The sequence below is a fragment of the Cryphonectria parasitica genome (genome assembly GCF_011745365.1).
Source record: "Cryphonectria parasitica EP155 unplaced genomic scaffold M406scaffold_4, whole genome shotgun sequence".
Taxonomy (NCBI): domain Eukaryota; kingdom Fungi; phylum Ascomycota; class Sordariomycetes; order Diaporthales; family Cryphonectriaceae; genus Cryphonectria; species Cryphonectria parasitica.
The window spans coordinates 2,115,656-2,388,884 of NW_024468912.1; the positions used below are offsets into that span (position 1 = coordinate 2,115,656).

A 273,229-nucleotide genomic window follows, 5' to 3' on the forward strand; every position below is an offset into this window, starting at 1 on the left:
GGCTGGGGCCGGCTCCCCCCCCTTTTTTTTTCCCTCTTATTTTTTGTTCTCTCTTCCCTCCTAGCTCATGTCCAAGGGTGGGCGCGTTCTTCTCTTTCCGAGCGACTGAACGACATGGTTATTGATTGACTTGCTGAACTTTCTTTCTACCGAGTGCCCAGACACCAAATCATCACATGGCATGAGTCAGTTCGATTGGTTCTTGGGCTAACATGCGACGAGTAATCTTGATGTGGAGTATAAACCTCTGGGCAATGGCTGTCCTGCCCTGTATGTTAGATTTGGCGCCCCGAGGGTGCACTGAGATGAGACAGACTTTGGTGGTTGTGAGGTAGCCAATGTCCGGCGAGACGACACACCAGCGGTCTCGTCCCCTGATCTTACCATTGGCCGGCGTTGCAACCCGACGAGGACGGGCATCTGAGCGACGAGAGATGAACGATATGGAGGTAGAATCATCTCGTGAAGGACAGGCGACTGCAGAGAAGTGCGAGATGGCCAGCACTGGACTTAAATGGACGATCAGGCGGCCCAAGCTTTTTGATACGCACCAATCTTGTTCACTGCCTGATGTTCTGTGGATTTGCATGGACAGCGCATCATGACAGACCGACTGCGACCTCCGGACTTGCTACATAGTACAGACAGGAGCGCTGACGTTACCTTGCCACTACCTGGATTTTCTAATGAAGACAGGACGTATTCGTGATACCAGGTGGACGGACGTTGGGTGGTTTCTTTGCAGACGGACATTATGGTAGCATCTCCAGGAGCCCCGCCCTAGCTGTCATGAGGAACTATGGTAGCGGCCACGAGGCGGGCAATCTGGCATGGTGGAACTCCTGTGGCTTAACACCCATGGCTCATCGTCTTCACAGGCCCAATCGAGATTTCGTTTCGCCAGCGACGAGATTAGCAATGAGGATCCTACCAGCCCCCTCTCGCTCATTACCGACGAAGCCCCCTCAAACCATTTACCCTCCATATGCTACCCAGTACGTGCCAACCAGCCAGGCAGACGGACACCCGACCTCGACAACGTTCTCTGCACTCTTCTCGGTTCTGTCCCTGTTCTTCGACATCTCCGTGCCCCGCCCCCGTTTCAACCGGGGCGCTTCGTCTCAACTTGATGTGGGCAAATCTCAAGCGTCTTGACCTGGACGTTCGAGAAAAATTCCTGCGCGACCAGCCCTGTGGAATACCGCGGGTAAGAAATGCCGAGGCCAATATTCTGCGTAGTAGACCGCGTGGTCTGCCTGTTAATAGACGTCTCGTCTCTTCCCGGCTGACCTGAACAAGAAATGGTTCTGTGGAGTTTCGGAACCAAACTTTGCAACCCGCGTCCCGCGGCCATGGCTTTTTTGTCCGCTGGTGAGTAGCAGGGCTGACAGGTTTCCCCTCCAACGTCCCAAGACACACCACATCTGTACCCTCGCGCGCCATCTTATCCCCCTGGCCTTGCTTAGCGGACCCGAAGCCACCGTTCGAGCGACCGTTTTGGGGATGGGCACCTCGACCCAGGAGCTTACCATCACTAAAAGAGGAAGCAGTCCTATCCTGTTTTCTGCAGGCACGATGAGCTGGCATCTGCGACTGGCAAGAGATCGACCTGTCGAAAGCCGTGGAGCTATCGCCATGTCCTCTGGGTTCGTCCTGTATCTGCTTTGTTGAATATGACGAATCGCTTCCTGTGGAGGGAGAGAGGGGCTGGGGGTCCAGCCACGCGTACTGCTCTGCCCGGTCTCCTTCATGCATGAATGATGTCGCAGGCTCACGATCCTCGGCGCCTTGAGAGGGCGGAGACACAGAGAGAGACCAGTCAAAGCGTCCACACCGGCTGCGAGATACGGACAGCCCACGACCAACCAGCCAGTCCTCTTTCAGCGGCGCGATTCCTCCAGATGTCGTCAGGCCCATCTCGTGCTCCCATTCCCCTGATCTCACTTGTGGGACTTTGCCTGTCTGTGAACGGTAGTGGCTGACCAATGGCTTGAAAATCTCAGACCTAGTCCACGGCGACGAGTCTCGCGTCTCATCAGGAGAGAGGACACCACACGGGCATACACGGCATATTACACATAGAGATTGCATTTGTATAGATACACGAGCCTTCACAGCGGAGCCCTGCCATCACACATGCGACGATCGTCTGGATGCCCAAGGTGGCTGGCCACGCAGCGGTTGAGCGAGGACCACCAGCTTGGCACAGGGCGCCCACTTCCTTGACCACTACTACGGTAGGACTGGTGGGCCACGCCCGGAACGGATCGCGTCTTTTATGCACCCCTGGCTTTAGCTTTGTTAGTACACAACAAGGTGACGAGCTGCGCGGTGCTGCCGTGTACGTACTACAGTAGTGGCCATGCTAAGTAGATGGTTAGCATGGGCTTGCAGGAAAGCTTGATCCACGACTAGTGAGACGGTGGTTGAGAACGTGTGCTAGAGGCGCCCAAGAGTCAGGGCCCGGGCCCAGGGCCATGGACACTGTGACTGCACTGCCCCCTGTCATCGCTCGGGGTACTTCTCGCCCCCTGTAACCACGGGCTCAGTACCCCTACTATTCTGGTACACGCTCCCTGTGAAATGCGATCACATTCTCCTGGCAGGTCGTGCTAATTCATAACCCTCGCACACACACAAAACATTATGCATCGAATGGTCGATCGTGATCACCGGGACGACCTTTCTCTTTATGGTGCCAATCAGGTAGCGTGTCTGCCTTTTGTCTTCAGGCTATAGTGCATGGCTTTATTCTCCTGGGCGGGCCCCCCTCAAGCGGCCTGCTGGCATGAACGGCGATCCAAGGCATGCTAGGTACTACAGCAAGGTACACAGAACACACACACACACACACACACACTGAGCCATGCTGAGGTGACGGCCAGGGTTTCGGCTGACAAAGTTACCGTGCCGCCTCGTTCACTACAATATAGAGCTAATATACTTTGGTACATAGAACTATGGTAGTACCACTATTGATTGTAAGTATCATCATAGTGGTATGATATGGACGCGGTACACAGTATGTAAGCACATACTAGTAGGCCCAGTAGGCCCTAGCTGTCTAGACGCTGCAGGCACATTGACACGCCAATACACGATCTTCCCTGCTTTCGCGCCCTCTTCAACAGCTCAGCCGACCCAGTGAGAAGCAGTCACTCAGGCACTGTCTCGTTGACCAGAAACAGGTCCCACTCCCACTCCTCCTCAGGGTCAAAGTGAGTTTTTAGTTGCCCAGTCACTTTCCATTCCACTCATTCTCACTCTCACCCTCATTCCCACCACTCCGTTCCACTCCACTGCCCACTTTCCCTCCCGCTGTTTAAACACACACTCATGTTCAGCTCACCCCCTTGCTAGCTGGCAGTCATGCTTGTCAGACCCGTTTGTTCCTTCCCTCCCTCTCTCATCTGTCTACACGGGGAATCAACCCTTGGAGCTCGAGTCTCTCTCCTTCTCCCTCCCCCTCCCTCTCTCTTCTGCAACTTGGCTGTGGACCTCACTTTCTGCCCATGGCATTAGAGTTATGCTGTGACAAAAAGTCTCGTCAGCAGCCGTAATTGTGCTGTGCTTCTCGTCCTCTCGTTCGCCCCCCCCCTCTCTTCTTCCCGCCCCTGTTTTCGCCCCCCTTCCTTCTTTCTATTTGCCATTACCTCTCTCGCTCGTCTCATCGACTCGAACGACACATATCGCTTCTTCTGCTGGATCAAGCCATTATCAACCAACAAATAGTACCGAGATGTCATAATAATCGCCAGTTGCTCGCCTGAGTGTGCGACGTCCACCTTCAGTCCGACCAGGGTCGAGCTCAACCAGGTGGGCCCACAAGCACAACCCCATCTTTATCACCGTTTTTCTCTTCAGTTTTTCCCGGAAGTCTATTTCTCTGTAACTATCTCTCTCCTTCCCCTTCACGGGGCGCTCATTCGCAGTACCGGCATCACTGTGTTACGTATCCAGCCCACCGCCTTGCGTGCGAAGGACACCACAGGCACGCAGCACTGCTGTGCCGAGAAACAAGCATCCAACAAGCCACCGACACCACTACGCCATTTTAAAAAGATTAAGAAAAAAATAATAAAACCCAAAAAAAAACCGGGGGGCCCCAAAGCCAACGCGCGAACCCTGGCCAAGAAGGAGAACAACCCCGGTCCTGAGCGCAAATTGGACTCTCAAAGAAACGCTGTTGCCCGGATCGTTAGCGAGATTTGCTCCCCTATCAATCATCGACATTGATTGATCTGAACCGGCAGAGCAGGTCCAGGTCCAGGGACCAGTACAACCCCCTCCCCCCCCGTTCACCTTGGGACACTGTTGACCGTCGACCCGTCGACAGACCACCCCAGCTGCATCCATTCATGCTAAGTACCGGGTCTCGCTGCGCCCAAGGCTCGGCTCCACGGGTCCTCAGTGCTCAGTTCCCAGGCCCCGTTCTCTTTGTCCTCTCCTCGCGGTACGACGGAAGATACGGTTCCCCCTGCTGCACCTCCTGTTCATCAGTCTCCAGGGCTCCCACGTTCACCAACTCGCACCCACGTCCCTGGTCCGGATCGTCGTCCGCGTACTGAGTAGCAAAAGCAGAGCAGAGCAGAGCCGGACAGGGCAACAGATCTCTCTGTGTCTGTCTGTGCATGGGCTGGGTTCGTCAGTGCCTATCCTCCTCGTTGCGGGTCCTCCTGTCTGTCCACTTTGTCACCAGCCCAACCCGCAATTCCGCAGCTGGTCCTTGTCTGCTACTGTCTTGGGTTTCTGCCCACCCTCTCTCTCTCTCTTCCCGTCTCTCCGGCGCCCGCGTCTTTCTCACCTATCCTGCGACAAAACGACCATCCCCTAAAACAACCACCACCACCAGCAGTTGGCGCTTCAAGACTAAGCCTGTTCAGTTTCGAGCTGTTGAATCTACGCTCTCTCTGTCCTTGGTTTTTTCGAAAACATCACATTGTTCTTCATCATCATCATCAAATCCCCTCTCAGTCATACCCTTTGACGGTGCAACAGCATCACTCATTGGCGTCGGGAGATCAGGGCACATTATTTGATTAGGGTCGGGTCCATTTCTAATAATTGCATCTTGACGCTAAGCACCGAGGTCACTACGTGATCCGCCCAAAGTACCTGCGTCAAAACTCCCGGAGCCGCCTAAGGGACAGACCCGCATCCCAATCTTGTGGTCCCTCCCTGCACGCCCATCAATCTCTTCAACTTTTCCTTTTAATCATTCCAGGCCCAACCGCTCAGGAGGCCCGTCCACTCTTTTTTTTTTTTTTTTTTTTTTTTTGGGATCTTTCCTATTGTCATCCATATCCCCTCAACTCGACTCCAACCTGGTCTCTCCCTCCCTCCCTCCTCACCACCACATCCCAGGTGTTGTTCCAAGTATCAACAAATCCGAAAGGCCACCTGCGACCACGGCCACGACCACCACCACGACCTACGGCCACGACCAGGACTGGGCTAGTTATCGTATCCACCGCTTAGCATAAGTCGACCTTTTGGCACCTCCAGACCATTGGACCCTGGATGCTTCGTCTACGGTAGTAAGCTCTACTCGGAAGAGCTTCACCTCGACACCCTCACGCGCCGTCTCGCGCATGGTAAACAGCACTGTCTCAACCGGTGACCACCAGCTGTGACAGTACCCCATACCTGCCAGGGACAGCAGACGGCGACCTCATCCACGCTCTTCCACCTCTCAAACCCCGGATTCTGCCATCATCACACCTCCATCATGACTGTCGCACACGATCTGACCCATCGCGGCTCCGCTGTGGGCTCCAGCGCAATGGCACTGGAGGACAGGTTTGAGGTTCTCAAGGAGATCGGTGACGGAAGCTTTGGCAGTGTTGTCCTGGCCAGGGTTCGCACTGCTGGGGCTAGTGTCGCTAGGAGAGGAACTGTGGTAAGTCTGCACTTGGGATGACCTGAACATGTGCCCACGGCGTGATGAAGTATTTGTGCTGATGGAAGTGTCAGATTGCCATCAAAACCATGAAGAAGACCTTTGAGTCATTCTCACCTTGTCTAGAGCTCCGCGAGGTTGTGTTCCTCAGGACACTCCCCCCTCATCAGCACCTCGTCCCAGCCCTGGACATCTTCCTCGACCCTTTCACCAAGAAGCTCCACATCTGCATGGAGTACATGGAAGGTAACCTATACCAGCTGATGAAGGCCAGAGACCACAAGTGTCTGGACAACTCAAGTGTCAAGAGCATCCTGTTCCAGATCATGCAGGGTCTGGAGCACATCCATGCCCACAGTTTCTTCCACAGGGACATCAAGCCCGAGAACATCTTGGTCTCGACGTCATCCCACCAAGACACAACAAACTCATTCAGACGGTACTCATCTCTGGTCACACCCCCTTCCACCCCTCCTACCTACACCGTCAAGATTGCCGATTTCGGCCTGGCAAGAGAGACACACTCCAAGTTGCCATACACGACATATGTTTCGACGCGATGGTACCGAGCACCCGAAGTCCTGTTACGCGCCGGCGAATACTCTGCACCTGTCGACATCTGGGCCATCGGTGCCATGGCTGTGGAGATTGCAACACTGAAGCCTTTGTTCCCCGGTGGAAACGAGGTGGACCAAGTCTGGAGGGTCTGTGAGATCATGGGCAGTCCTGGAAACTGGTATAACAAGGCGGGTCAGCGCGTAGGCGGAGGCGACTGGCGAGAGGGCACCCGTCTGGCCGGAAAGCTGGGCTTTTCCTTCCCAAAGATGGCTCCTCACTCGATGGACACCATTCTGCAGACACCGCAGTGGCCCGCGTCGCTGAGCCAGTTTGTGACCTGGTGTCTGATGTGGGATCCCAAGAACAGGCCGACATCCACCCAGGCCCTTGCCCACGAGTACTTTACCGACGCGGTCGACCCCACGCGCCCCAAGTCCTCGGCCTCGAGGATATTAGGCCGCAAGCCTTCAGAACTCAGCCGCAGCTCCAAGGACGCGATCACACCGACAATCTCCTCCAAGCCGTCCTGGTTCCGGAAGTCATTGATCGGCCGCTCCGAGTCTTCGAACGATCTGGCGGCGGCGGCTCCTCCTCAGGTGGTGGTGGTTGCAAAGGAACCTGCGCCTACTGCTAAGCCGCAGCCAGTGCATGTGACAGTCGATCCCGCACCCATCATGCCCGCCAAGTCGCGACCGCCTGCCAACAAGAGAACCACATGGACCAATGGGATATCAAACGTGGCGCCTATGCCGATTCTTCCCACTATTAGGCCCATCTCTCCCATGTCGGATGCCGTGACCGCGCAGCGGACGCCTTCGTATAACGATGCGTACGCAAACGCCCACAGGCATGGCCATATGGAGGAGAAGCAGTCCAAGAAGATCGGACGCCAATTGTCGGTTCAGTCAAGCTCGAATCACTACGCAGATATGCATAGACAACAAGCTGAGCGTGCTCTCAACGGCCACGGAGGGCTCGTGTCACCGCCCAGTGCCCATAAGGAGGGCTTCTTCTCGCACCTGCGCAAGAGGGCGCGACGGTTCTCTGGACGGCATCAAACCCCGGTATCACCTATCGAGCCGGACATGGAAACACCGGCCGGCTGTGGCCCGTGGGCGAGCAACAGGTCGTCCATGGTGATCGACCCGCCTCCTGCGCCGGTAGCAAAGGACAACCACGAGTCACTCGACAGAGCGTTGAGAGAGGCTCAACAGCATTCGGACAATCTGCACGCGCCGACACCTGCCGTTCACCAGATCTCCTCCACAAGCAACCTCAAACGCCACCACTCCATACCGCATCACCAGCCTCGATCGGCGGATAACCTGTCCGGAGCCTCACGGGCGACAGGTCCTGTCTCCAGCCGAACACGACGAGCGCAGGCAGCGCATGGCGTCCACCATTACGACGCGCCTGATGAGGAAGATGAGCTCCTCGACGAGGCTCTCACCTCGACACAGAAGGCGGTGAGGCGGATTGACAAGAACGGCCCGGCTAACGCGCGGAAATCGCCCGGCAATCCCGGGTTTCGAAATCCTTACCCGACACCTTCGCCGTCAGCCAGCGGCAACGTCTGCCTGTTTGGTGAAGGGCAGGAGGCGATCGAGCCCAAGCCACTGGACTTGAACAACAGAAAGGCATCGGCTTATAAATGGCCGACACCACCCTACGAGGAGAGCGAGTGGGCAGCTTCGGCATCCGCGAGCATCTGGGCAGCAAGCAATCGATTCTAGAGACGTTTTGTGTGAACTGGAGGGTCTTTTTTTTTCTTTTTTTTTTTTTCAACATCGGGCGACAAGAAAAAATTTGGGTTTGGGCCCGGTCATCTTCCATACGGAGTTTTTCCATTGCTTCTTTTTTTGTCTTTTGTTTCTACTTCTTTCTTGGGCATCAGGGAACAACAACATTATTATCACGTCACTCATTCGGGCCAGGTCCGATCAAGGTTGGCGGCAATGTGATGGGCGGCAATTGCATTTGGATCTGTTCAGCTTCACTATACAAAATACTTCGCCTGTTGGGCTTTCTAAGTCACGAACGGGCAGTGTCTCTTTTTTCGCGTCAACAAGTCGTCATACTACACAATACCCCTTATAGATTGCACAGCACGACAAAGCGGTCGGAGACTTTTCTCTGTCTTTATCTTTTCTCGTTCTCCTTTTGATCGTGTTTTGTCGTTAGATCGAGCAGGACAGTCCATTATCACCTCTCTGGATTTTGAGGGCTGAAGGGGTTGGCTTGGCTGTCGAGCTGTGGTGCGAAGAATAGGGAATTTTTTTTTTTTTTGGCGTGGATGGGGGAAGGCAGAGAGACGAGCCAAAGAATAGGCAAACCTCTTCTACTTTTCATCTTTGTTTCCTTCTTTTCATTATTGTTTCCTGTGTCTTATAAGTGTGTACACAAGAGGCTGAACGGAGTTGGCAAATGGCTCGTCACGCACTCCCAGCTCAGGCCTGGGGGAGGCCTGTTTACTTCACTCTTGTCACTGATTGCCGAGTAGCAGGCTGTGAAGTTCTGTATATAGAGACCACCCTTCTCCGCTTTTTTCCTTTTTTGTTTGTTCTTTTTGGATCTGTTGGGTGGCGGCGATGAGACAGACAGCTGGGCGGGTTAATCGGGACTCTTCACAAACTGGGAAGACGGTAATGGCAAAATAAAACAATCCACGGCGTCTAGAACGTCCTTGAACAATCATGATTGCTACCTCTATGGACATGTCCCTGTGCGTGAAATGACTACAAGTAATATTGATCACAGTTGCTGGTGGCAGGCAGGTCTCTTGAAGGGAGGGGGGGGGGCACAGGTGTGGTGTACAATGCCAGAAAAAGCTGCTGGCTGATGATATAATAATGCTTAATCTCCACGGTGAGATGAATGAGGCCTAGAATAGGGCTGGAGGAAGCTACTGCAACTGCAAGTGCGCATGCTGGCTGCAGCAGCTGCAGGTCAGATCCGCAGCAGGAGCCCATCTAGGCACGGTACACTAAATCCGTACCGTTTTTACCGTCCGATGTTTCCCCGTTGGAATTGTACAGTAGTAGCGAACAAGCCCGTTGGCGTTGGCGGCGGGTGTTTAGGGGCTTGGGCTTAGGTAGACCTGACATACCATGCCAGGCAGCAGAATTCTTTGGCTGTTTCCTAAAACTTAAGAGAGGCTGGTGGATTTTTCTTGGGTGGGAGTAAGTAGGTGACGTCAAACTCCATGAAAGATCCTCTCAAGCCCAGCGTTTGGAATCGGATAAGATGGATTGAATACAAAAAGGCCGGCTGTGTATTCTTCTTCTCGTGTTGACGGGGAAGAGGGGGTAAAGTCGAGGAGCACTAAAGCTGCATTGATTTTGTACTGACTGACTGTACGTACTATATGCAGTTGGCAGTCTAGGGTGCCCATATTAATTTAGGTACTCACAGGGGCAAGGCGAAGCAGCGGCCCCTCGCTTACGACCCAAGTTGGTAGGTACACATCACCCTTCAACAACCCCACCGCCCGCCTGTCATTGCGTCGTGTGTCGCAATACCTCCCACCCTCAAACCACCTGATCTGAATCCCTCAACAAGAGCATCCTTAGGTTTTCCCTTGCAACGAGACGAGGCGACAGCGAATTCACACTCAGCTAGGTCTTCCTAGGTGTGGCCTTTCTCTGCGCGCCACACATCGCCCCGCCTCACTGTGCCCCATCCTCAGAGAGAGAAGTGTCACCCTAGGTCTAGTATATAGAAACGAGAAGAGGAAGGGAAAGAAAAAGGACTGCGATTCACCGCGCTCTTCGACACCCACGACTCCTAAGGGATCCTGCTTTCCACTCAAATTCCCACCTCCTCATTGGATACCCATATCTTGACGCGCACACACTTCTCTGTCTCTCTCTTTCTCTCTTCTTTCTTCTTGTTCTCCTCCTTCCCTCATATGAGCATGACTCTAGGTCTGGCAAGATAGCCCGCACCTGGCGAGTCCACATCTCTACTCTGCCAAGATGAGCGCCAGCCTACCAATCCGTTCACCAACGACGCAGTCCGTGAGCCAGAGGAACAAGGAGAGCAGGAATTACTTCACCGGTCAAGGAGTGTCTTCGTCCACTGAGGCTATCAATGGGCCCGTTAGGGCACCCGTGAGGGACTTTGCGCCCGTTGCGGACAGGCTGATTGTCGGCGTCGATTTTGGTACTACCTTCTCAGGGTAAGTTAAGCCACCTGGTTATGTGGGGAGGGGAGGGGCCGGCCTACTTTTTCCTGTGGCGCTTGACTTCGGGCGGGCATTGGTCCTCATATGTATCTGCTGCTGCACGATCCACGCCTCCTGGCGGACTGTCTCGCTCTCATAAATATATATATACATACATACATATATATATGGACTGCATTGGACTGACACATCTTATCTTAGTGTCGCCGCGGTTTACACGTCTACGCCAGATGACATAGAGATCATCAAGACATGGCCGGGCGGCAACGGTATCACCTCGGACAAGGTGCCTACAGAGATCTCCTACGACATCCCCGCCGACAGCCCACCAGGCACCGAGCCTACGGTGAGATGGGGCTTTCAGTTCAAGCCCGAGGAGTCGCGCCTGCGGTGTATCAAGCTGTTTCTCGACCGGTCGCAGAAGCTGCCCTTTTATGTGAGCCCGCTCGAGACGGCGGCCCAGCTCAAGCGTTTCAACAAGACGGTCGTCGACGCCGTGTCGGACTACCTGACCCAGATCCACAGGCACACCATGGACACGCTGACAAGGCGGTACGGCGAGTCGTTCATGGAGAGCACCAGGGTCGATTTCGTCCTGACGTGCCCAGCCGTGTGGTCTGATGCCGCCAAGAACACGACGCTGCAGGCTGCCGAGAGGGCGGGCATGGGCGACAAGTCATCCATCCAGATGATCAGCGAGCCCGAGGCCGCCGCTGTGTATACCCTCAAGGCCATACAGCCCAACCACCTGAACGTGGGGGACAACTTCATCGTGTGCGACGGCGGTGGCGGCACCGTAGAGTAGGTGGAGCTGCATGCCCCTTTTCTTTGAGAGTGAAAACCCCTTTTGGCGTTGGGTCGGGGGAACGCACACCAAGCTGACCATGCTCTTCCCCCTTCTCCTTAGTCTCATCGCATACAAGATCATTTCTCTGAAGCCACTCAAGGTGGAAGAGTCGGCTGTAGGGACTGGTGGGCTCTGCGGCAGTGCTTTTGTGAACTACAGGTTTGAGGAGCACATCAAGAATCGGCTTGGCAAGAGCAGGTTCGACGAGATGAAGGTGAAGAAAAATAAGACGTGGCAGATGGGACTAAAATATTTTGAGGAATTTGTCAAGAGGAACTTTAACGAGGATGAGCACCAGGAAATCAATGTTCCGTGAGTCACCCCATTACTTCTCACTGTGCCGACTGGTCAGGTCAGGTCAAGCTAACCAAAGAACCACCGGGCCCAGTTTCCCAGGCCTTCCAGACGACGAAGAAGCCGGCCTCGACTCGGGCTTCCTCGTCATGACCGCAGCTCAGGTCAAGGATATCTTTGAGCCGGTGGTCAAGGAAGTCTGTGACCTCGTGCAGGGACAAGTGGAAGGGCTGCGCTCCAAGGGCGGCATCGTCTCGGGCATCATCCTCGTCGGCGGGTTCGGGCAGTCCGATTACCTGTATCGCCGCCTCAAATCCCACTTCACCAGCGCTGCCCCGCCCCCTTATAGCGAGAGACCGACGCACGCCCTCAGCGTCGGCTGTGTAGGCGAGGGCGGGAATATTGAAGTCATGCAGCCTGTGTATGCGTGGACAGCGGTTGTACGCGGCGCGGTGTTGCGAGGGCTGGAAGGAAATATGGTCATCTCACGGAAGGCGAGGATGCACTACGGCACGAGCTACGCCACTGTCTTCGACGAAGAGAAACACAGCGTCAGCGAGAGGTATTGGAGCCCGCTGTGGGAGCGGTGGATGGTCTCGGATCGTATGCAATGGCATATCGCAAAGGTGAGCACGGCTCCAATTCAATGTCCATCTCGGAAGTCCGACTACAGGTCTCCCTCTCTAACGCTGGCGATGATGGATGGGGTTTTTTTTCTCAGGGCGATGCATTATCACCACTTACGCCCATCGCGTTCCACTACACGAGGAATTTCAGACCGGGCCAGTCTCTAGTGGTTACGGACGACCTCATCGCCTGCGAGGCGGATGAACCCCCGGCTGCATACACGCGGGAGCTGGTGCACGTATGCAAGCTGACGACGGACCTGAATGCCGTGCCGCGGAGCCTGTTCACGCGACTGACCACAACGAGGGGGGTGGAGTTCGATAACCTTGACTTTACGCTGGAGATGATCGTGGACAGCGCTGGCCTGGGGTTCGAGCTCAAGGTGGATGGGGTCAGTTATGGACGGGTCGACGCTGATTTTCAGTAAATGACACAGAGGGAGGAGGGTGGTACTATCTATCTGCCACACTGGATGGGTCAGTGGCTTTTATTGCAGAGATGTGGAGGGGGCAGATGTGTTGTACCAGCATTTCAAGGCGCAAGATTGGGAATCTTGTTCTTTTTGTCTCTGTTTCTAATTTTTAAGTGACGGCAATAACGAAGCCGGTTCATTGTTCCCAGAAGATCAGGGCAAAGCAGAGTTGAGTATACAAGTAGTCTCTGCTGATCCTGCTGATAAGCACTTGTGTGCGTATGTGGCCCTAGGGGGAAAATGATACCCCCTTGACGAGACTTGGGGGACAAAAGTGAGGCTGTGGACTCGTGGTGATTGGTTGTAGGGCACACACCTACTCAATCATGCCTCCTCGATGGATTGACTCGCCACCTTTGTCCTTTTTGAGCAGTGTGGTCCAGTCTCGGAAGTTTGCCTCCCTCGAGAATGACTGTTTTGCTCAAAGTCTTTATATCTTCATGGAACCTGGGGACATTTAGTCACTGCCATACGCACACGCACAAAGAACAAAGAAAGAGAGCGAAAAGAGAGAAGAAAAATCATAACAAACAAGGTCAGGGCAACGCGTAAGGGAGACATAAGGACCAACCCCAGACGGGAAGCTCGACCAAGCGAAGAGCAAGTTTTCCTGCAGCCGAGCAGTCGCCCGACTAGTATGGCGAGTGTCACACCGCCTCTGTAGGTACTTTAAGCAACCACTCTCGTGGGCTGTAGCTCCGTTTTCTTTTTTCCCACCCCTGGAACACACCAAAAAAAGTTAAGAAGAAATTCATGACTACTGCTAAAGAAATTCAAACGTGGCTTGCGAAAGGAAAGAAAAGGAAGGGGGACATTGCCCGGGTAATCGCCACGTGGCGAAAGAAGTCTGCTGAGGAAAGAACTACACAAGCTGGGAAAGGAGCGGTATGTATACATAGCATGTAAGGTGCTCCATGCGCAGCGGTTTGTGTTGCTGGAAGCTGTTGGCTCAGTTGAACTTTACCAGCGTTCGCTGTTTACCTCCCAAAGTTGGTCACAGTCATATCACACAACATGCTTTGAAGTCTCGAGAAAAGGATACTGACATATCTGAAGCTCTCGACAATCTGCTACAAAGAGATGTGGCCAATACGCGTATGTCCATGGGCCAATGTCAAAGTCAGCGAACAAGACTATCTGTCATCATCAAGATCATCAACAGCATCACCAACCATCAGCATCCTTCTTTCACCACGCCTTTTCACTCGTCCGTGGAATCCTGCTCCGACCGTATCACCTGGAGTCGAGTGTCATTGCTTGGCTGAGACGCCGAGACGACGGCTTCCTGCGTCTCCGTCACCAGCAAGTTCTGCGAACCTAGACACCCGAGACGATGGCCGAGGGCTGAAGATGAGAACGAGCATGTAGTGGGTGTGGCGGAGCCGCTGAAAGAGAGAGAAGGAAAGAAACAGAAACTGAGGGAGAAAAAACATGAGGATCAACACCGACACACACAAGCCATACCACCCAATCAGGTGGATAGTGACCCGTAATGGGCACCTCCTCCGGTTCGATACCGCCCTTCCAGCCGACAGTACAATCTCAGATCTGTCCTTGACCTTGAATCTTTCTTTAGCCGGATACAAGGTCCAGTGCTCGAAGGAAAGAAGTCGACTTCAACAGAGAATCTCCAGCCTCAAAGCAAACCCCGGTCCTCCCGTCCTGTCTTTTCCCTTTGCCCTCCGAACGGCTGCGAAAAGGCGTATCGCGGGGACTGACTCCAGCCAAAGAAAAAAAAATAACCTTCACGGCAGTCCTCTATGATGGACGGATTACTCGTGTGCTCTGGAATTCAGGCACGACCTTTCTGTTTGTGGCTGTTCTTCTTCTTGGATCGTCGATGACTCGACGCTGCGATCGAGCTCGGCCCAGCTTCTTCCACGACTGGTTCCAGGTGCCATGAGCTCTGGTGAGGGGGAAATTGAGTTTGATAGCTGCTGCTGGCCGCCGCCGCCGCCACCACCTCTGCCGGCAGGCTCAAAGGCCTCAGCATGCTCTGATAGGTCTGTTCATTGATGAGCCCTTGCTTGCGGAGATGAGCAACGAGGAATCCGTCCGGACGCATATCTGTGAGGCGGTATTCGCCTGCCACGATGTGCTCACGGATATGTTCCATTCGGCGCACAAAATTCTCTCTCCTATCGCCGCCTGTCCTGGTCAGTGCGTCAAATGTGCCCAGATCTTCACAGAACCCTGAGAGACACGCTTCAAGTCAGCGCAAATGCCATCGTCTTCCCCTGGAGAGAAAGAGTGCGTGGCAAGGAGAGAAAAGAGAAAAGAGGGGTGTGGGATGGGGAGCAAGCAAAGGAAAAGGTGGATATACAGCACCGCAGCCTAGACGGAAAGGTTCCTTGCAGGTGTTGCTCAGTGTGCTCTGTCCAGTCCGCAAGCTCATCGCCGTTGAATGTCTGGCCACAGATCTCGCAAGGGAGCTGGTAGCGTTGGCGAGGTGGCTGCTGTCGATGGATATGAGTGTCCACATTGGAGACACGGCTGTGCCTTGACGGCGCCGAGGATACACTGCTGGCCACGCTGTGCGCACGGCCAGCCCCGTGCGCCGTCGACACAGTTCCCTGCGATGACTGCGACAAGGTCTCCCAATCGGTAGCGTGATCCGCCAAGGATGATGCCCTGGCGCTGGCGACGGAGGTGGTAGCACCGCTATACCCATGCGCAGTCGTATTGTCAGTGGGAGCTTTGGATTGGAAGTTCTGATAATGGTCATGACTGGGTGCTGGCCATCCCAGAAATCGAGCGACAACGGTTGCATGATGGGAGTTGTCGGGTGGTGCATGATATAATCCTCCCTGTGCGAACTGTGCTGAGGTCAACACAGAGATTGGATCCAGGTCTGGGCTCTGAGGGTCAGGGAAATCACCGTAGTCGCTCAAGCTGAGCGACTGACTGTCCCAGTCGACACTCTTGTCTTTGGAAGACCTGCTGCTCGACATGGCTTCCACACCCTCCTGGAATGCTGACTGACTTGGAGTAATAGAAAATTGTCAAGATTGCTAGGAGATGAACGAGAGGAAGACTGGTGCCAGAAGAACGTGTCAGCCAACATCTCCTTGACAGGAAGGAGGGGAGGGGGAAAGACGCGGCTATGTATGAAAAATTGGGAAGAGAGACAGATTGTCCTGAGATTTGGGACACCCCTTCCTTGTCCCTGCGGGACGCTGCCTGCAACCTCGCCAACGACAACGCAAGAGATCAACCCTGCATGACAAAAGCAGCTTCCCCCCTCCCCCCCCCCCACCGGATCACAGAATGCCCTACCTGGCTAAAGGTACAGTGCAGATGACACACTGCAGCATCGGGTCGGAGACACCAACCAGTCGGCTCAATGAACCCCGGACCCGTCGTAGGGCGGCATGCGACTCGTCATTCGCTTGCAGGGCATGCTGTGCAAGGTCTCGCCAAGGGAGGCTCGACCATGTTCCGAGAGTGTATTTGACATATCCTACGCGCGAATACACCAGAGATGCAAGGAGGTTGGCAGAGGGCAAAGGCTCAGGGTGGCCATCATCAGCTGACCCGATGGCATCGTAGCCTCAGAGCAGTGGGACGAGGTTCCCGTGATTGGTGAAGATCTCGAAACAGGCCAGCCCACTTTGGCGTGGCGGCACACCTCGCAGATGTTATCCTGCGTTTAGACACCCTTGACGCGTCTCCAAAAAGTCTCCCACACCAAATTCTGGAAACCTGAGAAGAAGGAGAAGAAGAAGAAAAAAGAAAAAGCAGAGAAAGAGAAGTCTCTTGGGAATGCGTATTCCCAAGGTCAAAGCTGGTATGTACGTGAAGGAGGAACCATCACATGCCCTTATAACGCAACAAAGGGAATACGCAACAGCTGTGCCTGCAAACCCCCCAGTCTCCGTCTCGAGAGACAGATTCTACTGCGTGCCCAAGTATGCAGCCCGCCGAGCCAAGCTGGCGTAACCCAGTCTTGTGCAAGCCACGCCCCTCCCTCGGTCGACATCGCCATAGCTGGAGGGCCGGCTTATATCGAAAGAGGAATCAAGAAAAAAGAGGAATGGTTATCTCGTCTGGCGATTCTTCACCGGTCGATCAAATGTGGTACGTCGTGTATGGTTGTGTGTTCCCCAGGATTGGACGGCTCTAGCTGCTATCGCCTTTGTAAACTGACTAATTCCTCGAGAGATGGTTTTAACTTGGTTGTGCTGGACAAGAACAATATGACCAGTCAATATTGCTGGGATGGGTTAGTTTTGTATTCCCTGCGTGGACCATCAAGTCCCGCTGTCGGTGAGTCTCGAGCTCTTCGGCGATCACAACGTTCATTCAATCATTGTGCTCGTGAACAATGAAGAATGCTGCGGGAGGTTCGAAAAAAAAACCAAACCAAAAAACCAAAAAACCACAGCGTTTGATACATCGAGAAGCACCATGGTCCTACTCTAGATCTCGCCTTCTATACGATCATGCGCATCGACTAGATGCCGGCGCGCATGCACATGCAACCATCGAAGCACCTGACGCTGCACTGTTTCTCTAGCCAGATTTTACCGGCCGCCGATTTGCTACCACGGCCACGGCCGGCACTGCAGGCTGGAAGGTTGGCACGTTTGGGGGGGGGGGGGGGGAAGGAATAAGCTCGGGTCCGGGGAGGCGATTTGACCCCAACCATTTTGAGGCTCTGCGGTGATCGATCGGAAGGTCTTGCCCTCTCTCCTCTCCCTCGACCACCCCCACCGTAACACAGGCCGCATGGGGCCATTCTCGATACAGTTCGACCCCGAGCGAAGGGCTGCATGATGGACTCACCACCACCAACGAACTCTCCAGTCTCAGGAACCTCCCTTCGGTCTTTTTGTCGGCCCCAGGATGGATGGCGCGAAGAGGAAGCCACGTCGGCTGCCGGATAGGCGAGAACCGCACTGTTGCTCTTTCTTCTTCCTTTTACTTTCTTTCTTCCTTCTCCATTTTGTGGCGCGCACTGATCGCTTGAGACAGCTTCCTCAACACCCGGGAAACCAGGCCCGTGTAGTTTATCAAACTCGAGTATCATCTGCTTGTACGGAATTGAACTCCTTGTGATACGTAACAGCAAGATGTATACTAGCACGCCTGGCTCCTGAAGGGTAAGAAATAGAGCTGGGCTAGAGAAGAGAATCAGGGCAGAGAAGATCTGGCCGAACCGAGTACGAGAACGAAGGAAGAATTGTGGACAGCTGTATTCCGCCACCAAGAATGTGTCGCTTGGCGCGCTTTTTGGAGGAGGGGCGAGAAACACACGAGTCTCGTTGAGACGTAACCAGACACGTGAGGTACCTCGTTTGTGCCTCTAGTCGATTTGATGCCCGTGAAATATACAACATCGATAACATGGACCAGGTACCCTGATCACGCAATTGGCTCACGAGCCGCTGGCGATACGACTGGGAAAGGAGCGTTGAATGAGTATTTTTGGGTCACACGCTGAATTGCTCCGGCGGCCCCTTCTCGTCGCTTGGAGCATCGCACATGCCAATGCTGCGACAATGACGACAAACAGATCATGTTTCGGTTTTCTCTCCTTTTATTCAGGTCTGCAAAGGACCCGCGCTTTAGAAATGACATTTCTGAATTGAAGCTGTGCCCCGTTCTCGTCGCCTCGCTTGATAATGCCCGGGAAGGTAACACAGCAGATCTCCCTCTGCACGAGCGACTCCTCATCCTCACCTCCAATATCTTCCATGGTAGCCTGGTCGAACATGGTCTGCTGGTACGGTACGATCCCGGGCGTCCAGACCTCGAGGACTGCCCTCTGCACCACCAGCAGCCGCGACAGCTCTATGGCGCTGCTGATCAGCTGGCGCAATGCCTGATCCCTCGCTTCTGCCGCTGGTATCGTCGTGCTCCCGTTGGTGGTCCTGGAGGAGGAGGCGGCGGCGGCGTCGGTTGTGATGGCGCCTAATATTCGGTTCACGAGACGGATGATGTCCTCGGTTGTCTGCGTAGTTTGTGCCTCCATGCGCTCTGCTGCTTCCTTTTTCAAGACCGACAGCGTGACAGATCGCCATTGGTTGACGGACTCTACGGACCCTGAAATATAGGATACGAGTTTGGTTTTTGTGAGCTTGAAAGGTTATCAGGCAGGCAGTGTGACACCAGCAAAACATGCATGATAGAAAGAAAAGAAAGAAAAAAAAAATAGTTGGGGCCAGCAAACTTACCGAAAGAGGCCATCAGTCTCTCAGTCCGCCTGAGCTGGTCTTCCTGCTCAGCCGACAGGCCCACGAAGTAGGCACCAAAAATGCGCTGTGCCAGGATCCCAGACACGACAGACTGCAGCAGGTGCACCTTTGCGGCCTGGGCGAGGTCCTCACACATGGGCACGAGCGCGGCCAGCACGCGCAGGGTGTCCTCGTCGGCCCTGGCCAGGTCGACCCTGGCGCGCCTGAAGTTGGAGATGACCCAGTTCTGCAGGCCGTTGCCCAGCCTCGCCCAGCCCTCCACAAAGACCTCGTCGCTGGTGCTGGCCGTGCCGTCCGGGCGCGTGCTGGTGCTGACCCACTCCTTGAGCCCCCGCACCTGGGCGCGCAGCTCGCGGATCTCGTCGTCCCTGGCGGCGACCTCGCGCCTCGTGGCGTCCCGCAGAGCCCTCGCGGCGTCCTCGGCGGTGGCGTCCCGGGCGTGCATCTCGTCCCGCAGCAGCCGCAGCTCGGCGTCGGCCCTGATGAAGTGCTGGTTCAGCGCCGTGTGCTTGGCCTGCCAGAACGAGGCCGTCTCGCTCTCGCTGGCGGACAGCTTGTCCAGGTCGCGGGCAAAGTCGGCCCGCATGCCGCACAGCTCCCGCTCGAGCGAGGCTATGCGGGCGTCCTTGTCCTCGGGGTGGCTCAGCAGGGCGGGGCGGCGGGTGGTGCTCGGCGTCTTGCTTCTGCTCCGGGACCGGGACGCTGCGGTGCTGCCCATGGCTGCGGCGCGGGAGGTCTGGTCCTCGGGCGAGGGGGAGGAGGAGGAGGAGGTGGTGAGCTGAGCACGTGGGGGCGGGGCGATGACGTCCTTGCGAGTGTGGACTGCGGCGGCGGCGACGCCAGCAGCAGCAGCGCCAGCAGCAGAGGCGGAGGTAGAGGCGGGGGAGGAGGAGTTCATCGTCGTTGTCGTCGTCAAAGTGGAGGAGGAAGATGCATCTCTGCTGGGTCCACGACCCCGAAAGACGTGGTTTGCTGCTCCGGTGGCGGCACTGCCAGGGCCCCGGCGCACTTTGTCGGAGGGGCTCATGAGGGTGGGAGGGATGAAACGTCAGAGATATGTTACTATACCAGTCGTCAAGTTGATCTCAACAAACTGCTGGGGAAAATCAGAGTCGAGTCCCTCTCGGTCTCTCCTTATCTTCTCTTGAATTGAACCGTCTTTCTCTCTCTCTCTCTCTCTCTCTCTCTCTCTCTCTCTCTCTCTCTCCGGTAGTACGATCTCGTGTAAAGAGGTTGGTCACCCGAGCAGCGACATGCACGCTGTTGTGCATCTTGCAGAAACCCTCAAACGAAGAACAAAATAGAATTTCAATACAAAATAAATTCCGCCTACCTTCCTCCCACAAGCAGGATGGTGGGTGGTAGCGAGGAAGGATTTCCAAAACAAAACCAACCCAGACGGGTGCCTGGATATCATCAGTTCCAAATCGTCAAATCAAAAGAGCTTCCTCCCCCCCCCCCCTCCAAGCCTTGTCGTTTGCCCGCTTAGCCGTTGGCCAGCAGAGGTTAGCAGATTAGTAAGCGCCTTACAGTAGGTGAACCTAGCGCAACTATAGTGAGCGACCCTCTTCGGCTCTATCCGATCACCCACTGAAGGAGGCCCCATGGTTCAGGGGTTCAGTGCTGCTTTTGGCGGCGGATGGTAATGACAAGCTTCCAGTGCGTTTGTGGTAACTAACATGCACTGAGAGAGAGAGAGAAAGAGAGAGGGAAGGAGATTTAAGGGATCAACGCACCAAACTGTGAACACTCATGAACATCCTCCCCCCCCCCCCCCCCTTCTGCTTTGTTCACATGAGCCGATTCATCCACAGAGGCGCCTTCAAGATGACCTCGTCCCAAAAGACCAATGCTCATGCTCCGCTCACACACTTCCTCTGCATCCCTCTGTCCGTACCAACCTCTCGCCCCCAACTCTCCGCCAGCCTTGCCTCCTTCCAGGATGATGTCACCCGACCCAAGGACCTCGGCGGCTTCGACCTCCCGCCGGATGCTGTCCGTCCCGTGGGGACACTGCATCTGACACTGGGGATGATGTCGTTTCCAAGAGGCGGCGGTGGAGAAGAGGGGCTGGCGAGGGCTGTCGAGATGCTTCGAGCGCTGAAGCCGAGGGAGGTCCTGGCTGGCTTGTTGGAAGGGAAGAGGAAGTCGGTCATTCCAGGTGCTGCTGCTGCTGCTGCTGCTGCTGAAGATACAAGCAGAAGGGGAGGGGGGGATAATAGCAGCAACAAAAGCAACAGCAATAGCCATCCACAAGTCCTAATCACACTCAAGGGCTTAAATTCTATGCAGAAGCCCGAGAGAACCACAGTTCTCTACGCACCACCGTCGGACCCAGAAGACATCCTTCAGGCCTTCTCAGAGCACATCAGGGCAACGTTCAGGGACGCAGGCCTGCTGGCGCCCGACGAGAGGCCTCTATTACTCCACGCGACCATCGTCAATACCGTGTACGTCAAAGGCAGCAACAGGGGCAACAAGAGCGGTCAAAGGGGCAGGAAGGACAACCAACGCCACGTTGTCAGGGACGCGCAGGCGATGCTCGATCGGTATGAGGAGCATGTTTGGGTGGAGGATGTGCCACTGGAGACGATTGCCATCTGCAGAATGGGTGCGAAGCCGCTCAAGGAGGATGGCGTGGTGGTGGATGTTGCATATGAGGTCGAGGCAGAAATTGCTTTTTGAAGCAAGACTTGGGCTTTGGAAAGGCACGACTCTCCCTGGCTACTATGCCGCTACCCCCACTTTGCCCTTACTGAAGCATTTGCTGAGGGCTCATATGAGGGAGAAGGGGAGAAAAGAAAAAAGGACAACTCCTTTCTTCACTATCACCTACGCCTAAAGAAAAGAGGGAGAACAATCCGAGAACAAATTTATAGTCCTCTCTGTCTTGTGTAGAAATTAAGGACGATCGATGACTAAAGAGCACGCACACGACCTCATTTTTTGTTCATAGGTGGCCGGGCTTCATTGTATCCAAAGTTGTTCGAGTAGAATTCAAAAGCATCCACTAGTCACTACCTGGAACCAGTAACATCGAACACCCGAACCTCCCCGATGCATTCGTTAGAGCTGGACAGATTCTCCCTTCGAACCTGTTGGCGTGTGATGATTCTCATCCCTGCCTTTTTCTCCTTTCTCCTTTTCCAGTCTTACTTTGTATTTTCTTTTCTGCTTTCGATGCAAGCGTGCGCAGAGAAACCACTGTCTGGTTGGGAGTCCAACGACACACTGCCTTGTAGTAGGAAATCAAAACAATGCAATTCTGCAAGGTGCCAGCCTGAAAGGGTGGATATGTATGGCAGGGCGTGTGACCCTAAAGAAGCCGGGAAGGGCGTTTTGCTGCAAAGCCTTGTTGGGTATCCAGGAAAATGCCAGAGGGATGCGTAGGGAACAGACTCTATCGTAATGACACAAAGCTGTCGTCGCTCATAGCAGCAGAGGAAGGGGCAAAAACACACAGCAGGCCGGGTAGAAAGAGAGAGAGAAGAAGCGAGTGACCTGTCACTCTTCACTGCTATCGGAGGCGTTGAAAAAGGCCTTCAGATCCTTCTCGAGGTCGGCGAAATCGGTCTTGAGGGTCTTGATGGCATCCGTGATCTTGTTCAGGCACACCTTCTCGTCGGGCTCGTCCACACCATCGACGGTCTGCTTGTGACCGTACTGCTGGATGATCTGGCAACTGTCTCGAACCTTGTTGAAGCCCAAGGTAGCCGAGGAACCCTTCAGGAAGTGGCCAAGACCGGACAAGTCCTCGAGGTTCTTTTCTTCCCTGGACGGCGGAGCAAGAGAACACAGTGATCAGTTGGCATTTGTCCAAGAAGAGGAGAGCAGGCGACCACCAAAATAGAGTGGAGACAAGGAGTGAGGAGTAAAATGATGACGACGATGATGATGATGCAATACTCACAGTGCCTTCTCCATCTTCTCGAAAGTCTCCTCAGCCTGCTCGAAGAAGTTCAGGACCAACGGCTTGGAGAACTCGCGCTCGGTCTCATCCTCGTCCATCTCCAGAATCTGGGTGAAGGTCGGCATGTCGACTTTGTCGCCAAAGTCAGGCAGAGTAGCGTCGTCGTTCTACCGAGACACTCCCGCCTTAGCAGCAGCACAACAAGAAGACAAGGATTCGAAATCATGGAATGGGAGAAGAGGGGGAGGTTAGTTACTTACATCAGCCATTTTGCAAGCAAAGTCCCTTGAAATCGTGTACTTGGCACTTGTCGCAGCCTGGTGATGTCTCTATAAAGTGAAGAGGTTTTGCCCGCCAGTCAGATGTAGAACACTTTTGGACAAGTTCTGGGGAGCGAGAGCGCAGGACCCCGTCGTTCCCTTGTCATATAATCTTGGTCAGTGCTCTGTCTCTTCTGCAAAATAACGGGACACTGTGGAGCACAAGCCTGGCGACCTTGGGTAGAGGCGGGCCGGTGTGATGCAAGAGGGGGCGGGCGGGCACAAAAGTCTTGCGATGGGGACGTCCAATCCTTGACACCACCCCTCTTCCCCCCAGAAAAACAGACACACTCTTCTCTCTCACTCACACACACACACACACACACACACACACACACACAAACACACCCCTCTAAACACACACACACACTTGCACACACACATCTTGCCTGGGCATCGGTAGCTTGTGCATGGATGTATGGCGCGTAAGAGAAGTGAGCATGGGAGGAGAGCAAGGGCAGGGGGGGAGGAGGGGTGAATACCTGCCTGAGGGAGGCACAGGGGTGGTAGGCTCAAGTGGTGGGCAGGTGCAGAGGGACGGAGAAGGGCAGACAAAACAGACACCAAAGAATGAATGGGCAGCACAGTCAGGAGTGGGTCCAACGAGTTGAACGAGAGAAGGCTGGGGGTATCAAACCCTACTTCGCAGAATGGCCTCGTCTCGTCTCTTGACAGGCGGTTGGTTGGAAACGATCGTTGCAGACGACAGGATCTGGCCTCAGGTCGTTGAAAGAGCACATAAACAAGAGAGAGAGAGCGAAATCGCCTTACCTTTAAAGCTTTGTTGGTCTTCACGAGAAGAAAGAGAAGAGAAGGAAGGGTAGAGATACAGCGCTGTGACTATTCCTAGGCGAGGAAAGGAAAAGGGTGGGTGTGTTGTGTGGCTTTCGGCGCGGTGAGCGGTAGATGCAGCAGTTGAGGAATGGAGGGAGGAAAGGTTGCGATGTACGGAGTACAGATGAACGAGCCTTGGATTAAAGGAAGGGGTCCACTGGCGGCGAGTCGAAAATTGAAAAGGAAAAAGAAGAAAAAAAAAAGGTGACCTCCAACAACCTTTCGAGAACAAAGTGGATCTGGCCGAGATAGGCAGTCTAGCCTGTGCCTTCAAGGGTCTAATGGGGTGGGGTCAGATTTTGGCTTTGGAAGGCTGCCTTTTACCCCATACGGGAGGAGGGGGAGGGAGGAGGGGGACAAGTTTAACTGCAAGAGAATTTGTATACAGGTGATACTGGCTGAAAAAGAGTAGAAGATAGCCTAGGGAAGAGAAACCGGACTTGGAGGGGGGGGTCGTCTGGTTTCTGCTTTCAACGCCAGGGGTGGGGGGCCAGGAAAAGGAAGACGAAGGAAAAGGAAGAGAAAAAAAAAGCAAACTTCACCCTCATCTCCCCCAGGCAAATGGCCGAGGTGCTGTTCCGCACTGAGAAGAAACCCAGCCACTTGACCTGCCTGAGCGCGAGTTGAAAGGGTGTGCGGGTGAGATGTGCGGCGGCTCACGCCTTCCTTTCTCCCAGAGATTTCAGACGATGATGCTAATTGCCCCACCCAGCTGGGACCCCTCAACGTCATCCTGCTTTGGGGAACAAGGGTCCACACAACATGGATCTGCTGTCGTCAGTGTACATATTAGTACTACTACCGTGTTCCAAAGTACTATCAATATACTCTGTAGGTATTGCCAGTACCACTGTGCCATGTATTCCATTCTTGTCGAGTCGGGTCTCATTTTCTTTTGTCTCGAGTCTCGATATCCATCATCCTGCGCTTTATCATCTTCACCTTCTGCCTTCATCAGCGTGGGCCCTCCACCATCCTTCTATATACAGTATTCATCACTCCCTATTTCCGACATCTGTCACTTTTCTTCTTCCACCCCTCCTCCCCCCTTCCGAAATGACAATACATGCCGTCCTTGTTGCCCACGGTTCGATCTTGATCCCTTGAACTCACCAGTCAACCATCAACTCCACTTCGGATATATTATGGTGCTTACAGGACATCAAATTTTTTGTGGTACGGACAGTAGGATGAACCGAGACATGAGGATGCTCAGGACATGTTGATCAACATTCAAAATGCTGGTATAGTAACAATATTAACCCGAGGGAGACGGGGTGTAGCGGCCCGAGAGCTTGTGTGTACACATACTGTAGTAGCGGAGGGGAAGGGGACTGACAAGCTTGACAGTGATGATATGAGGTGCGCATCCACACCCACACGTCCTGTCCACCGGGTACCTCATCCCTCGCTTCTGCAGACCCTCTCTGACACACGCACACACGCCACACACAGAGAGACAGAGAGACGGGGCGAGAGAGCGAGAGAAATACACAGGTCCGTCCCGAGCAGATATCGAACCCCCCTGAGCTGGTTCACCGCAGCATTCCCTGCTCACCCTCTGGACCCTCACCTGCCGTGGTTTGTCCGGCTGCCCGGCTACGCGTGCCTGCAGCCCTTGGACCACCTGGAATCTCCTAGAATACTTCCTAGATGCATTAAGCACCCGCCCATTCCTCCAATAGCCAACACAGATGCGGTCATGATCGACAACTCAGCCTTTTCCTTCTTCCTGCCGCATCCAACACGCCGAGTCTCGTTTTGCGCTGACGCGGTGATCAGCTGTCCCGCAAATAACCAGCATACCAGACTGCCAAGTTGGTGGACAATCCCGTTCCGCGCCCTCGCTATTTTCGTACCCCACCAAGAGCAGCTCGCAACTCGCCTGGCCTGGAGAAGGAGGTGTTGAGAGAGAGGGGTGGGGGAGGGGGTAAGGACAGGCTTTGGCATACAACGCGACGCACAGAGCACACAAATTGTTGCGATGCACCACCAACATATTCTCCCTCGTCGTTGGGTGGGCCTAACCACGACGCTTGGTTTATATCCGCGAAACAGGACGCCGGTCTCGACTTGCAATTCACACTCCAGTGTATTGATTACAGTACTATGGTACTCCAAAAAGTCACTTCGCAACCTGCGGCATGGATCCAAAACTATTGAAAAAGGATTCGTCCACCAAAAGCTCCTCCGACATCGTCCCGTCTCCATGACGGGCTCTGGTGGGTTCAGATGGACGATCGATGACCGGGACCTCCCCGAGACCGCTCCCCCGGATCTCTTCATTCCTCACTCGATCATAGATGTGTCTCTTTCCCCCAAGGCACGGCTCCGCATCGGAAGAGGTCTGGAAGCACCTCTGTACGCCCTGAGCTCGCTGCGTTGTCTTGCGTCTTGGTATGCTGGCTTGGGTGTGATGCATCAGGGCCCTGGGGTTATTTCTGTCGGAGCACGCCATCACACCCATAGACGACTCGTGCCCACCTACCCCGGCCTTCAAGATAGCCCCGGGAGTAACGATACACAATGGTGTCGACACAGCTTACGGCACACAACCTCAACTAGCGCTGCATCCCAAGCGCGTGGAGGTGGACGCAGCAGAGCCTGCCTGTTCGAACTGCCCGCCCTTCACTTTCCGGAACGAACGCAGCGCCCTGTCAAAAGTTTTCAAACACAGGGAGCACCGGCCTTCTCGATAAAGCCGTAGAGATTACGAAGGACCAGGACAACGCCTCAAAAGAGAGGCCCGCCTTACGAGCGGTTGCTTGGCCCGTCCCCGTCCCTTGGCGCTGCCTAGCCCTGGCTTCCTTTTGGTTGCGGTTACGGGGAATAAGGTACCTAGGACGTCATACCGCTTGGGAGGTTGCACTGCATATACCTGCGACCTGGGTACCCCTGCTCTCTGGGGTCGGAATCGCATACCCCTACCAGATCACTATTAGTGCAGCCATTCGCAAGAGCAGGCGCTGATGATTTTCACACTGGCATGCCGCCCTCCACTGACGAGGCACACACCCCTCATCTTCTTTCCTTCCTAAACCCAGCTCGAAGCCGCCGAACCGATCTAGATCAATTGATTGACAGTCACGTTGCATGCTAATCACTTAAATCGGCCACACGAGGCAGCAGGGCTACCAGTGTACATACAACGTCACCAAAGCAGCACAATGGATTACCAAAGGCGGTTGGAGAAGGCCTTGGGTGAGCGACACGGAACCCGAAGAGGGCCCAACTCGACTCCAGGCGGTCAGACGCCGGGAGCGTAATGATGCACGGCAAAGGTCAAGCGACGGAAAGCCGTCGGCTTCTGCTACTCATTTGTGGCATGAGGCATCTTTCATCGTCGTGTGCTGAGATTATGTCCTCTCGCCTCAAGATACAACAGCAGGGTTCACACAAGACTGACTGTCTCTCTGGAAAGATGCCGCAAATAATGATGAATCTCTGGTTTAGAAAACCTTGGAGAAGAGGAGGAAGAATTATCGTGTCTATCGTAAGCAATGGGGATTCTGCCAGACGACCCAGTCAGCAAAGAAGCTTTACCAATCGGTTGTCCAGCAGGTATGGACCGCGTCGGTTGATCCCGATGGGACAACAGGGTTTTTGCGTCGGTTCATTCGGCCGGCAAGGCTGAAAATGGGCCTTGAACGCAAGCGCTGTTCGTTTACACTTTGATTGTTCCTGCCTGGGTGGCCCTATTCTGACGTGTCCTCGTTTTGGGAGAATGTAGTGGCGATGTGATTGAAATGTCAAAGTGGTTCGTGAGGTCGAGCCCACCAGCCGAGCCTCGTGCTGTCTCGTCCCACCTGCCCCGCAGGGCTCCAATTGTGTGGACGACAAAATGTGAGTGAAGGATGCGGGTTTGCACAGCGAAACGAGTAGCCTTGTCCCCAACGAAGACGTCAGAAGACAAAAAAGCGTCGGTACTTTTCCTGAGAAAGACCCCTGAATCCAAGCCTACATACACAGTATGGTGTGTACTATGAGTAGTGCTCTCTCATGCATACACTGAGCAATGCTTTGTCAATGAATCGACTAAAAAAGTTCGCAGCTTTTGCACCGCGCGATACGCGGAGACGGTGGGCCTCCCCCAACCGCATACCGTAAGCGGGATGTGAGAGGAGGAACACATGCGCCAGACGGCGTGCATGCAAGGTGCGTAGCAACGAAGTTGACAAAAACCTGTTTTTCCTCAAAAAAAAAAGGCTTTTCGGACCAGTCGTTTGAGCTTGTGCCGAGTATGACCAAGCCAGCCATGCTGATTCTCACAATTTCTCGGGGGCATCGACCGGCCTAGACTAAAGGATCATCCCGTCCACGACGTCGTCCACTAACCGTCACAAACCAGAAGAGGTCTGGCTGTCCGTGGTGGACCAGAATGGTGCGGCGCTAAAGCGGAGACATGATTTTTAGGCAGGGCGAACAGGCTCAGAGTCAAGCAACAAGGAGCTTTTTCGTCAAGAGGCATTCAAAGGAGGAGACTGGGGTCCCTGACTGCCGTTTGAAACCACTGCGGGAATTTCCCAAGTCGCGCTAGCCGTGGACTCTATTGTATGTGTGAGTGTGCGTGTGTGTTGTGTGCAGGTAAGTTTGGCACACCTGACGAAGGAGGCAGGTCTCCTAGGACATTAGAGAGGACCCGGGGAGCATGTCTCCGGCCACACCCGAATTGAAGGAGGAGGAGGGGTTATGCACAGGCCGTAACAAGAAGACGCACACGCTGTTCTATTATCTCCTGTCTTATTTCCACCCCTCCCTTGGACTGACTGCCCTGGAGCCAAGGAGGGAGAGAAAGAGACGCAAAGAGGGGGAAGGACACTGCAGGTCCGCTATTCCGTCTTCAGGACCATGCCACCTTGGAGGCCACACTCAAAAGCCAAGCAGCGTCCTGCCAGCTGCCGTCATCAGCCCTTGGAGGCGATAAACGCCGTTCATGCCCAGATAGAGCAGTATTCATGCCCTCGAATTCGGGGTAAGCAGAGGTGTCTGACAAGGTATCCTCCGCCTCGACGTCAGTCGCCTCTCCGTCCCCGCCCTCGTTGTCCTCCTCGTCCCTCTCCTGGACGGAAAACAGGGTCCAGCCCATGACGTTCCCGAACCAGGTATGAGGCCGGCCATGGCCCCTCGTGACCAGGCGCCTCACCGCAGCCTCATCGTCCTGGGCCGTGTCCAAGTCCATGCCCAGGGCCTCCAGCTCCAGCTTCTCGTTCAGGTTCACGAAGTCGGGCCCAGCCATGTATTCCTCGTCGCGCTCGCCCAAAAGGTGGTCTGTAAAGTAGCCATCCGACACGGCCCGCTCCCCAGGCGTGACGGCTCGGCTGCGGCTCCCAGTCCGGCTGCCAAAGGCCTCCTCATCGTCGAACACGAGGCCCAGGCTCCCCCGCCGGCTGGCGTGCCTGCTGGCGATTGCGTTCTCTCTTGCTATGCGCTCCCTCTCAAACAGGTCCGGGCCAGCAACCTCATCATCCTCATCTGTGCCGTCGGCCGAGCGCCCGAGGCTGGTCGAGCTCGCCCGCGACACAAGCCACGATTGGCCCTTGGACTCTCGCGTCTCACTGCTGATGACCACCCCGGCACGGAGCAGCCAGTCTCTGTCGGCGGGCCCGCGGGGGACGGCCGACGACAGCTGTAGTTCCTCCCACAGCTCCCTCCTGGAGCCTCGCCTGTGCCCGCCAGGAGTCGTAGTACCGGACTTGGGGCGAGAGGAGGACGAGGCAGAGAGGTGAGTGGCCGACTTGCTCTTGGGCAGGTTGGGCGAGGCGGTGCCGTGAGGGGTCATTGTGCCTTGACGACGGCGCGAAGGGGAGCGGGCGAGCAGCGAGGGCGTTGTGGGCGCCGACTTGCCCTGGATGTAGGAGGTGGTCTGGACAGAGAGCTCTGGATTGATCATGTCCGCGTCGTTGATTGGAAGTCTTGTGGTCAGCGGAGCTAGCGATAGGTGCTGGAGATTTGTGGAGGAGCGGTTCTTCCGCCTGGCCTGGTGGGCATTATATGCCTGCTCCATCTTTGAAATGTGTTGTGGTTTGTTTGAAGGGGGGGGGGTTGTTTTTTTTGTTTTTCGTGGGTTGTAACTCTTTGAGGGGATGTGTGGCGCCACCACTTCCCGGTCCTCGGTCCAGAAATCAGCCAATGCCTTGCTGCAATATTATTGTCAAGCCGCGTAGTAGTCGATTTGCCCTGCAGACGTCGCTGTCACACGCTCTTGAACAGGAGGGGCATCGAACGTCGAGAACGAATGTGGGCTGATGGGATTTATGGGCTGATTAAGGAGTGAGTATAGTCGCATCTGGGCTCCCTTCTACCGTCCGGGGCCGAGGCGTGTTTCCGAGGTTTCCCATGGGGAGGGAGGGTGTTTTCGGGGGGTGGAGCCTTTTGTTTTCGCATGTGCAGCAAAGCGCGAGGCATCGTTCGCTCTGGCCGTACCACTCAAAACCATAGTGCTACTACAGTAAAGCAGCGGTAAAAGGGAGGAGCAATTCACCCGCGGGGAGTTTAGTTCATCGTAAGCTTTGGGGTACCGCACATGCAATTGCATTTTCTGCGCTAATAGCGTTCATTAGCGCCCTTAGCACTGTAACGTCGGAGCGCAAAGGTCTCCTATAGTACAACCTACAGGGCCTATGTAGTGTGCACGGGCGCACTCAATTGGTAGGACCCTGAACCCAGCCAGTGTTCAGAGACACGGTTATGCTTGCCTAGCGATTGGAACTTGCTGCAGAGCTGAAGCTGGCACGGTAGGCACCAACTGTATCTGAGCTGCAAGGGACAGTGTCAATCGAGGTTATTCAAGCACAGTCTCAATGATGAATTTTTGAGATCAGAATGCGCAAAACCACGAACAAACTTCAAGACGGCATGAGGAGCATCAGCGACCTGACCACACCGCTGAATCCATTAAATCCCTGTCAGATGTACGCCTGCTAGCGGACAGATCCCAAGATGAGGAATCTTCGCAATGTTGGCTACAAGGTCAGCAAGGCTGCGGCTGATATCAGTGCGATCTGCTGGGACGCAAGCAAGGACGAGACGTTGATTACCTGCGGCCCTGCTGCTCCAGACCAGAAGATTGAGCTCTTCAGAGTCGCTGAGGATGTCACTCGTCATGATCTAGCACTACCTTTGTAAGTCTGCCCCGGTGATTCTGCGCTCAGAAACCCTCCCAGGAAAGAGAACATTGTCACTGAATTTTTCATCCACCACCAACCAGACTTTGTGAACGTATAGCATCTTGGGATGCGCCTAGTCCCAATCCAGACTTGCCTGTCGACAGGATAGTCAGTCTTCACTACTTCAGTGACTCGGCAACGACATGTCTCGTGCTCGAGGGCGGTGACATTGTCATCGTTGAGGAAGGCCTGGGCTCGGAGGATGTCCACATCGAGATCATGGGCTCCATCGATGCAGGCATCAGGGCTGCACAGTGGTCGCCGGATGAGGAGCTCCTGGTCATCGCCACCAAGGCAGACACCGTGGTCTTCATGAGCCGCAGCTTCGATGGCATCGCCGAGGCCACCATGACAGAGGCGGATATGTCGGCTTCCAAGCACGTCAGTGTCGGCTGGGGCAAGAAGGAGACCCAGTTCCAGGGCAAGGGCGCCAAGGCCAGAGCCCTGCGCGATCCGACGATACCAGAAAAGGTGGACGAGGGCAGGCCGAGTCCGAATGACGACGGCCGCCTCAGTGTCAGCTGGCGAGGGGACGGTGCCTATGTTGCCATAAATTCCACCGTATCTGCATCGCGACGGCTCATACGTGTCTACACCCGTGATGGCGCTCTCGATGGTGTGAGCGAGCCGGTAGACGGCCTGGAGGGGTCCCTGAGCTGGAGGCCAGCTGGAAACCTGATGGCCGGCATCCAGCGGTTTGATGATCACGTCGACGTTGTCTTCTTCGAGAGGAATGGGTTGAGACACGGCCAGTTCACGCTCCGCTCAACGGAAAACCTGCTTGATCCTGAAATGCATATCACTTTGGAGTGGAACTCGGACTCGACCGTCCTCGCTGTCTTGTTTGGAAAAACCGTCCAACTGTGGACAATGGGCAATTACCACTGGTACTTGAAGCAAGAAATATTGCTCAAGTCTCCTTGCTCATATGTGTCGTGGCATCCAGAGAAGGCACTACGCCTTGCCATGGCGTCCACAGGTAAGACCCGGTGCCCATTCCAAAGACACGGACAGTAATCCTTTTGACTGACGGAGATGTAGGCAATATTTTTCACACTGAATTCGTTTTCGCAGTGGCCAAGGGCTCATTGATGCCACCTCATGACTTTGGCGCGGTCGCTGTGGTCGATGGGACTTCCGTCAAGATCACGCCGTTCCGTACTGCGAATGTACCACCGCCCATGTCCATGTTTGAGATCGAATCCGGTCATACCGTGATAGATATTGCCTTTTCTCAGGACAACTCCGAGATGGCAGTGCTACATCTTGGCGGTGTTGATGTCTACGGCTGGCAGACCAAAAATGGCCGCTCAGTTGTGCCTCGCCTCTCCAAGAGGTATGCCTTTGGCTCTGATGGAGTCGTAGAAGGTGCATTACAAACAGGCTTTGCGAACAACGGCGACCTCAATGTGCTATACTTCAAAAACGGTCTTCGCATCTGCGGACTGAGCCCAGCCTCGGAGGCAGGTAGCCTGGCACTCAACGACTCTATCCAACTCGAGGAAGCGGTCCTCTTCCCACAGGCGACCTCCATTGACAACAGTTCCGAACTGTTGAACCCGGGCGACATGTGTGTTCAAAGCAAGTCTGGGAGGATATCTCGTCTCCCTGGCAATGCCGAGGCCCTCGAGTCGTTGGCCACCGGCTTTCCTCTTCAATTACCATGGGTTGAGATAACCCATATCGATGATGAGATGGTTGCATTTGGCATGTCCAGAAGTGGCCATCTCTATGCAAACTCCCGGCTGTTGGTCAAGAACTGCACTTCTTTCCTTGTGACCTGCGACCACCTTATATTCACCACTAGCAATCACTTCCTGAAATTTGTTCATCTTAATAAGCCAGAAGGTACGTTCTCACTATGGTGTGCTTCAGGAGCAGACCGAGCGAACGACTGACAATCACAGATCTTGAATTGGCGCCTGACGACCCTGAGAAAGACGAGAGGTGTCGAAGCATCGAGAGAGGCGCAAGACTCGTCACAGCCATACCGACGACAATGAGTGTAATATTGCAAATGCCACGAGGCAACCTGGAGACCATCTACCCCCGCGCCATGGTTCTTGCCGGCATACGACAGCTTGTCGACGAGAAGGAATATGGCAAGGCATTTGCTCACTGCAGGACACAGCGAGTTGACATGAACATACTATACGACCACAACCCGGAGCAATTCCTATCCAACGTTGGATTGTTCCTAGATCAACTCAAGGATGTGACATATATTGATCTGTTCTTGGCCTCCTTGAGCGAGGACGATGTCACAGAGACCATGTACACGGACACGAAGAAGACGAAGACCACGGCGGGCTTTATTCCGTCCGCGCAAGACACGCCCGCAACCACGGTGAATGGGGAAAGTACATCGAAAGTCAACGCTATATGCGACTCCATCTTGAAGACCTTGCAAGCACGGCGGGACACAAATCTGCAGAACATCATCACTGCAAACGTGTGCAAGAATCCTCCTGCCCTCGAGGACGGTCTGCTGGTGGTTGCACAGCTAATGCAAGAGGATGAAAGCATGGCAGAGAAGGCGGTTGAGCACATCTGCTTCTTGCAAGATGTCAACAGACTCTATGATCATGCTCTTGGCCTTTATCATCTAGACCTCGCACTGCTGGTCGCTCAGCAGTCGCAACGTGATCCTCGCGAGTATCTGCCATTCATTCAAGACCTCCACCAGAAATCTGATGCACGGCGCAAGTTCGCGATCGACGACCATCTGAGCAGGCGTGACAAGGCGCTTCAGCATCTGCACGCTCTCAATGCCTTTGATGAAGTCAAGGCCTATACCACGAGATATAATCTATACCAGACCGCGCTTCGTCTCTATCGTTATGAGACCGAGCGGCATAGAGACCTCACGGATCTATACGCCGCGCATCTTGAATCCCAGTCAAAGTACCGCGAAGCTGGCCTAGCCTACGAATCCCTCAACAACTTCGCTCGAGCCACAGCCTGCTACCGCGCAGCCGGCGCAAGCTGCTGGCGTGAGTGTCTTTTCACTGCACAACAGCAGGAGCCGCCACTATCTACCGATGCCATGGCCGACCTCGCCGCCGCCCTAGCCGACGCATTGTGGGAGGCTAAAGAGTACGCTTCTGCAGCAACTGTTTATCTCGAGTACCTTGACAAGCTCGACGACGCAGTCCGCTGTCTATGTAAGGGCTATCACTTCGCTGACGCGATGCGCCTCGTCGTGAGCCGCAGCCGCGCTGATCTTCTGGCCTCGGCCGTCGACACAGGGCTGGCAGATGCGCTGTCCAGCTCGACCGAGTTCCTAGCCGACTGCAAGGCCCAACTCCGCGCGCAGGTGCCCCGCATCGCCGAGCTGCGGCGCAAGGCCATCGAGGACCCGCTCGCGTTCTACGAGGGCGAACGACCCTCGGCGCTGGCAGACCTGCCAGATGATGTCTCCGTCGCCAGCTCGCGGGTGAGCACCAGCGCGTCGCTCTTCACACGGTACACCGGTAAAGCCGGGTCCGTCGGGACGGTGGGCTCTAATGTGAGCCGCGCGACGAGCAAGAACCGCAAGCGAGAGGAGAAGAAGCGCGCCCGCGGCAGGAAGGGTACGGTGTACGAGGCAGAGTACTTGGTCAACAGCGTGCGCAGGCTGGTCGAGAGGGTGGAGGCCAGCAAGGGCGAGGTCGAGAGGCTCGTCTTCGGGCTCATGAGGAGAGGGATGGCGGAGCGGGCGAGGGCGATCGAGGCGCTGATGGATGAGATTGTCGAGGCCTGCCGTGCTGCTGTGAGGGAGGTCTTTGGAGAGCCAGGAGAGATGCAAGGGACCCAAGAGCTGCAGCTGCAGCTGCAGCAATTCGAGGTGCTGCCTGCAGCCTTGGAGGGAGAAGGGTATAGGCCGAAGGGCCCTGATGCGGTGCTCCAGGCCTCTTTGGACGCCGTCAATGCTCGACAGGTAGCTCCTGTCATTACGGCGTTTTCAAAACTGTCTCTACTAGGATAGAAGGACAAGGAGTAAGGGGAAAGAAAAACAAAGGAAGAACAAAGAAGACCTGGTCGTCATGGCCATGCGGATGCATTTGATCTATTCCCCCAAAGATGTACAGCAGATTTATATCTCTATGTAAATTTAAGATGGCGGTGGCGCCGTACTTTCCGGCGGAATCTCTGGTGCTGCAAGATCCGCAGGCCTCACCTCGCTCCTCGCCTCCTTCTTCTCCTCAGACCTCTGTGCCATCGACACCAGCTCTTCCGGCACTTTCTTCAGGGCCGGTGCACGGTATGCATTTCGGGCCATGACCTGTCCAATCTTCTCCAGCATGCCGTCCGTCAGCACGGGCACTGGGCGCTGCTTCTTCTCCTCCCTGATCCTGGCGTTCAGCTCCTGCACCGGGGTCATCATCTCCAGGTAGCCCTTCCTGCGCGCGATCTTGGCAGCCTCCTCGGCCTCCTTCTTGGCGATATACTCTGGCTCGTGGCGTGTGCGGAATTTGGAGTACTTGTTGCGCAGCTCGTCGAGGATCTCGGCGGGCATGGGCGGGCTGAGGAGGGTGGGGACAAAGGTGTTTTGCTCGACGTCGATGCGCAGGGTGTCGCAGTCGTGGTCGGGCAGGGGATTCTCGAGCTCGTTACGCTCGGCGTCCTCGAAGTCGCGGGGCCAGGGGATCTCGACGTTGAGGCCCGGGACGGCGCGGCTCCAGGTCACACGGCCAGTGGGCTTGTCGCGCAGGATGCCGGTGGGCGTGAGCTCGTTGATGATCACGTCACGCACCTGACCGGTCTTGGGGTCCCGGAGCGGGTGGACGAGGCGGACGGCCTGGATGGGTACGCGGAGGGGGGAGAGCTGCACAAACGTTGTTTCTGGTGTGAGGTTGGACTTTGAGATGAACTCGGAGACGGTATAATTTTGCTGCAAGAGTAATACCGAGTGTCAGCTCATGATCATCTCGGCTCGGCTCGAATCACTTCCCAACTCACCTGCAACTGCTCGCCGTCAAGCATGACAGTTCCCTCGTTCTCGACGATCGTCCTTATAGTCCCTATCTTGCCCTTGTCCGGGCCTTGCATGATAGCCACCCGGTCACCAGCCTTGATGCACAGGTACTTTCTCCCGCCGGCCCACTTGCAGGCCAGCTCGATCTGCTTGTCGGGCAGGTCAGACATGGTGCGGGTCAACGACAGAGAGCCCCAGTAGGCGCCTGTCTTGCCCTTGACGGGCGTGTCGCGCTGCGGGGCGAGCGGTCCCAGCTCCCAGTCGTCGCGCCGCCTCTGCCTCGCCTCGGTAAGGCTGGCGTTGGCATCACGCACGGCGCTCATGCGCTTCCTAAAGTCCTGCCTCTGGGCTGCGCGGTTGACCAGGTCGTTCCTCTTCTTGATTCGGCGGGCAGCCTGCTTCTCGGCCTGCGCCGTCCGCTTGAGGAGCTTCTGCATCGTGTGGCTGTGTGTGTGCGTGTGCGTATGTGGGACCACACGCCAAACCACCTCTTCTTCTCGCTTCGCTGTGGCAGATGTTGGGAGGGCTCGACCGGCTGCTCGAGCCACTTGGGGGGGCTCTGGACGGCGTTGGCCTGTGGCGTGTGCGTTGGCCTGTGGCGTTTCGAGGGCGATTGAGGGAAGAGAAAAAAAAGTCGCTGGCGTGTGTTGGATGAGAGCATTCAATTGCTCGATTGGGAATTTTCGAGCTCGGGCCACTTTCTCCCGCTGCAGACTAACAGACAACAGATTGGTACAGGGGGATCCCTGGTTCCTGACTTTGGTCCCACTGTGGAAGTCGCTACTGTTGAAATGAACATGCATCATACTATGGTTGCACCTACTGACTTTCACAGGTCCATTAACAGGCTTCACACAAGGCCCTTGATCTCTCAGAAAACACTTGAGACGAAAAGGTACTACCATATTTTAAAAGGTTTATTTACAGATAAGACATGATCTGTAAAGTGCATTTCTGTACAACGTTCTAGAATTTACGGCAGCAGCCCAACACGCGACCAAGGATTTCTTTCAACAAGAGCAACAGCATTAGCAACAACAACAACAATCTTGAGATGGGATGTGTTCTTTGGTTTGTTGATCTCAACATTACTTAAACTCAGAAAATTCTCCATCTCACAATTGAATTAGTCAGACAGACTCGAAAAGTAGTTGGTTCTTCCAACACAAGGCCTGTTCTGTGCTGTGCTGTACAAGACTTGAGCTGGTCTCTGCCGTCAGTCAGTGGTACAGTAGGCCTCCTGCATATCCTGCCGCCCAAGTCGAAAGAAAGGGCGAAGTGAAACAGACATGTGCCTTGGGAACATTTAAAACATCTTGATCTTGCAATGGACACAAGAACCTTCTCTTCCTCTCTCTCTCTTCCTCTCCTCCCTCTTTGTCATCTCTCTTCCTCATCTTCCCCCCCTCAATTGCCAATCCGGAAGAAATTCTCTCCGCCTCTGACAGCCGCTACTCACCGCGTTTCGCGCACACCAACGCGCGTCGTCGTCTCTTCCACGTAAGAAGCGCTCCTACTCTGAGGCTCTTAGCCTGTCCTTTTGGGTCAGATCTGTCGTACGACGCTGCAAGATGGCGTACTATACCGACTCATCCTCCTCCGAATCGGAGGACTTTGAGGATGTGATTAACCAGGTCGTTGCCGAGGAGGATATAACTGGGGCGGCATGGTACGATGGACATCTCTCGGAGGAAGATTCTCCTGGGGGGAAGCCTCGTCCTAAGGAGCAGCTTCCCAAGGACATCGTTAAGATGGATGCCAGGGCGTACCAGCTGGAGATGCTCGAGGCCAGCCTCAAGGAGAACATCATTTGCGCCATGGACACAGGCTCAGGGAAGACACATGTGTATGTTTCAAACAACAGTCTCTCTCTTGTGCGAGCCTTCTAACCCGCTTCCACAGGGCTATATTGAGAATAAAGGCAGAGCTTGAGGAGATGCCCGAGGGTCAGGTACGTCCACAGGGCAGCACATTCATCAGAGAAAACATGTCGTTCCCTAAGCTATCCCTATTGAATCATAACCAGGTTCAGCATCATGTAGATTCCTGCTGACCAGCCGGTTCCCAGGTGGTCTGGTTTCTCACGCCCACAGTGTCCTTGTGTGCTCAGCAGTACGCGGTCGTGAAGGCGCAGATCCCCTCGGTCCAGACCAAAATCGTCACAGGCGCCGACAAGGTGGACAGCTGGTCCTCTACAACCTGGGACGGCGCCCTCCTCAACGTCAAGGTCATCATAACGACCCCTCAAGTGCTTCTTGACGCTCTCCTGCATGGTTTCGTCAATATCTCATCACTCGCGCTCATGGTCTTCGACGAGGGTGAGTGGTATGAAATGAAACATCCATCTTTGCATCTTGCTAATGACAAGCCGTAGCTCACCACTGCAACAAGAATCATGCCTATAGTAGAGTCATGAAGGAGTTCTACTGGGAATCCAAGACCAAACATGAACCAGTGCCTCGTATCCTGGGCCTGACGGCGAGTCCGGTAGTACGCTCCGACATCTCGAGCCTCAAACGCCTCGAATCCACGCTAGACGCTGTCTGCCGGAGCCCAACAAGACACAGAGAGGAGCTCATAGCGAACTCGCAGCGCCCTGCCCTGTTCAGTATCATATACAACCCGAAATTACAGCCCTACGCCGCTGGCTTTTCAGAGTCCCTCACAAAACTGATGGCAGCTCGCAACAAGCTGAACATCTTGGAGGATCCGTACGTTGTGTCTCTCCGGGCCGAGATATCTGATCGCTCGAGGAGAAAACTCGAGAAGGCGATCAAGGAGAAGCGGACGTATGTACAGGATACCATGAAATCGTTCTGTAGGAGGAGTATGGAGATGGCCAAAGAGCTTGGCGCCTGGGCTGCGGATTGGTTCATCTCCGAGGCGATACGGCTCTTCCTGGCTGGCATTTATAGGCAGGGAGCTTCCAGCAAGAGCTTCAGGGACGCTGAGGTGATCTTCCTAGCCAGGGTCTTTCAGGACGCCAACATCGAGCCTCCTCCACCCCTGACTACACACTCGGGCCTGTCAGAAAAGGTCCAGCGGATCATCGAGGTGCTCCTGAATTACGACAAAGACGCGAGAGCAATCTGCTTCGTCAAAGAGAGGGCTACCACAGTGGTGCTCTCCCACATATTGACAACCCATCCGGAGGTCAGCAGCAAGTTTCGCATAGGAACCATGGTCGGTACCTCTTTCGTGCCAGGCGTGAAACGCGATTTCTTGGACCTGCCCGAAACAGGCGGCTCTCAGTGCCTGGAGGCCTTCCGGGAGGGCAGGAAAAATATGCTCGTGGCAACCAGCGTTCTGGAGGAAGGGATTGACGTGCCTGCTTGCAATCTCATCATATGCTTCGACAAGCCGAACAACCTGAGAGCTTTCATCCAGAGGCGAGGTCGGGCCCGCATGCGGCAATCGCATCTCTACCTCTTCGTGGAGGACGAAGCCGAAGCTGACTGGGAGGCTCTCGAGGCTCAGATGAAGCTACAGTACGAAGACGAGAAGCGAGAACATGAGAGACTCGAAGCAATCGAGAACTCTGAGGCTCTTGACTACCCTGAGGAGTTGCGCGTCGAGAGCACCGGGGCACGGCTCACCATCAACGACGCGAAATCACATCTGCAGCATTTTGTATCGACTCTGGCATCACGTAAATTTGTCCAAACTCAACCCGACTATCTCATTGAGAAAGTGAGCCAAGGCTATCAACCCGGGGACCAACCCCTTCTGAAAGCTACCGTGTTGCTACCTGTCTCGGTGCCCCAGGCCCTCCGCCAGGTCACCAGCAGCAGAACTTGGGTGTCTGAAAAGAATGCGTGCATGGACGCCGCATTTCAGGCCTATAAGGCTCTGTACGAGGCAGGACTTGTGGACGACCACCTTCTGCCCCTGAGGGACAGATTGGAGCTCGAGCTCGAGGTTCGCCCTGGAATGAGGGAAGTCCGGGGGCTGTACAATCCCTGGCTGAGCATTGCTGCGGCGTGCACTCAAGGAGACGTACCGCTCTGCCGCCGAGCCTTAAAGGTGTCGGACGGGAACAACTCAGAGCTCTGCGAGTTCGAACTCGCCATCCCTGTTGCTCTGCCTGAGATGAAGCCCATGGTCGTGTGGTGGGACCATCGCGCCCAACTGACCCTACGCATAGACTCGGATGCGGTGATGGCTGACACTGATGTGCGACATGCGGATCAGACCACCATAAACCAGCAGGACCATACTTCCGTTCTCTTGTCACTGGCGTACGGCCATCGCAACATGACCATCCGAGATGACTGCATTCTGCGCCTTGTGTCCAAGTCTGGCCCGCTTTCGATGGAACAGCTTGGACAGGTCGAATTCGCCCCCGGCCTTGTGACAGCCAATGGATCGAGTTATCTGGTGCGCGACGAACGAGACCAGTCTCGACATCCTTACTACTTTGAATCTGTATTGCCGTCCAAGCCCCCAGCCGAGTCCATTCGAAAGGTGTACAGGGGCTTTGATGAAGACCCGACAGAAGCCACCTATTTGTCTGTAAGAAAATGGCCCAAGAAGACAGGCTTCTTCCACCGACCATGTTCTCCTCAGCATTCTCCCAGCACAAAACCTTACGCCTACATTCTGCCGGCAGAGACAACCACAGTTGACCGCATCCCCCTAGTGTATGCGCAGATGGGTCTGCTCATGCCTTCTCTAGTCTGTTATACTGAATTATATCTGGTGGCTGCTGAGCTTTCAAGGAAGGTGCTGGCACCACTGAGAATCTCCAATGTCTCGATGCTTGTGGAGGCCATCTGTGCCAAGAGTGCACGAACTCCAGAGAACTATGAGAGGATTGAGTTTCTAGGCGACAGTATCCTCAAAACATGCATTAGTAAGTACTCGCAGCATAAATCATGACGAGGCCGAGACTGACACATTCATCACAGCTGTTAATCTTGCCGCAACAAGTGAGTCTATGGATGCCAGCCGTCACCCCCAAAGCCCTACCACTCTCCTACACTGCTAGTAGCCGTCGTTGCGTACTTTCTTTGTTCTTTCTCTCTCTCTCTCTCTCTTTCTCTCTTCTTTTTTTTCTTCTTCCCTGTGGGAACATGAGCTAATGTTTTTCTCAAGAACTGCACCTGCCCGAGGGCATTCTGTCTCTTATGAAAGATAGACTGGTCTCGAATGCCAGGCTGTGCCGGGCAGCTTGTGATGCCGAGCTAGACCAATTTCTTGTCACCCAGCAACTTGTAACGAAGGGATGGCAACCTCCATACATGTCGGATCTGGCCAAACAAGACCAGGAGCCAGAATCTAAGCGCATATTGTCACCAAAGACGCTTGCGGACGTAGTGGAGGCTCTCATTGGCGTGTCGTTCGTCGATGGCGGACTGCCAAAGGCTCTGGAGTGCATCCGTCTCTTTATACCGGAAAGCCAGCCGCGGCCCTTCAGCGAGGTGCGAGACATCCTGTTCGGGGCTGCCGAGCCGAAGGGCATGAAGCTTCCTGCAGATCTGCAGCTGCTCGAGCAGCTGATTGAGTACAGCTTTTGCGAGAAGGCGCTTCTCGTGGAAGCCGTAACACACCCAAGCTACAATGTCAGCGGAACAGTGGCGTGCTACGACCGCCTCGAGTTTATCGGCGACGCCATTCTCGACTACATCATCGTCGAGGAGGTCTTCGCCCTCGAACCGGCTCTCGAGAACTGGCAGATGCACCTTTTGCGCACGGCACTTGTCAACGCCGACATCCTAGGGTTCCTGATCATGGAGTGGAGCTACAAGCAAATGGGCTTCGAGGTCTGCCGCGCCAACGAAGGCGACAGCGACAGCAAAAGTAGTGGCGACAGCACCAGCGACAAGGCCAGCCCCAGACTCGAGCAGACCGAAGTCCCCATTCCTCTCTGGTCGTTCATGAGGCAGTCCTCCGCGGAACTCACCATGGAGAGAGAGATCACCAAGGCGCGTTTCGAAGAACTCCGCGATCCCATCCTCGAGGCCATGCGCTCTGGCACGCACTACCCCTGGGCCCTGTTCGCCCGCCTCCACGCGCAGAAGTTCTACTCCGACTTCTTCGAGGCGCTGGTCGGGGCCATCTGGGTAGACGCGGGCCCTGGTTTCGATGCCTGCAGGGCCTTTGTCGCGAGATCAGGTGTCTTGCCGTACCTGAAGAGGCTGCTGAGGGATCAGGTGCATGTGCTACACCCCAAGGAAGAGCTAGGAAGGCTGGCGGGCAGGGAGAGGGTGGAGTATGTGGTCAAGGAGACACTCAAGGATGATGGTGATGGGAAGGAGTGGGCCTGTGAGGTGAGGGTCGGCGGTCGTTATGTCACGGATGTCACCGGTTGTCTGTTTAAGGAAGAGTCAAGGGTAAAAGCTGCCACGCAAGCTTGCGAGATTTTGAAGAGGAAATAGGCGCAGGTCTGGGGTTCGGACCGACAAGAATGCCTTTTCTTGACTCACACCACTAACCATGACGGCAAATAAGGAAACAAAGAGAGAAGAAAAACGAGCTTCTGCAATGGTAGACATGGATACGTCGAACTCCAGTTCTGGACAGGATCATGACAATTCAAGCCCAAAACCTCAAGCAGACACAGTCCCAGAAAGGGTCGTCGTGGAGCTGCGAGCTTCTGTAGGGGAAACCCCTGGCTTGTATAAGCCTATTCTGTCTATATATAGGTGGTCCTGGTCCCCCCTCCTTCCAGGGGACAGACTTAAGCTTTCCAAACTTTCTTACAACCCTCCAAACGTAGCCACTTCCCCCTCTTGTCTCCTCCAGTTTCAGCAAAAGGATCACTGCTATGAAAAAGATAATTAACTGCAGGAGAGTAGACATCAAGCATAGAGGACCCTGGGATTAGAGCTCCGTAGCAACACTTTCTTACAACTTTGGGGTTTATTTTGACAGGTTTGACGCGTGTGGAAACACTTGACTCGGGTGGGAAAACGTGATCACTCCTGAAGGCGTGCTGGTGGTCGTGCCATTACCCCTTCAGTTCGTTCCTAGTTGCTGACCTGACTTCTGGGTAAGTCTCTCATCACAAGAATGTCGCTGCAGGGGAGGGTTCGCGAGACGTTGTTCCGCGTCATAGACAAGGAGACCTCACAAGCCTCGGACAGGATGGCGAATTCACCTTTGCCGAGAAGGCTCTGAAAGGACGATCAGTGTCTCATGGAGCTATGTAAGCTATAACTCTTTCAAGGTCTCAAAAGTGCACGAAATTCTTATGGTGAGTGCTGATCAACACCAGGCTCTCTGCAGCTGAGCGCACCACAGACTCAAACAGGCGACGTCTCGTGTATTATAAAGACGACACAGCGAAGCCACTGGCGGTCTTCGAATTCAAGTATCGCTCTAAACGTGGGTCTGATCATGACTGATTGTTTGCAAAGAGATCAACGGGATACACATTAACGGTAACTACAGAGGCTCTCCAAAAAGAGATGGTGCTACCTCGACCGCAAAGCCCTCTTGTGGAGTCTGAGCTGGACCGACTCCCGGAGCACGAAGTTCGGCGTCTGGCGGGCTTGTATCTGTCGCAGAGCCAGGTAAGCCCTCTCCCAGAATATGACCATAAATTATTTACCTGACGTCTGCTCATATTACTGGAACAGCGAGGCATCAAGCGATCTGCGAATGTTGAGGTCAAGGACGAGGGCCCCGAGGCTTCTCAGCCAGAGCGGCCGGTGAAGGCGATCAAGACGAAAGAGGGCGAGAAGGTGCTGGTCGATCTCACCGGAGATGACTGAACTCTGCAGACCTAACAACGTTCTTGGGGGATGCTGTATGTTAGATGATCTCGGCAAGATATCAGGATCTTTTTTCTGTGGGAAGCCCAACTAGTTGTTTTGTTTGTTCCTCTGTTTCTTCTGGCTAGATGCATTTACACAAAGTGTAAATTTAATCATCTATATCAGTAATGATGTAATGAAACTCATCGGTTGTCTTGGTCAGGACCACTTCAGGTGCATTGATGATGATGACGACGACGTCTCTTAGCCCTCTTTGATCAGAGATGGCTGTTGATTCATGAGTGGCTCTCTTCCTCGATAGCTCTGGCCATCGTGATTCAGGTTCTACAGTCAGTCAGACAAGATTTGACAAAATCGAATCATGAAGACAAACAGGTGTCTGCTCCTTGACTTTGTATGAAAAAATGAGTGTGGCCAGTATCATAAGATTATACAGCAACCCATTGTTGATAGACTGAAAGCATAGATATGCAAGTATTGTTTCAAAACGGTTGGTCTATGTAATAAATTTGGGCAAGTATTTCCATGGAGATTTGGGAAGCCGATGATGTGAAGTCTGTCCTAATACAAGAAAGGAGGGGCAGTACCTTGGAATGCATTCACTAGACATCCAATTTATACTACTGGCATGCCAATTTTGTATAATAATAACTAAACAGTTGTTTCAATATTCTGGTTTCTACTTCGCCTACATTGGAAGTATGGTGTTGTTATGCTTACCTAATACAGAGTAATAGGCACTTACACTACTGTATCTTTATAATCACAGCATTCCTGAGGGTACTTTAGGTGAGGATCTGACATCATACTGTGCTAGTCAATACTTTTGAAAGTATTTAATTCCTCGCCACCAAGTCAATTACTACTGTTTCGTACTACAGTGGAACAAACTTTACACCAGAAATTATCATCTCGGAGCAAGCGTGCGATAGCAATGTCCTCCAAGACCTGTTACTGCTGAGAAAAGGGTGGTGTCATTGCTGCAAATAGATGCCCTTCCGCCCTCTTCTCCTCCGTCCAGTGTGGCGAGTCCCGACCACGACCTGCTCGTTTTCCCTCCGACGCCGCATATCCTCCGCAATGGCCGACCACCTCATCAACAGCGGTAATGGCATCGCGCCAGCTTCGACGACGGCGTCTGCACACGAGTCCTCCACCGAAGGAGACCAACGTCACGAGAGCTTGAAGAAGCAAGCGCAGTCCTGCCCTGCAGCCTCTGACCACGACGGCGGCGGCCACACCCTCGCCTCTCTTCCCAAGTCATGGCGCTTCACCACCCTCCTCCCGCCCGATCCTACCTTCCCGACGCCTGCAGAGTCTCACAAGACGCCACGCGACCAGATCACACCTCGCCAGGTGCGCGGCGGCCTCTTCACCTGGGTGCGCCCCGAGCCGCAGGAGGACCCCGAGCTCCTCGCCGTCTCCCCTGCCGCACTCCACGACCTGAACATTGCGCCCTCCGAGGCCACCACGGACGAGTTCCGCCAGCTCGCAGCCGGGAATGTTCTGCTGGGCTGGGACGAGGCCAAGATGGAAGGCGGATACCCGTGGGCGCAGCTGTACGGAGGCTTCCAGTTCGGCCAGTGGGCCGGCCAGCTGGGCGACGGACGAGCCATCAGCCTGTTCGAGACGACGTCCCACAATAGCAGATATGAGGTCCAGCTCAAGGGCGCTGGGATGACTCCCTACTCGCGCTTCGCAGATGGCAAGGCCGTGCTGCGGTCCAGCATCCGCGAGTTCGTCGTCAGCGAGGCGCTGAACGCGCTGGGCATCCCGAGCACCCGCGCTCTGGCCCTCTCCCTGCTGCCGCACAGCAAGGTGCGCCGTGAGACCATCGAGCCCGGTGCCATCGTCGTGCGGTTCGCCCAGAGCTGGATCCGCCTCGGCAACTTCGACATCCTCCGCGCCCGCGGCGAGAGGCCCATGATCCGCAAACTGGCCAGCTACGTCGCCGAGGAGGTCCTGGGCGGCTGGGACCGACTACCTGGCAGGCTGAGCGACCCATCTGCACCCACCGAGGCGCCGGATCTCGAGTTTCCGCCCCGTGGCGTGACCGGCAGGGACGACGTGCAGGGCCCTCCCGAGGCGGCTGAGAACCGCTTCGCGAGGCTCTATCGAGAGGTCGTCCGGCGCAATGCCCTTGTCGTGGCGAAATGGCAGGCCTATGGCTTCATGAACGGCGTGCTGAACACCGACAACACGTCCATCTGCGGACTGTCCATCGACTTTGGGCCGTTTGCCTTTCTGGACAATTTTGATCCGGCGTATACCCCCAACCACGACGACCACATGCTCCGCTACAGCTATAGGAACCAACCCACGATCATATGGTGGAACCTGGTCCGCTTCGGCGAGGCCATTGGCGAGCTCATCGGCGCGGGCGCCACGGTCGACTCGGACAAGTTCATCAACGAGGGCGTGTCCGAGGAGGGGCCCGAGGCGGACGAGCTGGTGGCACGGGCCCAGAAGCTCATCGAGCAGGCCGGCGAGGAGTACAAGGCCGTCTTCCTGGCCGAGTACAAGCGCCTGATGACCGCCAGGCTCGGCCTGCGGAGGTTCCAGGAGCAGGACTTCCAGGACCTCTTTAGCGAGCTGCTCGACACCATGGAGGCGCTCGAGCTGGACTTCAACCACTTCTTCCGCCGGCTCAGCACCATCAGGACCGCCGACCTGGCCACCGACGACGCGAGGCGGCACAAGGCCGCTGTCTTTTTCCACAAGGAGGGCATCAGCGCCACCGGCGTGTCCGAGGACGAGGCTCGTCAGAGAGTCGCCCGCTGGCTGGAGAAGTGGCGCGCGCGCGTCCTCGAGGACTGGAGCGCGGGGGCCGCGGAGGGGACTGTCGACGACGCTGCCAAGGAGGAGGAGCGCATCGCCGCGATGAAGCGGGTCAACCCCAGCTTCATCCCGCGCAGCTTCATCCTCGACGAGGTTATCAAGAGGGTCGAGAAGGGCGGCGAGAGAGACGTGCTCCGCCGGGTCATGCACATGGCGCTGCACCCTTTCGAAGACGAGTGGGACGGTAGAGAGTTCGAGGGGTCATTATACAGTGGAGACAAGGACGAGGAAGCTCGCTGGACCGGCGATGTGCCCAAGTTCGAGAGGGCTATGCAATGCAGCTGCAGTTCGTGATTGAGCGAGCACACACGCACACATACACGTATAGAGAGAAAAACTTCAATTGGATTTGTATAGGTCTTATCAATGCCACTCTAATAGGTTTTCTGCTTCTAGGTTTCTGTCTGTCTGTCTGTGTCTAAAGCATATTCGTATTCTGCTGCCATGTTGCCGTCAAACAAGGCCAATATTAGTTTTACCAGCAACTTTTCTTCTTTGTTTTTTTCCTTTCTTTCTTCTGGTGCCACTTTCTAGAAGCCCTCCCAGGTCTCTCCAACCGTCGCTGAGTAATTTATTGTATCCAAAGAAAGTTTGGTAAGGATGACTTTTGATCGTATGCTTGCGTGACAACACCCTTTCTCTAGGGCAGAGCCTCGAACTCGTCACCTTTTTCGTAGTCATCGGCAATCTGCTCGCTCTTGACCCTCTCCAATTGCTCCGTGATGTAGTTGCGCATGTGCTCGTCGGCTTCAGCCTTCTGGCGCAGGTCGTCTGGGTTCTGGGGGAGCACGACACTACCGCCCCCTGTGCTGTGATACCCATTGTCCTCGTAGCCATTTGCCTCGCTCTCATCAAAGTCACTGCGCGCTCCGATAGACCGCGCAGTCGAGGACCGCCGGAAGTGAGGCTTCGATGGCGATCTGGGCAGGATTTGCCGGCTGAGGACGTCATCGAAGTAATGTGCCATGCCGACAGAAGGTGTCCGCGGGGTCTGCGGGAGCCTGCAGTTGACACTATTGAGATTTTGTTAGCGATATGATGTATGCATAGCGGTTACAAACAGATAATGGTTTCTGCCCTGCTGCTTACCCTGTGTCATGAATCAGTCGGGCGATCAGACCCGTCCAGCCGCACTGATGCGTCGCTCCCAGTCCGCGACCTGTGTCGCCGTCAAAGAACTCGTAGAACCACAAGTTGTCCTTCCAGAGAGGATCAAAGTCGAGCGTGTCGTTGCCCCCATTGATGCTCCGTCGGCCGTCATCGCCTCGGGCAAATAGGTGCTGGAGGCGGTGCTGAAGCTCTTCGGCGACGTGACCCAGATGCATGTAATCGCCGGACCCGACAGGACATTCGACCTTCAGGCTCTGTCCAAAGAACAGATAGTACCGCTGCAGCGACTCGATGAGGAGGAAGTTGACGCAGATCCAGATCGGGCCTCGCCAGTTGCTGTTGCCGCCGAAGAGCCCACTGTCAGAGTCTCCCGGGACGTAGCCTACCTTGAACTCCTGTCCGTGCACTTCCATCGAGAACGGGTTCTCTTTGTGATACTTGGACAGAGACCGGATGCCGTGGGGGCTCAGGAACTCGTCCTCGTTCAGCATCCGCGTCAGCAGCTTCTCGAGACGGTCCTTGCTGACGATAGACAAGAGGATGCGGTCCCCCTTGCCGCGCTTGCGGATGCTGTGCATGTTCCTTTCCGTCACGTCGGCCCTGTGCTTCATGAACCATTCCAGCCTCCTCTTGAACGAGGGTAGCTTGTTGATGAGTTCTGGCTCCAGCGTCAGCGTCGCGTACATGGGAATCAGGCCAACCAGCGACCGGACAGGCAGCTGTTGGATCCAAGGACCCCCCCACGAGATTGCGTCGTAGTAGAAGCCGTCCTCTTCGTTCCACAACGACTTTTCGTCTTTCTGCCCCGTCCGGAACGTCATGGCGTCACTGATGAGAATGAAATGCTCAAAGAACTTGGAGGCGATATCCTCGTAGATGCGTCGATGTTTGGCGAGCTCAAGGCTGATGTTGAGCATGCAGAGGCAGTAGAAAGCCATCCAGCCCGTGCTGTCAGCCTGCTCAAGAGTGCCGCCTGTGGGCAATGGCTCGGATCGGTTGAAGAGTCCGATGTTGTCCAAGCCCAGGAAACCACCCTCAAACACGTTCTTGCCGTCAACGTCCTTGCGGTTCACCCACCAGGTGAAGTTGAGCAACAGCTTCTGGAATACGCGCTCCAAAAAGTCCAGATCCTGTCGGCCGTACATCTTGCGCTCGATCTTGAAGGTTCGGAACGTCGCCCACGCGTGGACCGGAGGATTGACGTCTCCAAAGTTCCATTCGTACCTGACTGCAGCGTTAGCTTTCCCTTCATCATTCATAGACCGAGGAACGTAGGACATAGGGAAGTAAAAAGAACTCACGCAGGTAGCTGGCCGTTTGGATGACAGTACCACTCCCGTGTAAACAGGTCGAGTTGCTTCTTGGCAAAGTCCGGGTCGATCATGGCCAAGGTGATGCAGTGGAAAGCGCTGTCCCATGCAGCAAAGAAAGGATACTCCCACGAATCCGGCATAGACAGAATATCGTCACTGTGCATGTGCTTCCACTGCTCGTTACGGATGGCCTTCCTGTTGGCGGGCGGTGGTGGTTGGGTCGGGTCGCCATTCGCCCAGTGGTCCCAGATGAACAGGTAATGCTGTTTGCACCACATCATACCCGAGAAGGCCTGTCGCTGGATGTTGCGCAGGTCATCAGACATGGGCAGGGGGCTGATCCGGTAGTAGAAATCGTCGGCCTCCTCCTTGCGCCGCTCGATGATGTCGTCGAACTCTTCTTCATCGAGATATGTCTCGGTCTTCTTGGTAAAGCGGAAACGGACAACTTGGAGAAGTCAGCGAGGGTGGTCCGCGAGTAGGTCAGATTCGTTGTCAAAACATACCAGCGCATTCACCAGGAGGAACACCCCCGGCCTCATTGAATGGGAACCAAGCAGCACACTTTGTTCCAGTACGAGCGGGGTTCACAGCGTCCTTCTCCCCATTGACAATGTGGCGGTGGAACGCATCCTTGACATAAGGTTGGGGGTTTTCGCCCTCATAGAGAACCTCGAAGTTGGTATCGTTTTCGGTGAAGATCATCTGAGGGTCAACGTCTTCTCCGCTGGGACCAACACCGGGAGAGGGGGAGAGCAGGAAGTAGCGGTCGCCCAGTGAGTGATGCTTGGACTTGGCCATGTTCTCGGCAAACATGCCAATGGACGGCTTGTTCTCCTCGGGCTCACGGCCCCAGGACCAGGTGTTACGAAACCAGACATGAGGAATGATGTGCAGCGGCTTAGCCTGCGGTCCTCGGTTCCACGCAGTCACACGGAAGAGCAGTTCATCCGGGTCATCGTCCTCCTTAGCCGTCTCGATTATGATATCCCAGTACTTGTCATCCTCGAAGCAGCCAGTGTCCAGGATCTGGAACTCCTTATCTTGCTTGCCGCGCCTTGCGTTCTCCTTGCGGAGCTCATCGTAGGGAAATTCGGACTGGGGGTATTTGTACAGGAATTTCATGTACGAATGCTAAAGTACCGGTTAGCTCTTGAGTGTGATTGATCAACACCTTGCATAACCGAGGTGTGGTATGTATGTGGGGGTGGGACGGCTTACAGTCTGCAGCACAATTTGAGCGTCAGTAAGAGGTAATTTGACAGTCAACGGGAGCGGGAGTTACTACTGACTGGAGTATTGTCGAGGTGGAAATGAGCCTCCTTGACGCTCTCGCCATGGTTACCCTGCGGGTTGGACAGGCCGAAGAGCCTCTCCTTGAGGAAGGGACTGATCTGCCGTCAGCGTTCACGTCCAGCAGCACAGCCTTGGGGGAGCGGAGTATGCAAACGCACTCTTCACCGTTCCAAAACGCAAAGGCAATATTCTGCAGGCCGTGTGTATCGCAAACACCAGCAATGCCATCTTCACCCCAGCGGTAGGCCCTGGATCGTGCGTGGTCGTGAGGAAAGTCTTGTGGAAACGGATTAATACGTTAGCTGTGCTGTCCAGACTCAATCCGACTCAGGATCCGGGGACCCCAGATTTTCAAGCTCATGGAGCTGGAGGTGGAGCTTGGAGGAGAGGGCAGATGGTGGTTACTTACGGCTCCATGCGTCACCATCGTGACTGTAGTCCTCTCGCACTGCAGTGTCGCGGAATCAGTTCAGAACCTCTTGCAGCCACGCGCCCAGTAGGCAGAAGGGCAGTCGTGGGAGCGGTATGGGACGAACCTGTGGCCCATTGTCGCTCAGCGAGATAGGAACCCCACTTCTTCCAGTACTTTTCACGGTTGCGGTCTTCCTTCAGCCGCTTCTCCTCCGCGGTTAGGAACTCATGGTTATCGAAGACGACCATGGTTGGTTTGGTGGTGGTGGTTGTGGTGGGAGGAGCAGGTCGAGACTCAAGGGTGCGCCTAGGCTGGACAAAAGCACGGCCGGGATCGAAAAGAAGTCAATTGAAGGGCAAAGGCCAGCAGACAGAGCAGGCAGCACGAGGGCGTCGAGAATATCACTCTACCGCGACTATCCGAAGCTATCAGAGAACGTGAAGAGCGATATTAAACTGGACACAGGGCTGGAGGAGTCGAAGGCCGCTGGGCAGAGCTTGGAGGGAAATGTATAGGCAGTATAGGACTTCAAGGTCTTGCAAAAACAAAACAAGAGATGGCCCTCGAGGTTGTAGAGAAACGAAGAAAGGCTGCAGCACTGGGGTGAGCACGACTAAAATTCTCGTGGCCAGGAGAGAAGAAGAAGGCCAGCGGGCACCGTGGGAATGGACGATACTAGGTAACTAAGTAACGGTAGTACTAGTAGTAATATCTATAGCGTGAGCCGCCCCTGGTGGGCTAGATTCCTACCTTGCTGCTTGGCTCCTGCAGGAAGCCTGTGCGATAAATTCGGCAACAGAACTCCTACGTCCCTAGCTAACTGGCCTCTGCAGGTCGTCATGCAGGTCCCTATGCCGCCAGGGCCACCAAACAGCTGGCTTGCCTGGCGCTGGGCTGACGATGGCCAACTAATCCATCCCGAAAACCCTGTTCACTTTTCCCCCTTCCTTTTCTTCCTTCTCTCTCGCTCCTAAAAAGACACGATCGGTTGATCGCAAAAATCTGTTTCTTGCTCCCTCAATTCTATGGTCCTTCACGACAGACCTCTATCCTCCTCTCTCTCTCCTCTTGACAATCCTGTGCGATCGCTCTCATACATAGTATTACTCCGACATAATATGTAATCTCTATTGCTCCCCCCGAATGATGTCATTCAGCAACCATGGTCCGGAGCTACTTGAGCGGACACGTCTGGACCGTTGCTCCAGGCGTCTCATATCAGCAGAATGCCCCACCCCCACCAAAGCTGGTTACATGGCCGAAGCTCCTGTCATTGCGGAGCACGTCTTGCTGACCAACGTGCCAAGTTAAGACGCCCCCACAAATGGAAGAAGAAAAAAGAGAGGGAGGGAGATGGGCCAAAAAAAATAATTCGGGTCCTGGGTCGTGGCACGGTAGTACAGGCAGATGCTCACGCTTCCTGCGGGCTTCTCAAACTGCATCTGTTCTCCTGCAAATCATTGGTTTTGAGTTGCGCCCCCTGCCGACGAATGATTGGACTTAAACCTGGCTGGAAGACGCAGGTCATTCTTGTACTGACGGGCGGGCCTCGTAGCGTCTATTGCACAAGAAAGAAAAGAGTAAAAAAGAAAAAAGGTCACGATTCATGTAACGCCTCGCTCTGTACTAGTAGTGATGATCGTGCTATGGTACATAAATCGACAACATGGCTTGCATGGTCCGGGTTGATTGTCACCCTAGCTCTATCATCAAAGTCTGGGCCGGGGAGGTGCCGTGGCCTCGTCGTTGACAACAATCTCCTGGCTCTCACTCTGAGCCCTCTCGCCGTTGCCGAAAAAAATGACCTGAACTGTGAGATCGTCCCTGCGCAGTGAGTTGTTAGTGCATGCAACAGAGACAGCTGGGCCAGAAAGGATCCACACTACCTGTATCGCCGCGAATATGGAGACGGGAGGGTGAGCAGGGCGGACACCATCTCCTCGTTCTTTCCACCCAACGCGTTGCGGATGAGGTGCGTTGCGACATTATTGTCCTTGACGACAAACCTGTCGTCGTCCCTGGAGATGCCCCACTGCCGCACGCGTATCGGTGTCTTCTGGCCGTCCCCGACCACGCCCTCGCTGCCGTGCTCTACCGGAAGACCGTTCTTCTGCGCCCCAAAGATTTTGGACCACACCGAGTCGAACTGCGAGGTCGAGGCCTTGCTCGTCTGAGTTTCCAGCCATTTCCCGACGAGGCCGACGACCTCCTCGTTAGTCAGCATCTCCCACAGCCCATCCGTAGCCAGAACCAGGAAGTCACCCTTCTCGGGGTGGACCTTGGTGGTCGTCACAACCGGTTCGGCCGTGACATAAGGCGGAGTCTTGAGCAGGGGAGACTGTGCCCGGCCGAAGAAGGACTCGCGCAGGCGGCTGGCGATCTCCTTGCTCCATTTGTAGCTGGCATCACCAAAAGCACGGGTGGGCTCTAGACCGCCTAACACCCTGCCGTTCCGGATGACATGCTCCTCGCCGGGGTGCAGCTTTCGCATGCGGTTGGCCTCATCCTGGTTTCCACCAGTTTGGTCCACAGACAGAGGCGTGGCAGTCCATTTACCATTCTCAGACCGTCTGCCCAAGACCGCACGGGAGTCCCCGGTACAGGCCACCCGTAGCAGGCCGGAGCTACTGTCGTAGAACGACAGCAAGGCGCAGGAGCCCGACAGGGCCGGGGCCAGCAGCTCTGCAGCGACGGACCTGGAGTTCGACTTGAGGACTTCCTGCACGCTCTGGTGGACAATCTCGTCGTCAAGACGGGTGAAGCCCTTCTTGATAGCCGCGTCGACCGCGTCCGCGTTACCGCCAGCCTTGTACGTCTCGTTGAGCTCGCGCGCCACGTAACTTATCAATGTCTGGCGGAGCTTTGCCGAGGTCGTCCAGCCCCTGTACACCCGAACGGTCAGCGGCATGATGCCAATAAGTGTCATTTGGGGGCTTGTAAATGCCATGAACCTACGAGTGCCCATCAAACACGCCCCAGAACATCCAGTCGCTGCCGGACTCGGTGTTCGCCCGGACAGGGACCTCCACAATCTTCTCGGCGTGGTCGTCCTCGATCGGGTTGTTACTGGGCAGCTGGACCTGATCGTATCTCAAGACGCCCCTACCTCTGTTGACGAGATACGACTCCTCCATCTTCCTCAGCTTCTGGGTGGACTGGTCGGGTGTGAGCATCTCGACGACAGTGCGGCCCTCGTCGTCGGTGGTCTTGGTGATGGGCCCCTCTCCAACAAAGGTCCCGGTCTGTAATTCGTCGGCTCCTATGACGAGGATAGAACGGGTCGGTGTGGTGTTGTCGAGGCTCGTCGGGGTGCCAGAGGACGACGAGGAGAAACCTTGGGTCAGAGCTTCCGAGTTGACGGTGGAGTTGCCAGTGTATGTGTACCAGGCTCCGTAGCCCACGAGGCCGGACACCAAGCCGACGATGGCGCGTCGCGTAACCATGGAGGACGGCGGTTTGGTCCTGGAGAAAGCCTCGGGTTGGGAGCGCGAGAGGTAGGCAGACGAGGTCGAGAACGAGAGCCGGAGGGAGTGGTTGTAGTAATTGTTGTTGTTGGAGGTGATGTGAGACGACTGGTGCTGGACGCTGGGGCGCACGTATGAGTAGAGGCCCCTGCGGCTACTGAGAGCTCGGAGGTGGGAGAGCGCTCGGAGGTGGGAGAGACCTCGATGGCCTCGGACGGTACCCTGACACGACCGAAGCCATTCCACTGCAACGCGACGCATTGGGAGTGCTGTCGAGGACTCGCGAGGCAATCCTCACCAGGCAGCGTCGATTGTGAGCGGGCTGGAAACTGGGAGGTCGACGGAGCAGATCAGTGCGTATGAAAGTACGCAGATGACTGCAGCAGCAGCAGAATAAACTACAGGTATTGATTGCTATGTCACTACCAGGTTCATTTAGGGGACCACCCACCTACCGTCCCCCTGTCTTTTAGGGTCTTCTCAGCGTAATAATGGCCCGTGCGCGCTAAGCGCTATAGGCTCACGTCACAGCAGGTCATAGGGCACTCGGTAGATAAGGTACTGTCTAGCAGGGTAGATGGCCGCACTTGTTCTGATGGGATGGCATTTTATGGACAAGAACCTTCCAAGTAACAAGCCATAATGGTGCAATCAATCTTGGACGAGGGTCTGTCCGTTCATTCTATCTGTGCTATGCAGTAGTCTAGTGTATTTAGAAGGGGGCGTTGCGGAACTCCAACACCTCCAACTACAGTGACCAGCCCGCCGTTACATGGGGTCAGGTACACCAAGTGTTCGTCTCGCCGGCGGGCACCTCCGCTACGGTCCGAGCAGCTTGACTCCGCTACGGTCCCGACCCGGATCCCACTCGCGGGGCTTCCTCTTTCCATATCCCCTCTGAGGACTTTCTGAATCCTCTGGTACAACCGACTCTGCATGCTCAGCTCACATAACCAGTGATGCTAGAGGGGTTTGGCTCGAAAGCTGCACCTCTTTTACCAGCCTCTCGGACCTCTCACCCTGCCTGCGGGACCACGTGCCAGGATCTCGTACTTTGGACTCTGTGAATCTCGCTTCATACCATCCATATTGCCACAACCTTTCAAGGCTCGATTTGTGAGCAGATATAATTCTCCTGGCAGCAATGGCTGAAGCGAGTCCCACAGATGCCCCGCCCGTCCAAGATGGCGAGTCGACGCTCCGGTCCTTTCACGACTACAGGTGGGACCTGGACAAGGACTTCCTCGTAAGTCAAACATAAATAAATAAATATAATCAGTCATCTCTGTCCCCCAACCGCCTGCCCGAGACGATAGGATTTGATCGAGTCACCGAGCTCACACACAAGGCACCCAAAGGGAGGCCTCGTCTTGGCCCTCGGCGGCCACCACGCCCTCGCGATGAAAGCCTCCCAGGCCGACATCATTATGCACTCGCGCATCTTCTACTTCGCCCGCATCAGCGGCCTGACTGTCGCCTACGCTACCTACAGGGCCTGGCTGCGAGAGCAGTATCTGGCTGGCCAGCAGCCTCGCATATGGGAGTGGACACTCCTGGAAGCACTGTGCGGCCACCGCGACAGGCTTGCCTCCAGGACCGCTACCAACCCCCCCTCCTCCTCCTCTGCGCCTGGCGCGGTGGCAGAGGCTGCAGCCGAGAAGGAAGCTTGGATGAGGCAGCTTCTTGGCTCCGAGACGGGGGCTGGAGCTGCACATGAAGACCCGTCAGCTCCAGATTGGATGAGGGCCGCACCCAAAGGCGAGCTATACGTTGAGCGGCCGTCGGCTGCCAACGAGGACGACGAAGAGTCCGACCACGTCCCCTACCCAGAAAAGTTCGCTGCCATCATCCAGGCGGTGCAGTCGGGCGAGCCGGTGGAAGGCATCATACAGATTCCTGATGTCGTGGCCAGGAATCCGGTGAGTAAAGCGTCGTTTATCCCTCCCTATTTGGCTGGCATGTCAGCTGATACCAGCAGACTACAACGCCCTTTGGCTCGATGCAGAGGCCTCGGAAACCCTGGGAGAAAGATCAGCCCGTGGCAGACGGTACCTCGGAGGCGAGGGGGCATGGACTGGAGGGTGCTCTCGACCAGTCATTCCCTGAGCAAGAGGAGACGGCAGAGCTGGCTACATGACGAACCCAGTCGAGCCTACTATATTGCAGTCGGACCCTTCTCGCCTTCACTGCACTATATTCAGGGTCATATATACTCGCTGCACTGGCGACTAGAATTAGGAGCATACATAAGATACCCAAAGGCAGAGCTCACGAGATTACCACACCCACATATAGTGTGTCGGCCCCAAAGGATTCAACGAAGAACTTGCCGTTGAAGCAGTAAAGATCCAGCAGTACTCATTAGAAGCAAACGGTGTACCTGGATGACGCTGTATAAAGTACTGTGAATACAGCCAAATATGAACTAGCAGAAGGGGGATCCTCTCTACAACATAGCACAAGCACTCTAGCAAGCCCATTTACATCTACACAGACACACAGAAGTCTATCCTCTTTCTTCTTCTATTTCTCCTCTCGCCTTTCCTCTCCCTCCTTCCCCTTCCGAGACAATAGCCTGGTTACGATTGCAGACAGGTCTGCCACACACGGCAATATCACTTTCCCTGATCACCATTGCGAGGAAATCATCTCTTGCAAAATTGATGTATTTTGTCTTCGTAGCGACCCTTGACTCCTACATATGTACAACAAAACCTGCTAGCATGCCCGCAACCACAACGGAAAAAGAAGCCCCAGGAAGCCAGGTGATTTTTACCGTTTATTACAGCCCAGCTAATCACTATGCACCATACGCAACCTGTCCCATGGGTTTATCTTCCTCGATACCTGGAGCCACTGTGTTTTGGTATTAGCATGGTTCATGTAGCTGACGTGGCTCGAGGTCTTGAACAAGTCACTTACTGAAGTTCGTACGGGGATCTCCAGTTGCCTTAGCTGCTGAGCAACGGGCCATTGTTGGCGAACTATGAAAATGCTGTCAGCGGAGTCGCAGGTATTGTAGGATGTCCGCGGACCAACGAACCTTCTCGAGATGGCGTCTGTGAAATAAAAGTTCTCAATAGGGAGCTTCAGAGGTGCTCCAGTGGTCTTGGCACCCTTGTTCTGTTCGACGAGTTGCACCTTGCTGAGCTGCTGAAGGGCAACGGGCTCGACAACATCGTAGGCTGCAAGGGCAGGGCTAATCTCGACCATTCTGTCGCGCAGAGCAGCAACGTCATCATAGGGCAGAGGAGCTCCGAGGAACTCGCTTGCTGCCCGGATGATCTTCCAGTCGGTACGAGCAGCACCAGGGAGTCCTGTTGCGGCCCTTGTCATCTGGACACGGCCTTCGGTGTTGACATAGGTCGCGTTCTTCTCCGTGTACGCAGCACCCGGTAGGACGACGTCGGCAATCTGCGCGCCCTTGTCACCATGGTGACCCTGGTAAACGACGAAAGCGTCCTTCGGTATGTCGGCCTCGTTAATCTCGTCCGCGCCAAGCAGCCAGATGAACTTGGGAGTCGTCTCGGCGACCTCCGCGGATGGTGTGACGAAGCCGACCTCAAATGCGCCAGCTCGAGATGCTGCCCTCTGGAGAACATTGTAACCATTCCACTCCTCGGTGATGAAATTGGCTGCATTCTTGTCGACAAAGGCGCCAATGGTCTCATAGAATGCCTTGGCATCGGCATGATCCGTCACGCCAGAGCCCACAATGACCATGGGCTTCTTTGCAGACGAGAGCTTCTTGCCAAAGGACCCAGACAGGGCCTTCTTCAGAGCAGCCAGGTCGGTGCCCAAGTGCTCAAACTCGAAGGTGGAGTCGAAAGTCTCACCGACCAGGCCGACCTCGAGATCTGACCGGAGCCACTGCTTCCGGATGCGTGCATTCAGCACGGCGGCTTCGTGTCTGGGGTTGCTACCCACGATCAGAATCGCGTCGGCCTCCTCGATGCCCCAAATCCGAGAGTTGAACAAGTAGTTGGACCGTACGTCGACACCATGAGCGACAGGTTGGCTACCAGAAGGCATGTCGAGAGCAAGGTTCTCGGAGCCGAGCTTGTTGGCAAGCTCCTTAATGGCGACCATGGACTCTACATCCACCAGCTCACCAGCGACGACCTTGAACTCGTTGCCTTTCGGCGCCTTCTTCTCCCAAGCTTGGGCGATCTCTGTGAGGGCCTGCTCCCAGTCTGCAGGCTCAAACTTGCCATCTCGGCGTATGAGAGGCAGAGTGAGCCGCTGTGTCTTCAGGCCGTCGCATGCAAACCGGGTTTTATCGTTGATCCATTCCTCATTGACATCGTCGTTCAGCCGGGGAATGACACGCATGACCTCGAGGCCACGGGCGTCAACCCGGATGTTGGAGCCAAGTCCGTCCAGAACATCAATCGATTCCGTCTTCTTCAGCTCCCAGGGTCTTGCACGGAAGGCATACGGCTTGGAAGTGAGAGCTCCGACGGGGCAGAGGTCGATGACGTTGCCGGAAAGCTCGGTGTCGAGGTTCTTCTCCAGATATGTACCGATCTGGATATCGTTGCCACGGCCCGTTGAGCCCATCTCAGGTGCTCCGGCGATATCGTTTGCGAACCGGATGCATCTCGTGCAGTGGATGCATCGGTTCATGGATGTCTTGACCAACGGGCCGATATTCTTATCCTCCACACCACGCTTCCCCCCAATCTCGTGAAATCGTCCGCGGTCCGCTCCGTATCGCATCGACTGGTCCTGAAGGTCACACTCGCCACCTTGGTCGCAGATGGGGCAGTCGAGGGGGTGGTTGGCCAGCAGGAACTCCATCACACCTTCTCGGGCTTTGTGGGCAAGCGGTGAGTTGGTCTTGACGACCATTCCGGGTGCTACTGGCCATGCGCATGACGCGACGGGCTTTGGTGCTCTCTCGACTTCAACCAGGCACATACGACAATTTCCCGCAATCATCAACTTCCTGTTACATGTTCGATTAGCTTTCGACTTCTAGGGCTACGGGTCGGGTGAATGCGGATCGGGTTTTCGTACTCGTGATAACAATATCTGGAGAAGTCTAGGTCAGCAGAGTAGTAATGAGGGGGTCCAAAGAAAGGGACCTGGCATACCTTGGAACGGTCGATCCAGCCTTCTCGCATGCTTGGATAAGAGCCGAGCCGGCTACGGCACTGTCAGACGAAGACGATTCAATTGACACCGGAGAAGTACTGTACCTTCTATGGAGACTTTCTTTCCATCTTCGAGGGTTGTTAGCAGATATTCCCGCACCGCGGATACCCTGGAGGTCGTGTCCACATACCAATTGTGAGCTCGACCTCAGCAGGTCGTTGAGTTGTCGCAGAGAAAGCTCTGGCGGCGCTGGCCACCGGTCGCCTGCCGTTCCGCCAAGCCGAACGTGCTAGAGTCTGTCGCAGCATCGTGTCGCCCCGACGGAGACAGAAAAAGGGGAAGGCAGAAGGAGGAGGAAGAAAGAAGAGGTGGCGGCGAGTGTAAAGTCGTGTAGGCCCTTGAGGGATGGATCGTTTGGAATAGTTGACGTCTCCAGGTTCGAAGTGGCGCTGGAAATGCCCGATTACCAAGTGCGGGGGTATGATTGGCTGGAGCTGCGATGGGGCCCACTCTGGAGCTCTCGTTATAAAACTTCACGTTCGTTGGCGGATCCCGCGTTTACGATCTACTTTTTTCCTCACCAAACAAAATTGTACCATGTGCACATTTATTGTGGGTGGGCTCGAGCATGGTTCCGCGCAAGCAGAGCCTGTGTATCGGTCGAGCTCTCCTCTATCTTGTGCTCTAGAATAAGTTCAGACGCCGATTATGGAAGTATGTGAGAGCCAATGTGGCTCAATGTGCAATGCCTCTTACCGCCGGTCGTTACATCCCAAAATCTCCTTCACGAGCTCGTGTACAAGACGATAGTCGCAACTAGCAAGGCGTGTCTTTCCCTTGCATCTTGCAAGCCATGTAACATCCTACTGATGATCTGTTCACGTCCAATGACCATGTAGTGACCTCTCAAAATGTGCTGCCTCCACATGTTGTTCGTCGGCTTCGGCAAAATGAAGGCCAGCCAGAATCCTTGAAGCTCTCTTGCCTCTATGGGCATAAAGCATATGCGACCATCATTTGGCAGCAGACACAGGAGCGGCTGGTAGGAGGGCTCAGGGGAACGCTGTTGATGATCCCGCCAGCGCCACTGGGAGGTCTGCAATGTAATGGAGAATCCCACGGTCATTATGGCTGCCGTATCGCCATGTGCAGATCACGGCTGTCTTTTCGCCCTCTCAATACTTGTGTCCAGACCTTGCCGTACGTTCTTGACGTGTTTGTTGCTATATGCCTCCATCTGCTTTGCACCGTGGTGCGCCACGTCAAGGAGCTCCCGCGCCGTTCGTTCATGGGGCGGCAGTCCAGCAGGCACGCGGACAGGCGCGTTGCTGTACTCAGCCAGCTTCTCCGGTGACAGATGGTAGTGGAGATGAGGGTTTGCGGGGGCCTCGACGTTGGCAAAAAGCTTTTCGGCCTCATCCCAGCCGATTTCCTGTGGCTCGTGAGGTACAGAGAGAGGACCCTCGAGCCTCTTCTTGGCCGCGGCGATGCGGCGTCGAGCTTCACGTTCAAACATGAACGCCAAATTTTCTCTCACCGCTTTCTCGTTGGTGTCTAGGTTGTCTCGCATTCTTTGCAGGTACTCAATGCGGTTCTCAGCCGGTCTCATAGGCTGCAGGAGATCGTCTTTGAGCGGGACGAAGATGGCGGGAACGGTGTGAGTAAACGCCACTTCGTCTTCACCTTCCTCGGGCGGAGGTGAGTCCCGCGTCGCGTCAGCCGCTGCGGCCGGCGTGTCGCACCCGAATTGAGCTTCACCTCCAGGGTTACCAGTACAAGACGAGGCCATTTTAGGTATCCGGTATCAAGCTGGTTGTGACGAGGGCGTTGCCTTGAAGTTGTCGTTACAATAGGCAAGAGGTTCCGCAGTAGCGTCGAAATTAGTAGTGTTCTCGACCGAATGCCTGGCAGCTGCCGGAGGGAAGGATGCAGAAACAGGTTATGAAGCCTTCTTAAAGCACGAGTTTAACCCTTGCAGGATCTCTGTCGTCTCAATGTTCCTACCCAAGAGGCTGAGCGTGTGACTTGGTGTCGTTCTTGTTATCTGATAATGCGACGTAAAAAGAGATCGGAGAACGATACACAATTGGCCGACGCAAAGTCCAGCTGTGAGGGGCAGAACTTCAACCTGGGAAGAGCACGGCACAACACCACTTCTATACATTATGTCCAGGACAACTTTCCTGACAAAAAAAATAATAATGTTCGAATGGGCCTCGTTATCACAAAGAACTGTGGTCTCAATATAGATCAATGCCACACAACGCCACACCCAAAATGGCTCCACAACGGTCCCTTGACCAGTGTTTCTATTGGGAAATTCTAGTGATAGGTTCTTCAAAGCGAATTCCTCTATTGACGACTCTGTGACAAAACTTCTGCGATGAGCCGGGGCTGGGTGATTGGCATCTCTCCAACTGCGGATGCGACGTTCCCAATGTTGTATAAATAAGTAACTCCGGTGGAGGGCGTATTCTGGTATTTTTGCATTTATCATGATTCTCCTAAGGATATATTATCAACGTGCAGGGAGCTGGAAAAAAACGCAGCCGTGTTTCTACACTCCGGGGCCTTCTTCTTGAGTGGGATCTGGCACTGCTTCTCAATGCAATGCACAGAAGTAATGTGATGTCTCATAACCCGGTGTACCGCTTCCTAGCGCACTTAAGCAGAGGTGGAGATGGACGACGTCGGTCTCTCCTGACAAGCTGTCAAGGTCTGTCGAGACCAGCTGGTGCACGTGCTCCCAATACACCAGTCGCCCTTTCGCCCTTTTGCCCTTTTGGAGGGCTGGAACTTGCTTGTCGGAGAGTGGGTTGGGGTTGCTGAGCTACTTGTGGAAACCTGGACGGCTTCACCTCTCGGATGCACGGCCGGCTCTTCCTTCCCAGCAATCAAAGCTGTTGTTAATTTTGGGCTTCAAAGTCCCAAGCTGCCTCTCATCTGGATGGCAGGACCTTGCGGATGTACTCTCTCCCAATTTTGAGCGCAGCCCGGACCAGATCCTCCAGTCTTCTGTCCCTTCTCCTTCGCATCCATAGCAGAACCAGAGCCAGGAGGAACGCATCGAGGACCAGATGCTTCATGACAACCCATAATATCCAGCCCATCCAGGCGCTGAGACTGCGCTCCTTCTTCAACCGCCACTCTCGGCCTGTCGTGATTTGCTCTCTGAGGGCTGCTATTTCCGTAGATAGTCGTACGATTGCTCGCTCCATCTTCTTGGACCATTTGTCCCCTCTCTTGACGTACTCGCCGTCTTCATCAGGATCGCCCGCTGCCATACGCCTCTGATAGTCATGTTCCGCCTCGTCCTCCTCGCTCATCGGGCTGAGGACCTTCAAGGGGCCGTCCGTACCAGACATGGGTTGTGCGAATCGATGGGGGCCACTGTCCGCACCGAGCTGCTTTGCGGAAAGCTCCGAAGAGCTGGGGCTGTTGTTTTTGATCTGGTTCCACACAAATTCGAGCTCGGATACCAACTCGGCTGCATTTCTGCGTGGCGAGTGTCAGCAACTTGCTCAACTCGTCCAGGGCGGGGTCATCTGAAGGCTCTGCCACTCACGGTGTCGTTGCATATTTGTGCATAGTCTCAATGAGTGCCTCGATATATCGCCGCTTTGCCTCAGTCCTGCTGAGGCCTCTCTGCGAATCCCAAGCATCCCACTTATCCTGCTCCCGCTGCAGGTCATCCGAGGCCAAGCCGGTTATTACACTCGGCCTCTCCATGACCCCGTCGACGTCGCCCTCCATTGCTTGTTTGTAGAGGCCATATAGGCGCATCCGGTCTGGGGGTGGCGGTCGCACTGCTCCAGTCTTGGGTATCTTCTTGACGGTGTTGAGCGCATGCACAAACACCCGGTCTGACGGTGAGATGTGACGTTAGATAAAGCCTCGTCATTTCGCCCCCATCCACCTTGCACAGCAAAACTTGCCTACTGAGTCGGCCATGTCTGGTGAGGTCTGCGTCCACCGGTGCCAGCGAGGGCACCAGGGCGACCGTCTGCTCGTGGCAAAGAGACGCTTCGGCGCGTGGGATCTCCAACCACCGATGTACGAAGTCACCAGGGCTCTAGGTGGCTTGCGATTGGGAGGCCGGACTCGTGCGGGAGAGACAGAACAAGAAAAAGGACAGGAAACAAGAGAGGAACAAAGGACGTGGGACAAGTACGCATAGATTAAAAAAAATACGAAGAATTCGAGCAGACGCTTCTAAATTGTCTCATGCAACGTAAATGGTAGGTCGCTCGACTGCCAGTTCATGCTCCCGCGAGAAGCGATGTTCTGCAGTGGTTTTGGCGCGTGGTGAATATGGCGGGACCGGTACAATGCATCTGATTGAACCTCGGCGTAATGGTAATGGCTGGGCTGCTAGCCCGCGGACCCCAATTGAAAGGACGGGGACCCCTGGACTGATCGACAGCCCTGTACTTACATAGTATGACTGGCACATGTCATTCATTTGCTTAGTGAGAGCACCCGTCTCTTCTTTCCCCATGTCAGATCCCGCGCATTGAAAATGAGATCAAGACAGAAACGGAGCGCACCACCTATTGAGGTCGTATATTTCTTTCTTCCGTTATCGCAATCTTTATCTTGTATGAATTGGAATTCGATCATTATAGGTTTATAGGTTTGAATGGACTGGCGAAATCCATAGTGCACAAAACACAAACTTTTCAGATGGAAGCTTTGCAAGATGGGGTATCGTCTTTCTTCATAGTATCAGAACATTTACCAGAAACTTCATCCTCCCGCTTGCGAATACTCAGAACTGCATGCTTGCTATGGCTGACAGTTGGATGCGAGACAACTGTGGCTTGTTATCCTAGAAATCCAGACCCTTGGAGGCTCCCTCTTGCGCTGCGCGTTTGTTCTCCTGCATGACCCGCTTCTTCTCCCTGTAGGTGTTCATGAGCTTCTTGTTCTCGAGCGCGTTCTGCGCCGCCTTTTCATTTGCCTCCGACTTCTTCTTCGCAGTTCCTATTCCCAGCTGCACCGTCTCGCCATAGCCCACTAAAAACGACCCCTGCGTAAAAAGCTTCATGTTCGTCAGCGGATCCCTCTTTTGCTGTCGTCCCTCGTCTAGAGATCGATACTCGATCTGCACCCGGGGCTCACGAAGAGCCAGTTCACCGGAGAGTCTGTCCTTTGCAGATCCGCTCTGTGCCTTCTGCGGCTGTTGATCCGCCAACGTCGCGCCCGAACCCATCGTGGGAGCTATAAGTGATGGCGTTTGCTCTCCTAGCCACTTGTTCTTCTTTATCTGTTCGGAAATCGTGGTGCTCCAAAGCGCTTTGAGCCAGGATGCTGTTCTCGACACGCCTCTGATAGGATCAGAGAGGATGATGGCTGCAACGTGAGCCTCAAAAACATCGCCTAGCACCTTAGCACGCTCCTTCGAAGAGGCCTTTGTACCGCCTTGGCGGCCGTCGAGTCCGTATTCATCTGGAACGACAGCACGCTTGTCGAAGCCGTAGTGGAGCGAGTAGTCCTTCAATGTCGCATTGCGAACAAGCACTTCCCGTATATGGCACATATCACCATGCTTCAAGTTCGGGAATGTGAGAAAGATGTATGCTGTAGACATCAAGTAGAGGTAGGCATCACCCAGCCACTCCAGCTGCTCGTAACTTCGATCGTCATGATTTTTTACCGCCCCGGCGTGAGTAAAGGATGCCAGTTCCAAGGACGGGTCCAGGATGCGGGGGACAGGAGGCAACTGCGGTGACACGTCCGATGGGGTCCACGGAGTAAGGATGGGCACCTCTGGCCGATGGTCTTCAGAAGCCTGTTCCGCAGTGTCGTCGCCCCTGGCGAGGGTCTGAATGCTCGGCAGAATTTCTTGGCTCAACGTTGTCAGGCGCTGCCTCAAGACTCGGTCCGCACACCTGCCCTGGCTTTTGAGAGCCTGGAGACATTCGATTAAATCATCAGCACGCCCTGACAAGTCATCCAGCGCGTCTGTCGCTCTAGACTTTTTTGTAGCAGGCTTATCGCCGAGCGCTTCCTCGTGTCGGCGCTTTGACATCTGTTTGCAGTTCGTCAGATTCAGATCTGATCAGGGTATTTCCAGGCTGACTCTTACATTTCCAAGGTCATGTATGTATGCACTCTCTCGTAAGGTGTCTCAGCCCTCACAGGGATGGTGTATGGGATGGTGATAGCGTAGAATGATCTTTGCGAAAAAGCGAAAGAATAAATACAGGAATAGCTGCCTGTGAGGTCGCAGGTACTTAAGAAGAGAGAATTCGCGGTTTTCACTGTGTCATTGGGTAGAATTTACTGATAACATGGGTAGGTACAAGGTAAAGGCTGTACTGTACTATGACTTGCTGCTGTAGGTATGACGGGCCGAAGCAGACGCTGCTGGTCTCAGTGGGCCCCACTTTCAAAGTTTCGACCAACCAGAAACTTCTGCTTGACGTCTTCTTGCCGACAGGCAGGTACGACTTTCATCAGTCACAGACTCTCCCGTTCTTTCACTCAACTTTTCGATCCTCAGCAATGTCATGATGTCTGTCCCTCGAGAAAGGCTCCTGCAGCTCATGCAGGTGAGGAGATGCCCCCCAGCTCAAACAACATTCCACACTGCCCTACTGACTTCCTTGGCTAGGCGCGATGCCGCATTTTTGCGACGACCTACAATCCAGACGGCATTCGAACCGGTAACAAGATTCTGCGACAGAGGTTACGGGGGCCGGCGCTCGCGGCTTATTATCCTCGAAAGATGTTCACATACAGAGAACTGGCTGATCTATATGGACCCGAACTGGAGTTTACAATCGAGGAGGAGGAAGATCGACTCGAGCAGATTGGATTGTAAGTTTTGTTCACGTGGCTGCGACGCGTAGACTTGTTCTTGCTGACTGTGTGTGTAGTTTGAAGGCGCGTGGGAAAGGCGCACCGAAAAAGAAGAGTGGTCCTCCAGGTGAGTTTTGCGTGTTGCTTGGTGAATAACCTGGCCATGAGACTGACCATGACTTGCGCAGATGCGAAGGGAAAGAAGAAATAAGACGACGGCTTCGCTGTTCAATACAATACCAGTTCGACCACATGCGAAGTATTCTATACGCTCTGATGCCACTCTGATCCTGTTCCGTTCCTTGCACCGTCAACACCTGGCCGTTGTTCCTGGGGCGGTCGAACCTCATCGAAGAAGACCGAGTACAAATGTAGCTTTGGAAGCGCATGGTGATAAATGCCTTGGGATCTACGTGACAGGCTGTGGAAATGGATGGCATATGTGAGATGATGAGCCCCTTGGAGTGATGAATCTTGGGCTCACATTGGGAGTACACGGAGTTGAGCAATCCGTGACCAAGTGATCTCATTGGACAATTATAGAATTCCTTCAAGTTTGGCCGGTTTCGAGGACCGATAGGGAGACAACTTGAGGTCAAGAAGACATACAGTTCATTCAGACGCCAGAGGGTGGCACTGCTGACATTATATAGTGGCAATGCTAGTGGTGCCTGATATACAGAGTATAGTACCCCTTTCCCTTTTGTTCTGGTCTATCTGCCTTGTCCATAAGTCACGATCTAGATGTTGTCACCATTTGGTGACTCCAGCCGCCCCTTTCAAATATTTTCTCAGGGGCTAGCCTCTCTGACAGGCTGGAGTCTACTATGTCTTATATCGCCTAAGATTGTGTATGGAGGAAGGGACTGCTGGGACTACAGGCTGGTCTTGACATTTTGGAGATGTTATGGGGAAGGGGTACACTGGACAAGGCACATCTTACTTGCAAGGCAAGACAAGACCCCAAAGGGTCAAGCAGATGCTGCCTGTGAATGAGGGCGGGAGCTGCCTTTTACTCTGTTGAGAAAAGTGAAAATTTTGGCCCGACATGGAAGATACTGTCAGCTGCTAAAACGGTGAAAGGGTGGTTACTTCCAAAAACTGACACCTCCCTACCTTCTCCTTCCATCTGGAAATTTAAAGGCCAGGCTGCACATCTTCGCGAATAACAATTTCCACCTTCTTCTGCACCCATCTATCTCCCCATCTTCCTCCCTCTCCCTCCTCTTCTTCACCACACACGCACACACCACATCACACCTTTTCTCTTTCAATCCACCATACATCCTCCTCGTTTGGTCAGGATCTACGTGATCTCAGCTTATCTTCTACCTATCTCAGCCCTCAGTTAAATTTCCTGTCCATCAGGACGCACCTTTGGAATAGCACGTGCCCAAGGGGCCCTTCCTGTGGATACAGTCGACGATTTGATATTCACGCCATGCCTCAAGGCGAAAACGCTCCTTTCGACGACCCCTCGGGCGTACCTCTGGCCCTCAGGAAGGTCGTCACCCCATTGACCACATCCAAGCTCGTCAACCAAAGTTCGGTCAAGGTGAGTGCCTCGTGACCTGTACTTCAATCGGCGTGGAATTTAATGATTAGTCTCTAGCCCACCCACGATGTCCTCGATTCAAACCCAATGGATAAGCTCTTTGCAAAGCTCTGCGAGAACCACGACCAATCTTCTAGCCAGAATGACGGCTCCGAGGGTGCTGTATCTGCCCACCTCTCCTCCTGCAATTCCTTGCCCATCACCCCGGCCACCGACTCATTCGTCGCCACAGTTCCTTCCACTCGACCTGCCAGCGCAGCTCCCAACGATCGAGCAGCGTCGGAGGAGCTTGTTCGACTGAAATTGGAACTGGCCAAGGCCCAGAATCATATTTCTCGTGTTGAACAGGAGTTGGCTCAGACACGCCGAGATCACCAGGACAGTGGCCGTGCGACTCCCAATCTGTCCTCTGACTCGGACTTTACTGGCGGTGCTCCCCTTCTTGATCCTATTGGAACCAAACCTTCGGGCATTGCACCAGTGTCAACCTTTCCTAAGCCACAAGTCACTCGAGAGAACCACTGGCAGACTGCCATCTCCGATGACTGCCGCTCTGATACCAGTGATGCCCTATCGGCCACGGGCTTCAGCCGATCTCGGGCGATCTGGAACAACAGCAACAAACCTAACTACCAGAGTGCCTTCATGCCCCCTCCCATGCCGGCACAGGAGGTCCACCCGACCTCCAACTGGCCTCAGCCCCGTACCCAAGCCTTCATGGATGGAATGCCCGGATATGCTGGCCCGTCTTTGGATAGCTACCGCGGTGACCGATACAGTCAGGAGCCTGATCTCATGCGATCCAACAGTGGCCGTCGCGGCAATCGATACGAGAATCGCTTTGGAGGCCAGTCATACGGCAGCAGTTACGGAGGTTATAACATGAACAACATGGGCCAGACCCAGTATGAATCTGCTGTAAGCTACGCTGGAGGACCCAACAATCTGTCTAGTGGCGGCTTAGGTATGTTCCCACAGTATGGACAGCAGGCTGTCGGTAGCCCGCTCTCGCCACACGCGACTGAATTCACATCTGCCGCGGGCCCGTCTTGGAAGTCTGATGTAAGTTTCTTCTCGTGGGTCTTGGGATTTTGTTGCTGCTCCTTTCCAAAAACTTGCGCGATATTGACATTATCCTCACTCGTCTAGGCCATTGCTACCGAGGGACAGACCTACCTGCCAACCACTGAGCCTCTAAATTACCGCCGTCTCCTGGACCGCAATGTCAACTGCAACTGGAAATATATTGTTGACAAGATCGTCTGTAACAATGATCAGCAGGCATCCATCTTCCTCCAGCAGAAGCTCAAGGTAGGCACGCCCGAGCAGAAATTCGAGATCGTCCAAGCCATCGTTGCTCAAGCCTATCCCCTTATGGTAAATCGTTTCGGCAATTTTCTGGTCCAACGCTGCTTCGAGCACGGAACCCCTGAGCAGGTCATCAAGATCGCTGAAGCGATACGCGGCAACACACTGAATCTGTCAATGGATCCCTTCGGATGCCACGTTGTTCAAAAGGCATTCGACTCTGTTCCTGAGGACTACAAGGCCATTATGGTCCACGAGCTGCTTCGTCGAATCCCCGAGACGGTCGTCCACCGGTATGCCTGTCACGTCTGGCAGAAGCTCTTCGAGCTGAGATGGACCACAACTCCACCCCAGATTATGAAGTTTGTAAACGAGGCTCTCTGCGGCATGTGGCACGAGGTCGCATTGGGAGAGACTGGCAGCCTAGTTGTTCAGAACATCTTTGAGAACTGCTTGGAGGATGACAAAGTGAGTACATATATACTTGAATCTTGCGTAGCATTGCTCGGCTCACAAACTTCTACAGCGTCCTTGTATTGAGGAAGTCCTTGCCAATATCGACATTGTGGCTCATGGTCAGTTCGGCAACTGGTGCATTCAGCACATTTGTGAGCATGGCGCCCCTGCAGACCGCAGTCGCGCCATTGACCACGTCATTCGATATGCGGCAGAGTACTCGATGGACCAATTTGCTTCCAAGGTTGTCGAAAAGTGCCTCAAGATTGGCGGTACAGAGTTCCTCGGTCGCTACCTTGATCGGGTCTGTGAGGGACGTGTCGACCGGCCCCGTATTCCCCTGATTGATATCGCGAGCGACCAGTACGGCAACTACCTAATCCAGTACATTCTCACCCATGCCGGTCCTCAGCACCGTGAGATCGTTGCTGCTCACATCCGCAAGCACATGGTCTCCCTCCGGGGGTCCAAGTTTGGTTCTCGAGTCGGCATGCTTTGCACCAACCCGGCCGTCGCCACACGCCCTGGTCCCGGTGTTGGACCCATGATGGGGAGCCGCATGGCTCCAGGACCTCGCTACAGTGGTGCCTACCGTTGAGTTGTGAAAGCTCACCTTCGATCATGGGCGAGGCTCACCATGTTCCTACGCCGAGCCTTCACTATGATGGCAGTACAGAGCCGCAACAGCAGCCCGCATTGTCTTTCGTTTCTTTTTCCTGTTTGTCTGTCACATTCAATTTCCTTGTTCGATTCTCAGAACTGAATCCGCGGTATTTGGCGATTCTTTTATGAACATTTTCAGCAATTACTTTACAAAATCACCCGACATCCTACGCTCGGGAGGCTACTGCCCATCCGAGTGCTTTGGACAACTCATGATTATCTTCATCTAACAATGTCGAAGAGAGGTGGAATTTAATGTCGGGATGGGAGACGGAGATGGACACATGTCCCCCAGGTCTGTTGACACAGTCTCCCGAACGTCACAGATGATACTGCTTCTGGACGATGGTCTTCAATAGGTGTCTCGTTGGTAGAGCTTGTACGAGGGGTGCAGGGGACGATGAAAATAAAACATGGGGAACGAAAAAGTTGCAAAAGGAGATTGTATCACCGTTGTTTTGTGCTATGAGGAAGAATGGCAGACAGCCTTACGGAGCCTTTTTATCGAGTGAGGCACTTATCAGTTAGCTAGCTTTCTACCTTCACTCTTTTATTCAACCTCACTGATGGCAGATTATCATTGTAAATCAGGGGTTTACCACTGCAGGTGCTTGTGTACGGTATTCAATGTCGAGGGTTTAAGGATCCCAGTGCAGTAAACGACGTGAGGTGCGTTTACGCACTGTAACCTTTTGGGTGGCTTATGTAATAACGGCGCACAGACCACAGCTGCCTTGAGGCGTACGGTTTTGCCGAGCAAGCAAGCAACTCGAACACCCGGACCAAGTTCGTCAATTGAAATCTTGACCTCCATCCACAAACCTCGCCCGCAGCCACCATGTTGTCGAGACAAGCACTGCTCCGCTCCGCTAGGGCTGCAGCTCCCTCGCGGGCAATTGCTTCTCAGGTCCGCTTCTACGCCGCCCCGGCCGCCAGCGAGAACGTCAAGCCTCCTGTCGCCCTGTTCGGCCTTGATGGCACCTATGCTACTGCTCTGGTACGTCACGGTGCCGACTTCTCCCGAGTTGAAGATTTCTCTGGTCTCAATTGCACCTTCGCTCAGCTGGCTGGACACTTGCGATGGGTCATGCAGCAGGAGGACGATATGGGCATAGAAAAGCGCTAACAGTGCTGCGTCATTTTGCAACAGTACACGGCCGCCGTTAAGACTTCGACCCTGGACCCGACCGCCAATGCCCTGAACAAGTTGGGCAACCTTTTGACCAAGGACCCCAAGCTTGTGACCATCCTCGAGGCGCCGACTCTAGACGCCAGCGACAAGTCTGCCATTATCGCCGAGCTCGAGAAGAGCGCCGGTATCAGCGGCGAGACCGTCAAGAACTTCCTGCAGACTCTGGCCGAGAACAACCGTCTGTCCCTGCTGGGCGGCGTCTGCACCAAGTTCGGAGAGCTGATCAGCGCTGCGCGCGGGGAGGTCGAGATGACGGTCACCAGCGCTACGGTATGTGTTTTCAGGCATCACAGGTGTCGAGGAATACTTGCATTGAAAGAACAGACCAAGAGCATGAAATGTGCTAACAAAAAGTCCTGCGCAATTTAGCCTCTTGACAACAAGACCCTGAACAGGCTGGAGACTGCTGTATCCAAGTCTTCCTATGTCGGCCAAGGCAAGAAGCTCAAGGTCAAGAACGAGGTAAGAGAGATTACCAGCCGGAACTTCGGGATTCCTCCGCTGGCAAGGATACTGACGGGCGCACAGGTCAACCCCGAGATCGTTGGAGGACTGGTTGTTGAGATTGGTGACCGGACTATCGACCTTTCTGTCTCTTCCAAGATTGCCAAGATGAACAAGCTCCTGACTGACACCCTGTAAATACTACCCTTCGTGTTGAGGATAGACGTGGAGGCGGCATGGAGGTGGGCGAGTTGATGCCGTGGACCGACTGAGACATTCGGCAAAAGGATACCATCAGCATCAGTTGCGTGTAGAAACAAAAATTTAGAGGAGTTGCACCGGGTCCTCGAGAGCCTCTCATTCTCCCGGTCTCCAACACGTGAATTATAGACCTGCAAAAAAGAAGGAAAATTTCCTGTGAATTCTTACCCATTCGGTCTACCTTATTTTTTAGACCTGAAAGATCACCCAGGTCCCCGCAAGCATAGTCCAGTGCGTCCAGCCCTCAACAACGACAACCAACCAGACCTTCCATTAGCCCACCCTAACACCAGTACCTAGGTATGCTAGACGATACACGCAAAACCAATGCCCCAACGCCAATACCAGAACGAACAAAGGAGGACATAGGACCGTCTGTGTTTTTGAGTCATCTCATGATGGTGCTCAGTCAGACCGCAGCATGCTGTCCACCAGATCACCAAGAGGGCCCCAGAAGTCCTTTCCGGTCGCGAGGTTGTGCTCGTCAATGAACAACACGTACTGCTTGAAACTTGTGTTGAGATGGGGCTCCAGGCCGAGCTCACGGATGACAGGGTAGTGGTGGCAATAGATGTGAGCGTAGACACGATACATGCGCTTAAAGATCTGGCGGACCAGCGATGGGAAAGTCTTTGGAAAAGGTACACCGATCCGGCTGGGCATGACAGCCTCGTTGTCGATGTTGCCCTGGACCCAGGTCATGAGCTGTTCGATGTAGGCTGGCGCAGCCATCTTGGTTGGACGCTTGTAGTTTTCGTTGTCCTGCCACAGATATTCGAATCTGATCCACATAGGTCAGCGGTGTCGACATTAGGCACGGGTGCAGAGGTCATATTCGACATACTCATCGGTGGCTTTCATCTCCGGACACGACTGTGGAGAGCAGAACTCTGTGATGGCTCCGTAGAGAAGATTGATCTGGTTGTAGAAGTCGACCACTATAGGTTTAGGGCGGTTAGGCACTCATATATACGTAGACCAAACCACCTCCTCCCTGGGGGTTCAGGGGCATTCCAAGCTTACTGTTGACAGCGAACCACTCGTTCTCATCCTCGCCTTCTGGTAGTCTCACGATCTTGCGGAGACTACCTCCTCCCAATGTCGCCTCGGCATACTGTCGCAGCTGGTAGCTCGTTGTGCCTTGCTTCCCACCGGGCCGCGGGCGGAACTGATTTCGGCGATTACCGCTGCTGCTTTCGATTGTAAGCCTGCGTCCTTCTCTGTGTCAAAGCTACCATCTCTGTTGGAGAGGTCAAGCGCATCTCTTCTATCCTCTTCCACAGGCGCTACAACAGCAGTGTCCGAGCCTTCGCGTACGCATGTCGGCCTTGGGGTGCCAGTATCCTGAATAGCGTGGGTGGGAAAGGGGGAGAAGAGGGACAGATGCAGCAGAACGTACACGGTCGTAATGAAGGAGGTCATCGTTGGGGATCTCCGCGGTAATGATCAAGTCGGGAACCAAGGAATCTAAACCGGCGAGTGGGCACGGAGACCATGTCAGCAGCGTAAGGACAGGGGATATCAGGGAGCGTCTTGCCGAGCATGCGCGTTTCATGGGTGACAATACCTAAAGGCTGGGTCCAGCTGCAAGATTGCAGATCGGCTTGTTTCCGATATCTGTGGGGGGGGGGGGGGGGGAAATGGTGGGAACACCCTTTCGTTGGTAATGAGATGGTGACAGGTGAAGAGATGCGATGGCGTTGTGAATGTGAAGTGAATAGTTGTGTTTAGCGATAATCTCCATGGGTAAACACGATGCCTTGTAAGGCGATACACTCTGACGTGGTTGCTGGCGCGACCCCCGGCTCCCCCAACATGCTGGACAAGCCGCTGAAGGTCAATTAAGGTGTGGTCATAGCGCCTGTCACCCTCCCCTGAACCCTGCCAATCTGCCTCTCTCTAGCTGCTGGCCCCCGTAGTAGTCTTGTACTGTATAGGGTACTACTGAGTACTGTAGTCTGTATGGTGCTATAATACATACCACGCACTCATGTATGTACTGTACTGCAATATGCCTTAACAGCCAACCAGCTCAGGTGAGAGTCGCCTTTCTGCGCCTCTTTTCAGAAGGGTTTCTGACCAAACCATTCACTCCACCAGTCCTACACATTAGATGGTTACTGAACCTTGAACACTTACACGAGGCAAAGACATTCAAGACCCAACCTTGTGCTGCATGACCCCAGCAGGATGTCACGTCATCCCTGTGCACAAGATCAGCTGCACTATCCATGTTTCTCCGCATCCTAATCTTCCGGTTGAGGTCAATATAGCCTCAAACGGACAGGTGGGGGTATTCTTGCCAGCAGCTTTTCACTAGATGCTGCCCACGAGTCGCCCCTCCGACCGAGTTCCTGGTCGTGGATCGACGTGTTCGGGTTATCAACGGGCGAGTATGCCGTTCTACCGTGGTGGTTGTGAGAAAATGAATGATGATGTTGCTTCCCTCTTCGCAATGCGACTTCAAAAATCCAATTCGATATGCCTCGCTCCCGACTAGACTACATTTGTGTATGTCTGTTATACTGATTGCACCCTGCTGCTGAGTCTCTGGCGGTTTGCAGAGTATTGGCTCCTCAACATGCATGCCCTCCTGTGCTTCTGTCTGCTCGTAATAACGCCCGCTGCCCTCGCCAAGGCACCTATAGACCGGCGCAAGATCGTCGAGAGCCTCAATGTCCACCGCAATGCGAGCTCAGATACAACGCCGCTCCAGGTGGGCAACGGGAACTTTGCCTTTGGTGCAGACGTCACGGGCTTGCAGACCTTCAACCCTTTCGCGACTATGTCGACATGGGGCTGGCACAACTTTAGCCTTCCGACAACTCCAAACCAAACATCAGTAGATGGTCTGTCAACTGTGTTTTCTTCTTGTTGTTCTTATCTGCCTCCCAAGTGCTGACAAAAGGGCTAGACTTCACTGGATTGGACTGGTGGACGCATGGCCGCCTCGTCAATTATGACCAGCCAAATCCAGCGGAGAACGATATCTCGAATTGGCTCATCGAGAATCCGCAGCGCTTGAACCTCGGCAATATTGGCCTCTATTTCGGCCGAGTTCAGGTTGATGAAAGCGACCTGACCAACAAGTCCCAGATTCTCAACCTCTGGACCGGGTCTATTGTGTCGACCTTCTCCTACAATAATACGCAGATCAGAGTGGAAACACGAGCAGCGACGGACTCCAGCACGGTAGGGGTCAGTGTCGAGTCTGAACTCTTGTCCACGGGTGCTCTGGGGCTGTTCTTTGATTTCCCTTATTCCGATATAAACAAATTTGACGCACCATATGTTGGCGTATGGAATGCGACAAGCAACCATTCGACGTCGCTAGAAACGTCGGCAACCCAGCTCGTGATAGAACACTCGCTTGATAATACGTCTTATTTCTTTACAGCGGCATGGGAGGGGGAAGGGCAGGTCACCGGCCCAGCAGCTGGGACACATCGATATTTCCTCATGGTCCCCGGCTCCACCAACCTGACTATGACGGCGACCTTTTCACAGTCGAAGGTGTCCAGCGTCGTTGGCTTGAGTGACCTGGCAGAGGAGGCCGAGGCCTGGTGGGAGAATTACTGGATCTCGGGTGCCTTCATTGACCTGACCTCGACCAACTCCACAAACGCTACCGAGCTGCAACGCCGCATTATCCTCTCCCAGTATCTCCTAGCCGTGAACTCGGCCTCCCATTTCTCGCCACAGGAGTCTGGTCTTGTGAATAATGGCTGGTATGGAAAATTTCACGTAGGTCTCCCAAGTCTGGCTTGACTTCGCTTCAAATATCCAAAAGGCATGGAGTCTGAAAGTGTGTCGATACCCAATGAATATGGAACTGGCTGTATAGGGGTTTGGCATGAAATGGGCTGACCTGCTTCCCTGCAGCTCGAAATGGCCTTTTGGCATCTGATGCACTTCGCTCGCTGGGGTCACTTTGATCTTCTTCAACGCAGCATTCCGAGGATGTATCAACAGTTCCTCCCGTCGTCCTATGACAGAGCTAGGCTTCAGGGGTACCAGGGCGCACGCCTAGGCAAGATGACAGATCCAACGGGTCGGAGCGCACCAGGAGAGATCAATTCACTTTTGATATGGCAGCAGCCGCATCCCATGTATTTCGCCGAGATAGAGTACCGCTCGTTCCCTAACGACACGACCCTGAACAAATGGGACGAGATCTTGACGGCGTGCGCAGACTTCATGGCTTCTTATGCTTGGTACAACGAGTCGACAGGTGTCTACGATCTCGGTCCCCCAATGTATCCAGTCTCTGAGAACACGGATCCAAATAACACCGTGAACCCGACCTTTGAGCTGGCGTACTGGCGATTCGGCCTTGACATCGCCATGAGATGGAAAGAGCGCCAGAATCTCTCTGTCCCCGAGAATTGGATTACCGTACGAGACAAGTTATCGCCTTTGCCCGTGGTCAACGATACTTTCCCTATCTATCAGGGCGTACCTGATATGTGGACCAGCAATGAAACGACTTATGATGTAAGTGATGTGTGCCTTGGGTCTTGTTTGGCAGAGGTTGACTGACGAGTTGGACGATACAGCATCCCGCAATGGCAGGCGTTTACGGCTGGCTTCCCCCGCCGAGCAGTGGCCCACCGTTGAATCTGACCATCGTTCGGAACACTGCCGACAAGATTTTGGAGTTGTGGGACCTGGAGGACTCGTATGGCTGGGACTTCTCCCTGTTGGCTATGAACTCACTTCGCCTGGGTGATGTTGATCAGGCTGTGGCATATGTATTGGACCCTTACTTCGAGTTTGATGACGCAGGCTACCCTGAGGGGGGCACACGAGTCCCGACTCCTTATTTCCCTGATGCTGCTTCTTTCTTGCTCTTCATGGCGATGATGGCTGGAGGCTGGGATGGGTCACCTGGACCACACTTCCCCGAGGCGTGGGATGTGCGGGTTGAGGGTTTTGTACCTGGTTTATAAGTCTTCACCGTGAGGTGCTTGACACACATTTTTGTGCACACCAGGTGTTCAAAAGTTCCGTACACAGTGAAAATCTAAATAGTACTGGGATAATGCAAATCACCTCATCTCGGAACACCTTCTGTTCTTCTCCTCCTAGGATTGAAGCTGAGGTCGTTTATGTGGGTAAGACAAATGTGAATTTCTCCAAGGCTGACAGAAGTTGGGGAACTCCTAGCCACATACATTCGTCTTGTCCACCATTGCCCCCCTTGGAACACTTTTGTGGCGCTGTGCATAGGTGGAGGAAAATGTCCCATCTTGCCACACCTTGACCCTCCAACGACGTCCACTGTGGAAAGGCAAATAGCAGCCCGGAGAAATGCTTCGTTGGTGTGCGTCAACTCAACGCCCAGTTCTTCATTTCAACTGTAAAGAGTTGAAGTAGATGATACCTCTAGTCGTATCATAAGCTGGCCGCCACATGGCCCAAAGTGGCCAGGCCATGCGCGTCAATGCCTGCTCGGGCATTTCACAATATATTCTGCCCTTGCAGTCAACCAGCGACAATGGCCGGCTGCCCCCGTCTCGTTCCCCCTCCCACCCCCCCCAAAGAAAACAACTGTCCATCTCTTCCCATCCACCACTTGTAGTACAGCCGGTGAAGGAAGCAATCATCAATTCTCCCCAGCTCATATTAGAACATCCCCCACAGTCTCGCCCTCAAACCCCAGGGCAGAGAATTTCTTCAGCTTCTTTTTATCTCTCGACTTCTCTTCCACTTTCTTCTCTTTGGCCAGCTTCTCAACCAGAGCAGGGTCGGCCTTGTCGTAGCCAGGCGGTGGATCGTCGTCCTTATCAAGATCGATCTCGCCAAGCAACATGACATTCTCGCCTCGGACCAGGAACATGCCCAGGGGCACGTCCGCATAGAGCCCTCGCTTTTCTGCACCTGTGGCGTGTGTTTCGGGAACGGACTCGGGGGTCACGAATATTCTCTCGACTGTTGACTGTATAACAAGGTTGGCTGAGGCTTGGGGTTAACTCTGCTCAGCTTTGTCCCGGGACGTGAAGAAGCCATACCAAATTGATCCCAGCTGCGCAGGACGCCCATGAGTTTTCTGCCATCGCGGAGGACAATCATGAGTTTCTCTAATGCCTCTGTCAGCCCCTAGCCTGTAGTGAAGAAGAAGAAAAAAATGTAGCAACGGTTGAGGCGGCGGATCTTACTGTCGGTCAGGTCAAGAAGCTGTGCGGCGGTTGTGAACATCTGCGCGGGGAGCTGTTGGGGTGGGGGAGGAGCGCGACCAAGCATCGCAGGGCCTAGGGGGCCTTGGGGACCAGTGGGAGGCTGAGGTCCGCCTCCCTGGCCAGGCGCAGGAGGCTCATTGAGGGACAAGTGTTCCATGATTTCATGTGGGATGGTTGTGTTGTGGTCGTCCAAGGAGAGGGCAGCAAGTCCATCGAGCAGTCAACGGGAGGAACAGCAAGGCCTGGGCAGATGATAGTCCACCAGAGGGAAAAGTCGAGTTGACTGAAGCCAAGGAGCTCGTGGTTGAAAAAAAGTGCGCGACGACGGCGGCGGCGACGGCGACGACGTTGACAATCGGATTGAGCTTGGCCTGCCGCTTGCAAGTCCTCAGGATGTGGGGCTAGCCGGTACGTATATACATACAGAGGCACTACGTACTTGAAGAGGTACCTTCTGGGCTGCAAGTGATGCAGCAGGGCGCTAAATGAATTCCCGGCAGGCACAATGAGCAGGGAAAGATGCCGCACCGGCTAGACCAAAAGTATGAGGAGCTGGGAGGGCTAGCATGACTGGGGGGTGAGCCAGAGCACTGTCGGCGTCAAACTAGGCACAACAAAGTGCTGGGGAAGCTGCTCAGGCACTTCTGCACCCATTCTCCCCCTCTAGCCAGGCTCTACTGTCTTTTCTCCTCCTCTTCCTCGTCGTGCCCACCTCCTCTCGTCGTGACCAGGATTGGTTGCAAACATGCACCTGCAGAACAATAAGATCCTCTGCCTCCTCACGTCGTGCAGTATTGGAACATTCCAGGCCTATTAAAACAATAAGTCCAGCGGCTCTATTGTCCTTCGTTTTCTCTGCCCACACCGTCTTTGAAGGGGAACTACAAAATCAAATCGCAACCGTACTCACCCTCAAGGAAAGATTGCAGAACAAAACAACGAAGCTTTTCCTTCTCACCAGGATTTCTTTTCTGGACGAATTTCTCAGCCCAGGCTTTGCGGCTTGTCATCCCACATCATCACTGCAAACACCTAAACATTCATTCCTCCCAGCCTTGAGTGATCCGGGCCACTTCTAATTCCATAGAAATCGCCGACCGCACAAACGATTGACGGGCTCCGGCACAACGTCGAGCTCAACATCGAGACTCCCCTCTTGGATACAAGATACTCCCTACCACGCTCTGCAACGTTGCTCGTCTCCTCCTCGACTTCTACCTTCTTCCTCCTACAAGATGGCTGCGAATTCTGCCGTCGCCGTGCCTCACGAGGCCGCCCCTCCTGTACGCAATGAATCGAAGCGCGAGAGGAAGCGTCAGCTCCTGCAGGAACGCCTGCAGCAGATGTCTGATAGCTTCTCCAGAGGCCGCGACAACGCCTACCGCGAGCAGCTGCAGAAAATTCAGCTTGATACGACTCTTATCATGCGAGTTGATCCATACGCCGACCGCCCGCTGGACGCTCTTGAGGACGACGCCCCGGATACCCTCCCGCTACAGAACACCGACCCTGCCACGGCCAAGACTCTCCTAGAGATGGCTGGTCCCAGATTCAGGGAGTGGACACAAGATATCGAGGATCTCATTGAGGAACGAGACTATGACATTGCCAAGCAAAAGGTTGGTTCCCGGCCACCGTGTGCCCCGACTTCAAATATGAAATAAAAAGATTCTTGTGTGTTAACAGAGATGCCAGGACGAATACGAACACAAGTGCTCCGAACACCGCCAAGTCAGGGCGTATAAGGTACTCCAGGCGCAGAAAGAGCACGCAGTTCTCTCCTCCACCGTCCGCGATCGACTCATCAATGCGATCACGGCGAAGAAGTTCCGGCTCAGCAAGGAGAAGGAAGCGCTCGAGATTAGTGATGCTTCCGCCTTGCTTCTTCACCCGAACCAGTTCAGCATCAACAACCCCGCTAGTCCCGGGGGTACCCACGGCAAGAGGGCCACGAGGCTGAGACGGGAGATGGATTCCGAGATGCCGGGCTTCTCCGAGAACAAAAAGAGGAAGAGAAACGGCAATGAGGATGATGGGTCCCCGGCCCCCCAGCGTAGGGCTCTGGATACCAACGGGATCACCCCGGTCTGGCAGAGTGACAGGCTGCGGTTCGGCAAGATGACTGGTCCCATCTACAGCATTGACAAGCTCTTCACCGACAAGGAGCTCTCGATGACCTATCACCATGCGGCACTCGCCGCCCACAAATACATGCTGCGCCACAAATCAAAGGACGGCCTCGCCTCATCCCCCTCGGACAGTGGTCGCGATGACCACGAGGATGGAGAGGACGGGACAGACTCGGTGCCCTCGGCACCGGTCATGGAGCGACAGGTTTCGCACGCCACACGGAGCACCAGAGGCGGGACACACAACGCTAATTTCTATGACAACAAAGTCACGGGCATCGAGGCTCTGGCCAACCTCGAGCTGCCAGGCAACATGGACCGACTCGCCGCCCAGGAGCCCAGGCTCCCGCCCATTGTACCCGCCCCATACAACAAGGCCAAGCCGATGACGGAGGCCAGCGGTCCAGCTCCGCTCGTTGCAGACGATGCTATTGCCGACCTGCAGGCAATGTCTGTCCTACGCCAGTACGAGCAGAGCCATGGTGTCGGGTCCAACTTCGACGTCCCCAACGGCGGACGAAAACTCTTGGAGGCTGTGGCTAACCGCCCACACGACGAGAAGTATGTCGCCTACGTACAGGGAGATCGACCAAATCCAGATGACCTTCGGGCCGAGCTGAAGGTAGAGACGAGCAACGTGCGCGCAGAGCCCACGACGGTGCCCCCTCAGGGCGGAGTCCCAATGAGCCGGCACAGCTCAGGTGGCGTGGCCATGAGTCGACAGGGCAGCAGCACCCGGGGTCGTGGACGACGCGGTTAAACGTGAAGGCTTATCACAATGCATGCAGTACTCTTTTCTCTGTGTCGAAAATATTTCTATTACTTGATCCAAGCAAGGAGGCATATAGATTATGACGCATATCTTTCTTTTTCAACCCAAAAAAAAAGGAGTCCAGAAATTCAAATGTACCAGTGAGAAAACACCAAACCATGCCCTCGCACGCTGCTTTTGCTGTAGTCAAGTCCCCAAGCACTCATGAAAAAAAAAACACTTTGCCAATTCAACCGACCATTTACGGACCAAATACAAGAGTCCTCACCTCAATACTTTCGCGACCCTCGGCGTCAGGGTGGGTTCGAGGATCCTCGAAAGCCGAGTGTGCCAGTCTGCCGCCCTGAACACCCGAGCCCGGCTTCAAGGCCTCACTGTCAAAGCACTCGAGCAGCAAACGCTCGTTGCCGGTCATGCCACTCAGGTAGTGCCACTGCTGGTCGCGGTTGTACCGGATGGCAGCCGTGAATCCGTTGTAGCCATTCGCGTACCTGTGTTCTACAGGGATGACGTCGGCATCATCGACGGTATTGGAGGATGCAAAGGCCAGGGGGAAGGACTCGACGGGCTTCTTGTTCAGGGGGCGCCAGACGTTGATGATGCGGTAGCGTCCCTGCAGGAGGGACTCGGCGTCGTCACCAAGGTGTCTCCGCACGCGCATGGCGGCCGAGACAGGCGTCTGGTCGATGTGCGTGCGGGTGACGGGGCCGCGGCTGGCGTTGGGGTCCGCGCGGCGGATGGTGTGGTCAAAGATGAAGACCCTCTGGGCGCCGGGGATGTTCTTGAGCAGGAGGTCGACGACCTCTGGGTAGTAGTTGGCCTGGACGGATTCGTCATCGACAAAGTCCTTCTCCTTGGACTCCGGGACGTCCTGGATGACGGCGAAGGCGTCCCTGTCTAGGCTGTAGTTGGACTCGTGGCCGCGGATGTCGTGAATAAGGGTGTCCACAGACACGGCGTCAAAGTTGCGGACGGGGAGGCCCTCGGGAGGCGTGTCGACATGGTTGAAGGGCTTCTCGCCGTTCGCGGGAGGGCTGTAGTAATTCAGCTTGGCGACGACGGGGCCGTGGGGAACGGTGGTGGATGCGATGGCCATGGCTGTACGTATGTGCTAGTATGGAATTCAAAGAAATAATTTCTGAGTAAGACGAACGCTGTCACGGTAGATGATAATCTGTACACGTATAGAGAGAGGGTCAACGATGGGAGGAGTTCGTATTATATTTTGTCTTTGTTCCTCTTTTTCTGTGTGCTGGGGGACGAGTTGAGAGTTCGTTACGACAGGCGTAATACGGTTGACGATTTATGTCTTCTATATAGGGCGTACCATGTGAGTGAGTGTTGGTTGGGAAGTGTAAGAGGAAGATATTGGTTGGAGATGCAGTGGTGATTTCAAAGCAATGCTATATTACTGATCGAATTGGTTTCTAAAGGCTATGAACAAGCCATGCACACAATTGGGTTCTACTATCCCCAAATCACGTCATTGTCCGGGAAAGGCGCATTATGGGCGTGGCGCAGACTAGAATGGAAACTTTCTAGGAAGTTTTGGAGGGAAAGGGAGGTGTTGGAGAAATACTCGTCCCGACTTCCTTCTCTTATATTCTAATTCATAAGCCAGAAGTTGACTAATTCACCAAGAAAGGCGGGGCCGCAGCGCTGCCGCAAGAGCAGCATGCTCCACTTGTTCTCGATTGGCTAGCCGGACTTAGGCCTTCTGATGCTGATGCTGATGATGATGCTGAGAACAAATGGGTGTGCTCTCTTGCTGACTCGAATATGATCAAGTGAGTGCTCACGGCCACTGTTTGCGAGCAGCAGGCAGACTCCACTCTATTGGCCGGCTGCCCGGACTGAGACGTCCTGGGCCCGATGCCGAGAACAAGTGGATTCTACGATACCTCACATAGCAAACCATCATCGTCAGAACATAACTTCAGAACAGCATTGTTTGATTAGGATTCACGAGCGCGTCCTTAAGAGTCAGTCCATATCCCTAACCTGGCCTCGGGCTATACACAATAATCTTTGATGCCGTGTGTCCTTCGTCAAAGCTATGGTCTAGTCCGCTTCACTGCTGCCAAACCTCCAGTCCGGTCAGAGCACAACTCCATACGCGCCCAAGAAAGTTCTCGATGTAGGCCGGTTCGTGAAACTGCGTGTCGAATACACCAGCGAGCTCCGCCTTTCCGCTCCAGGTCGAGAGAAAAATTGCCAGGCCAGCTGGGGGCGGGATGCTGGCAGCCCAGACATTCGTGAGCTCGAAGGGGCCATGTGTGCCCGAAACCATCGAGTCCACGTTGCCTATGGAGGATAGTGTGACAGGACAGAAGGCGGGTCTCACACGGGCGCCCGAAGGCTGGCTGCTGCTGCTGCTGCTGCTGCTGCTGGCCTCCTCCTTTGGTGTGAAAGTCTTGAAGACCATGGGGGCCATGGCAACCTGTTCGTGAACGTCTGTGTTTTTTGAAGCGTCCGGACGAGGCCGAACGGCTGTGTAGAAGTCCCGAACCTGGATCGCTATCCGATGCAGTTCGTCGTCCCTCTTGTTCTCCATGCTGCTAACCTCTGCTGACTTGCTGGGGACCACCAGGTCTATGTACAGCGCCTGGGCGGAGACAGTGTGGTAGGCAGCGGCCGAGTGGTCAGGGCTGTTATAGGGACGGCTGCAATATGGACGAAGGTTGATCATGCTCTGGTTGACGAAGCGGACGGTATATGGCTCTTCTCTGTATGGTTGCAGGTCTGCGAGGGCCTTGGCCACAGCCGCCATGACCACATGTGTCACACTCAGGCCTGGCGCAACCTTCTTGCAGTTGCGCAGCAGTTGTTCTGTGACGGCCTTGGACAGAGGCGCCGAGACGCGCTGCACATTCCTCTCCTGGATTGCGTCACCAGCGGCAGAGCACCCTGGAAGCCCGAGGATGCCTGGATGGGAGTAGATCTTCCTATTGTCCCTTTGGATCTCATCGAAGCGCTTCAACATGGTCTCTGGCAGTGAGTCAGGGATCGCAGCGGCAATCCTCAGGCATGGAGATAGCCTCCATGGCTCAGACGCACCAGACACATAGTCCGGGAGCCCATGCACTCCGCCCTGCTGCCCATAAATCACACCAGCGTATTGAAAGAGCTGGTTGATCAGCTGAAGGATGCCCACTCCGTCTGTAAGATCATGGGGGCAACAAAGGAAAACGACGGATTGTTGCTGGACAGATCTGACGACAAATATAGTGGGAACTTCGAAAGGAGGGGTCTCGTTGTTGAGCCATCCAAGAGGATCGATGACGGTGTCGATGACCTTGAACGTTGAGTGTAACCACTTCTCGAGGTCACTGCCCTCATGCCAGGCTGAATGATATACCCTCTTCCATTCGTTGCTGTGGTCGTCGTGCACGATACGGGAGCCCAGTGTAGGGTGTTGCATGCGAAGACTGGTCCAAGCCTTCCGCAGAGCAGTCAAGACGCGATCTTGATCTTGTGCATCTGTGGTGGTGGTGAAGACAGCACAGCCAGTGATGGGAAAGCAAGTAGATGATGGTGATGATGATGTGCCAGACCCGGCCCTTGCGGTCAATACATAGAACTTTTCACATTCGTCCAGATGGCGTTCCCAGACGCCGGGTCGTGTCTCCTGCCAGTGGAAAAAGGAATCTGGTAGGGTAGATCCAGTAGTTGTGGTTGAAGAAGCCATCTATTTTTTTCTTGACCAGCTGCACAGCTTGGGAAACACACGAAATACAATGAAGGCTATTTGGACACGAGAGTAAACCGTTGATGATGGTCGTCAATCCGCACAACAGACTCCTAGTTTGTGTTCACATACTTGTAACAATTTGTATCCTTGCAAACGGACTTCGCGGTTCTTGAAGAATGCGAAGTCCGTTTGTGTTTCCTTTTCTTTTCCTTTCTCAAGAGGATCTTGACATGGTTGATGTGAAGTGGAATATAAACTCGGGAGCTGTGGCATTCACACCACATTGGTACCTGCAGGCTGGACAACCAATTTCATATGTCTCCAGCAGTAACAAGCACAAGAACCCACTGAGAGTCTTACCTGCCAGGCCCTGTACGGCCCCACCTTTGGGGTGAATCGTGGCATGGTTCAGTGGTCCAAAAGCCGTGCTGAGCTTGGTCTAGCGCCTAAGGTGGGTTCTCCCATCAACGGGTAAAAACAAACCTCGACCCACTGGGTAAACATTCTAGGTGGGCAGAGTGAAGCGCATTGGCATCTCTGCCTGACACGACAACACTGCAAGACACGCCTTAACACCCACGCGCTGCCTGGCCTGGCCTGGCTTGAACACGCGCAGTCACCACCCACTTGCTTTTTAATCTTCTTTTACTTCACGACACTATTAATATCGAGCCAACACCAGCAATTGCACACTCGACTTCTCACCCCTTTGACGACCTGCAGCCTATCGCTAGACCGAGTCACCACCACGCTTGCCCTCCATCTCAATGCGCATTGCATGTCGAACCATCGCCGGCGGTCCCATCGCGATTTCGCCGAGATGTCGGGTATCGAGATCGAGTACCCCTCCTCCCCCGATCCTCTGGTGGATGAGGCGGATGACGACAACAACCACAACACCTCTGTGCTTGCACCGCCGTCCACCACCCGCCGCTTCCTGCAGAGTGCCGCTTCCTCTCGCTTCTCAGCCATGCCTGGCACCTCGCCCAGGAAGCGCATGTTTGCCCTCGATGTCGGGAACGAGATCACTCCCCAGACCATATACGTCACTGTCGAGGCAGGGCCGGACGGCAACCCCATAGCTAAAGCTCCCATAGGGACCAGTGTCAGGCGGCGGCTCTTCGGATCCCCCTCTGCACAGCCCAGCCCAAATCGTCGCGTCAGGACTACGACCACTACCGTGCCTCTTCGAGGCCTGACGGACGACGAGGCCGCAGCCACCCCAAAGCGCCGTCGACGTTCTTCCGGAAGGCCAGGCACACCTGCCGCGGGCTCTACAACCAAGAAGAAGAAACAACGAGCAACGCCAGCGACCGGGCGGACCAAGAAGATGAAAGGCACACCTGTGCCGAGCAGTGACATCCTGCAGTCCGAGACCCCAGCCGGCGCAGATCGTCCGACGCCTAGGAAGAGGGGCAGACCGCCCAAGCGCAAATCCCCCGACGGGCCTTCAGAAGGAAACGATGACCCCAGTCTGGCGCAAACGTTGCCGAGGAAGAAGGGCCGTAGAGGTCGGACGTCACTTGGTCCAGATGATCTAGAGCGCCTCGCCGCTGCTAACAGTATCGGTGTCGAGTCCTCAGTCGATCGCGCGCATGTCTCGAAGAGTCTAGAGGCGCTAGACGGTGGTCAAGGACCCGACCCAATCTCAGCTGATATTGCAGCGGACGGCGAACAGGCGGATGAGGAAGATATTTGGATGGGCGGAATGTCTGACACACCGCTTCCCAAGCGGCGGGAATCAGCTTCAGCAGCGGGTGAAGAGAACACGGGCGTTTCTGAGCCTAAGCACGTCGTCCAAAGCGACCAGCAGCCCGAATTGGAAGACCAAGGACCTCTGCCAGGCGAGTCGGATGACTACCCTCCTATGCTAGAATATGACGACGATAAGAGAAGTGATACGGCCTTCAACCCCAGCGATAAGCCATCAGAGGTTGAGCACGATCCTACCGAGTTGAGGGATCAAGGGCCGCTGCCCGGCGAGTCGGACGATTACGCACCCCTGATGGAACACGAAGACAGAAGTGACGCGGAATCCCAACGCAGCGAACGGTCTGCTGAGGCTGGGGATGCCCTGGACCAGACAGTGGACCCGGACACCTTCACCATGATTGGGATCGAGACAATGCCCTCATTCAGAGGAGACAGGAGCATGGCTCCGTCAGATCCACCCGAGATAGGCGAGACTACAAGTTTCTTTATCAACAGGACACTGGACTCATTGAGGCAGGAGATGGCTGAAAGTGACGAAGACGAGGTGGACGTACTGGTGTCCAGAGGTCCTACGCCTGCTGACGACGAGCCTGAGAGGCCACAATCAACAGCTTCGTCTCCACAAGACAGATTTCAGATGCCGTCGTCACCAGCCCATCAACCAGTGCGGTACTCGTCTCGAAGCCCAGGAAGGACCGAATCAGCTCCTGGATCAGCTGCAGACATCGAACCGCATGGATCTTCTCCTTCACCCAGGCGCGTGCAGAGCAACACCGCAGACAATCTACGCTCGGGCCCGAATAGCCTGGGTCCTGAAGAAGAAGAAGAAGAAGACTCGTTCTCCGACATCCCTGAAGAAGTTCTTGCAGCTGCTGAAATTTCGGGCGAAGAAGAGCGACAGCAATTCAGCAGAGCAGGCCCCGGCGATCAGATGGATTGGACTGCGCCAGTCGTCCAAAAGAGTGTATTGGACGCTGGCTATGACCATCTATCTAGTTCTCTTGGTGATCAGGCTATCATCAACCGCCCTCGCAGCACCCAATCCACACCTTCCCGATCTGACCGCACTCAGACGGATGATAACGCAACTATTTCCCAAGAATCTGCCTCTCGCTCTGTTCAATCCACACGAGTGTTGAGCCAGATGATACAGAGGAGTTCGCCACCCCGTTCCCTACGGTCTCGTTCAGATTCCAACCGCTTGTTAACTCCAGATGAAACCACATCTTCGAGTGACCAAAGCCCACCAGAGGGCCAGATAGCGTCCAATGTAGACTTGGGGCCCATCGCTGCTGAAGACGTGGGCTCTTCGCCCCCCGAGATCAGAAGTTTCACGGAGGACGCCGTGCTGCCGACGCTGCCTCTCCGGCGAAGCTCAGAAAGCCCAGCAACTCGGGGGCCGGACATCCGCGTTGAGAGGGTGCAAGAGCAACATACTTATCCTGCAGGGCTGCAGTCTTCTCATTTGACGGGGCCCCGGCCGACTCTGTCTCCTGTGGTACGAATCGGAAGGACTCTGCAGAACATACTGTCCGACCCACCATCTCCGTCCGCCCGCGGCAGCGTCCTTGGTAGTCCCTTCAAGGGCTCCGTGAGAAACTCCAGCCCATTGGACGGCGCCGCTGTCAATGAGGCTCTACAAAACAATCTCTTATCAAATGTTGCAACTCAGAACGGTCCGTCCCAACCAGCGCCACACATCTTCGGACGTCCCGCTCAGTCGCCTCCAAAGCCATGGACGATGGCCTTTGCGCCCCTGAGTCAGATTAGGAATCTGGTTACGCAGGGCGCCCAGCTGTTTTCGTCGCCGCGCGTCAACACTTCTCAAGCTCTTGACGATCCTTTCGGGCCGTCATCTCCGACCACGGATAGAGGGACTGAGAACAGCCGTGGTACCGCCTTTATGAATCGCATCAGGGAAGCATCGCGTGAAGGGAGCGCGTATAGTCACAGGACTGGCCGCCTCACCATCAATGGCGATGACAAGGTGAGGCATCGCGCACCTAGTCTTCCCCCGGCTATGCGCAGCCGTGTTGTAGGCCTGGGAAGGACACCGACTTCTCTCGCAACGGGCCTCGACCGCCCCCCAGACAGCCGGGAGCGTGACCAACAGTCAAGCATCAGCAACGCATTCGACGGTGTATATGACGATGAGGCGGATGAGCTGGCTGGCGATTACAATCCGGAGGAGGTGCTCCAAGACCAACAACAGGCAGTGGACCCACCATTAGCACAGAGCGTGGAACGGCGTCCAAGTCATGGCGGACTTGGCTCTGAAGAGGACGGTGTGCACGTGGAGGGAGATGAGACCCAGCTTGAGGATGCACGTGTCGATGACCAGGGCGAAGAAGAAGAAGAAGAAGAAGAAGACGATATATGGGCTATCGAAGCGAACAGGACTGCCTCTTCGCCTCAAGCTCTCATGCCGCCAGACGATACGATCAACTCTTTCAAGAAAGACGAATTGTCCATCGACTGGGGTACGCAAAGTATCAGTTCCTTCAACAATTCGCGCTCTGGGAGAAGTCCGGGTTTCAGACCTGGGCGTAGTGTGCACGAGGTCCCTCCCGAGAATCTTGAGGACTACTCGCTCGTCGACCTTCACAGCGGAGCCTCCACGCAGTCGTCAGCTAGAAAACCAACGCCCGAAGCCCAGAAGCAGCCAAAAAGAGTCGATCTTTCCGACTTCTTCTCCTCGTCTCCCAATTTCATGGAACGGCAAAGGCGGGCTAAAGAAGCGTCACTGGCCAAATCCGCAGCGCAGGAGCCTGCTCCCAAGCTGGCTCACATTGCATCACCGGAAGTGACCATCCGGCTACAAGATCCGGCATTGCGGAACCCACCGGTGATGACAAGCGAGCTACCGTCTCCAGCAGCCGGAGCCAGCCAGGAAGGCACAAGAGAATCTACGGCGTGGGCAGGGTCTACAACTGAGCCTGAGCCAGCCGGCCAAGGCCAAGCTCAACAGGCAGAATTCACACCGAGGCAGAGGCAGAATGATGCGAATCTGTTCGAATCGTGGTCCACCTCATCTCGACCGCTGGCGGGAAGCGCTCAAGACTCGGATGAGCCTGGCAGTTCTTCACAACCTGGCACCCCAGAGAATCCCGTTGACTCCAGCTTCGAGGCCCCTGACCTCCGGCCGCTGCCTGATCCGGAAGCTTCACCATCTAAGTCATGCTTACGGTCCCCTTTGAAGCTCAAGCCAGCCGGACGAGTGGTTGAGTTTACCAGCAGCACGCTGTCCATGTCGATACCACTGCCGGCGCTTGTTGCTTCACGGAACGAGACTTCTCTTGCTACTGCTCCTGACCTGCCAGTATCTGGTCCACAGCTTGCGGGCAAAGAGAACCAAATCCCCTCGTCCCACTCCATTGTGGATGTTCCTTCGCTACGTCAACAACACTCTGAAGGAACCGAGAAATCGCATCAAGAGACCCACCTTTCACTCTCGCAAACCCAGTGGTCTAGGAGGCATTGGGTCCTCCTCGACAAGTTTTTGCAAGAATACCGAAGCGATCCTGTTGGGTTTGAAATGCGGTATGGCAGCACCGTCATGACGAGCCCACGGAAGCAGGCACCAAGTACCCTGGTTGGCAAGCAGGTGACATCACAAGGCGAGTCGATGGTACTGGAGCCGTGGCACTTGGATGTTGTTGGTGCTTTCAAGAACATGGACGGCGGTTGGCCAGAGGATGTACTTGCCAAGAGGCTTTTTGCGCTCCTTGTAGGAGAGAAGAGACGCCGTCTTGGGCTCGTGCCGAAGCGGCGATGATCGATTTCTGGCTTTCCATGTATTTCACCTTTTTTTTTTTCTTTTCTTTTTGTACGCCTTGATTACGAGCATATGTGACGCATACATAGCCCCTGACAGGGCTTGGCTGGGAATGTCGTTTGATGCAATGCAGGATACCCGGATTGGTTGGTTGGTTCATTCACCCAGATTGTATGGCATGGGGTTCGCGGCGTCAGGTGTTAGATAATAATTCGAAAGTCTGCTTATTACGCAGAGAATGAAGCATGAAGAAGAAGCAAAAAAGACGACTCAGTAGATTGGACGGTCAATCGCCGCCCAATGGTGAGTTTTGGTTCATGCCACCGCCTCTCTTGATCGCCGTGATCTATCATGCTAGAATTACAATCGCGTCCCCCAGCCTACCCCTCTATCCCTCCACCTGCTTACTGACTCTTTTACTCGAGCATCGAAGCTTGGTTTGTGTAGAGGACATCGACCACGTTGCTTAGCTTGTCGATGGTCGCCAGAGCAGAATCATACGCCTCATCCCTGTGTGTCTCGTCAAAGATATTGAGACACCCCGCGCCCTGGTCCAAGACACCAATGATGACCTTGTCCAGGATCATCTGTGACAGCTTCTCCTCGACCTGGACAGGGCTGAGTTTGACCATCTTGGCAACATGGTCAATCTCGACGCGCGAAAAGGGCTCGATGACCTTGATGAGGTTCTGCTCGAGCATGGCATCGTACAGGCGGCGCAGGTGGCCCCGGATGAAGGCGTCGCTGCCCAGCTCGCGCTGGTAGGAGCCCAGCACGCTCTCGTACTCGTCGAGCGACCGGTTGGAGTGCGCGCGCGCGATGGCCTTCATGGCCTCGAGGGATTTAGAGGCGTACTTTGTCGCCTGCTTGGACGTCATGAGCGTGTTGACATCGTCGACCTGGTTCAGCATCACCTTGCACAGCAGCATGTACTGCAGCGCCGCCGTCGCCTTGACCGTCTCGTCCAGCTGCGAGTACCCGTCCAGCGCCTCGATGAAGTAGCTGTAGGCCGTGTTGAAGTCCTTGTCCTCGGCGTGCAGCATGCCGGCCTGCATGTCCAGGTTCGCCTGGAGGAGCGGCGGGGTATAGACGGAGGCGGCTGAGGTGCGGGCGCTGGTGAGCGCGGCGCGTGCCTTTGGGATGTTGCCCAGGGCGTGGTAGACGCGGGACTCGAGAAGCTGAACCTCGACGAGGACAAGCTTGTCGTCTAGGCGCTTGAGCTCACGGAGAAGCCCGTTGATGAGGGTCAGGGCGTCATAGTAGGACTGCTTGGCCATGTAGAGGGCGACCAGACGGGTTTCGAGGTTCTGCCGGAGAAAGCCTCGGCGCTCTGACGTAGCCCATTCTATACATGACTTTGTAGTGGATATCTGGAGTTCGGTGGTGTTGGGGATGTCGTGGAAGAGATCGAGGAGCTGTCGGACTATTAGGAAGGCAGACGCCGTCAGTGGATGGACCAGAAAAGAGCTGGAGGCGAGGCGAGGTGGGGGGCGTGAAGGTCCCTTACCCAGCTTCGCGGTCTTCGCCTTCGCAAACGAGGACAGGACAGTGCGGCTCTTGGTGACAAGCTCAACCAGATCCTGTGTGTTCCTGTTATTGTGTTGGTCAGTATGTGAAGGTATATACAGACGGACGACAACGACACCTCGAGCCCCCGAGGGGGGAGGGGGGTGGCTGACTTTTGGTTCCGGTAGAGCTCTCCCAAGCTGATCAGGGCAGTTTCATATTCTCGTATCGCAGCCTCGGAGGTGACAGAGGGCGGCTTGGAGATGATGTCCTTGTAGATCTGCTCGGCCTTCTTGGGATCTGTAGGAGCGGCCTTCTGCGCCTCGCGCACCCTCTCCGAATCTCCTTGCGCCATTGGGTCCCTGTGACGTTGATACGGTATCCTGCGAGGTTGTGTCTGGTTCTGATACGGCGCAGCTGTCGTATGGTCCTGCGAGGGTGGGTAGTTTTGGTGGTGAAGTTGTGTGTTTTGCAAGGGCTGGGTTTGAATGAGCTGTCGAGTGATGATGGTGGCGGTTGAAGTTCCGGGCTTCAGCCTTCTCCCACTAGAGCAAGTACAACAAGCTCCCAGGTTGCCGTGTGCACGCGCAGACACCCAGCAGCCAGGCTTGCTAGGCAGGCGGAGGTGTTACGTAGCGTGGCAGCCAATGGCCACAGGCTCTAACAGTAGGGGCCCATTGCTTATCTTATCTGCCACTGACCGCCTTTGGCAGAATGTACAATATTCTAATCCTTGCATACATTTTGCTTTGCCTTTGCTCCCGATCATTTATGGACTTTTCCCTGCCTCTCTCGCGCGCTTTCCCACCCACAAAGACCTCGACTTCACCAATATACCACAACGATGAAGGTCAAGACGCTTAGCCGGTCGATATCGGCGCATCAGCCGGCCGGCTCAGATGTTGCCAAACAGCCAAAGAATATGGACGCGGCTGTCCACCCATTCGAGCGTGCGAGAGAATACAAGCGAGCCTTGAACGCCGTCAAAATGGAGCGCATGTTCGCACAGCCTTTCATCTGCCAGCTCGGCCAAGGCCACGTTGACGGAGTGTATCAGCTCGCAAAGGACCCCAACTCCCTAAACATGTTGGCAAGTGCTTCAGGTGATGGTGTGGTGAAAGTGTGGGATCTAGAGTCCCGCGAGCAGAGGTGGCATGCGAGCGCACATGCAAATATTGTCAGGGGCCTAGCCTGGACAAGAGACCAGAAGCTTTTGTCCTGCGGAACAGACCGCAAAATCCATCTGTTCGACCCCTCGACCGCGGACGAATCTGCACCCCTCACAACTTTCGCCGGCACCAGCGCGTTTACCTCCCTGAGCCATCACCGATCCAAGAACGCCTTCGCCGCTTCATCGGGGAGCAACATTCAAGTCTACGATCTCGAGCGGTTCTCGGCAGCCCCCGAAGAATACAGCTGGCCGAATGCCACCGACACCATCAACGCGGTCAAGTTCAACCAGGTGGAGCAGTCGGTTCTGGCCTCTACGGCCTCGGATAGATCTGTCGTTATATGGGACGTGCGGTTATCCACACCCGTCACCAAGACCGTCATGACATTCGCATCGAACGGGCTGTCATGGAACCCGATGGAAGCCTTCAATCTGGCTGTGGCTAACGAGGACCACAACTGCTATATCTTCGATGTCCGCAAGTTCGACCGCGCCCTCAACGTTTTGAAGGGACACGTTGCTGTAAGTGATCACTGATCGCTGTGCATCAGTCTGGACAAGGCCATTCAGACTTTCAATCCATAATACTGACATATCGTAGGCTGTCATGGATGTCGAGTTCTCGCCTACAGGTGAGGAGCTCGTAACGGCCTCATACGACCGGACCATCAGGATTTTCCCACGTGATCAGGGACACTCTCGAGATATCTACCATACCAAGAGGATGCAGCGCGTCTTTGTCACCAAGTGGACCCCGGACAGCAAGTATCTCATGTCAGGGTCGGACGACGGAAACATCCGGCTCTGGCGAGCGAATGCTTCCAAGAGAGAGGGTGTCAAGTCTTCGAGGCAACGGCAGGCTGAGGAGTATAATTCGAAGCTGGTGGATCGCTTCGCCCATATGTGAGTACTTTCACCTTGAGGTCTCGTTTCTCATGTGAACCTTTTCTGCATATACTGACCAACATCGTCGCTATCCAGGCCCGAGATTCGGCGTATCAAACGCCACAGGCACATCCCCACGGTCGTGAAGAAGGCTGGACAGATCAAGGGCGAGGAACTGAAGTCGATCAAGAGGCGTGAGGAGAACGAGAGAAAGCATACCAAGAAGCAATTTGAAAAACGCCGGAGTGAGCGTGAGAAGATGATATTGGCTCGCGAAAAATAAGAAGGAAATATCTGGAAGATCGAGGTCGTCTTTCCTTTTGTACTCGAAGGTTCATTCGATGATGCATTGCAAGGCGTTTGGGTAAGGTGGAAAAAAGAACTTCATGATACCTGGCAGATGCTCTGATGAGGATGACTGCTCAGTTCAATCTTATTTCAAAAAGAAGATGAAATAAAACCATCCAATCATACGAAAGCGTTCCAACCAGACAGCCGATGGTGTGTGATATGGGAGAATCTCAAAGGGCGTCTGCTGCTGGGACTGAAAAAAGGCGGGGCTTGCCGCCACCACTGACAGGGAAATACGAGATGCATGCTGCAGTTCAGTGGATGCTGGAGCCCTACTGGAGCCATGCTGAGGCCAGGGGTTACAGTAGGGTTCCCCTTCCCCCTGGGCGCCAGGCGTTTAGTGCAACCCTACCTCACGCCTCTGGGTCCCTGACATAGCTCGACGTTTCAACATGTGAATCGATGCGGCAAGGGGGAGCTCTCCGTTGTCGCAAGTTGTTCCTCTGTGCTCGACAAGAATATTCATATATTCTACCCTGTCGTCTAGAATCTCTGGTACAGGCCAGATTAGATTCTTCTCTCGTCGCCTTTTTTTTTCTCCAGTTTCAGATTTTATTCGAGTCAAAACAAAAGAAACAAACTTGGCTGGTTCACCTGGCACAGAGATCTCTTCTCTTCCAACCGCCCTCCGTCCTCACAAGTATCAAACATCCTCCGTCATTCAGAGCTAGTTCTCTCAGCCAGTTCATCACGATGGCCTCACTCGGCGGCTTTGATCGCCCGCCACAGCGCGACTCATGGTTCGCGCCGCTGTCCGTCGACCTCTTCCTGAAGGTCCTGAACGTGACCTTCTTCCACCCCTTCGTCGCCTGGATGATCCCTCTGTGCTTCCGCGCCGAGCACATGGACTGGGACAAGATCCCTATCCGGGTCTCCGTGTGGTATGCGACCCTGGTGACAGTGTGCTGGACCCTGGGCCAGGTCAACCGGCGCATTGCCTTTGGCCTCCCGCGCAAGGTGAACCTCGAGAATGAGGTCATTGTCATCACGGGCGGCTCCAGTGGGCTTGGCCTGCTCATTGCGGAGGTTTATGGCATGCGCGGCGCCTCCGTGGCGGTGCTGGACGTGAGGGAGATGGACAACGGCGAGGCGAGAGGTGTCACATACTACAAGTGCGATGTCACCAACAAGGAGCAGCTGGCACATGTCTCTAGACAGATCGAGGAAGAGGTAAGTTGATTGATTGATTGATTGCTGTGCTCTCAGCTCCAGGCACCCCGTCAAGCTGGAGAAACGAAGAGACAAAAGATAAGAGCATAGCGTGCTAACATGGCTCGATACAGCTTGGCACGCCGACAGTGCTGATCAACAACGCCGCCATTGTGGTCGGCAAGCGCCTCCTGGACATGAGCACCGAGGAGATGGAGAAGAGCCTCTTCACCAACCTCCTGTCCAGCTTCTACACCCTCAAGACCTTCCTCCCCGCCATGATCCGCGGCCAACACGGCGGCACCATCGTGACCGTCTCCAGCGTCATCGGCCAGGTCGGCGCCGCCCAGCTGACCGACTACGCCGCCGCCAAGGCCGGCCTGATCGCCCTGCACAAGTCCCTGACCGCCGAGCTGCGCCAGTCCCATCCGGACATCCGGACCGTCCTCGTCACCCCGGGACAGCTGTCCACGCCGCTCTTCTACGGGGTGCAGACCCCCAACTCCTTCCTCGCCCCCGTCGTGGAGCCCGTCGACGTCGCCAAGGAGATCATCAGCGCCATCGACAACGGGCTCGCCGAGTTCATCAGCGCCCCTCTGTATGCAAGGCTTATTGATTGGTACAACGTCCTGCCCGTGGGGCTACAGCATCTCGCTCGTAGGATTGCGGGCATCGATACGGCCATGAAGACCTTTGTGGGGAGGAAGGGCAATGAGTTGAGTGAGAAGAATGGCAACCTTATATAGACAACGGGGCGCGGGCGCCTTGTAGATTTATATATATATGGATCACAGCGGGACAACAGGGATGGCTTATATACGGCATAATGCGACTTGGGTCTAATGAAGACACGAGGCTTGTAAACGGGACTGAGACTCGATTGGGGGGAGAGCAGGAGCTCGCTATCGGTTTATCAAAGAGACAGGGCGGTGCTTTACGTTACGAGGCGGGATATATTCTCGCAAAAAAAGAAAGAAAAAAAAAGAGAGACCAGAACCTTGAAGCCTCGCCCCATGAGTCCCCGAGACCGTATGTATTGTATGATTCAACCAGCAAAGTCCCTTGCACTTTTGAGCATACACAGTGCCGCCTACCTTGCAGCCGCAATTGGATGAGACGAGAGATACAAGGCTGATGGATGGGACGAGCAAGACAATATGGATCGACAACGAACAGGCTATGCATTAATCTTTCGTCCTCTAGATCTATAAGGGTGGCAAGACTGTGTCCCGTCTACCACAAAAATGCATTGGCTGATGGCCCAGCTAAACAGAACACCAGGTATGCATGCTCCGTGACGCCCCAAAGTGGAGAGACCCTCTTGTTACTGCTACCCACTTTTCTCGTGTACGCAGATTATTCTACCATGCAAAAGCCGCTACAAAACACAATGGCATCTCTCCAATGGTCACCCAAAAGCATTCCAACTCGTTCTCGGGAACCTTTAAGGTTGTTTTTCGACCTGCTGATAAGCAGATTGAATAGGTCAATCGCCACATCGTGTAGCATTATGCCTCGCTGATGCAAGAGACGTTCTCTCAAAAGACCCGTTGTGTCTGTCGTGTGTATTGTGAATGCTGTATCTCGATGCGGTTGGTTTATCCCTCATCACAACCAGACTGCAAATGCCAACGTCACGGCCACCAGACCGGCGCTCATCTTTGTGATGCTGCTCTTAGGGCTAGCCGGGCTCTTTGAGCTGCCAGTGCTAGAGGAAGAGGAGCCGCTGGATGCGGTGCTACCCGAGGAACCAGCATTCGTCCCAGTGGGCACTGCCGAGGTGTAGGTCCCGTCGTACAAAGTCTCTCCGAGGGTGGGCAGCGCGACGTTGCCGTTCACGAGCCAGGCCTGGGTGCCGCTGGTGCTGGCGGGACACGTGGGCGTTGAGAGGGTGCTGGTTGTCACATCGGATTTCATGACCCCGGTTGGTGTGAGGGTCGCCCACTGGGTCTTGAGGTTGGTGAAGTCGGGCGAGACTGGGGTGGGAGTGCCGGTTCTCGTGTAGCCGCCGACGATGCCGGTGCCTGTGGCAGTGCCAGCAGGAGCACCATACGAAATGAGGCCGTAGTCGTTCGTCTCCTCGATCCACTCGTAGATGATAGCACCCGACCAGTCGTTGACCATGTCATCGCCGAAGATGGCAGCCTGGTCCTCGAATGTGCGAGGGGGTGAGGTGTTGCAACCGGTCTCGCTGAAGAAGATGGGGACCGGGAAGTCGACGGCCTCCGACTCGAGGTTCTCATACCCAGAGGTTTGATACGTAACCTGCAGGACTCGGGTCAGTGGGACGTTCTTCAAGACGTAGACGCGGGGTTTGTTAAGGGGCTACATACGCTGCCACACCACTCGTAACTGTTCAAAGAGAAGAAATCCACATTATCCGACACGTTGCCGCCACAGGTGAGGTAGTCCTGAAGCATGGGACGGAGCTGGGCGATATCAGCAGCGCTGTAGCCGACAGGGATGTCTCGGTAGTTCTTGGAGTCCCTGTAGGCCTTCAGGTCCCTGGCAGCGGCCTTGATGAAAGGCGCCGCCATGCTCTGGCTGGCCTGGGCAATGACCTCGTTGCCCACGAAGAACTATATATACACTATGTCAGCGGCGGTTGGCCACACAGGAAGGAAAGATCATCCCCCGAGGGGGGGGGGGAGAGAGAGAGAGAGAGAGAGAGAGAGAGCGCGAGATTTGTGGGGAGGGGGGGGACAGATATACTTACACCCAGAGTGTTATCGTACTGTTGGAACTCATCCATAACCGCGGTGAATCGTTCATACTGGGTCTGATTCCACCAGGGGCTATTCGGGAGTATGTAAGTATCGAAGGTGTCCAGGTCAACAAGGAGGTAGATGCCGGCGTCGGCGAAAACGGTCATGCAGTCAGTGTGGTCAGAAGAGGCGTCGACGTGGTAGACACGGATTGTGTTGGCTCCGAGCTCCTGCATCAGCGAGGCGTCCAGAGAGCACTGAGTCTTGTCGACGAGGGGATCATCGTCAGTCAGCTGGTAGGCGACACCCTTGATGAAGAACTGGGTACCGTTCTCGTAAAAGAACTTGTTGCCGTAGGTGGAGATGGTCGTAATGGCGTTGACAGCGGAAATCGAGCCCAGCAGGGCAAGGCCTGTGAAAATGGAGGTTCTCATCCTGAATAATATGGCTGGTTGTGAACGAAAGGTAATTAAGACGGGTAAATTTGAAATGTGCAGGGCGTTCAATGTGCGCTTGTGATGTGATGGTATGCTGAAAGCTCAACCAAAAGACTGGAAGCAGAACCTTAGCAAAGGTGGGCGATGAGCGTAACACGAGAGAAGGGTGAGAACAAGTTCCTAGTGAAGAAGAAACAAGATGCAGTTCAGATGCGCAAGGATCTCAAAGTCTGGGGGAGGTGAAGGGGTTCCTTCCTGCCGCAGACGAACAGCACAGGTGAGGGTGTTGTCGTCAGTTGTAAGAGGCGGCGGTGACGAGCAACGGCGAGACTGCCACAGCACAACGTCACGGAAGGGGAAGGACTGCAGTGAAACGAATGAATGGATGAACCAAAAGACACAAACTTGAGCCAACGAATGGACAAGAAAAGCTGAAGTGGCAGTACAAGACACAAAACAAAGAAGGAGAAGGTCGAAGCAGAAAAGTTTCAAGAACTTTTTTTTCTCTCTGGAAAACAAAACCACGCTGGTGGTACCTGGTTCCTATACTATGGCTGGTGCATCGCAAAGCAGTTACGCTACGGGTAGTACATGAGCTAGACTAGCCGCAACCTCCCACCGCCCGCCGGGATGCATGGTTTCCTGCTCTAGTGTGGTTGGTATCTGATATCCGGTATCTAGCATCCCTGCCCTCCCTGGCCAACTTTTTCCCAGATTGTAGGAGCACCAGGGCCTGTCACTGCTCAGGCCCCCTTCACATAGTGCGGTCACTATCGTGTGCTGATTAGTGGATAGCTTGGTGGGTCTAGTCAAGTGCAATCGGTGTACTGTAGTAAAGATCGTAGGAGATTTAGTGCTACAATACTTCTATGTGCGACAAAGACGAGAGAAGAAAGGAAGAAGAGTCATGCACACCCTCCCTTCCCCCCCCCCCCTTTTTTTTCTTTTTTTCTTTTTCGCCCCGTCTCTGTGTCAACCTGGTCATACATAGTATGCATCACGAAATCAGCACAACCGAGATGCCTTCATGTTCCATGCTGTGTCTTTCTTCAACACAACGCGGGGAGAGACGACGCGGTGTGACCCGTCTCGCCTGCATTTTACGTAGATCAGGAGATGTGGAACCAGCGGCATGTTAAAGTCGCCCTAACGCGGGTCCCCCGGCCCAGGTTTATAGTGCAGACTGTGTCCAGTGGTCCGTCCTTCCTCGAGGGCCAACCATGTCCAACCTGCTACGACTGTATTATGCTACTATGATGACTGTGTATGATGCTATTGGGAGAGTAAGTAGTCTGCAGAATTTACCCCATAGTCGCCGTGTTCTGTTGGGCCACGGCACGAGGCATTGCGTGAAGCTCAATTTTAACGAGTCCTCAAAATCTCCGGCCGGCTTGTCCTATTGTAGCGTCGTTGTAACCCTCTGTGTGGGACATCGTCATGCTTGGTGTACTGTAGTAGTAGTGGCACGTCAGGGGGGTTGCGGCCTCGCCTCCATTAGCTGTCATCCCACCTGCTGCAGGTACAGGTGCATTTGCTCCGGCAGATGGGATTTGTCGAGATGGCAGGATGACTTTCTGATGTTGCTCCCAGACAAGGAAAATCCTGCTTTTTCCTTGCATCATGCATCCCATTCTCTTAGGGCTATTGGTTTCCGCTGTGGATATTGGCTGAATGTGGACCTTCTCGACACAGAGGAACTGGCCCCCCCCCCCCTTTTTAGCGCCGACGAGTTCTTTTTTACCAGTAATACAGTTGCGTATGGTTAAATCCCAAGATGAAAGGAGAACGGGTGGCCCCCACGGGGAAGAGGAAATGAAACACACACAAGAAGCCTGGCAGCCCTGGCACATTGCTGCTGAGTCTGGGTCAACACATCTCGATCACCACCTTCTCCCGCCGCCCAGGTAGCCATGTATTTGAGTAGTAATACATACACGCACCCCCGACCACATGAAATTGGCACAGCCGTGAAATGAAGGCAGCAGTTTGCAGGAGTTGTCAGGCGTTATGAATGCATTGTTTGTGTATGTGAGAGAGAGAGGAGTGGTGGACAGACCCGAGGCATCGTCGCGCCTTGGTGGAGAGCCACGGAAACGAGGAGGTACTATAAGTAGTACCATGCCATGCCATTTCATGCCCACGCCACCGCCGCCTGTGACGACAAGGTACCATATATGACACCATGGGATCACGATTGACCATTGCTCCGACGAGCAGCTCTGTCCTGTAGTTCCTCCTCTAGCCAAGACTCAGATGCGTAGGAGCCCTTTGGATGCATCTCAGCTCCTGTAAATTGGACTGTCGTGGTCCCTGCGGGGATACCGAGCGGCTGGCAGCGACGTTATCATCACCCACTTTCCCGACAAAACAGGTACAAGAAGAAAGCGAAGAGCGGCGAACATCGCAGGCACAGGCTTCTCGGCTGTAGGTTGCACGAAGCCAGGTGAACGACAATGTTGTATATGTGGCCACAATAAGATCTGCCCCGCTCAAGGGGACTCTTCAACTCCAGTGTGTCTTTATACACACGCTCTGTATATTTCTTTGCACCTGCTCTCGCCAACACTTTAATCACCACCAAGCCAATGCTGAGGTTTAGAAATAAACACACCATGTCTCGTATTCCCATTGTTACATGCGGCACAGGCATCTCTTGCAGTAAGTATAAAAAATATGTATAAAAAAAATAATGAACACATCAGGCTTAAACCAGGTTGGAATATATTCCAGTGGTTTTTTTTTTCTTTTCGGGTTTTTTTTTCTTTCAAACCCCTCCCCCCCCCCTCCCCCCCGTGCAATATTATTCATTCCCCTCCTCTCCATCATAACTATGTATGTATAGATAGATTGAAGAGGATAATATAGAAAAGAAGAAAGAAGAGAAGAAGAAGAAGAAAAAAAAAAAAGGGGGGGGGGGTTCAGTTGACAGCCTTGTTCACGTGGACCAATGGGATTTAAACCATGTGCCCCACACCATCATGCCCCCACGGTCGCATGTGCCAAGAAGGGATCATTAGGGGGACCATCTCTTAAAGCCAACTACCAGATGACAGATTTCGAGCAATTCCCACAGCTGCAACAACACTCGCCCAGGTGGCTTGCTACCATAATACACACATCGTATGGACCTTATATGATATAATACCGCAGGTATCTTGGAAGCGCATGGAAATGGACAGCCTGCAGGCGCCTCTCATCTCCAACCGCGACCCGGACGACCGCGACGACAACCTCGACGATGTTCTCGACTCGGGCATATCGGCGGCTGATGGCTCCAGCCAAGCTGAAAAGTCCTCACCAAGTCTCTTCGTATGGCTTTTGACGTTCTCTGCCGGGATCAGCGGCCTCTTGTTTGGATGTATGCTCCTGGATGGTTTCTCTTTCATTGCTCTTCTCCTGGCAGCTCCCCTCACCCTCGCCTGTACTGACTTGTGTGTTCGATTCGTTTCCAGATGATACTGGCGTCATATCAGCAACTCTCGTCTCCCTCGACAGGTCCCTGTCCAACCGCGTCCTCACTTCGTTCGACAAGACCATCATCACAGCCGCCACCGCCCTCTTCGCACTGCTCATCACGCCCTTCTCCTCCCACCTTGCTGACCGTCTCGGCCGGAAACGCGTCATCCTCTTTGCCGACCTGCTGTTTATTGTGGGGGCGCTTCTACAGGCTGTTAGCTCCAGCATCTTCGTGATGACCCTCGGTAGATCCATAGTCGGCGCGGCCGTGGGAGCAGCCAGTTTCGTGACACCCTTGTACATCGCCGAGCTGGCGCCAGCGGCCCACAGAGGCCGCCTGGTCACCATGAATAACCTATTCGTCACCCTAGGACAGGTCATCGCATACGTTGTGGGGTGGGCTTTTGCGGAGCACGGCAGCAGGGCAACGGGGTGGCGGTGGATGGTCGGCCTGGGCGCCCTCCCGGCAATTCTACAGAACATTCTGGTGCTGTTCATGCCCGAGTCACCGAGATGGCTGGTCAGGGCGGGACGGGTCGACGAGGCGCGGCAGGTTATCAAGCGAGTGGCTGGTGGCAATACGCAAGGCGCGTCTGCCGCTGCCGATGTAGTGCTGAAGGACATCAAGGCCGAGATTCTAGAGGAGGAGCAAGCTCAGAAGGCCCGCAGGGTGTCACCACAGACGAGGAATGCCTGGTTGGACGGGTGGGATGAGGTCTTTGCCGTGCAGAGAAATCGTCGGGCGCTGGCGATTGCTTGCCTCCTCCAGGGACTGCAGCAGCTGTGCGGATTTGTGAGTCCACTCCTACCATACAGACATACACACACGGGCTTATTCACTTTTCTCTCTCCCGTGCTTCTTCTTTTTGCGCTGACCGTTGGACCTCGTCAGAACTCGCTGATGTACTTCTCCGCGACCATCTTCTTGATGCTGGGCTTTACAAGCCCAACACTAACGTCCATGACCGTTGCCCTCACCAATTTCTTGTTTACTGTTGCTGCCGTCGTCATGATCGACAGGGTTGGTCGGAGACGTATTCTCCTCTACTCGGTACCTTTTATGGTCGTAGGTCTGCTCCTGTCAGCGTACGGCTTTTCGCTCATGAAGCTGTCCACTTCGACTTCGGACGTTGGCTCGGCTCCTCCTCCTCCTCCTCCACCAGGCCGAGGCGCTGCGGTCGTCGTGCTATTCTCCATCATGCTATACGTCGCGGCGTACGCGATCGGACTGGGCAGCGTGCCCTGGATGCAGAGTGAACTCTTCTCCCTAAGTGCTCGATCGATAGGCAGCGGCGCAGCCACGGGGACTAATTGGGCGTCCAATTTTGTGGTCGGTCTGACGTTCCTGCCGCTGATGGACGCGCTGTCACCATCATGGACATTTGTGCTCTATGCCGTTGTGTGCGTGATCGGTCTCTGGCTTGTGTATCTTATCTATCCTGAGACGAGCGGTCTGACACTGGAAGAGGCTGCTAGTCTTCTGGAGAGGGATGACTGGGGGGTCGGAAGCCATTGATCCCATTCATCCGTCCACCCGTTTCCAGTTCTATTGTCCATTGTATATTCGCTGTCCTGGTCCACCATTGAACGAGCAATGCTATACCAAATAAACCACGACGTCCAAATCATTTTTATACTTCCCTATCTCAACAATCCTGACTCGCAGTCCGACAATATCTGGATGTGTGGCTCCTTTGACACTCAGGCGCCTCATCTAAGAGGCGAGAGAGACAGAGAAAAAAACAGAAAGAGAGAGAGAGAGAGAGGAGAGCAGCGTCCCAAGAGCCATGGATGACCCGAAGTCTACCGGGACCGGTGATACTACGTACCACAATATGCCTGTGTGCTGGGTAATCCAGAGCTGACCGGCTCCGCTTCCAAGAGAGTGCGGTCAAGAAGAGAGACCTTGCGCTGCTGATGCTGGCAAAGTGGCACAGGCACAGCACACAGACCGTTTTCCGACGCGAGATCCGAGGGCTGACATATGTTTATTTTCCAAGATCGAACTTTCGGCTTCTTTTCTATGCACCACAGCTGCTCACATTTCGATTCTGTAAATTCTGTAAAGTGACAGCATTGTGGCCTTTCTCCCTATACGAGAGAGAGACTCCAGCACTGTGGGTCTAGAGGAGGGCCACTCTCACTAGTCATGGGTGCTTGGCTCCTCAAATGTTGCATCACAGACGAACCGAACCTCACCGCGTGAAGTGTACTTTTTTCTTCCAGCTCACAAGCTCTGGCGTGGGGTTCCCCTTCCTACACCAAGGGGGCCAGTGGGCGGTCAGCAAACAGAATCCAGCTTCCTTGCATCGATGTTTAGTAAATATTTAACGGCCATTATCCCCGGCAGTACGGCGGCGGTATCAAAGCCGCGAAGGGCCGACGTGAGATGGACCCCAAAACGGCCCGAGAAGCCAAGGGGCCTCTCCTCCTGCTGACAATTCGCAAGTTACAGAAGCCCTTTTCCCCCCCTTCTCTGTCCTTCTAGGCTGGTTTACTACGTAATATCGCAGCTACATCAGTAAATTCCGCTGAGCGCCGGGGTCAAGCCTTGAGCCGCGAATTAGCTTAGCTTAGGTTGGGCTCTGATTGTGACCCATCCCAATCTTTGCTTATACAAACTAGCTGGGGCCTGCTGGGCAACGGGGCACTGCTCCAAAAAGTCTTGGGAGATGACAGGAAAAAAAAAAAAGAAGAAAAAATTAAGCCCGTCATTCGCCCCGCCGGCTCGCTAGACCAGAGGAGCAGGAGCTATCTTCTCTTCTAGCTTACCATAGTGATGCCTTCTTCCGTCTTTCCAAATTGGGGTCGTTCATAAGCGCAAACCTACTTATCTTAGTATTCATCCCAACCTCTGTTCCTTGAAACTTCAACTTCGCGACCCTTTTTGTTACCTTTTGTTATTATTATTTGTTCTTCCAAATCTCACCCCGCAAAATCGGGCCACAGCTACGCCCTGGCAAGTCATCACAGTAACCGCCATACTGGCTGCTTTATAGACCAATCGAGGATCGATCCTCTCCCCAGGGGCCAGCAGCAGCAGTATCGTCATCATTACCACTGCTACTACTATTGCCCATATACAAACATAATCGTCAGGCAGGAGGGCCGACACTCAGACACGACAAGATACGACCAAAAATGGCCAACGACAGTAATGAGATTGACCGCGAGATTCTCGCCGCAGAACAAGATGCAGCGCGCGACTACAACAGGCGCGCCTCCACCGAGGTCGAGAGGGTTGTTTCCGCGTCGTCGGTGTCCACGTCCACTTCTGGTGGCTCACTGCGAGAACGCCATGGCATGATGAGCAGGATGTCGACGCAGCGTGATCTGGAACGCCATCCCACAGAGCTTGATCGTATACAAACCGCCAGGAGCCAGCATAGCGCGACCGTGGGTGTGAGTATGGGCCGGAGCAACACCAATACTCGTGACTCCAGGAGACCAATGCCTCCCATGGGTGGAGGCAAGAGCCTACCGCCGAAGCTGAACGTGGACGATTACGTGGTGGAGTGTGAGAGATATATATCCGCTGAACCCCGCCAAGAAGAGCTGCAAACAGCTAGCTAACACCGTTTATCAGTCGACGGCCCAGATGATCCTCTACATGCGCAGAATTGGCCTCTGAGAAAGAAGTAAGCCAGCCAGCCAGACAGTCAGGCATGTTGCGATGTTCAACAGGGCCATTTTACTAACAGGCATAGGATCCTCACCGCCGCCATGTTGGGCTTCACCACCTTGACAGCAGCCTTCACGTCGAGCATCTTCTCCGCCGGGACCCAAATCATAGCAGCTGAGTTTGGTGTCTCGACCGAGGTCGGCATCCTGGGCGTCTCGTTCTACGTGCTTGGCTTCGCTACGGGCCCTTCGCTGTGGGCCCCTTTCTCGGAACTGAAGGGACGTCGGCTACCTCTTGTCATCTCCATGTTCGGCTTCTCCATCTTCACGATCTCTTGTGCCGTTGCCAAGGACCTCCAGACAATCCTTATCGTCAGATTCTTTGCCGGCTTCACCGGAGCGTGTCCTCTGGCAGTCGTCGCGGCTGTCTTCTCGGACATGTTCAACAATGCCACCCGTGGGATTGCCATCACCATCTTCTCCATGATGGTCTTCACCGGTCCCCTGCTGGCCCCGTTCATAGGTGGGTTCATCGTCGAATCGTACCTGGGCTGGAGGTGGACCATGTACATCACCTCCTTCATGGGCTTCCTGAGCTTCGGCCTGGATCTCATCTTCCTCGAGGAGACCTATCCGCCGCAGATTCTGGTTGCCAAGGCCGCCGAGCTCCGCCGCAGGACCAAGAATCACTTCATACACGCAAAGCAGGAAGAGATCGAGGTCGACTTTCGAGAGCTCGTCGAGAAGAACTTGAGCCGGCCCATGCGGATCCTGTTCCAGGAGCCCATCGTGCTCCTTCTGAGCATATACATGAGTTTCATATATGGGATTCTGTATTTGTTCCTGACGGCCTATCCACTGGTCTTCGAAGGGGTGCATCACTTCTCCCCTGGTGTTGCTGGTCTCGCCTTCTTCGGCATGATCATTGGCGAGCTGATCGCCGGCCTCGTCGTCCTGGCGCAGCAGCCCTGGTACCAGCGCAAACTCGCCGCCAATAACGGCATACCCATCCCGGAATGGCGTCTCCCCTCAGTCATGGCCGGAGGCCTCGCGTTTGCCATCGGCTTGTTCTGGTTCGGCTGGAGCGGCTACCGCGCAGATATCCACTGGATCGTTCCCACAGCCTCCGGCCTCCTCACAGGGTTTGGCCTCATGTCCATCTTCCTGCAGGCCCTGAATTATCTCGTGGATGCGTATCTCATGTTCGCCGCATCGGCCATAGCAGGAAACACAGCCATGCGTTCGCTGTGTGGCGCTGGATTTCCCCTCTTCTCAACATACATGTTTGAGGGCATGGGCATCCAGTGGGCCTCGACGTTGCTCGGATGTGTGGGCGTAGCGCTAGTACCCATTCCCGTCATCTTCTACCTGTATGGCCACAAGCTTCGGGCCAAGAGCAAGATCGCGCCGACGTTCCCATCACAGGTACAGCGGCCTGCGAGCGAGAGATCACATGAGATGCCTCCTCAGAAGGACGAGAGAGGAGATGGCCAGGGTGCTTTGGCATCTGCAGCACCAAAGAAAGAGTCTGACAAGGCCACTGAGGCTGTCTGAGCTTATAACGTAGAAACAAGGCAATGTTCTTGGATTTGTTGGCTCACGAAGGATGATAAAAACAATAGAGGTTCGGGGTCATGCTGTGGCATGAGAGCAGGCTTGCATGGTCATGCGGACGGAAATTGTCAGAAAATATGTAAGAACGATTTAATAGGCTACATAATGTCAAAATAATACTCGAGGGTCGAAGGATTCTGCAATGTTGAGATTTTACGACTCTGGGAAGGTATTGGTGTCCACATTCGTGCTACGTCTCTCTATAAACAAGTGCGCATGTCGTTCGATGTCGTGTTTAGAGACTTTCTTTGATGCCTGATGATTTGGGCAAGATCTTATCAAGATGGTACACTGCTAAATACTTCTGCAGCACTAGGGTCTTTCTAAATAAAAAGACGCAAGCAAATAGCAATCTCGGGCACGGTTATGTTAATTATTAATGCAGTGTTTACTACCGAGATCCGGAGCCTGTGCCACGGCGGACGCATGTCTCTGTAGCGGTGCTTTGAAAAGTGGATTGAATTACCCCTCCACCAAGCTACGGCTCTTAAATTTCCCTAATCGAATATAGGCTGCGTCTTTCGTGCCACCCCCCTTTTTCTTCTCTGATTGAATGTCAATTATTTTCCTTGTGTCTTGACCAAGGCTCCTATTCAACATGTCCACCACAACGCCAGCGTCAGAGACCAAACCGAGCCAGGTTTACGAAGCAGGATGTCATTGCGGGTACATCAAGTTCAGCGTGAACCTGTCGCCTCCCTTGCCTGAGAATAAACCCCTGCTTTGCGATTGCTCCGCGTGCCGTCGGTTTGGCTACCTGCTTGTCTGTACGTTAATTCTGTATTGTGAGAAAGGTAGAAAAGTAGAGAAAAAGGAAAGAAGGAGAAAAGACACAGCTCGGGAGGGACTTGTGCCCAGAAGATGGAACTACACGGCGACATCTTGGAGGCGCCGTGAGAGATGCCCAAGTCCCCCGTGTTTTTCCCCCTCTTCTTTCTGTGTCTCATCTGTGAATGGAGCAGAGCTTATCCTGCGCGAAGAGAAAGATACACACCACCCAAAACCGGGAAGCGAAAAAGGATAACATATACTGACAGCCACAAAACATTATTACCCGCATAAAAGATCCGGTCCGCCAAGACGTCGAATGGCACGGCGACTCATGGACGCGCCTGTCCAAATACCAGTTCAACACGAAGCAAAAGGACCAATTGTTCTGTGGCAAGTGTGGCGCGAGCATAGGCATTGACTTTCGCGACTTTGATGCGCCTCACCCCAGCCGGTTTGGCATCAGTGTGAGTGCCGAGCTGAAACAATCATCGGCGCGAGCGTCGTGAAATGGAGGATGACTTGCTGATTCTGTTTGCCCCCGCGCCCCCCCCCCCCGATGCTTAGGTCCGCACTTTCAATGGCATTGATCTCGACGCCCTGGAGTACAGGCCGTTCAAGGGCTCGGAGAAGGTGGTTCCGGCAGAGGACTTGTCCGGAGTGCAGTATGAGCTGGACGAGAAGGAGAAGGCCAAGAAAGATGCAGGGGAGGATGCAGAGAAGGAAATTGCTGTTGCAGCTGTGACTGCTTGATAAGCATTGGATTTTTGCACCTGCTTTTCAGGGTCTGTCTATAAGCACCGTATCTACAATGGCAGAACAATTGCCCAGCCTGACGCCGGGCTCCCATAATCTAAACTTCAGATCGTAGAGACAGAGACCCAAAGGAGTAAATAAGAGGACATTAAGGTTTGTCTGGGCCAGCTCCTACAATGTGGTTCCGTTGCCCTATGTCGCCTGACGTCTTGCATAAATCTGCTCCGCAGACTCAATCGTCTTCATGTTGGCACCGAGTTTGTTCTGCCCACGGGGTTAGTGCGCTGTCCCTCACTTATTATGTATGAGGTAGAATTGTATCAGCTGGGAAGAGGGGTGTTGTGCCTACCATGGTCTCCATCCACTCATCATACGGGTCTGAGTCGAAGACAATACCGCCACCTATCGATGTATTAGATTACTGGTGGTGGTGGTGGTTTCTTTGATTTGAAATAAAGGTACGTGGGTCTTGGGAGAGGGTCGGGGGGACCTGGACTTACCAGCCTGTAGATATGCAATGCCATCTTTCACCATCATGGTTCGAAGCGCAATGCATGTATCCATTGCTCCCTCCTTTTCTTCGCCCGAGGCCGAGACACTTCCATACCCGAAATATCCCACCGCCCCAGCATAGACTCCTCGCTTTTCTCTCTCCAGCTCGGCAATTAGCTCCATGGCCTTGACCTTGGGAGCGCCGGACACGGTACCGGCCGGGAATATAGACCGGAAAGCATCGAACCTCGTCTTGTCTGGTCTCAGCACGCCAGAGACTTGAGAGACCAGGTGCTGGACATGCGAGAATTTCTCTACGACCATGAGCCTGTCGACGCGGGTCTCGAGAGGGTCACAGACACGTGTGACGTCGTTACGGGCCAGGTCGACCAGCATGACGTGCTCCGCGCGGTCCTTGAGAGAGTTGGCCAGTCCATTAGCCAGCTGCTCGTCCTCTTCGGGCGTCTTGCCGCGCTTGACGGTACCGGCGATGGGATGTGTGATGATACGGCCCTCCTCGGCCTTGACAAGCAGCTCTGGCGAGGCACCGACGATCTGGAAATCCTCGCAGTCAATGTAGAATAGGTAGGGCGAAGGATTGACGGTGCGAAGATGTCTGTAGATGTTGAAGGGGTGAAGGTCCGTGGGGCGAGCAAAGCGCTGCGAAGGCACGGCCTGGATGATGTCGCCCGTGACGATGTGCTTCTTTAGATTCTTGACATGACCCTCATAGCCGTCCTGACCGATGTTGGACTTGGATTCGCGTCCCAGCTGCACCGGGCCCTGTTCAGGCAAGGGGATCTCAGGGGCCTCGAGGACCCTGATGAGGTCCTCGACAACCTTGGTCGCTTTGGCGTACTCGGCATCGACGTCGGCTGGGTTCTTGGGCACTCTCAAGTAGGTAATGACCTTGATCACGCCGTAGAAGCGATCAAAGGCTACAATCGTGTCGTAAAACTGGAAGAGTGATTCCGGGATCTGGAGAACATCCTTCATCGGCCGAGCAGTCTTGGGCTCAAAATATCTAGAGTGGCATGTGAGCACGAGGGGTGGAAGGGCTTTCTGTTTGCTTATTGACCAATACACGCAAGCTTACCTGACACAGTCGTATCCTATGTAGCCAATGGCACCTCCGGTGAGAGGGGGCAACCTCAGGTTAGGCACATCTGCTACGACAAATTGCGACAACTCCTTCTCCAAGGCAGGGATGGGATCGCAAGACTCGCCATGGCCCTCGCCTGTCTTGAGGATCTTCCTGGGGCCTGCACCGACGAAGCTATACCGGCCGACTTTTTCGGAGGCGGCACTCTCAAAGAGGACCGAATAGGGCGACTTGGTGTGAGCCACAACCTTGAGGTACGCAGCCGAGGGAGTAATCAGGTCTGAGGATATCTGGCCATACAGAGGGACAAGGTTCGGCTTCTTGGGGCCCTGCTGCTTGGCCAGCACCTCCTTCACCGTCTCCAGCGAGGGGACGATCTGGTCCTGAAAGCCTGTGTCAGTGGGGGCCATTGAGCACGAGATGAATGAGCTGGATACAATGCCTTGGAGCCACTTACTGGACCGCTCATGTTTTCAAAGCGAAGAAAGAAAAGAAAAAAACTGGGTCTTGAACCAAGGCCGTCCGCCGGTACGCACTGCAATGTGTCAAAATGAGTGACTGTCTCGTAGACTTGACTCATAGGATACGCCCCCAGCGCGATGGCGGCAGCCAAAACGGCTCCCTAAATTCTAGCCCTTCCAGGGGCGAGCGTGGTGGGGTTGTACAGTGATGAGTGCTGAGCTTGGGCAAGTGGGGCACTACAGCAATGCCAGCAGACGAGTCTGGAATTTGGAGGGGCCAAGCCCTAGGGCGGGACCATCCGGAAGTATTTTGACTGCTTTCCATTCAACACCAGAAACGGCCAAGGTGACAATCATCATTCACATAGATTTCACTACATTGGGGAAACATAGAGGGAGGTAGAAAGAAAAGGGAATAGATGAAGAGAAGAAGAAAGAAAGAAACCAAGAATTCAAGACAGCTCCTACTCCATAGTTACCCACGAATTCGAGGCTGTTGCAGTCTTGAATCTTCCAAATGAGGTCCTCGGCGTAACACCCTAGAAACCGTTCTTTGCCTCAGATGTTCTTCACCTCGTTTTTAGCTCTCAACTGCCAGTGCCTTGACGCCCACGAGCCTTGCACTCTTGCCGTCTCCCTGCCTAGTCACCACAAAGTACTCTGCTCTCGACTTGTCCTTGGCAATTCTGTATACCCGCACGTCATTTCCCTTCCCAGCTTTCGTCACGGCGTCGATAATGTCCTTGTACTGCCCGTTCTTGTCCCAGTCTACCGGATCCATGATCTCGACCTCAGCACTCGCAGGATTCCAGTGCTCGACTAGCTTGGCGATCTCCTCTGCTCAATTTGTCAGTCGATCGCTCTGTCACAAGCTCGACCTCGACCATCTTCCTACAGTGCTGCAGGATTTCAGAGGGGAGAACAACATACCTTCATTCGGTAGACCCTCTCCCTTGCCCCACGCCAACGAGACTGGCACGAATGGCTCGTCCGCATCCGATACATAGAATGCATCTTGGGTAGCAGTTACCAGTGGTTGGGGTATATCTGTGCCCTGATCTGCTGCCTTGAACTCCTTCTTGCCATGTGATGCCTGCGCCGTGGCCGAGCCAGAGCCAGGGTCTTGGTTGGCTTTGTCTAGAAATGACTGGTAGTCCTCGTCCGATGCCATTTTGTATTCTTCACTGGCCCGCTGTGTGTGGGTAGGATTGAAAAATCCGCGTGCCCGAAGGAAATCGACTTGCGTCAACGAAACGTCGTGACCGCGTCGAAGGGTTGCAAAGAGGGGGATGCGACCTGATGGTCGGAACAAGCTGTGCAGGCTACGGGACACAGTTGGAAGGGATGGTCGCAGGTAACGGGGGCAATGCCTGCGATGTGAGACGTGTCTGGTGGTCCTGGCAGTGAAGGAGGTTGCGACTTGTGCTATCCTGGAGGGAAAGAAGCCCATTTGCTCAGGTGGTGTAGTCTGCAGCTGAACTGTGCAAATCAAGATGCAGAGAGGGCCGGGCAGAAAGTTATGACGCAACCGCGCCAGCCACCCCTCCTCGGCTGTTGAGAACTTCCACTAACAGCTTGTTGGTCACTGCGCTATGAACTCAAACACAAATGGTGTCTGCGAGAGCAATTGCAGTTCCAAGAAGTTGGGTCTTCGCAGAGGCAAAGACGAAGCTGGAAAATGGACAATTTGTTCCACATTTTCATTCTTGTTGATTTCCTTTTTTTGTTCCGGGTCAGACAGGATCGAATGCATGCCACTATGATACTTCACGAGTAACGTTGAAAAAGGCGGCAGAACCTGATTTTTACCCGCTTCTCAGCCGAATCTTCAGTGCAGAATCGTCAAATGTCCTCCTGTAGTGATGATCCCAGATATGCTGGCGTTGACCACCCGATATTCTCGTCAAAGTGAGGCAGCATACCCAGAAGTTTTCTACTTCGTGTTAGGTCCCTGAGTCTGGCTTTCCATCTTGAATTCTTATGGCGGACAGACCTCTAACATCACCGAGGTCATTGCATGTCAAGTACCGGAAGGGAAAGACTGCTGCTTGAAAAGACATGACGCTGAGATTGGGGCAAAGTATGGGATGGTAGTTCCCATCATGAGTATAGTCATCACACGTCGCATTCCGCTGAACACACATCTGCTGTAACCCTTTTGATTGTTCCTTATTCAGCCTCTACTGAGCTCAAATAACCATTACCAGCCCAAACGTGCGTAAAAGGAAAAGCCTTGACACCAGACCGGCACAAAAAAGATCAAAGCTTTTACGAGCGTTCCACATCCTTCTTGAGCAGGCCCTGGTACTGGCGCTTCTCCTCGGGAGTCTGGAACGATCCATGTCCGAACTCGGAACCTTGAAGCATTCGTTAGCACCTGCATGTAGTATCCACGAGATGAAAGGCGCGGAGGCAAGAGGAACATGACGTGAGTAGTGACAAGAGAAAGGATGGTGTAGCCTTATCAGGGTTGCAGAAGGGGAGTATTTGATGGGCGAGGTATGCCTGACTTCCCATGAGGACAATTGGGGGTTCAACTTACTGGTGTCGATCCATTTGAGCTCGACCTTCTCCAGAGCCTTGCGAGAGGTGTGAGGCCAGAGAGACTTTCGGAGGGTCATCTGAACGCAAAGTCTTAGTTCCTGAGAGCAGACAAGGCCCAAGGCATGTAACACGAGAAATTACTTACCACACGCTTCTTCACGCCAGGAACAGATCCCTTGACCATGACGAAGTCGTTCTTCACCTCACCGTAGCGGACGAAGCCACCGAGACTAACCGTCTTGTTAGCAACCTAGTTTTCAATATCCATGTCCTAGTCGAACTTACGGGGTGATCTTCTTCTTGGTGACATCGACCTCAGTGGCAGCGTTGTCATCAGCATCGCCTTTGCCAATCCTGTAGACCTTGTGGTTGCAAGAGGTACGGTGGTGGTATCCCATCTGACCAGCACGGGCAACAGTCCACTGAACGTGGGACGGATGCCATGCACCGATACAGGCAACCTTACGCAGACCCTTGTGGGTCTTGCGAGGCAGCTTCTTGGTGCCCCAACGGGCAGTAACGCCGTTGTATCCGTGACCCTTGGTGACGGCAATAACGTCGATCATCTCGTCCTGCTCGAAGATGGTGTCGATGGAGAAGGGCTTCTCGAAGAGGGAGTGGCCGAACTCGACCTTGTCGGCGACGGAGCCACCGTTGATCTGGATCTCCATGAGGTGGGTCTTCTTCTGCTTAAGGGGGGTCTTGCGGATCTGAGTGTGGGCGAGGACGCGGACGACAGAACAGTACTTCTTGATGCGCTCGAGCTCGCGGGTGATGGAGGCACCGCTGTGCTCGGAGTGCTTCTTGGCGTACTTGGTGAAGGCCTTCTTCTTGCTCTTGTACCAGTTCTTGTAGAACCGGCGGCGAACCTCGTCGCTCAAGTGCTCGGCCCAGACGGTGGTGAGGGATCGCAGGCCACGGGGGGTCTCAATATAACCAACCAGACCAACAACGATCATCTGTAAAAGATGTTAGCCATTGGCACAGTCGCCAAGCGGGCTGCATTGTTCGTACCGGTGGTGTGTCAATAACGGTCACAGCCTCCACAATCTCCTTCTTGTGCGACTTGGCGCCAGGTCGGTCGAGGTCGCGGACGATCGTGGTCATGCCGGCCTTGTAGCCCATAGCGGCGGTCAGGTGGACAGGCTTCTTGGGGTCATCCTTAGGGAAGCTAGAGACAAAAGACGTGACGTGAGTCAGCAAGCCGGACCATCACGGAGCTGCTTGATCAATTGAGGATCGCAAGCACCAAAATATGGAGGGAGTAAGGAACATCAATCAGGTGCTTCGAATTGCACTTACGACTTGACCTTGCCACGGTGTCTGGCAGCCCGCTTCCGGGGCAGGTAGGCCAGCGAGCCATGACGAGGAGCCTCGAACTTACGGTGCGACATGGTGATTCAGTTGAACACTGTCGCTGTTGTCGTGAGAAAGTGAGGTGGGTTGGGTGGACGAAGGAGAGGAAAAGGAAGGAGAGAAAAGTTGAGATGCGGCTAGCAACAGAAAAGTTCGCGACCCCAGACTGGACCGTCTCTGCAAATTGTGGGATTGATTAGGTAAGATTGCCTTGGGTCTACCAAAACCGGTGTTCCATCAACCACTCCTCCAGCTGGTGACAGCTGCATCCAGCTGAAGGCCCCACCTCGGCCCCCAATGGCCTGCCTATTGAACTCAAGACCCCAGCTCTCAAGCATTTTGCAGAGAGCACTTACTCAACCACGAGATCCCTACCTTCCCGGGCTTCCACGTAGTGTGTCAAGATCACATGTTGATACAGCTCACACACTCACTACGTTTCTATCTCCCATACTTTGTACGATATGGCTGAGATTCCAATTAAGACGCTGGTCGCATCTGCAAGCCCGACTGACTTCGTTTGATCAGACGTTGAGTGATGCTTCGAAGGATAGAGCTGAAATTGTCTGGGACGTGTGTTGCGGGATTAGAGATGCCCAGTTAGATCGAAACTCGTACAAAGTCTCCTGGCTCGCGCATGCCATGGCTCTCGTGCACTGAAAGACGGCGGAAGATCATTCTCTCATGTTGACGCCGGCACTCTTTCGGATCAGCCGTGTAGCGTCATGTAATGCGGCATGTCGGCCCAGACACCAGACCCGCCACACTAAAGAGGCCTTCACTTGGACGCTTGTCTCAGTGAGAGAAATGTGCACGTCTCACAAGCCTCATCAAGAGTAACAGCGGATCGGATACGCACATTAGAACAGCGCCGGCGTTCTAGCCAGAATATCTTCCTATCGCAACTCACGACAATGGTAAGATGGCACCTCGACCGCCTGTCCTCTCTCAGCCTGGGGTTCGAGACCTAATTCAGAGAGAAGGCTTTATTGTACCATGGTAGTGCATGGGCTCGTTTGGGCTCTTAAGAATCTGTGGACCCAGCCTCCAGCAAACCCTGATCGAGATTGATAACGAGGGATCTCGTTTGATGTGACAGGCTTGTGCCGCACAGCATAGTTGATCTGCGCACGGCACCAACAGCGCCGGAGTCGCCTTTGTCATCCCAGCCTCCCAGGGGTCTTTTAATAGGCAGGCTTCCGCAGAGACAGTAGAGATCATCCGTCGCGAATCGGCTCATGCTGGTCACCCACGTACACATGGTGGCACAAATACCGTCCGTTGCCCACACACGACAGTAGTGTGTTTTGTCATAGGCCGCCCCTGCCTGACAAGCCGGACAAGCTTACACAACTATTGGCAGCACATGGCCCAACCGACGAGATCGCAGGCGAGGGATCACAGCATCATCTGGAGGTCAGGCTTCGTTCTGGGCTATTTTACTTATGTGCGTTCTTGGACTGCAGCGATCGCCGGAACTAGGCATCATCATATCAAGAGATGAAGGGCGTGGCCCGCGAGCCTCAACACAATCCCTTTGATACATCTCTGCATTGAAAAGTCAGCGACGCTGCGGAGTCAATCTGAGCAGGGTCTATTTAAGCAGCAGAGACAGCCTTCTCTCTGCATCAGGGAATGAGTAAAGTTGCAACTAATCCTAGAGAGGCAGCTGTTCTGCGGTCTAGGGTGTGGGGCGAGAACACATCGTGCTACTCAGAACCAACAGGACTCCGGAGGTGGCCATCTGCTACTTGAAAGTGACAGCACCAGCCGCAGCCGTCTTACCACGGCCGCAGGCCAGGCCGTCTCGTAAGTATTGGTTGGGTGGTAAAGAGCCGCTTACTCCGGCCTCCCTACGAGGCCCCTCGTTCTGTGGGACTCGCACCTCCGTTGCGCTGACAAGGATACTCATCTGTCGAAACAACGGTACGAGGTACTTGGTACGCCACACCACAATTAGTTGCATGGGCATACATGCAAGAGCTGCAGGACAGACTCTGTGTGTGCTCTGACGCAGGACAGATTGTGTGTGTGCCTGACGCGGGTCGGGCTGCTGCTGGTGGGATGACCGCTTCCCGAGCCCTCCTCGCCCCAGCATCCTGGGGGATTGATCTCCCAGCTCTTGGGCTCTCACAAGCGTTGGGCGATGACATCTGCATTCTCTGTCAAGAACGCGGAGTTTATCACCGCCTCCCATAGCAGGAGCAAAAGGACCTATGTAGACCTGGCTGTCTGCCAAACCGTATCCCGTGGCTGAGGGGTAAATCGCACCGCCACAACGACGGTGCGCCATCATGAACTGCAAGTGTTCGGGTCCTGTAGCGTCAATGTTGAGATGACTTGCTCGGTGTAATGGGTGAGACGGGAGACTCGCCGGCTGCAAGGTCTGATCCAAAGGCTTGAATTGTTGTAGGTGCGAGACCCACGCCAGATTTGAATCCGGAGCTGCTCCAGGAAATGTGGAGGCCGGGACCCATTGTGCTTCACTGTCATCAAGGACCCCTTTGCGCCTACTTCAGCTCTTGGAGAGGTACTATTGTAAAAGCGGTCGCGCTGTGGTCTACGGGAAGGATTGCCCGAGAGCAGAGTCTAGAAAACAACGAAACCTTGATAAAAAGAGGCTAGGAAAAGGCTGGATCGTCATCCCGGATACTGAATGGCTGAGCATCCCATCCCCAATTGAGCCCCGAGGCGCAAGAGTCAACCACGTGGGAAATTGCTCAGCAGGTCATCGCGACCCTCAGGAGATAATCATGAGTTGTCCGCCATTGAATGGAGCCGTGTTTCTCAGACATTTATTTTAGGGGCACTGGATAAGCAGGAAAACAAAGCGCCACCGTAGCCGAAGCTGCCAATATCGGGCGATCACAACGGTTGGGGGGGCCTGGGGGGCCAGATTCCCAAATATGTGTGCCAAGTGGCGTTTGGTACTCTGCAGTCAGATACGAATTCGGAATGCCGTGACTACCATGGTGGGCTACAAATTTACCCCGCGTGGTCGGCGCCAGGAAACTCTCCGCCCAATGGACGGTCCCTTCTTCACCAATGCACATTACTCAGATCTTTTTGAGAGCTGTCAGCATGTCAGGGACTCAATGTACTGATGGCTGTCTGTTTCATCCTGTCGTTCGTCCGTACATTTCTGCATCTGGCCAGCAGTCAAAGAGCGGCTGACCGTGCACGCCAGCGCCAGCCGTGTGCCGCAAGGCATATCTACAAAAGTCTGGGGACATTGCCCTAGGGGAAAAGGGGGAAGAGGGCTTAGAGACACTGACACCGACGGCTGCGCCAGATAAACTGCGACTCTGCGGTTACAGAGCAAATTGCACGTAATTTTGTTGCGTGACCGCTACAGGATGCGGGATCGCTAGGCGCATTTACCGCCTAGCAGAGTTAGGCACGAGTCTTGAGACGTTCTCAACAGCTCCACAACATCGTTTTCTTTTTTGCCTGTCCGTCCTGCCTCTCTAGAGTCCAGGGGTCGTCATCCAGATCCGCGAGCCACAGCAGCCGAGAAGTTTATCTCCGCTGCTGGGGACAAGGAAACGGTAGCGTGGGTATAGCGTACCGTACGTGTGCCAGCTGTCCTCCTCACCCCATGGCGGTGGGCCACCGCCGTCTCAACCGCATGCGGCAAAAATGGGTTTAGCCATGTGGGGGCGCCTAAATGATCTGTGCCCATCATGCAAGGTGTGGAGGAAACATAACCGACAGGCGGCCACAGGAGTCCATCCATCCATCCATTAGCAATACGATGTGCAGTGCTTAGTACTATGGTCGAAGCCGGCGCTCTTGCTCGTCCTGGATCGTCTGGCAGAACCCGGCGCCCTCCCCTCCTTTTCCAAGAGCACCGGGACACTGAAGCCCAAGTGCAGGTCAGCATATAAGATCAAAAGGCGCCAGCAAAGACCAAGTGTAGATTGTCATTCGTGCATTGTCACGAGGGGCGACACCATCGCAGGAGGATTCGGTGGCTGTCGGTTCGGCCTACATGTTTCAAGGATGGCTGGCTCCAGGCACGGAAGCGACCGGCCTAGGAGCGCTTTGCTCTGTTCTTCTTTCCTTTTGGCAAACTAGCCGACCACGGAGTGAATGTGAGGCAGGCGTGTTGATTACTGTATTGGAGTAACTGTGTGGTGCTAAAGTCGGAAGCATGCAGTGTACTTCCATGCTTGTACTACGGCTCAAGCTGTGCGGAGAGAGAAAGAAGGAAGGGGGGGGGGCGTTGAAAACGCCCTTCGCGAGAGGGATGGCGGCGGCGGAATGTCAGACTTTGACGTTGGCGCGTGGGTCATGAGCAATGCGATGACGCCGCCACCAGCCAGCGCCACAAGAAACAGCGATGCACTTTGGGGGGTGGTTCAGGCGCCAGCCTGGCCGCGGCCTGGCGCCCGTTCGGAGCTGCGAGCGATACCTTACGTCTGTGCTACCATACCATAGTCGCATGCATGTACGGTTTACTCCCGTGCTACCTGCAGCGATGCGAGTGTCTCACTACAAGATTAGTGCATACAAGGTACATGGCATGCGGAGAGAGAGACAAGGGCCTGAGAACCCAGAAGCCCACTGGCACCAACCCCCTGTCGCAAGGGGGGGTGTGATGTGTGTGTGTGTGTGGGAAGGGTTGGTGCCCCCCTCCAGGGGCAGGCCAGGAGCCCTGACCCACTCCCTGCGGCCCCGGAATCTGCAGCTAAGGGGAAAGCGTCATGGCGTGCGCTGCGGGCACACTCCCGATTCTGGGAGGAGTGGCGCTACATGCGGCAAGGGGTCTGACAAGGGTGGCTGTCATGTACTCGGTACGTCAATTCACCATAAGCCACAAGCCATTCCCACCCTGCATGCTGCACGAGTCGAACGTGGTGGAGGTCCTCCTCTCAGGGCCTTGTCAGCCGCCCATCCTCCTCGGGCTCCACACCCTAGTACTATAGTGCTGAGTTGAAGAGGGCGAACCCTAACCCAATCTCTGTCTGTCTCTCCCCCTCCCCTGCAAACAAGAAGGAAGAAAGAGTGCCCGGGAGAACACCGTTTTGAGGGGCGAGAGTACGCATTCCGGCAACGCGAGACACACTCAGACACATGCAGCACAAAAGCAGACCATGCTGGGCGCCTGAACCCTTGTGTCGCCGCCTCGTCCCCTACTGTCTGGATGCATTAACCCATGGGCAAACATGGGATGAAACAAACAATTCTTCCCACATCCATCCATTCTGTCCACCTGGGTGCGATTGGCCTTCGTCCCAACCACGGGAAAATAGGCTGGTGTCAGGCCTACAGGCGTGTCACCCTGCCTGCTTACCTACAGCTGTGACGGGATGAAGAGGGTTTGTTGGTCTGGCACATGACTTTCTTGCCTTTGTGAGCTGATCGACATCGAAACCTCTCCTCAGGAGAAGGAATCACTGGTAGCAGATAATGCGGGTCTGCAGAGTGATTTTGCTCCGCAGGAAAATTCTCCAGCAAAACCGGTGTACATAGTAGTAGAGTGTACACGATAGAAACCCAGTAGTACCTGAACTAGATCTGTCTGTCAATGCCTCAGATTTGCCTACAATCCACTGTGGTCTGCACATGCTGTGTCCTAAACGCGCGCTCTTGTATGTTGGTCTGGCCGGTATGCAGATGACGCCATGACGATTCGAAGAGGAGACGAGAGTTGGAAGCTGTCGCGTCTTAGTCGCTTTTGCCCGCCCAGAGAGGCAGTCCTCAAATCCCGGGACGACATGTCGCGCCAAGATGCCACCACCGAGCTGCACACCCTACAAAATAGAAGCCATGTTTTATTTAAATTTGACTATGTAGAGCGGGAGGGAGAGAAAAGGGAAAAAATATTGTGGACAATGTGGCGGTGGAGCCTGCCCTGCCTGGGCCTGTCTTGCCCCAGAGGGCTAGGTACTACATAGTATGTATTGGGTCGAAAAGGAAGCTTGGCCCCTCCCCAAGAGAGGGCTGCTGTTAGTAGTGGCTTGGGCCCCGAAGTAGCGGGGACCTGGTCCCACCTAAAGGTGGTTGTACCAGTTCTCCCAGGATATTGGCTCTCCACTAGCGCCTAATAAGACCCCCTGGAGTGGTTGAGCAGCTGGGTAAGGGTAGTTTGGCAGCTGCGTTCTCATCTTCTCGCTTCTCCCCGTTGGCTTTTTTCTCCTCCCGCCTATCGGTCCAGGACCAGCCGCCTCAACCTTTCGTTCTTCTCTCTTCCCACCTTCGTCATCCTCATCATCGCCCACACTCCTGCCCACCGGAAAATTCCCATGACACTTGACTGAATAGGCACACGCTCGGTCTTCGCGTTCTTTTCTTCCTTTCTTGTTCACTATCTAACCAATCATATTTTACTCGGAGGACCTCGCTTCTGACTTGTCAGCGTCACTGTCCTGCGTCCTCCCCCATGGCGGCACAGGCCCATCACCAGTCTCCTTCAATGCCTCTGCATCAGGCAGTCGGCGTGGCGCCTCCGCCCCCGCCTCCGGGCCCTCAATGGGCTCCCTCGCGACAGATCCTCACAATGAACGAGGCTGTCTGGGTCCAGATAGGTACGTCCAGTATACATACGGCTTCACCACGGCCCGTCTATGTCGTCGCCGGTCGCCTCACCTTTTTTTCCCCCCATGTCGGCTCCGTTGCGCGCATGCACGCATCGACTATCCAGTCGGTGCTGTCAATCAATCCAACTTCTGTAGTACCATCCACAGTCAAGGCGCTGACAGTCTCTCTAGGCAGCTTGTCGGAGCTTCTCGGTAATATCGAGGACGCCCTGTTCGCGTACGAGCAGGCTATCCGCGCGAACCCGCAATCGACCCAAGCTATGAACTCCATCAGCGCGATCTTAAGGACTCGCGAGGACTTCCCAAAGGCCATCGAATACCTCAACCAAATTCTCAAGATTGATAACTGCAACGGGGAAGCATGGGGCAGCCTGGGTCCGTATTACCTGCCCTGGGTACTTCTAGGGCTTTCAGGCACACCCTGCATTCACTGACACATTTTTGCGCAGGACACTGCTACTTGATGATGGATGACCTCCAGCAAGCCTATGCCGCATACCAGAATGCGCTGATCAACCTGAGGAATCCAAAGGTCAGTGATATGCGGCTCTGTCGCTGCCCTTACCTTCCTATGACCATGTGCTGACTGGCCGCCCTGTAGGAACCGAAGCTTTGGTATGGCATCGGCATTCTCTATGATCGCTACGGCTCTCTGGACCATGCGGAGGAGGCCTTTTCCCAAGTCATGCAGATGCAGCCGGACTTCGAAAAGGCCAATGAGATTTACTTTCGTCTTGGCATCATATACAAGCAGCAACAAAAGTACAACCAGAGTCTTGAGGTATGCTTGGCTTCTCCCGTGTCTTTTTCTGAGGGCATTGTTCATTAACTTGTGCGCAGTGTTTCAAGTACATTGTCAACTCACCGCCGCCCCCATTGACCGAGGAGGACATCTGGTTCCAGATTGGTCATGTTCATGAGCAGCAGAAGGACTTTGATAGCGCTAAGAACGCTTACCAGCGTGTGCTAGACAGAGATCCTAACCATGCTAAGGTTTTGCAGCAGTTGGGCTGGCTGCATCACCAGCAGAGCAATAGCTTTGCAAGTCAGGAGAAGGCCATCGAGTTTCTCGAAAAGTCTGTCGCTGCCGGTAAGTGCTTGCTTGTGTTCGGTTGTCAGATGCCCCCCTCCCATGCGTACTGACATGGCCAAATAGACAATAGTGATGCTCAGAGCTGGTATCTCCTCGGCCGGTGCTACATGTCGCAGCAGAAGTACCCCAAGGCGTATGAGGCCTATCAGCAAGCAGTCTACCGGGACGGCCGCAATCCCACTTTCTGGTGCTCGATCGGAGTTCTCTACTATCAGATCAACCAGTATCGGGATGCACTGGATGCGTACTCCCGAGCAATCCGCCTGAATCCTTTCATCTCCGAAGTCTGGTATGATCTGGGCACATTGGTAAGTTCGTGCAGTCCTAATAGCCATATGAGCGGTAGACTGACCAAAATTTCAGTATGAGAGCTGCAACAATCAGATCAACGACGCCCTGGATGCCTACCAGAGAGCGGCTGAGCTGGACCCAACCAATCCTCATATCAAGGCAAGGCTCCAGCTCCTGAGAAACGGCCAGGCGAATGGCGCCGGTGCTGCTCCAATGCCGACGGACGTCCATCCCCAGGCGTACCAGCAGCAGGGTGCTATTGGACCCCCAGGCCCGAACTGGTCAAACTCGGGCCCCGCTCCCCAGCATACCCAGCCGCCTCCAGGTCCGCCTCCTGGGCCTTCGGGCAATTGGCGGCTCGCTGAAGTGAACCCTCCGCCCCAGCCGCCCAATCCTTATGAGCAAAGAGCCGAGCCTTTCCGGGGACCGGCTCCTGGGTCGCTACCCCGTCAGCCAAGCCCACGCCAGGAACAGCAGATGCGGCAGTACTCGGACCCAACTCGCTCAGCTGGACCCGGAGGGCCACCCGGCCCGGCAGGCCCAGCAGGAGGTCCAGGAGGCCCACCGGGTCCAGTAGGTCCAGCAGGGCCGGGAGGCCCAATGCTGAGAGCGCGGTCGCCGCCTTCTCTCCATTACGCGCCGCCTCCACCCCAACATCAACAGCCTCTCCCGCCCTCGTCGGGACCACCTCGCATTGCGAATCCCAACTACAATGGGCCGACGCCAACCTCTGCCACCGCACCTCCCGGGCCGCCTCCGACAAATGGTGTGAATGGGCCACCGCCAGGCTCTAATACGATGATGACGTACCGGCCTAACAGCCCGCGCGGTGATCTTCGCCCGATGCATGACAATCGCATGCCCTCTCCAAAGTCGGCGTATCCTCAACACCAACCCCCCTACCCCCCTCACCAGGAGCAAGCTGGCCCAAGCGGCCATGAGTCTGGTGGGCCGCCGCCGCCTCCTCCCCAGACAGCTGCTGCTGCTGCCGAGGCTGCCTTGCACCGCGGTGAGCATGACACCCGGCCACCCTCTGTCGGTCCCAAGCGGCTCCGTGAGTGGGAGGACGAGTCTTCCTCCAAGAAGGCCCGGCCCTCGACACCGACTCGGACTGATTCCTACCGCCGTGAATCATCTGAGCACCACCGCATGGACGAGCCACGTCGCATGGATTACCACCCTTCAGAGGCAGCGCATCACCCTCCCACGCATGGCATGCCTGGCCAACTGCCTCCCATGCAGGGACCGCCGCCGCCGCCACCTCCTCCACAAGCCCACGAGCCAGAGCGGGCTGCTAGGAAGATGGACATCGACGAGGAGTATGACGACAGCGGTGAAGATGAGAAAAAGATTCTCCCTACTGCTTCCGGCCCAGGCTCTTCGTCGGGTGAGCTGAAGAATACATCGCCCACAGGCATGATGTCGAATGGTGGGCCAAAAGTTGAGTAGTTCCCACGATCTTGGCACAAACCTTTATCTTTCTTGGAAGTGAATTCTTGACTCTCACTTTGGTTTCTTTTCTTTTCCTTTCTTTTCTCTTTCTCTCTTCCCATCGGCGCCTTCATGGCAAGCAATCACAGGGATGTTGTTTTTTGTTGTAAATCCCGTATCAAACCCGAGACCTTCTTTCTGTTGTCGTGCTTTTGTTTTTGTCGTCAGTGCAGCTCTTTGGTTTACGGTATACCTGTCTGCGCGTGCTTATGCAATGAGATTCGAATTGCGCGTCTGTCTGTTCAATTTCATGGCAAAGGTGGAGAAATGTGGACGAGAAAAGACGGCAGAAGGCGATTTGGTGGAATACACAGCCAGACTAATCTAAAAGGCTTACGATGGCGCCACGTGTAACGACGGGAATAGGAAGGGCTCGAATCCTGACCAATTCAGTTTCCTCGATGCCACCCTTGAATACGTATGGGCGGAATAGCGATGAATTTGCCTTTATGGCCCTTGACTTGGTTTCAGTTCACGCGCAAAAGTGGTAGCTCCTGTATCCAGGGTATCTGGACAGACGTTTATAACTTTATTGATCAATCGACATGCTGCGCAAATCAACCCGGTTCCCATCAGAACATCATGATGAGAAGAGAACTTCGGTGTTGTAGTTAGTTGTAGTGTACAAGTCGCCCAACGACCATACTCGCGAAACACCACCTGGATTCCCGGCCGTTTTCGAATCCTAGAAGTTGGTACCCTATCGATTGAGAGTGCCGAGAAGTCGAAGAAAAGCCTGCGGCGGGCCCCCTTTTCCTCCATCTTTTCTGGTATCTTGTTCATAAACCCACATAAGCCGGCCAACCACGGCCAGAGAATCCCGCAACAATTACGCCCAGTAGCTGTGTTACATGACAGTACTACCCTCCCTTGTGTTGCCTTCCCTCCCAGAGGTAACAGGTATAGCAGACTATGCCTCGCTCTTCTCGCTGCCGTCATGCTCAGGGTTATAACTCGTTTCGCCCAGCATCCCATCGCCCGGCCTCGAGGTCATGGCTGTCTGGCTGTTCGCCGGCTGCGTCTGTACCGTGGGCCCTGTCGTCGCGGGCGGAGGGACAGCCGTGGCGGCCGGCGGTGGGGGCGCAGGGGAAACGGAGGAGAAGCCGGCATTACCGGCTGCAGCACTGATACCTGCGCGTCCAGCGGTGGCGGCATGTAGCCTCTGGTCGAGGGCCTTGAGAGCCAACGCCCTTCTCCTCTCGGCCTCAGCTCTTGCGCTGCCCGGGGCTGCGTTGCGGTGGGTGTGCTGGTAGGCACCGGGCCCACCGGCGGCGGCAGAGACCTCGGCGGACGAGAAGGGTGTGCACAGGCGCATGGCAACGAGCACGTTGAACACCTGGTCGGCGATGGCGGCGACAAGCGGCTTGGCAGGGCCGGGAAAGAACTCTGCGAAGGCGAAGGTCTCGGATGCATCGCCGCGGAGTGAGTAGGGCGTCTGTGAGGAGTCGAGGTCGGGGAAGACGGTCTTGTAGAATCGCAGGTAGGTCCAGCTGGTCAGGAAGCCGAAGATGGCGAGAAGGAACGAGGCGATGGTCAGGAGCGGCGTGAGCGAGAGGATCAGGACCAGGCCGAGGTAGAGGAGCGGAAAGCGCGGCACACGGAGGGAGAATATTCCACGAAAGAGGGTGACGGTGTGGGCTGGCACGAGCTGGCTGAAGGCGACGAGGAAACTGATCTGCAAAGGAATGGTGCCAGCAATGGTGGTAAGTCTGGGAAATGCAATGCAGAGTTAGCTTGAGGCTGGCTGGACCAGGTCTTTTTCATTTTCTCTTCTTCTTTTCTTTTTGGACAGAGACGAGACAAAAAAAAAAAAAAGGGGGGGGGGGTAAGTTCCAAAGACGCACGTCCAGGTCTCATTACGAGTGAAAGTGAAGAATATGATCATCATGCCGAAGCATAATGTGTTGGGCACAAGGGCAGCGACAAGGAGGAACTTGGCAAATTCCCTCGAGGACCAGGCCCTCTCCAGATACCTCCCGCCCTGGTACAGAGTCAGGGCGGCAATGGTCAGAGTGAAGACATTGCTCTCGACCAGCGTGGTGGTGATGAAGGTCCAGGGGTAGATGAGAGACAGCTGTGGGATGAGGTTCAGATAAGGGATGACGATCTCGGAGTTTGCTGTCCATTGCTTGTAGCGGATGGCAGCACTCAAGATGCTCTGCAAGCCCAGGGTGATGAGCACAATGCGTGTGACAGGCGGGATGTTTATTCTTGGAGGCATCTTGGTAGCAACAGCAGCAGCAGCAGCACTGTTTGTGGAGAGAAGGTTGGGTTGATGCGCCTCGGGGGGCTGCTGAGCTCGAGGTGAGGCTCCCTGGGGTGGGTTTGAAGGTTGAAGGTCGTGATACTATTTGGATGCGACAGGTCCCTTGTTGGCTTGTGTCCTGTTCGGTGACCCCCGTGCAGCAGCAGCAGCGCGGTGCAGTACTGTGTCATTGTGCAGGGGTGTCATTACGCACCTGTGTTGCTACTGTAGGAGCTCTAACCCGGCAGCCAACACCAGTGGTCTGTGCACGGACCAGTGCGAACCCAGACACTGACACGACTTGAAACTTCGACTGCACACAAGTCCAACTGTCCAATACTAGGGTAGTAGGCTGACCCAACAAAGCATTCCCAAATAAGAGCTATTATGTCGGGGGCCGGGAATGGCACATCCAGCACCGGCCACCCCATGGCTTGATCACCTTCTTTTGTCATCAAGTCAAGTGTCATGCGCAAGAGGAAGAGCCTCAGCAAACAGCAGTACTTACTTTAGTTACGGGCTGCTGGGGTATAGGGTTTACAGCACAAGTGATGGCAGTGATCATCAGCTGGTCGGATCCGCCAGCATGGCCTGCACCCACTTTATAAAGATTATCGTCAACAACCTTACCCACGGCTTCAAAGTATGTACTGTATCTCTACTTTCCTGTTCCCTTCCTGGAAGAAGGATCCTCGGGGGGGGGGGGGCCAGAGTGGACGACGCGCCCACTGGGGATTAGACGCCCACCTGTCTGCGACCTTCACCGTTAGCGCGCACTTGCGGCGATCATCCACACGCGCAGAAACACTAATGGGTCGTGGCCAGGCGCTGTTGCCGACGGATCAGCACCAGGTCGATGATGCTCTGAAGGGGTGGTTGTTGGGACGGGCGCGCTGCATATGTACGCCACACCCCGCCGTGCCACGCCGTACAGCATGTTTCAAGTGTTGTATATACATAGCACTATGTATAAGTATGTATGGGATGCACACACTCTCACATGTACCTCCCTCCGCTACTTACTATAGTACCATAAGCCACTCCTCTGCATCCGCAGGAACCCTCAACCCCCCCCCCCCCTTTTGAGACAGGATCTCGGACTATTATTCTCGGCGGACGGGGTGGGACGGACGTTGTACCAATAATTTGAGCCCAATGAGATTACGCGGGTGTAGATCGAAAGGGTCCCCGGAACCGAACACCATCGAACAGGCACCCTTGCAGATTTGCGTATGTGCCACCCGCGACAGACCCCTGGGGTGGCCTGGGCCCAGCCCTGATAATCGCGGAAGGCGAATCATCTGCAGCCTCTCGTTCAATTCCTATGCTTCTCTGGAGTACTCGAGAAGCGGGCCCCCAGTCGGTCCACCTCACACCCCCTTTCGCTGCTCTGGGAATGCGGATGACTACAGACAGGATGAGAGAAGGAAGAAGGAAAAAAGAAGGAAAAAAGAGAGACCTCAGCAGATGCGAGGCGTCTTCTTAGTCACTCATATTCTTCTTGTCCTTGTCCCGCGAGAGTGCAGGGCAGCAGAGAATGGCCCGGCTGGCAGAAAGCCGGGGGCGGGCCTGCTGACAGACGAGGCGGCAGCAGAGAAGTAAGGCGCAGCATCTTGTCGCGATGGCGTGACACGGCATTGTGCATGTCAGGGTCTTATGGCAAAACCGCACAACAAAAACAAACATTGTCGACGGCGGCAGCGACCACAACGAAACTCAATCGCTGTGCTCCTGATGCGGTCTGGCGGACAACCCGATGACGAACACTTAAGCTTGTGGGAGCCGAGATCGCCCCTGCCCTGGGGATTCATAGGTAGACCGGGGCTATGAATACAGCACAACAGCCCCCATCCCCGCAAGCGACCACTGGCCGTGGCTGCAAAATTTGGTCTGTCAGCTGCAATATCCGTTACAATGCACGGGCATTGAACTGCATTTCGGAGGAGAGCAGCTGTGGATTTTCTCGGGAGAAACGGAGATGGGAGGCATTACGATCTGTCATGAACCTACTGCGGCCTCTCTCTCTCTCTCTGTCTCTACACATCATTCTCCCCTCCTCCCCCGCCAGGCTTCTTGAAGCGGAGTAGCAGACAAAAGATGGATGAATCAATAGCAAGAGCGCGCACGGCCAAGAACTCTCTTTCTCTAGACAGCAGGGCTGATTCGTGAGACGGCAGCCGTCAACTCTCAGCCGTGCTGACATACGGGGCCCGGCGATCGATTTGGCCAGCCAGGTTACTACCATGTGTGCTGGGGTGTGACCTTGGTCAGGGGTCCGCGACTCAGGCCTCACACACACACACACACACACACACCACAAACACACACAGCTCCCGCCCTCACCTCGAATTATGGGGTGCGAACCAGCAAAGTTCTCGCAGCCAGCACTCCAGAAGCCCGCCACACGGTAGGTAAAAAGTTGTTCGTACCCGGTCAAATCCAGACCGTCCTGCACTGGATGAACAGGGCCCAGAATGAAGCAGAACATTGCCTGCGCTGGGAGGGCCGTGGCGTATCCATACCCCTTGATACTCGGTGCCATCCCGTGGTTGCCACCAACGCTGTCCGACGTCAAAAGGCGGCAGCGGGTAGGGGGGCGGTCAGATGCAGCAGGCGTTAGCCGGCGACCACGCGATGATGTAGTATGTCGAGTGGCAGCCTAGAGGATTTATGAAACGGATCAAAAGGGGACATGTTGCAAATGCATATCTGTCTTGTCTGTCCCATTAGGCTGTCTATTTGATCATGCACTATGGTATGTGTGTATTCATACACACAAACACACGTCGATGCAATCCTGGCCAGCTTGGTTGTCCATCCTGACCACCCTGGCAGCTTGTGGAATTGGAAAGGATGGTGGGGACTGGCTGGTAATGGGCAAGCCTCTCCCAAAGGAAGGAGGGGATGCTTGCCCTCTCCTCTCCTCAAGCAGCCATTGGAGGGGACAACTGGTGAGCAGGTGATTATCTGGATGGTTTGTGATTGAAGATTTGAAGACAAGGGGACTTGAAGACCCGGTACGGAGCAGCGGGACCCACCCTGCAAGAATATGAAGGGAGACTGGAGACTGGAGACAAACGCACACCAGATCCGCGAGCGCAAGGATCGTAGCCTGTGGGTGGGGCCCCACCTACAAAGGCTGGCAGCGCTATCCCGCTCGTGGCCCTAGAGCGATGGTGTTCACTAAGTACCTCGGCGCGGGTGGCTGACCTGGGAGTAACATCCAGATTTAGCCTGCAGTACATGCTGGACCCAAAAACAACCCTGGCTCGGCCTCGCTGCTTGGTCGTCACTTTGGGGTGCGTATGTGTGTGTGTGAGAGGGTGGGGCCCCCTGCTAAGACTTACCCAGCGGGACAGAAGCGGCCCTGGCAACGCTCTGGCATCCTGGAGAGTCCCATCTTTTTTTTTCTCCTCTAGGTGAGCCGGTTCCTTGTGGCCCCCCCCCCCCAAGCAACCTGACTGGCGCACCTGCGCACCTGGGGCACCTTAGCACACCACCTGTAGCGCCTGGACCCAGGACCTTGCCTCTCCAGAACCTGGGCCTGTTTGGCTGGGCTGGCAGAACTCCCGAGCCCGCTAGCAGCAAAGTCCCATCTCGAAAAAAACGTACCTCATTCTTCCCTCTCGACACGACACACACCTCTTGGACATGATCCCCTCGACCTCCGACTGATCAGGGCCCGGATAACAACCTAAGACTGTCCGTCCTGTGTTGGTGAGAGACCTCTCTGCAATCTCGAATCGCCCACGCTCCACCTCCCACGGCCGCTGGACCGACTGTTGCCCGCCATGAAGGAACTTCTCGACTCGGACAGAGTCAACTATCTCATCTGGAGGTTCGTCTCGCCTCACCTCGCCTCGCCTCTCACCCAGCACCACCACCACCACCACCACCACATTTCACCACGCACACACTACACTCCCACAACCCTCGCCTCTCTCATCTTTTTCTCTCCCTTCCCTCCCTCCCTCCCTCTCTCTCTCTGTGTGTGTGTGTGTGTGCCTACCCAGCTCGTCCCTTGCCCATGCCAACACTTACCTCACACCATGCTCCCTCTTGGCCTCAAACAGGCCGCGCTGCCGTGCCTCACTCTTGAAAACACACATACACAAACACACACCCGAACCTGTGACACTTGAATTCCTAGCTCCTAGAGCTTACTACTGACACCGCCTGCCAGATACCTGCTCGAAGCCAGTACGTCCTCCCGTGGTCGTCGATAAGCCTCTCAGCCGACATGACCCCCTTTCTCCCACCCCATGCATCCCCCTTTGGTAAAGCAACTAACTCACAGTGCACCCCGTGCAGACTATCGAGAGACGGCCGCCAAGCTGCAGAAAGAGTGGCGCGTCCAGGCGCCTCACCGGCACTTCGACTTCGCGCCCCATGTAAAGAACTACGCACTTGTCGACGCCCTCAACAAGGGACTGATCTACCAGGGCCTCGAGAGGGACTACGCGCAGTCTCAGGTGAGATTCCCGTCTGTTGCATCAAATCGTATCGCATCGCAGCACATCGCCTCGCCTTCTTGAACTTGGATCTGTATCCCGCTGCCCCCCGTCGCTTCCACCCGCGTGGGGTGGGGGGTTTGTTGTTTTCCGGGCTTCGCCTCGCCCTTCAGCCTCTGTTCCTGGTCAGGCCGCGCTTCTGTGGCAGCACTAACAATATTCCCCGTGCAGGTACCTGAAGCCGCTGCTGCAGCGGCAACCACCGGTGAGCCCCGTGGAGTCTTCGGCCCCCTTTTGCCGCAGGCGCCCGTCAATTACGATCAGCTGCACGACGACGAAGAAGAGGTTCTTCTGCCTTCGTCCGAGACGGCTGTTGGTCACGATGAGAAGGCACAGCCTCGGGTGCCGGCGCAGTCTCAGTCGCATACGCAGACACAACAGCAACAACAGCCAGAGCAGCAGCAGCAACAGCAGCAGCAACAGCAGCAGCAGCAACAACAACAACAACAACAACAACAACAGCTGCAGCTGCAGCTGCAGCAGCAGCCACCACAGGCGCAAACACCAACAACACTAAAACGGCAGGTCGAGCCTCAGGGCCAGCTGGCAAATGGGAATCCCGCTAAGCGGCCGAGGTTGGGCAATGCCAACGGCCTGGAGAATGGGGCGGATACGGCCGCGAGCCCAATGGAACTGGACCACCACCAATCCGACGGTCATGCTTATCCCTCCCCACTCGAGGGAGAACAGGCCCCAGCCCTGGCCCCACGCACCGAGGGCCCTGACCACGCAACCCAGACCGAAAAGGTCGACGAGCTCGAGTCCAGGACCGTCTACCTGCGGCTCGCAAATGATGAGCCCAATTCCTCTTCTTCCATCGCCGCCACTCCGACTGCAGAAGTGTCGCACCTGCGGTCTCACCAGAACCCAATCCTGCTGCACTGCGAGTGGAACCCCAACGATCCATCCCGCCTCGCCGCAGCCGGTACTGACGCGCTAGCCCGCGTTTGGACCGTCTCGCGCGCCACCGGCCCGGAGCAGGTGGCTGATCACGTGGATCCCGGCTGGCCCTCCATCAATCTGATCGATGAGGATTTCCCGCCAAACTCGAGGATCTCCGCCATCTCCTGGGCTTCAGACGGCAAGCACATCGCCGTCGCCACCGATGATGACCAGAAGGCCCGCATCGACCTGTGGGATATGGAGGGAAACCAGGTGCAACACTGGGACGACTTCGAGGCCCCCATCGTCAAGCTGCGATGTAATCCCTATGGCCGTCAGACGCTGTGCGTCTCTCCATCGACGACCAAGACCGCATCTAATCAGCCTGACGGGTGGATCGCCACCCTGCTGCCGTCGGCGTCAGCGAACGTCGTCGAGAGGCCCCTGCCCGGCTATGACGAGAGTGACGAGCCAGATGCCGACTGGATCAATGAGACCGACTTCGTGCTGTGCATCAGAACCAAGCTGGCCATCTTCAAGCACACTGGCGATTCCATTATCCAGGTCAGAGAGTTTGTGACCAGGGCAAACGACCCTTTGACGGCGGTTCAATACGACGGGACCCTGGAAACGGGCTGCATCGCAGCCGCAACCGCGAACGGCTACATAGATGTAAGTTCACCCTACTTTCTTAACCTACCCCGGTTTTTTTGGTTTTTTTTTTTCAATTTTTTTTTTTTTTTTTTCAATCTTAAGCAGACTCCTTATTGAAATAGCTGTTCAAGGTCTGGGATGTATCCGGTGAACGACGTTCCAGTGATGCACCTGCACATGATGGTCGGATCTCTGTCCTCCAATGGCAGCCGGTGCAGGGTGCGAGGCCCGAAAATGAGCGACTACTGGCATCTGGCGGCGAGGATGGCACAATCGCTATTCGCGATGCCCGCATGTCCGACAACAAAGCAAAGTTCGAGATGACTATTGACGCCAACCCCGTCCTTGCTCTCTCCTTTACGCCCGATGGTGCTTTCATTGCCGGCGCCACTCGGGATAGAGTCCTGATCTGGAAGGTTGGTGAATACACAATGCCGCGGGCACAATGGAGCAGGACCAGTCAGCCAAGCAGATTAAGTCCCAAGGTCAACGGCACTGCAGAGATAGAGGACCAACACTGCCTATGCTGGGATGCAAACGGACAGAGGCTGGCATTTGGTGTGAATGACTTGGTATGCTTTCTCCTCCTCTCTTTTTCTCACTTCTCACTTCTCACTCTGCCATTGCTGAGCATGCCTGCTGACCTGGTAAGCTTGCTGTTATAAATTTCCGGTGATAACTTGAGTCAACGTTCTTGAACTCTATTCGGGCTTGTATGATGCTCGAGTCATACCTTACAAAAAAAGATCCAAAAGAAATCAGCCAACCTGAGCTGAATATATGACATCTGGGTGCTCCTCACAGCAAAATTTGGACGACAAAGTTCAAAATATATGGCACTTGTCACGGGAACTCCGATCTGTCCTGCAACAAAAGTCAATTGCTTATCTCGGGAGCGAACCTTTTCCCTACAGCTGCAATTATATTCTTCCACAGAGGGCACGACGATGTACAGTCCCATCACAAGTGAAGCGATCTGATTGGCTGTGGATTCTGGAATGACTGATTCAGTATGACGCGCAACTTGTACTATGAACCGGGCTCCAGCATTTCAAAAGAAGGACAGCAGCATTACACTCATGAGGACCAGCCATCTGGCAAGGTTTTGATGTCAGCCTGCATAGGAAGTTGGATTTGAAAGGCGGATCATACAAGCAGTCAGACAGGGGACGTGGTTTGTGATTGGATCATGTGTCCATAGACTGGCATTGTCAATTTGGCTCATATACATCTGGGCCTGGCGTTCAGGAGTTCATTCTTTTTTGAGGGTGTGGGATGTGGGCTTGCAATCAGCTGTGATACTGTTATTGTACATCTCAACAAAGAAAAAGTGGTCGGGGCCCGGGGGTGGGGATGGCTGGTTGTCCCTGGATTAAAGGGGTGTCTGCAAAGGGGGAGTAGACAGACAGTGCAATACTTGGGCGCATCGCCGTGTATCCTACAAAGCCATGTTATGTTGACTTGTCAAGAATAAACTATATTCCCAGTATTTGAATTCTACAGGCCAGTACATACTCTTAATATAATCTTAGTCACAGCTTTCTCAAAGCAAAGAATCCTACCCATGAGCAAAAGTTGCGAACAAACTGGCCAGACAATTGATTCTACACAGGCCCGTGCTGTCCATATAGAATAACTAAGGTTGATTGCTGTGTTGGTGACCATCGTACTTTGGTATTCTACTGGCATGCATCAGTGCAGTGCAGCTGTATCAGACCATCCTGCTCGCCTGAGGGAGAGGTTTCTCACGTGTGTCACTGTGTTGACAAGGGGAGATAGGTGGATGTGCACTTCATACAGCAAAGCCATGCAGGTAAGCAAACAGTCCATCTCTAATGGCAGCGTTGGAGTACTCGTTATTTGTAGTCCTTTACTCTCTGGGTATATCTATCTCAACACCTCAAATAACCATACCCCCTCCCCGGGGCTCATCTGCCTTATACCTCGTTGGCCTCTCTCGGCAATACTAGGGCCTGTTTCCCCCTAAAGTGCTGTGTTGTGTTATGTGTCACCTGCCCGAAGGATCAGTAGGTACTACAGCGCCTCAATTCTCGTCAGCATGCTCTTCGTGGGCTGTGTCATGCAGTCCCTTCTCCCGGATCTCTCCGGCCCTCCGCTCTAGATCCTCAGTCAGATTAGCCGTGTACGAGCTCCTATCGGCGCCGGGGATGATCCAAGGCGCGTGGTTGAAGAGGTAGTTCATCTCCTCGAGCGGCAGCAGCTTCGTCTCGGGCAGAGTCAGCCAGAAGTAGACGGCGTTGGTAAAGTTGAAGATGATGAAGATCATGTAGTACTTCCAGCCGATGTTGGCGATGGCCGGGTCCGTAACCTGGCCGATCATGGTGTTGAAGGCGAACGAGACCATGGTCGCGATCGACACACCCTTGGAACGCGTGTGTGTGTCGAAGATCTCGGCGGGGATGATGAAGGACAGAGGACCGCAGGTTGCCGAGAACGAGATGTTGTACAGCCACGTGCTATATGGTGCGCAAAGTGATTAGTTTTTAGTTTTTTTTTTTTTTTTTTTTTTTTTTTTTTGTTTCTGCGGTTCCCTTGACAGGAGTTCTCCTTTACGACGCATAGTAGAAATAAGAACAAGAGAACTCACGAGATAATGAACCCCCAGCCAGCCGAGCTCGATGTCGTCCCGTAGACGGCAATCAGGATCGTCGCGATCATAAACATGAGACTGTTCACCAAGTTACCGCCAATGAGGGCCCACCTACGCCCGACCTTGTCGATGAAGAGAACGCATGACGCCTGGGCGAGCAGGGCCAGGATGTTATTGATGGCCTGGTACTTGAGTGTGTTTTGCCCAGAAATGCCGACTTGGCCGTAGATGGCGACGCTGTAATACTGGATGGCCTTTTTAGGGGGGGGGGGGGGGCAGAATTAGTTAAGAGCAATGGTCCCGCAGAAGAAGAAAAACAGACTGTAGGAGGAGGAAAGGCCTTACAGAGACACCCGTCATTTGGCAAGAAGCTTGGCAGGAGCAAGCTATCAAGAGACGTCGGAAGGACGATCTGTGGACTTGTTAGTTCTATGGTTGGGATACTGTGGTTCCAGGAAGGATTGTGCGAGCTGACCGAGACTTGAAGAGCTCCATATAGCTCTTTGCTTCATGCTCGGCATCATACGCGACGGCCTCTTCAATCTGAGCAAACTCGGCCCTGACCCAAGGGTCGTCGACATTACCATGAGCATGCAGCTTGGCTAGCGTCTGCAACCCTTCGTCTTTGCGCCCATGACTGATGAGCCAACGGGGACTCTCGGGGAAGATCAAGATCAACGAGACGAGAATGAGGGCGGGGATGATCTGAATGCCGAGTGGGACTAAACAGAAGACGAGCAACCTGGTCAGCAGAAGAATGGCTTGTTTCTTTCCTTTCTTTTTTTCTTTCTGTTTTCTTTGTTGCCAATTTCATGGATGTGAGTGGAAAAGCTTACTTCTGAAGGCTCCAGTATTGTTCAAGAGATACGTGCCATAACTGAGCCAACCGGCGACAAACGAGCCTATTCCCAACATGAACTGTTGCAAGGCAGTCACTCGTCCTCGGATGCTTGGATGCGCGATTTCACTCTGGTAGATTGGGATGATCATGACAAGGAATCCAACACCGAGACCAGCAATGGCCCTTCCGCCATAGAGCCAGTCGATGGTCTGAGCGGCTGTCTGGAAGGTAGCTCCGATGATGAAGATTACGCCTCCCAGGAAGATGGTGAGCCGCCGTCCAAGGTGGTCGCCCGCAGGACCAGCAAAGCCCTGTTGTAGCCCAAAGTCAGCAATTGACATACCCAATAGAGAGATCTTGAACCGTAATCAACGTGTCATCTAGACTTGAGACTGTGGTAAAGAGAAGAAAGAAAAAAAGAAAAGGGGGGCGGGAGTTTTACTCACAGCGCCAAAGAATGCTCCTCCAGTGAAAAGACTGACGACGACACCACTACCAAGGAAACAAATATTAGCCAATTCACACAATACGCATCACCTCCCTTTTGGTTCCAAAGGGGCTATGGAACCGAAGGCTGAAGAATCTTACGTTTGGATTGTAGACGGATTGTGGAACGTCTGTTTGAAGGCATCGCATGCGATGACTTCTGCAACCACACCGAGATCATAACCATAGAGGATAGATCCGAATGAGGCGAAGACGCTCACAAAGAACTATAACAGCATGTGTAAGCCACGAATGTACATAGATACCATACATGTATACGTGCAAACTAAGAGCCATTTCCTCGTTTGTTTCGCTAGGAAAGGGGAGTAGTTGGGTTTCGAACCTGGTATGTCTTTGGTGACAACACCATTGTGGCAAACGTCTTTAGCAATATCCCGTCGAGGGAGGGGTGGATGCTGTCTCTCTGTGAAGGCTGAGTTCTCACTTATGAGACTGGAAAAGAGATGAAGAAGAAGAAGAAAAGAAAAGGAAAAGAAGACCCCGGCAGGCTTGCCAGCATTTTAACTTACACTGGCGTCGCTATGGGATATATAGTCAGTCCATGCACCAGATCAGATCACCCCAGACCACGAGTAAATCCCCATCAGGTAGTTTTGGGCCATGTAGGATCCGTGGTGGCCGGTCCGCTGACCATACGGTACGCCAGCCGAGTTGCTTCCCTGCCCTGGTCCATCAAAAAAGCCGTCGTTCATCAAGGATCATCAGAAAAAGTATCGACCCGCTTCCCCAAACCTAGCGCAATGCGGGGGGGGGGGGGGGCAAGGGGGAGAAACGGCGTGGAGAAGCACAAAGGCTAGGCACTGGAGGATCCGGAAGACTATGTGGGTGGACCCGTGTGTAGGGATTCAACAGTGCAGGAAGAGACAAAGGAGGAGGACCCAAAATGCGTGGGTCTGAAGTCCCTCGGCGGAGGGAGAAACGTTGTTTCCCCCTATCACAGGCTTTTCCGAACAGCATGGGGTGCCAAGGGTGGTGCAAGGAGATGGACATGGAGATGGCGGGAAGAAAGGCTGAAGACAGACCCTGATCAGCTCAGAGAGAGCCTTCAAAGGAACAAAGCCAAGAGTAGCCAGCGGCTTGGCCTCCTTGAACAGAAGTCAATGTTTACCTGGTCTGAATGGGCCTGGCGTGCTCCAAGACCACCTTGCCATCGCATCATGCCAGCACCGACTACATAGCATATCTAGAGTGGAGGAGGGTGGGCACGTATACTTCTGAGGCGAGAGGCAAACGAAACCAGGCAGGAAAATGTGACAGAGGCTTGGATGGTGTAGCACACCCAAAGAGGTGAGGAAAGGAGGGTGGTGGTGGTGGTAGTTGTTACGAGGCGGCCACACTAATATGCTTGTGGGCCGATGTGACCTGGGGACGAATTATGCGCTCCAATCATGACACAGGCCCAACAGATGCGCATCCGGTGCTCTCTCTCCCGGGAAACTGACATATGTGGGGAAATTTGGAGCCAAAGTTGGGGTCGAGGTAAAAAAAGAAGGCTATTGTTCCCCTTCATCGACGACCATGAGCCGCGCCTGTGAGCGCTGGACAGTCAAGAAGGCTGGACAGCCACCAGAGCTGGCGAGGAAAGCTGTGCTGAAGCCCACAGTCCTCCTGTACGATACCACAAGCCTCGGCCTCACCCACACCCAGCAGCAATGACGACCTTCACGAAGCTACCTGATGGCGAGCAGGCCCTCCTCGAAGTTGATGCGGGGAAGAGGCTCTCCAAGATAGACCCAATGATCTATGGCGGCTTCACGGAGTGCGTTGCCATATCTTCCTTCTCACACATATCTCGTTTCCGGCCCCGACAGGACAGACCAGCTGAGCTGACGATGGGAATGAACTGAGCTAGACACATGGGAAGATGTATCTACGGCGGGATGTACGACCCTGGAAACCCCCTTTCCGACGAGCATGGCTTCCGCACAGACGTCCTCGACGCGCTGAGAGAGCTCGATATCCCCGTGGTCCGCTACCCCGGGGGCAACTTTGTCGCCACGTACCACTGTCAGTAACATGCCATCAGCCCCTGTGATCTCCCTTTGCCGTCTCGGGAACAAGAAAAATGCCTTGCCTGGGGCTCAGACGGGGGCCGTGTTGCTGAACGGCGGGTGAGAGAATTTCTAGGGCTCGACGGGGTTGGTCCTCGGGACAAGCGACCCAAGCGGCCAGAGCTGGCCTGGCTGGGAACCGAGACGAACCAGTTCGGAACGGACGAGTTCATGCAGTGGCTGTCGGTGCTCAGTGAGGGCAAGAAAGACCGTGTCGAGCCGTACATTTGTCTGAACATGGGGACCGGCACCCTGGACGAGGCGCTGGCCTGGGTCGAGTACTGCAACGGGACCAAGGATACCTACTATGCCAACCTGCGCAGGCAGAACGGCCACGAGGAGCCGTACAGGGTCAAGTACTGGGCGCTGGGCAACGAGATCTGGGGCCCGTGGCAGGTCGAGCAGATGACCAAGGAAGACTATGCCAAGAAGGCGGCGCAGTGGGCCAAGGCGCTCCGCCTGCTCGACCCCAGCCTGTGCCTGATCCTCTGCGGCGAGACGGGCCACAGCTCATGGGACCACCACGTGCTGAAGGAGTGTGTGTCTGTCGTCGACATGCACTCTATCCACATCTACACGGCGTCGGCCCAGCACCTGCCCAACGTCACGGCCCCGCTGTCGGCGGAGCGTGCAATCCAGACGGCGGCAGCGCTGATCGACATTGCGCGCATCGAGAACAACGTGCCGCCGACCAAGGCTCAAACCACAATCTGCTTCGACGAGTGGAACGTGTGGGACCCGGAGCGAGCGCCAGGCGACAAGGGCGCAGAGGAAAAGTACACGCTGTCGGATGCGCTGGCCGTGGCCGTGTGGCTCAACGTGTTCGTGCGGCAGAGCAGGTACATCGGCATGGCCAACATCGCGCAGACGGTCAACGTGATCTCGCCACTCATGACGAGCAAGGATGGCATCGTCAAGCAGACGACGTGGTGGCCCCTGCTGCTCTTCAGCCGCTTCATGCGCGGGTGGACGGTAGCGGCGCACGTCAGCTGCGGGTCCTGGGCGGGGGAGACGAGCCCAGCCTGGCTGCAGGGCGTGTTGCAGGACGGTGCGCCATGGCTGGACGTCAGCGCCGTGGTGGACGACGAGGGCTTCGTCAATGTGGCGGTGGTGAACATTAGCGACGAGGCTGATCTCGAGGCCAGCCTGAAGGGCGTCTCGGGCAAGGTCGAGGTGCACACCGTCAACGGCCCCGGCGTGAAGGCCGTCAATGTCGCCGGCAGCGATGAGGTGGGCGTCAGGGAGTCTCAATGGGACGGCGAGGGCGCCTTCGTGTTTCCCAAGCACTCGATGACGCTGCTGAGGTGGAAGGCTGCATGATGGAATGACACATCATGAACGACGATCGATGACAACACCTGCTGAGGTGGGCAAAGGGACAGCACGAGCTGAGCTGCGAGAGATGTGATGTGTCAGTTATTACTACTATGTATGGCCCTCGTAGAACAACAATGCAATAGAGAAGAAGAGAGACTCGATCCTTTCTTCTTTCTCTCTCTCTCTCTCTTTCATTCTCGAATTCTGATGCTGGTGTCTCGGCACGGTCCGCGTAGATCTTGAACAAGGCTATTGTTGTCGTCATCATGATCGTCGCGGCCTTGTTCTCCGTGCTAGTCGATGTAGATGCTCATCCTTCATTCTTAGTTGGTTGAGCTTGGATAAATTGAAGTGCGGTACTATACAGCACGTGCCGGCCTGTTTGTTCGATTTATTCGAGAGGCGGGCCAGTGGTGCCATAGGACTGCGGGGAACACAAGACCTAGGGCTGTGTAAAGTTATACGCAGCCAGTACCCGCTGCGGTACCCCAGTTGGGTAGTAGTAAGAAATAGGAGGTGTCCCGTTGCACTGGTTGTCACCGCCTAATGTGCGGAAGTCTACAGAAGGTGAGGCGTGTTGGCGCTGGCGGACTGGTTGCCCCATTTCGAGCCGCCTACAGTAGGGGTCCCACTAGACAAACTGTTCACCACCGGCTGCAAGGGCGGGCCAGGTGTTGTAGTCCTCCCCAAGGACTGGCGTATATTCTCTAGTATTGTTACTCTGTGTATATAGCGTGGTCTACCTACAAACTACTTTCTGAACCCCGCCAGACCAGCCAGCGCAGAATCTCCGACACATCACGGCATCTCCAAACTTATCTTTAACAACCCTTCTGCAAGGAAACAAGGCGACAATGGCTTCCTCAGCCTCACACGCAGACCCATTCTCCAGGCCCCCAGGCCGTATCTTGTCCAACTCGTCTTCAGGCTCCTCGTCCTGGAGTGATCACAGGCACTGGGCCTCTCATCCAGACGACATGGTCCAGCCCTTTACTGCCGACATGCGAGACCGTCAGGCTCGTGGCAAGGACCCTTACGTGCCCGAGGACGATTCCAACGGAGCCGACTTCGCCCGCCGCGCCGGGAGGGCAGCCCCTCCCATGGGCATCCACGCCATGGGCGGTGGCAGCGTCAGGCTGGGCGGTGGCGCACCCTCGAGGTGAGACTTTTGCTTCTGAAAAACAATCCATCCGGGCCCCTCGCCTTCTCCTCTTCTCCCCACTTCTTGTTTCCCCTCTCACAAAGGGATGACGGACGACAAAAGACTAATGGGACAATTCAACCTGTCCACCTTACCCCTCAGGCAACTCAAGGAGCCCTTTCAAAAAACAGAGCGGCGTGACTGGGCGGAGACGGTTCTCGACAGCCCAGAACTGCTAATGCTGTATGCCCACAGCACCGGCGAGGTAAATGGAAACCTTCCTAGCCATCCCTCGTGACCTCTCCCCACCACCCACTTCCGATCGTCTGGCTAATTGTCCTCGCAGACTCTTCCTGTAGCCCGCATGAGGTTCAAGAAGATCATGTGTGGCCTCGACGACTACGAGGAGGATGACACGTCTCTCCCGGACGCCTCTCAGGGTGGTCCTGGCGGATACCAGAACAACGGCGGTCTGCAGCAGCAGCAGCAACAACAGAGGTCCAGCACTTCCTCCCTCTCGGCCCAACAGCACGGCAGCCGGAGAGGAGGTGGTACAGCCGGCGGGCCAAGAAATGGGAGGTGACCAAAACCCAGGCAAAAGGAGAGGAGATTGACCCGGGGAGGGACTGGCGGTGGGGTTGTAGGATATCTCTACAGAGGCATGGTCTATGTTTTTTATGATGATTATGATAGTGATGATAATGATCTGATCACTCAATTATTGATGTTGCATCAGAATGCTGGAATGTAAAACATTCCCTCACACGAAAGGGAATTACACGACCTGTTTAAAACATTCCTACAAGTCATCGTTCATGAACTATGTCAAGAAGCACTCTCCAAAAATCATCCCAGGACGGGTGGTATATATATACATTTATGAAAGAGCCTTGTCACAAGTGCCTGGTGTTCCGAGCATGCATAACGACAAACGAACATTGAAGAGACGTCAGATTGAGGTATAATCATGCTACAATAATGTCTCCTTCCAGAGAAATATTGCATCCCACTCCTTTCCATATGTGACCGTTATGCCCTACCACCCTTTGAAACGCCGCTGATGCACCATGAATGATCACAACATGCCGAGCCTGGCTGAGATAATCTGGCATCTTCCTTCTGGCCGTGATCGTCGTGACAGCGAAGAATATCAATATGCCAGCCCAAATTGTTTGATATGCGAAACCCACCCTTTTGACCTCCAACAAGATCCTCCAACCACTTCCAGACCATAACGCCTCATTAGATTGGTACCATGTCTTCTTTATGCATATCGTGTACTCATGCTCGGCTGCCAACCACCATTTTCGTACGCTGGTGGCGGTGCTGCCCCAGGATACAAGCTTGCTCTCGACCTGTTGGGTCGACCCGCCCGCCCGGCTCTGCTCCTGGGGCCTGGTGGCGGCGAGGGTACGAGGTCCGAGGCAGCCGAAGACGACTTACCCCCTCGCGCTGCACGCGTTCGACGCGCCCTCCTGCGCCGACAGGACCAGATACAACTTGCTATCACGAGAAGGAGGATTGCCCCCAGCACACATGCGACCGGGATCACAATGTCCTTATTACTGTTGATCCAGTCCTTGATCTCATCGCCAGTGTTGATACCCTTGCAGTTTCCATTGCTGCATTTGCCGCCGCCCTGGCAGGGTGTGCCGTCGAGGAAGTTCTGGTTCAGCTTGTAGCAGACGTTGCTTCCGAACTCTGGCGACTGACACGAGATCTGGCACCCAGAGGAGTCGCACGCCGTGGTGTCGTTGTCCGTGGTGAGGGATCCCATCAGGGACTGGCACTGCTCGTTGCGCGAGGTACACTGGCCCGAGGCACACTTGAGACCGGAACCACAGCCCGTACCATCCGGCGCGTTCTGGTCCGCCGGACAGGTGGATGAGGTGCCGGTGCAGACTTCCTGGGGATCACATACGCCGGTGCTGTCTCGGCACACAGTGCCGTTACTGGCGAACTGGCACTGCGAGGTACAGCAGTCCTCGTTCGATGGGTCGCACACCGAGTTTGTCGTGAACTTGCAGGTCGAGGCGTCACAACACGTGTTGCCGTTGCAGCCGGCTGTCCCGCCACAGTCGCACTCTTCGCCAGACTCCACGATGCCGTTGCCGCATTGGCTTCCGGTGATGGTCGGGACATCCTTGTTGTTGGTCAGGCAGGTCGACTGGACAGACTGACGGCCCAGGGCGGAGCAGATATTGCCCACGGTGCACTGGGAGAACTGTGTGATGCCGGAGCCGGTCGACGGGTTCATGATGAACTGAGCGTTGGCATTACAGGTGGCTGAGCTCAGCGGGCAGCACTGCTGCTTCGTTGCCGTGCCGTCCGCGCACGTGGTGGATGTACAGTCGTGTACGGCTCCAAAGGTGTGGCCCGACTCGTGGGCAAAGACTTGCCATTCCGTAGATGTCCGGACGACAACGTTCGCTGCGGCCACCGTCTCGTTGCTTTCGGTAGACGAGCCGCTCATACACAGCTGACCGAGCCACGCGAGCCCGACGGCCGACTCGGTTTTGCACGTGCTCATGAGCGTCCAGTAGGCGTTTGTGTCGTTGTGCTGGCCGCGCCACTGCGAGAAGAGGTTGAGCCGGTCGGTGATGGTGACGCTGTCGGAGCAGCCCACGTTCCAGGGCGCCTCGGTGCTCGCAGTCGAGGGGCAGCTGCTCGGGCTGAGGGTGAGGTTTTGGATGCCCAGCGAGATGTTAAAGGTGCTCTCATACAGCTGGGAGGCAGTATTGACCTGGGCGATGATGTTGGTCTTGGCGGCCGTATCGTTGGCAAAGTCGGCCGTGTAGGTGCAGTCGGTCGCGATGCCGATCAGGGCGACCTTGCGGGAGGTCGGACAGCCGGCCGTGGACCCAATGGCGGCCGTCAGGTTGATGCCAGCGCTGTTTCCCCCAGTGGTACCGTCTATCTGCCGCGCAAACAGGGTGCTGGGCATCACGGAGGCCCATAGGGACCTCTTGTCCGGGCCCTCTACCGTTCCGCGATAGAGCGGGTGGTTCTCGTCACGGTTGAAGATGAGCCGCTCAGCAGTGCAGGTATCGCTCGTTGGCAGTCCTCTCTTCAGCTCGTCCAAGCCCAAGTGCCGGTTGTCATCTGCTGTTGTGGTGATGTCCGAGTCGCGCCAGACGACCATGGACTCGCCGCCTGGCCGCCAGGCGTCTGGATCATCCTCGAGCCGGGTCTTCAGGTAGTTATGGCTCGTCTGGACGTGGTGCTGGTCGCCGTAGAGCTGAAAGGCGCCCTCGAAGAGGGGGTTAGGGCCATCTCTGTGCACGTGGATCCTTGCCCAGCCAGCGTTGGTCCACTCGCTGTCTCCGGGGTATTTGACAAACGCGGTGCCCTTGAACACGCGGTGTTGCAGGCGGTCGACGGGCTCCGTTCTCTGCACAGACCCGTCCTCGGCGAGGTAAGTGACTGTGGCTCCGTCGGCAATCACATCGTGATTTGGTTCGAGGGACAGTCGTATGCTGGGGTCTGCATTGCTGAGGGTGAATGTCAACTGGAAAGAAGAGAGGGCGTGGACCCGATGGAGGGGCGTGAGAAAGACAGGGTCATCGATGAAGCCCACGGCTCGCAGCGGGTTGCGCTGTGTGGAGTGGGCCGAAGCTGGAGAAAGTAGGAGGAGGAGGTTGAGGAATCCGGCGATCGCGACGGCGATGCCTGGGAAGAACCTCATCGTCGCCCAGGGCTGCCCCGGCCGGGAGACCGTCCAGTCGCGGCGCCGTGATTGAGGATGCGCAGTGGGCGGTTACACAGGAGAAGGGCTGTTATCCACAGCGCGAGAGGTCCACGTCCTTGTCCCGGGGGAGGGGTTTTGCTGTGTTGCGCGTGTGTGCGCTATATGTGTTTGTGTGTTTTTGTGTATGAGGCCGTCACTGTTCAACAGGAGAGGTGACGTTGGTGTACGAAGAGAGCATGTATAGGCGACGACGACGAGGAGGAGGAGGAAGGGAGAAGAGTGAAGCGGTTAGACGTCTCAACAGTAAGCTGAAGGATTCCGGAAACGGCATGAGGCTTATGTGAGGAGGGCCATCGAGACCAACACACAGCAATGATTGAACGACTTTTTCCCTTTACCCATCCAACACTTAAAAGAAACCCCAGCCAAGCCCACTCAGCCCAGCAAAGCCAAGCCCAGCCAAGCCATGTGCGCAGGTTCTAGTTTAGACCTTGGGGGTTTGAGTTGGAAGTAGAGTTAACCAAAAGGTTGGAGGTGGGGCGGGATCTTAGCGCTCTCCCCATGTACTGCTGCTACTACTGTACATTGTGCAATGTAACATCTCAAGTACTATATGCAGCAATGGATAAACCCGCAATCTCCTAATTATTAGAGTGGTACGTGAATGAATTTTTTGATTTTATTTTCTGGTGGTGCTGTGTGCGGTGGTGTATGGGTGGTTGCAGTTGCTAACATACTCCTGTACATGGCAAGAAACTGCAGTACTCGTCGAAGAATTCCTGACTTGCCACCCTGATCAGCACCTGCATCTGTTGTGCATCATGCATCCTGGGAGAGTGGCAGGGGCGACTGGCATCTTCCTCCTTCTTCCTACTCCTCAGGGCCAGACATTTCCTTAAATTATCTCTATGCGAAGATTCTGTAGGCACAGCCCCAAGGAGAGAGAGAGAGAGAACAGAAAGTGGGCAGATTTGTCCGAGCCGCCAAAAAGCACACAACATGCAACCGGCGCGTACATGCCGTCTCTGCGTGTAGAAATAATAACAAGAGGTTGAGGTAGTAATGCTTTAATCTTTTTGGGTCACAGCGGGGAAGAACAACTCACTTCTCATGCAGTGTACAATTGTTAGGCTGCCATGCTGACACTCCACCAACAGGTGGCCCCCGGCCTCCTAATTAACACCAAGCAGTAAGATCCTCTATTACAGAGCATCATCCCTCAATAAATCGAGACGACTAATCAGATCTCGTCAAGAGACTCTTTGGGGCATAACATGAAATTTCCTGGACAACAGGTGTCCGGAGCGGAGAGCATCCTCATTCTTCCTGGGCTCTGACTCCCATGGAATTAGGGCGTGGCACACCGGTGCGTGAAGCTTTCCGCGCATAGCTGCTTCTTTCTTTACCGCGCGCCACTGCAATAAGCCTGGGCTTCGAGAATGAGCGTCAGACTGGTTTCAGAAGCTGGCAGGCAAGTAGGCATCCTACCGTCGAGACTCGGAATACCTCCCGAGGGACTCATGTTTGTAAACCCCCTTGGGCCAACATGGCCGCTATGAGAGGACATTCTAAGCAGTTGGAAACAGAGAGGGGCGGGGGTTGAGAGAGGATGAAATAAGCCTCTCTCCTGGAACTACTTCACCCTTTGACATTCAAATATCAACTTTTGATGTCCTGAACCCGGCCGGTTGATGTAGAGCCAAGCCAAGACCTCTGGACCTTTACCGTGACTCAATATATTCACCGCGCTGTCGGGCCTCCGGAGCCGTTGACTTCATGGGCCCAGAGCTTATGCTACAGCTGCTGCTCTTGGCAGGAATATGATAGGAAACAGCTATTCATCACACGACCAACCTGAATGACCAGATTTGACTTGTATCGACAAGAAACTGAAGGGGGAGGTGATGTGCGCGTGGCACTTATCGCCTCGTACCATCTCTCAACGTGAGGCGCAGGCAAAGTCACTAGCTATGCCGAGCGGTGCCCGCCACCGCGCCAAGTTTGACGATGACGACGCATATGCTAATTTGTACGAGATCGTGGTGGTGTGCACCGCACTAACAACGGAGGTTGCGCGCTCTAGCACCATGGGACCACTTTAAGCAGGTCGCGTCGTTGGCCAAGCCTTTGCAACAATTATTGATAGACGCTAGACAATAGTCGCTCCTTACATGTATAGACGAAAAAAATAGTTGCTTCAGTTCAGGTTCTGACTCCTGTACCCATTCAACTGAATGTGCTTGACACGGAATAGGCCTCCCTCCTCATCCTTCTAGTTGGTATCCAAATTCGCACCTTCATGGCGGACCACAGACCTTCCCTATCTCAGTAGCGCACGCCATGTGATGGAGCCAGTACGACTACAGCCAAGGTAACCACCACACACAGGCTAAATTTACTTCTTGCGGTGTTCATGCACGATGGCAATGATTTTATCCACAATCGAGGGGTCCGACAGCGTGGAAGTATCGCCAAGTTGGTCCTCCTCGCCCGCGAGAATCTTTCTGAGAATACGCCGCATAATCTTACCCGAGCGGGTCTTGGGCAGATCTGGAACGATATAAACAGCCTTGGGCGCCGCAAAAGGCCCGATGCTCTTGCGGACCTGCAGGATGAACTCCTTGCGCAGGGCGTCTGAGGACTCATTGCCGTCCTTGATGGCCACGAAGGCATTCACAGCCTGCCCGGTCAGCTCGTCGGCGATACCAACGACGGCAGCCTCGGCGATAGCGTGATGCTCAATCAAGGCCGCCTCGATCTCTGCTGTGGACAGACGATGACCGCTGACATTGACCACATCGTCAACACGGCCGCGGATCCAGTAAAATCCCTCATGGTCCCGGCCAGCGCCGTCACCGGTGAACTATGAAGCCCTGGTCAGCACAGAACTCTCGAAAGTGGTGGCAAGGTTTGTTGTCTACTCACATAGTAGCCCTTGTAGACGTTCAGATACGTGTCCATGTAGCGCTTGTGGGCGCCGTACACTGTCCTCGCCATGCTTGGCCATGGTTGTTTGAAGGCCAAGACACCCTCCACATCATTGCCGTGGATCTCCTCACCGGAGACGGGATCTATGATGGCAGGCTCAATACCGAAAAATGGTAGAGATGCAGAGCCAGGCTTGGTAGGCGTGACACCTGCGAGTGGCGTGATGACGTTGGATCCGGTCTCGGTTTGCCAGTATGTCTGCCCCCAAGTCAATTTACTACCCATTCAATTAGGGGAAGGGGGGGGGGGGGACGAGGAACCAGCCGCAGCTTACATCAACGATCTGTGCCTCCTCTTTTCCGACAACCTCGAAATACCACTTCCACACCTCGGCGGCGATAGGCTCTCCGACAGAGCCGAGGACGCGGAGGTGGCTCATCTTACTCTTCACAAAGTGGTCACCGGCGCGCTTGAGCAGCCGCAGGGCAGTAGGCGCCACGTAGAACTGGGTCACCTGGTGCTTGTCGATAATCTCCCAGTAGCGAGAAAAGTCGGGGTATGCAGGCGTACCCTCAAAGACGACCGTCGAGACACCAAGCAGCAGGGGCGCGTAAACGACGTACGTGTGGCCGGTGATCCAACCCACGTCACCACCGCAGAAATAACGGTCCCCATCGTGGATGTCGAAGACATACTTGCCAGTCATGGCAGCTCCCAGCAGGTAACCGGCCGTGGTGTGCATGACACCCTTGGGCTTGCCAGTCGACCCTGATGTGTACAGGAGGAAAAGCGGGTCCTCGGAGTTCATGGGCTCTGGTGCGATGTAAGAAGGCCACTTTTCGACCTCCTCGTGCCACCACCAATCCCGACCCTTAGTGAATGGCACGTCGGCACCCGTCCGCTTATAGACCAGGACATGGCTGACATCGGGGCACTGCTTGAGAGCGTCATCCACAATCTTCTTGGTCCCGATGAGCTTGCCGCCGCGCTTGCCCTCGTCCGTAGTGATGACCACCTTGGACTGAGCGTCAATGACACGGTCGCGCAGAGAGTCAGCCGAGAAACCAGCAAAGACGACGGAGTGGACGGCGCCAATGCGGGTGATGGCAAGCAGGGCGATGACTGCCTCGGGGATCATGGGCAGATACACGGCAACAGTGTCGCCCTTCTTGACGCCCATCTGCTTAAGGACCCAGGCGGTCCTGCAGACCTCTCGGAGCAGCTGCCCGTAAGTCAGGTTGCGGCCCTCCTCGGGCTCGTCTGCCTCGTAGATGATGGCCACCTTGTTGGGGTCCTTGGCAGCGTGCCGATCGACACAGTTGTACGAGGCGTTCAGCTCGCCCTCGAGGAACCAGGCACTGTCGCCATCCTGCAGGGTTCCTGTGTGAACGGTCTGGAAGTCTTTGGACCAGGTCAGAAGCTCTCGGGCCTTGGTGCCCCAGAACTTTTGCGGTTCAGTGATGGACTGCTTGTAAAGCTGCTGATAGTCCTCCAGCCCTGGAAATCGTACGAGTCAGTCCCAGTTGCGCCCTCACGACTCACCCTTTCTTCCCCACCCCGCACTTTTCCCAAAAGGAGAACCAACAATAACCATGCGACCGAAGAAAAAAGAAGCGGCGACATACCAGACAGGTGAGGTTTGCTCGGATGCTCTGCAGCAGAATGTCAGCTCCGGTTCCGAGGGTGCACTCGTTGATCGCAATTACAACTTGGGCGAGCGCTGTCTCGGCGGGATTACATACTGTCAAGCATTTTCTGAGGAGGATCTGTGGTACGATTTGTCAGTGCCACTGGTCCACACACCTTTCTGCTTCATACGGCAGGGCAGGGCAGGACGAGGCCACTCACGAAATGTGTCCACCTCATGGGCCTCGAGGACCACTGGGTTCTTGGGTGCTCCTTGTGCCATGTTGAGCTGGCTTTGTGCGTGTGTTTGGGTGAGTGCGGCTGTGTGTATGTGCAAAGATGGCAGCTGTTCTTGGGGTTGTCAGGCCTGGCGATGGATGGCGGGGTAGCTGTTGGGGGGATTGTCTTGTTGGCTGGCTCCGCGCCGTCTTCGACGGGTCTGTGTCCACAACTTGCTGACCACGAAAGGAAAGCAACACACAAGGACTAGAGTTGAATGGTAATGATGTGACCAGCGACTGGGAGTAGTTGAGGTGTAGGGAGAGAAATAAAAAAAAAGAAGGGGAGGAAAAGGAAGATGGAGAGGGTGTAAGATTGAGGAGGGGGACCCAAGGTGAAGTTAGGTGTGCGTTGAAGGCAGGGGGGTAGCTTTGTATTATACGCTGTAACCAAGACAGGTAGCCCTGTACCTTTCCCCTCCCCTCCAAAACTCACCCTTCGTCCACACTTGCAGCAAGTACATCCCACCGCACCAACACCTGCACCTGCACCCGCATCCCCGTCCACTTTCCCAACGATACTCATCACCAGAGTGTGGTACCACTCGCCCATCCCGATTCCCATCCCTGTCCGCATATCTCTCTCTGTTACCGTACAGATATGTACATAGTACGTTGCACCCTACCGCGTGTACGCAAGGTCCCTTGTGTCCGAGGGGAGCTTACAATGGCACCATGGGCACTTGTTGTACGCCGATCATCTGCACTGGTCCCTGGCTCACCAGGGTTGTCTATTGGCTGGTCTGCCATGCTAGCACCTCGCACTTTCCACCCAGCCGGGTTTGAGGACGGCGTGGGTGCCCTTTTTCCCCACAGCCATGAGGTGTGTTGAGGTTGAGGTCCCACCTCTAACTACTTCCTACGTACTCACAGAAGCAGTGCGAAAAGGGAGACCCTGCAGCGCACGACCAGCTGCCAGGGCCACTTTACGAGCGGCCTAGCCTTTCCGTCCGTCCGGACTCGTCGCCCACCATTGTCGAAGCTTTGATCTGGGTGCATGCTGTGCGGGAATGGCGGAGTAAAGCCATTGCATTGTCCCGCAATGTATTTTTCTTTAATTCCAATTCTTGTTCCATCTAGTTCCCTTCTTATCCTTTCCCCTTCCATGTCCGGTCTTCGGATGAAATGAATCAGTGCAAGTCCTGGACACACAGGCTCGGCATATCGAATGTACTATATACAAACAGGTGAATGCTCTCTTCTTCTCCGGAAGATAGCCGCGGTTGTGTTTTGGATCCAGTCATATCAATCGCATCTCCAATTACCCAATCTCGAGAAACGGCGAGAAGCGAAAGCGCGAACACCCCCTGTCCACTTTTTCTTTGTTTTTTTTTTCGGTGGTTTTTTCTCTCTTTTCCCCCTGGCACGACAGTCGTTAATTACACAGACAGTACTAGTCACTTGTTTGATGACTGCATTCGGTCTCGGGCCCGCGACAAATGCATCCACCATCCCGAACGCAGAATGTGTGTACTATGTATGTAAGTACTAACTAGTATGCTCGTTTTGGACATCAGCGTCTATTCGGACTCCAGCCCCGCATGACCCCAACGCCATCATACCCTCCCATTCAGCCTGGCGCAGCCTTTGTCACACCTGAGGTGCATCTTTGTGTCTTTGTCTCACACCATGCACGCACGCACGCACACACACACACACACAGAAAGGGAAGCCCTCGACCTCGCCCTCGCCCTCGCCCTCTCGCCTCCGATGTCAATACGTCAAAAGCGTCGAGAGTATTACAGCCCGCAGCTGGGCCACAGTGTACCAGGCGACCAGGATTGCAACGTATAATGTTCTGGGTGCGGATGTCTGTCAAGCCAGATTCCCGATTTGTCGACAAATAAATGTGCTGGAAGACTCGGAAGGGGGAACACATCCTCGTTCTACCATTTCCCACCAAGCATTAGAGTGTGCGCATTGCCCCAACACCTTTAGCTCTCTCTCTCTCCAGCCTCCCCACCAAGCCGCTATTCTCTTACTTCCCCACATCTCGCCTGGGGTAGCGCCGTTTACCAACAAGGTTGGATGATTGCTTGACCACGGGGAAAAGGCCCACGAGACCAAGAGAACCAGCATCTGCTATGTAGCCGTGCCTTTCGGTGGCAGATTCAAGCCCGTCTCGGCTAGTCGCTGTCATCGACAAAGGTCCCCCCTCCCCCCCCTGCTTCCCCCCTCCCCCCCGGATACACCCCGCTTCGTCTTGACCTGTCCTCCTTTCAGTATGGTGGACTGGATGGCTGAAGGTATTTGTTTTGTGCGAGCACTTAAAGCACAAAGACCGGCTCGATGACGATCCGTCTTTGGTGTGTACTCACCATACAATATTCCATGGTCCTGCAGGTACCATAGTACAATTATACCTAAGTGGTCTGCACCTGGAACTACCACCATCAATGCAGGCGTGCCCGCTTGGTCGTAGCCTCTACCATAGCAAGCTTAGTGCAAATTCAAAGACAGGATGATTCGATCACACCCTGCGGATCCGTAGGGCTATCAAGGCTGGCTTGACAGATCCGCATCAGGCTCTGCGGACAAAGCAGGAACACGGGCCTCTCTACTCACGGCAGGATTCGGTAATCACCATTGTTCGCCCCGTTGTGTTGGTATCTTCTGATTCGCATACTGAAGTTAAAATAGCTGTCTCCCGAGGTAAAACGGAAAACATCCTCCCACCCGTCCAGGCCTCTATCTAGTAGTAGTCCGATTCGCTCGGTAACATAGTACATATCTTTTTTCTTGCTCGCCTCTTTTTTTTTTCATCACGAAACTTCCTCCTCTTCAGCTCAGCCCTGGGGTCCATCCAGACTGCTCCCCGCCGTACCAGATGACCTCATTCCCCCCAGTTGACAGGACGGCTCCGACAAATGAGAGGGTCTACGTCCAGAGTCCCGGGTCTGTTGAAACCAACTGATGCGAGACGCCAAAAGCCGAGGGGGTTGCATTGCCGCATGGACAAAAGGAACCTGTAACCTTGTTATCACTACGATACACACATGTCAAAGTACACTATGTACATAGCACTGTGTTCGTGGTACGTACATGCATACACATAGTAGTCTCTTGATACATAGTAAGAGGCAGCATTCAGGCGCTTATCTCTCATATGAAACCCAAGACCTCCAAGTACCATGCCGCCGCCTCCCAATGTCCCTTCTGTGAAGAGACTATTCCGGACCCTCGACGGATAGGCAAGATGTGTGCCGCAAAAGAGACCTCGGTAGAGAATCCTAGCATTAGGACAAACGCACAAGCTCTCGGCACGGTCCTATGAAGCCTGCACTGGCAGCCTCGGCGGCAGCCAACATAACCGATTACGCATTTTCGAGTGCGTGGTTGTACAGTACACACCACACTGTTCGCTGAGGGACGGCACGCGGATATACTCGTCTTGGCCAAGCCTACAGGATGGTACGCAATCAAGAATATTCATGTTCCTGTGTTCGCTCTGGATTTGTGCACTGCACCGGATGCTAGAAACTGAAGCACGCTGCCCCCAGAAGTCCACCCTGTTATTCATTGCACACCCTCCCTCATCCGGAACGCCTTTAATGATATCTCTCCCAGGGCTCCAAGCCCATTTCTTTTGCCTCGGTGTGAATATTGTCATATTCGTCGCTGGAAGCACCTAATCATGTAAACGTATCGGCCTTGCCATGTGCAGGGACAGGAATGAGCATAAGCCATGCCCACTGCCGCTGGCCCAAAAGGAAAAGACTGCGTGCGGTCTCAGGTGTCAGATGTTGTGTTCTAAAAATCCATCTCCATAAGATAAATCTCCAAGATTCTCATAAACTTGGCGACAAACGCCTCGAGGTGAAAAATGACTTTGGTGCCCGTCTTGATTCGGTGCTCGTAGAACGCCGACCACTTGATGACATCGCCCTTCAAGGCCTCGTCGATTTTGGGAACAAGCTTGAACGTGAGGGTCTTGAGGATGGTTGTGGCTGGGATGCAGTGCGTGAGGAGATCGTAAAGCTTCGCCCGCACAACCAAGATCTGCGCGGGCGTATGCTCTTGCATCATTTCCCTCGCAATCTGTTCAATGAGTGCTTCCCAGTCGGGCGGTGGTATTGGTGTTGTGTTGGTAACCTTTTCACTACAGCAGTAACTCGATCAGCACAAAAGCTCTTCCAAATGTGTCGTCTGAGCGTGAGTTCGCGAGTTGTCGGAACACCTACTTCTGCGCGTGGACCGCCTCATACATTAGCAAGGCTCTTCGAAGATTGCGTCCACTTTCCTCTGCTATCCTCTGGTGCAAGCCCTCCACCACCGGCCAGTTCTCCCTTTTCGCGGACAGAGCCAGGACCTCGCAGATCTCCGCATGCGTCGGCGCTGCGACTCGTACCAACAGCGTGCGCGAGCGGATCGGCGCAATGATGTTGGCTGTCGAGTTTGCCAGAAGGATGAGGCGTAGGTTGGGGCTGTATTTCTCCATGGTCCTCCTGAGCGCAGCCTGCGCGTCGCGCGTCAGGTGGTCCGCCTCATTGATCACGACAACCTTGAACCGCTGCTTCGCTGCCGTGTCCACCTGCTGTGTCTGCGCGACCTCCTTCAGAAGGTCCTGAACCACTACACGGTCGTAGTTGCCCACATCGCTGGGAGTGATCTCGAGATGATATACGGACGCAACTATATTGAACTCGAGCTTACGGTTGGAGGTGGTCTGGAATACGCGCGCGTCGATCTTAATCTTCTCGACGCCGGGGCCGAAGAGCTCCTTCAGCGTCGCAACGATACGGGTCTTCTTGCCAGCGCCGGAGGGTCCGTAGACGAGGAGATGTGGAAAGTCTCCGCTTTGGGCCTGTAGGAAATATTGGCGTCAGTTAGGTCTACTGAGGCCTTGATATATCAAGGGTTGGGTAGGAGCACATACGAGCGACTTGAGGCGCTCGGAAAGCTCTGGGTGGTAGGTGAGTTGATCCAGAGATCTAGGCCGGTGTTTGTCGACGATCAATGCCATCTTGACTGCGCCCTCGAACAGAGTCAAACAAAGAGGACACTGCCGATTGCTTGGGCGCCCAGTCAATGTGGAAGTTGCTGATGGGGTTGGGTAATTTGAGTAGGAGAGGTGCCGCCTGGGTGACGGACCCAGACGCGTCGGACCCCACCTAGACGCGTTCTGCTGAGGAGAAGACTTAATTGAGTGCTGCACGCCCTAACCCTCGTATTGGGAACCCATTGAGGTACCACCACAACTGGCCTCAGAATTTAAAAAGAACAATACACAGATTCATAATCCGGCACAGCTAGCATCCAAAAAAAAATTTGTTGTACGTGATCTCATGCGAAAGAAGAAAAAATAATTTGGTGCCTCCGGCCTGTACAGATGGTCAAATTATTGCTGAGGAGCAGTAACGAGCACTGCGCTCCCTAATTGACAGTCTATGACACCCAAATGCCCTGAAGTAAGCTTGAAGATATGAAAGGCTGGCCCTTGTTTGCAAATCTTAAGTCTCTTTGCTTGTTCGTAAATTCTCGGGTATTAATGAACGGTAGACGTCTTGAGAACATATCCGACTCAGCCGCTCGTCCTCTTCGTCGAGCGCTGAGTGTGTATACGTCTTTGCAGATCACAGTTCTAGGCATCCACCGCCTGAGCATGCCCCATTCTTTAGCATGGAACAAAAGTCGCCCAGGTCCCAAATATATACATTGTGCAGCCGTATTATGCATCCAACTCGGATCCTGCTATTCCTACGATGGTGGAGGGACTGAAGACGGGGTTGTTGTCGCTGCTGGGGTGACCTCTGGCTTCTCTGCTGTGGGCAACTGCTTCCAAGGTCGCTTGAGATCATCAATTGTGACCCCTTTCAGCTTCGTGATGCCGACGACTGGGGGCTCTCCCTTCTTAATGAACTCGTACTGGCCTGGCAGCTTGTTCCCCGCAAGACGGAAGGCATCTCTAACAACTTGCTCGTGAAGTGCTCCTCTTATCTCGAAGATCACCCTATTGACCGCCACTCTGGTTGCCCAATGATCAAAGGATCCCTTTCCCTTGCCCATACGCATCTAACAGTCTCGTTAGCCATCATAGATCCATTGCCCGGACGGAGACAAGTGACCCACCTCGTTTCCGCTAACATAGACGCCAATATTGCAGTTGACCCTTGTGTATAATCGATATCTCTGCCCTCGCAATCTCTGCTTTATGGTGGTTTCCGCAAGCTTAAGCTGTGCTGCACTGATCCTCCTGTGGTGGTCGACCATCCGCAGGCCGTAGTCCCCAATCATGATTGTCGTGCCCTTCACCGAACCACCCGTAGCCACTCTTGGTCTGCCCTTCTGCATCTTCTTGGTCCGATCGATGAATGGTTCCAGCCATGAGCCCAGCTGGGGCGCTGTCGAGGTGAACGTTCTGACATGTGGGGCTAGACTGGCCGTTCTTGCGGCGTTCAAGGAGAGTGTTGGTGTGGCGGCAGATATCCGCAGCCCTTGTAGGGCACTCAAGATCGATGAGCCTTGGCGATTCATCTCTTCTTGGAATTCGGCGTCGCAAGAGGTGTCTAAGTTGTGGTGTCGCTCGGACTCGGGAACGCCTTCCGATCAGGTAGCTCTTAGAAAAAACGTTAGGCAGGCAAGACAGGGTCTTGGTGGCCCGAGCTTTTTACGTATGAGCCTTGCCTGAGCTGCCTAAGTAGCCCCACTTTAAAGTAGACTTACCTCCCATCAACGCGTCGCGCGCGTCTTGTCAGTTACGCCTGCATCTTTGACGACGCACCCACCTCCATGCAACTTCTTTCCTTCTCGATTGACTGGTTGGCTTGCACCACCAACTTGACCCCTACACTTGTGAAATCTTTTAGGAAGTTCAGATCAGATCATTTCAGTTGTGGTGTCCAGCTGATCTCAAAATGCCCGACATTCGAAACTTCTTCACCCCCAAAGGAGGGGCAGCCTCCGCAAAGCCACCAGTGCCGAAGAAAGAAGAACCTCCTAAGAAGGGCCGGGGCAGACCTCGCAAGATCATTGAAGATAGCGATGAAGATGATGAGCCTGCTGAAAAGCCCAAAGCTACGGCAGCAAAGGCAGCACCAAAGTCGACACCCAAGAAAAAGGCCGCTGCTTCCGAGTCACTAAAAGGCAAAGAGATCTCTGCAGACGATTACTTTTCATCTACCAACTCGAAGAAAGCGAAGACTCAAACCACCCCCAGTAAACCTACCATGCAGGCACCACTCCGTCAGAGCCCTAGAAACAAGGCTACGGTATCCCCGGTGAATGCGAAACGTGCGGTCAGAGCGAGACCGACGGCGTCTTACACCAAAACCACAACGCACGATGACGAGGATGCATATATGGAGGACGGTGACGAGGATGGAGATGACATCTTTGCTGCAGATGTAAAGGGCCGCAACAAGAGGAAGAATGACGAATATGCGGAGGAGGACAGCGAGGAGGAGGTTTTACCCAAGCCGAAGCGAATCGCTTCCCGGGCCAAGACTTCAAAGGCTCACGTGTCCGAGAGTGAAGAAGATGACTTCAAGCCTGTATCGAAGAAAGCTACGAGCACTTCTAAGAAGCGCAAATCACCACAGTCTGACGATGATGACGAGCCCGAGGCAACGCCGCGAAAGAAAGCGGCTGCATCGAAGCCTCGCGCCCCAAGGAAGAAGAAGGAACCGGAAACGGAAGATGCAGACTTCCAGGCGCTCCTGAACTCCGTGCCCACGGTCAGGCCACCCACCCCACCGCCTAAAGACCCAAATGCCAAATTTGACTGGCACAAAGCTGGTGGTAATTCTGGTCCTCCTCCGATGGAGGGCGCGGCTGAGATCCCCGAGGGCGCCGATGGCTGTCTCACTGGCATGACATTCGTTTTCACTGGCCAGCTTAAAACGATCGGCCGGGACGATGGCCAAGCTTTAGTCAAGCGTTACGGAGGCAAGGTCACAGGAATGCCCAGCAGCAAGACGACTTTTGTGGTGCTTGGTGACGACGCCGGCCCGTCCAAATTGAAGAAGATCAAGGACCTCGGTATCAAGACTATTGACGACAACGGTCTGTTCGACTTAATTCGCAGAGCGCCCGCGAATGGTGGATCTGGCAAGAATGCGGAGAAACTCAAGGAGAAACAAGAGGCAGACAAGAAAAAGGTGCAACAGGCAGCCGCCGAGCTCGAGAAAGAAGAGAAGGCACTCCGTGCCGAAGCTGAGAAAACTCGCAAAGCTGCTGCTGCTCGAGGCGTCACTGCGCCAAAGCCTGTTGCTGCCGACGCACAGCTGTGGACTACCAAATATGCCCCTACACAACTAGCCCACATCTGTGGAAACAAGACCAATGTCGAGAAGATACAGAGCTGGCTGCAAGCTTGGCCCAAGAACCGAAAGTACGATTTTCAGAGGCGCGGCGCGGACGGCATGGGTGGCGTCCGGGCAATCATCCTGTCTGGCCCTCCAGGCATCGGCAAAACGACTGCCGCACATCTCGCAGCCAAGCTTGCAGGTTTTGATGTCATTGAGAGCAATGCCAGTGATACCCGCAGCAAGAAGTTGGTGGAGAACGGAGTCAGCGACATCATGGACAACACATCTCTGCTTGGGTACTTTGCAGGCGATGGAAAGAAGCTTGAGAATGCCAAGAAAAACATTGTCCTGATCATGGACGAGGTTGATGGCATGTCAGCAGGTGACCGGGGCGGCGTTGGCGCGTTGGCCAAGTTCTGCAAGAAGACCGAGGTACCCTTGATCCTGATCTGCAACGAACGGAGGCTGCCCAAGATGAAGCCATTTGATCACGTTACCTACGATATCCAGTTCAGACGGCCTACCGTGGATCAGGTTCGCTCACGGATCATGACCATCTGCCACCGAGAGGGCCTCAAGCTACCCGTCCAGGTTGTTGACGCTCTCATCGAGGGCAGCAACAAGGACATCAGACAGATCATCAACATGCTCTCCACTATCAAACTCGATCAAACAGCCATGGACTTTGACCAAAGCAAGTCCATGTCTAAGGCGTGGGAGAAGCATGTCATACTGAAGCCATGGGACATTTGCCAGAAATTGCTTGGTGGCAATTTGTTCAACCCAGCGAGCAAAGCGACCCTGAATGACAAGATCGAGTTGTATTTCAACGACCACGAGTTCAGTTATCTGATGATCCAGGAGAACTATCTCAAGGCCAAACCGGCGGGTCTAAGCGGCAAGGGATATAACAAGCGAGAGGAGAACCTGAAGTATCTGGAGCTCGTGGATCAAGCGGCTGAGAGCATCAGCGATGGCGATCTCGTAGATAAGATGATCCACGGTTCGCAGCAACAATGGAGCCTCATGCCCACACACGCGGTATTCAGCACTGTCCGACCTGCGAGCTTCGTGTCTGGTAGCATGATTGGCTCCAATTTCACCTCGTGGCTTGGCAACAATAGCAAGCAAGGCAAGCTCGGTCGCTTCACTCGTGAGATCCACTCTCACATGCGGCTCAAATCTTCTGGAGACGCAAATGAGATCCGTCAGCAGTACCTACCTGTTCTCTGGTACCAGCTCATCAAACGCCTGTCATTCGAGGGCAAGGACTGCGTTGGGGACGTCATCAATCTCATGGACAGCTACTACTTGACAAGGGAAGACTTCGACGCTATCAAAGAGCTCGGCGTTGGGCCGCAGGCTGAGAGCCTGGTCGAAATTGAACCGCAGACCAAGTCCGCCTTCACGAGGGTGTAAGTGAATCAGCCTGCCGTGACGGTCGACACTGAGCTGACTATTGCAGGTATAATTCTATGTCTCATCCGGTACCTTTCATGAAGGCCAGCAGCGTTGCCGAGCCGAAGAAGGCAAGCAAAGAGGTGCCCGACATCGAAGATGCCATAGATGCAGACGATGACGAAGCCGACCTTGCCGAGCCCGTAGACGACGACGACGACGACGAGATCGATCTCAAGAAGGACAAATATATCAAGAAGCCCAAGGCTAAGGCTAAGCGAGTGCCCAAGAAGAAGGCGGCTGATGAGGTCGACGAACTGGATGATGGTGCTGAGAAGACCCAAAAGGGTCGTGGCAAAGGAAAGGCTGCTGCCAAAGGTAAGGCGAAGAAATAATCCCAACCTCGCAAGTGGGAAGGCGGTTTAGGTCACAGGTGGTCAGTTTTCTGCAACAATACCTGGTATGAGACGGTTGTCATTTGCCTTGAGATCATTTTCCCATTAGCAGGCGTGGCTTTCCGAGCATGCGTGACATGCGTCTCAAACAAACTATTTTGGGCTTGCTGGAGGTATTCTTTATGACTAGGATGGTTGTTGAAAGGGATGGCACTCGTGTAGAGCACGCCTTTGTTGAACAAAACCTCAGACTCACATGTCTGCAAATGATGAGCCAGTAGATAGCCTAAACATCATCTAAGAAATGGAGATAGCATCCCATGATAGGCCTGCTTTGTGTCTTATGAGCATGATGATACACACCTCAATGTTGGACACTGTTAGTGGCTTTGAAAGAGGCCTCTGTTTCGACTGAAGTATACCTATCCCTTTGCTGTTCAATTTTCTAACAAGCCTCACTTGAGCTCGACGCCTCTGTCGACAGCTCCCACACTTTTGTATTATGTAGCCCCGTCAAATACCCAACTGCACAAAGTATGGCTGGCTCTCTTCCCAATGGGAGTGATGTTTTCACTACTGCGTCAACATCAAACAACTCTACTTCCATTTCTGGTCAACATAGCTTGATACAAACGCCGTCTTCTCGTACTGCCTCTTCTGCAAAGGCGCCACATCTTAACGCCAACATGTATTCGAAGCACCGGTATAGGTCGGACTGCGTTCAACCAGCGCCCTATGAGGAAATGTCCGCAAGAAAGGGTCGCCAGAACGGCAAGCAAGGCACGCGTTATCCCCAGGAGCTGACTGTATGCAACTCACATTTTTCTTTCTGACACTCGCTTTCAGACGCCGCGGTTGGCATAGTTTTCCCCGGGTGCTCCAAGGGAAAGGACCACGCGAAGAAGTGGGACATGACAACGTCAACGATGCAGGCTTATATTGCCATGCGAGGACCAGGTGCAGATGTCGAGGACCCTTTACTGAGCTGGATAGGCATGCAGGACAAGAAAAATGCAAAGTCTGAAGTGGGAGTGTCTGGGTACGTTTTCGCATCCCTCGAGGTTACGACGATTTCAATGGCTTACAAGTAAAACACGTCCCAGCATGTTCGACGATATCACAGGGTCCATCAAAGAGAAGTGCGCATGGGATGCTCATGGCCCAACACAATACACCGAGGAGGAACGTCGCGCCGTATTTCAGTACATGCGCCCCAAGATCAAGCACCTCAAGGTCCCTAAGTCATTCGATCGCGACGAGCTGGAGGCGATCTGGCAGAACCGTGAAAAGCAGAGCGACGGTTGGCACAAGTATGCTGCTAGCGAGGTCTCGGACGATGAGGGCGATCCCTCCAATGGTCGGATATCTCCTTGCACCTTTGCGCACTGGGCTCAGGGCGCAAAGCGATGGGATGCGCCTGGAGACAAGTATCAGTCAATATGGGAGACTCGAAAGACCTACAAGCTACCCGTAAGCAGTGATCTCACAGCTTGGAAGGCGTCGCATAGATCATACTTACAACGAAGTCTAGGAGGAGCGCCAGCGACCCCCATCTCCAAACACAATCAAGCCACGAGACCCGAAGTTTCGCGATCGCCAAGCTCAGATTGACGAGGATGACGGCCAACCCCTCTCTGCGGCCTGCAGCGAGTATGCGAAGACTCAGCCGTCTATCGTCTGGTCTCCCCCACGTGAGCAAAAACGAACTACTTGTCGCACACGTTGTCCAATTGGCTGCCCTGTACTGATCTTTAGAGGACAGCTATGAAGGCAACTCTCCCTTACGACTTCTACAACCGGAAAATAGATCGCATGGATCCCGAGCTGGCTAAAGCTTTACGCGAGGGCATCACCCACACCGTGCCGTCCTTTGGGGTCGGGTCTACCGAGGACGTCCAAAATTTCAGCCGCGTCAGTCTCCTTGCCTACAATATTACTTCCCACTTCGAAACGTATCCTCTAACATTCAGCTTGGTTCATCTCAGTTCGCTGTTGAGAGCGTCGTCGAGAAGTACTGGGGCCTTGACCAGATGAACGCCATTCTTGCAGACAAGCACAAAGAACTTGCGTTTCTCCAGTACAACGAGGAGCAGGTGAACTTGATCAACGAAGACTACCGGCATAAGGTGCGCCGTCTGAAGCATGAGAACCGCAAACTGGGCGACTGTCTGGCGCTGCAGCAAAATATGCGCAACCGACGTATTCTCAAGTCCGTCGACCGGCACATTCGCAGTCTGGAATACGAGAGCAAGGCCAAGCTCGCCGAGGTCAAGGCCCGGTATAAGGAAAACGAGCAGCTTCGCAACGAATACGCGAACATGCAGGATTACCAGAAGAAGCTGCTCGTCGTGCTCGGCAAGGAGACGCCTGAGGAGGTGTTCAAGATGTTCCCCCACGTCTGGGAGCCATTGGAAGTGAGGAAGAACCGCCGCAATTTCTCTTGAAAGAAAGAACTTACGTGGAAGAATCAGCATGGTTTTCCCTCATTCTGGACTGAACCAACTTAGGTACTCGATGAGGGAGAATTCGGCCCAGCACGCAACGATCTTGCGACGCAAATTACGGTTTGGCTGAAGCTCTGTACGATCACATTGCTGATGCCTAACGTGAGAGGGGCCTTTATGTCTTCCGAAACTATGAAGATTCGGTGCTGTTGGTCTCTATGTACAATGGGTAGTGATGCAGATCCTTGACTTTTCAGATCCCGAGAACGACCCTGTGACCAGCCGCGCCATATACTTTTCCGTGATGAGAGAGGAGCATGTATGATCCCGTCCACCCCAACGCCAATGCCAATCTCTTGTGTGGTTTTCTCGTGAGGCATCCATCACATAAGTAATAGTACAAATGGAACACGAAAAAGGGTAGTTTATCATGTCCGCTTAAGGTTCGAGAGGGGGGTCTCCCTATTTGTTCTTGACCACGCCCACCTTGGCGGCGCGAAGTACCCGGTTATTGAGCTTGAAGCCCTTCTGCTGGACGTAGAATACGGTGTTGTCCTCTTTGCCCTCCTGAGGCGACATGAAGGTTGCCTCGTGCTCGTTGGGGTTGAACTTTTCTCCGGTCGGGTCGAAACGCTCGAGGCCGTGCTTCTTGATGGTATTCATAAGAATGTCATCGGTCATCTTGAGCCCTTCGTACAGATTCACCAGGTCCTTGAGGTCATCCGACTTCTCATCAGAGGCCAGCTTGGCTGCTGGCACCATCGAGAGCGCCCTGTCCAGGTTGTCGACGCTGTCGACGAGATCCTTGGCAAAGCTCTGAATGGCGAACTCGCGGGCGTTCTTCACCTCGCGTTGGGTCCGGTCTTGAAGGTTGCGGAAATCGGCGATAGAGCGGAGACATTTGTCCTAGGCATGGTGTGAGCACAAACTGAGTACGACGGGGTGTTACGAAGGCGTGCGCCACCAACCTTCCAGTCTGCGGCCTCCTTCTCCTTGGTTTCTAGCTTCTTCTTGAGCTCTGTGACAGCTGCGTCCTCGGCTGGCTCAGAGGTGGACTCTGGACTTTCCGCGGACGGCTTGGTCTCTGCATCGCCGTTCTTCTGTTCGTCCTTAACTGCCTCACTGTACCATCTCGCTGCCGCCGGTTGTATCCTCCGTACTGCGATGGGCGCAACAAAGGTCTGTGGTGGGCAAAAGAGTCGCTGGTTCGCAAGGGAGCGAGATGTCGAGCGAAGGGCTCTAGAAGGAGCAACGAGGGCTTGTCGGAGCATCTTCAACGTGGCCTAGAACCTATATGAAAGTTGTGGCAGGTGGTGTGGTTGAGCTCGAAGAATTTAATCTTCCACCATGACGCTGGGTTCCAGGGTACTTGGAAATTTTATACAGTGCCTTCTTTGCCTGCCTGCCTCCGAGGTCCGGTCTGCAAATCTTCGCTGGTTATGCTGAGCATGGCAGGCCTGGCGATAAGCTGATAAGGACACCAAACCCGCCTAGGGCCACCCGCCCTCTAGCAGTGCTACTTACTCATTCGTCTTCAACTTTCACAACCCTCTGAATACAGCTCCTTTGCCCTCCATTTTCGTTCTCCCCGTTCAACTACTACTCTTCACACCCACATAATTACTGTCTTGTGCTTCGTCCTCTGCAAGACCTGCGTCTCTCAAGCAACCTTTTGGACGGCCAAGATATCTATCTGCGCAGCGCTCCGCCTTTGGCTCCTGCGCACCTGAAAAGAAGCTGGAAGTATCAGCTGGACGCCACAATGGATGTCTATGGCAATGACCCGATGATGATGGATGGCGACTCGGTCAAGCCGATGGAGGTCAAGATCACAGAGGTAAGGGAAGGGCGCACAGCGCTCAAGAGGTAGTTTTGTGGTGTTCTAATGTGGTCGCCCACGGTAGGCCGACAGCCATCACGTCAATTTCAACCTCGCCAACGTCGACCTTTCCCTCGCCAACGCGTTACGTCGCATCATCCTCGCCGAAGTCCCGACGATCGCTATTGACCTGGTTGAAATCGAGGAAAACAGTAGCGTTCTGGCCGACGAGTTCATCGCCCATCGCCTGGGCCTCATCCCACTCAACTCCAAGAACGCCGACGACGTCATCTATACCCGCGACTGCGAGTGTGAACAGTACTGCGAGCTCTGCAGCATTAAGCTCACCCTACATGCGAAGTGTACCACCCATGGCGAGATCATGAAGGTCTACGCCCGTGACCTCGTCGTCGACGCCATGCGACCCAACGAGTGGGTTGGCTCACCTGTCATCAACGATCCCGATGGGCAGGGCCCTCTCATCGCGAAATTGCGGGATGGCCAGGAGCTGAGGTTAAAATGCATTGCGAAGAAGGGCATGGCCAAGGAACATGCCAAGTGGGCCCCAACCGCGGCTGTGGGCTTCGAGTACGATCCTCACAACAAGCTGGGCCACACCGATCTGTGGTTTGAGGGCAAGGGCGAGGGTGCGAAGCCAGAGGACGAGTGGTACGATGCCCCCCCCCCCCGTCTCCCCTTTTTTTGAGAGGCATATTCTCCGCATCATGCTGACTTCCCCTCTATAGGCCTCGAAGCAAGTACGCAGACTTTGAAGAGCCTCGCCAACCAGCCCAGGCATTTGACTGGGATGCGGTACCCGGCAAGTTCTACTTTGAGGTTGAGAGCGCAGGAAATCTGGAGCCCGACGCGATCATCGCGCAGGGCATCGCTGTCATGCAGCAGAAGCTTGCGGGTCTAATCCACGGGCTGACGGAGGATGAGACTAGTGGTGACTACGCCGGCCCTCGAAGCCCCGAGTTTGGTGGCGGAGATGGCTGGGGTCAAGACCAGGGCTATACGACTCCATTTGTGGGTGGCGGCACGACACCTTATGCCACAACGCCTTTCAATGTCCCGGGAGGGTATTAAATACCAGCATTGGGAGGACTTATTGCTGGTGATGAGGCGTTTCGGGCCATGGATTAGTTTTGTTATGCTGCTGGCTGTCGGCAGACGGACTCAGGCCACTCATCAGGCACGGAGTTCGTTCGAGACTGACAGGCCGGTGGCTCGTCGAGGTGAGACAGTAAAGCCCTTCATTTAGAATCTGGCAATTGGTAATCAAGGAGGGGTGGGGGGTGTGATGAACGGCAACGAGGAAGGCGCACAACACCCGTGCGGGGACGAGTTCCTCGTCAGCAGTCTAAAGGGGGGATGAGGATACTCAACGTGGGAAGAGAAAAGAGAAACACCAGATACCCTCACTGCATGGGACGGCGTCATGTTTGGTTCGGGTCCTCTGACAAGGGAAAGGCGTTGATCAAAGGTCTAGGAAATGGTACGCGCAGTCGGCACTGGAGTTAGTCTATACATTGTGTGCAGAACAAAAAGCAAAAAAGCAAAAAAGGAAAGAAGAAAAAAACCTCAGGTGCAATTCACGCTGTGACTGACTGGTCCCCAACGTGTACTTGTGGTCGTCATAACTCTTTCCTAGTGCCTCTTTCAACCACATTTAGGCGTTAGACCTGTGACAGCTACGCCCACGATTCGACAAGAAATATGTCAACGTAGAGCCCCGGGTAAAAGACAGGCTTCTGGTGCCTAGATCGAGTAAGTTTGGAGGGCATGGAGGTGAGTAAAGTTGGATTTGGTCTATGGACATATCGTAGGCATACTCTCAAGCAGCCTGCCTGCCTGCCTTATAACGGATGTACCACGAGACTGCCAAGCTTGTCAAGCTACACACCTTGGGGGCTTTCGGAAAAGCGTTACCTGATCTCAACGCCCAACTTGTCAACTAGGGCCCTTGTGACCTCTTCATGCATCTGGTTCGTCTCGGCGTTGGTGAGTGTCCTCTCCAGACTTCGATAGTTGATTCTGTAGCACATGCTTCGCCTGCCCGTCTTGGGATGCGTAAACTCGTCCACAAGCTTGACGTCCTCGACCACATCGCCGGCGATGCTGCGTATAATCTCCATCACATCATTTTCGTGGAAATCATGCACATTCGCTCTGGCGTTCCCGCCGGCAGACGACGTCGAGCGCAGCCAGAAGGAAACGTCCTTGTAGCACTCGGGATACTTGGAAAACGGCACGAACCGCTTTAACGAGTCCAAGTTGCCCGAGACGCCGGCAAACTGGGACAGAAACCTCTGGTCGGTGGACCAAAACAGTCGGATGTCAGGTATGTTAAATAGTAGCATGGCGATGCGGTCAAGCCCGATGCCGAACGCCCAGCCTAGCTGTTGAGGCTGGCCTGCATTGATGTACATGCTTTGCTGGGTGACGCCACACCCAAGCACCTCAAGCCAGTCGCCGTCGTAGTACACCTCGAGCTCCCACGAGGGACTCGTGAAGGGAAAGTAAGCCTCGACCCACCGCACCCGCAGCGGTTCATCTTTGTAATGGGGATCGCTCCTTGCGGCAGCCGCCTTTGCACGTGTGAAGATCTCCACCACCATCAGCTCCAGTGACCGCTTCAGGTGCGCGGCGATAGCCTCAGCCTCGGCCGGAGAGTGGTGCGCAGCCTGCAGGGGGTTCCGCCCCGGGTGGAAGGGCGGGTTGGGGTCCTCTACCTTGATGTCGTGTTTGGGCAGCTGCTCGATGTCCGCCCACACAGCAGCTGCTACATCGCCGCCTGGCACGCAAGAGCGGTCCCACAACCGGGCGCCCTCCATCTGGTGGAACACCGGGTAGTGACTCCGGTCAACCTCGTCCCGGCGGTATACATCGGCGGATATAAGGTAGCCGCTGCTCTCGTTGGCCTTAAAAATCGCGGCCTCGTGTGCGCTCGTGTGTGTTCGAAGGAGCGTCGACTCGTTGATATAGTATGTGTCAGAGCGAGCGCGGCCAGGGTGGTCCGGGGGGAAGCCAAGCGAGTCGAAGTTCTCGTGGACGGACACAACGGGGTGGAAGGTATTATAGTACTTGTAGGTTGGGCCCGGGAAGACGCGCTCGATGATCTGTCGTGTGATGGCCACGGGATGATCTTGCTGGAGGTGAAGTTTGCGGGCAGCGGCAGTAATGACATTTGCTGGGGCGTTGAACCAGCTGTCAGTCGTGCAGGTCTTGCCGTCGATCTCAACCGTCAAGGGTATACTCGTGCTCGGCGCGCGGGCGGCCGCTTCATCTTGTCAGACAGGCAAGGTCGACTTTTGTCATATTATGGAGATCTGGGTCGATTCACCTGTCGAGTAAGCCACCGTCCGTGGAGGCTGAGGACGGCTCCTGGAGCTCCTGCGCAAGAGGCTGAGGAGCGGCGGCTGTTGGAGGGCCGCAGCAACACGGAGCTTGGACGGGGCCAGTGGTATCATGAGTCGCCATTGAGAGGCCATTGTGACTTTAGACAGCAGACGAGTGGCTCTGTCATGCCATCTCCACAAGTGTATTGTATGGGCGCCACGCTTAGCCCTCATGCGAAGCCTTGGTATAGCTAGGTTGAGGGGGATCTTGTCGAAGCATTTCTGTCGAGGTCGGAAGTCTTGGGAAAGAAGCAAACATTGGCTTGTCAAGGGTTTGCCTGCCGCAAAAGTGGTGAGACTCAAGGGTCCCTGGCTCATGCATGATGACGATTAGGGCCCTGCATTGTCAATTCTGTCGCTCGCAAAAACCGGCCGGATGGGTTTGCAAGGGCCCGCAGAAATCGTGCCGGCAAAGCAGGAGATAGGTTCTCTCGGTCTGGGATTGCGATCTGGATCTAACTTTTGGCTTGGGCATAGGCTTGGGTCTGAATCTGGATTTGGATCTTGATCTCAACATCAGTTGGCGCAGTACACTCGAGTAGTCGACTTGTTCGTCGTCATCCGCGCCCTCCTACGGCTGATGTTACACAATCATAGCATTTCTCTCTCTGTGTGTGTGCTTGGAGAGCCTTGCCGCCCCCCCCCCCCCGGGCTCCAAAGACCTCACCTGTCTCCGTCTTTCATCTCCTAGGCCCTCCCCAGGTATTCGTCAAGGAATGTGCATGTAGCACCGGCCGGCCTTTGGTGTGAAACGAGACAGTCGCCCATGCAGTCGCAGACAGAGGCCACAGCTGCCTCTTCTGCTGCTGCTGCGCCTTCAAGGCCAGCTCTGACCATGAAGGATGGTCAGCAGAAGCACGCTGCCTCCATACGATATCCCTTCTGGTTTGGAGGCAGCGCAAGTAGCATGGCCGCATGCGTAACCCATCCATTGGACCTGGTCAAGGTGTGCTCGCACTGTCAACCCTTTCCACCTTCTTAGCATCCCCAGATCGTCCTGCGTTGTCCTGAGAGAGGTCCTGACGTGTTCAATCCCAGGTCCGACTACAGATGCGCACCGGCAGTATGCCATCAAGTATGCTGGGAACCTTCCAATACATCGTCCGGAATAACGGGTTCCTAGGCCTCTACGCCGGTCTGTCTGCCTCCCTCCTCCGGCAGATCACATATAGTACCACGCGCTTTGGGATATACGAGGAGCTCAAGACCCGACTGACCAAGAAGAACAACGGCAAACAGCCCTCGTTCCCCGTCCTTGTCGCCTTGTCGTGTACGTCTGGATTTATTGGTGGCATAGCAGGTAATGCAGCAGATATCACCAATGTCAGGATGCAACATGATGCCGCCCTGCCGCCCGAGAAGAGGAGGAATTACAAGCATGCACTGGACGGCATGCTGAGGATGGCGAGGGAAGAGGGCTTACTGTCATGGTTTAGAGGCGTGCTGCCCAACTCGTTAAGAGCCGCCGCCATGACGGCCAGCCAGCTGGCAAGCTACGACACGTTCAAGAAACTGCTGATAGGGCATACGCCCATGACGGACAATCTCGCGACACACTTCACGGCCTCGTTCCTGGCTGGGGTCACGGCCGCGACGGTGACTTCTCCCATCGACGTTGTGAAGACGAGGGTCATGTCTGCAAGCGGGAAGAGTATAAACATTGCTGCCCTGCTGAAGGACCTTTTTGCAAGTGAAGGCCCGGCGTGGATGTTCAAGGGCTGGGTTCCCAGTTTCCTGCGACTCGGGCCGCAGACGATTTGTACATTCATCTTTCTAGAGATGCACCGCAAGGCATACAGAAAAATTGAGGATCTGGCTGAACCTCAGTAGGAGCGCGAGATATCGTTACCAGGCGGACAGCACACTACATACGTGGCGTACATCGAGATGGGCATATGACCTCTGCATAAATTTGTATCTGCCAGCATCAGGGGCGGCGTTCACCTTAGAGAAGGGCGAAGGGGTTCAGGTACCATTGCATCGATAGTCTGCACAATAAGAAATTTTTTTTTTTTTTGGCTTCCCCATCTTACAGCAGTGCAGATCACCTGCCAGTCAACCTGAAAAATACCACCCAGTCCACGTCTTAGGTAGGAAGAGGCTCATATTAGATGCGAGTTGATAGGGATTCGCGTGGAGGCACGTCGAGATGTGGTCCAGGCGCCGGATTGAGGCGTTGATGATGCCAAGAGTCCCCTACTTATGGAGCCCTCGATCCAGTTTGTTCGAGAGCTCAGAGTTGCGCGATCAATAGAGAATTTCGAAACATGTGAGTACAAGTTTGAGCCACGTTTGGTCTGATCTCCGTATCCCGGGACTTCTCTTCTCTTGATACTCGAACAGCTTGCTCCGGGACCTCGGCAGCATAGCTTGAAGCGCAGGAAGCTGCTCAACGGATCAGGACAACGACGACGACAGGTTATCGTGGCAGAGCCTGAGCGGAAAAAGAATGCTCGCCTCGTCGGAAACAACAACAAAAATCAGATGAAAGCCATAGTCCAAGGCCTCGCACTGCAGATGCCTGGCGGGCCACCCAGCAACAACTCAGCCGTTTCAATCTCAGGTGTGGTGAGAAGGCTGAGCTGTCTTGAGTGGCCGGGTACGAATGGCTGCCGAGTCTCTCATCTGTGGCTCGTTTCGTGGAGTGGGTCGGTGCTTCATAACATTGTAAGTACGCGAGCCATGGGGGAAAGAAAGGCCGCGACGCCTTATCGGCACTGCCCTTGGATCGTCATGGCATGCTTGGGCAACGTAAAGGGAGGCCGCATTCTTGGTAAATTAACGAGTACGCGGTGCTGTGCAATATGCAGTAGTTATGAAAAACCTGGGATCGTGTACGCTGCTCCAGGCCAGACGACACAGCCACCTCGTCTAGATCAATCCAGACTTTGGGTCATTTTGGCCACACTCGCTTGGAGTCGAACTAGGAGGCCTTCTCGCTCCGCTCCTTACCCGAGCAAAACCCTTTCTCCCTCTCCCGGACATATTCTGCGGAGGAGGAGCACTATGAGGAGTATGCAGGTCGGCGGTGCGCGACCGGATACAGTGATCACTATCGACGGCTCCTTGCGCTGCCTGAATCGTCTCGAAATTACCAGCGTGGCTGATTGTGTGCAAGCCGTGGTATTATCCGGTGGTGGCAACGGAAGGCGACACGTACCACTGGACTGGCTTTGCTTCTTAGGTGCTCAGCCCCTGTTCAAGCCTGCTGAGCGTGCCAGTGCTTGCACTGTGGAAGTAGAGGTCCCGTATAGCGAATTCCGCGTGCTCTGTGCTACTGCTGTTAGTGGCCTCTAGTCAGTGGGTCATGGGGTCGCGCGGTGGCTGCGGGGCGCTTGACAGGTCCACCGGGGGGGGGGGGGTTCACTCTAGTCGCCAGCAGGCGCGCGTACTTGTCTTGTGTTCTCAGATGAAACAGCTGACGAGCATGATTTTGGCCCAGCAAGCATCACCGCCCTCCTCGTGCCATCTCCACCGCCTGTATGTCCTTGTCAGTGATGCTGATTGACGGCAGGTGAGGATGCAGCTCAAAACGTGACGATCACTATGCACAGATTCGCTCAGGGCCGAGCGGCCTCTTTTGTTGAAAGGCTGAGCCTTTGCCAAGCATGAAGTGAGGGAGGGACTCTGATGGGGGAAGATACCCTGCCGGTCCCCCTGCAGCACGTCCTACCCAGCCACTGCCAGCCAGGCGATTACTTACTTACTACAGTGGCTACAGCACCATAGGCCTACTATTCGCTGCTATTTGCCTCCTCCTTCTAGTCCTGACACGGGCCAAGTCCTCACTACGGTCCACCTCACTTGGCGCCGTTACGCAGCACTTATCCCGGTCCCGGCAGCGGTCGAGGCAAATCATCCATCTTCAGGCACAGCCACAATTCCAAACCATCCGAGTGCATCCCTACTATCCACGCCAACCACCGCCGCTCAACACGAACGGCAAATCCGACTTGCAAACCATATAACAACCATCATCCGTTCTCCTACTCGGCAACTGTCACGTTTTATCGTCCATCCACCAAATTCTCTCGCACATCCTCGCCCAAACAAATACAAAGACAGAAACCACAAGAGAAGACGAATCGATTGCCTGTCTTTCACGGCAACAACCTTCGCGTGTTCGCCCTCAGCTCCATACAAAAATGGCTGCGACATTTCCAGATGCGAGGCCGCAGCCGCCGTCGCGCGCTTCCAGCAAGTCCTCCAGGGCATCCCTCAGCCTCGACTTGTCCAACATACCGCCATTGCAACAGCCCACCCCTCCTTCCAACACCCTCCTCATCACAAACCTGCAAGATCTCTCTGTCTTCCGTCCCGACAACCTGCAGACCATTCGGGACCTCATCTCCAAGACCGCCTCGATTCACACTTGGGCACCCTTGAAGTCCTTCCGTCGTATCCTGGTATCTTTTTACTCCGAGTCCGACGCCATAGCCGTGCGCTCTATCTGGGATGGTGAGGCCATCATGGGTGAGCGCTGCCGTGTCTACTTCGGCCAGCCCACGCCCGTCAGTACCTCGCCCAAGGATACGCACCTGTCACTGCCCGATGCCGGCAAGCTGTTCTTCATCTCACCTCCACCTTCGCCTCCCCACGACTGGGAGCAGCGCCTCGAGGGGGCCCCGAACAAGGAGGTCCATGCCGAAGACCTGGCCGAGGCTCTGGCAAAGTTACGTCACAGCGCGGCGCCCAACAGCATGGACGTGGCGGAATCACCTATCAGTCCCGTCGAGGGGAAGAGTCCTGGTGGCTTCAGCTCGAGGACGACGAGAAGCCGGAGCTCGACCCTGATTTTCCATCCCGAGGAACATGGCGGCTCGCCAAACCTGCCCTGCGTCATGGTCGATGACATGACCGAGGCCGCTGAGGAGGTCGTGAGTCCTATGGACGTCGAGCCTCGCCCTATCATGGCGCACACATCCCGCCCGCCTGTGGAGCTTATGATGGATGGTGCCTGAGCCAACACAGGAACATACAGATTCTTGTTTTTTCCCTTTTCTTTTCTTGTTTTTCTAGGTGGTTGTTTTGCGAGGGCGTTAAGGTTACACGAGCAAATGCATCGCGGTCACAAGATTATATTTCTAGCATCTGGCCACTGACAATACTGGCTCACAGCCTGTGTGATGGCTTTGGTAAGCAACGGTACGAGTTTTATGGGAGTATAAACATGGGCGTTGCTCACAGAGGGTGTGAGCATGCAGCGGGAAAGGGCCGCTGCTGTACAATAGCTTGATGCAGCACAAAATTGTCTATAGCAAGCCGCAAATGTTCAAATTTGAGATGAAGAAACGCAGCAGCAAGAATCTTATCTGCATGCGCACACACAAATCGCCGGCCCTGCCTATTCCAACATCATCACTACAAAGTGTCAAAACCTAGCAGCGTATCGAGCTCCTAGCCACACTACCAGTCCCGCCAGAAGAGCCATAAGCACCAACGCCGACAAATTGGTGTGCTCAGAGGAGTTGATTCGCTTGCCTGGCCCCAGATCCTCAGACCCGCCCGGCGAGGTGGTCAGATCTAATTGCGGCACGAACTTGAAATCAAAGATGTTCTCCTGACCCAGTCCTACTGTCTTGTCTTGGACCGTCATCCTGTAGAACAATTTGCGTACGCGCTACAGTGCGTTTGTGTGTGAGGATCCCGCCATCAGCTTGATTTTCAATTCCGGCCCCGAGGCAATTATCGCCTAGGGATAGGATTGGAATGACACAACAGATATCACTTTTTTTTGGGTTGGGGGCGGGGGAGAAGTCTATTGTAGGCAGGGAGGACAGTGGTGCCTGACTTGTAGAATGACAAAAATAAACGGCTCGCGGCCTCGTACAACAGGACCAACGAACCATCTGCGCAAAACGTACCTCGATCCTCTGTCTGTCCCAGGACGGAACTGTCCTGTACAGGTAACAGGTGCACATGAAATATAAACACTGGGCCGCCACCAAGGCCTTGTGCCATTGTCTCGGCTCCGGGATTCCCAAGGCAAGCGACAGCTCGGTCCCATTCAACCAGTGTGCCTCGGCGCATAAGAAATCCCGACTGGCGTAAGTCGGCGGCTGACAGCTCAGCCCGGTAAGGACATTGTTGGCGAGTACCCTGGAGGTTTCGCTTGGCACTAACTCCGCCACGATCAGGTTTTCAAGCATGACCTTGGACTGCTGCCAGTCGGCCAGCCACGGGTCTGTCGGCGTCCCGAGAAGATACCCTACCCACCGCCACAGGGCGTGATAGTCGACGATCTCTTGTTCACGCAGGTAGATGCCCTGTCTGGGCAGCCCCAGCCAGATCAGCGCCGCTGAGAAGCTGAGTACGGTGCCGATACAGTCCAGGTCGTTGAGAGGTACGCCCCATTCCGCGACATCGAAGTAGCCGGGCTTCTTCCTGGCCAGGGACATGATCCTCCGCCTTACACTTGCATGGAGCAGGCGGACCCTAATTGAGCTCACGAAGCCGTCACCACCGGGTCGGACGCTGTCCAGGTCCTTGGTAACCTGGAGGATATGCTGGAAGGTTTCGAGAAGACGGTGCTTGGCCACCTTGACTCCAAAGCCCCCGGTGCGCGCAAGGGTCTCGACAACACGCCAACCAGCCATGCCGCCGACAAGGGACTGGAATGTGAGAGATACAACGGAGGGCCCGCCGTACCGGTACAAGACATCCTGCCCGCGCCTGATCTGTTCCCAGTCGACCCAGGGCGGCACGGTGTGGACTTGTGTCCACAGTTCCTCGAGCTTGGCGTCAGAGGCGTGGTGCTGCTCGAGGAGGGTGTATAGATCACGACGTGGATGTGCCACCCTGCTGCTATCGTTCGGTGGAACACCCAAGCTGCCCTCTTTCATGCCTCGGAAGGGAAACTTGGTCGATAGCAGGCTGCGTTCGTCCAGCCGATCCAAGCAGTCTGATGCCAGGACATCATAGGTGAACGTCAGAGGTCGCATCTGGTCTTTTGTTTGGTGCTCTGTCGTCCACTCGAACGTGTGGCCCCAAACTGTCCGCATATGACACGGCCTGTCCTTCAAGAAAAACATGATGACGATGACTTCTTTCTTCTTTATTTCCTGAGGAAAGGGTGAGCATGTAGAGCACGAGGCCGCGCAGATTGTATGACATCAAAACTCTTAGCGGCAGACTGGGCCACGAGGTCGAGCACAACGAAGAGAAAAAGAGACGAAGAAAATCAAATAACCGCAAAAATAGATGGGAAGAGGGGTTTGGGTGAGGTGTATAAGTGAGGTGGCAAGACGATATACGAAGGTGAAGGCAATTCTAGGAGCCCTACTTCACTCCAAGTCACGTAATTGACCCTAACTCTCCAAACGTTTTCGATGCATCCGTCTTGCAGCAGTGTATGGCCGAACTCTACACCCCCCCCCCCCAATATGCTTGGCTTGAGAGACGGGCTATGGTAGCCCACTGACTAGAGTGGCAACGAACCAACCCCCCCTCCTCACACCCAGGCCCTCGAAGCGTTGCATCATACATGCAGACGGAGATGAAGAAATACAATCAAGAGCAAAAGGATGCCCATTCCGATGGGAACATGGCATCCAGGTTGATTCTTCATATACCAGGAATGCAAGGAGAGAAAATGTCAGTTCAGTGCGTGTGAATGAATGCAGGCAGTTTGCGAGCTGGTGTTGGGTGTAGACGGTCGCAGGTGAAGTGCGAACTACTGAAGCATAACGCATAGGTATTGCTTGTTACTCAGCAACGTACTGTACTAGAACTACATGCTACAATAACTTCGTCACTGCACTGCAGTAATGGGGTGGCGCTGCGGCTCCATGAAAGCTGTGCGCCGCCGCAGCGCCCCCTGTTCATTTTAGTATGTGCTGGCATGGTACTAATTGGGGTGGCGGGCCGCGGGCCGGGGGGTCGCGCTTTAGCCTGGGAATTTTTTTCCTGATACAATCCGAGCAGCCTCAGCAAATACAACCACAACACCGGCCAGACCTTCCAGCGACTCGATGCGCACGACAATGGCAACAGCTTGCTCCTGTCGCTCCCATACATTATGGGTATTTGTACAAATTGTTGCCCAAATCCATATTCCAAATGAGAGGCTTGCGAGACTACCACGGCAGGCGGCCCGTGGCGTGGCCTTAACTCGCACCACCACCACGAGGAGTCTAACTGCTGGGTTGCCGTCTGGGGTCAGGACATTGCGCACGGCCTCAGGGCCTGACAATACGACATCTGATGCAGTTGATGACTCTGTCTCAGCGGATGTACCGTCAGAGGCTCGCCATGAGGAACAGAAATTGGACCCCTACATAAGTCCAGATGAGGATACACTGTTCAAAATCGACACCCCCTCCAAGGCCACAAGGAAGCCGAGGGTCAGATATGCGAAGCTCGTTCGGCCTTCAAGCGCGACTGCTGGCCCAGCCACATCCACCACAGAGATGCAACCACGATCGCCCGACAGCACGCGAAGTTCTCCCGTCCAAGACCCATTAATCCAAGATCCTGTCTTCTCCCTCGACGAGGAGGCACGGTTGGTAGAGGATCGAAAGGAGAAGCAACGGCTCGACACGAAGAGGGAAAGGGAGCAATCTAGGATGGACAGATACAATGAGAGGCAGCAGGAGAAGGCAGAACGCGAAAAACAACGACTCCAGGACAGGCCGCTCTGGGCCATACAGAAGGACGCTCTCAAGAAAAAGTTCCCAGAAGGCTGGGCGCCGCGCAAGAAGCTGTCCCCAGATGCGCTCAGTGGTATCCGAGCTCTGCACCAGCAGTTCCCAGACATGTACACGACGGAAACGTTGGCGAATAAATTTGAGGTCTCTCCCGAGGCCATCCGCCGGATCCTGAGAGCCAAATGGGAGCCCAGTGCGGAGGAGGAGGAGGACCGCCAGCGCCGATGGTACAACCGCGGCGTGGCCGTCTGGGACAGATACGCGGCGCTCGGCAAGAAGCCACCCAAGAAGTGGCGCGATGCAGGCATTGCCCTCAGGCCCTGGGGTGGCCTGAAGTCCTGGGATCGTGAACCTCGCACGTCGGACAGAGACTACTCAGGAGAGGATACGGTGTATGATGGCGAGGAGGCCGAGGTCGACTTGGAGAAACAACGACGGTTGAAGGCGCAACGCAGGCTGGCCAAGAATCTGATGTGAATGCCGTAGCATTGCGCGAAACACATCGTCTGCAAGTTATTAGGTGTTTGGGAAAGATTCACCCCCTTCTAATACAGCGGCCCCTCGTCGCTTCTCGTCAGTTTCCTGCTGTAGTCGCCTGAGGATCCTGACATGATAAACCGACGTTGTTGTGATGGATTATGTTTTCTGGGCTCGATAATGCCAAAATCATCATCCTAGATAGATCGAGTTACTTGTTCTCCACCTTATCATATCTTCATGTCACCTCCATTCCCCAGACATTTTGGGCTGCGAGACAATCCGGAGAGTGCCAAAATGGCTACCTTGTTTTTATTTGGTTTTCCCAGTCTAAGACGATGGGGCTAATGACCACGGACCAGGGGCTGAGCCTACTAAAGAAATAAATCCCTGCCGCAGTGAATGGTTTGATTAAGTGATTGCCCTCCGTGTTCGTGATTTGATATTGAGTCCAAAAAAAAATGACTGGCACGGACGTTTTTTCTCCCTTTCATGAAGTGATGCTGAGATTTGATCAGACTCGACCACGAAGGGAGGTGTGAAGATCATTCTCTACCATTCTTTAATAACGCCACTCTCATCTGGGACCCCCTCCTCTCTTTGTGTCATGGTCTGCAGTGCCAGCAGCAACCAAGTGTGTCACCCAGTGACTTGTTCGCCTCCATCTGCAGAGCCTAGGTTCGTCCTCCCTGCTGCAGCAGTGGAGTCAAGCATGCAGAAAGAGCCCTTGTGAACCTTTTGAGCCCGTTTCATGAAGTTTCCTTCCTGCTGGTGATAAGTATGCCGTGGGAGTCGTTCTTACCCTCTTGACTGACCTGTTGAGAATTGTATGAATGACCCCTTCCCAGATTGTGGCCCCCTTTCGGAGAAGATTCGGCTGACTGGCCGCAGTAGAAGCTCTCCTCCCGGCCTTCCTCAACCGTTGGTCCGGGGCTGGTGCCTTCCTGCTCAGGCATCTTGGTCCCTTTTCCTTTCTCTCCTCCACCTCGTCGTTGGCAGCCTCCTAAAGCTTCAGGATGTTCCTACCGCCATAGCTTGAGGTCCCGTTGTCAAGGCATCCAAAGAGAGGCAGCCCCCACCCCGGCTCTTCCCACCCACCCCCAAAGAACCCGGACTGTCGGCGGTATAAAGAATATACAAGAGGCTCACTCAGGATGGCGTCTACTCCCTCGAGACGCCTGAAGCCAATGCCGTCCACTCCTCAGCTGTTCCCTGCCCCGTCAAAGTCTCCAAGTCGAAATCGCCCCCATCAGTCATGTCTGGTCCTGAAGCGCATCATTGGAAACACCTGTCCCTCGCCTACTGCCTTTGATTCGTCTGGCAGCAGCTTTGCCTATGTTGCTGGAGGAGCTGTCGTCGTCATTGACGTCCAAGGCAGCGGACAGCCTTCCCAGGCATTCTACCGCGCTCGTCCTACAGCCGTCCCTGTCTTTGCAACCGCACCTATCCCACAAGCGTCACCCAGCCTCAACACTACGCCAAAGGGGAGTGGCGCGAGAAAACGCCCTCCGAGGTCGACTCGAGACTCGCCGTCTGGTCTTGGTCTCGGTCTCGGTCTCGGTCCTAGTCTGCCTGACCCCAGCACTTCTAGCTCGTCAGGGACTTGGACGAGCCGTGAGCGGATCAAAGCCGCGACCTGTGTGTCCCTGAGCAAAGACGCGAGGTTCCTGGCCGTTGGAGAGACCGGCTACGCGCCCAGGGTTTTGGTCTTCGGCCTGAAGAATAGCTCCTCGTCCTCGTCCTCCTCCTCTTTGCAAAGGCCCCTTGTGTCCATCAGCGAACATGCTTTTGGTGTCAGGGCAGTTGCGTGGTCTCAAGACGGCAAGTGGCTCGCGTCTCTCGGAACAACCCACGACGGATTTCTCTTTGTGTGGAAGATTGACCCTCGAACGGGCTCGGCAAGCCTCTTCCAGCAGAATCGATGTACTTCGTATGTCGCAGGCATGATTTGGCTCGGCAGTAACCTTATCACATTTGGACTTCGGCATATGGTATGTTGTTCTGTATTGGTTTTCCCCAGCTTTGAGCGGCCCCTTGACTAACCGTTCGTGGTTGGCAGAAAGTGTGGAAAGTGGTCGATGGGACACAGCGGCCTCCATCACCATCCAAAAAATATGCTGGCCCAGATCCCAACCGTCAGAACCCTTCCAAAACACTCCCGGGGAGGAATGTCCTTCTCGGATCTCTACTAGAAGCTAGCTTCACATGTGCTGTTGCTATAGAAGAGGACAAGGCGCTGATGTTCTCGGACGGTGGAAATGTCTGCCTCCTCGACGGCGCAGCCGGTCAGATGAAACTCGCCCAAGTCACCAGCATCGATTTCCACGTCACATCTTGCGCCCTACGCGCTAGTGTAGAGCGGCCATTTGTGTTGGCTGGAGGCAATGATGGCCAGCTAGTGAGCATCGATGTTGGCGACGTGTTGAGTGGCACGGATACTTGTACGACCAGAAATCACTGCGGCCCAGTCGTGCTTGCTATGGCTTTCGCCCAAGACAAACTCGTGACAGTAGACAGGGATCGACATATCGATATCTGGGATGCGGACACCCTGCCGGAAGTTACTCTCGAGGCGTCTGCCCGCGTTCGGCTGCCTGGACAAAATGACCCCGTGCTTGGCATTCAATCGCTGGAGAGGGCGGATGAAACCAGCCCTGTTTTCTTCACATGGTCTGGATCAGGCAGGGTACTCCTGTGGGATCTGGACGGTAGCGTCCAGGAGAGTCTAGACATGTGCGTGGATCAAGTCTATACTGGCGAGGACATGGAACTCCAGAATCAGATGTGCGTGGTGGGGGCTGATGAACAGGGCCACGTCTTTGCCGCGGGGGACCGGGTTGGCGTCCTACAAATAGTAGATCGTGCCGATGGCCATTTGCTTCTAAAAGCGAAGGCGCACATGTCTGAGATCACCCATATCGCCGTCCGCCACGACGCGTCAAAATCCTTGGTCGCAACCAGCGGGCGCGACCGGACCGTTCAGCTCTTTCATCGAATCTCTGACGGCTCATTCAACCTCTTGCAAACCCTCGCATTTCCGGCAAGAGTCACTCATATGATCTTGTCACCAGATGATAAGATCATCACCGCTTCAATGGATCGTGCTATACAGACCCACGAGCTCGTCACCAAAACGGGAGAGCCAGGCACGCTTGCGGCTGTCCAGTGCAGGTCGATCACCCTCAAGGCATCGCCAACGTCTATGGCCCTGGACAACGAAAACCAATCACTTCTTGTATCCAGCCTAGACAAATGCGTCTATCACCTGAAAATAGGCAGTGGCCGGCCGCTCAAAGCGTTCAGATGCGCAGACGAGACTACAGATACCGTGGTGCTCGACTCCCTTGTTCTTGAGTCGCTTCAGAATAAAGAACGACCCCTGCTCATTGGTCTGTCGAACACTGACAAGTCGGTGCGAATCTACGATTGCAAGACAGGCGCCTTGTTGGATCGCGAATGGGGACACACTGAATCCATCAGCGGTGTTGCTGTAGTGCATGATGGGGACTCGACGCCCAAAGTAGTCAGCGTCGGATGTGATGGAACAATCATGGTCTTCGACTTAGATTTACAAGACCTCTCCCCTGTCGCGACAAGTAGATCACCATCACCCGCGCAGGACGGTCTTTTGGGCACTAATCATCCGCCTCTGAGACGAGTTCTCTCCAAGGCCGAACTTGCAGGCTTTTCACGGCTTTCATCTTCACTTGGTGACGGACGCCGTTCTCCGTCAAGAAATTTGCGCAGCAAAAAGTCCAAGACTGACTTCTCGTCATCTACGTTAGTGGAAACGCCGCCACCACCTTGCAGAGATCCTTGCAAAACCAAGACGGATCAGACGTCCTCTCGCAGAACTACACCCAGCCGATACGGCAACTCCGGGGTGAACAGAGGCCCTAACTCTGCTACGTTGACTCGGAGACCATCACTGCCAGCGATAGGTTCTTTTGATACGCAGCAGGCAGCTCGGAAGAAATCCAGCAATATCAGTCTTCGCTCATTGTGTGGACCCGGTTCCCTCGGGATAGCATCCGAGCAGGTCTGCCGGCAGCTGCGAGCCTACCGCAAGGAGCTCTCGTCACTGGAATCAGTAACGTCCGATATGCTTGCCCAGGTAGAGGTCGAGCTGCAACTGACCAGCATCGCCATAAGCGAGCGGGCGACTCGTCATGCGCAGCAATCCATGGAGCTCAACAAAGAGAGAGATTATACCAACGACGACGGCAGTCTCGCAGCCAGAGATGTTCCTAACCTGTTAGGACCTGGTAAAAACAGAAACCCGGAACGGCCCCGTACTGCGTGTTGACATGACAACGTCTGCATTTAGCTACCATGTTCAGTGTTTCTACCCTAATACAACATGCCCGTGCGCCACGACAACCTCTTGCCAAGTCTGAGGCCTCAGATTCGTTTGGTCTCACTGAGGAGTGCTGGCCAATGATCTACTACGTTCATCACTTGGAGTATCTCGCACCTGCAGCTCAATTTCAGCAAAGTAAACTGAGGCAGACGATAAGATCGACCTCTGGGGTTATTGGAGACGGGGCGTAGTCTGCTCGGCCTAACAGCTTAGGGACTTCCATCGTGCCCAGGCGTATATACAAGGCGGGGTTAGTCATGTGCGAGGGACAGCCACTGTCGAATAGAATCATCAATTTACAGCTACCTATTTCCAAACCATTTGAGGATACTGTCAGATAGGACTGAAGAGATGCAATTGCGGCAGAGACTGCAGAGGAACACAGCCTCGTGTATTTTATGACTTGCTCGACTCTTTTACTACTAGTAATAGGAGAAAGCCAAGTCATTGGCTCGAGAGGCGAAAACGCTTCGAGAATTTGTACATCTGGCACATGCGTCTATCTCCAAGGTGCTGTCAAGGTTACAGCTGATGACGGCCTAAGTGATCGGTTTGCCACTTCACTATACTACAAGCCCCTCTTCGAGTGCTTCATCCCTCTCTAGTCTTTCCAGGCCCTTGCACACGGCACCATACACCCTCAACGGCACAGCAACCTCGAAGCTCTCACACACGAGATTTTCTGCTGCCACAAGGACAAGACCGCCTCGGTCATCACGAGCTATCTCCTCCAAAAGAGGATGTGAAGCTGTTTGTTGCTTGGGTTCTGGGATAAGGAGCCTCTCCTGGCCCGAGCCATCATCGTTGTATTCGTCATCCTCTGGCTGCTCTTCTATAGTGCGTGCCTCGGCATCCTGAGAGGGTACCACGAATTCCAGCCTGATCTTCCATTCTAAGCTGATGCCGCTTGTGACAAATTCTGGGGTCGCCGTGACAGGAATGGTAGGGCTAAATATCATGCGCCGTGAGAAAAGAGTAGCTTCGGAGGAGGAGACGTGCACCTTGCGCGATGCGCGATGGATACTTGCTTCAGATCGCATAGCCAGGCTGGGATCAACCCTCTCGGAAGTTTCGAGAGCCGCGTGCACTGCGTAGCATGGTATCTCTGCTCCAGTAAAGTCGACAGCCATGGTCACAACTTCACCGAGGCGGTATGCCGGCCGTGCTAACATCACCACGCCAACGCGCCGGCCGTTCCGGGCGATCTCAAAGCGGTTCGCGCTTTGTTGGCCCTCCGTCGTGAGATTGCTTCTTATGATTGCCAAGTCAATGGCCTCCTTGGCTGTGGTTGCCTCTTCGAAAGCTGATAGTCTTCTGGAGCTTGTTGTAGCAGTCGGCGATAGTAGTCCTGCTCCTGGTCCTAGACGGGAGCTGTGAACTAGTTCGTCTGCGTATGAGAGGAAATCGTTCATCGACGACCTAGTCTCTGTGCCCTTGCCGTTCTTGTCCGCCGCCTTGGCATCACTTGACCTTCTGTTCGCGTACAGGCTGCCTCTCTTTTCTATGCTTCGTATGCTTGCTTGATCTCGCAGCATGATGTACGGAGACTTCAAGTCGTGGCCGAGTATCTCGCCATGGCTGTTGACGCTGCCAAGCACCCTGAATGGGATCTCAACCGATTTGACCTGCTGCTCCTTTGCGCCTCCAGGACGTTGCGTTCCAACAATCAGGCTGTAGGATATCTTCATGGCCTTCCCCCGGTGTGTGGGCGGTAGACCCTTGGGCAGCCTAAAGGTGTATTCGAAGGCCTTGCTTTCCCCTGGTGCCAGGGTGAGATCCACAAAGAGGACAGATTGCGGTGTGGACAGCAAAGGCACCGACTTGGAACTTGCGACTCCTCGCATCTCCTTGATAGTACTCAGCTCCCCAGCTCCCAGTAGCTCCCCGATGGAATTGGTGAAGCTGCCCCAGCCGAAGCCTCGCATAAAACCGCTTTCCCTCTTGGAGGTTTCTATGCCGACAACGCCGCCGCCTTGGCCACCGACAACAGCCTTCCGTTTCACTTCTTCAAACGGTGCAAGGCTCACAAGTGAGCCGTCCAACGTGAAGGAACCCTGTACTTGTGCAAACCCCATCATGAGCGCTTCAGGGCGCTTCGCCTTCTGTGGTGAAAAAGTGGACCTCTGTCGTAGATGGGACGGCCGACCATGTGTCCTCATAGGCGGATGCATGGCATATTCAGAGACGAGAGTCTCGGTAGAGTTGTTGCTCATAGAATAGAATTCCCCGCTGCTCCTCGGGGTTCCAGCCACACTGGTGGTGGATAGAACCCTGGCAACAGGGGTGGTGATCTGCTCATTGATGATTGGTATGGGATCTTTCGATCGCATTGGTATGATGGCAGGCTCGCCAAGCGAGGTGGACGACGGTTTCGCACCGTCTTGGACGAGGGTTTTGGACGAGGCACCGGCCCCGTCGGCGAGCGGGGAAGGAGCCATTGGGAACTTGAACTCGGATAATGCAGCAGCCGGGGTTCTCGGAGAGGAAGGACCGTCGATGTTCGGGGTAGTAGGGGCTGTTGAGACGCCCGGGGGCCGGTGCAAGGGAGACGCCTTGTCCGGCGGGTAAGACGCATTGTATAATGGCGAGGAAGGTGAGTGGAAAGGTCGCTGCGGATGCGTGGCTGCGGAAGGTTAGCACCAGGCAAAGAGACTGCAGCCACGGGAAAGGCTATGACGAACCAGATCTTGGGCCTGACATGGTCGGGCTGCGGGACGCTATCTGCAAGCTCGCGGAGCGACCATGGCCACGGCCTGGGCGGGAGACGGTCGACCCAGCATTGCTCGTACCATGGCTGTCAACCGAGCTGACCGAGCCGATGGACACGATGGATACAGATCGCCTGTGGGCGTTCCCGTTGCGCTGTGAAAAGTCTGGAGGGTGCGAGGGAGGGACCCAGGGGATGGACCCAGCGCGACCTTTGGCGGTGTTTGAGGGCGAGATGGTCAGGGAAGAAGTTGGGCGATGACCTCGGCGGGAGGCGGGAGTGGATGTAGGCGTGGAAGGAGGGGGGGCGAGGCGGCTCGAAGGGTGGGAGCTGGTCGTGCGATACTGGTTGGGAGGAGGCTTCAATTGTGACTGAGTCGAGCTGCTTGTGTTGGGGCCAGCTGACGCGATATTCTTGAAGCAGATGGTGCACTGTACTGCCTCACCACTGAATATGGTTGAGTCGTCATCCCAGCGAACAAAGACTCGGATGTTGCTAGAATCTGGTGACATATTGTCTCCCCTTGCACTGGAGCTCCTTCAGAACGAAGGAGTGGTCGTGGAAGGATCATCAATATGGGTTAGCATTGCTGTCTCGTTATGATGACAATCAAGATGGAGTTGGTTTGAGATGGCAGGATAGGATAGGTATGGTGCAGAGTGCACGAGGTAGTCTAGAGCCTTGGGGTGGTTGTTGCATGCAGCTGGGAAGGGCTTGTTACATAATTCTCTTGTAGTGGAATCCTTGCTGTCTCTCTGAGAAAGCACCACAGAAAGCACACCATTTTTTCAACTGCAACGAGATCAGCTATATAGCTCTAGAGAATTAATTCTCATAATTTTTTCGTTACAATAGTATACTATCTTATATAATATGAGAAATAATAAAAAGTTATAAAAAATTACTCTATAATATATTATAAATATTAAAAAAAATTACAAACTTTATAATTATTTATTTATTTAAATATAATAATACACTACAATATTCGAAGATTCTAAAGTATACAAAGAGTTTATACTAACAAGAGCGGTGTTAAAATATTAATTTATAATAATACATTGCAGTATTCGAAAATTCTAAAGTATATAAAAAGATTTATGCTAATAAAAACAGTATTATTATAATTCATTCAATATACAGATTATAAAACAAGCTCTTATTAATAAGAAACTAAGTGTTACAACTTAATATCGAACAACAAGCAGGATTACATAACTCAGAGTTAGAATTATAAAGAAAATAAAATCGATAGAATTGCTACATTGTAATGAGCACTGCAGTAATCCGAAGATTCCAAAGTATACAAAGAGTTTATGTTAACAAGAGCGGTGCTAAGTATAGGCCTTAAATACGGAAATACAACTGAGATAACTATGCAAGTATTTACTGCCTTTGGAGCTATCAGAGTAAGAGAGTAATCTGATACTTAGATTGATAACTGAAGAGCTATATATTGAATCTATCTAATGGTAATGAATATGTTTTTATATATTTAGCTTTTCAGTGTAGCTCATCTTAGCTTATTACTAATTCAGATAATCCGAGCTTACTAGATCATTTAATGATTCAGTGATCTATCTCTATTATAATCCTAATCCTGGATTATATAATCAATGCTTAGTTAGAATGTTGGATTCTTAATATCTGGTTCTTGTTACTTGTAATCTGTTCATAACCTGCATGTTGAATGAGTCATAACATACAGATTCAAGCAAGCTTTATATTATGAATTACTAAGCTTGCTAGCAATTTATCGAAGCTATATTAAAAAGCTAAATATATAAGAATACATTCGTTATCATTAGATAAATTATTAAAATATAGTTTTTTAATTATTAATCTAAGTGTTATAACTCATCTAACATGCAGGTTACAGGATAAGCTCTGCTAACAAAGAAACCAGATATCACAACTCAATGCTGAATACCAGGCAGGATTACATAACTCAGGGTTAGGGTTGTAAAGGAGGAAGGATTGCTAGACTTGCTAGCAATCCCAACGAGCCTCACACCTTGAATCGCTAAACTCGCTAGCAATCCCAGCAAGCCTTATACCTTGAATCGCTAAACTTGCTAGCAATTCCAGCAATTCATACTAAAGAGCTGAATATATAACTATATGCTTATTATTATTAAATAGATCAAATATATAACTCTTCAGTTATTAATCTAAATATTAAATTACTCTTCTATTCTAATAGCTTCAAAAATAGTAAATACTTGTATAATTATTGCAGTTATATTTCTGTATTTAAAGCTTATACTTAGTACTGCTCTTATTAGCATAAACTCCTTATATACTTTGAAATCTTCGGATTACTGCAATGCTTATTACATTTTAACAACTCTTATTCAAGAATAGTTCAGTATTACTTTCTTGAGTAATATGGAATATAATAGCTTCTTAGAGATTCTTTTCGTTCTTATATGCTTCTACTTAGAAAGAATTGATTAATTAGATATATTAGCTTATTCAGTATATTTAGAATCTGTATAATTAATAGCAAGCTTAAAGCATTATTATTACTAACTAGCAAGCTTAGCTAGCTTAATAAGCTTAGCAGATGCAATTTATTTCTATAATTATTAGTAATATTAAGAAAGTATATAAGATAAATAAGCTTGCTATATATAATAGCAATCAAAAGATATTATATGAATTTCTTACTTACTGCAGAGCATACTTTTTGTATTATGCAATTTAGTTTACTAAGAAATCTAAGAAAACTATTCTTATAAGAATTCGTTTTGAAAAGAATACTCTTATCTAATATAAATCTTTTCTATATAACTATTTAAAGTATTAGAATAATTCCAATATATATATTCAGAATATTAAGAATATATTTAATTTCTTTACAAGCTTTAAGAAAGCTTTTAAGAAAATTTTTAGTAATTCTAATAAAGAATATATTATAGCTTAGCAACTTATAAATCTTAAGCAAACTAAATCAGCTTCTGCTTATATAATTAGATTTAAGCAATTCTTAGTAAGATTTTTATAAGAGAATAAGAATCTTATGAAATATTATTATAAGGGATTTAAGAATAATATTAAAAATAAAATCTTTAAGCAGAATTAGCTAGAAAACTTTGTAATATTTTTTAATTAAGCAATCTGTATTAATAATCAACTATATAAATAATAAGTAAAGAAATCTAAGAAGAAAGAAAGCTAGATTTGAAGATTTCTAGCTAATATAAGCAAGAAATTCTAATATAAAAGTAGCAGTTAATATAGCAATATAGCTTAGAGCAGTATTATATATGCTGATTTTATAGAATTCAATACTGCTAATAAGCAGTATAGTAAAAAGAATAGTATTACTTACTATAATTGCAACAAATAGAGATATATATTATGCAACTACTATCAATTTTAAAGAAATAAATAGCAATTAGTTTAGAAAGAATACTAAATGAATATTGCTTAGCAATAGAAATTCAATTAACTAAGCAAAAATATTTTCTTGGAACAAGTATTAAACTCTATTAATTATGGAAATCTCAGCTGAACATTCTGCTATAATAATAACTACTTAATATATCTCTCAAGTAAGAAAAGCTTAGAATAATTCTTTCAAAAATCTAAGTATTATAAGCAGATAGCAATAGAAGAGCAAGAGTATATACTTAGTATAACTATAAGCAGCAACAACTCGAACTGCTTTAATATTACTAAATAGAGCATCTAAGCATTAAAGAAAGAATTTAGCAATAATACTCTTTATTATTTCTTATTATTTATATTAAGTATTATAACTAGGAATATGAATAAGAAATAGTACTCTTTTAGCTATTAATATAAATACTTAGATAATACTGAAAATACCTCTCAAACAATAGAAGAATTAAGCTAGAGCAAACAATTTAGCGATTTATTAGAATTTTTCGTAAATAGCAAACTTAACAGCTTTACAGAAGTTTGAAAAGAAAGATTTCCCTTCAGCATTGAATGAAATAAGGAAACAATATGAATTGAATATCTTATCTATAGGATAGGCTTAGAGAAGCTCTTTATCTGTATTCTCTTGCAAAATATTAAAGTATAATAAGATAAGAATTCTTAAATTAGCTTACTTCATAATCTATATTATAAGCTAGCATGAATCTCTTATACTTATTATAGCTGCAGAGCACATTTCTCGGAAAAGATACAATATAAATAGTTCTCTATTAGAGAATTAAAATAAATTCTTTAAGCTATTGAAAAATAAGAGCTTTGCTTTAAAGAAGTTCTTAATAAATAGTATAATAATATATACATTAAGCTATTAAATAACTACTTCAGATAATATATAAATAAGAAAGTAGAATAATAATAATATAGAATAATGCTTTATATAATTTATATTAATAACAAAATCTGCAACTAGTATTAACAGAAAAAAGATTAGAAATAATAATAATATAAGCAAAAGCAAGCTAAAAAGCTTGCTTAAGAAGTAATGAAGTAAGCTTAGAGGAAGAATAAGTAATTCTTAATAATTTTAAAAGGCTAGAATTGCTTATAAGAGAATTGCAGATAATTAGATTAGAATAGTTTTTATATAAAGCTTTTAAAGCAAACTATGCTTATATTAAGCTTAATATATATATTCAAGAATATAAGTATAGCATATTATTGAATAGTAATGCTTAGAGAAACTTTATATTTCTATATATCATCAATCAAGTATAACTATAATAAAAATGAAAGAAGTAGCTATATACTCTTAGCACTATAAAAGAATAATCTATTGTATACAATTAAGAAGTAATTAATAAGGAAACTAATTATCTACTTATCTTAATCTAAGAATACATGATTAGAGTTTCCTTTGATATTATGAATATAATATAGCATAAGCTGATTATAAAGCTTTTATAGCTTAAGAAGCATAATTCTCAAATTAATTGAACTATTAGCTAGATCTTATGAAAACAAGCTATACTTAGAAAGATAGTTGCAATTAATAGCACAAAATGAAAGTTAGTTATTGGAGAATACTTAAGAAAAAAAGCTTCAAATAACTTTATATATACTTCCAAACTAGCTAAGCTAGCGATTCAAGGAGAAGAATCTAGTAATAAGCAAACTCAAATAATGCTAGAGTGCTAATAGGTTAACAAAACAATGAAAGCAAGATTCTCAGTAAGTTGGTTTGCTTTGAAGCAATAAGGAAAGACTTCAGAATGTGAATTGTGAGTTCATACGAGAAAAATCTCGAAACCAGGCCTTCAAGCAGTTAATTCAGCTTAGAGCGAATGCTTAAAGCTTTCAAAAACGCTACCAAAAACAATAAGCAAAAAGAAATATGCTTAATAATATCTACTATTCCTCCAAATAATAGAAACAGTACAGAAATCAGAACTAATACTTGCAAGTATATTATAAAAATACTACAAATTCAAGAAATTATTCTAGAAAGAATTGAATACAGAATTGCTAAAATACAGCTTATATAATCATAAGATCTTGCTATAAGAAGAAAAATAGCTCAAATTCTTCCCTATTTACAGATTAAACAAAGTATAACTAGAAGCGCTTAAGAAATATCTTAATAAGAATTTTAGAAAGAAATATATATAATTATTACAATTATCAGCAGAATATCTTATTCTATTTATATTTAAGAAGAATAGTAAGCTTAGATTATATATTAATTATAAGCAATTTAATAATATTATAATTAAGAACTAATACTTATTACTACTTATTAAGAAATTGCGAAATAGATTATAAGAAATATAATAATTTATAGCTCTAGATCTGAAAGAAGCTTATAATCTGATTAGAATAAAAAAAGAAGAAGAATAGAAAATTGTTTTCAGAATATACTATAAATATTACAAATATTTGATTATATTCTTTAATTTAATAAATATTTCAGCTTTATTCTAAGAAATAATTAATTATATTCTATATAAGTATCTAGATTAATTTATTATTATATATTTTAATAATATTCTTATTTACTCTTGAATATTAAAGAAATATAAGAAATATATGAAAATAGTATTATAAATGCTTTAAGATACGAAATTCCTTATAAAATCTGCAAAAAGTTATTTTTATATACAAAAAGTTAATTATCTCGAATTTATAATCAAACTAAAATATATTAAGCTATAGAAAAATAAGATAGAAGTTATTAGAAATTAGCTAATTTCTAGAAATATTAGAAATATTAAATCTTTTCTTAAATATATTAATTTTTATAAATAGTTTATTAAGAATTATAGCTAAATTATATATTTTCTTACAAATCTTACTAAGAAGAAGCAATCTTTTAAATAAATTACTAAAGTATAAAAAGCTTTTAATAAGATTATTAGATATATTATCTTAAAGCTAATTCTATATAAAGCAGATTTCTATAAATCTTTTAAAATCAAAATTAATGTATTGGAATATATACTTAGGAAATAACTTGATTAATAAGATGATTAAGAGTATTTAAGAATTATAAGCAACTTTTCAAAGAAATTAAATAGCTTAGAAATTAATTATAGAATTCTAAATTAGAAATTTATAATAATAATAAAAGCTTTTAAGAAATAGCAATATTATTTTATTAGTATATAGTATTTAATTATAATTTATTTAGATTATAAGAATCTAATTATATTTATAATAATTAAAATCTTAAACAAATAATAAATTAGATAAGCAGAATTCCTTTTATAGTTTAATTTCAAGATTATATATTATAAGAGCTTAGAAAATGAATAAGCAGATGCTCTTAATAGAAGATTAGATTATTGAAATATAGATTTCTTAGATATATAAAACATTTTTGCTTAAAACAAATTAAAGAATCTTATTAATGTATATAGAAAGCTGAATATTGCTTTTAAGATTGGATTCTTAGGAAAGAATTTAGAATTAATAATTTTAAATAAATAAGATAATTATATTAAGAATATATATAGTATATTAGTATATGAATATTAGAAAGTTAAAGCAATCTATAAATATATTAGAAGATATTAGAATTTATTAAGCTTTAGAAAAAGAATTAAGAATATTCTATAATAATATAATAGCTATAAGAAGAATAAAGCAGAAAAATATAAGCTTTATGAATTATTATATTCCTTACTAGTATTTATAACTATTTAGTAATTTATTAATCTAAACTTTATTATTAAGCTATTTCTCTTATAAGAATTCTTAATTAAAGTATAATATAATAGCATTCTAGTAGTAATTTGCAAACTAAATAAGTATATTTATTTTCTTTCTTATAAGGAAAGCAGTATAGCAAAAGAACTTATATATACATTTCTTAGAATGATTATTGCTAACTATAATATGCTAGAAGAAGTAATTTCCAATAGAAATAAAAAGTTTAATTCAAAGTTTTGAATTTTGTTTATAAAATAGCTTAGAATATATTATAGAATATTTATAATATTTTATTTATAAATAAATAAATAAATAGAAAGAATGAATTAGATTATTAAATAATATCTTTAATATTATATTAATTAGAAATAGAATAATTAAATTAATCTATTACTTCTTATATAGTTTACTTATAATAGCGCAGATATAAGTATAACAAAAAAATTATTATTCTTTATACTCTATAGATATAATTTAATAGCTTATTATAAAGCATTACTACAAGCAAATATAAAAGCTGCAGATAAAAGAATTAAAAAGATTAAGAAGATTTAAAAGAAATTTTAATTAGAATTATAATTTATTTAGAAATAAATAATATAATATATAAACTTTAAAAGAATTGAAAGATTAATTTTATAAAAGAAAAATAAGATTTATTTATTTCAAAAAAATATTAAAATAATCAGATTTAGCAATAAACTTAATTACAAGAAATTAGAATTATTCAAAATCTTGCAATAGATTTTCCTAATTAATTACAAGTTAATATTATCTTATAAAATAAGAATATATTTAGTTTTTTATATTTTATTGCTAGAATTAGTAATATAGGAAATATTAGCAGATAATATAGCAGAAGTAGAAAATAATAAATTAGAATATAAGATAGAGAAGATTCTTAAGTATAGAGATATAAATAGTATAAGGAAATATCTTATTAAATAGAAAGATTATTTAGCAAGCAAAAATTCGTAAAAACTATAGAAAAATATTAAAAATACTTAGAAAAAAGTAGCTAAGTATTAGAAAAGAAAAGAAACTAATATCTAAGATAATTGCTTTATCCTGAACTGAAACTTAGAAGCTTCAGAAATCTCACTCTTCAGAAAACCTAACTAGTTTATTATAAAGCTTTCCAAATCTACAGAATTCTAATCGAAACTTTCAAAAGAAGAATTCTTAGCTATAATAGCAGATTTCTCAGCTACTACAGCTTGCATTTCAGCAGCAATATGCACTTTCTTAGCTTTAGCTTTCTCAGCTTTCTTCTTCTCAAGCTCTTCAAGATTCTTAAGATCTTAATAAATAGCTTGAAACATTCTTTTGCATTACATCTTCTTTTATTAATATAATCTAATCAATTTTAGCTCCAACTCTTCTATCTTATTCTTCAGTTTTTAGTATTAAGTAGAAGTAAGAAGAAGTTTAGCAGTATTCATTAGTTTCAGAATATTGCACTTAGTGCAATTCTGAGAAATATATTTCGAATAATAAAACGAATTATAAGGAGAAACAATATATAACTTTAAGCTCTGATTATTGTAATAGAAATAAGAATATATATTAAAACTATTTGAAAGAATAGACTGAAGAAGAAAGCTTTTCTGCTTCTTTTTATTAGAATAAGGATTCAAAGATTTCAGTTTTGTAACTTTATTTTTTATCTTAATTAGGAAAGCATGATTATATATATAGATAGCTTGCTGGAATACTTATAGAAGATTATTGAGAATAATAACTGATAGAAGAAAGATGATGTTATAATTTATTTAATATGCAGATTATAAAATAAGCTCTGCTAACAAAGAAACTAAGTATTACAATCTAATGCTGAATACTAAGCAGGATTATATAATCCAGGGTTAGGGTTGTAAAGGAGGAAGGATTGCTAGACTTGCTAGCGATCTCAGCAAGCTTCATACCTTAAATCGCTAGACTTGCTAGCGATCCCAGCAAGCTTCATACCTTGAATCGCTAGACTCGCCAGCGATCCCAGCGATTCATATTGAAGAGCTGAATATATAATCATATACTTATTACTATTAAATAGATTAAGTATATAGCTCTTCAGTTATTAATCTAAGTATCAGATTACTCTTCTACTCTGATAGCTCCAAAGGCAGTGAATACTTGTATAGTTATTGCAGTTGTATTTCCATATTCAAAGCCTGTACTTGGCACTGCTCTTGTTAGTATAAACTCCTTGTGTACTTTGGAATCTTTGGATTACTGCAGTGCTCATTATACTAAGTATAATGAATGCACTGCAATATTCGAAGATCTGAAGTATACAAAGGGTTTATGCTAATAAGAGCAGTATTGAAGTAGAATTCACTAAATACGGAATATAACTGTAATTCATGCAAGTGCTGATCATTCGCCTTTGAAGCTATTCAAATATATAACAAATGAATACTTAGATTGATAATTGAAGAGCTATATTCTGATAGTTTATCTAGTAGTAATGAATATATTCTTATATATCTAGCTCTTCAATATAGCTTATCTTGAATTATTAACTATTCAAGTAATCCAAGCTTATTAGATTATTCTAATAATCTAATAATTCATTTCTATTATAATTCTTATTCTGAATTATATAATTTCTGCAGATTGCAATATCTGATTCAGTATTTAATAGAGCTTATTTCATAATCTGCATATTAAATAAATTATAATATTATTTCTCTTCTATTAGTTATTATTCTTAATAATCTTCTATAAGTTTTCTAGCAAATTATTTCTGTACAGGGTTATGCTTTTCTAATTTGTTATACTAAACAGAATTAACAAGTTTTGCATTTCCAAATCTCATTCTCGAAAAATTATAGAATATAAAAGTTTTCTTTCTGCTATTCTTTAAAATTCTTTCTCCATGCTTTCCTGTTCATCTTGTAAGAATCGGAGAATTTCTTTCTATTAGATTTCTCCTTTCAACTTTTTCTGTTATACTAAATATATTCAGCTTAATCTATTAAATTGCAATATTTGTAGCTTAACTTCTGTTTAACTGAACTGAATAGCTGCTCAATACTGCTGCTTGAAAGCTGAGATAGAAGCTATTCAGAAGGAGATTATTGCTTTAAATACTAAGCTTCTTTATCTTCAAAAACAGAAGCAGATATAATATAAGAAGATAATGCAAGCTATCTATTATAATATTAACAATTTGAAAGAATTAGAATATATTAAAGCTGAAAAGAAGCATTGCTATGCTACTATAGCTGTATAGAAGATAGCTCTTGAGAAGGCTGCTATAATAGCTAGAAATTCTTTCTTTAAGAGTTTTAATTGAAATTCTGTAAATATAGGGAATTCTATAGTGAATTAGTTGAGTTTTCTGAAAAGCAAAGCTTCTAAAGCCTCTGAGTTTCGATCTAAGGCAGAGCGATTATCTTAGATGCTAGTTTTCTTTTTCCAATATTTAGTTATCTTTTTCTAAGTATTTTCAATATTTTTCTGCAGTTTTTATAAATTCTTGCTTGCTAAATAACTTTTCTATTTAATAAGATATTCTTATATGCTATTTATATTTCTATGCTTAAGAATCTTTTTAATCTTATATTCTAGCTTATTATTTTCTGCTTCTATTATATTATTTATTAATATTTCTTATATTGCTAGCTCTAGCAGTAAGATATGAAAAACTAAGTATATTCTTATTTTATAAAATAATACTAATTTGTAATTAATTAGGAAAATCTATTGCAAGATTTTAAATAATTCTAACTTCTTATAATCGAATTTATTATTAAGCTTAATCATTTTAATATTTTTCCAAAATAAATAAGTCTTATTTTTCTTTTATAGAATTAGTTTCTTAATTCTTTTAGAGTTTGTATATTATATTATTTATTTCTAAATGAATTATAATTCTAACTAAAATTCTTTCTAAATCTTCTTAATCTTTCCAACTTTTTTATTTGCAGCTTCTATATCTATTTCTAGTAATATCTTGTAATAAGCTATTGAATTATATTTATAGAATATAAAGAATAATAATTTCTTTATTATGCTTATATTTGTATTATTATAAGCAAACTATATAAGAGATAATAAATTAATCTAATTATTCTATTTCTAATTAATATAATATTGAAGATATTATTTAATAATTTAATTTATTCTTTCTATTTATTTATTTATTTGCAAGTAAAATATTATAAATATTTTATAATATATTTCAAGCTATTTTATAAGCGAAGTTCAAAACTTTGAATTAAACTTTCTATCTTTATTAGAGATTATTTCTTCTAGCATGCTATAATTAGCAATAATTATTCTAAGAAATATATATATAAATTCTTCTGCTATACTGCTTTTCTTATAAGAAAAAAAGTAAGTATACTTACTCAGTTTGCAAACTACTATTAGAATACTATTATAATACATTTTAATTAAGAGTTCTTATAAGAAAGATAGCTTAATAATAAAATCTAAATTAATAGATTGCTAAATAGTTATAAATACTAGTAAGAAATGTAGTAATCTATAAGATTTATATCTTTCTGCTTTATTCTTCTTGCAGCTATTGCATTATTATAAAATATTTTCAATTCTTTTTCTAAGATTTAGCAAGTTTCAATATCTTTTAATGCATTTATAGATTATTTTAACTTCTTAGTATTTATATGCTAATATGCTATATATATCTCTAATATAGCTATTTTATTCTTCTGAAATTATTAATTCTGAATCTTTTTCTGAAGATTTGATTCTAAAAATAGTATTTAGCTCTTTATATGCATTAATAAGATTTTCTAATTCATTTTGAATAAAGATATTCTATATATTCGAGGAATTCGCATTTTAGTAATCTGATCTTCTGCTAAGAATATCTGCTTATTCATTTTCTAAGCTTTTGCAGTATACAATTCTAAAATCGAATTATAAGAGAAATTCTGCTTATCTAATCTATTATTTATTCAAAATCTTAATTATTATAAATATAATTAAATTCTTATAATCTGAATAAACTATGATTAAATATTATATACTAATAAGATAGTATTGCTATTTCTCGAAAGCTTTTACTATTGCTATAAGTTTCTAATTCAAGATTCTATAATTAATTTCTAAGCTATTTAATTTTCTTAAAAAGTTGCTTATAATTCTTAGATATTCTTGATTATTTTATTAATTAAGTTATTCTTCAAATGCATATTCTGATACATTAATTTCGATTTCAAATAGTTTATAAGAATTTGCTTTATATAGAATTAGTTTTGAAGTAATATACTTGATAATTTCATTAAAAGCTTTCTATATTTTAAAGATTTATTCAAAAGATTATTTCTTCTTAGTAAGATTTATAAGAAAGTATATAATTCAGCTATAATTCTTAATAAACTACTTATAAAAGTTAATATATTCGAGAAAAGATCTAATATTTCTAATATTCTTAGAAATTAGCTAGTTTCTAATAGCTTTTATTTTATCTTTCTATAGCTTAATGCATTCTAGCTTAATTATAAATTCGAAATAATTAATCTTCTATATATAGAAGTAACTTTTTGCAAGTTCTATAAGAAGTTTTACATTCTAAAGTATTTACAATACTATTTTCACATACTTCTTATATTCTTCTAATATTCGAGAGTAAATAAGAATATTATTAAGATATATAATAATAAACTAATTAAGATATTTATATAGAATATAATTAATTATTTCTTGGAATAAAGCTAGAATATTTATTAAACTGAAGAGTATAATTAAATATTTGTAGTATTTGTAGCATATTCTGAAAGCAGTTTTCTATTTCTTTTCTTTCTTTATTCTAATTAGATTATAAGCTTTTTTGAGATCTAAAGCTATAAATTACTATACTTCTTGCAATCTATCTTATAACTTCTTAATAAATAATAATAAGTATTAATTTTTAATTATAATATTATTAAGCTATTTATAGTTAATATATAGCTAAAGCTTGCTATTCTTCTTAAATATAAATAGAATAAGATATTCTATTAATAATTGTAATAATTATATATATTTCTTTTTAAAATTCTTATTAAGATATTCTCTGAGTATTTTAAGTTATACTTTATCTAGTTTATAGATAGGAAAAAACTTGGGCTGTTTTTCTTTTTATAGTAGAATCTTGTAATTATAAGAGCTATATTCTTGTAGCAGTGGCCATAGGAGCCTCAAGTGAATGAGGCTTGGCTGGCCATCCTGACTCACTGGCTTGAGCCATTCAATGGAAGGGCAGTGAGTTGCTAGGTACGCTAGCCTAGTTGGGACTAGTGCTAATTGCTGGCTCTATAGAAAGGCAATTGGCAACAGCATGCCTTGAGATAGATTAATTAAAGAACCATCTTTCCTTTTATCATTTGTAGTATATCATAGTGTTATGACTCATCCAACATGCAGGTTACCAGCCAGGATACCCGGAACAACTGTCCGGAAAAACAGGGAAGGATTCAACATCTCAAGAACTAAGGCTTACATAAGCAAGAGTTAGGATTACAGGATCAGGATGAATCAGTAGCTGATCCATAGTAATCCGGATCAGTTGGATCATCCAGATGATCCAAGAGATTCAACAACTAACACTACCAACAGAACTGAAGAAGCTGGATATATAAGAATACATTCATTCCCATTAGATAGATCTTGTATATAGCTCTTCAGTTATTAATCTAAGTATTCAGTCTTATATACTGAGTAGCTCCAAAAGCAGTAAATATTTGCATTGCTTATTAAGACTTGTATAGTTCTGTATTCAGAAACTTGATACTTCAATACTGCTCTTGTTAGTATAAATTCTCTTTATATACTTTGGAATCTTCGAATTGCTGCAGTGCTTATTATATTTTGATAATTCTTGTTCAAGAATAGTTCAGTGTTATCCCTTGAGCAATACGGAATACAATAGCTTCTTCAGGAATCTCTTCGTTCTTATGCGCTCCTATTCAGAAGAAACTAATTAATCAGATATACTAGCTTATTCAGCATATTCAGGACTTGTATAAACAACAGCAGGCTTAAAGCGCTACTATTGCTAATTAGCAGACTTAGCTAGCTCAGCAAGCTTAACAGATATAGTTCATCTCTATAGCTATTAATAATGCTGGAAAGGCATACAAGATGAACAAGCTTGCTATATATAATAGCAATCAGAAAATGCTGCATGAATTCCTTACTCATTACAGAATATATTTCTTGTATTATATAACTCAGTTCATTATAGAATCTGAAAAGATTATCTTTGCAGAAACTCATCTCGAAAAGAATACTCTTATTTGATACAAGCTTTCTTTATATAATTACTTGGAGCATTAGAATAATCTCAATATATGTATTTAGAATATTAAGAATATATTTAATTTCTTTAAAAGCTTTGAGAAAGCTTTTAAAGAAATCTTTGATAATTCTAACGAAGAATGCATTACAGCTCAGCAGCTTATAAATCTCAAGCAGATCAAATCAGCTTCTATCTATACAATTAGATTCAAGCAACTCTCAATATAATTCCTATAAGAAGATAAGAATCTTATGAAGTATTACTATAAGGAACTCAAGAATAATATTAAGAATGAAATCTTTAAACAGAATTAGCTAGAGAACTTTGCAATATTCTCCAATCAAGCTATTCGCATTAATAACTATCTATATAAATAATAGATAAAGAAATCCAAGAAGGGAAGAAGCTAGACTTGGAAGTTTCCAGTTAATATGAGCAAGAAACTTCAAAATAAGAATAGCAGTTAATATAGCAGTATAGCTTAGAGCAGCATTATATATGCTAGTTCTATAGAACTCAATACAGCTAACAAGCAGTATAATAAGAAGAATAATATTACTTGCTATAATTGCAATAAATAAGAATATATTATATGCAACTGCTATTAATCCCGAAAGAATAAATAGCAACTAGTTTAGAAAGAATACTAGATAAATATTGCTTAATAATAGAAACTCAATTAATTAAGCAAAAATATTCCTTTAGAGCAAGTATCAGACTCTATTGATTATAAAAGTCTCAGCTAAATATTCTGCTATAATAATAACTGCTTAATACATCTCTCGAGTAAGAAAAGTTCAGAATAGTTCCCTTAGAAATCTAAGCGCTACAAACAAATAGCAATAGCAGAACAAGAATATATGCTCAGCATTCCTACAAATAGCAACTCGGATTGTTCTGATATTGTAGAATAGAGTATTCAGGCATTAGAAGAAGAGCTTAGCAATAATACTTTTCAATATTCTTTATTATCTATACTAAGCATTATAATCAGAGATATAAATAAGAAATAATACTTTCTTAGCTATTAGTATAAACATTTAAGCAATATAGAGAATACTTCTCAAGCAATAGAAGAATTAAGCTAGAGTAAATAATCTAGCAGCTTATAAAAGCTTTCTGCGAATAATATGCTCAACAAGCTTAAAGAAAGATTTCTCTTCAGCATTAGATGAAATAAGAAAATAATATGAATCGAATATCTCATCTACAGAATAGAGCTGAAAGAGCTCTTTATCTGCATCTTCTTGCAGAATATTGAAGCACGAGAAAACAAGAATCCTCGGATCAGCTTACTTTACAACCTATACTACAAACTAGCATAGATCTTCTGCATCTATCATAGCTGTAGAGCGCATTTCTCAGATAAGATACAATATGAATAATTCTCTATTAGAGAACTAGAATAAATTCTTCAGGCTATTGAGAAATAGAAACTTTGCTTCAGAGAGATTCTCAACAGATAATACTATAATGCATATATTGAACTACTAAACGATTGCTCTATGCAATGCATAAATAAGAAAATAAAATAATAATAATATAAAATAATACTTTATACAATTCATATTAATAACAAGATTTGCAACTAGTATCAATAGAAGAAAGATTAGGAATAATAATAATATAAGTAAAAGCAAGCTAAGAAGCTTATTTAAGAAGCAGCAAAGCAAGCTTAGAAGAATAAGCAGTTTTTAATAAACTTAAAAGAACAGGATTGCTTGTAAAGAGATTGCAAATAATCAGACTGAAACAGTTTCTATATAAAGCTTTCAGAATAGATTATGCTTATATCAAGTTTAATATATATATACAAGAATATAAATATAGCATACTATTGAATAGTAGCGCTTAAGGAAACTTTATATCTTTATATATTATTAATCAAGCACAACTATAATGAAGATAAAAGAAATGCTCATATACTCTCAGTATTGTAAAAGAATAGCCTGTTGCATACAATCAAGAAATAATTAATAAGAAGATTGATCATTTATCTATTTTAATCCAAGAATGTATAATCAGAGCTTCTTTTAATATTATAGATATAATACAGTATAAGCTAATTATGGAATTTCTATAGCTCAAAGAGCATAATCCTCGAATTAATTGAACTACTAGCTAGATCTTATAGGAATAAGCTGTATCCAAAGAAATAGTTGCAATTAATAATGCAGGATTGAAGCTAGTTATTAAGAAATATTCGAGGAAAGAAGCTTCAGATAACTTCATATACATCTCTAAGTCAGCAAGGCTAGCAATTCAAAGAGAAGGATCTAGTAATAAGCGAACCTAAATAGTGCTAGAGTGCTAATAGATTAGCAAAATAACGGAAGCGAAATCTTTAGCAAGTTAGTTCGCTCCGGAGCAACAAGGAAAAGCTTCAGAAAGAGAATTATAAACTCATAGGGAAAAAATCTCGAAACTAAGCTTTCGAGCGCTCGGTTCAGCTCGGAGCGAATGCTCAAAGCTCTTGAAAACGCTATCAGAAAAGAAGCATGCTTAATAGTATTTACTATTCCTCCAGATAGCAGAAACAGTATAAGAATTAGAACTAATACTTGCAAACATACTATGAGAATATTATAAGTTTAAGAAACTATTCCAGAGAGAATTGAATATAGGATTACCGGAATACAGCTTATATAATTACAAGATTTCGCTATAAGAAGAGAAACAGCTCAAATTCTTTTCTATTTATAGACTAAATAAAGCATAGCTAGAGGCACTTAGGGAATATCTCGATAAGAATCTTAAGAAAGAATATATATAACTATTATAATTATCAGCAGAATATCCTATCTTATTTATATCTAAGAAAAATAGTAAGCTTAAGCTATATATTGATTATAAGCAATTCAATGATATTATAATTAAGAACTAATATCTATTGCTATTTATTAAGGAATTACGAAATAAGCTGCAAGAAGTATAATAGTTTATAGTTTTAGATTTAAAAGAAGCTTATAATCTGATTAGAGTAAAAGAAGGAGAAGAATGGAAAACTGCTTTCAGAATATGCTACAAATACTACGAATATTTGGTTATGCTTTTTAGTTTAATAAATATTCCAGCTTTATTCCAGGAAATAATCAATTATATTCTATGCAAGCATCTGAATCAATTCATTATTGCTTATCTTAATAACATTCTTATTTATTCTTAAATACTTGAAGAATATAAGAAATATATGAGAATAGTATTGCAAATACTCTAAGATGCAAAACTTCTTATAAAGCTTGCAAAAAGCTACTTTTATATACAAAAAGTTAACTATCTTGGATTTATAATCAAGCTGGAATGCATTAAGCTACAGAAAGATAAGATGAAAGCTATTAGAAACTAGCTAATTCTCAGAAACATTAGAAATATTAAGTTTTTTCTTAAATATATCAACTTCTACAAGCAGTTTATTAAGAACTATAGCTGAATTATACATCCTCTTACAAATCTCATCAAAAAGAAACAGCTTTTCGAATAAATCTTCAAAGCATAAGAAGCTTTCAATAAGATTATCAAGCATATTATCTCAGAACTAGTTCTATATAAAGCAGATCCTTATAAATCCTTTGAAATTGAGATCAATGCATTAGATTATATACTCAGAGAACAACTTAGCTAGCAAGATAATCAAGAATGTTTAAGAATTATAAGCAACTTTTTAAAGAAGTTGAATAGCTTAGAAATTAATTACAGAATCCTTAATCAGAAACTTATAGCAATAGTAAAAGCTTTCAAGAAGTAGCAATACTATCTTATTAGCATATAATACTCGATTATAGTTTACTTAGATTATAAGAATCTAACTATATTTATAATAATTAAGATTTTAAATAAGCAATAAATCAGATAAGCAGAATTCCTTTTACAGTTCAATTTTAAGATTATATACTGCAAAAGCTTGAAGAATGAATAAGCAGATGCTCTTAGCAGAAGATCAGACTATCGAAATGCAGATTTCTTGAATATATAGAATATCTTTGCTTAAGATAAATTAGGAAATCTTATTAATGCATATAGAGAACTAAATGCTATCTTCAGAATTGAATCTTTAGAAAAAAACTCAGAATTGATAATTCCAGATGAATAAAATAATTATATCAAGAATATATATAATATACTAGTATACGAATATTAGAGAGTTAGAGCAATCTATGAATATATCAAAAGATACTGGAATCTATTAGACTTTAGAAAAAGAATTGGAAATATTCTATAATAATATAATAGCTGCAAAAAGAACAAAGTAGAAAGATATAAGCTTTACAAACTACTATACTCTTTATTAATATCTATAATTATTTAGCAATTCATTAATCTAAACTTTATTATCAAGCTATCTCTCTTATAAGAATTCTTAACTAAAATACAATACAATAGCATTCTAAAAATAGTTTGCAGACTAAGCAAGTATACTTATTTTCTTTCTTATAAGGAAAGCAGTATAGCAGAAGAACTTGTATATGCATTTCTCAAAATGATTATTGCTAACTATAGTATGCTAGAAGAAGTAATCTCTAATAGAGATAAAAAGTTCAATTCGAAATTTTGAACTTTACTTATAAAATAGCTCGAAATATACTATAGAATATCTATAGCATTTTATCTGCAGATAGATAAATAGATAGAAAGAATAAATTAAATTGTTAAATAATATCTTTAATATTATATTAATCAGAAATAGAATAACTGAATTAATCTATTGCTTCTTATATAATTCGCTTATAATAGCGCAGATATAAGTATAATAAAGAAGTTATTATTCTTTATACTCTATGAATATAATTCAATAGTTTATTATAAAGCACTGCTAAAAGCAAATATAGAAGCTGCAGATAAAAGAATTAAGAAGATTAAGAAAGTTCAGAAGAAATTCTGATTAGAATTATAATTCATTCAAGAACGAATAATGCAGTATGCAAACTCCAAAAGAATTAAGAGACTAATTCTACAGAAGAGAGATAAAGCTTATTTATTTCGAAAAAATATCAAAACAATCAGATCTAGCAATAAATTCAACTATAAAAAATTAGAATTATTCAAAATCTTATAACAAATCTTCCTGATTAATTACGAATTAGCATTATCTTATGAAATGAGAATATACTCAGTTTTTCACATCTTACTGCTGGAATTAGCAGCATAGGAAATATCAATGGATAATGCAGCAGAAGTGGAGAATAATGAATCAGAATACAAAGTAGAAAAGATTCTTAAGCATAGAAGCATAAATAGCATAAGGGAATACCTCATTAAATGGAAAGGCTATCCAGCGAGCGAAAACTCATGAGAACCGCAGAAAAACGTTAAAAATGCTCAGGAAAAGAGCTAAGAAACTCTAGTTAATAACCTCAAGATGTCTCTGAGACATCAGACGAATCTCCTCTTCATGAAGACTGCAATCCTCCTTATTAGCAAACCTCTTCAAGAAATTGAAATCACAACAAATTATTTCTGCAGCACATTCCTCCAACAGCCTTCGCTATTTCCGTATACAATCAAGACAAGCCTGCAATGCTAGCAAAGCTTGTAGAGCAGCAGCATTTGCTAACTCTGTCTCAGCTTTCTCGCTCAAAACCTTGCACTTTTTACAAATCAAACGCCTTACTGAAAAAGAAAATCAGTAATTATAGAGAATACTAAGAAATAAAGAAACTAATTAGCAGAAGCTGAGAAATAATCAGTATTACAGCTTTAATTCAGAGAAATATACTTCTTATAATGAGAAAAGTTTTCAGCAAAACAATAGAAAGCTTTCATCTCTCAATAATAAGCATAAGCAGGCATTTTGATATCAAAAGCAGAAATAAGCTTAGCAAGATAATAATACTCTTGAGTTTTTACTGAATGATTAGAATGCAATTTGTTAATTCTATTCGATATTTTGATTAGGAAAGCATAATCATGTATGCAAATAACTTGCTAAGAATACTTATAGAAGATCATTAGAAATAACAATCGATAGAAAGAAGATAATATTATGATTTATCTAATATGCAGATTACTGTTAGGGCTTGTATGCGCACAAAGGAAATAGGTGGCCCTTGCGACCCCTGGTGGCGGTTCAGGGCTGCTGCGAGGGCTTCGCTCCGAAGCAGCGCTCTCGTACGATGCCGCGTGGCCATCAGGCCATTGTCATCCCATCTAGTCCAGGCCAATTGTGTACATAAGGGAAAGGGGAACAACAGGTCCAGCAGCGAAAAAGAGGAGGGGGGAGATAGGTTCAGTAGTCCCTTTGAATGGAAGCGTCAACAGAGCGGCTTGGGAGCAGCTCACACCCCTTCACCTCACTTGTGTGCCCTTTTTACCCTGACAATTACTAGCTAGAATATCTGGAATAATTATTTGGAAAAACAGAAAAGGATTTAATATCTTAAGAACTAAAGCTTATATAAGCAAGGATTAGGATTACAGAATCAGGATGGATCAGTAGCTAATCCATAGTAATCTGGATTAATTGGATCATTCAGATAATCCAAGAAATCCAATAACCAATACTACCAACAGAACTAAAGAAGCTGAATATATAAGAACACGTTCATTCCCATTAGATAGATCTCATATATAGCTCTTCAGTTGTTAATCTAAGTATTCAGTCTTATATACTGAGTAGCTCCAAAGGCAGTGAATACTTATATTGCTTATTAAGACTTGTACAGTTCCGTATTCAGAGACTTGATACTTCGATACTGCTCTTGTTAGCATAAACCCTCTTTGTGTACTTTGGAATCTTCGGATTGCTGCAGTGCTCATTACACATAGAATGCTTTCTACAAGTGGTAGCTACGATCATATACTGCATTGAGGAATTCCTTGAGGATTCATCTCATGAAGCCACTGCACTGATATGCTCACCTGGGAAATCAGCAGCTTTGGCAACCCAAAAATATCAAAAGCTTACTATCATAAAGATCATGATACCAAAACAACAAGCTCTTAGCACTATGCTTACCTGAGATTGTGTGTTATGACTCATTCAACATGCAGATTACGAAACAGATCACGAGTAACAAGGATTAGATATCAAGAACCCAACGTTCTAACAAAGCATTGATTACATAACTCAGAGTTAGAGTTATAAGCATAGCCAATCAGAAAGGATAGCTTTGAATATATGCTATCCAGAGCTAGCAGAATAACTTGAATATATTGCTATTCAACATATTCACACTAAAGAGCTGAATATATAACTACACATTCATTACTATTAAATAGATTTAATATATAGCTCTTCAGTTATTAATCTAAATATCAGATTACTCTTTTATTCTAATAGCTCCAAAAGCAGTAAATACTTATATAGTTACTACAGTTATATTTCTATATTCAAAGCTTATACTTAATACTGCTCTTATTAGCATAAACTTCTTATATACTTTGGAATCTTCGGATTACTATAATGCTTATTATATTTTAATAATTCTTATTTAAGAATAGTTTAGTATTATTCTTTTGAGCAATATGAAATATAATAGCTTCTTAGAAAACTTTTTTATTCTTGTATGCTTCTATTTAGAAAGAACTGATTAATCAGATATATTAGCTTATTCAGTATATTCAGAATCTGTATAATTAATAATAAGCTTAGAGCATTATTATTACTAACTAATAAGCTTAGCTAATTTAATAAGCTTAGTAGATATAGTTTATCTCTATAATTACTAATAATATTAGAAAATTATATAAGATGAATAAGCTTGCTATATATAATAGCAATTAAAAAATATTATATAAATTTCTCATTTACTGCAGAGTATATTTTTTGCATTATAAAATTCAGTTTACTAAGAAATCTGAGAAAATTATTCTTATAGAAACTCATTTTGAAAAGAATACTCTTATCTAATATAAGCTTTCTTTATATAACTATTTAGAACATTAGAATAATTCTAATATATATATTTAGAATATTAAGAATATATTCGATTTCTTTGCAAGCTTTGAAAAAGCTTTTAAGAAAATCTTTAATAATTCTAATAAAGAATATATTATAGCTTAGCAATTTATAAATCTTAAGCAAACTAAATCAGCTTTTGCTTATATAATTAAATTTAAATAACTTTTAGTAAAACTTTTATAAGAAGATAAGAATTTTATAAAATATTATTATAAAGAATTTAAGAATAATATTAAAAATGAAATCTCTAAGTAAGATTAGCTAAAGAACTTTGTAATATTCTCTAATTAAGCAATTCGTATTAATAATTATTTATATAAGCAATAGATAAAGAAATTTAAGAAAGAAGAAAGCTAGATTTAAAGATTTCTAGCTAATATAAGCAAGAAATTCCAATATAAAAATAGTAATTAATATAGCAATACAGCTTAAAGCAGTATTATATATGCTGATTTCATAGAATTCAATACTGCTAATAAGCAGTATAGTAAAAGAAATAATATTACTTGCTATAATTGTAATAAATAGAAATATATATTATATAATTGCTATTAATCTTAAAAGAATAAATAGCAATTAGTTTAGAAAGAATGCTAAATGAATATTGCTTAGCAATAGAAACTTAATCAACTAAGCAAAAATATTCTCTTGAAGCAAGTATTGAATTCTATTGATTATAGAAATCTCAGCTGAATATTTTGCTATAATAATAACTGCTTAATATATTTCTTAAGTAAGAAAGGCTTAGAATAGTTTTCTCAGAAATTTAGATACTATAAGCAGCTAGCAATAAAAAGGTGAAAATATATGCTCAGTATAATTATAAGCAATAATAATTCAAACTGCTTTAATATTACTAAATAAAGTATTCAGATATTAAAAGAAGAACTTAGCAATAATACTCTTTATCATTTCTTATTATTTATGCTAAGCATTATAACTAGGAATATGAATAAAAGATAGTATTCTTTTAGCTATTAGTATAAATATTTAGATAATACTGAAAATACTTCTTAAATAATAAAAGAATTAAGCTAGAGCGAATGATCTAGCAATTTATCAGAGTTTTCTGTAAATAGCGAATCCAACAGCTTTACAAAAGTTTGAAAAGAAAGATTTCTCTTTAGTATTGAATGAAATAAGAAAACGATATGAATTGAATATTTCGTTTATAGAATAGAGCTAGAAGAGCTCTTTATCTATATTCTCTTGCAAAACATCGAGATATAATAAAATAAGAACTCTTGGATCAGCTTACTTTACAATCTATATTATAAGCTAGCATAGATCTTCTGTGCTTATTATAGCTATAGAGCATATTTCTTGAAAAAAGTATAGTATGAATAATTCTTCATTAGAGAATCAGAGCAAATCCTTCAAGCTGTTAAGAAATAAGAGCTTTGCTTTAGGAAAGTTCTTAATAAGCAGTATAATAATACATATATCAAGCTATTGAATAACTGCTTCAAGCAATATATAGATAAGAAAATAGAATAGTAGCAATGCAGAATAATATTTTGTACAATTTATATTAATAACAAAGTTTATAACTAGTATTAACAGAAAAAAAACTAGAAATAATAATAATATAAGCAAAAGCAAGCTAAAAAGCTTACTTAAGAAGCAGCAAAGCAAGCTTAGAGAAAGAATAAGCAGCTTTTAATAATCTCAAAAGGCTAAAATTGCTTATAAGAGAACTGCAGATAATTAGATCAGAATAGTTTCTATATAAAGCTTTTAAAGCAAACTATGCTTATATCAAGCTTAATATATATATTCAAGAATATAAATATAGCGTATTATTGAATAGTAGCGCTTAGAGAAACTTTATATTCCTATATATTGTTAATCAGGCATAACTATAGTAGAAATGAAAGAAGTAGCTATACATTCTTAGCATTATAAAAGAACAATCTATTGCATACAACTAAGGAGTAATTAATAAGGAAACTGATTATTTATCTATCTTAATTCAAGAGCATATAATTAAGATTTCCTTTAATATTATAGATATAGTATAGTATGAGCTGATTATAAAGCTTTTATAGCTTAAGAAGCATAATTCTCGAATTAATTGAATTACTAGTTAGATTTTATAAGAACAAGCTATATTTAGGGAAATAGTTGCAATTAATGATACAGAATGAAAATCAGTTACTAAAAAATATTCAAGAAAAGAAGCTTTAAATAACTTTATATATACTTTCAAATCAGTAGAGCTAGCAGTTTAAGAAGAAGAATCTAGTAATAAGCAAACTCAAACAGTGCTAGAGTGCTAATAGATTAGCAAAATAATAGAAGCGAGATTCTCAGCAAGTCAGTTCGCTTCGGAGCAATAAGGAAAAGCTTCAGAATATGAATTATAAATCTATACAAAAATCTCGAAATCAGATTCTTAAGCAGTTAGTTTAGCCTGAAGTAAATACTCAAAGCTCTCAAAAACGCTACTAAAAACAACAAGCGAAAAGAAGCATGCTTAATAATACTTATTATTTCTCCAGATAGCAGAAACAGTATATAGATCAGAATCAATACTTGCAAGCATATTACAGAAATATTACAAATTCAAGAAATTATTTCAGAAAGAATTGAATACAGAATTGCTAAAATATAGCTTATATAATCATAAGATTCTGCTATAAGAAGGAAAATAGCTTAAATTCTTTCTTATTTATAGATTAAATAAAGCATAACTAGAAATATTTAAAAAGTATCTTAATAAGAATTTCAAAAAGAAATATATATAATTATTACAATTACTAGCAGAATATCTTATTCTGTTTATATTTAAGAAGAATAGCAAGCTTAAGCTATATATTAATTATAAGCAATTTAATAATATTATAATTAAAAACTAATATTTGTTATTACTTATTAAAAAACTGCAAAATAAATTGCAAGAAGTATAGTAATTTATAGCTCTAGTTTGAAAAAAGCTTATAATTTAATTAGAATAAAGAAAGAAGAAGAATAAAAGACTGCTTTCAGAATATGCTATAGATATTACAAATATTTAACTATGCTTTTCAATCTAATAAATACTTTAGCTTTATTTTAAGAAATAATTAATTATATTCTATATAAGCATTTGAATCAATTTATTATTATATATTTTAATAATATTCTTATTTACTCTCAAATACTGAGAGAATATAAGGAATATATAAAAATAGTATTATAAATACTTTAAGATGCGAAACTTCTTATAGAATCTGCAAAGAATTACTTTTATATACAAAAAGTTAATTATCTCGAATTTATAATTAAGCTAGAATATATTAAGCTATAGAAAAATAAAATAAAAGCTATTAAAAATTAGCTAATTTCTAGAAATATTAGAAATATTAAATCTTTTCTTAAATATATTAACTTTTATAAGCAGTTTATTAAGAACTATAGCTGAATTATATATCTTCTTATAAATCTTATTAAAAAAGAGCAGCTTTTTGAATAAATCTCTAAGATATAAGAAGCTTTTAATAAGATTATTAAGCATATTATTTCAGAGCTAATTCTGTATAAAGCAGATCTCTATAAATCTTTTAAAATTGAAACTAATATATTGAAATATATACTTAGAAAATAATTTAGTTAGCAAGATAATTAAGAATATTTAAGAATTATAAGCAACTTTTTAAAAAAGTTAAATAGCTTAGAAATTAATTATAAAATCTCAGATTAAAAGCTTATAGCAATAATAAAAGCTTTTAAGAAATAATAATACTATCTTATTAATATATAATATTTAATTATAATTTATTCAGATTATAAAAATCTAATTATATTTATAATAATTAAAATCTTAAATAAGCAATAAGTTAAATAAATAGAATTTCTTTTATAATTTGATTTTAGAATTATATATTGCAAAAGCTTAGAAAATGAATAAGCAGATACTTTTAATAAAAGATTAAATTATTAAAATACAGATTTCTTAGATATATAGAATATCTTTATCTAAGATAAATCAGAGAATCTTATTAATATATATAGAAAGCTGAATGCTATCTTCAGAATTGAATTCTTAGAAAAGAATTCAGAATTAATAATTTCAAATAAATAAAATAATTATATTAAGAATATATATAATATATTAGTATATAAATATTAAAGAATTAAAGCAATTTATAAATATATTAGAAAATATTAAATCTTATTAAGCTTTAGAAAAAGAATTAAGAATATTTTATAATAATATAATAGCTATAAGAAAAATAAAATAAAAAAATATAAGCTTTATAAACTACTGCATTTCTTACTAATATTTATAATTATTTAGCAATTTATTAATTTAAATTTTATTATTAAGTTATTTTTCTTATAAAAACTCTTAACTAAAGTGCAATATAATAGCATTCTAGTAATAGTTTGCAAACTAAGCAAGTATACTTACTTTCTTCTTTATAAGAAAAGCAGTATAGCAGAAGAATTTATATATATATTTCTCAGAATGATTATTGCTAATTATAGCATGCTAGAAGAAATAATTTTCAATAGAAATAAAAAGTTTAATTTAAAGTTTTGAATTTTGCTTATAAAATAGCTTGAAATATACTATAGAATATTTATAGCATTTTATCTGCAAACAGATAAACAGATAGAAAGAATAAATTAGATTATTAAATAATATTTTCAATATTATATTAATTAAAAACAGAATAATTAAATTAATCTATTACTTCTTATATAGTTTGCTTATAATAATGCAGATATAAATATAATAAAGAAATTATTATTCTTTATATTCTATAAATATAATCTAATAGCTTATTATAAAATACTGCTAGAAGCAGATATAAAAGCTGCAGATAAAAGAATTAAGAAAATTAAGAAAGTTTAGAAGAAATTCCAATTAGAATTATAATTTATTTAGAAATGAATAATATAATATACAAATTTTAAAAGAATTAAGAAATTAATCTTATAGAAAGAAAATAAGATTTATCTATTTCGAAAAAATATTAAAATAACTAAGCTTAGCAATAAACTCGATTATAAGAAGTTAGAATTATTCAAAATCTTATAATAGATTTTCCTAATTAATTATAAGTTAATATTATTTTATAGAATAAGAATATATTCAGTTTTTTATACTTTACTATTAGAATTAGCAGTATAGAAAATACTAGCAAATAATATAGCAAAAATAGAAAATAATAAACTAGAGTATGAAATAGAGAAGATTCTTAAATATAAAAATATAAACAGTATAAGAGAATATCTCATTAAATAGAAAGACTATTCAGTAAGCAGAAATTTGTAGAAACTATAGAAAAATATTAAAAATATTTAAATAAAAATAGCTGAGTATTGAAAAAGAAAAGAAACTAGTATCTAGAATAATTACTCCGCTCCAAACCAAGATTTAGAAGCTTTAGAAATCTTACTTTCCAGGAAATCCAATCAATCTATTACCAAATTCCCTATATTTACAGAATTCCAATCAAAATTCTCAAAGAAAGAATTCCCAGCAATAGCAGCGAACTTCTCTATAACTACAGAACAAACTCCAGCAGCAATATAAGCTTGCTCCTCCTCAGCTTCCTCATATTCTAACTCCTTTATACTAAAAAGGCTTCAGCGAACAGCTTTTATTATTCTCTTGAACTACAGATACTTTTGCTTTTATAAATATTTTATCTTTGCAGCAGCATTATATAGCTGCTTTTCAGCACTCTCGAGTTAGTTCTTCAGGCATTAGTATTGAATGCTTATTCAACGAATTTCCGCTGCACTCAGCCTCTGAATATTATATTAGAAGCAGCTTAAGCGAATATATTTGATATAATAAGAGGAATTCTTAATAGAAACTTAATAGAACTGAATACTATAATCCTTGCAGAAAGAATAGAAAGGTATAATAATAGTATTTGTAAGAATTAAAAAAAGAAGAGAATTCTTTTGTTTAGTCTTCTCAGCACAAGAATAAGATTTATTAATTTTATTTAATATCTTAATTAGGAAAGCAAGATTATATATATAAAAGACTTATTAGAATATTTATAGAAGATTATTAAGAATAATAACTAATAGAAAGGAGATAATATTATAATTTATTCAATATGCAGATTATAAAATAGATTATAAGTAATAAGAATTAGATATTAAGAATTCAATATTCTAATAAAACATTGATTATATAATCCAGAATTAGAATTATAAGCATAGCTAATTAGAAAGAATAGCTTTGAATATATGCTATTCAGAGCTAATAAGATAATTTAAATATATTGCTATTCAATATATTTATACTAAAGAGCTAAATATATAATCACACATTCATTATCATTAGATAGATTCAGTATATAGCTCTTCAGTTATTAATCTAAGTATCAGTGTAATGAGCACTGCAGCAATCCGAAGATTCCAAAGTACACAAAGGGAGTTTATGCTAACAAGAGCGGTATCAAAGTGCCAAGTCCTTGAATACGGAACCGTACAAGTCTCAGTAAGCAATGCAAGTATTCACTGCCTTTGGAGCTATCAGAATAGAGAGTAATCTGATACTTAGATTGATAACTGAAGAGCTATATATAATAATCTATCTAGTTGGTAATGAATGTATTCTTATATATTCAGCTCTTCATTGTAGCTCATCTGGCTTACTGTGATCTGTGATCTGCATTGTAGTGATTCAGTAAGTAGCTTATCTGTATTATCGTAATCCAACCCTAATCCTTGCTTATGTAATTCCTGGTAGTTGTCCGATGTTGAGTTGTGATATCTGGTTCCTTGTTAGCAGAGCTTGTTTCGTAATCTGCATGTTGAATAAGTTATAACATTATCTCTCTTCTATCAGTTATTGTTCTTAACGTACTTCTGTAAGTTTCCTAATAAGCTATTTGTAGGCCTGGTTATGCCTTTCTAATTGAGATGTCGAATAGAATCGAAAAGTTTCTTTCTTGAAAATCCGAGCAATGCTTTCAGCTTTCTCTAATTATCAACTTCTAAGGTTTTGAAGTTATACTTTGTTCTTTCTGTATCTCGAAGGGGTTGGAGTGTAAGATAATGGAAGATATTAAAAGGTATTCCTGTTGTGTTCGCTGGAATCGTTCTTGCGATGATTCCAGTATTCCGGTGAATGCTTATAGGTTTGCTTTTTTTTGAATCATTTCTTATTTGCCTTCTTGTAATGAGCACTGCAGCAATCCGAAGATTCCTAAGTATACGAAGGGGTTTATGCTAACAAGAGCAGTATCAAAGTGTTAAGTTCTTGAATACGGAACCGTACAAGTCTTAATAAGCAATGCAAGTATTCACTGCCTTTAGAGCTACTCAGTATATAAGACTGAATACTTAGATTAATAACTGAAGAGCTATATTCTGAATCTATCTAATGGTAATAAATGTATTCTTATATATTCAGCTCTTTAGTTCTGATTAATCTAATTATATTATGATTCCTTATAGTTATCTTTCCGAATATATTAATTATATTCATAGCTAACATAGTTGCACTAGCAATCCTAATCCGAATTATATAATCCTGATTAATATTCGATATTGGATTATAATATCTGATTCCTTAATTAGTAGAGCTTATTCTGTAATCTGTATATTGAATGGATTATAATATTATCTTTCTTTTATTAATCATTATTCTCAATAATCTTCTGTAAGTATCCTAGCAAGTTTGTAATGAGCACTGCAGCAATCCGAAGATTCCAAAGTATACAAAGGGGGTTTATGCTAACAAGAGCAGTATTAAAGTGCTAAGTTCTTGAATACGGAACTGTACAAGTCTCAGTAAGCGATGCAAGTATTCACTGCCTTTGGGGCTATCAGAATAGAAAGTAATCTGATACTTAGATTAACAACTGAAGAGCTATATACAAGATCTATCTAATAGGAATGAACGTGTTCTTTATATATCCAGCTCTTCAGTTCTGTTAATAGTGTTAGTTGTTGGATTACTTGAATTATCTGAATAATTCAACTGATTCGGATTACTATGGATCAGCTGCTGATTCATTCTGATCCTGTAACTCTAATTCTTGCTTATATAAGCCTTAATTCTTAAGATGTTGAATCCTTCTCTGTCTTTCGAATAGTTATTCCGAGCGTTCTAGCTGGTGATCTGCATGTTGAATGAGTTATAATATCATCTTCTTTCTATTGATTGTTATTTCTAATGATCTTCTGTAAGTATTCTAGCAAGTTCTTTGTATATATAGTTATGCCTTTCTAATCGAGATATTGAACAGAATTAACAAATTGTATTCTGATTGTTTAGTGAAAACTCAAGAGCGCTATTATCTTGCTAAGCTTATTTCTGTTTTTGATATTGAAATGTCTGCTTGTGCTTATTATTGAAAAACAGAAGCTTTCTGTTGTTTCGCTAAAAACTCTTCTTATTATGAGAAGTATATTTCTCTAAATTAAAGCTGTAATACTAGCTGTTTCTTAGCTTCTGCTGGTTAGTTTCTTTGTTTCTTAGTATTCTTTGTGATTACTGATTTTCTTCTCTAGCAGGGCGTTTGATTTGTAAAAAGCGCAAGGTTTTGAGCGAGAAAGCTGAGGCAGAGTTGGCAAATGCTGCTGCTCTACAAGCCTTGCTAGCATTGCAAGCTTGTCTTGATTGTGTACGGAAATAGCGAAGGTTGTTGAAGGAATGTGCTACAGAAATGATTTGTTGTGGTTTCAATTTCTTAGAAGGGTTTGCTGATGAGAAGAATTGCAGTCTTCGTGAAGAGGAAACTCGTCTGATATCTTAGAAACATCTTGAGGTTATTGACTGGAGTTCCTTGGCTCTTAATCCTAGCGTGTCTGGTTAGCTTTCCCTTCTGAAGAGTGAAACTGTAGCGCCTGATTCTCGTTCTGGAGCGGAGCGATCGTTCTAAGCGCTGGTTTTCCTTCTTTTCCAGTACTCAGCTATCTTTTCTTAAGCATTTTCAACGTTTTCCTATAGTTCCCATGAATTTTCGCTTGCTGAGTAATCTTTTCATTTGATGAGGTATTCTCTCGTGTTGTCTGTGCTTCTGTGCTTAAGAATCTTCTTCATCTCATACTCTAGTTCGTTATTTTCTACTTCTGCTATATTATCCGCTAGTATTTTCTATGCTGCTGATTCCAGCAGTAAGATGTGGAAAACTGAGTATATTCTCATCTTATAAGATAATGCTAACTCGTAGTTAACTGGAGAAATCTGTTGCAAGATTTTGAATAATCCTAACTTCTTATAATCAAGTTTATTGCTGAGTTTAATTGTTTTGATATTTTTTCGAAGTAGATAGATCTTATCTTCCTCCTATAGAATTAATTTCTCAATTCTTCTGAAATTTGTATAATGTACTATTCGTTCCTGAATAAATTATAATTCTAATCGGAGTTCTTTCTAAACTTTCTTAATCTTCTTAACTCTTTTGTTTGCAGCTTCTGCATCTATTTCTAGTAGTACTTTGTAATAAGCTGTTGGATTGTATTTATAGAGTATGAAGAATAGTAATTTCTTTGTTATACTTGTATCTGCACTGTTATAAGCAAACTATATAAGAAGCAACAGATTAATTCAGTTATTCTGTTCTTGATTAATATAGTATTAAAAATACTATTTAATAATCTGATTCATTCTTTCTATCTATTTATCTGTTTACAAATAAAATGCTATAGATATTCTATAGTATATTCTGAGCTGTTTTATAAGCAAAGTTCAAAACTTTGAATTGAACTTTTTATTTCTATTAGAGATTACTTTCTCTAGCATGCTATAGTTAGCAATAATCATTCTAAGGAATGTATATGCAAGTTCCTCTGCTATACTGCTTTTCTTATAAGAGAGAAAATAAGCATATTTGCTTAGTTTGCAAATTATTACTAGAATGCTATTATATTATATCTTAGTTAAGAGTTCTTATAAGAAAAATAGCTTAATAATGAAGTTTAAACTAATGAATTGCTAAATAGTTATAAATACTAATAAGAGATGCAGTAGTTTATAAAGCTTATATCTTTCTGCTTTATTCTTCTTGCAGCTATTGCATTGTTATAGAATATTCTCAATTCTTTTTCTAAAGCTTAATAAGTTCTAATATCTTTTAATGCATTTATAGATTGCTTTAACTCTTTAATATCTATATGCTAGTATACTATATATATTCTTAATATAGTTATTTTGTTCGTTTAGAATTATTGATTCTGGATTCTTTTCTAAGAATTCAATTCTGAAAATAGTATTCAGTTCTCTGTATGCATTAATAAGATTTCCTAACTTATTTTGAACAAAGATATTCTGTATATCTAAGAAATCTGCATTTCAATAGTTTGATCTTCTGCTAAGAGCATCTGCTCGTTCGTTTTCCAAGCTTTTGTAGTATATAATCTTGAAATCGAATTATAAAAGAAATTCTGCTTATCTAACTTATTGCTTATTCAAAATCTTAGTTGTTATAAATATAATCAGATTCTTATAATCTGAGTAAATTATAATCGAATGCTATATACTAATAAAGTAGTATTGCTATTCTTCAAAAGCTTTTACTATTGCTATAAGCTTCTAATTAGAGATTCTGTAGTTAACTTCTAAGCTATTCAACTTCTTTGAGAAGTTGCTTATAATTCTTAGATATTCTTAATCATCTTGCTAGCTAAGTTGTTCTCCGAATGCATATTTCAATACATCAGTTTCAACTTCAAAGGATTTGTAAAGATCTGCTTCATATAGAACTGGTTCTGAGATAATATATCTGATAATCTTATTAAAAGCTTCTTATGCTTTGAAGATTTATTCGAAAGGCTATTCCTTTTTAGTAAGATTTGTAAGAAAATATACAATTCAGCTGTAATTCTTAATAAACTGCTTGTAGAAATTAATATATTCGAGAAAAGATCTAATATTCCTAATGTTTCTAAGAACTAGCTAATTTCTAATAGCTTCTATCTTATCTTTCTATAGCTTAATACATTCTAGCTCGATTGTAAATCCGAGATAGTTAATCTTTTGTATATAAAAGTAACTCTTTGCGAGTTCCACAAGAAGTTTTACATTCTAAAGCATTTGCAATACTATTTCCATATATTTCTTATATTCTTTTAATATTCAAGAGTAAATAAGAATATCATTGAAATAAGCAATAACGAACTGATTCAGATGCTTGCATAGAACATAATTGATTATTTTCTGAAATGAAGCTGAAGCATTCATTAGATCAAAAAGCATAATCAAATATTCGTAGTATTCATAGCATATTCTGAAAGCAATTTTCCATTCTTCTCCTTTCTTTACTCTAATCAGATTATAAGCTTCTTTCAGATTCAGAACTATAAACCACTATACTCCTTATAATCTATCTTATAATTCCTTAATAAATAGCAATGAATATCAGTTCTTAATTATAATATTATTAAGTTGCTTATAATTAATATATAGCTTAAGCTTGCTATTTTTCTTAAGTACAAATAGAATAAGATATTCTGCTAGTAATTGCAATGATTATATATATTCTTTCTTAAGATTCTCATCAAGATACTCTCTAAATGCCTCTAGCTATGCTTTATTTAGTCTATAGATAGAGAAGAATTTGAGCTGTTTCTCTTCTTATAGCAGGATCTCATAATTATATAGATTGTATTCTAGCAATCCTATATCCAATTCTTCTTAGAACAGTTTCTTGAACTTGTAATATTCTTGTAGTATATTTGCGAGTATTGGTTCTGATTTCTGTGCTGTTTCTGCTATCTGAAGGAATAGTAGGTATTGTTGAGCATGCTTCTTTTCTGATAGCGTTTTCGAGAGCTTTAAGCGTTCGCTCCAGGCCAAACTGAGCGCTCGAGAGCTTGGTTTCGAGATTTTTCCCGTATGAGTTCACAATTCACATTCTGAAGCTTTTCCTTATTGCTTCGAAACGAACTGATTTGCTGAGAATCTTGCTTCTGTTGTTTTATTAACCTGTTAGCGCCCTAGCACTGTTTGGATTCGCTTATCACTAAATCCTTCTCTTTGAACTGCTAGCTCTGCTGGTTTGGAAGTATATGGGAAGTTGTATAAAGCCTCTTTTTCTAAGTATTCTTCAATCACTAGCTTCAATTCTGCATTATTGATTGTAACTATCTCTTCTGGATACAGCTTGTTTCATGAGATCTAGCCAGTAGTCCAATCAATTCGAAGATTATACTTCTTAAGCTATAAAAGCTCTATAATCAGCTCATATTATACTGTATTCATAATATCAAAGAAAGCTCTAGTTATGCATTCTTGAATCAAAATAAGTAGATAATCAGTCTTCTTATTAATTATTCCTTGATTATATGCAACAGATTATTCTTTCACAGTGCTGAGAGTATATAAGCATCTCTTTCATTTCTATTATAGTTATGCTTAATTAATAATGTATGAGAATATAAAGTTTCTCTAAGCGCTACTATTCAATAGTATGCTATATTTATATTCTTAAATGTATATATCGAATTTGATATAAGCATAATCTGTTTTAGAAGCTTTACATAAGAATCGTTCTAATCTAATTATCTGCAGTTTCTTTATAAGCAATTCTGTTCTTTTGAATTCATTAAGAACTATTTATTCTTCTAAGCCTACTTTGCTGCTTCTCAAGCAAGCTTCTTAGCTTGCTTTTGCTCATATCATCATTATTCCTAGTTTTTCTTTTATTAATACTAGTTGCAAACCTTATTATTAATATAAATCATACAGAGCATTATTTTGCATTGCTACTATTCTATTTCCTTATTCACATATTGCATAGAGCAATCATCTAATAGCCCGATATATACATTGTAGTATTGCTTATTGAGAATCTTTCTGAAGCGGAATTCCTATTCTTTAACAGCTTGAAGGATTTATTCTAGTTCTCTAACAAGGAATCATTCGTATTGCACTTTCTCCAAGAAATGCATTCTATAGCTATAATAAGTGCAGAAGATTCATGTTAATTCGTAGTATAGATTGTAAAGTAAGCTAATTCGAGAATTCTTATCTTCTTATGCTTTAATATTTTGTAAGGGAATGCAGATGAAAAGCTTCTCTAGCTCTATCTCATAAACAAGATATTCAATTCATATTATTTTCTTATTCTACTTAATGCTAAAGAGAAATCTTTCTTTAAGCTTATTAGATATATTATTTGCAAGAAGCTTCTGCAAGCTGCTAGATTATTTGCTCTAGCTTAATCCTTCTATTGCTTGAGAAGCATTCTCTATATTGCTTAGATATTCGTATCAGTAGCTAAGAAAGTATTATCTCTTATTCATATTCCTAATCATAGTACTTAGTATAAGCAATAAAGAACATTGAAGAGTATTGTTGCTAAGCTCTTCTTCCAATGCCTGAATACTCTGTTCTCTGATATCAGAGCAATCCGAGTTGCTACTCATAGAAATACTAAGCGTACACTCTCATTCTGCTATTGCTATTTATCTGCAGCACTTAGATTTCTGAGAGAATCATTCTAAACCTTCCTTACTCAAGAGATATATTAAGCAGTTATTATTATAGCAGAATATTCAGCTAAGACTTCTATGATTAATAGAATCCAATACTTGCTCCAAGAGAGTATTATTGCTTAGTTGATTGGATTTCTATTATTAAGCAACATTTATCTAGCATTCTTTCTAAACTAATTGCTATTTGTTTTTCTAGAGCTGATAGCAGTTGCATACTATATATTCTTATTTATTATAGTTGTAACAAGTGATTTCATTCTTCTTGCTATACTGCTTATTAGCTGCATTGAATTCTATGAAACCAGCATATATAATACTGCTTTGAGCTATACTGCTATATCAACTGCTATTCTTGTTTTGAAGTTTCTTGCTTATATTAGCTAGAAATCTTCAGATCTAACTTTCTCTCTTCTTAAACTTCTCTACTTATTATTCATACAGATGGTTATTAATGCGGATAGCTTGATTGAAGAACATTGCAAAGTTCTCCAGCTAATTCTGCTTAGAGATTTCATCTTTAACGTTGTTCTTGAGTTCTTTATAATAGTATTCCATAAGATTCTTATCTTCCTACAGAAGTTGTACTGAGAATTGCTTGAATCTAACTATATAAGCAGAAGCTGATTTAATCTGCTTGAGATTCATAAGCTGCTAAGCTATAGTGCATTTTTCGTTAGGATTATCAAAGGTTTTCTTAAAAGCTTTCTCAAAGCTTTTAAAAGAATCAAATATGCTCTTAATACTCTAGATATGTATATTGGAGTTGTTCTAATACTTCAAGTAATTGTATAGAGAAGGCTTATATTAGATAAAAGCATTCTTTTCAAGATGAATTCCTGCAAGGATAACTTTCTCAGATTCCTTGATAAACTGAGTCTTGTGATACAGGAAATACGCTCTGCAGTGAGTAAGGAATCCATGCAGCGTTTTCTGGTTGCTATTATACATAGCAAGCTTATTCATCTTATATACTTTTCCAGCGCTACTAGTAGTTGCAGAAGTAAACTGCGCCTGCTAAGCTTATTAAGCTAGCTAAGCCTGTTAGTTAGCGATGATAGCGCTCTGAATCTGCTGTTGTTCATGCAGATTCTGAATATGCTGAATAAGCTGATATACCTAATTAATCAGTTCTTCCTAAATAGGAATGTATAAGAATGAAGAGATTTCTGGAGAAGCTATTATATTCTGTATTGCTTAAGAAAGTAATACTGAATTATTCTTGAACAAGAATTATCAAAATGTAATAAGTACTGCAGCAATCCGAAGATTCCAAAGTATATAAAGAAAGTTTATGCTAACAAGAGCAGTATTAAAGTGCTAAGTTCTTAAATACAGAACTATACAAGTCTTAGTAAGCAATGCAAGTATTCACTGCCTTTGGAGCTATTAGAGTAGAGAGTAATCTGATACTTAGATTAACAACTGAAGAGCTATGTATGAGATCTATCTAATGGGAATGAATATATTCTTTATATATTCAGCTCTTCAGTTCTATTAGTAGTATTGATTATTGGATTACTTGGATTATCTGGGTAATTCAATTGATTCGGATTACTATGGATCAGCTGCTGATCCATCCTAATCCTGTAATCCTAATCCTTGCTTATATAAGCCTTAGTCCTTGAGATGTTGAATCCTTTCCTGTCTTTCGAACAGTTATTCCGAGTATCCTGGCTGGTGACCTGCATATTAAATGAGTTATAACAAAGTTCTTTGTATGCATAATCTTGCTTTCCTGATTGAGATATTAAATAGAATTAACAAATCCTATATTCGCAAATCTTTTTCCATTCTAAAGAATATCTAAGATCGAGATCTCTTGATTTTCTGTTTCTTGGAAAATTTTATCAAGATGTTTATTTATTCCTATTGCAAGGATTATGATTTCGGATTCTGCAAGATATTTCCCGAAGATTCTTCTCATTGCATTGAATGCATTCGATTAAGCTGCTCTAAGTGCAATATCATAAGCTTTTCTCTCGAAGAGCTTTGCAATATCGCTATTTAATATCGAAAGTTAGAGAACGAGATTGAGAAGAAGGAAACTGAGCTTCTTCATCTATGCTAATAGAAGCGAATGTAATCCGAGAAGATGAAATGTGCTCTGCATTATAGTATTACTTGCATAAAGAAATTGAATTGTATGAAAGCTGAGAAAGCTAAGGCTGAGAGGATGCGTATTGCTACTGAAGTGCAGGCTATAGTAGCAGAGGAATCTGTTATTATAGCTAAGGATTCTTCTTTTAAAGGTTTTAACTGGAACTCTGTAGATTTGGGAGGTTCTGTAGTAGATTAGTTAAGCTTTTTGGAAAGTGAGGTTTCCAAAGCTTCTGAATTTCGGTTTGGGGCGGAGCGATTGTTTTAGGTACTAATTTCTTTTCTTTTCTAATACTCAGCTACTCTTTCTTAAGCATTCTCAATATTCTCTTGTAATTCTCATGAATTTTTACTTGCTAAGTAATCTTTTCACTTAATAAGGTATTCTCTTGTATTATTTGTGCTTCTATACTTGAGAATTTTTTCTATTTCATATTCTAATTCATTATTTTCTACTTCTGCTATATTATTCATTAGTATTTCCTATATTGCTAATTTCAGCAGTAAAATATGGAAAACTGAGTATATTCTTATCTTATAAGATAATGCTAACTTGTAATTAATTGGAGAAATCTATTATAAGATTTTAAATAATTCTAACTTCTTATAGTTAAGCTTGTTGCTAGATTTAGTTGTTTTAATATTTTTTTGAAGTAAATAAATCTTATCTTCCTTCTGTAGAATTAGTTTCTCAATCCTTTTAGAATTTGCATATTGCATTATTCATTCTTGAATGAATTGTAATTCTGATTAGAGTTTCTTCTGAACTTTCTTAATCTTCTTAATTCTTTTATTTGCAGCTTTTGCATCTGCTTCCAGTAATGCTTCGTAATAAGCTGTTAAGTTATATCTATAGAATATAAAGAATAATAACTTCTTTATTATATTTATATCTGCGCTATTATAAGCAAACTATGCAAGAAGCAATAGATTAATCTAGTTATTTTATTCCTAATTAATATAATATTGAAGATATTATTCAATAATCTGATTTATTTTTTCTATTTATTTATCTATTTGCAAGTAAAATGCTATAGATATTCTATAGTATGTTCTAAGCTGTTTTATAAGTAAAGTTTAAAATTTTGAGTTAAACTTTCTATTTCTATTGAAGATTACTTCTTCTAGCATGCTATAATTAGCAATGATTATTCTGAGAAATGTATATGCAAGTTCTTCTGCTGTATTGCTTTTCTTATAAGAGAGAAAGTAAGCATACTTGCTTAGTTTACAAATTATTACTAAAATGCTATTATATTATATCTTAATTAAGAGTTCTTATAAAAAAGATAGCTTGATAATAAAATCTAGATTAATAGATTGCTAAATAGTTATAAGTATTAATAAGGAGTATAGTAATTCGTAAAGCTTATATTTTTCTGCTTTATTCTTCTTATAGCTATTATATTGTTATAAAATATTTCCAATTTTTTTCCTAAAGTCTGATAGATTTCAGTATCTTTTAATGCATTTGTAGATTGCTTTAACTCTCTAATATTCATATGCTAATGCATTATATATATTCTTGATATAGTTATCTTATTCATCTAGAGTTATTAATTCTGAGTTTTTTTCTAAAGATTCAATTCTGAAAGCAGCATTCAGTTCTCTGTATATATTAATAAGATTTTCCAACTCGTTTTGAGCAAAGATGTTCTATATATCCAAGAAATCTGTATTTCAATAATCTGATTTTCTGCTAAGAATATTTACTTATTCGTTTTCTAAGCTTTTGTAATATATAATCTTGAAGTTGAACTATAAGAGGAATTCTGCTTATTTAATTTATTGCTTATTCAAAACCTTAGTTATTATGAATATAATTAGATTCTTATAATCTGAGTAAACTATAATTAGATATTATGCGCTAATAAAGTAGTATTATTACTTCTTGAAAGCTTTTATTATTACTATAAGTTTCTAATTAGAGATTCTATAGTTGATTTCCGAGCTATTCAACTTCTTTAAGAAGTTGCTTATAATTCTTAGATATTCTTATTCGTTTTGCTAGCTAAATTGTTCTCCGAGTATATATCTCGATATATTAGTTTCAATTTCAAAGGATTTGTAGAGATCTGCTTTATATAGAACTAGTTCTGAGATAATATACTTAATAATCTCGTTAAAAGCTTCTTATACTTTGGAGATCTATTTGAAAGGCTGTTCTTTTTTGGTAAGATTTGTAAGAGAGTATGCAATTCAGCTATAATTTCTAATAAACTGCTTGTAGAAGTTAATGTATTCGAGAAAAAATCTAATATTCCTAATATTTCTAGGAACTAACTAATTTCTAATAGCTTTTACCTTGTTTTTCTATAGCTTAATACATTCTAGCTCAATTGTAAATCCAAGATAGTTAATCTTTTGTATATAAAAATAACTCTTTATAAATTCTATAAGAAGTTTTATATCTTGAAGCATTTGTAATACTGTTTTCATATATTCCTTGTATTCTTTAAATATTCGAGAGTAGATAAGAATATTATTGAGATAGATAATAATAAACTGATCTAGATGCTTATATAGAATATAATTGATTATTTTCTAGAATAAAGCTAGAATATTTATTAAACTAAAGAGCATAACTAAATATTTATAGTATCTATAGTATATTCTGAAAGCAGTTTTCCATTCTTCTCCTTTTTTTACTCTAATTAGATTATAAGCTTCTTTTAAATCTAGAACTATAAATCATTATACTTCTTGCAGCTTATCTTGTAATTTCTTAATAAGTAGCAATAAATACTAGTTTTTAATTATAATATTATTAAGTTGCTTATAATTAATATATAATCTAAGCTTGCTATTTTTCTTAGATATAAACAGAATAGGATATTCTGCTAGTAATTGCAATGATTGTATATATTCTTTCTTAAGATTCTTATTAAGATACTTCTGAAGTATCTTTAGCTATATCTTGTTTAATCTGTAGATAGGGAAGAATTTGAGCTGTTTCCCTTCTTATAGCAGGATCTTGTGATTGTATAAGCTGTATTCTAGCAATCCTGTATTTAATTCTTTCTGGAATAGTTTCTTGAACTTGTAATATTCTTATAATATATTCGCAAGTATTGATTCTGGTTTCTGTGCTGTTTCTGCTATCTAGAGGAATAGTAGATATTGTTAAGCATGCTTTTTTTCTAATAGCGTTTTCAAGAGCTTTGAGCGTTTGCTCTGGGCTGAACTGAGCGCTTAAGAGCCTGGTTTCGAGGTTTTTCTTGTATAGTTTCATAATTCATATTCTGAAGCTTTTCCTTGCTGCTTCGAAGCAGACTGATCTGCTGAGGATCTTGCTTTTATTATTTTGCTAATTTATTAGCATTCTAGCATTATTTGGATTTGCTTATTACTAGATTCTTCTTCTTGAACTGCTAGCTTTGCTGATTTGGAAGTATATATGAAGTTGTATAAAGCTTCTTTTCCTAAATATTCTTCAATTACTAGCTTCAATTCTGCGCTATTGATTATAACTATCTCTCTGAATACAGCTTGTTCTTATGAGATCTAGCTAGTAATCCAATCGATTCAAGGATTGTGCTTCTTAAGCTATAAAAGCCTTATAATCAGCTTATGCTATACTGTATCTGTAATATTAAAGGAAGCTCTGATTATACATTCTTGAATCAAGATAGATAGATAATTAGTTTTCTTATTAATTACTTCTTAATTGTATGCAACAGATTGTTCTTTTATAATACTAAGAATATATGAATATCTCTTTCATCTTTATTGTAATTATGCTTAATTGATGATATATAGGAATATAAAGTTTCTCTAAGCATTATTATTCAATAGTGCGCTGTATTTATATTCTTGAATATATATATCAAACTTGATATAAGCATAATTTATTCTAAAAGCTTCATATAAGAATTATTTCAGTTTGATTATCTGCAGTTTCTTTATAAGCAATTCTATTCTTTTGAATTTATTAAGAACTATTTGTTCTTCTAAGCTTGCTTTACTACTTCTTAAGCAAGCTTCTTAGCTTGCTTTTGCTTATATTATTATTATTTCTAGTCTTTCTTCTGTTAATACTAGTTGCAAATCTTATTATTAATATAAATTATACAGAATATTATTTTATATTGCTATTATTTTATTTTCTTGTTTATGCATTACATAGAACAGTTATCTAATAATCCGATATATGCATTGTAATGCTGTTTATTGAGAATCTTTCTAAAGTAGAGTTTCTATTCTTTAATAGCTTAAAGGATTTATTCTGATTCTCTAATAGAAAACTATTTGTATTGCATCTTATCTGAGAAATACATTCTGTAGCTATAATAGATACAGAAGATTCAAGCTAGTTCGTAGTATAGATTGTAAAGTAAATCAATTCAAGAATCTTTATCTTATTATATTTTAATGTCTTGCAAGGGAATATAGATGAAAAGCTTTTCTAATTCTATTCTATAAACAAGATATTCAATTCATATTATTTTCTTGTTCTATTCAATGCTAAAGAGAAATCTTTCTGTAAGCTTCTTGGATTTATTATTTATAGAAGACTCTAGTGAATTATTAGATTATTCGTTCTAGCTTAATCTTTCTATTGCTTAAGAAGCATTTTCGATATTATTTAGATATTTATACTAATAACTAAGAAGATATTATCCTTTATTCATTTCTCTGATTATAATATCTGATACAGATAATGAGGAATAGCAAAGAGCATTATTATTAAGCCTTTTCTCCAGCGCCTGAATGCTTCGTTTAATAACATTAGAGCAGTTCGAATTATTGCTGCTTGTAGTTATGCTGAGCATATACTCTCGCTCTGCTATTGCTATCTGCTTATAGCGCCTAGATTTCTAAGGGAACCATTCTGAACCTTTCTTATTTGAGAGATGTATTAAGCAGTTGTTATTATAGCAGAATGTTCAGCTGAGACTTCTGTAATCAACAGAATTCAATACTTGCTCCAAGAGAGTATTTTTGCTTAATTAATTAGATTTCTATTATCAAGCAATATTCATCTAGCATTCTTTCTAAACTAATTGCTATTTATTCTTCTGAAGTTAATAGCAGTTATATATAATATATTCTTATTTGTTATAATTGTAGCAAATAATGCTATTCTTCTTACTATATTGCTTATTAATAGCATTGAATTCTATAAAATTAATATATATAGTGCTGCTCTAAGCTATACTGCTTTATTATTCGCTATTCTTATATTAGAGTTTCTTGCTTATATTAGCTGAAAATCTCCAAGTCTAGCTTTCTTCTTTCTTGGATTTCTCTATTCATTATTCGTACAAACAGTTGTTGATACAGATTGCTTAATTAGAAAACATTGCAAAGTTTTCTAACTAATTCTATTTAAAGATTTCATTCTTAATATCATCCTTGAATTCCTTATAATAGTATTCTATAAGATTCTTATTTTTCTATAGAAATCTTGCTAAGAGCTGCTTAAATCTGATTATATAAGTAGAAGCTAACTTGGTTTATCTGAGATTCATAAGCTGCTAAGCTATAATACATTCTTTATTAAGATTATTAAAGATTTCTTTGAAAGCTTTCTCAAAGCTCTTAAAGAAATCAAATATATTCTTAGTATCCTGGATATGTATATTGGAATTATTCTGATACTTTAAGTAGTTGCATAGAAAAAGCTTGTATTAAATAAGAGTATTCTTTTCGAAACGAGTTTCTGTAAGAATAATCTTTTTAGATTTCATAGTAAACTGGATTATATAATGCAAGAAATATATTCTGCAGTGGATAAGAAATCCATATAGCATTTTCTGATTGCTATTATATATAGCAAGCTTATTTATCTTATATATCTTTTCAGCATTATTGATAGCTATAGAGATGAACTATATCTGTTAAGCTTGTTGAGCTAGCTAAGCTTGTTAGTTAGCAATAGTAGCGCTCTAAGCCTGCTATTGTTCATACAGATTCTGGATATGCTAAGTAAGCTGGTATATCTGGTTAATTAATTCCTTCTGAATAGAAGCGTGCAAGAATGAAGGAGTTTCTGGAGGAGCTATTGTATTCCATATTGCTTAAGGAGTAATACTGAACTATTCTTAAATAAGAATTGTTAAAATATAATAAGCACTGCAGCAATTCGAAGATTTCTAAGTATATAAAGAGATTTATGCTAATAAGAGTGATATCAAAGTATTAAGTTCTTGAATACAGAACTATACAAATCTTAATAAGCAATGCAAGTATTTACTGCTTTTGGAGCTATTCAGTATATAAGACTGAATACTTAGATTAACAACTGAAGAGCTATATTCTGAATTCATTTAATGATAATAAATATGTTCTTATATATTCAGCTTTTCAGTTCTAACTAATCTGATTATATTATGATTTCTTATAGTCATCTTTCCGAATATGTTGACTATGTTTATAGCTAATATAGTTGTACTAGCAATCCTAATCCGGGTTATGTAATCCTGATTAGTATCCGACGTTGGGTTGTGATACCTGGTTTCTTGGTTGGTGGGGCTTATCCTGTGACCTGCATGTTGAATGGGTTATAACACTTCTGATTCCTCTGATAGTATCTCGTATTATTATCGAGCTTAGTTGTTTAGATCAGGAGGAGTTGGATGTAGAGAAAGTTCTTCTCGAGCTTCAGTCTAAATTGAGCAAGGCAACAGCTCGTTTGGTGCGTTTGCAGAAACAGAAACGTTTTCTGCGTAATTGTAGCATAAAGATGATTAATGCAAGCTTTGAATTCCTTAATAAGCTGGATGAGCAAGAATGTTATAAGGAGAAGAAATGCAACCTTGCTGCATCGGTTCGTGAGGCAGTATCAGCTGAAAGTATTTTGGCTGCGGATTCCTTGTTTGATGGTTTTGACTGGAACTCTGTTAATCCTAGTAGGGCTGTTGTAGATTATTCTGGATTTTTGGAGAGCGAGGTTTCTGAAGCTTCTGAATCTCAGTTCGGGGCGGAGCAGTTGTTCTAAGCGCTGGTTTCTTTCTTCTTCCAATACTTAGCTATTCTCTTCTAAGCGTTTTTAATATTTTTCTATAATTTTCATGAATTTTCGCTTGCTAAGTAATTCTTCCATTTAATGAGATATTCCCTCGTGCTATTCATGCTTTTATGCTTGAAAATCTTTTCTACTTTATACTCTGATTTATTATTTTCTACTTCTGCTATATTATTCGCTAGTATTTCCTGTACTGCTAGTTTTAGCAGTAAGATATGAAAAACTGAGTATATTCTTATCTTATAAGATAATGCTAACTTATAGTTAATCGGAGAAATCTATTGCAAGATTTTGAATAATTCTAACTTCTTATAATTGAATTTGTTGCTAGATCTGATTATTTTGATATTTTTCCAAAGTAGATAGATCTTATCTTCCTTCTATAAGATTGGTCTCTCAATTCTTTTGGAATTTGTATATTATGCTATTCATTTCTGAACAAATTGTAGTTTTAATCAGAATTCTTTCTGAACTTTCTTAATCTTCTTAATTCTTTTATCTGCAGCTTCTATATCTGCTTCTAGCAGTACTTCGTAATAAGCTATTAGATTATATCTATAGAGTATAAAGAATAGTAATTTCTTTATTATGCTTATATCTGCATTATTATAAGCAAATTATATAAGAAGCAATAGATTTATTCAGTTATTCTATTTCTGATTAATATAGTATTGAAAGTATTATTTAATAATCTGATTTATTCTTTTTATTTGTTTATTTATCTGCAAGTAAAATGCTATAAACATTTTATAGTATATTCCAAGCTGTTTTATAAGCGAAATTCAAAACTTTGAATTAAACTTTCTGTTTCTATTAGAAATTACTTCTTCTAATATACTATAATTAGCAATAATTATTCTGAGGAATGCATATACAAGTTCTTCTGCTATACTGCTTTTCTTATAAAGAAAAAAGTAAGCATACTTGCTTAATTTGCAAATTACTACTAGAATACTATTATATTGTATTTTAATTAAGAGTTCTTATAAGAGAAGTAGCTTAATAATAAAGTTTAAACTAATGAATTGCTAAACAATTATAGATATTAGTAAGGAATATAGTAGTTTATAAAGTTTATATTTTTCTATTTTATTCTTCTTGCAGCTATTACATTATTATAAAATATTTTCAATTCTTTTCCTAAAGCTTAATAGATTTCAGTATCTTTTGATATATTCATAAGTTGCTCTAATTTCCTGATATCTATATGCTAGTATACTATATATATTCTTAATATAGTTATTTTATTCATCTGAAATTATTAATTCTGAATTCTTTTTCAAGAATTCAATTCTGAAAGTAGCATTCAGTTCTCTATATGTATTAATAAGATTTTCTAATTCATCTTGAATAAAGATGTTCTATATATTCAAAGAATCTGTATCTCAATGATCTAATCTTTTGCTAAAAGTATCTGCTTATCCATTCTTTAAGTTTTTGCAGTATATAATCTTGAAATCGAACTGTAAAAGGAATTCTGCTTATCTAACTTATTGCTTATTCAAAATCTTAGTTATTATAAATATAGTTAGATTCTTATAATCCAAGTAAACTATAATCGGATATTATATATTAATAAGATAGTATTGCTACTTCTTGAAAGCTTTTATTATTGCTATAAGTTTCTAATTAGAAATTCTATAATTGATTTCTAAGCTATTCAACTTTTTTGAAAAGTTGCTTACAATTCTTAAATGCTCTTAGTTATCTCGCTAACTAAGTTGTTCTCCGAATACATATTCCAATGTATTAATCTCAATTTCAAAGAGCTTGTAGAGATCTGCTTTATACAGAATTAGCTTTAAGATAATATACTTAATAATTTTATTGAAAGCTTCTTGCATCTTAGAGATTTATTTGAAGAGCTGCTCCTTTGTAATGAGCACTGCAGCAATCCGAAGATTTCAAAGTATATAAAGAAGTTTTATGCTAACAAGAGCAGTGTCAAAGTGCTAAGTTCTTGAATACGGAACTGTACAAGTTTTAATAAGCGATGTAAGTATTCACTGCTTTTGAAGCTATTAGAGTAGAGAGTAATCTGATACTTAGATTAATAATTAAAGAGCTATGTATAATGATCTGCTTAATGGTAATGAATGTGTGGTTATATATATCCAGCTCTTCAGTGTGGCTCGCTGATGCTTACTGAAGCTTACTGCTGCTCAGTGGTGCTCACTGAGGCTCGGTAAGCACAGGTAAGCTCTTCTGATTAGTTAGCTTGTAATTCTAGCCCTGGATTACATAATTCTTATGAATTATCTGATATTGAGTTATAATATCTAGTTCTTGTTTGCTTGTAATCTGTTTTCATGATCTGCATATAGAATGAATTATAATATCATCTTTCTTCTATCAGTCATTGTTCTTAATAATCTCCTGTAAGTATCCAACAAGTTCTCCGTATATGTAATTATGCCTTCCTAATCGAGATATTAAACAGAATCTTAAATTCTTGCATTAGTAAATCTTTTTTCTTTATTCTTTCCAAGAAGAGCTTTGCTTATTTGGAATATTTTGATTATATTGAATCCTATGAATACAAGATAATGCTATATTCTTCATATTTGAAAGAAGAAGTATTATATAAGATAGTAGATAGAATAAAGAGTTATTTGCAATGTATTAAGCAGAGTTATTCCTGCAATGCAGATTGCATACTTATTTCTTTCTATTAGTATTTTCTTCTAAATATCTTTCTTCATTAACTAAGATCTTTCCTCTTAGTATTCCGGATTATTAATAAGTTAATCTATATTAATGAGCGCAAGCTTGAGAAAAAGGAGCAGTTGTTGAAACTTCAGGCTTGCATAAACGAATTGCTAGCTTGTTTATTGCAGCTGAAGAAGCAGCAATGCTTTCTTCAGGAGAAAGGGATAAAGCTGGTGAATAAGAGCTTGGAGGAGGAGGAGCGCGAGCGTGTAGCTGCTGAGGTGTAGGCTGTAGTTTCCGCGGAGCCTGTTGTTGCTTCTGGGAGTTCTTCTTTTGAGAGTTTTGACTGGAATTCCGTGAATGTGGGGAATGCAGTGATAGATTAGTTGGATTTCCTGAAGAGCGAGATCTCTGAGGCTTCTGAATCTCGGTTCGGAGCGGAGCGATTATCTTAAGTGCTAGCTTTTCTTTTCCAATATTCAGCTATCTTTTCCTGAGCGTTTTCAATATTCTCCCGTAGTTCTTATAAATTTTTACTTGCTGAGTAATCTTTCTACTTAATGAGATATTTCCTTGTATTATCTGTGCTTCTATGCTTAAGAATTTTTTCTATTTTATATTCTGATTTATTATTTTCTACTTCTGCTGTATTATTCATTAGTATTTTCTATACTGCTAATTCCAGTAATAAGATATAAAAAACTAAGTATATTCTCATTCTATAAGATAATGCTAACTTATAATTAATTGGGAAGATTTGTTATAAGATTTTGAATAATTCCAACTTTTTATAGTTAAATTTATTGCTGGATTTGATTATTTTAATGTTTTTTCGAAGTAGATAAGCTTTATTTCCTTTTTATAGAATTGATTTCTTAATTCTTTTGAAGTTTGCATAATATACTATTTGTTTCTGAATGAATTATAATTCTGATCAGAGTTTCTTCTGAACTCTCTTAATCTTCTTAACTCTTCTGTTTGCAGCTTTTGCATCTGCTCCTAGCAGTGCCTTGTAATAAGCTGTTGGATTATATCTATAAAATATGAAGAATAGCAATTTCTTTATTATGCTTATATCTGCGCTATTATAAGCGAATTGTGCAAGAAGTAATAGATTAATTTAGTTATTCTGTTTCTAATTGATATAGTATTATAAGTATTATTTAATAACTTAATTTATTCTTTTTATTTATTTATCTGTTTGTAAGTAAAATGCTGTAAATATTCTATAGTATATTCTAAGCTGTTTTATAAGCAAAGTTTAAAACTTCAAGTTGAATTTTCTATTTCTATTGGAGATTACTTCTTCTAGTATGCTGTAATTAGCAATAATCATTCTGAAGAATGCATATGCAAGTTTCTCTGCTATACTGCTTTTCTTATAAGGGAGAAAATAAGCATACTTGCTTAGTTTGCAAACTATTACTAGAATACTATTATATTGCATCTTAGTTAAGAGTTCTTATAAGAGAAATAGCTTAATAATAAAATCTAGATTGATGGATTGCTAAATAGTTATAGATACTAGTAAGGAATGCAGTAGTTTATAAAGCTTATATCTTTCTGCTTTATTCTTTTTGCAGCTATTGTATTATTATAGAATGTTTTCAATTCTTTTTCTAAAGCTTAGTAAATTCTAGTATTTTCTAATGCATTCATAAATTGCTCTGATTCCCTGATATTCGTATGCTAAAGCGTTATATATATTCTTGATATATTCGTTTTGTTCTTTTGAAATTATTTATTCGGAATTCCTTTTTTGAAATCCTATTCTAAAAGCAGTATTCAGTTCTCTGTATACATTAACAAGATTTTCTAATTCATTTTGAGCAAAGATGTTTTGTATATCTGAAGAGTTTGTATCTCGATAGTCTAATTTTCTGCTAAGAGCATTTGCTTATCTGTTCTTCAAGCTTTTGCAGTATACAATCTTGAAATCGAATTATAAGAGAAATTCTGCTTATCTGATTTATTGCTTATTCAAAACCTTAGTTATTATAAATATAATTAGATTCTTGTAATCCGAGTAAATTATAATTGAATATTATATACTAATGAAATAATATTGCTACTTCTCAAAAGCTTTTATTATTGCTATAAGTTTCTGATTAGGGATTTTGTAATTGATTTCTGAGCTATTTAACTTCTTTGAAAAATTGCTTATAATTCTTAGATATTCTTAATTATTTTGTTAATTAAGCTATTCTTTAAGTATATATTCTAATGCATTAGTTTTAATTTCAAAGAGTTTGTAGAGATTTGCTTTATATAAAACTAGCTCTGAAATAATATACTTAATGATCTTATTAAAAGCTTCTTATATTTTAAAGATTTATTTAAAGAATTGCTTCTTTTTAGTAAGATTTGTAAGAAAATGTACAATTCAGCTGTAGTTCTTAATAAACTGCTTATAAAAGTTAATATATCCGAGGAAAGATTTAATATTCTTAATATTTCTAGAAACTAGCTAATTTCTAATAGCTTCTATCTTATCTTTTTATAGCTTAATGCATTCTAGCTTAATTATAAATCCGAGATAATCGATTTTTTGTATATAAAAGTAACTCTTTGCAGATTTTATAAAGAGTTTTGCATCTTGAAGCGTTTGCAATACTGTTTCTATATATTCCTTATATTCTTCAAATATTCAAGAATAGATAAGAATATTATCGAGATAAGCAATAATGAACTGATTTAGATGCTTATATAGAATATAATTAATTATTTTCTGGAATAAAGCTAGAGCATTTGTTAGATTAAAGAGCATAACCAAATATTCATAGTATTCATAGCATATTCTGAAAGCAGTTTTCCATTCTTCTTCTTTCTTTATTCTGATTAGATTATAAGCTTTTTTCAGATTCAGAATTGTAAATCATTATACTCCTTGCAATCTATTTCATAATTTCTTAATAAGTAGTAATAGATATCAATTCTTAATTATAATATTATTAAGTTGTTTATAATCAATATATAGCTTAAGCTTGCTATTCTTTTTAGATACAAATAGAATAAGGTATTCTGCTAGCAATTGCAATAATTATATATATCTCTTTTTGAGATTCTTATTAAGATACTCTCTGAATATTTCTAGTTATGCTTTATCTAGCTTATAAATAGGGAAGAATTTGAGCTGCTTTCCTTCTTATAGTAGAATCTTGTAATTATACAAGCTGTATTCTGATAATTCTATATTCAATTCTTTCTAGAACAGTTTCTTGAATTTGTAGTATTCTCATAGTATATTTGTAAGTATTGATTTCAGTTCTTATGCTGTTTCTGCTACTTGGAGAAATAATAAGTACTGTTAAGTATGCTTCTTTTCGTTTGCTGTTTTTAAAAGCCTTAAGCATCTGCTTCAGACTGAACTGAGCGCTTGAGAGCTTAATTTCGAAGTTTTTCTCATATAGATTTATAATCCGCATTCTAAAGCTTTTCCTTATTGCTTTAGAATGAACTAACTTACTAAGAATCTTGCTTCTGTTGTTTTGCTAATCTATTAGCGCTCTAGCACTATTTAGATTCGCTTATTACTAGATCCTTCTCCTTGAACTGCTAGCTCTGCTAACTTGGAGATATATATAAAGTTGTTTAAAGCTTCTTTTCCTGAATATTCTTCAATAACTAGCTTCGATTCTGCATTATTAATTGCAACTATCTCTCTGGATACAGCTTATTCTCATAAGATCTAGCTAGTAGTTCAATTGATTCGAGAATTATGCTCTTTGAGCTATAGAAGCTTTATAATTAGCTTATGCTATGCTATATTCGTAATATTAAAGGAAGCTCTGATTATATATTCTTGAATTTAGATAAATAAATAATTAATTTTCTTATTAATTATTCCTTAATTGTATATAATAGATTATTCTTCTATAATACTAAGAGTATATAAGCATTTCTTCCATCTCTATTATAATTATATCTGATTGATAATATATAGAAATATAAAGTTTCCCTAAGTATTACTATTCAATAGTGCGCTATACTTATATTCTTAAATGTATATATTAAACTTAATATAAGCATAATCTGTTCTGAAAGCTTTATATAGGAACTATTCTAATCTAATTATCTGCAATCTCTTTATAAGCAATCCTATTCTTTTAAATTTATTAAGAATTGCTTATTCTTCTGAGCTTGCTTCGCTGCTTCTTGAGCAAGCTTCTTAGCTTACTTTTGCTCATATTATTATTATTTCTGATCTTTTTTCTATTAATACTAATTACAAATCTTATTATTAATATGAATTATACAGAACATTATTTTATATTGCTATTATTCTATTTTCTTGTTTATATATTGCATAGAGTAATTATTTAATAATCTGATATATATATTATAGTATTGCTTGTTAAGAATCTCTCTAAAATGGAATTTTTATTCTTTAATAGCTTAAAGAATTTGTTTTGATTCTCTAATAAAGAACTATTCGTATTATATCTTCTCTGAGAAATGCATTCTATAGCTATGATAAGTATAGGAAATTCAAGCTAGTTTGTAGTATAGATTATAAAGTGAACTAACTCAAGAATTCTTATCTTCTTATGCCTTAATATTTTATAAGAGAATGCAAATAAAAAGCTTTTCTAGCTTTATTCTGTAGATAAAATATTCAATTCATATTATTTCCTTATTCTATCTAATGCTAAAGGGAAATCTTTCTTTAAGCTTGTTAAATATATTATTTGCAGAAAGCTTCTGCAAGCTGCTAAGTTATTTGCTCTAGCTTAATTCTTTTATTACTTGAAAAGCATTCTCTATATTATTTAGATATTCATATTAATAGCTAAGAAAGTATTATCTCTTATTCATATTTCTGATTATAATGCTTAGTATAAGCAATAAAGAATATTAAAGAGTATTATTGCTAAGCTTTTCTTCCAATGCTTGAATGCTCTATTTTATGATATTAGAGCAGTTCAAGTTGCTACTTGTAAGAATGCTGAGCATACATTCTCGTTCTGCTATTGCTATTTGTTTGCAGCGCCTAGGTTTCTAAAAGAATCATTCTGAATCTTCCTTACTTGAAAGATATATTAAGCAGTTATTATTATAGCAGAATGTTCAGCTAAGATTTCTGTAATTAATAGAGTCTGATACTTGCTCCAAGGGAATGTTTTTGCTTAGTTGATTGAGTTTCTATTGCTAAGCAATATTTGCTTAGTATTTTTTCTAAACTAATTGCTATTTGTTTTTCTAGAATTAATAGTAATTGTATGCTATATATTCTTGTTTATTATAATTATAGCAAATAATATTATTCTTCTTGCTATATTGCTTATTAGCTGTATTGAGTTTTATGAAATCAGCATGTATAGTGCTATTCTAAGCTATATTGCTATATTAACTGCTATTCTTATTTTGAAGTTTCTTGCTTATATTAGCTAGAAATCTCCAAGTTTAGCTTTCTTTCTTCTTAAATTTCTCTATCTATTATTTATATAAATAATTATTAATGCAAATAGCTTGATTAGAGAATATTGCAAAGTTCTTCAGCTAATTCTGCTTAAAGATTTTATCTTTAATATTATTCTTAAATCCCTTATAATAATACTCTATAAGATTCTTATCTTTCTATAGAAGTTATACTAAGAGTTGCTTGAATCTAATTGTATAAGCAGAAGCTGATTTGATCTGCTTGAGATTTATAAGCTGCTAAGCTATAGTACATTCTTCGTTGGAATTATCAAAGATTTCCTTGAAAACTTTCTCAAAGCTTTCAAAAGAATTAAATATATTCTTAATAATCTGAGTATATGCATTGGGATTGTTCTGATACTTTAAGTGATTATATAGAGAAGGCTTGTATTAGATAAAAGCATTCTTTTCGAAATGAGTTTTTGCAAGAATAACTTTCTCAGATTTCTTAGTAAACTGAATCTTGTAATGCAGAAAATATGCTCTGCAGTAAGTAAGGAATCTATATAGCATCTTTTGATTGCTATTATATATAGCAAGCTTATTCATCTTATATGCTTTTCCAGCGCTACTGATAATTGCAGAGATAGACTGCATCTGCTGAGCTTATTAAGCTAGCTAAGCTTATTAGTTAGTAATAGTAGCGCTCTGAGTCTGCTGTTATTCATACAGATTCTGAATATGCTGAATAAGCTGATATATCTGATTAATTAGTTCTTTCTGAGTAGGAGCATATGAGAACGAAGGAGTTTCTGAAAGAGCTATTGTATTCTGTATTGCTTAAAAGATAATACTAAACCGTTCTTGAATAAGAGTTATCAAAATGTAATGAGTATTGTAGCAATCTGAAGATTTCAAAGTATACAAAGAGGTTTATACTAACAAGAGTGGTATCAAAGTATTAAGTCTTTGAATATGGAACTGTACAAGTCTTAATAAGCAATACAAGTATTTACTGCTTTTGGAGCTATTAGAATAGAGAGTAATCTGATACTTAGATTAATAACTAAAGAGCTGTGTATGATGATCTGTTTAATAGTAATGAATGTGTGGTTATATATATTCAGCTCTTCAGTGTAGCTTGCTGATGCTTACTGAAGCTTACTGCTGCTCAGTGGTGCTCACTAAAGCTCGGTAAGCACAGGTAAGCTCTTCTGATTGGTTGGCCTGTAACCCTAGCTCTGGGTTATGTAATCCTTGTGAGTTGTCTGATGTTGAGTCATGATACCTAGTTCTTATTTGCCTGTGATCTGTTTTCGTGACCTGCATGTAGGATGAGTCATAACATTCTTTTTAGTAAGATTTGTAAGAGAATATGCAATCCAGCTATAGTTTTTGATGAACTGCTTATAGAAGTTAATATATCTAAGAAAAGACTTAATATTCCTAATATTCTTGGGAACTAGCTAATTCCTAACAGCTTTTATCTTATCTTTCTATAGCTTGATACATTCTAGCTTGATTATAAATCCGAGATAATCAATCTTTTATATGTAAAAGTAACTCTTTGCAGATTTTATAAGAAGTTTTGCATCTTAAAGTATTTGCAATACTGTTTTCATATACTTCTTATATTCTTCCAGTATTCGAGAGTAAATAAGAATATTATTAAGATAAGCAATAATGAATTGATTTAAGTACTTACATAGAATATAATTAATCATTTCTTGAAATAAAGCTAGAGCATTTGTTAAACTGAAGAGTATAACCAAATATTCGTAGTATTTGTAATATATTCTAAAAGCAGTTTTTCATTCTTCTTCTTTCTTTACTCTAATTAGATTGTAAGCTTCTTTTAGATTTAAAGCTATAAACTATTATACTTCTTGCAGCCTATCTCGTAATTCTTTAATAAGTAGCAACAAGTATTAGTTCTTAATTGTAATATCATTGAATTGCTTATAATCAATGTATAGCCTAAGCTTGCTGTTTTTCTTAGATACAAACAGAATAAAATATTCTGCTAGTAATTGCAATGATCATATATATTCCTTTTTGAGATTTTCATCAAAGTACTCCCTAAGTGCTTCTAATTATGCCTTGTTTAATTTATAGATAGAGAAGAATTTGAGCTGTTTTCTCTTTCATAGCGGGATCTTGTAGTTATATGAGCTGTATTCTAATAATTCTGTATTCAATTCTTTCTGAAATAATTTCTTGAATTTATAATATTCTCATGATATGCTTGCAAGTATTAGTTCTGATTCTTATACTATTTCTGCTATCTGAAGAAATAGTAGGTATTGTTGAGCATGCTTCTTTTCGTTTGTTATCTTCATAAGCTTTGAGCATTCATTCCGAGCTGAACTAACCGCTTGAAAGCCTAGTTTCAAGGTTTTTTCTGTATGAATCTACAATTCACATTCTGAAGCTTTTCCTTATTGCTTCGAAGCGAACTAATCTGCTAAGAATCTCGCTTCCGTTATTTTGCTAATCTGTTAGCGCTTTAGCACTATTTGAATTCGCTTATTACTAAGTTCTTCTCCTTGAACTGCTAGCTCTGCTAATTTAAAGATGTATATAAAGTTATCTGAAGCTTCTTTTTCCGAATATTCTTCAATAACTAGCTTCAATCCTGCGCTATTAATTGCGATTATTTCTCTGGATACAGCTTGTTCTTATGAGATCTAGCTAGTAATTCAATTGATTCGAGGATTATGCTCTTTAAGCTATGAAAATCTCATAATTAGCTTATATTGTGCTGTATTCATAATATTAAAGAAAGCTCTGATTATATATTCTTGAATTAAGATAGATAAATAATCAGTTTCCTTATTAATTATTCCTTAGTTATATGCAACAGATTATTCTTCTATAATGCTAAGAATATATAAGCATCTCTTCTATCTCTATTATAGTTATGCTTGATTAATGATATATAGGAATATAAAGTTTCCCTGAGCACTACTGTTCAATAGTATGCTATACTTGTATTCTTGAATATATATATCGAACTTAATATAAGCATAGTTTGTTTTGAAAGCTTTATATAGAAACTATTCTAATCTAATCGTTTGCAGTTTCTTTATAAGCAATCCTATTCTTTTGAATCTGTTAAGAACTGCTTATTCTTCTGAGCTTGCTTTGCTGCTTCTTGAGCAAGCTTCTTAGCTTGCTTTTGCTTATATCATTATTATTTCTGATTTTTCTTCTATTAATATTAGTTGCAAATCTTATTGCTAATATAAATTATACAGAGTATTATTTCATACTGCTATCATTTTATCTTCTTATTTATATATTGCATAGAATAATTATTTAGTAGCTTGATATATACATTATAATGCTATCTATTAAGAACTTCTCTAAAGCGAAGTTCTGATTCTTTAACAGCTTGAAGAATTTGTTCTGATTTCCTAATAGAAAACTATTCATATTGCATCTTCTCCGAAAAATGCATTCTGCAGCTATAATAAATATAGAAGATCCATGCTAGTTTGTAGTATAAGTTATAAAGTAAGCTAATCCAAGAATTCTTATCTTCTTATATTTCAATATTCTGCAAGGAAATGCAGATAAAGAGCTTTTCTAGCTCTATTCTGTAAATAAGATATTCAACTTATATTATTTCCTTATTTCATTCAATGCTGAAAAGAAATCTTTCTTTAAGCTTATTAAGCATATTATTCACGGAAAGCTTCTGCAAGCTGCTAAGCTATTTGCTTTAGCTTAATCCTTTTATTATCTGAAAAGTATTCTCTATATTACTTAGATATTCATACTAATAGCTAAAAGAATACTATTTCTTATTCATATCTTTAATCATAATACTTAGTATAAACAATAAAGAATATTAAAGAGTATTATTACTAAGCTCTTCTTCTAATGCTTGAATATTCTATTTCATAATATCAGAGCAATCCGAGTTGCTACTTATAGGAATACTAAGCATGCACTCTCATTCTGCTATTGCTATTTATCTGCAGCATCTAGGTTTCTAAAGAAACCATTCTGAATCTTTCTTACTCAAGAGATATATTAAGCAGTTATTATTATAGCAGAATATTTAGCTGAGACTTCTATAATCAATAGAATTCAATACTTACTCTGAAAGAGTGTTTTTGCTTAGTTAATTAAATTCTTATTATTAAGCAATATTTATCTAGCATTCTTTCTAAATTAGTTGCTATTTATTCTTTCAGAATTAATAGCAGTTGTATACAATATATTCTTGTTTATTACAATTATAGCAAATAATATTATTCCTCTTACTATATTATTTATTAGCAGCATCAAGTTCTATAGAATTAATATGTATAGTGCTGCTCTAAGCTATACTGCTCTATTATTTGCTATTCTTATATTGAAATTTCTTGCTTATATTAGCTAAAAATCTCTAAGTCTAGCTTTCTCTCTTTTTAAACTTCTTTATTCATTGCTTATATAAATAGTTATTAATATGAATTGCTTGATTAGAGAATATTACAAAGTTTTCTAGCTAATTCTGCTTGAAAATCTTATTCTTAATATTATTCTTAAGCTCTTTATAATAGTATTTCATGAGATTCTTATCTTTTTACAGAAATCTTACTAAGAGCTACTTGAATCTAACTATATAAGCAGAAGCTAACTTGATCTGCTTAAGATTTATAAGCTGCTAAGCTATAGTATATTCTTTATTGGAATTACTAAAGATTTTCTTAAAAGCTTTCTCAAAGCTTTCAAAAGAATTGAATATATTCTTAGTATTCTAGGTATGCATGCTGAGATTATTCTGATGCTCTAAGTAGTTATGCAGAGAAGATTTGTATTAGATAAGAGTATTCTTTTCAAAACAAGTTTCTGCTAGAATAACTTTCTCAGATTCCATAATAAACTGAGTTATATGATATAAGAAGTATGCTCTGCAATAAGTAAGAAATTCATGTAGCATCTTCTGATTATCATTATATATAGCGGATTTATTTATTTTATATGCTTTTTCAGCGCTATTAATAGTTGCAGAAATAAACTGCGCTTGTTAAGCTTATTAAGCTAGCTAAACTTATTAATTAGCAATAATAGTGCTCTAAGCTTATTATTATTCATACAAGTTCTGAATATACTGAATAAGCTAGTATATTGTTATGACTCATCCAACATGCAAGTCACGAAAACAAGTCACGAGTAACAAGAATCAGATATCAAGAACCCAACATTCTTACAAAGCATTGATTACATAACTCAGGGTTAGGGTTGTAAAGAAGGGAGGATCGTTAGGCTTGCTAGCGATTCCAACAAGCTTCACACCTTGGATCGCTAAGCTCGCTAGCGATCCCAACAAGCTATACTGAAGAGCTGAATATATAAGAACACATTCATTTCCATTAAATAGATTCAGTATATAGCTCTTCAGTTATCAATCTAAGTATTCAGTTTCATATACTAAGTAGCTCCAAAAGCAATAAATACTTGCATCGCTTATTAAAACTTGTATAATTCCGTATTCAAAAACTTAATACTTTAATATCGCTCTTATTAGCATAAACTCTTCATATATTTAAGAATCTTTGAATTGCTGCAGTGCTCATTACATTTTGATAACTCTTGTTTAAGAACGGTTCAGTATTATCCCTTGAGCAATACAGAATACAATAGCTTCTCCAGAAACCTCTTCGTTCTTGCATGCCCCCACTTAGGAAGAACTGATCAATCAGATATACTAGCTCATCCAGCATATTCAGAATCTGCGCGAATAACAGCAGGCTTAGAGCGCTACTATCGCTAACTAGCAGGCTTAGCTAGCTCAACAAGCTCAGCAAACACAGTTCATCTCTGCAGTTATCAGTAGTACTGGAAAGGCATATAAGATGAACAAGCCCGCTATATATAACAGCAATCAGAAGATGCTACATAAGTTTCTTACTTACTATAGAGCATATTTCTTGCACTATGCAATCCAGTTCATTATAGAATCCGAGAAAGTTATTCTTGCAGGAACTTATTTCGAAAAGGATATTCTCATTTAGTACAAGCTTTCTTTATGCAATCACTTGGAGCATTAGAACAATCCCAATATACATATCCAGAGTACTAAGAATATATTCGATTTCTTTAAGAGCTTCGAGAAAGCTCTCAAAGAAATCTTTAGTAATTCTAACGAAGAATGCATTATAGCTTAGCAGCTTATAAACCTTAGATAGATTAAGTTAGCTTCTGCTTATATAATCAGATTTAAGCAATTCTTAGCGCAATTTCTATAGAAAAATAAGAATCTTATAAAGCATTATTATAAGAAACTTAAGAATGATATTAAAGATGAAATCTTTAAGCAGGATTAGCTAGAGAATTTCGCAATATTCTCTAATTAAGCTATCTATATTAATAACTATCTGTATAAACAATGAATAGAGAAATCCAAGAAGAAAGAAAGCCAGACTTGAAGATTTCCAGCTAATACAGATAAGAAACTCCAAAACAAGAATAGCAGTTAATATAGCAGTACAGCTCAGAGCAGTACTATGCATGCTAATTCTATAGAACTTAATGCTGCTAATAAGCAGTATAGCAAGAAGAACAGCATTACTTGCTACAACTGCAACAAATAAGAATATATTATATGCAACTGCTATTAATCTCGGAAGAATAAATAGCAACTAATTCAGAAAGAATGCTAGATAAATATCGCTTGATAACAGAAATCCAATCAACTGAGCAAAAACATTTCCTTAGAGCAAGTATCGGATTCTATTGATTATGGAAATCTTAGCTAGATATTCTGCTATAATAATAACTGCTTAATACATCTCTCGAGTAAAAAAGATTCAGAATAGTTCCCTCAGAAACCTAAGCGCTATAGACAGATAGCAACAGCAGAGCAAGGATATACGCCCAGCACGAATACAAGCAGCAACAACTCGAACTGCTCTGATATCACTGAATGAAGCATTCAGATGCTGAAGAAAGAGCTTAACAATAATGCTCTTCGCTATTCCTCATCATCTGCACCAGATACCATAACTAGAAACATGAATAAGGGATAATACCCTCTTGGCTACTGGTATGAATACTTAAGCAACATAGAGAACGCTTCTTAAGCAACAGAAAGATCAAGCTAGAGCAAACAACCTAGCAGCTTGCAGAAGCTTCTTGCAAACAACAGGCCCAACAAGCTTAAAGGAAGATTTCCTTTCAGCATTGGATGGAATAAGGAAACAACATGAGTCGAATATCTCATCTACAGAATAGAGCTAAAAGAGCTCTTCATCTGCATTCTCTTGCAGAACATCAAGATATAAGAAGATGAGAATCCTCGAATCAGCCTACTTTACAACCTACATTACGAACTAGCTTGGATCTCTTGTATCTATCATAGCTGCAGAACGTATTTCTCGGATAAGATGCAATACGAATAATTTCCCATTAAAGAATCAGAACAAATCCTTCAGGCTATTAAAGAATAGGAACTCCGCTTCAGAAAGGTTCTTAATAAATAGTATTACAATATATACATTGAACTACTAGATAATTGCTCCAGGCAATGTGTAAATAAGAAGATAAAATGGTAGCAGTATAAAACAATACTCTGTACAATTTATATTAATAATAAGATTTGCAACTAGTATTAATAGAAGAAAGACTAGAAATAATAATAATATGAGCAAAAGCAAGCTAAGAAGCTTGCTCAAAAAGCAGCAAAGCAGGCTTAGAAGAATAAGCAGTTCTTAACGAATCCAAAAGAACAGAATTGCTTATAAAGAGATTGCAGATAATCAGATTAGAACAGTCTTTATATAAAGCTTTCAGAATAGATTATACTTATATCAAGTTTGATATATACATTCAAGAACACAAATACAGTATACTATTGAATAGTAGCGCTCAGAGAAACTTCATATCCCTACATATCATCAATCAGGTACAACTACAATGGAGATAGAAGAAATGCTTATACATTCTCAGCACTGTAGAAGAATAATCTATTGCATATAATCAAGAAGTAATCAATAAGAAGACTAATTATTTATTTATTTTAATCTAAGAATGCATAATCAGAGCTTTCTTTGATATCACGGATATAGCACAGCATAAGCTGATTATAGAGCTTTTATAGCTTAAAGAGCATAATCCTCGAATCAATTGAACTACTAGCTAGCTCTTATGAGAACAAGCTATATTCAGAGAAATAGTTATAATCAATAGCGCAGGATTAAAGCTAGTAGTTGAAGAATACTCAGAAAAAGAAGCTTTACACAACTTCATACATACCTTCAAGTCAGCAGGGCTAGCAGTTCAAGGAGAAGGATTTAGTAACAAACGAACCCAAATAATGCCAGAGCGCTAACAAGTTAGCAAAATAACAGAAGCAAGATCCTCAGCAAGTTAGTCTGCTCTGGAGCAACAAGGAAAAGCTTCAGAATGTGGATTATGAACTCATACAGGAAAAATCTCGAAATCAGGCCCTCAAGCGCTCGCTCCAGCCCGGAGCAGATACTCAAGGCTCTTAAAAACAATGAATGAAAAGAAGCATATTCAACAGTATCTACTATTCCTTCAGATAGCAGAAACAGCATAAGGATCAGAACTAATACTTGCGAACATATTACGAGAATATTATAAGTTCAAGAAACTATTCCAGAAAGAATTGAATACAGAATTGCTAGAATACAGCTCATACAATTACAAGATTCTGCTGCAAGAAGAAAAACAGCTCAAATTCTTCCTCATCTACGGATTGAATCAGATATAGCTAGAAATACTTAGGGAGTATCTTGATGAGAATCTTAAGAAAGAATATATATAATTATTATAATCATCAGCAGAATATCCTATTCTGTTTATACCTAAAAAGAACAGCAAACTCAGACTATATATTGATTATAAGCAATTCAATAATATTATAATTAAGAACCAATATCCGTTGCTATTCATCAAGGAATTACAAGATAGATTGTAAGAAGCATAGTAATTCATAGTTCTGAATCTGAAAGAAGCTTATAATCTGATTAGAGTAAAGAAAGAAGAAGAATAGAAAACTGCTTTCAGAATATGCTATAGATATTACGAGTATTTAATTATGCTTTTTAATCTAATAAATGCTCTAGCTTCGTTCCAAAAAATAATCAATCATATTCTGTATAAATACCTAAATCAGTTCATCATTGCCTATCTTAACAATATTCTTATTTACTCTCGAATATTGGAAGAATACAAGAAATATATGGAAATAGTATTGCAAATGCTCCAAGATGCAAAACTTCTTATAGAATCTGTAAAGAATTACTTTCATATACAAAAGATTGATTATCTCGGATTTACAATCAAGCTAGGATGTATTAAGCTACAGAAAAATAAGATAGAAGCTATTAGAAATTAGCTAGTTCCCAGGAATATCAGAGATATTAGATCTTTCCTTGAATACATCAACTTCTACAGGCAGTTCATTAGGAACTACAGCCGGATTGCACATTCCCTTACAAATCTCATTAAAAAGGAGCAACTCTTTGAATAAATCTCCGAGGCATAAGAAGCCTTTGATAAGATTATCAAGTATATTATCTCAGAGCTAGTTCTGTATAAAGCAGATCTCTACAAACCCTTCGAAGTTGAAACTGATGCATCGGAATATGCACTTGGAGAACAACTTAGCTAGCAAGATAACTAAGAATGTTTAAGAATTATAAGCAACTTCTCGAAGAAGTTAAATAACTCAGAAATCAATTACGGAATCTCTAATCAGAAGCTTATAGCAATAGTAAAAGCTTTTGAGAAATAGTAATACTATCTCATTAATGCATAATACTTGATTATAGTTCACTCAGATTATAAAAATCTAACTATGTTTATAATAATTAAGATTTTGAATAAACAACAAGTTAGATAAGCAGAATTCCTTTTACAGTTCGACTTCAAGATTATATACTGCAAAAGCTCGAAGAATAGATGAGCAGATGCTCTTAGCAGAAGATCAGACTATCGAGATGCAGATTCCTCGGATATACAGAACATCTTTGCTCAAGATAAGTTAGAAAATCTTATTAATACATATAGAGAATTGAATGCTGCCTTCAGAATTGAATTCTTGAAGAAGAATCCAGAATCAATAACTTCAGATGAACAAAATAACTACATCAGAGATATATACAGTGCACCAGTACATAGGTATCAGAAAGTTAGAGCAATCTACGAATGCTTTAAAAAATACTGGAACTCATTAGGCCTTAGGAAAAGAATTGAGAATATCCTACAACAATGCAATAGCTGCAAGAAGAATAAAGCAGAAAAATACAAGCTTTATGAACTACTGCATTCCTTACTAGTATTTATAATTATTTAGCAATCTATTAGTCTAAACTTCATTATTAAGCTATCTCTCTTATGAGAATTCTTAACTAAAGTGCAATATAATAGCATTCTAGTAATAGTTTGCAAACTGAGCAAGTATGCTTATTTTCTTTCTTATAAGGAAAGCAGTATAGCAGAGAAACTTGCATATACATTTCTCAGAATGATTATCGCTAATTATAGTATGCTAGAAGAAGTAATCTCTAATAGAAATAGAAAATTCAACTCAAAGTTTTGAACTTTGCTTATAAAACAGCTTAGAATATATTACAGAATATTTATAGCATTTTACTTACAAATAGATAAATAGATAGAAAGAATGAATTAGATTATTAAATAATATCTACAATACTATATTAATCAGAAATAGAATAACTAGATTAATCTATTACTTCTTATACAATTCGCTTATAATAGCATAGATACAAGCACAATAAAGAAATTACTATTCTTCATATTCTATAAATACAACTCAATAGCTTACTACGAAGTATTGCTAGAAGCAGATGCAGAAGCTGCAGATAAAAGGATTAAGAAAATTAAGAAAGTTCAGAAGAAACTCCGATCAGAATTATAATTCGTTCAAGAATGAATAATGCAGTATACAAACTCTAAAAGAATTGAGAAATCAATTCTATAGAAGGAAGATAAGATCTATCTACTTCGAAAAAATATCAAAATAATAAGATCTAGCAATAAACTCAACTATAAGAAGTTAGAACTATTCAAAATCTTGTAACAGATTTCCTTAGTTAATTATAAGTTAGCATTATCTTATAGAATGAGAATATATCTGATTTTCCACATTTCACTGCTAGAACTAGCAGCACAGGAAATACTAACAAACAATACAACAGAAGTAGAAAACAATGAATCAGAATATAAGGTAGAAAAGATCCTCAAGCATAGAAGCATAGACAATACAAGGGAATACCTCATTAAGTGAAAAGGTTACCTAGCAAGCGAAAACTCATGAGAACCACGGAAGAACATTGAAAACGCTTAGGAAAAAATAGCTGAATATTGGAAAAGAAAAGCCAGCACCTAAGATAATCGCTCCGCCCCGAACCGAGACTTAGAAGCTTTAGAAACCTTACTCTCCAGAAAGCCCAACCAATCTACCACAAACCCCCCCAAATCCACAGAATTCCAATCGAAACCTTCAAAGGAAGAATCCTCAGCTGCAATAGCAGATTCCTCTGCTACTACAGCCTGCACTTCAGCAGCAATACGCACCCTCTCAGCCTCAGCTTCCTCAGCCTTCTCTTTCTCAAGCTCTTTAAGATTCTTAAGATCTTAACAAATAGCTCGAGATATCTTCTTATGCTATATCTTCTTTTATTAATATAATTAAAGCAATTTTAATTCCAATTCTTCTATCTCATTCTCTAGCTTTCAATGCTAAATAGAAATAAGGAGAAGTTCAGCAGCATTCGTTGATTTCAGAATGTTGCACTTAACGCGATTCTGAGAAACGCACTCTGAGCAACAGGATGAATCGTAAGAAGAAACGATACACGATTGCAGATCTTAACTATTACAATAAGAACAGAGATGCATATTGAAACCGTTTGAAAGAATGAACTGAAGAAGGAGATCTTTCTGCTTCTTTTTGTTGGAACGAGAATTCGAGAATTTCAATTTTGCAACTTTATTAATTTTGTTCAGCATTTTGATTAGAAAAGCAAGATTATGAATACAGAAACTTGCTAGAATACTTATAGAAGATTGTTGGGAATAATAACTAATAAGAGGGAGATGATATTATAATCTATTCAATATGCAGATTACGAAAACAAATTATAAGTAATAAGAATCAGATATTAAGAATCTAATATTCTTATAAAGCATTGATTATATAATCCAGGATTAGAGTTGTAAAGAAGGAAGAATTGTTAGGCTCGCTAGCAATTCTAACAAGCTTTACATCTTGAATCGCTAAGCTCGCCAGCAATTCCAACGAGCTATACTGAAGAGCTGGATATATAAGAATATATTCATTTCCATTAGATAGATTCAGTATATAGCTCTTCAGTTGTCAATCTAAGTATTCAGTTTCATATACTAAGTAGCTCCAAAGGCAGTGAATACTTGCATTGCTTATTAGAACTTGTACAGTTCTGTATTCAAGAACTTAATATTTTGATACCGCTCTTGTTAGCATAAACTCTTCGTATACTTAAGAATCTTCGGATTGCTGCAGTGCTCATTACATATATCTAGTTAATCAGTTCTTCCTGAGTAGAAGCATATAAGAATGAAGAGATTTCTGGAGAAGCTATTGTATTCTGTATTGTTTAAGAGGATAATACTGAACTGTTTTTGAATAAAAATTATCAAAATATAATAAGCACTGCAGCAATCTGAAGATTCCAAAGTATACAAAGAGGGTTTATGCTAATAAGAGCGGTATCAAAATGCTAAGTTCTTGAATACGGAACTATACAAGTCTCAGTAAGCAATATAAGTATTTACTGCTTTTGGAGCTATCAGAGTAGAGAGTAATCTGATACTTAGATTAATAACTGAAGAGCTATGTATAATAATCTATCTAGTTGGTAATGAACGTATCCTTATATATCCAGCTCTTCATCGTGGCTCACCTGGCTTACTGTAATCCGTGATCTGCATCGTGGTGATTCAGTGAGTGGCTCACCTGTGTTATCGTGATTCAACCCTAACCCTTGCTTATATAATTCCTGGTGGTTGTTCGATGTTGGGTTGTGACACCTGGTTCCTTGTTGGCGGAGCCTGTTTCGTGACCTGCATGTTGAATGGGTCATAACAATCAGATTACTCTTTTACTCTGATAGCTTCAAAGATAATGAATACTTGCATAGTTATTATAATTATATTTCTGTATTCAAAGCTTATACTTAGCACTGCTCTTATTAGCATAAATCCCTTGTATACTTTGAAATCTTCGGATTACTGCAGTGCTTATTACATTGTGCTACTGTAATGAGCACTGCAGCAATCCGAAGATTCCAAAGTATACAAGAGGTTTATGCTAATAAGAGCAGTGCTAAGTATAAGCTTTGAATACAGAAATACAACTGTAATAATTATGCAAGTATTTACTATCTTTGAAGCTATTAGAGTAAGAGAGTAATCTGATACTTAGATTAATAACTAAAGAGCTATATACTGAATCTATCTAATGATAATAAATGTGTTCTTATATATTCAGCTCTTTAGTATAGCTTACTTTGGCTTACTACTGATTCAGGTAATCCGAGCTTACTGAATCACCTAATAATCCAGTAATCTATCTCTGCTGTATTCCTAACTCTGAGCTATATAATTAATATTTAGTTAGAACGTTAAGTTTTTAATATCTAGTTCTTATTACTTGTAATCTGTTTCGTAATCTGCATATTGAATAAGTTATAATATCATCTCTCTTCTATTAGCTATTATTCTCAATAGTCTTCTATAAGTATTCCAGCAAGTTTTCTGTATGCATAATCTTACTTTCCTAATTGAGATGTTGAATAGAATCAACAAATCTTATATTTCCAAGTTTCATTCTCGAAAGACTAAGGAATATAAAAGTCTTCTTTCTGCTATTCTCCAAAATTCCTTCACTATACTTTCCTATTCGTTTTATAAGAATTAAAGTATTCCTTTCTATCAAGTTTCTCCTCTTAACTCTTCCTATTATGCTAAATGCATTCAACTTAATTGTTTCTAATACAATGTATAAAGCATTAGCTCTTCGAAGCTATACAAGATCGCTATTCAGTATTAAGAGCTGAAGAATAAGTTGCAAGCTGCTAAGAAGAAAGTTCTTCAGCTATGCAAGCAGAAAAGAATATAATTTGAAAAGATAATACATACTGTTCATTGCAGCATTAACAATATAAAGAAGTTGAATTGCATCAAAGCTCAGAAAGCTAAAGAGAAATGTTATTATGCTGCTATTGCTATATAGAAGGCTGTATTTAAGGAGTTAGCTATAATTATTAGAAATTCTTTCTTTAAAAGGTTTGATTGAAATTCTGTAAATATAGGGAATTCTATAATAGATTAGTTGGATTTCCTGAAGAATAAGATTTCTGAAGCTCTTGAGTTTCAGTTTAGAGCGGAGTAATTATTCTAAATACTAGTTTCTTTCTTTTTCTAATACTTAGCTATTTTCTTCTAAGTATTTCTAATATTCTTTTATAATTTCTATAAATTTTTGCTTGCTAAATAATCTTTTTATTTGATAAGATATTCTCTTATACTGTTTATGCTTCTATACTTAAGAATCTTTTTCATCTCATATTCTAGTTTATTATTTTCTACTTCTACTATATCATTTGCTAGTATTTTCTATACTACTAATTTCAGCAATAAGATATAGAAAACTAAATATATCTTTATTTTATAAGATAATGCTAACTTATAATTAATCGGAGAAATCTGCTATAAGATTTTGAATAATTCTAACTTCTTATAATTAAATTTATTACTAAATTTGATTATTTTAATATTTTTTCAAAGTAGATAAATCTTATTTCTCTTCTATAGAATTAATCTTTCAATTCTTTTAAAATTTGCATACTGTATTATTCATTTCTGAATAAATTATAATTCTAATTAAAATTTCTTCTAAATCTTCTTAATTCTCTTAATTTTTTTATCTACAGCTTCTATATTTATTTCTAGCAGTATCTTATAGTAAGCTATTAGATTATATTTGTAAAGTATAAAGAATAGTAATTTCTTTATTATACTTATATCTATGCTATTATAAGCGAACTATATAAAGAGTAATAAATTAATTCAATTATTCTATTTCTGATTAATATAATATTAAAGATATTATTTAATAATTTAATTCATTTTTTTTATCTATTTATTTATTTGCAGATAAAATATTATAAATATTCTATAATATATTCTAAGTTATTTTATAAGTAAAATTCAAAATTTTAAATTAAACTTTCTGTTTCTATTAGAGATTACTTTTTCTAATATACTATAATTAGCAATAATTATTCTAAGAAATATATATATAAGTTTCTCTGCTATATTATTTTTCTTATAAGAAAGAAAATAAGCATACTTACTTAATCTGCAAACTATTACTAAAATGCTATTATATTATACTTTAATTAAGAATTCTTATAAGAAAAATAGCTTAGTAATGAAGTTTAAACTAATAAATTGCTAAATAATTATAAGTATTAATAAGAAATGCAATAATTTATAAAGCTTATATCTTTCTGCTTTATTCTTCTTATAGCTATTATATTATTATAAAATATTTTCAATTCTTTTTCTAAAGCTTAATAAGTTTCAATATTTTCTAATATATTTATAAATTATCTTAACTCTCTAATATCTATATACTAATATACTATATATATTCTTAATATAATTATTTTATTCATTTAAAATTATTAATTCTGAATTCTTTTCTAAGAATTCAATTCTGAAAGCAGCATCCAGCTCTTTATATATATTAATAAGATTTTCTAATTCATTTTAAGCAAAAATATTCTATATATCTAAGAAATCTATATTTCAATAATCTAATCTTCTGCTAAGCATATCTACTTATTTATTTTCTAAGCTTTTGCAATATATAATTCTGAAATCAAACTATAAAAGAAATTCTGCTTATTTAATTTATTACTTATTTAAGATCTTAATTATTATAAATATAATTAAATTCTTATAATTCAAATAAACTATAATTATATATTAATAAAATAATACTGCTATTTCTTAAAAGCTTTTACTATTATTATAAGCTTCTAATCTAAAATTCTATAATTAATTTCTAAGCTATTTAATTTTTTTAAAAAATTGCTTATTATTCTTAAATACTCTTAATTATCTTACTAACTAAATTATTCTCTGAATATATATTCCAATATATTAATTTTAATTTTAAAAGATTTATAGAAATCTGCTTTATATAGAATTAGCTCTAAAATAATATATCTAATAATCTTATTAAAAGCTTTTTATACTTTAGAAGTTTATTTGAAGAATTGCTTCTTCTTAGTAAGATTTGTAAGAAAATATACAATCTAGCTATAGTTCTTAATAAACTGCTTATAGAAGTTAATATATTTAAAGAAAAACTTAATATTTCTAATATTTTTAAGAATTAGCTAATTTCTAATAGTTTCTATCTTATTTTTCTATAGCTTAATATATTCTAGTTTGATTATAAATCTAAGATAGTTAACTTTTTGTATATAAAAATAACTCTTTGCAGATTCTATAAGAAGCTTTGCATCTTGAAGTATTTGCAATACTGTTTTCATATATTCCTTATATTTCTTCAGTATTCGAGAATAAATAAGAATATTATTAAAATATATAATGATAAACTAATTCAGATGCTTATATAGAATATAATTAATTATTTCTTGAAATAAAGCTAGAATATTTATTAAACTGAAGAGTATAATTAAGTATTTGTAATATTCGTAACATATTCTGAAAGCAGTCTTTCATTCCTCTTCTTTCTTTATTCTAATCAGATTATAAGCTTCTTTCAGATTGAGAACTATAAACTACTATACTCCCTGCAATCTATCTCATAATTCCTTAATAAGTAGTAACAGATATCAGTTCTTGATTATAATGTTGTTAAATTGCTTGTAATTAATATATAGCTTAAGCTTGCTATTTTTCTTAAGTATAAATAGAATGGAATATTCTGCTAGTGATTACAATAATTATATGTATTCCTTTTTAAGATTCTCATTAAGATACTCCTTAAGTGCCTCTAGTTGTATCTTATTTAGTCTATAAATAAGAAAGAACTTAAGCTATTTTCCTTTTTGTAGCAGAATCTTATAATTATATTATTGTGGTGGCTAGAGTGGTAGTTCGTGAAACATGGAATACAGTGGATTAAGAGTTCTCATATATATAAAGAATACCATTCACTTTTCAAATTCTTTAGCTATAGGAAAAAAATGAAGCATCCTTTCTCTTCTTTTCAATTTTGAACCCTTTGAACAGATCTAAGATAGGTTTTTCACTCTGTTCTTGCGCCTGTATAGCCTTAGTTTGCTATTCTCATCTTGTAATGAGCACTGCAGTAATCCGAAGATTCCAAAGTACACAAAGGGGTTTATGCTAACAAGAGCGGTATCAAAGTGTCAAGTCCTTGAATACGGAACCGTACAAGTCCTGAGAGGTGATGCAAGTGTTCACTGCCTTTGGGGCTATCAGAGAGAGTAATCTGATACTTAGATTGACAACTGAAGAGCTATATACTGAATCTATCTTATGGTAACGAATGCGTGGTTATATATCCAGCTCTTCAGTATGGATATGTTGGATAGCAGCATATCCAAGTTATCCTGTTAGTTCTGGATAGCACATATTCAGAGCTATCCTTCCTGATTGGTCGTGCCCATAACCCTATCCCTGGGTTATGTAATCAATGCTTTGTCAGAACGTTGGGTTCCTGACACCTGGCCCTTTGTTACTCGTGACTTGTTCCGTGACCTGCATGTGGGATGGGTCATAACACATCTATACAGGCATGCTTGGGTTGCACAAGCTCTTGCTCATTGCTTCAGCAGCTGTTTATCCCTTTTTCTTTCGAGAGCAATAGCGCTCTAGTTCTGATTTAATAGTACAGTAAGTATAAACTTAGCTATTCAAGCTGATAGCTTAGAGCTGTTTGTATTATAATTTATAAGGATTAGTAAGAGCAGCAAGTTTATTCTATAAATAAGCATACTCTTTTTTTCTGCTAAGCTCTTTTATTTCCTTTATCTATTATGCTTATATAATAAGCTATACATTATATCTAAACTCTGAATTATGCTTGAGATCTCTTGTAGAAAGAAGATGAGTGGATAGAGAAGGAGTAGTATGAGTTCTGATTATAAGCTAATGAATAATGCATTAAGCTTGTAAGCTAATATTACAAAGAAACGAATTCCTTTTTCCTATATTAATCAACAATCCTATATAGAAGCTAATACAGCTTAGATCTATATAGGCTGCAGCAGAAAGTTTAATTATATTGAATATAAATTTATAATTAAATTATAAAGTAAAATGCTTTTAGTAAATAATACTCTGCAGAGAAAAATAGCATAATTAACAAGATCTATACTCCTTGCAATAATCCAATCAGCATACTCTATCTGAATATATCTAGCTATATTAATTCTTTAAATTAAAAGCTTGCTAGTTATATTATCTTAAAAGCGAAGAATATAAGAAGATAAAAATAAGAAACTATTAATGCATATAAGAAATAAAGATTAAGAATTATAATAACATTATCCAATATCAAATTTTAATCAATACCTTATATCTAATCAGAAATGCTTCTATTGATTAGCAGAATTATTAATAAAGAAAATTCCAGTATAGTATAGAATAGCTAACTCAATCCCTTATTATTCATTATAAAACAAATCTTATGCATGCTTTATTTATAAACTAAATCTTTCTCAAGCATCTGAACTCTTTCGATCTTTATAATATTGTTTTCTGCAGAATATGGAAAGCATTTCAGCTATAGTGCTCTCAACTCAAGAATCTTGAATCAGAAAGGCAAAGAAATATCGAAGGAAGCAATAATCAAGAGAAAAGATAGCTTTTATATCTAAGAGCTCTTCTAATCAAATATTCAATTCAGCTGATTATCTAGCTAACAACTATTATAGTTAGAACTTCAGATTTCCTTCTTATAGTAAGCTTGCTAGTAATGAGTTAATATTATTTGCTTGTATAAAAGTCTTCTTATAGCTGAAGCGATTTAATTGGTAGCATTAGATCAAAGGGATTAATAATATTCAAGTACTCAACTTTATGAAAAGCTTCTATACAGATATAATCATTGCTAAAGAAGTAAAGAGATTTACTATAAGCATTAAAACTTGAGATGAATAGAAGAAGCAACTATTAATTACTTATCGCTCTTGAAACTATTTCTAAGTATATATTCTTAAGCAAAAGTGCTTAAATATTATTAATAACTATTTTATTACTGATACTGCTAGCTTCTAATTATTCATTATAAACTATAATAATATTCTTATTTATCTTAAGATTAGAAATAATCAATCTGTAGCAGAAGTATAAATAAAGCTCTCTTTAATCTAAATTAAGCACTTTTAAGCTAATTATAATATTATTACTGAAAGCATTAGCAATAAGAAATAGCTTTATCTTATGAAAAAGCTGTTAGAAGTTCATTATGAAGTACTTCAGAAGAAAACTCAAAACTAATTTGCTTTTAGTATTATCAACTTTTAACTTTATTAACAAGCTTAATTCCAAGATCCTTCTATGCTTTTATCTCAGCTAATCCTTAATCAGATATAGCTTATTCCTATTTTATATTTAATATATAATACTTCTAATCAACTAATGAACTTATTAAAATAAGTAATAGAGCTATTATACTATTAATCGCTTTAATAATTAACTTGTAATTAGCAAGCTTAGCCTAAACTAACTAAGCAGATCTTGAAAGCTGAATCTGCTCAGAAGAATAATTAAGAATATAATTAATTAGCTTCAATAATAAAACAACTCTGCATTAACTAAATTGCAATAGCAAAATTCTTAAAGCTATAAACTAATACTCTTAAGCAGATACAGAATATTTTGTATAATCAAATCAAAGCTTTATAGAAAATCTTATAACTAATCAAGTATTCCTAAACTGTTTCTGCAAGAAATTCTTTCTAGAAGAATGCAAATTCCTTATAGATAAGTATTATCTATATAAGTCCGAAGAATGAAAATAAGCAGTATTCTGAAGTATAGCAAGCAAAGATTAATAAAATTCTGAAGAAGAATGAAACTCTGCATAGATGCTACAGCTATAGATTAAAGTTTTATAAAGCTTATAAATGCATGGAATTCTATACTATTATAAATTGTAGCATTTGCTATACTCCAGCATTAGCAAAGCTAGAATAGCATCTTAGCAATTGCTTAGAGTTTCTGAATTCTAGATTAAAACTAGTATTATATAATCAGATTATATTTGCTTAAGATAATCTCAAAAATAGTATAATCTATCTAATTTTTAGTTTCTATAAGAATTAGCAGCTAAAGAATATTAAGAATTCTTGAATTTCTTAATATATTAGCTTAATTTAAGGGAATAAGAAATAGTATGAAAACTCTGAAATAGCTAAGAATAAGATATTATAAAAAGAAACTAATTTTATTCTCAGATATAACAATTAATACAGAACTAATAATATTGAAATCCTTAGCAATACTAGTAAGATTTAAGTAAGGAAATTATATCTTATTTCAGCTTAAGCTGAATTATATTTATCAAAGCTTCTTAATATCAATGCTATAAATATTGAGCTTATTTAAGCTTAGATAAATGCAGATGAAGCAAAGAAGCGCTATATTAGGAAAGCTGAGTATAATGATAATAAGATTGAAGGAGATGCAAGTATAAGAACTGTTGAAGTTTCTATATATTTCGAAAATATTGAATCGAAGAAATTCAATAAGCAATCCAACAATCTAAACAGAAAGCTAACAGTTCAAGCTATTAGTAATAAGCTTCTAAATTAGTTTCTAAACTATTTGTTAAAGATTTCAGGCTGAGAGATAATAATTATATTACTAGAATAGAAAGCTTATCTAATTCATAGTTTTCAAGAAATCAGCTCTAAAGCCTGAAAAATTATTAATCTTAATAATTAAATCAGCTTGAATCTGCATAAGGCAGATACTGCTAAATTAGCTAATTTATTGCAGCATAAATCCGGAATCTCAATGCTTTCCCAATCTAAAGAGCTTATTAATAATTAGATTATTAATACTTGAAACATTACTAAGTATCTTTCGAAACTAGCTTAACTATTTACAGTTTAAGCTTTGTTTCTTATTGCTAAACTTAGCTATATTAAGCTTATTATTAATATAATTCGAGCTTTTAATAAATCCTTATTTCCTTTTATAACAGCTTTCATAACTGCTCTTAGTAGCATTTGAGATAGAAGCATTGCTTCAGTAGCATATATCTCTCTGCAGCTGAGAGGTAAAGAGAATGAATTTATACAAGCAATGCTGAATATAGATACTAAAATAAGCTTAATAGCTCTCTTTCTGTATTCAAGCATGCATTTATCTTATATACTAATATTAAATATTATCTTATACATATATAATAAATCAGATATAGCACTTATTAAAATTCTTGAAATTAATATTTTCTATAGCAGCTTTTCTAAATAAATAATATTCTATATTATCAATAATAAATTAATATTGCTAAATTATTCTATGCTATTAGAAATACTATTTATAATGCAAACTAAGCTTTTCTTTAATTACTCCATCTTCAGATTTCTCTATACAAGCTTTGCTTTTGGAAAAGTATAACTAGTTATTACAATTAGCGATTAGAAACTTCTTAAAGAGAAGGATTTATACAGAACTATACTAAAAAACTGAGTACTAGCAGCTACTCTGAGAAATGCAAAGCTATTAGCGGAGAAATTATCCCAAAGTAAGTATTGTTGAAGAAAGAAGATATAGCTATAATATTCATATCTGAATAAGATATTGCAGCTATTGTAAATAAGTTAATAGTAGAACTGATAAGAAGGAAGTTGAAAGAGAGTTGCTTTATAGTGAATAAGAAAGAAGCAATCTAAGAATCTTGCTTGTATGAAATATACAGCAGCTAGCGCTATTTATACTAGCTATATTATATAGAAAAGAAAAGAAAAGATATCTTAAGCTTGATTAATACTCTTTATAAGCTTAAAAATAAAAAGATTAAGCTAATTAATAATTCTTAGTTTAATAGTTTAGTATTAAAAGGAATAATCGAATAAAAGCTTGCTAAGATTAAGAAGATAAAACAAGCTTAGCAATCTATAAAGCTTACTAAGTATAATGAATAGATTGAACTCAAATTCAGCAATCTAAATTCTGATTAGCATCTAAGATTTAATTAATAAGCTGCTATGCAAGAGAAAAACTATAAAGAGTTTTCTGAAGCTAAGAAGAAAATATTCAAATATATATTGAGAAACAGAATTAAAGCTCTTATATAAAACTTTATTAAGATTAGAAAAATCATTAAGAAAATAGCTTCTTTATAAGAAATTAGAATTATATTCTATAAGATCTTTCAAGCAAAGTATATTTCAATCTCTAATGCTTTTAAGCTAAAATTAATAAAGCTTCTAAAATAATATATTAAGCAAAAGATTATTAAGAAAAGCTATATATTATATAGAAATAACTAATTTCTTATTATTAAAAAGAATAATAGCTTATATCTAATTAATAATGCTTAAAAGTATAATAAATATAGCTTTAAGAATACTTTTATATTGCTTGCTTTAAATAAATTCTTGAAGAAGTTTGCTATATGCAAGATTCTTTTACTATTCAACTTTTTTTCCGAATATAATTAAGTATAACTGCATTCTAATAGCAGAGATATAATAATCTTCTTAATACTCTTAAGCTTATTCAGAATATATATTCTACTCCAGAGTGCTACTAACTCTATTATTTAGTTTATAAAGATAATAATTAAATTTCTATATAATCTTATTTCTTATATATGCTAGCTTTTTTTTAATAATATTTCTATTTATAATCTTATAATAATCTATAAAGATAAAGAAATTCCGAGCTTTTTTAGAATATATAGATATATTGCTAAGCATATTGAAAATCTTAACAAGATTCTTATAAATGCAGAGCTAGCTAAAGCTACAATCTTAGTATTCAAATTAGAATAATGCTAAGTAAAAGTTGATATAATTGATTATATTATTAGTTCTAGCAAATAATAATCTTAAAATAGAAAAGTAAAAAAGCTTTTAGCTTAAATAGAATGCAAGAATATTAAGAATATTTGCTCTTTTATTAAACTGATTATCTATTATGCAGCTTAGATTTGAAACTTTGCAATTATTATTTAACTATTCTATAATCTTTTCAAGAAAAATGCTATATAAAGATAAGAAAAGAAATAGAAAGAAGCTATTATTATACTTATTCGAATACTTATATCTTATTCAGTTATTATTTCAATTAATTACAGCACTAATACTAAGAAAATTATTCTTATAGTAAATGCAAGCTTATTAAGCTGAAGCGCTATACTAATGCAGATAATAGAAGATAAATAAAAGCTAGCACGTTTTATTAGCGAAATCTAAATAGTTGCAGCACAGAAATATAATGCTATCAAGAGGGAATATTACGCTATTCTCTATACTTTACAGTTTCTTCAGCAGCATCTCTATAATTATTATTTTATTCTAGAAACTAATACTTATATTCTAATAAACCAATTCAATAAAAAGATAAATAATATACTTAATACTCTTCTAAACAGATAAATAGCAGTAATTAAGATATTCAACTTTACTATTAAATATATTTCCAAGTTAAAGAATTCTATAGCTAATACTCTTTCTTAATTTCTATACTTAATACTATTTAAGAAAGATAAAGATAGCAATATTGAGAACTAGTATAATGCTTAGCTTAATAGTATAAACTTAGATAAAGCTAATTTAGTATTACTGCTAAATTTAACTTTTTAGTAAATAGAATAGTTGAAATAGTATACAGAGTTCTTATATTACAGAATTATTCTATTAAAACTCTTTAAGAAAGATTGCAAGAACTTTATAATAAAAGCATTAAAGCATCAAATATTTAATTAGATTCTATAGCGCTATACTAATACAAAACTTCTATACTGATAAGTAATAAATAATTCTAATCTTTATTACTAAATCATTAGAGAATATTATACCAAGTTTGAATATTAAGATTGAAATTTTATAATAGCTTATATTAAGCAACTCTACTACTAGAGAGATCTCTGAATAGATATAGCTAATGCTATCTTGAATTGCAAGAAGTATACAAAATTCGATTCAAAGATATAAAAGAAAGAAGTAATTCCAATCCTTTCAAATTAACTCTTTATAAGAATTAATATTAATATTCAATATATAGCTGAGAATAGCAGTTATAGATATCTTGCAAAAGCTTGCTATAATTTAATTAGCTATATGCTTGTAAAACTTCTTAAGAAAGCTATAGCTACAGAAATGAGAAAGTTCATTTTGAAAGAAATTATTCTTATATTCGAATGCTTTTTCAAAATTACTATTAATAAAGAATCAGAAAATAAGACTGAAATAGCTAAAACTATTAGAGCTCTTAAGATCCTGCTTATTCAGATCTTTAGTTATAATCTCTATACTTAAGAATAAATAGAAGCTAATTATCTTTTCTTAGCAAATGCTCTTGCTAAGCTAGCTAATATTCAACTCTAGAGATGAAAGCAATACTTAAAACTTGCACTTTTCGCTAAAAGAATTACAATTCGCTAGTTATATGAATATAGCTTCTTCTATTTGATTTTCAATTAGAAGCTGCTTATCTTAATTGAAACTAAAATCCTAATATAAAGAGTTCTTATATAAACTGAAAACTAATCTTCTTAAAAAGCATTTGAAATGCAATTAAGAATGATTATAGCTAAGAAAGATAATATGCAGAAAGCAATTAAAGCTATTTAAGCATATTATTAAAAGATTGCAGCTAAAAATCAAATGCAGAATCTAATATGAAAATCTTAACTAAATATTAGAAATCTTATGCTTATTTATAATTATATTTAGAAAATAAGCTATTTATACAATACTAAGATTTCTTATAAATAAAAGAATTCATATCTAATTGCTCAGATTTTAAATAAATATACTTATAAGCTTAAGATTACAAACGAAGTTTTGCTAAAAAGTATATATTCAGCTACTAATCTCAAAAAGTTTATACAGAATATGAATAGCATTTAGAAACTCAAAATACTCATACTTTAAGAAGAAGATATCAAGCTTCAATCTAGCTAGCTATTAGCAGAAAAGCTGGATTTAATAAGAGCTTCCTAGTAAGAGAAACCAGATAATAATATTCTCAAAATTCAGAAAGCAGATTCAAGCAATAATGCCACATTCTAGATTTCAGATATCATTAAGCACAATCTTATACCTAGCTAAACCAGTTCTGATTCAGAAATTATTAATTTAGCAACTAAAGCGGATAATAATGCTGAGAATGGAAATAGAGTTAATAATAGTAAATATTTTATATAAGCAGCAGAGAAGAAGAAATAAGAATAGAAGAAAGCAAATAGAAGTAAGATATTTATATCAATTCCAACTAAATCAGCATTTCTAGCTTATAAAGAAGATTGATTTCTTTCTATTTATATTTCCTTTTTGTTTGCAAAATACATTTTCTTTTTATCTTTCCTATTTCATCTCATATATTTTGCTAGAAAAGAAGGAATGAAATATTGTTTACTATTACTTATTATAGAATACTATAAACTTATCTAAAAATTTCAAAGTACTTAGCACAGAGTATATTGATTAGCTTTGAAACTATTTTTATTATTCAAAAATTACAGTATATTGAAATGCAATGCATGAAAAATGCAAAGCATTAAAGAAATACTGCAATCTATAGAAACTTCTTACTTTTATATATCATTCTCATTATCAGAATATCTATAAATATTATTCAATAGCTTTCTCTTTATTCTATTCAGATCTATATTATTTATATTATCTGCTGAAGAATTGTTATTAAAAATAGAGAAAGAATCTTGAAACTGAACAAACTTAGTGTAATGAGCACTGCAGCAATCCGAAGATTCCTAAGTATATGAAGAGTTTATGCTAATAAGAGCGATATCAAAGTATTAAGCTCTTAGATACGGAACTATACAAGTTCTGATAAGCAATGCAAGTATTCACTGCCTTTGAAGCTACTCAGTATATAAGACTGAATACTTAGATTGACAACTGAAGAGCTATGTACTGAATCCACCTGATGGTAATGAACGCGCGGTTATATATCCAGCTCTTCAGTATGGCTCACCTTGGCTCACTACTGATCCAGGTGATCCAGGCTCACTGGATCACCTAATAATCCAGTAATCCATCCCTGTTGTAACCCTAACCCTGGATTATATAATCAATGTTTAGTCAGAACGTTGGGTTCTTAACACCTGGCTCTTGTTGCTTGTAACCTGTTTCGTGACCTGCATGTTGGATGAGTCATAACACTTAGCTTATTTCTCAATATAAGATTCTACTACAGCCTTGCTCTTGCTTTTATTCTTGCTGCAAGATACAAATCGTAGAGCTGCTTGCTCAGATTCAGATATTCTCTTCTTAGAAGCAGAAGAAGCAATATTCTTCTTACTAATCTGTATAGATAAAGTTAGTAATAATCTTCTTAAGTATTGTAATTATAATTGATTATAAGACTTATAGTATTCTATAGATATTATTTTCTTAATATAAGAGAAACTTATTTGATTTGATTATATATAATACTTTTATTCTATATAAGCTTATATTAAGCTTTAATAATATACTTGATATTAGTATTGAAATTAACTTAAAAATCTATTTCAATTATATATTAAAAGCTAAATTAGTGTCAGGGCTTGTATGCGCACAAAGGAAATAGGTGGCCCTTGCGACCCCTGGTGGCGGTCCAGGGCTGCTGCGAGGGCTTCGCTCCGAAGCAGCGCTCTCGTACGATGCTGCGTGGCCATCAGGCCATTGTCATCCCATCTAGTCCAGGCCAATTGTGTACATAAGGGAAAGGGGAACAACAGGTCCAGCAGCGAAAAAAAGGAGGAGGGAGATAGGTTCAGTAGTCCCTTTGAATGGAAGCGTCAACAGAGCGGCTTGGGAGCAGCTCACACCCCTTCACCTCACTTGTGTGCCCTTTTTACCCTGACAATTAGTAAAACAAATGCTAATGCTGCAAGAAGAATAATGATTAATATATACTTAAATCTGATTAAGAATATTAGAATAGAAATCTTATTTATATATTATACTTTTTAATATAAGAAAAGTTTTTAATATAATTATATTCAGACTTTATATAATAAATACAGTTATTATACTTCCTATTAAAGAAGCTCTTTATTGAGATGTATTCTAGAAAAAGCTAGTTAATATTAATCTGCTGCTCTTATATAAGCATACAAATAGTAGCATACTAACAAGAGCAGCAATTGCAAGGAACTAGATTATGCTAATTATAGAACTGAATAAGAAGAGAATTTACTTGCTCAGATTAGGAGAAGATATAAATAAAATACTTGCTAAAGAGCTTTCAACCAGCTTTATATATTACAATAGAATTCAGTTTAATAGAATTCTTATTATTTAGCTTTGCAAAATAAGCAGCAAAATTAGAGCTTAGCAATAAGTTGTTTCAAAATATAATATCGCTTTGAATATTCCAAAAAGCATATATTAAGCTAAGATTTCTCTTAATAATATTAAAGTTTATAATATTAAGAAAGTTGATATAGATATTCTTGAGCTAGTAATAGTTGCTGCTCTGAGAAGAAGGAATTGAAAAAGAAAATTAGATTCAGATCTTATTAATCTCTTGAAAAGCGATATTTATATGCAAAAAGAAAACAGCATTAATAATGATTCGAGATATCTTAAGCATATTGCAGAGCTAAGCAAGAGAAGATTAATAGAAGGAGAAGTTGTTATATAAAAGATGAATTGAAAGGCAAGGTAAACTGAGAGAGAGATTATTCAGAACTTTTATTAATTCTTACTCCTTCTTATCTCAAGAAATGCTTATTAATCTAAAATTAATAATCAATCTATTAATGCAGCAAATAGCTAGATCTGAATATACTATCAAAGCTCTATTGCATTAGAAACTGAGAAGCAGCAATATCATGCTTCTCAGTTTTTCTAATAAACCTCAGAAGCCTTATATACTTCTATAGAATAAGCTTCATAGCCTTAACCCTATTAGGCCTTCAGTAGATTCTCCGAACTGAATAGAGTTCAATCATGCTATTAAGATGAATATATATAAAGCGAACTGCGAAAGAATCTATTGAATAAGAATATAGAATCAGAAGAGAACTGCTGCTGCTGCTACTGCTTAAGCGGAGTTTGAAAGCAGATAGGAATAAAGAAGAGATCAGCATTAGAATCTATTCAGATTATGCTTATATTATAAATGAACTGAAGATGAATACTAATACTTCTGCATTGATTTGAATAATAGCTCAAGCAATAGAGAAAGATATAAGAGTTGAATTAGAAGAATAGTTTGGTTTACAGTATTTCCTTTAGCAGTTTGCAATAAATTCTTTATTTCTTTACTTTATCTTTCTTTGATTAGATCTAGCATACTATTAAACTTATTACAACTTTGGAAGAAAATTGCTAAAAGAGAATTATTATAATAGCCAGAGTAATAGTTTATGAAATATAAAGTATAGTGAATCAAGGATTCTCATATATATAAAGAATACTACTTACTTTTCAAATTCTTTAGCTATAGGAAAAAAATGAAGCATTCTTTCTCTTCTTTTCAATTTTGAATCCTTTGAATAGATCTAAGATAGATTTTTCATTCTGTTCTTGCGCTCATATAGCCTTAGTTTGCTATTCTTATCTGTATAAGCATGCTTGGATTGTACGAGCTCTTGCTCATTGCTTCAGCAGCTGTTTGTTCCTTTTTCTTTTGAGGGCAACGGCGCCCTAGTTCTGATTCAATATAAGCTGTATTCTAGCAATCCTGTATTCAATTCTTTCTGGAATAATTTCTTGAATTTGTAATATTTCCGTAGTATGTTTGCAAGTGTTGATTCTGATTTCTATACTGTTTCTGCTATCTGAAGAAACAGTAGGTATTATTAAGCATGCTTCTTTTCGTTTGTTGTTTTTGATAGCATTTTTGGAAGCTTTAAGCATTCGCTCCAAGCTAAACTGACTGCTTAAGAGCCTAGTTTCAAGGTTTTTCTTGTATAGATTTACAATTTACATTCTGAAGCTTTTCCTTATTGCTTCGGAGCGAACCAACTTGCTAAGAATTTCGCTTTCATTGTTTTGCTAATCTGTTAGCACTCTAGCACTATTTGAATCTGTTTATTACTAGATTCTTCTTCTTGAACTGCTAGCTTTGCTAGTTTGAAAGTATATATGAAGTTGTTTAAAGCTTCTTTTCTCGAGTATTCTTCAATAACTAACTTTCATTCTGCATTATTAATTGCAACTATCTCTCTGGATACAGCTTGTTCTTATGAGATCTAGCTAGTAATTTAATTAATTTGAGAATTATACTTCTTGAGCTATAGAAGCTCTATAATCAGCTTATGCTATATTATATTTATAATATTAAAGAAAACTCTGATTATATATTCTTAGATTAAGATAAATAGATAATTAGTTTTCTTATTAATTACTTCTTAGTTGTATGCAATAGATTATTCTTCTATAATACTAAGAATATATAGCTACTTCTTTTATTTCCATTATAATTATACTTAATTAATAATATATAAGAATATAAAGTTTCTTTAAGTATTATTATTCAATAATGCGCTATACTTATATTCTTAAATATATATATTAAGCTTAATATAAGCATAGTTTGCTTTAAAAGCTTTATATAAGAATTATTTCAGTTTAATTATCTGCAGTTCTCTTATAAGCAATTCTAGCCTTTTAAGATTATTAAGAGCTACTTATTCTTCTTCTAAGCTTGCTTTGCTACTTCTTAAGCAAGCTTTTTAGCTTACTTTTGCTTATATTATTATTATTTCTAATCTTTTTTCTATTAATACTAGTTACAAATCTTATTATTAATATGAATTATATAAAGTATTATTCTATATTGCTACTACTTTATTTTCTTATTTATATATTGTTTAAAGTAGTTATCTAATAGCTTAATATATATATTATTATGCTGCTTGTTAAGAACTTTTCTGAAGTAAAGCTCTTATTTCTTAATAATCTGAAGGATTTATTCTGGTTCTCTAATAGAAAATTATTTATATTGCATCTTTTCCAAGAAATGCATTCTGCAGCTATAATAAGCATAAGAGATTTATGCTAGCTTGTAGTATAGATTGTAAAGTAAGCTGATTCAAGAATCTTTATCTTATTATACTTTAATATTTTGCAAGAGAATATAAATAAAGAGCTTTTCTAGCTTTATTCCATAGATAAAATGCTTAATTCATATTATTTCCTTATTCTATTTAATACTGAAGAGAAATCTTTCTTTCCGAACTTTTATAAAGCTATTAAATTCGCTATTTATAAAAGATTCTAATGAATCGCTAGATCGCTTGCTTTAGCTTAATTCTTTTATTATTTAAAAGATATTTTCAATATTATTCAGATATTTATACTAATAGCTAAGAGAATATTATTTCTTATTCATATTCTTAGTTATAATATCTAGTATAGATAATAAGGAATAATGAAGAATATTATTGCTAAATTCTTCTTTTAACATTTAAATGCTTTATTCAGTAATATTAGAGCAATTTGAGTTGCTATTGCTTATAATTATGCTGAGCATATATCTTTGCTCTTCTATTGCTATCTGCTTATAGCGCTTAGATTTCTAAGAAAACTATTCTAAGCTTTTCTTATTCGAAAAATATATTAAGCAGTTATTATTATAACAGAATATTCAGCTAAAACTTCTATAATTAATAGAGTTTGATACTTGCTTTAAAGGAATATTTTTGCTTAGTTGATTAGATTTCTATTACTAAGTAATATTTACTTAGCATTCTTTCTGAACTAATTGCTATTTGTTTTTCTAAAGTTAATAGCAGTTATATAATATATATCTCTATTTATTGCAATTATAGCAAGTAATGCTATTTTTCTTATTATACTGCTTATTAGCTATATCGAGTTTCATAAAACTAGCATGCATAGTACTGCTCTAAGCTATACTGCTATATCAACTGCTATTTTTGTATTAGAATTTCTTGCTTATATTAGCTAAAAATCTTCAAATCTAGCTTTCTTTCTTTTTGAATTTCTCTATTCATTATTTATATAAATAATTATTAATATAGATTGCTTGATTAGAGAATATTGCAAAGTTCTCTAGCTAATTCTGCTTGAAGATTTTATTCTTAATATTATTCTTAAGTTCCTTATAATAATATTCTATAAGATTCTTATCTTTCTATAGAAATCTTGCTAAGAATTACTTAAATCTAATTATATAAGCAGAAGCTGATTTAGTCTGCTTGAGATTTATAAGCTGCTAAGCTGTAATACATTCTTTATTGGAATTGCTAAAGATTTCTTTAAAAGCTTTTTTAAAGCTTGCAAAGAAATTAAATATATTCTTAGTATTCTGAATATGCATATCAGAATTATTCTAATATTTCAAGTAATTATATAGAGAAAGCTTATATTAGATAAGAGTATTCTTTTTGAAATGAATTCCTATAAGAATAATCTTCTTAGATTTCTTAGTAAACTGAATTATATAGTACAAAAAGTATGCTCTGCTGTAATAAGCACTGCAGCAATCCGAAGATTCCCAAGTATACAAAGAATTTATGCTAAAAAGAGCAGTGCTAAGTATAAGCTTTAAATACAGAAATATAACTGAGTAATTGTGCAAGTATTTACTGCTTTTGAAGCTATCAGAATAGAAGAGTAATCTGATACTTAGATTGATAACTGAAAAGCTATATACTAAATCTATCTAATAATAATGAATACATCTTTATATATTCAGCTTTTCAGTATAAACTATAAGAGTTAGTAGTTGATCTTTGCAGTTCATTGCTTGAACTGCAAGAATTGATTATTAACTACTTCAGTTCTTTTCTAATTGATTGCAGCTTGTAATTCTAATTCTAAGTTGTATAATTCTTGTTGATTGTCTAATGTTGAGTTATAATATTTGATTCTTATTTGCTTGTAATCTGTATATTGAATAAGTTATAATATTATCTCTCTCTTATTAGTTATTATTCTCAATAATCTTCTATAAATATTCTAGCAAGTTTTCTGTATATGATCTTGCTTTCCTAATCCGGATAATAAACAGAATTGATAAAGTTCGTTATAAAAAGATAGAATAATCTATCTCTTTCTAGCTTATTGCTCTTTCTTATTATATTGAAATGCTAACTTATTCCTTCTATAGAAGCTGCAAAGCTCATTATTTTGCTTCTAAGGAGAATTTGTTACGCTGTATGAAGTGCATTAAGCACAAATATAGGAATTGTAATATATACAGTTTATTGCTATTGCAAGTAGAAAAGATTATAGCTCAGTATTCCGCTGCTGAAGCTGCTCTTGATAATGCGGAAAAGAAGCTAGAGCGTGCTACAGCTAAGATATGCTGATTGCGGAAATAGCACAAGCTATAAGCTGAGAAAATAGTATATGCAGTGCGCTGTAGTTTGAATACAATTGAGAAGCTTGATTGTATAGAAGCGGAGGAGCTGGTAAGGGAGCAGCAGGCTTGTATTCCTGTTAATTCTCTTTTTAATAGTTTTTCTGCTTTGGTTTCGGAAGAGCTCTTCTAATCTCCTAATAGTATATTAAACTATTTCTTTTTAAGCGATGTGAATAGTGCTGAGGGTAATGAAAGTTCTTCTGATGCTTGAGAGGGTTGTTCTGAGTTGGAAGATGAGATTTCTGAAGCTTCTGAGTCTTGATTCGGAGCAGAGTGATCATCCTAAGTGCTAGTTTCTTTCCTTTTCCAATACTTAGCTATTTTTTTCTAAGCATTTTTAACATTTCTCTATAATTTCCACGAATTTTCGCTTGCTGAGTAATCTTTTCATTTAATAAGATATTCTCTTATGCTATCTATGCTTTTATGCTTAAGAATCTTTTCCACTTCATACTCTAGTTTATTATTCTCTACTTCTGCTATATTATCTATAAGTATTTTCTATACTGCTAGTTTCAGCAATAAGATATGAAAAACTGAATGCATTCTTATTTTATAAGATAATGCTAATTTGTAATTAACTGGAAAGATTTATTATAAGATTTTGAATAATTCTAACTTCTTATAATCAAGTTTATTGCTAGATCTAATTATTTTAATATTTTTTCAAAATAAATAGATCTTATCTTCTTCTTATAGAATTAATTTCTTAATTTTTTTAGAATTTATATACTATATTATTTATTTCTAAATAAATTATAATTCTAACTAAAATTTCTTCTAAATCTTCTTAATCTTTTTAATTCTTTTATTTGCAGCTTCTGTATTTACTTCTAGCAATATCTTGTAATAAGCTATTGAATTATATTTATAGAATATGAAGAATAATAATTTCTTTATTATATTTATATTTGTATTATTATAAGCAAACTATATAAGAAGCAATAGATTAATTTAATTATTCTATTTCTAATTAATATAGTATTGAAAATATTGTTTAATAATTTAATTCATTCTTTTTATCTATTTATCTGTTTGCAGATAAAATATTATAGATATTCTGTAGTATATTCTGAGCTATTTCATAAGCAAAGTTCAAAACTTTAAATTGAACTTTCTATTTTTATTAGAAATTACTTCTTCTAATATATTATAATTAGCAATAATTGTTCTAAGGAATATATATATAAGTTCTTCTGCTATATTACTTTCCTTATAAAAAAGAAAGTAAGTATACTTATTCAGTTTGCAAATTATTATTAGAATGCTATTATATTGTATTTTAGTTAAGAGTTCTTATAAGAAAAATAGCTTGATAATAAAGTTTAGATTAATGGATTGCTAAATAGTTATAAGTACTAATAAGGAATATAGTAATCTATAAAGCTTATATTTTTCTGCTTTATTCTTCTTGCAGCTATTATATTATTATAAAATATTTTCAATTCTTTTTCTTAAGCTTAGTAAGTTTCAGTATCTTCTAATATATTCATAGATTGCTTTAATTCTCTGATATTCATGCGCTAATATGCTATATATATTCTTGATAAAATTGTTTTATTCATCTAAAGTTATTAATTCTGGATTCTTCTTCGAGAATCCAATTCTGAAAGCAGTATTCAGCTTCCTATATGCATTAACAAGATTTCCTGATTTGTTTTAAGCAAAAATATTCTATATATTTAAAAAATCTGCATTTCAATAGTCTGATCTTCTGCTAAGAGCATTTATTTATTCATTTTCTAAGCTTTTATAGTATATAATTCTAAAATTAAATTATAAGAGGAATTCTGCTTATTTGATTTATTATTTATTCAAAATCTTAATTATTATAAATATAATTAGATTTTTATAATTTGAATAAACTATAATTAAATACTATATATTAATAAGATAATACTGCTATTTCTTAAAAGCTTTTATTATTGCTATAAGCTTTTAATCTGGAATTCTATAATTAATTTCTAAGCTATTCAACTTTCTTAAAAAGTTGCTTATAATTCTTAGATACTTTTGATTATCTTACTAATTAAATTATTCTCTAAGTATATATTCTAATATATCGATTTCAACTTTGAAAGATTTATAAGAATCTGCTTTATACAGAATTAGCTCTGAAGTAATAAGCTTAATAATCTTATTAAAAGCTTCTTATGCTTTGAAGATTTATTCGAAAAGCTGCTCTTTCTTAGTAAGGTTTGTAAGAGAATATGCAATTCAGCTGTAGTTCTTAATAAACTGCTTATAAAAGTTAATATATTTAAGAAAAAATCTAATATTTCTAATATTTCTAAGAATTAGCTAATTTCTAATAGCTTCTATCTTATTTTTCTATAGCTTAATATATTCTAGTTTGACTATGAATTCGAAATAATTAACTTTTTATATATGAAAATGATTTTTTGTAGATTTTATAAGAAGTTTTGCATTTTAAAGTATTTACAATACTATTTCTACATATCTCTTATACTTTTTCAGCATTTAAGAGTAAATAAGAATATTATTAAGATATATAATAATAAACTAATTTAGATACTTATATAGAATATAATTAATTATTTTTTGAAATAAAGCTGAAATATTTATTAAACTGAAAAACATAATTAAATATTTATAGTATTTATAATATATTCTGAAAGCAGTTTTCTATTCTTCTTCTTTCTTTATTCTGATTAGATTGTAAGCTTCTTTCAGATCTAAAGCTATAAATTACTATATTTCTTGCAATCTATTTCGCAATTTCTTAATAAGTAGTAATAAATATTAATTCTTAATTATAATATTATTAAGTTGCTTATAATTAATATATAGTTTAAGCTTATTATTCTTCTTAAGTATAAATAAAATGAAGTATTCTGCTAGTAATTATAATAATTATATATATTTCTTTTTGAGATTCTTATTGAAATATTTCTTAAGTATTTCTAGTTATACTTTATTTAGTTTATAAATAAGGAAAAATTTGAGCTGTTTTTCTTTTTATAGTAAGATCTTATGATTATATAAGCTGTATTCTAGCAATTCTATATTTAATTCTTTCTGGAATAATTTCTTGAATTTATAATATTTCTATAGTATACTTGCAAGTATTAGTTCTAATTTATATACTATTTCTGCTATCTGGAGAAATAGTAGATATTATTAAGCATACTTCTTTTCTTTCGTTATTTTTAATAGCGTTTTTGAAAGCTTTAAGCGTTTGCTTCAGGCTGAACTGATTGCTTAAGAGCTTGATTTCGAGTTTTTTGTATAAACTTATAATTCATATTCTGAAGCTTTTTCTTGTTGCTTTGAAGCGAACTAACTTACTAAGAATCTTGCTTTTATTATTTTATTAATCTGCTAGCATTCTAGCACTGTTTGAATTCGCTTATTATTAAATTCTTCTTCTTAAACTGCTAGCCTTGCTAACTTGAAAGTATATATAAAGTTGTTTAAAGCTTCTTTTTCTGAATATTCTTTAATAACTAACTTCTATTCTGTATTATTAATTGCAACTATCTCTCTGAATATAGCTTGCTTTTATAAAATCTAATTAGTAGTTTAATCAATTTGAGAATTATACTTCTTGAGCTATAGAAGTTCTATAATCAACTTATGCTATACTATATTCGTAATATTAAAGGAAATTTTAATTATATATTCTTAAATCAAAACAGATAGATAATTAGTTTTCTTATTAATTACTTCTTGATTATATGCAATAGATTATTCTTTTATAATACTAAGAGTATATAGCTGCTTCTTCTATTTCTATTGTAGTTATACTTAATTAATAATATATAGAGATATAAAGTTTTTCTAAGCGCTATTATTCAATAGTATGCTATACTTGTATTCTTAAATGTATATATTAAGCTTAATATAAGCATAGTTTGCTTTAAAAGCTTTATATAGGAACTGTTCTAATCTGATTATCTGTAGTTCTTTTACAAGCAATTCTAATCTTTTAAAATTATTAAGAGCTGCTTATTCTTTCTCTAAGCTTGCTTTGCTGCTTCTTAAGCAAGCTTTTTAGCTTGCTTTTATTTATATCATTATTATTTCTAATCTTTCTTTTATTAATACTAATTATAAATCTTATTATTAATATAAATTGTATAAAGCATTATTCTATATTGCTACTATTCTATTTTCTTATTTATATATTGCTTAAAGCAGTTATTTAATAGCTCTATATATGCATTATTATACTACTTATTAAGAATTTCTCTGAAGCAAAGCTTTTATTTCTTAATAGCTTAAAGAATTTATTCTAATTCTCTAATAGAAAATTATTTATGCTATACTTCTTCCAAGAAATATATTCTGTAGCTATAATAAGCATAGAAGATTTATGCTAGCTTGTAATATAGATTGTAAAGTAAGCTGATTTAAGAGTTTTCATCTTGTTATATCTTAATATTTTGTAAGAGAATGCAGATAAAGAGCTTTTCTAGCTCTATTTTATGAATAAGATATTTAATTTATATTGTTTTCTTATTCTATCTAATGCTAAAGGAGAATCTTTTCTTTCAAACTT

The 273,229-nt window shown here is 45.6% G+C and overlaps 63 protein-coding genes across 63 annotated transcripts; 33 read left to right on the forward strand and 30 right to left on the reverse strand.

Moving 5' to 3' along the window:
• Positions 1–5,728: 5,728 nt before the first annotated feature.
• On the forward strand, positions 5,729–8,190 carry M406DRAFT_38688 (uncharacterized protein; the record flags this gene model as incomplete). Its single annotated transcript, XM_040924068.1, has 3 exons — positions 5,729–5,899; positions 5,974–7,053; positions 7,099–8,190. The coding sequence occupies 3 exons, from the start codon at positions 5,729–5,731 to the stop codon at positions 8,188–8,190; spliced, it is 2,343 nt and encodes a 780-aa protein (XP_040776811.1).
• Positions 8,191–9,926: 1,736 nt separating this feature from the next.
• On the forward strand, positions 9,927–13,029 carry M406DRAFT_346044 (uncharacterized protein). Its single transcript, XM_040922136.1, has 5 exons — positions 9,927–10,634; positions 10,842–11,441; positions 11,548–11,799; positions 11,876–12,407; positions 12,503–13,029. The coding sequence occupies exons 1-5, from the start codon at positions 10,432–10,434 to the stop codon at positions 12,833–12,835; spliced, it is 1,920 nt and encodes a 639-aa protein (XP_040776812.1). The 5' UTR covers positions 9,927–10,431; the 3' UTR covers positions 12,836–13,029.
• An 855-nt stretch (positions 13,030–13,884) lies between these two features.
• M406DRAFT_356084 (uncharacterized protein) lies at positions 13,885–14,556 on the reverse strand. The gene has a single exon (XM_040923354.1). It carries the CDS (start codon positions 14,311–14,313, stop codon positions 14,131–14,133), a length of 183 nt encoding a protein of 60 aa, XP_040776813.1. The 5' UTR covers positions 14,314–14,556; the 3' UTR covers positions 13,885–14,130.
• Positions 14,557–14,945: 389 nt separating this feature from the next.
• On the forward strand, positions 14,946–15,855 carry M406DRAFT_322114 (uncharacterized protein). The gene is made up of 2 exons (XM_040919603.1): positions 14,946–15,073; positions 15,204–15,855. Exons 1-2 carry the CDS (start codon positions 14,988–14,990, stop codon positions 15,382–15,384), a joined length of 267 nt encoding a protein of 88 aa, XP_040776814.1. The 5' UTR covers positions 14,946–14,987; the 3' UTR covers positions 15,385–15,855.
• Positions 15,856–18,288: 2,433 nt separating this feature from the next.
• Positions 18,289–19,214, reverse strand: M406DRAFT_356085 (uncharacterized protein; the record flags this gene model as incomplete). The annotated part of the gene is made up of 2 exons (XM_040923355.1): positions 18,289–18,925; positions 19,057–19,214. Coding segments are annotated over 2 exons (664 nt in total), but the record flags the coding sequence as incomplete, so codon positions are not given.
• A 1,690-nt stretch (positions 19,215–20,904) lies between these two features.
• On the forward strand, positions 20,905–21,762 carry M406DRAFT_36782 (uncharacterized protein; the record flags this gene model as incomplete). The annotated part of the gene is made up of 2 exons (XM_040924008.1): positions 20,905–21,224; positions 21,303–21,762. 2 exons carry the CDS (start codon positions 20,905–20,907, stop codon positions 21,760–21,762), a joined length of 780 nt encoding a protein of 259 aa, XP_040776816.1.
• Positions 21,763–22,025: 263 nt separating this feature from the next.
• On the reverse strand, positions 22,026–24,173 carry M406DRAFT_356087 (uncharacterized protein). The gene is made up of 4 exons (XM_040923356.1): positions 24,079–24,173; positions 23,248–23,406; positions 22,988–23,154; positions 22,026–22,849 (listed from the first exon to the last, which is right to left on the reverse strand). Exons 2-4 carry the CDS (start codon positions 23,254–23,256, stop codon positions 22,582–22,584), a joined length of 444 nt encoding a protein of 147 aa, XP_040776817.1. The 5' UTR covers positions 23,257–23,406; positions 24,079–24,173; the 3' UTR covers positions 22,026–22,581.
• A 4,667-nt stretch (positions 24,174–28,840) lies between these two features.
• Positions 28,841–29,389, reverse strand: M406DRAFT_356090 (uncharacterized protein). The gene has a single exon (XM_040923357.1). It carries the CDS (start codon positions 29,375–29,377, stop codon positions 28,982–28,984), a length of 396 nt encoding a protein of 131 aa, XP_040776818.1. The 5' UTR covers positions 29,378–29,389; the 3' UTR covers positions 28,841–28,981.
• A 1,691-nt stretch (positions 29,390–31,080) lies between these two features.
• M406DRAFT_346049 (IkappaB kinase complex, IKAP component) lies at positions 31,081–35,433 on the forward strand (the record flags this gene model as incomplete). Its single annotated transcript, XM_040922137.1, has 6 exons — positions 31,081–31,240; positions 31,366–32,286; positions 32,349–32,668; positions 32,810–33,155; positions 33,215–35,067; positions 35,155–35,433. 6 exons carry the CDS (start codon positions 31,081–31,083, stop codon positions 35,272–35,274), a joined length of 3,720 nt encoding a protein of 1,239 aa, XP_040776819.1. The 3' UTR covers positions 35,275–35,433.
• On the reverse strand, positions 35,401–36,701 carry M406DRAFT_257845 (uncharacterized protein; the record flags this gene model as incomplete). Its single annotated transcript, XM_040917196.1, has 2 exons — positions 35,401–36,180; positions 36,249–36,701. The coding sequence occupies 2 exons, from the start codon at positions 36,699–36,701 to the stop codon at positions 35,401–35,403; spliced, it is 1,233 nt and encodes a 410-aa protein (XP_040776820.1).
• Positions 36,702–37,835: 1,134 nt separating this feature from the next.
• On the forward strand, positions 37,836–42,814 carry dcl2 (dicer-like endonuclease; the record flags this gene model as incomplete). Its single annotated transcript, XM_040918288.1, has 6 exons — positions 37,836–38,110; positions 38,167–38,215; positions 38,333–38,582; positions 38,639–41,116; positions 41,172–41,192; positions 41,359–42,814. 6 exons carry the CDS (start codon positions 37,836–37,838, stop codon positions 42,639–42,641), a joined length of 4,356 nt encoding a protein of 1,451 aa, XP_040776821.1. The 3' UTR covers positions 42,642–42,814.
• Positions 42,815–43,275: 461 nt separating this feature from the next.
• M406DRAFT_329717 (uncharacterized protein) lies at positions 43,276–43,979 on the forward strand (the record flags this gene model as incomplete). Its single annotated transcript, XM_040920457.1, has 4 exons — positions 43,276–43,293; positions 43,433–43,459; positions 43,623–43,778; positions 43,845–43,979. The coding sequence occupies 4 exons, from the start codon at positions 43,276–43,278 to the stop codon at positions 43,977–43,979; spliced, it is 336 nt and encodes a 111-aa protein (XP_040776822.1).
• A 1,111-nt stretch (positions 43,980–45,090) lies between these two features.
• On the forward strand, positions 45,091–47,114 carry M406DRAFT_60432 (uncharacterized protein; the record flags this gene model as incomplete). Its single annotated transcript, XM_040924681.1, has 2 exons — positions 45,091–45,153; positions 45,243–47,114. 2 exons carry the CDS (start codon positions 45,091–45,093, stop codon positions 47,112–47,114), a joined length of 1,935 nt encoding a protein of 644 aa, XP_040776823.1.
• A 32-nt stretch (positions 47,115–47,146) lies between these two features.
• On the reverse strand, positions 47,147–51,199 carry M406DRAFT_290120 (Six-hairpin glycosidase; the record flags this gene model as incomplete). Its single annotated transcript, XM_040918888.1, has 8 exons — positions 47,147–47,833; positions 47,910–49,154; positions 49,232–49,691; positions 49,750–50,377; positions 50,536–50,632; positions 50,698–50,815; positions 50,949–50,987; positions 51,076–51,199. The coding sequence occupies 8 exons, from the start codon at positions 51,197–51,199 to the stop codon at positions 47,461–47,463; spliced, it is 3,084 nt and encodes a 1,027-aa protein (XP_040776824.1). The 3' UTR covers positions 47,147–47,460.
• A 1,357-nt stretch (positions 51,200–52,556) lies between these two features.
• M406DRAFT_346053 (protein serine/threonine phosphatase 2C) lies at positions 52,557–54,394 on the reverse strand (the record flags this gene model as incomplete). The annotated part of the gene is made up of 3 exons (XM_040922138.1): positions 52,557–52,775; positions 52,838–53,833; positions 53,907–54,394. The coding sequence occupies 3 exons, from the start codon at positions 54,392–54,394 to the stop codon at positions 52,661–52,663; spliced, it is 1,599 nt and encodes a 532-aa protein (XP_040776825.1). The 3' UTR covers positions 52,557–52,660.
• A 1,204-nt stretch (positions 54,395–55,598) lies between these two features.
• Positions 55,599–56,540, forward strand: M406DRAFT_242511 (uncharacterized protein; the record flags this gene model as incomplete). The annotated part of the gene is made up of 4 exons (XM_040916172.1): positions 55,599–55,661; positions 55,774–55,958; positions 56,091–56,334; positions 56,394–56,540. Coding segments are annotated over 4 exons (639 nt in total), but the record flags the coding sequence as incomplete, so codon positions are not given.
• A 524-nt stretch (positions 56,541–57,064) lies between these two features.
• M406DRAFT_346054 (NADH-ubiquinone oxidoreductase 78 kDa subunit mitochondrial precursor) lies at positions 57,065–59,875 on the reverse strand. The gene is made up of 7 exons (XM_040922139.1): positions 59,703–59,875; positions 59,617–59,640; positions 59,508–59,563; positions 59,435–59,445; positions 57,459–59,363; positions 57,338–57,399; positions 57,065–57,271 (listed from the first exon to the last, which is right to left on the reverse strand). The coding sequence occupies exons 1-7, from the start codon at positions 59,818–59,820 to the stop codon at positions 57,216–57,218; spliced, it is 2,232 nt and encodes a 743-aa protein (XP_040776827.1). The 5' UTR covers positions 59,821–59,875; the 3' UTR covers positions 57,065–57,215.
• A 231-nt stretch (positions 59,876–60,106) lies between these two features.
• On the reverse strand, positions 60,107–61,301 carry M406DRAFT_351196 (uncharacterized protein; the record flags this gene model as incomplete). Its single annotated transcript, XM_040922603.1, has 2 exons — positions 60,107–60,608; positions 60,717–61,301. 2 exons carry the CDS (start codon positions 61,299–61,301, stop codon positions 60,297–60,299), a joined length of 897 nt encoding a protein of 298 aa, XP_040776828.1. The 3' UTR covers positions 60,107–60,296.
• A 1,150-nt stretch (positions 61,302–62,451) lies between these two features.
• M406DRAFT_339205 (acyl-CoA binding protein) lies at positions 62,452–63,463 on the reverse strand (the record flags this gene model as incomplete). Its single annotated transcript, XM_040921429.1, has 3 exons — positions 62,452–63,007; positions 63,078–63,375; positions 63,448–63,463. The coding sequence occupies 3 exons, from the start codon at positions 63,461–63,463 to the stop codon at positions 62,452–62,454; spliced, it is 870 nt and encodes a 289-aa protein (XP_040776829.1).
• An 895-nt stretch (positions 63,464–64,358) lies between these two features.
• Positions 64,359–65,285, reverse strand: M406DRAFT_232052 (ribonuclease III; the record flags this gene model as incomplete). Its single annotated transcript, XM_040915893.1, has 2 exons — positions 64,359–64,674; positions 64,765–65,285. Coding segments are annotated over 2 exons (837 nt in total), but the record flags the coding sequence as incomplete, so codon positions are not given.
• A 742-nt stretch (positions 65,286–66,027) lies between these two features.
• On the forward strand, positions 66,028–66,439 carry M406DRAFT_244138 (uncharacterized protein; the record flags this gene model as incomplete). The annotated part of the gene is made up of 3 exons (XM_040916248.1): positions 66,028–66,066; positions 66,129–66,334; positions 66,394–66,439. Coding segments are annotated over 3 exons (291 nt in total), but the record flags the coding sequence as incomplete, so codon positions are not given.
• Positions 66,440–67,958: 1,519 nt separating this feature from the next.
• On the forward strand, positions 67,959–70,233 carry M406DRAFT_256781 (ARM repeat-containing protein; the record flags this gene model as incomplete). The annotated part of the gene is made up of 3 exons (XM_040917123.1): positions 67,959–68,933; positions 69,021–69,647; positions 69,706–70,233. The coding sequence occupies 3 exons, from the start codon at positions 67,959–67,961 to the stop codon at positions 70,231–70,233; spliced, it is 2,130 nt and encodes a 709-aa protein (XP_040776832.1).
• Positions 70,234–71,093: 860 nt separating this feature from the next.
• On the forward strand, positions 71,094–72,276 carry M406DRAFT_356095 (OSCP-domain-containing protein). The gene is made up of 4 exons (XM_040923358.1): positions 71,094–71,295; positions 71,449–71,760; positions 71,860–71,952; positions 72,019–72,276. Exons 1-4 carry the CDS (start codon positions 71,137–71,139, stop codon positions 72,130–72,132), a joined length of 678 nt encoding a protein of 225 aa, XP_040776833.1. The 5' UTR covers positions 71,094–71,136; the 3' UTR covers positions 72,133–72,276.
• M406DRAFT_356099 (Mob1/phocein) lies at positions 72,261–73,243 on the reverse strand. The gene is made up of 3 exons (XM_040923359.1): positions 73,219–73,243; positions 73,040–73,133; positions 72,261–72,976 (listed from the first exon to the last, which is right to left on the reverse strand). Coding segments are annotated over exons 1-3 (471 nt in total). The 5' UTR covers positions 73,220–73,243; the 3' UTR covers positions 72,261–72,600.
• Positions 73,244–74,776: 1,533 nt separating this feature from the next.
• M406DRAFT_256846 (uncharacterized protein) lies at positions 74,777–77,144 on the forward strand (the record flags this gene model as incomplete). The annotated part of the gene is made up of 4 exons (XM_040917131.1): positions 74,777–75,044; positions 75,104–75,939; positions 76,078–76,689; positions 76,752–77,144. 4 exons carry the CDS (start codon positions 74,777–74,779, stop codon positions 77,142–77,144), a joined length of 2,109 nt encoding a protein of 702 aa, XP_040776835.1.
• A 62-nt stretch (positions 77,145–77,206) lies between these two features.
• Positions 77,207–78,620, reverse strand: M406DRAFT_356100 (uncharacterized protein). Its single transcript, XM_040923360.1, has 3 exons — positions 78,354–78,620; positions 78,207–78,275; positions 77,207–78,150 (listed from the first exon to the last, which is right to left on the reverse strand). Exons 1-3 carry the CDS (start codon positions 78,529–78,531, stop codon positions 77,816–77,818), a joined length of 582 nt encoding a protein of 193 aa, XP_040776836.1. The 5' UTR covers positions 78,532–78,620; the 3' UTR covers positions 77,207–77,815.
• A 2,081-nt stretch (positions 78,621–80,701) lies between these two features.
• Positions 80,702–82,634, reverse strand: M406DRAFT_356101 (uncharacterized protein). The gene has a single exon (XM_040923361.1). It carries the CDS (start codon positions 82,369–82,371, stop codon positions 81,517–81,519), a length of 855 nt encoding a protein of 284 aa, XP_040776837.1. The 5' UTR covers positions 82,372–82,634; the 3' UTR covers positions 80,702–81,516.
• Positions 82,635–83,346: 712 nt separating this feature from the next.
• Positions 83,347–84,963, reverse strand: M406DRAFT_255442 (uncharacterized protein; the record flags this gene model as incomplete). Its single annotated transcript, XM_040917031.1, has 1 exon — positions 83,347–84,963. The coding sequence occupies one exon, from the start codon at positions 84,961–84,963 to the stop codon at positions 83,347–83,349; it is 1,617 nt and encodes a 538-aa protein (XP_040776838.1).
• An 823-nt stretch (positions 84,964–85,786) lies between these two features.
• Positions 85,787–90,454, forward strand: M406DRAFT_68275 (uncharacterized protein; the record flags this gene model as incomplete). Its single annotated transcript, XM_040925156.1, has 1 exon — positions 85,787–90,454. One exon carries the CDS (start codon positions 85,787–85,789, stop codon positions 90,452–90,454), a length of 4,668 nt encoding a protein of 1,555 aa, XP_040776839.1.
• Positions 90,455–90,870: 416 nt separating this feature from the next.
• Positions 90,871–92,315, reverse strand: M406DRAFT_256222 (PCI-domain-containing protein; the record flags this gene model as incomplete). The annotated part of the gene is made up of 3 exons (XM_040917084.1): positions 90,871–91,877; positions 91,962–92,044; positions 92,134–92,315. 3 exons carry the CDS (start codon positions 92,313–92,315, stop codon positions 90,871–90,873), a joined length of 1,272 nt encoding a protein of 423 aa, XP_040776840.1.
• A 444-nt stretch (positions 92,316–92,759) lies between these two features.
• On the forward strand, positions 92,760–94,507 carry M406DRAFT_290147 (WD40 repeat-like protein). Its single transcript, XM_040918889.1, has 3 exons — positions 92,760–93,653; positions 93,733–94,034; positions 94,113–94,507. Exons 1-3 carry the CDS (start codon positions 92,805–92,807, stop codon positions 94,297–94,299), a joined length of 1,338 nt encoding a protein of 445 aa, XP_040776841.1. The 5' UTR covers positions 92,760–92,804; the 3' UTR covers positions 94,300–94,507.
• A 303-nt stretch (positions 94,508–94,810) lies between these two features.
• Positions 94,811–96,479, forward strand: M406DRAFT_276594 (NAD(P)-binding protein). Its single transcript, XM_040918289.1, has 2 exons — positions 94,811–95,537; positions 95,651–96,479. Exons 1-2 carry the CDS (start codon positions 95,061–95,063, stop codon positions 96,260–96,262), a joined length of 1,089 nt encoding a protein of 362 aa, XP_040776842.1. The 5' UTR covers positions 94,811–95,060; the 3' UTR covers positions 96,263–96,479.
• Positions 96,480–97,124: 645 nt separating this feature from the next.
• M406DRAFT_68279 (family 72 glycoside hydrolase) lies at positions 97,125–98,655 on the reverse strand (the record flags this gene model as incomplete). Its single annotated transcript, XM_040925157.1, has 3 exons — positions 97,125–97,781; positions 97,850–98,095; positions 98,233–98,655. The coding sequence occupies 3 exons, from the start codon at positions 98,653–98,655 to the stop codon at positions 97,125–97,127; spliced, it is 1,326 nt and encodes a 441-aa protein (XP_040776843.1).
• Positions 98,656–101,829: 3,174 nt separating this feature from the next.
• On the forward strand, positions 101,830–103,630 carry M406DRAFT_255553 (general substrate transporter; the record flags this gene model as incomplete). The annotated part of the gene is made up of 3 exons (XM_040917042.1): positions 101,830–102,016; positions 102,111–102,907; positions 103,007–103,630. 3 exons carry the CDS (start codon positions 101,830–101,832, stop codon positions 103,628–103,630), a joined length of 1,608 nt encoding a protein of 535 aa, XP_040776844.1.
• A 1,298-nt stretch (positions 103,631–104,928) lies between these two features.
• On the forward strand, positions 104,929–107,483 carry M406DRAFT_346065 (MFS general substrate transporter). The gene is made up of 4 exons (XM_040922140.1): positions 104,929–105,631; positions 105,701–105,752; positions 105,822–107,160; positions 107,206–107,483. The coding sequence occupies exons 1-4, from the start codon at positions 105,256–105,258 to the stop codon at positions 107,287–107,289; spliced, it is 1,851 nt and encodes a 616-aa protein (XP_040776845.1). The 5' UTR covers positions 104,929–105,255; the 3' UTR covers positions 107,290–107,483.
• A 464-nt stretch (positions 107,484–107,947) lies between these two features.
• M406DRAFT_68282 (uncharacterized protein) lies at positions 107,948–108,870 on the forward strand (the record flags this gene model as incomplete). The annotated part of the gene is made up of 3 exons (XM_040925158.1): positions 107,948–108,116; positions 108,415–108,584; positions 108,685–108,870. The coding sequence occupies 3 exons, from the start codon at positions 107,948–107,950 to the stop codon at positions 108,868–108,870; spliced, it is 525 nt and encodes a 174-aa protein (XP_040776846.1).
• On the reverse strand, positions 108,865–111,013 carry M406DRAFT_346066 (anthranilate synthase component). Its single transcript, XM_040922141.1, has 5 exons — positions 110,925–111,013; positions 110,462–110,850; positions 109,374–110,389; positions 109,223–109,275; positions 108,865–109,137 (listed from the first exon to the last, which is right to left on the reverse strand). Exons 1-5 carry the CDS (start codon positions 110,934–110,936, stop codon positions 109,066–109,068), a joined length of 1,542 nt encoding a protein of 513 aa, XP_040776847.1. The 5' UTR covers positions 110,937–111,013; the 3' UTR covers positions 108,865–109,065.
• A 495-nt stretch (positions 111,014–111,508) lies between these two features.
• On the reverse strand, positions 111,509–111,940 carry M406DRAFT_322137 (uncharacterized protein; the record flags this gene model as incomplete). The annotated part of the gene is made up of 2 exons (XM_040919604.1): positions 111,509–111,765; positions 111,859–111,940. Coding segments are annotated over 2 exons (339 nt in total), but the record flags the coding sequence as incomplete, so codon positions are not given.
• Positions 111,941–112,974: 1,034 nt separating this feature from the next.
• M406DRAFT_356109 (uncharacterized protein) lies at positions 112,975–114,905 on the reverse strand. The gene is made up of 6 exons (XM_040923362.1): positions 114,775–114,905; positions 114,487–114,643; positions 113,758–114,431; positions 113,618–113,702; positions 113,471–113,549; positions 112,975–113,285 (listed from the first exon to the last, which is right to left on the reverse strand). Exons 1-6 carry the CDS (start codon positions 114,864–114,866, stop codon positions 113,197–113,199), a joined length of 1,176 nt encoding a protein of 391 aa, XP_040776849.1. The 5' UTR covers positions 114,867–114,905; the 3' UTR covers positions 112,975–113,196.
• A 9,124-nt stretch (positions 114,906–124,029) lies between these two features.
• M406DRAFT_276614 (uncharacterized protein) lies at positions 124,030–126,562 on the reverse strand. The gene is made up of 2 exons (XM_040918290.1): positions 126,090–126,562; positions 124,030–125,954 (listed from the first exon to the last, which is right to left on the reverse strand). The coding sequence occupies exons 1-2, from the start codon at positions 126,464–126,466 to the stop codon at positions 125,156–125,158; spliced, it is 1,176 nt and encodes a 391-aa protein (XP_040776850.1). The 5' UTR covers positions 126,467–126,562; the 3' UTR covers positions 124,030–125,155.
• Positions 126,563–130,281: 3,719 nt separating this feature from the next.
• M406DRAFT_290169 (uncharacterized protein) lies at positions 130,282–134,025 on the forward strand (the record flags this gene model as incomplete). Its single annotated transcript, XM_040918890.1, has 6 exons — positions 130,282–130,328; positions 130,788–130,962; positions 131,173–131,343; positions 131,545–132,555; positions 132,669–133,109; positions 133,190–134,025. 6 exons carry the CDS (start codon positions 130,282–130,284, stop codon positions 133,211–133,213), a joined length of 1,869 nt encoding a protein of 622 aa, XP_040776851.1. The 3' UTR covers positions 133,214–134,025.
• Positions 134,026–134,581: 556 nt separating this feature from the next.
• On the reverse strand, positions 134,582–136,845 carry M406DRAFT_339228 (general substrate transporter; the record flags this gene model as incomplete). Its single annotated transcript, XM_040921430.1, has 8 exons — positions 134,582–135,014; positions 135,146–135,402; positions 135,494–135,560; positions 135,624–135,870; positions 135,985–136,300; positions 136,436–136,481; positions 136,578–136,702; positions 136,819–136,845. 8 exons carry the CDS (start codon positions 136,843–136,845, stop codon positions 134,582–134,584), a joined length of 1,518 nt encoding a protein of 505 aa, XP_040776852.1.
• Positions 136,846–138,148: 1,303 nt separating this feature from the next.
• On the forward strand, positions 138,149–140,182 carry M406DRAFT_88696 (family 51 glycoside hydrolase; the record flags this gene model as incomplete). Its single annotated transcript, XM_040926127.1, has 3 exons — positions 138,149–138,255; positions 138,349–138,503; positions 138,624–140,182. The coding sequence occupies 3 exons, from the start codon at positions 138,149–138,151 to the stop codon at positions 139,865–139,867; spliced, it is 1,506 nt and encodes a 501-aa protein (XP_040776853.1). The 3' UTR covers positions 139,868–140,182.
• A 536-nt stretch (positions 140,183–140,718) lies between these two features.
• Positions 140,719–141,588, forward strand: M406DRAFT_329751 (uncharacterized protein; the record flags this gene model as incomplete). Its single annotated transcript, XM_040920459.1, has 3 exons — positions 140,719–141,023; positions 141,168–141,270; positions 141,352–141,588. The coding sequence occupies 3 exons, from the start codon at positions 140,719–140,721 to the stop codon at positions 141,586–141,588; spliced, it is 645 nt and encodes a 214-aa protein (XP_040776854.1).
• Positions 141,589–141,941: 353 nt separating this feature from the next.
• Positions 141,942–144,690, reverse strand: M406DRAFT_346072 (zincin; the record flags this gene model as incomplete). Its single annotated transcript, XM_040922142.1, has 3 exons — positions 141,942–142,319; positions 142,449–144,600; positions 144,667–144,690. The coding sequence occupies 3 exons, from the start codon at positions 144,688–144,690 to the stop codon at positions 142,270–142,272; spliced, it is 2,226 nt and encodes a 741-aa protein (XP_040776855.1). The 3' UTR covers positions 141,942–142,269.
• Positions 144,691–146,817: 2,127 nt separating this feature from the next.
• M406DRAFT_276622 (acetate--CoA ligase) lies at positions 146,818–149,827 on the reverse strand. Its single transcript, XM_040918291.1, has 6 exons — positions 149,470–149,827; positions 149,364–149,387; positions 149,247–149,273; positions 147,956–149,118; positions 147,619–147,879; positions 146,818–147,556 (listed from the first exon to the last, which is right to left on the reverse strand). The coding sequence occupies exons 1-6, from the start codon at positions 149,528–149,530 to the stop codon at positions 147,089–147,091; spliced, it is 2,004 nt and encodes a 667-aa protein (XP_040776856.1). The 5' UTR covers positions 149,531–149,827; the 3' UTR covers positions 146,818–147,088.
• Positions 149,828–152,955: 3,128 nt separating this feature from the next.
• On the reverse strand, positions 152,956–154,488 carry M406DRAFT_346075 (putative replication factor C 38K chain; the record flags this gene model as incomplete). The annotated part of the gene is made up of 3 exons (XM_040922143.1): positions 152,956–153,624; positions 153,707–154,329; positions 154,402–154,488. The coding sequence occupies 3 exons, from the start codon at positions 154,486–154,488 to the stop codon at positions 153,276–153,278; spliced, it is 1,059 nt and encodes a 352-aa protein (XP_040776857.1). The 3' UTR covers positions 152,956–153,275.
• A 476-nt stretch (positions 154,489–154,964) lies between these two features.
• M406DRAFT_290184 (ribosomal protein L16) lies at positions 154,965–155,999 on the reverse strand (the record flags this gene model as incomplete). The annotated part of the gene is made up of 2 exons (XM_040918891.1): positions 154,965–155,537; positions 155,595–155,999. The coding sequence occupies 2 exons, from the start codon at positions 155,997–155,999 to the stop codon at positions 155,223–155,225; spliced, it is 720 nt and encodes a 239-aa protein (XP_040776858.1). The 3' UTR covers positions 154,965–155,222.
• Positions 156,000–156,260: 261 nt separating this feature from the next.
• On the forward strand, positions 156,261–159,879 carry M406DRAFT_276631 (DNA replication factor C, large subunit). The gene is made up of 2 exons (XM_040918292.1): positions 156,261–159,186; positions 159,237–159,879. The coding sequence occupies exons 1-2, from the start codon at positions 156,380–156,382 to the stop codon at positions 159,562–159,564; spliced, it is 3,135 nt and encodes a 1,044-aa protein (XP_040776859.1). The 5' UTR covers positions 156,261–156,379; the 3' UTR covers positions 159,565–159,879.
• A 2,308-nt stretch (positions 159,880–162,187) lies between these two features.
• Positions 162,188–163,347, reverse strand: M406DRAFT_322146 (GrpE-domain-containing protein). The gene is made up of 2 exons (XM_040919605.1): positions 162,977–163,347; positions 162,188–162,914 (listed from the first exon to the last, which is right to left on the reverse strand). The coding sequence occupies exons 1-2, from the start codon at positions 163,277–163,279 to the stop codon at positions 162,471–162,473; spliced, it is 747 nt and encodes a 248-aa protein (XP_040776860.1). The 5' UTR covers positions 163,280–163,347; the 3' UTR covers positions 162,188–162,470.
• A 423-nt stretch (positions 163,348–163,770) lies between these two features.
• On the forward strand, positions 163,771–164,916 carry M406DRAFT_257758 (insert subdomain of RNA polymerase alpha subunit; the record flags this gene model as incomplete). Its single annotated transcript, XM_040917191.1, has 3 exons — positions 163,771–163,845; positions 163,913–164,496; positions 164,574–164,916. The coding sequence occupies 3 exons, from the start codon at positions 163,771–163,773 to the stop codon at positions 164,914–164,916; spliced, it is 1,002 nt and encodes a 333-aa protein (XP_040776861.1).
• Positions 164,917–165,614: 698 nt separating this feature from the next.
• Positions 165,615–167,321, reverse strand: M406DRAFT_351220 (phenylalanyl-tRNA synthetase mitochondrial precursor; the record flags this gene model as incomplete). Its single annotated transcript, XM_040922604.1, has 2 exons — positions 165,615–167,116; positions 167,174–167,321. 2 exons carry the CDS (start codon positions 167,319–167,321, stop codon positions 165,756–165,758), a joined length of 1,509 nt encoding a protein of 502 aa, XP_040776862.1. The 3' UTR covers positions 165,615–165,755.
• A 742-nt stretch (positions 167,322–168,063) lies between these two features.
• Positions 168,064–169,058, forward strand: M406DRAFT_256282 (putative dicarboxylate carrier protein; the record flags this gene model as incomplete). Its single annotated transcript, XM_040917092.1, has 2 exons — positions 168,064–168,174; positions 168,267–169,058. 2 exons carry the CDS (start codon positions 168,064–168,066, stop codon positions 169,056–169,058), a joined length of 903 nt encoding a protein of 300 aa, XP_040776863.1.
• A 2,148-nt stretch (positions 169,059–171,206) lies between these two features.
• On the forward strand, positions 171,207–173,761 carry M406DRAFT_322147 (uncharacterized protein). Its single transcript, XM_040919606.1, has 2 exons — positions 171,207–172,848; positions 173,093–173,761. The coding sequence occupies exon 1, from the start codon at positions 171,374–171,376 to the stop codon at positions 172,187–172,189; it is 816 nt and encodes a 271-aa protein (XP_040776864.1). The 5' UTR covers positions 171,207–171,373; the 3' UTR covers positions 172,190–172,848; positions 173,093–173,761.
• Positions 173,762–175,843: 2,082 nt separating this feature from the next.
• Positions 175,844–176,260, forward strand: M406DRAFT_243234 (uncharacterized protein; the record flags this gene model as incomplete). The annotated part of the gene is made up of 1 exon (XM_040916202.1): positions 175,844–176,260. A coding segment is annotated over one exon (417 nt), but the record flags the coding sequence as incomplete, so codon positions are not given.
• Positions 176,261–177,504: 1,244 nt separating this feature from the next.
• On the forward strand, positions 177,505–180,656 carry M406DRAFT_257325 (WD40 repeat-like protein; the record flags this gene model as incomplete). The annotated part of the gene is made up of 3 exons (XM_040917167.1): positions 177,505–177,916; positions 177,950–178,341; positions 178,410–180,656. 3 exons carry the CDS (start codon positions 177,505–177,507, stop codon positions 180,654–180,656), a joined length of 3,051 nt encoding a protein of 1,016 aa, XP_040776866.1.
• Positions 180,657–181,063: 407 nt separating this feature from the next.
• Positions 181,064–183,929, reverse strand: M406DRAFT_351223 (Rgp1-domain-containing protein; the record flags this gene model as incomplete). The annotated part of the gene is made up of 2 exons (XM_040922605.1): positions 181,064–183,333; positions 183,500–183,929. 2 exons carry the CDS (start codon positions 183,927–183,929, stop codon positions 181,274–181,276), a joined length of 2,490 nt encoding a protein of 829 aa, XP_040776867.1. The 3' UTR covers positions 181,064–181,273.
• An 18,744-nt stretch (positions 183,930–202,673) lies between these two features.
• On the forward strand, positions 202,674–202,835 carry M406DRAFT_255530 (uncharacterized protein; the record flags this gene model as incomplete). The annotated part of the gene is made up of 1 exon (XM_040917039.1): positions 202,674–202,835. A coding segment is annotated over one exon (162 nt), but the record flags the coding sequence as incomplete, so codon positions are not given.
• Positions 202,836–212,630: 9,795 nt separating this feature from the next.
• Positions 212,631–212,786, forward strand: M406DRAFT_255878 (uncharacterized protein; the record flags this gene model as incomplete). The annotated part of the gene is made up of 1 exon (XM_040917062.1): positions 212,631–212,786. A coding segment is annotated over one exon (156 nt), but the record flags the coding sequence as incomplete, so codon positions are not given.
• Positions 212,787–220,884: 8,098 nt separating this feature from the next.
• M406DRAFT_255893 (uncharacterized protein) lies at positions 220,885–221,082 on the forward strand (the record flags this gene model as incomplete). The annotated part of the gene is made up of 1 exon (XM_040917063.1): positions 220,885–221,082. A coding segment is annotated over one exon (198 nt), but the record flags the coding sequence as incomplete, so codon positions are not given.
• Positions 221,083–237,443: 16,361 nt separating this feature from the next.
• On the reverse strand, positions 237,444–237,608 carry M406DRAFT_256376 (uncharacterized protein; the record flags this gene model as incomplete). The annotated part of the gene is made up of 1 exon (XM_040917100.1): positions 237,444–237,608. A coding segment is annotated over one exon (165 nt), but the record flags the coding sequence as incomplete, so codon positions are not given.
• A 4,386-nt stretch (positions 237,609–241,994) lies between these two features.
• Positions 241,995–242,156, forward strand: M406DRAFT_256343 (uncharacterized protein; the record flags this gene model as incomplete). The annotated part of the gene is made up of 1 exon (XM_040917098.1): positions 241,995–242,156. A coding segment is annotated over one exon (162 nt), but the record flags the coding sequence as incomplete, so codon positions are not given.
• A 26,321-nt stretch (positions 242,157–268,477) lies between these two features.
• Positions 268,478–268,648, forward strand: M406DRAFT_243332 (uncharacterized protein; the record flags this gene model as incomplete). The annotated part of the gene is made up of 1 exon (XM_040916206.1): positions 268,478–268,648. A coding segment is annotated over one exon (171 nt), but the record flags the coding sequence as incomplete, so codon positions are not given.
• Positions 268,649–273,229: the final 4,581 nt, after the last annotated feature.

What these genes read in the sequence shown, in the direction of transcription:
- M406DRAFT_322147 (XM_040919606.1), top strand. Translation starts at nt 171,374, where the DNA reads ATGGCTGCGACATTTCCAGATGCGAGGCCGCAGCCGCCGTCGCGCGCT.
- M406DRAFT_356100 (XM_040923360.1), bottom strand. Translation starts at nt 78,531, where the DNA reads ATGGAACACTTGTCCCTCAATGAGCCTCCTGCGCCTGGCCAGGGAGGC. An exon ending in GCTTCTTGACCTGACCGACA is followed by an intron (nt 78,276 to 78,353) that starts GTAAGATCCGCC and finishes CAGAGGCATTAG; the next exon opens with AGAAACTCATGATTGTCCTC. An exon ending in GCGCAGCTGGGATCAATTTG is followed by an intron (nt 78,151 to 78,206) that starts GTATGGCTTCTT and finishes CCCAAGCCTCAG; the next exon opens with CCAACCTTGTTATACAGTCA.
- M406DRAFT_276622 (XM_040918291.1), bottom strand. Translation starts at nt 149,530, where the DNA reads ATGGCACAAGGAGCACCCAAGAACCCAGTGGTCCTCGAGGCCCATGAG. An exon ending in CCATGAGGTGGACACATTTC is followed by an intron (nt 149,388 to 149,469) that starts GTGAGTGGCCTC and finishes ATCGTACCACAG; the next exon opens with ATCCTCCTCAGAAAATGCTT. An exon ending in TCCTCAGAAAATGCTTGACA is followed by an intron (nt 149,274 to 149,363) that starts GTATGTAATCCC and finishes ATTCTGCTGCAG; the next exon opens with AGCATCCGAGCAAACCTCAC.
- M406DRAFT_356090 (XM_040923357.1), bottom strand. Translation starts at nt 29,377, where the DNA reads ATGGCTGGGCCCGACTTCGTGAACCTGAACGAGAAGCTGGAGCTGGAG.
- M406DRAFT_356084 (XM_040923354.1), bottom strand. Translation starts at nt 14,313, where the DNA reads ATGTTTTTTCTCCCTCAGTTTCTGTTTCTTTCCTTCTCTCTCTTTCAG.
- M406DRAFT_356099 (XM_040923359.1), bottom strand. An exon ending in GAGATGAAAGCCACCGATGA is followed by an intron (nt 72,977 to 73,039) that starts GTATGTCGAATA and finishes TATGTGGATCAG; the next exon opens with ATTCGAATATCTGTGGCAGG.
- M406DRAFT_346044 (XM_040922136.1), top strand. Translation starts at nt 10,432, where the DNA reads ATGAGCGCCAGCCTACCAATCCGTTCACCAACGACGCAGTCCGTGAGC. An exon ending in GGCGGTGGCGGCACCGTAGA is followed by an intron (nt 11,442 to 11,547) that starts GTAGGTGGAGCT and finishes CCTTCTCCTTAG; the next exon opens with TCTCATCGCATACAAGATCA. An exon ending in CACCAGGAAATCAATGTTCC is followed by an intron (nt 11,800 to 11,875) that starts GTGAGTCACCCC and finishes CACCGGGCCCAG; the next exon opens with TTTCCCAGGCCTTCCAGACG.
- M406DRAFT_276631 (XM_040918292.1), top strand. Translation starts at nt 156,380, where the DNA reads ATGCCCGACATTCGAAACTTCTTCACCCCCAAAGGAGGGGCAGCCTCC. An exon ending in AAGTCCGCCTTCACGAGGGT is followed by an intron (nt 159,187 to 159,236) that starts GTAAGTGAATCA and finishes TGACTATTGCAG; the next exon opens with GTATAATTCTATGTCTCATC.
- M406DRAFT_356101 (XM_040923361.1), bottom strand. Translation starts at nt 82,371, where the DNA reads ATGGCCATCGCATCCACCACCGTTCCCCACGGCCCCGTCGTCGCCAAG.
- M406DRAFT_346065 (XM_040922140.1), top strand. Translation starts at nt 105,256, where the DNA reads ATGGCCAACGACAGTAATGAGATTGACCGCGAGATTCTCGCCGCAGAA. An exon ending in AATTGGCCTCTGAGAAAGAA is followed by an intron (nt 105,753 to 105,821) that starts GTAAGCCAGCCA and finishes TAACAGGCATAG; the next exon opens with GATCCTCACCGCCGCCATGT. An exon ending in CGCCGACGTTCCCATCACAG is followed by an intron (nt 107,161 to 107,205) that starts GTACAGCGGCCT and finishes ATGCCTCCTCAG; the next exon opens with AAGGACGAGAGAGGAGATGG.
- M406DRAFT_356109 (XM_040923362.1), bottom strand. Translation starts at nt 114,866, where the DNA reads ATGTCGCACCGTAAGTTCGAGGCTCCTCGTCATGGCTCGCTGGCCTAC. An exon ending in CACCGTGGCAAGGTCAAGTC is followed by an intron (nt 114,644 to 114,774) that starts GTAAGTGCAATT and finishes TTTTGTCTCTAG; the next exon opens with CTTCCCTAAGGATGACCCCA. An exon ending in CTGGCGTGAAGAAGCGTGTG is followed by an intron (nt 113,550 to 113,617) that starts GTAAGTAATTTC and finishes CTTTGCGTTCAG; the next exon opens with ATGACCCTCCGAAAGTCTCT.
- M406DRAFT_346054 (XM_040922139.1), bottom strand. Translation starts at nt 59,820, where the DNA reads ATGCTGCGACAGACTCTAGCACGTTCGGCTTGGCGGAACGGCAGGCGA. An exon ending in TGAGGTCGAGCTCACAATTG is followed by an intron (nt 59,641 to 59,702) that starts GTATGTGGACAC and finishes CAACCCTCGAAG; the next exon opens with ATGGAAAGAAAGTCTCCATA. An exon ending in ACAGACGCCATCTCGAGAAG is followed by an intron (nt 57,400 to 57,458) that starts GTTCGTTGGTCC and finishes GCATTTTCATAG; the next exon opens with TTCGCCAACAATGGCCCGTT.
- M406DRAFT_322114 (XM_040919603.1), top strand. Translation starts at nt 14,988, where the DNA reads ATGTTCCATTCGGCGCACAAAATTCTCTCTCCTATCGCCGCCTGTCCT. An exon ending in GCCCAGATCTTCACAGAACC is followed by an intron (nt 15,074 to 15,203) that starts CTGAGAGACACG and finishes AGGTGGATATAC; the next exon opens with AGCACCGCAGCCTAGACGGA.
- M406DRAFT_346066 (XM_040922141.1), bottom strand. An exon ending in ATAGGATACGACTGTGTCAG is followed by an intron (nt 110,390 to 110,461) that starts GTAAGCTTGCGT and finishes ATGCCACTCTAG; the next exon opens with ATATTTTGAGCCCAAGACTG. An exon ending in ATGAGTGGATGGAGACCATG is followed by an intron (nt 109,138 to 109,222) that starts GTAGGCACAACA and finishes CCCCGTGGGCAG; the next exon opens with AACAAACTCGGTGCCAACAT.
- M406DRAFT_356087 (XM_040923356.1), bottom strand. An exon ending in GAGAAGATGGAGAAGGCACT is followed by an intron (nt 22,850 to 22,987) that starts GTGAGTATTGCA and finishes TCCGCCGTCCAG; the next exon opens with GGAAGAAAAGAACCTCGAGG.
- M406DRAFT_276594 (XM_040918289.1), top strand. Translation starts at nt 95,061, where the DNA reads ATGGCCTCACTCGGCGGCTTTGATCGCCCGCCACAGCGCGACTCATGG. An exon ending in CTAGACAGATCGAGGAAGAG is followed by an intron (nt 95,538 to 95,650) that starts GTAAGTTGATTG and finishes GGCTCGATACAG; the next exon opens with CTTGGCACGCCGACAGTGCT.
- M406DRAFT_322146 (XM_040919605.1), bottom strand. Translation starts at nt 163,279, where the DNA reads ATGCTCCGACAAGCCCTCGTTGCTCCTTCTAGAGCCCTTCGCTCGACA. An exon ending in AGGAGGCCGCAGACTGGAAG is followed by an intron (nt 162,915 to 162,976) that starts GTTGGTGGCGCA and finishes CACCATGCCTAG; the next exon opens with GACAAATGTCTCCGCTCTAT.
- M406DRAFT_290147 (XM_040918889.1), top strand. Translation starts at nt 92,805, where the DNA reads ATGAAGGTCAAGACGCTTAGCCGGTCGATATCGGCGCATCAGCCGGCC. An exon ending in TTTTGAAGGGACACGTTGCT is followed by an intron (nt 93,654 to 93,732) that starts GTAAGTGATCAC and finishes GACATATCGTAG; the next exon opens with GCTGTCATGGATGTCGAGTT. An exon ending in GTGGATCGCTTCGCCCATAT is followed by an intron (nt 94,035 to 94,112) that starts GTGAGTACTTTC and finishes GTCGCTATCCAG; the next exon opens with GCCCGAGATTCGGCGTATCA.
- M406DRAFT_276614 (XM_040918290.1), bottom strand. Translation starts at nt 126,466, where the DNA reads ATGCCTCCAAGAATAAACATCCCGCCTGTCACACGCATTGTGCTCATC. An exon ending in ACTCGTAATGAGACCTGGAC is followed by an intron (nt 125,955 to 126,089) that starts GTGCGTCTTTGG and finishes TGCATTTCCCAG; the next exon opens with ACTTACCACCATTGCTGGCA.
- M406DRAFT_356095 (XM_040923358.1), top strand. Translation starts at nt 71,137, where the DNA reads ATGTTGTCGAGACAAGCACTGCTCCGCTCCGCTAGGGCTGCAGCTCCC. An exon ending in GCACCTATGCTACTGCTCTG is followed by an intron (nt 71,296 to 71,448) that starts GTACGTCACGGT and finishes ATTTTGCAACAG; the next exon opens with TACACGGCCGCCGTTAAGAC. An exon ending in TGACGGTCACCAGCGCTACG is followed by an intron (nt 71,761 to 71,859) that starts GTATGTGTTTTC and finishes TGCGCAATTTAG; the next exon opens with CCTCTTGACAACAAGACCCT.